General features: G+C 33.5%; 4 protein-coding genes, 1 long non-coding RNA gene and 1 other non-coding gene across 8 annotated transcripts; 3 read left to right on the forward strand and 3 right to left on the reverse strand.

Annotated features, from left to right (window-relative positions):
- Positions 1–45: 45 nt before the first annotated feature.
- Positions 46–9712, reverse strand: LOC134264596 (transmembrane protein 256 homolog). Its single transcript, XM_062746879.1, has 4 exons — positions 9409–9712; positions 5761–5801; positions 5383–5463; positions 46–370 (listed from the first exon to the last, which is right to left on the reverse strand). Exons 1-4 carry the CDS (start codon positions 9626–9628, stop codon positions 227–229), a joined length of 486 nt encoding a protein of 161 aa, XP_062602863.1. The 5' UTR covers positions 9629–9712; the 3' UTR covers positions 46–226.
- Positions 9713–31497: 21785 nt separating this feature from the next.
- On the forward strand, positions 31498–84834 carry LOC134264598 (uncharacterized). 2 transcript variants are annotated; one of them, XM_062746880.1, is made up of 19 exons: positions 31498–31563; positions 37225–37318; positions 46855–47715; positions 48016–49545; positions 53129–53485; positions 53567–53616; positions 55050–55289; positions 56512–56733; positions 58363–58396; positions 59717–59820; positions 62279–62339; positions 63648–63690; positions 64828–65006; positions 67367–67434; positions 72057–73356; positions 76905–77525; positions 79275–79642; positions 79923–80119; positions 84147–84834. In XM_062746880.1, the coding sequence occupies exons 2-19, from the start codon at positions 37258–37260 to the stop codon at positions 84211–84213; spliced, it is 6363 nt and encodes a 2120-aa protein (XP_062602864.1). In that variant the 5' UTR covers positions 31498–31563; positions 37225–37257; the 3' UTR covers positions 84214–84834. The 2 variants fall into 2 exon arrangements, with proteins under 2 accessions (XP_062602864.1, XP_062602865.1); XM_062746881.1 differs by having other exon boundaries at positions 31519–31623.
- Trnak-uuu (transfer RNA lysine (anticodon UUU)) lies at positions 33919–33993 on the reverse strand. Its single transcript has one exon. It is a non-coding gene; the product is annotated as a tRNA-Lys (tRNA).
- Positions 84835–95553: 10719 nt separating the features above from the next.
- LOC134264594 (uncharacterized) lies at positions 95554–106968 on the forward strand. Its single transcript, XM_062746878.1, has 6 exons — positions 95554–95653; positions 99423–99515; positions 100021–100554; positions 100955–100999; positions 105059–105121; positions 106874–106968. The coding sequence occupies exons 2-6, from the start codon at positions 99455–99457 to the stop codon at positions 106966–106968; spliced, it is 798 nt and encodes a 265-aa protein (XP_062602862.1). The 5' UTR covers positions 95554–95653; positions 99423–99454.
- A 732-nt stretch (positions 106969–107700) lies between these two features.
- LOC134264599 (uncharacterized) lies at positions 107701–197499 on the forward strand. 2 transcript variants are annotated; one of them, XM_062746882.1, is made up of 23 exons: positions 107701–107879; positions 108233–108415; positions 117396–117578; positions 126514–126696; positions 129065–129247; positions 132843–133025; positions 139691–139903; positions 142390–142533; positions 143491–143580; positions 145100–146617; positions 148258–148590; positions 150883–150941; positions 157138–157395; positions 166560–166781; positions 169507–169537; positions 172420–172550; positions 173322–173406; positions 175380–175425; positions 176987–177162; positions 177560–177624; positions 185705–187157; positions 191352–191954; positions 197128–197499. In XM_062746882.1, exons 1-23 carry the CDS (start codon positions 107708–107710, stop codon positions 197373–197375), a joined length of 6762 nt encoding a protein of 2253 aa, XP_062602866.1. In that variant the 5' UTR covers positions 107701–107707; the 3' UTR covers positions 197376–197499. The 2 variants fall into 2 exon arrangements, with proteins under 2 accessions (XP_062602866.1, XP_062602867.1); XM_062746883.1 differs by lacking the exon at positions 108233–108415.
- Positions 197500–218010: 20511 nt separating this feature from the next.
- On the reverse strand, positions 218011–220440 carry LOC134264595 (uncharacterized). Its single transcript, XR_009991565.1, has 3 exons — positions 220253–220440; positions 219134–219283; positions 218011–218840 (listed from the first exon to the last, which is right to left on the reverse strand). It is a non-coding gene; the product is annotated as an uncharacterized LOC134264595 (long non-coding RNA).
- Between the last annotated feature and the right edge of the window lie 6 nt (positions 220441–220446).

Raw genomic sequence — 220446 nt, forward strand, 5'->3', positions numbered from 1 at the left:
ACTTCATTACCTCTTTTCTTCAACAATATAAAGAATAACTTTTTATCAGTACTTTATTGTGTGTCATAAGACAAATTTTGGTCTCCATTGTATTACAAAGAACTCAAAATCAATATAAAAAAGTTTCTTACACATGATTTTAAAAGTATAGAATATGAAATATACATTTACAATTTATCACAACTTTTCTTCACATCACACCAGTCTGTCTGTTTGATGTTACTCATTATAACAGCATGCTTAACCAAGCAAAGATGAGGGCAAATCCTCCATAGGGGGTGATGTATCGGATTTTTGTGTTTCCCGTTAAAGCATGAACGTAACAACTGCCAGAAAACAGGACGATTCCCAGGGTCAACAAACTGCCAGTCTACAACAGAAGATTATAGAATAAACAAATGTAATGTTTAAATTTACCATGCACATTCCTGCAGGAAAACAGGAATTCAGTAATTGTTATCTGGACAGTAAGTTGCTGTAAAGAATGGTTAATTATCTAGATTTGCACATTTCCTTCAGATTTGGAAGAATACTGCAGCTGTGGTAATTAACATATTTTAAACATCAATGACATGTTTAACTTGTTCACAGTGCATTAGACCTGAATCTTTAAATTATCATACACTATTTTTTTTCAGAGTCATGATTTTTATGATACACAGTAAGCAGTTAGGAACTGGTGATAAGGCCAAAAAAATAATAGTCTTGTTTCCTGCTACCAGCCTGAAAAAATAGGGTAGGTAGGAACAAAAATTATTTTATTTTTTTATTTTATTTTTTCCAGAGGTATTTTTTGGATATGAACTAATACAAAAACAAAAAAAATGTAATAGGTCAACATTACACAGGTATATCTTGATACCTCGAAAGTCTGCGGGACTGAGGACAAACTTCGAGAGATCAAGAGTTCTAGTTTTCAAGAGTCTGGAATTTTACATTTTTTTTTTTTTGGCAGTATTTAAAATTAGTCTAACCGGATGTAATGATTTTCATGCAGTACTACCTTTTCACACGTGGTTTTTATAAAACAGTGATATGATTTCGTATTTTAGATGAATATCTTTTAATCTGAGTAAAGCAAAAAAAATGCACATCATCATTTTATGTTTATTTTTTTTATTCTTTACAATACGGACATCATACTATGCATTCGTTATATGAAAACGACATTTTACAGCCCCGCGTGGTGCATATCATTGTGATTTTTTCCAAAAACATGCATTGAACAATGTTCTGTAAGTATTTGTCCAACAATAGTCGTCATATTGACACTAAGGCTGTTTCTGGATTTTCATATTTCGTTAAACTTTGACACTGACTTGAAATAAAAACTAAAGAACTATATGCGGTATATTGCATATATTGCCCCCACAAAAGTCAACTTTTGAAAACTTTCTGAAATGTGCTGAATTCAATAAATTGTACGAGAAATATAAATTAACATAAAATATTATGGTGTCAAAGCAGTGTATTCACAATTTTTGTTTTTATGACGTCACAAACTAGTCCGATTTTATATCCCTTTTCAGAAAGAGGACAAAATGGACAAATTTTCAACAATTTTAGCTTTAAAATTTATAGAGCGCAAGTTTGTTCAGGAACAATATTGACATATTTTATTGATATTATCATTCTACACATTATATCAAAATATTGATCCTGAACACACATGCGCTTGGTGACTTTTACTCAAAATATCGACGAAATATGTACATTTTTCTGCAAAATTCATAAAAAAACTGAAATTTACGTCATGTTTGTGACGTCATTACGTACATATGGCGTCATTACTTATGAAAATTTTCAGTGCTTTGAAGTCAGCATATACTCCCCTGTATAAGAACTTAATTAAATATATCTCCATCAAAGTTTGATTTTGGGGGCAAATATTGGTTATTACCGAATAAAGTTCTTTAATAAGTGTTTCGTTTTGTAATCTGCAATTATAATTTCTCAGTGACACTGCTTTCTAAATTATCGTAATACAGTCGATGTTAATTATTTTAATAGCATATAGGCAACATAAGATTAATTATAAATCAATTATCACCTTGCAATATAAGTGTCACCTGAATAAACATCCCGTTTCACGAGACCCACGTCTTCTGCCTGGGGCCATTAAATGTCCAGGTAAAGTTGCTATTTATATAACTTGTATAAACATACCAACTTAAAGGTATCGAGGGAAAATTTCAATAGAATATGCATAGCGGGACTTTATTTTGACTTCGAGGGATCAAGGGTTTCGAGAGATCAAGAGTTCGAGAAATCAAGAGTAAATTTGCTTAATTATATAGGGGAAGAAATCAGGACTGGAGACTCACTTCGAGCGATCAAGAACTTCGAGAGATCGAAGTTCGAGCCATCAAGAGTTACCTGTATTTCAAAATTAGATATTATCACATCTTTACATACAGTTTTATGAACTACCACTTGATAATATTTTTTTCTTTACTTTTTGAACATGAAATTCCTGAAATTTACATTTTTTTCCCCAAAACATAAAAAAAACTTTATGGTTGGGTGCAAAAAAATAGGGTAGGTTGGGTAGCAGGAAACAAGACTATTTTTTGTTTTGGCCTAACATTAAAACAATGTGACTAGATAAAACATTGAAGAAAATACACAGCTGCAATGATATTTGAAGAATATTTTGCTGTTGTTGTTTTTAGACGGAGGCTGTATGACAGCCTCCGTGTATAGGGATTGTCTTGCCCATGGAATGTAAACAGGAAAGATTTCCCAAGCACCATCTATCGGTGGAATTGTTTTCATTACCTTGAGAATTCTATTTTTAGAGCGACTCTGCGTTACACCGACCGCAAGGATAGGCATAGTCTAAAACAAAGATCGCGTCACATACAAGTATAAACAAGCAGTTCTACTTTTTGTAAATAAACAGGATTTGTCTAATATTTTTTTAAAATGACGTGTATATAAATACATTTCCTACGGAATATGTAAAAAAAAAATGTGATTTACTATTAATTTTTATCAGACAGAATATTAGGAGATTTTGTTCCAACAGATGATGATAAAGCATGTTTTACAATATGCCGAGCCTTTTCCCGCCGGTTCTCACACCAAAACAAGAACGAGAAGAAATGAAGTGGCGGATCTAGAGGGAGTTAGGGGGGGGGGGTTAACATCCGCGGAGAGTGATCGAGGAACCCCACTTATCAATTGATTCTTTTATTAAAGTAAAAACTATCTCTAGTTACAGATTAGTTTAAACTTTAGTTTTATATTTAATTGTAAAAACTTCCACCAGAATTCGCCTGTGTATCAAACTAAGTGTGGAGACGCAGATGTACCTGTATTATGTATTGAAGAAAATCCTGCTATGTCGCATGCAAATGTTTTATGTCGCAGGTATAAATATAAGATATTTTAATAATAGATCAAGCATTTCAGTTTTAATGGAATTTTTTGTGCTTGATTGTTGTTTGTAATCTCATTTTCATTCCTTTTCTAATTTCTTTTTGAAAGGACCGATAAATTGGTTTGCAGCTGATTTTTGACGCTTGCATCAATAGGTTTCATGGAGTTTTTTAATCTGACAAGGATCGATGAATAAACAAATGCATAGTATTTTTATATGTAGGAATATTAACAGTCTAGTTTTGAATTGTTTATTTGATATTATGTATAATTTCAGGAAACACATGAAAATAGATTTACACTTTCTACAAGCGGTTTGAGTGTTTGGGGTACCCTCACATTAGATAAGAGAGAAACAAACGGCAACTCTGATATTGAGATCAAAATGCATTTGTAACGTTTGACCCTTGTGTACAACCCAAATCTTGGTTCATAGGATTTACATGATTTATCACATAATATCCTAATTAATAATTAAAAATCATATCTTCTGAAATAAGTTGTCTTATTGTCATATCGTTGATCCTTATTTGCATTTGATACTTGTGTTTTACCTCTTTCACATCCCAAACTTTATTTATTATATACAAGATTACATGTATTTCTGATCATTGGTATTCATGTCAATTTTTTTTAACCTACATCATTGGTAAAGTGATTGTTTTAACTGAAAAGCAGAAATCATAGTTATATATTTATAAGTTTTCTCTACGTAATTTGTAATCATGTCTCATTGTTAATGATTGTTTTAAACAGATAAACTGAAAAGGACAACCATTTCCACTGGTATACGAGTAAAGAAAGACATTTTTTGGGTTAATCTGTCATATGATAAAATACTACATTTAATAATTCCAGAAATATTGGTTGTCAAATTTGTCAAGATATATCTTTGTTATTGTAAGCAATACTCCAGTTCTCCAAAAACAATTTAAACTTGTGAAATAGCAAGTCTTATGAACTTGATTGTTCTGTTTACATAAAGTAAGAAAGTATATTTTATTCCACTCAAAAAATTGTGTTCTGGCACGAACATTTATTGCATGTTAATGAAGTTGTATTACTTAAAGAAAATTCTGTGTTGCTTTCAAGCTAGGTCACCCCATTTTGTATCACAAAGGTTTAAGACAAACTGTAATATATTATGTTGTTCATGTCCAATTACCTGGCTGCTTCTTTTTCCATGTTAGCTCATATCATAACATTATTACAATAAGGCCGAGAAATTTTGATTTTGGTAGCTGTTACAGGTCATAATTATGTTAACAGTAGGTCTCTGTGACCTATAAATAAGATATCTTGAAATATGGAGACTCCTGACAGGCTGAGGCCTAGTGCTGAATCCAGAAATTCTGAAATAGGGGGACCAGTTTGAGGTCAGGGAAGGGGCCCACAGCCACAATTAAAACACTCATTTATCAAATATTGCGTATTTTTTGGACTCAAAAGGGAGGGGGCCAGGGGCCCCTTTTAATTCCGCCAGTGGGCTCATGACTAGAACATACTAAACCTACATTCATCAAACCGGGCCTGGGGGCATACAACTTAGACAAGCTCACTTTTGATCTCAGTCTCACTTTTCCACTATATATTCCTTAAGTGAGACTGGGATAAAAAGTTAGCCCGTCTAAGTTTTATGTCAACCAGGCTTAGTCAATTACTGTTTCTTACTTTGAAAGGTTTAATATTGAAAGTATCTCATCTAAATAACAGTGAACTTTAATCAAGGCGAAGTTTACATTACAAAGATGAAATTATAATATCCCAAAAACCTCATGAATATTGGAGTATCCTTTGAAAAAAATGTTGAATTGAAAAAAAAACTACACATTATTTCTCATAATATTCTTTACAGCAATGTATGACATATATATTTCTTTTGTGTTCTCTCATACATGAAGCCTCCGTCTAACAGTACTTTCAGTACTTTGATTGTGGATTTGTCCCGTCCACAAAATGTGTACAACTGCTGCTAAAACCCAGTATGTAGCCAGTACTTACCAGGTATGGTCTGTTGCACAGAGGAGAGCACACTAGTGCTGCAGAATGCACCAAATGCATCTTGCTCCCGGTATCAAAAATCTAAAGCAAAGAAATGATATATAATAAATCAAAAGTAGCTCAGTGTTTTTTACACAATATATTTTAAATCAAATCCTGCCAAGAAAATGTGTAATAGAGGTTAATTTCATTGAAAGCATATTTTCATATACATGTATTATTTTGTAAACTAACATTGAAATTTGTAAATTGATGTAGATATACAAGCCTTAATAATACAAGAGTGAACATTCAATGTATTATCAACCACAGAAAGTTAGCACGTTTAAAAAGCGCCAAGAAATCATTTAGCGTTTTCTTTTATCTAATAATACTTACCTTTTTCAACTGCTCTCCTTTTTCATCTTCAACTTTGAAAGCTTTAAATTAAAATATAAAAGTATATAAATCAACAATTCAAAGACAAATATATACAAGTAGAGTTCTTTTTTTGCACTGTTACTTTTATAAATTAAAAATTTCTTTTCTTATTTCTGTTCCAGCAACAAAATGTTAAGTCTCTTGGACCAGTCTTGAAATATCTGCAGGTACAGCTAATGCTACAATAGGGGCAGATGTTTACACAGATTTAAAAGGTGCTGAAGGGGCAAAGGGGGGTCTACCTCAATCCCCTCTAGGAAACATTAACTCCTCTTAAAATGGCAAAGAGACATGTACCTAAAAAAATGACTTAAAAATTCTTATGTTCACATTTTTGTATGGCCAGAAAGTCACCAGTCTGATATTTGTTAGAGATGATGTAGACTCTAGCAATATACTGGGAAAAAAAACCTGGATCCATGTGAAATCAATGTGTGTAAATCATATTTATCCATAGTTATACTGAATTATTGGTAAAAAAAAAATTGTCTTTATTTTATGTTAATTAAAATAAAAAAATTCTGCACCATAAAATTTGGACAAGTTTTATGAAAATATGGATTCCAAAATAAATTCTGAAGACAATTATTGCTTTAAACAGGTACAGTTTAAAGTGAGATAAAAAGTATTTTCAGATTTTTGTGCTAAGGATTTTAAAGTATGTTAGGAGGTGGCGTAGTCTTGAAAACTGTTGTCATTTCATTCCATCTATTAAATTAGCCATATACTATATCAAAATATTCAATTTTATGATGAAATCAGATGCCTTTGAATATGCACACAAAGTATGCATGGTAATAGCTGCAGATCTGTAGCGTTATGGTTTTATATATTTTGTCTTTGGACCATAACGCTACAGATCCTGTAATGCAAAAAGGTGCAATTTACGGCGCTATATTTTTTGCACTCTATTGAGGAGAATTTCTCCACTTTTTAGCATTGGTCAATCAACTACCTTTCACTCTCTAAGTCTAGACACACTCTGTAGCCAATATGTATATTTTATCCACCTCCCAACCATTTATAGTTGTCTCTACAGGCAAAAAACTCACTTGAAGTGAATTTTCAGCAATCTAACAAATAATCTTCATCCAGCGAGTTTAACACTTGTAGAGACAGCTATAAAGGGTTGGGAGATGGATTACTCCTACAAGTAAGAGCCTCGGTTAACGTCCCTACGCTCCTTATATACCTCGGACTCTTACATCCGAAGGCCATTTTCTAACGAGCTCGTTCCGCCTCAGATTTTGGGCCGAACGTATTATGCTTGAAATAAACTGTTAACAAGTAATTTTCAGGTACCTACGTGTTTGCATGGGGTATGAAAGCCACAAGAAATAATAAAATCCATTTTATTCAGTGTGCATTATTGTTAATTAAAGAAAATTGTCATTATTCCAATTTGTCACCAGAAGTACTTTCGATTTGACTTCACATTAATTTTGCGGATTGGTTGTCAGAAAACGAAATTTTCGTTGCCTTACACTAGTTTCGTTTCGTCAGATTTTCTGAATTCCATTTCTGAATTTTAAACAGATGAATTGTTTCAATTTCTGCTTTGATTTAAAAAATAATGGATTTATTGCTAATATGAGAGGTTAACAGTATTTTATGCGTAAGTTTTATCGTAAATATTGAGTATTTTATTATTTTGTACCATTCCTTAATATACAAAGCTTTATTTCTTAATAAAATAATTTATTTCCACTTGGGGTTTCAGCGGCGAGAATTTTTACAATGGATGCTAGAGGTTACGCGGCGCCAAGTCAAAAGTATCTCGCCGTGAACCTCTAGCATGCTGGAGTAGGAGACGGATAAAATATACAGATTAATTAAATAATGTGCCTATAAATAGGAAGTGAAAGGTACTTAATTGACCGATGCTGGAAAGTGGAGAAATTCTCTTCAAAAGAGCGCAAAAAAAATTGTGCCGTAAATTGCACCTTTTTTGCATTACGGGATCTGTAGCGTTATGGTCAAAGACAAAATATATAACGTTAAAACCATAACGCTATAGATCTGCAGCTAGCATGGTAAATCAAAGGCCTGAAGGGCCTGCGAGTTGACTCGCTCGAGTCAATTGAGCTTTTTCATACATCTGGGCACAATACCTTCATATATTCAGTTTATTTTGCATCTTAAGAGATTAATAAATATTATATGTCTGATCCATGTTCGGTTCATAAATAAAGTGTATACGGTATTGCTTTTCCTTTATAAATACAGGTTGGCACTAATGGGCTTCCGTATTATTTTGACTGGATTCTATAATGAATTTCAGCACATTAGCTGAAGTGGTCAGTGTTATGGAATAATTAGGTTATAGATTCCCACAGCAAATCTGGATTCTAAAAATAGATTTTCAACAACAACTAGCTGCAGCTAATGAGGGAGCAGCAGGTGTTACGGAGTACATGCCAAGAAATCTCGTCCGATTTCGACAGCGATGGAGTCAATAAAAGTGTAATTGATGCAAATCACCCATATTCCCAAAACGCCAGCAAGACAATTTACTGCAGCAGACTTCTGGGGGTGGATCCTAGGTTTTAAGCTTTCTTAGTTAAAGAAAAAATAAACTTCCACCCCAGGAAGTAGTACAAATACCCTAAAAAGTTACTGTCAAATATCTTTATTTACAAAATACGTTTATTTAAAAAAAAACAAACATTGGACTGAAGAAAATAAGAAAAAAAAACAAAAGAAAATATTCACTTTAAAATGAAAATATACACATAGCCAATCGGGTAACGTCTACCCATTCAGTACTCGTCTCCATCTTGTTCAACCAGGAAATGATGTAAACTTCCGGAAATTTGGTACTCTTTTATCTATATTTCCACGCGGTACTTCAACAACTACATGAACTACCAGACGTCAATTTATCTGTACTGAGAAAAATATTTTGAAATTGAATTACGTAAAAAAAATTGAAAGGCAGCTTATTTTATTGAAGAATTACTTTACTATAATTAATATCATCCCCCCCCCCCGAAAAAGGCAATTGGGGGGGGTAAAGGCTTCTAAATAACTAATATTCTACCTATAATTTTAACCCAGTAAATTTTAAGATCCCTCCCTCAAAACTGCAGACATTAATTGCTTTCGCACGTCTCCCAGGGGGAGAATCACAGATTAATGTTAATTCGGCTTTTATTGAGTTTGCTATACGGAGAGAATGCTAAGGTTTTCTTGGCATGTCTAGGACAATTATAAATAAACTTCAGATGGGAAGATTAGATCCGCCTAACATTTTTGAACATATTCATACGCAGTAATTGTACATCTTACAGGTATTTAATCAAAAATTTCTTTAAAAGCATGAAGGTATAAATAATGTTACAGTATGGAATTTTATGCAGTTTTTACCTCTTAAGTTTATACAATCACTCAAACCAAAGCATGTTTTTGCTAGAACTATTATCTTTGGCGTATGGATCACCTTGATGAATGCGTGAAAAATTTTACAGCTCTGAAACGCTTAACCCTCTGATTCTGAAACGGCTATGTCGACAGGGAGTCGCTCGCTACGCGAGCCAACTCAATAATGTACGACACTGCCGACAAACAAAAATACATTTTCTATTGAGATAGATATTAAAATAATACCATGAGCTCCATACGCAGCCATTGATACTGCGACTGCACCGGACAGGCCGCCGATTCTTAGGAAAAACCTTGATCCGTGCAGGGCCATTACTTCCTTAGCTTTTGATGTGACTTCCTGTCTCACCTCACCTGCAGCCTTCTCCACCTCTTTCCTGGGATAACCTAGCTGTGTTACGGCTTTATCAAGGTAGAATAGACCCAAGTTCAAGATCTCTGTCATGTTGTTACATTATAATCGTCTTGACCTCAGAAACCACCAATTTATTGCAACATGGGATTTTGTACTTTCGCTTTCGTACTTGAGAACCTGTATGTCGATCCCGATCTAAATAATACAAGCTAATTCAGAGAATTCGTGTCCCCCGCTTAGGGAAAAAGTAGGATCCCCCTGACTGAATTTGTAGAATTATTTGATGTATACATGTATACTGAAGCAAATAAAATGCATGTATGTCAACATGCATTTAAAGATTTGATTGCTTATTCTTTATTATGTGTATAGAAGATTCTTTTTATATGGAATATTTATCACACTGTAATGATGATTTTATAACCTAATAATTTTTTTTATTTCACATGCTGATAAATATCATTTAGTAGAAAAAAAAAAGAAAAAGAATTTTAAAAAAGGGAAGAATAGTCCGAGTTTCGATCCAGGGACTTTTCGCAAGTGAAGCGTGAGACATACCACTAAACCTCGGAATCGCTTTACATGAGGTCAAGTATATATCATGCAGAAGTGAAGCCACATACATGTATATATACAGGGTGTTTCACAATATATGTTACACATCTAAATGCGCATAATCTGAATATCGAGCATGATACCAAAACACTATAAGCATATATAAGCATATATTGATCTAAAATTATATGATATTGCAAAGTATCAGGAAAATTATAATATACCAATAAGTAGCTGACAATTTAATTAGTGATGTCATAATTTCAGCTGTTCTCAAAATGGGGTTCAACTCGAAGCAAAAAGGTGCAGTTTCGATAAGGCTGTTCTGTGGCCCCTCGAGAAATGCTATGAAATTGTGATATGTTGTAGATAAATGTCTTAGCTTCCTAAAGATATGAAAATAATTAATACTGCACATTTTCCGGTCACGTGATAATTAAAAAGTTTAAGTATACCCCCTTCCCTTCATTTTAGGAGAAGGCATTTTTAAAACGGGATACTGGAGTTTTTTCAACGTCAAATCATAAATGAAATGTGATAAATGTGAATAAAGACATCAATTAACCAATTTCAATATTCATTTTTACGGAAAATTAATAACATTTATTTCATGTGAATGTTTATTAAGGTCTAAGATTTTTCTCGAGTTTTAATTGTAACTTTTCTTTAAAAGAGGATGAATTTAACTTAAAATACATGTACATATTTATACAATATGAACAGAAACTTTTACTAGAAGAAATTACTGACAGTTTATATTTGAACATAATAATCAATTTGTAATAGTTTTCAAGTACGCAGGGAAGCAAATGTAAAAAAAAATAGACATGAGGCAGATCAACTTTGACTGAAATTTACAGGTGTTTTCAACTGTTTTCATTATATTTTCATCAACTAAAGTTAAAGTGTAAATTTTTTTGTGAAATTATATAGTAATACAATAAAATTTAATTTTAAACCAAGCTTTATATAGTCAATATATTTTATCAATATAACAATTATCAGTTCCTTACCGGTGAAACCAGAGGCGAATACAAGTACAGTATCCTTATCGCCTGTCCGTATGTCTGGCTGTCCGTCCCTCTGTCTGTCAGTCTGTCACATTTAGTTTTCCGCACTTTTCTCTATAGACGCTTGCTTGCAGATTTCAATTTAATAAGCTGTATATTGCTGAATTAGAGATCGAGTTTGAATTCCGTTTCGCTTTATTGAATTTGATGTTTGACGGTATTATGATTTTTTAAAAGGGTGTCGAAATTATTTTTCGAAATGCTTGTAAATATTTTGCTAAGTTTTGGTTATTGAGTCAACCTCGATAAGTAATAGATCATATTTGTATTCTATTTCGCTTCAAATATTTTTTTTATGGAATTTACATTTAAAAAAATAATAAAACCAGGTTATACTTGCAGGTTGAAAACTATAATTGGTTATGCAGTATTTAACAACTTAAAAATGAGCATTATGTTCTCAGCAACTGAAATAGGCCAGGACCTTTTTCGTCTTGCTTCACCAATTCTAGTTACATTTACTAGACCTCATTGATTAAGTGCTAATCAGATCGCAGTTCAAAATACATTTATAAATGTCAAAGATATGTGTTAAATCCCAAATCCTGCAGAAACCAATACATCAAAATCTAGTCTTTATTAAATTTACGTTCCCTACAGAAATACTGTAAACGTACAAAATTTGGCTGTGTATTCTTTTTAGCACTTTTGGAGGAAAGCAATCTCCGCTTATTCAAGTACAACGCTAAATGCCTCGCACATATATATCTATAGAAGAACGTTAAGATATGCGCTAAATCAAATCCACACTAACTTGTTCAAAATCCAATTTCCGCCAAAATACCGTACGCGCTTAATATAATATACTGAACAAAAAAAGAAACGCATAATCAGAATAATATGAAATTCTAAGTTTTCAGTTTAGACCTTATATTACTTAAGCGATTTTAGAGTGTGTTGTGATAAAAATCAATGTTGCAAATTGAAAAGTCAAGCTGAGGTCATTTTCATTGCCCCCAAATTCAAGGGGCATAACAATATGTACTGTGCAAAGTCTCAATGTTAGTGGGTTTCCAATGTATCAACCACACGGAAAAACATAAAAAAACATTCTCTAGCAGACTGGAGCAAGGGTTTGTATTCGATAAAAAGGCTTATATTAAATATTTGTTTTATATATGTTTGAAACAGAAAGCTAAGAATGGACTTGTTTTCACTTCTTTAGTTCAATCAGTCAGAAAATATAATTAAGATCCAGCATCTGGACCATTTCTGGCAATGTGCAACCCTAAATTTGTCATAATTAAGTGCATTTTTGGTCAACCTTTTACTCTGAGCATTCATCAATGAAATGTAAATCAGGCTCAGCTTCTGAAACAAGTCTGGTACTGTGCATCCGAAGATGCATCATGAAGCATGTTCGGTCATCAAGTACTTATAGCAGCATTGCTATAAAAAACTTGAACTAATACTGTAAAAACATTGACCTCGACACATATTAGCGTAAAAAGCAGCATCTGAAAGCCGACATGTGACAAGGGATAACTAGATCAGGGCACTAGATGATATAAAAAATAATCTGCTTGAATTTTTTTTTAACTGGGAACACCATTGCCGACGGTATTTAGAAAACTCCCCTAGTCCGTGTAGTTTAACGAAAAATGTGACGTTAACGTTATATGCTGGCGACGAAATAAGTATGGATATAATGTATCCGAAAATGTATTCTATAGTTAATGTTTTCGAGAATTATCTTTAATTTTTAACAAAAATGTGCTACTTTTGGCTTAGTATTTTTACCTGATGTATGATCAAGTAAACAGAAGGTGCTAATTATAGGTATGCAAATTTTAGACAATTTTCAATTTTTGGATATGAAGTGCTCACGCGACACTCATCATATTGTAAAATATTAGTGTGTAGGGTATATCTAATAAGTGGGCAAAACTAGGTGAGTGACCCTCATGCACTTCATATTCTAACCATCGATTTATAAATGCCACCTTCTCATATTTTCCCATAGGCCTAATGTTAAAGCATTTGCGGGTACATCTAAGTTAGTGTCAGCTACGGCCTGAATTTATTTCATATCAACTTTTGAAATATTATTAACAAAAATTAAGATATTCATCTTGAATTCTAAACTATAATTTTACATGACAACTCCCTGTGGCCTAATGAAGACCCATATTGATTTTGAGGTCAAAAGGTTAAAATTCAAGGTCGTAAATTTATACATTCTGTCTGTGTTTAACACAATCATTTCCGGGCGATATTTCAAGAAGATTTTGAGCTTATGCAATGTAATTTTATACCAAAACTCCCTAAGACCTCACTCACCCCTCTCAAAGTGACCGCCCAGTTTGTTTTATTAGTATTTATAGTATCACATGTCGCTAATTTATGCATCAAAATGTTTGGAATTCTCTCCTCTTTGCACCTATATACAAAAAAGTGAATTGCAAAAAAAAATTATTACCTTTAAGGTAGCTAAACACAGTTTCGTATAAAATCCAGTGGGTTTTTCCCAGAGAGCAGCATGTTGGGATTTTCCTGCTATTTATACTAGGAGTCTAGATGAAAACTGCATCTTTTTTGCTTTTATTCGCATAAAGTAGTGTCTTGTCTTAATATTTAAAGAAAAAAAATGTGCATTCAATTTCAGAAAAAAAAATTGTGAGAATTTCAAAATTTTTCGCTTACCCAAACTAGTCCCTCAATAAAAAAATATCACTACGTAGCTTTATCGAAAGAGTCCTCCCACATACACATAAGTGCTGGACTGTTTATTGAGATTTGTATGAAAGAGAACAGTCACATGTTAATCAAATGTAAATAAAATATTTCATCCAATTTTTGTTTTTTTAAGATATTCAAAGCATAAATTGAGAAGAACATCTAATGATTTTTTTGCGCATACTCTTAACTATTCGTTCGATAAAAAATTATCAATATGTAACTTTATCAAAAGAGTCCTTCGACATATACGTAAGTGCTGGAGTGTTTATTGAGATTTGTATGAAAGATTACAGTCACATCCCAATTAAATGTTAAATATTAAACTATTTCATCTAGTTTGTCTTTAATAAAAGATATTAAAGCATTAATTGAATAAGAAAATAAAATGACTTTTTCTTTGCGCATATCCACAAACTAGTCATTTGATAATAAAATTATCAATGCGTATAACTTTGTCGAAAGAGTCCTTCGACATAATTCCTTGATTTGCATGAAAGAGAAAGTCATATATTAGTTAAATTTGAATGAAATATTTCATTACACTTTTTTTAATTTCCTTTGAATACACTAAATAAAAAGTTGATAATCATACTTTCAATTCATTTTATTACAACAAATTGACTAAGGTGATTTTGATTGAATAACTTGCTAGGCACCACAATGTGTTGCAATGCATTGCAGCAGAGTGCATTATGGTGCAGGTATATCTAAATTTCAACAAGCACAAATATTTTACTACTCAATGCTTTAGAAACATTCCCCACCATCCACCCTCCAAAGTTACCCTTTATATACAATTTTCTCTTGCGGCTGATTCTAAGTGACAAAATTTGCATAATGTAAGTTTTTTACAAAGTTCGATAATCAAATTATGCCCCTTTGAACAACGTAGACAAAACGATTATGTAAATGTTCAGGCAAAATAAAGGGATAACAGGCTTGTATACTATATAAGGCTAGAGAGTAACATACTCATTAGCAACGTCGAATGTAAAGCTTGGTCTTACAATGTTTTGTGAGTTAATCTCACTAAACAGGTACTGTTAACTGCCAAAGCAGTACAGAACAGCGCCTTTGATTGTGCTACGGAGTAATTGGGCGCTTTGTTTGATTGAGTTTCAAACAGTTCACTCATCTATCAAACAGGAAAAGTCGTATTTCTTTTAATGTTGAATTTTATAAAAAATAGACCATGTACGATTTAAGTAGACGGTACGTGAAGCAATGACAATGAGATGCATTGCTGTGCAATATTTTTTGTTAGAGCATTTTGATAGTTGGTTTTCCTAGACTAAAAAAAATTAAAAAGAAAAACGAACTTTTTTTTTCAACCTTATCTTTAATTAAAAAATGTAGAACAAAATTGTACTTATAAATCTTTGATTGACATGAAAAAAAATACATTGCAGTGCAATATAAGTGTAGGAAAATTCTTAATTTTGAGATAAGAAGTATTAATATGCATGCAAATAGAAATCAAATGACTCAACAGTCACATAGAGTTCATTTCTTTCAAAAATTTTCGCTTACCCAAAGTAGTCGCTCAATAAAAAATTATCACTACGTAGCTTTATCTTAAGAGTCCTCTCACATACACATAAGTGCTGGATTGTTTATTGAGATTTGTATGAAAGAGAACAGTCACATGTTAATTAAATGTAAGTAAAATATTTCATCCAGTTTTTTTTTTTTTTAAGATATTCAAAGCATAAATTGAGAAGAACATCTAAGGATTTTTTTGCGCATACTCTTAACTATTCGTTCGATAAAAAATTATCAATATGTAACTTTATCAAAAGAGTCCTTCGACATATACGTAAGTGCTGGAGTGTTTATTGAGATTTGTATGAAAGATTACAGTCACATCTCAATTAAATGTTAAATATTAAACTATTTCATCTAGTTTGTCTTTAATAAAAGATATTAAAGCATTAATTGAATAAGAAAATAAAATGACTTTTTCTTTGCGCATATCCACAAACTAGTCATTTGATAATAAAATTATCAATGCGTATGACTTTGTCGAAAGAGTCCTTCGACATAATTCCTTGATTTGCATGAAAGAGAAATAGTCATATATTAGTTAAATTTGAATGAAATATTTCATTACACTTTTTTTAATTTCCTTTGAATACACTAAATAAAAAGTTGATAATCATACTTTCAATTCATTTTATTACAACAAATTACTAAGTTGATTTTGATTGAATAACTTGCTAGGCACCACAATGTGTTGCAATGCATTGCAGCAGAGTATATCTGAATTTCAACAAGCACAAATATTTTACTACTCAATGCTTTAGAAACATTCCCCACCATCCACCCTCCAAAGTTACCCTTTATATACAATTTTCTCTTGCGGCTGATTCTAAGTGACAAAATTTGCATAATGTAAGTTTTTTACAAAGTCCGATAATCAAATTATGCCCCTTTGAACAACGTAGACAAAACAATTATGCAAATGTTCAGACAAAATAAAGGGATAACAGGCTTGTATACTATATAAGGCTAGAGAGTAACATACTCATTAGCAACGTCGCATGTAAAGCTTTGTCTTACAATGTTTTGTGAGTTAATCTCACTAAACAGGTACTGTTAACTGCCAAAGCAGTACAGAACAGCGCCTTTGATTGTGCTACGGAGTAACTGGGCGCTTTGTTTGATTGAGTTTCAAACAGTTCACTCATCTATCAAACAGGAAAAGTCGTATTTCTTTTAATGTTGAATTTTATAAAAATAGACCATGTAAGATTTAAGTAGACGGTACGTGAAGCAATGACAATGAGATGCATTGCTGTGCAATATTTTTTGTTAGAGCATTTTGATAGTTGGTTTTCCTAGACTTAAAAAAATAAAAAGAAAAACGAATTTTACCTTATCTTTAATTTAAAAAATCTTTAGTTGACATAAAAAATAGTTTAAAATACATTATAGTGCAGATGTTTTAAAACTTAAAAGCTATGGAAATTTTAATCAATATTTCTAGATTTATATTCTATATGTATTTAACATTCTAGTATACCGCGGTATTCACTTTTACAATAAAAATCATTTACAATGTGTTTTCATTCAATATTTTTTGTCATTTATTCAGAATTTATTACGTTGCCAAGACACGTACTCTTCTTGTAATTACTAGTAAGTGTAGTAGCTAGGGTCCTGATACATACTCGGTTTAGATTTAACTGGAGGTCCAGCGAAAGGCGGTTACCACTACTAAGTATCATTTGCCTAATCCAAAATTTGATAATCTCTCAAGAATCTAGAAATGATGTTACGGATGAAAGTTTTGGAGATAATGTGCAGTTTTAAAGCTCAAAGTCCATTCAAACATAATAACCGAGAGAAAAGCAAACACAGACCTCTAATATATCAGAGGTGGGATCAGGTGCCAAGGTGGAGTGAGCAGCTCCCAGCGACCAGTCACACCCGCCGTGTGCTCCTTGATTTGATCGGGAAATAACGAAAAAGGCAATAAGGTCATCTGAAAGTACAAAATGAGAGCTTTTTATTTTCATAAGCTGGGATTGAATGTGTTGCTTGGGAATCCTTTCATAGTAACTGCCTCAAGTTTGTGATCAATTAAAGCGCAACGGTACATTTCATATGGTTTGACAGCCATCAGTAAGGTTTTAACAGTTTTAACTCATCATACTCAATCTGTTTTCTACTTTCTTTTCCTCCTTCCGTCTTCCCTCGTATAAAAAAAATATGTGTCACAACAATGTATAGTTCAACTACAGGTGCAGATTTAGAAGCCGAATCCTGTGCTTTGGTCATGTGTACAGCCATGGACAACAGATAACAAGGACAAGCAAAAATGTGAAATAAATAACTGAAAGATTGTATGCTATTTGTGATGATGATGAAATGTCCTTTAAAATATTACTCGTCACTACATGTTTTCGTTTTCACTTTTTATTCAAAGAATTTCAAAGGTTACATTTAATCACTAAACTATCAAAACTAGACTCCCAATGATACACAACTCACATCTCATCTCTTTCCCCTAAACTCCGCCCACATTTATAAAGATATCCAATGAAACTCAAATGTAAAATCAAAGGAAAGAATGGTTGACATAAATTTCTACAGAATTCTCTGGACAGGAAATGCTCAAACTTTTATCTCTACTCTAAACATATAACTCACAATACTGTCATTGATACTGTGGGACGGAGGGGGAGAGATGTCAAATTTGATAAATACAACACAGATGCAGAAACATCAAAGTAAAAGTAAAATACACAAAATCACTCTTTGACACAATGTACATGTACTTCCTACGTTTCAATGGAACTACACTGTAAAAAATGATGTTTAACTTGTGTTTAATTTTTAAACAGTTGTGTTTTACAATTAAACATAGTAGGTTTAAATACAAAACACTAGTGTTTTATACATAAACACTGATGTTTAAACTGGTGATCAATAAGTAGGGTGTTTAATCATCCGTCTTAAACACGTAATATTCATATGCATCAAATCAAAAAATAAATTAAGTATTGCTTCTTAGTATTTGCTGTATGAATTTGTCATTTTTACAGTGTCTTAATTTACGAAGTAATTCCGCACATAATATTAGATATTTATCGACACAGAAAAAAATACGAATAGCAAGGCAATATGTTGACTTTAGATCATACCAAACGCATTAACAATTAACATTAATTGGTAGTAATTTTGTGCCAAAATTTCAAAATTTTCAGAAACTGTTAAAGAGGAGATAAAAACAAATATTATGATATTTTCTATAATTGTATCGATATTTTAATCACCGGTGTTTAACACGAGTGTTCATTTCTTAATCATATATGTTTATAAATTAAACACATGGTATTTATATTGAAATTGCAAATTAAACACCAGTGTTTAATACGTTATGATAGAAAATGACGCAGTTGATTATGTCATAACATGCCATTTGAACGCAGAAGATGCAGAATCACGCACATACTGACAAGAAACACCATATCTAGCAAGGAAATAGGAGGTATATTTATACATTTCTTTACGTAAAATCTTTTTAAAAAGAATGTTGAATACATTAGAGATCTAAAATGCTTTTCATTTATGAAATGCAGGATTGTTTCCTATAGTTAATAATCGTCTGAGTGCAATCCGACCATGCGCAGAGGTAGACAAATAAATGCTTATGTAGTCTTGATATCTAATGTCTAATTTTAAAATTTGCAGGGACATTCATCTATTACTGTGAGTCCTGAGAACGAGGATCATACTTAACCGTGAGAGGTGAGTCTTAAAAAAAAGCCCCCCCCCCCCCCCACACACACAATTGGATCCTGATAGATGAAAATAAGCCAATTAGGTACCTACCCTTGCTAATATTTATGCTCCTTAACATGCAACAATACCACATTCGCACATGTACTAGCTGCAGATCTGTAGCGTTATGGTTTTTATGTATTTGTCTTTGACCATAACTAATACATAAAACTATTACGCTACAGATCTGCAGCTAGCGCATCTACCAACAATAATTTCATCTCCAGCTCGTGCACATACATGTATTCTACTATTCTTTAAGGTAACTTTACTTTTTGGGAGGGAGTGTGATACATGATAGAAAATGCCTTGGGACAAGGTAGCCCCCCCCCTTCTCTTAATTTTTGCTGTTGGGTTGCTCCTACAGGTACATGAACATTTATTTTTTTTTAGTGTACAGACTGTACATGTATGCTTATACATGTATGATTTACAGGTATTTGAATTGCAGATTTTTATTCCAAACTTGTTTCTCAGTATGTATAATATGATTTAAATTGGCGTGAACAATAACAATCATTTTTTTCGGTCTTTATGCATTCTTTTACAGATAATTATCTGAATTTTGCATAGTGAATATTTTTTTCATCCATCTTTCAGGATATGAAGGAATTAGAACTACTTGGGGTGAATACAATTTTGAAGAATGGAAAACTGGAGATCATCATCCGTTGTAGAAGAACCTGAATTTTACCCGCAACCAGAGGAGCTAGACTGTTTAACTCGGTTAGAATATGATATGGATATTGAGTGAGTGATACCCCGGCATCTCTTATTTAGTAGCAAGAATTGGTCCTTTACAATTCAAAACTGGAAAAATTTCTTTATTTGGTTAAAAATGAATATTTGTGGAAGTATAAACTTGTAACATTTACAACTAGATTTATTAGTGTTATACAAGTACATATTATACATGCTGTACCAAGACAACAAATATCATTTTCAGTTTTTTGTATCATATTTATTCATCATTTTGCTTGTTTTATTTATTAAAGACCCTCCCCCGCCCTCCCGACACCAATTTATTTGAGTTTAGTTTAAAGATGCAGATTGTACATCTTCATGCCAGTTTATTTTGAGAATTCTATTTTTTCAACCAAAATTAAATAATGTATCCATGTGTTGGTAAATGTGTTATTTAATGTTTCAGTTGTTTATAAAGTTTGAACCCTCAATCAACATTAAATCAATTATTAATTACAAAAAGCTTTATGTACAACATATTCATTATCAACCACAGTGTGTTTTGTACTGATTTATATTTGTTTCAAATAAAAATGTTGAAAACTTATATACACGTTTAAGTATTTATTTATTTTGTAAAATAAACACGTTGAAGTGTTTAAAAATTGACCTTTAAACATGTTTAAGTGATTATTATCTGTTGCATCAAATAAATATGTTTAAGGTTTAAATGTTTAGGTTGAACACGTTTATTTATTAAACATGAAATGTTTAAATTTTAAACACTCACGGTGTTTATGTAGTAAACTCTAAGTGTTTATTCAGTGTTTAATCTTTAAACATTTTGTGTTTTTGAAGTGTTGAATATTAAACCTCATGTGTTTAGAATTTAAACATTCTAACGTGTTTATTTCTTAAACACTTCTTGAGGTGTTTAAATTCTAAACGTGTTGAAGTGTTTATTATCTGTTGCAATATGGTGTTTATTTATAAAACACTTATTTTTTACAGTGTAGTCGTCATTTTGTATAAATATATAAATATATATGTTGACTAGATGTTTTGATTACAAGTTTTTGTGCTGATGTGTCTTTGTGATGTGAATCGGTTCTTTTATAATAGGTAATCGCCAGCTAATCTTATCTGTCTTATATAGGATTGAAATTTTCGTGATTTTGTCAGCCCAAGTATTAGACTGCTGTTTATAGACCGTAGTCTCGAATACTATGGAACATGGAAAAAAATCATCTTTAAGTTCATGTATCAATATAAAAAATTAAGGGGATGAAAAAAAGGAGGGATCCATGGAGACGTTTCACGATTATTGAATTCCTGGTTAATCACTAAATTTAAAAATCGTTAATTACTATTTTGATGAAAGAAGGGGGAGGGGGGTCTTATAATGCATACTTCGTACAGTAGGGTATTTTTCTGTGGAACGATATTATTTTGTGGTTTTCATCAAATAACTGTAATGGTGTTAAGTAGAGAATCATTGTACATCAGATGGTTTGAGAAGCAGTGAAAGCTCTCACGAACAGCAGGTGAATAGTCAGCATGTGTAACGCTCTGTCAAGATTGTTATCGCTGTTTAGATCTCCACATTGATTTCATTTACGACCTTCATTTTATTCTGTTTGTTGGATAAAAAAAAATCACTTAGGTCATTGATTTAGCATAAAATCTTTATAAATTAAACAACATTGTTTAAGCTCTTTGAAAGATATTTTAAGTCTTTGAAAGATATATTATCGAACGAAAGAAATTATATGACATATATTATTTCTTTCCTCTTTATGAATTTAAGCAAATCACGTCAGACAAGCTTTTTAGGAAAGCTAATACTTTTACCTTTAATTTTTAATTATTTTTGGAGACAACAATAGCGCCAACGACAGACAAAAGACAGATTTCGATCTTATAGGCTTGCTTGACTTGAGCCTATGTAAGCCAATGACAACTCTTTTGTCGATTTCAAAAGTTTATTAAATTAAATCCAATTTACAATTCTCCGTGATCGTATAGTTTTTAGAAATGTTCTGAAATATGATCAGAAAAGACCAATACACTTTTTATATAAATGTCCAAAGGATCCGTCCAAAATAAAAAGAGTTTAAGACCGAACTCCAAATAATAAATAAATAAAAGTCCAAAAGAATGATTCCCAGAGTAATAAAAAGCCAAAGAAGTGTAATAGTTTGAGAATAAAACCGGGAATGGGAATAAAAGCGGGAATAAAAACGGGAATACTCTTTTCTGAGTAAAACAGGGTATTTTGTGCTCAGTGGGTATCCATGGTCCCAGATATAAAAATATATTTCATTGGCTAATTCACCATCACTAACCACCTACGCTTTATCCGTAGGTCTGTCTGTTGACCTATGAACCCCAACATGGCACCACCCTCGAATACAGGTAAACACTCATTACTAATATTTATGGGCTCAGTCCCCATCTCTGCACCACAGGAGTTCTAGCCTTAAGCTCTTTTACTTATTTACTTCAAAGTTCCCAATTTTATTGCTCTTAGTCAAAACTCTTAATAATACCATTGTATTTCCGTTCAAATTTTATTACTTACTATCGATGGGCTTGATTGGTCTATTCGGATCAATTTCATTACAAAATGATCTAACAAATTATAGTGTATTTGAACAACACCAAAATCCAATTTGTTTTGACAAGATAATAATTGTTTACAAAATAAAGTCCTTTTTCCAATTGTAAAGTCACCGAATTTGCGTCACTAATAATATACATTCTGATTTAATAAACCTTTATCTCATTTCATTTTAACTGCTAAAAACTAAAAATGATAATGTTATTAATATTGTCTAAGTTTAAAATGTTCACACAATATGTCTCTGCTAAACCCTATACAGTACAGCTCACGAGTTTTCCGCAACGCCCGGTGGAAGAAACACCGCGTGAAATGCTCTGTGTTACACCGTGTACACGGTGTGCCACGGTGTGTGTATATTCTCAATATACAAGAAGTCCACCGTGTCCCTCCGTGTCCAGGAAGCTCGTCCATTATACCCTCCGTGTTGCACCGTGTCGGTGCCCGTGTTACACCGTGTCTATTAAAGAAAGTTAGAAATATATCGCTTTTAATGTTTAGAAGTTAAAACATGCATGTAAATTTTAGATGAAGGAATAGGTAACGATGTTGCAATTCTGCTTTTAAGTCTATTTAATGAAACAAACCTTTAGTTTCCTATTTTTTTTCAAGATTAAATAGTAGTCCGTTTGCCTGAAATATGAAAACGCTATTAAATCTTCAGAGTTCTCAAAATAATTTTCTCAAATAATTTTATCGTGGCAATAACTCTTTCAATATGTAGAGATTTATAATGACCTTTTTAAAACGAGTGTCTTTGGCCTGTGTGTAATAAAAACACAATGGTTGTCGAATTGACATCAACATGTACTGCTTTTCATTCATAAAAAAACCAAATAATGAGTAAACGATACATGCTGCAGCAACTTAAAAAATATTTAGATTATAAACAGATTGTATTTTCGATACTTAGTTCAAGATATTTAGAAACAATTCTTTTTGAATTGTGAAAAAATAATGCTTATTTACAGATAAGAACATACACGGTCTGCCGGTAAATTTTTTTAATGTAATTAAACGTACTTGTAATTCTTCACTATTAATTTATCACTATCAAGAAAATTCGATTTACATATTTTGTTCGATTTTACGTGTAATTTAACAAGATTTATTAAATGATTTCTGTAGAACACTACTTCACCGGTAAAAACTGGATTTCTGAACAGATAACAAAATCGTGAAAATTAACCTTGAAAACCCGAAACAATTAAATTTCCAATTTCTTAATTTACATCCACGTGCTCCACCTGTCAATCAACTGAGGTATATATATCGGTCATGGATCTGAACACTTCTTGTAGAAAGGCATTGTCCACCATATATCCCGTTCATCAACGTTACTCCCTATACAACCCATCTTAACAAATATTAAATAAATGTATTATGCTATAGAAGTCCGACGAGTGTAGATGCACATGCCACGCTGCTTTGCTACTTGGTCGCGATGGAATTATCAAATTTTACGCAGTTTTCCCCAAAAAGTAATGTGAAAAATACATTGAAGTAAATAATCATAATCTACATACAAAAAGTCCACATAAACAAGGAATAAACGCAAAAAATCTAAGACCACAAAAGGAATACTGTTATTTCCTCTTGGCCATGACCTTCCCACTCTTAGCCCCAGGTCCCGACACCTATGCTGTATACATGTATTTAATAAACACCTTACGCAGGAAAATATTAAAACATTACTACTAAAATATCTCACTGAGTATTCGTTGGTTGTGAATCAGTGTTTGACCATGCATTAGTTGCAAGTTTTTTTTTTTTGTCGATTATGAAAATATGACATAGGCGTCGGAACCGGGGGGGGGGGGGGCCCCCCCTTTTTTGCCAAATATATACTTAGAAGAGACATTGAATATTGCTTCGTAGGTTTAGCCCCCCCCCCCCCCCTTCAGAAATAAAAGCAGAATTTTCATGTTTGGAAATGTACTTTTTTGTTAATTACTGTCCTACCCTATTGTTTTCGCTCTCGGGGAGGTTGCAGTGGTGTGAAAATGACTATGTGTTATACTTTGTATTTAAAAACAGTCTTATTTTAATGCTTGAAAAAAAAATCCCTGGCAATTTTTTTTTAATCTAAATATTAGTATTATCTTTAAAATAATTCAGAATATGAATTGAAATTAACTATGCGTAAATCAAGTTTAAATTTATGTGTTGAATATATCTATCCCGGTTCAATTAAAGAATTAAAATTAATTAATCATATCTGTACAAGTCATATAATTAATGTTACGTGAAGCTGTCACCCATCCAAGGGTTAAACAGGCTTGCCGTTGCTTAACTTGCCTGAAATAGAGGGAGACTCTACCGCATCACCAGAAAAGCTAGCTCACTATATATAAGTTCCCTATATACCGCTACCCCTGTTACCCCTGTTTAAGATTTCCGGTTTCATTTGCTCATACTGGAGTTCCCCTATTGAACAGTGCAGTGCTCAATATCTAAACTTGTACTATGCCTTGTTAATTTTGTCACTTAAAACATTATATCTAAATGAATGGTTGGTTGATCGATGACGCAGGGTTCATAAGTACTCGATATCTGTAAGTCCGAGACTAATAAATAATTTTCAGACTAGTAATAAACATTCATGCACTATAGCAATTATAGTAATCTTAAGTAAAATATTTATATTTACTAGGTCAGCGGTAAGAATAATATTAGCAGTAGCACCATTTTTCTCCAATATTTTTCTTCTCTCTCTCTCTCTTAAATTCACATTCAATTTGCCGAGGGGATTGGATCACTATTTATCAGTTTTTGAACTTAATTTTAAAGTATTTTTTTAATCATGATTTAACAAAAATATAACATGTTTCATAACTTCCAATTTCCTCCTGTAGCTATCGGTGAATTGGAATTAATTTAATTTTATGTGCTGAAATTAAATTTCATCTCATTAAAGGAGGTAGGCGTAGGGGGTGTTATGATGTTAACGTAATAAAAAGGTAGAGGATGGACTTGTCTGGTAAACTATTTTACGAAGTAGTGAAATTGGAAGTCATTAGTCAGTCGAACCAGTGCTCAAAAATATTTATTCCGAACCCTCTAGCATACATGTATAACCCCCCCCCCCTTACACACACGTTACACGAAAAAGTATATAGTACACCGGTACTTAAATATGAATTTTATAAAAATGTGCAAGTTTTGTGAATGATGCAAATTTCTTTGTCCATTTGATCAATTTATACCCGTAATCATTATTAATTTGATTTATGTTTCATTAACATCTTTCCTTTTCATAAGAGTGAGATTATTCGCTAACTGTAGGTGCCCATTATCTTCCGTGTTGAGTAACCATTCATCTCTCTCTTTCGCTCACTCCTCTCTTTCTTTTTCTCTCTTCTCTCTCTCCAAAAAATCAATATCGACCAAGGCAAAGTTTAAAATATATTTAAACTCCAGCTGTTTTTTTTTTACTGTCATAATATTCAGCATATAAATTTTGTTTGATTTTTATTCTTAATTATTGATAAAAAGTTGAGGAAATAAACTATGAAATATTTTTTACTTGATTTGATAATCAAACAAGTTCCTCACTCAACTGTCCCACCACACACACACTATCACGACTTGACAAAAAATATAAGGAATCAGTAATTTTTACAAAACTTTGGATGTAATGTACATATTTATTTTTGCTTACATCTTTAAACAATTTGTGCCTTTCCCCGGTTGGTTTTTACATCAATCTTCTTTTTTCATTAATAGTTAATTTTTTCTTACGTCGGTATATTAAAAAAATATATTTATTTAATGTAAGAAGAAGTTGAAGGTTTGTAGACTGCATATTACGGATGTGTTGGTGTTGAATTTCTCAAATTCAGTCTGTCTTGAAGAAGAGTCTACCTGTCGCCGTAATGTTGCGTAACTAACTTCCAGTGAAATCCGGCGAATGGTCTTCTGTGTAATGCTGCAGTGACACCTATTGTCCTCTTTACCCGCTACCGTACACACTCGGATCGCCTCAGACAATTTCTTTTAAACACAGGTGCTTCACCAAGTTTACGATTGTATGTTGAATGATTATGTAATTCGGCTGGATACCAGCTAAACGACTTGAATAATTTTTGACGAATAAGAAGCACAGTGTTACTGTAAAATCATGATACTGGTTTCGATACCGAACAAAGCTATGAAATGTCGATTTATTAAGTTAATTTATTATGTTTACTTTAATTAAATTTATTAATTTTTTTTCCTAAACAGATAAAAATGAGTACAAACTAAACACGACAGTATAAATTGTGTGTTCTACTTAAGTAAAATAAATAAGGACGTGTTCATCGTTCTACATTTAATTCGCACTAACCCCCCCCCCCCCCCCCCCCCATTTTAATTTGAAAAGAAACTAGATCCATGTGAACGTCTACCGATACTCTAATTGGAAAGAACATTGATATTAATTTCTATCAAAGTTTTGTTTCAGGAGTATGCATTAGACAAATGATGATTATATAAAAGGTCATAGTTTTACATTTATTTGAATTAAAATAACACTTTCAGGTGGGGTTCCAGAAAATCCAGATTCGAGAATCAGCTAAAAGATGTACATTATTTCAAAAGAATAATGCGGACAGTAACAGTGTAAGAGATTAAATATGTGATTCTAGGAATTACATACGCAAGAATTATTATTGGTTTTGGGTATGGATATTTTCCAGATTTGTGTTTGTATATTTCAGAAGTAATTAGGGGGGAGGTATCAAAAAAAATTAATTTGAAAAAAATAATCTACCAACAGAGTGGTTTTACACTCACACACACACACACCCTTACATACACATAAAAAAAACAGAAACAAAGATAAAACAGAAAAAATTAACATTTGTTTTAACTTTTTTTTTTTAACTTTTATCATCGAATATAAAATGATCTTGATTTAAACTACTTTATTATAGACCACCTTTTGCATAATCAATGCAATACAATGATGTGTTCACGTAATATATTTATTTAATAGACTCAGACTTCACTATAATCCATAAACAGCCTAAGGCATGTTACCTGACCAGTTGGCTGTGTGCGTTCAAGTTTGAAGCGATTTCCTGTCACGAAAACATACTTTGGATGCATTAAAAGCATCTGAAAATGAGTTGCAAAAATAGGATTATTCAGTCTTGACACTGCTAGGCGATTTATTTATTACTTTAAGGCAAGGAAAAAAAAGCCACGCAAAGCTAGCTGACATCGGATATTAAAATAAAACTATAATTTGTAACACATGTTCGTGAGTTTAAAAAATAGTAAGATTTCTTGGTCATAAACTCCGTGCGACACGGTGGAGACACACCGCAACACTCTGTGGACACACCGTGGTGCACCGTGGACACACCGTGCTACACGGAGCGCTGAAACCGCTACTTCAAAGGTGCCGACTATTTTCAAGGCCCACGCTAAAGCGTGGGTTCTCGGTCCACGGTGCCCCGTGTTTTATGCGGAAAACTCGTGAGCTGTACTGTAGGTTTACATTCGTCCCCACACACTAAGAAATTTCCCTGGCCACTGGAAATTTCTCTGCTAGATCCAGAACATAATTTTAAACTTAGTCACCGTTTATTTCGTTCACAAGGTAAGAATAATCCTGCAGCATTGTTTACTTTTTATAAAACAAAATCCACAGTCCTCGAAGATAATTTAGTCACGATTTCTTTATTGTTAATTGCATACGATAGTCGCACAACATAGGAAGTTCGTGGACGTCTTCTTCTTGTTCCCGAAATAAAGTCCAATATATACGGTTACATTGATTATATAGGTCCATTATATGTTTTCCTAACAACTCTTCATGGATATATGGTTGTACTACTGTTCACTACTGGAACCTTCACTACTCCTCGCTAAACTTGTTCGCTTTGGAATCAATGTTCTCATTCCACACTTAGGTATAGATTAAAACTTAGTTATATTCCACATTAATATAAGTAACATACTAGGTCACCGTGTTACTTTTGAAGTTCACGCAACGGATACAGTCCTGGTGATTTAGTAGATGACGGAGTGCAATTATCACCACTCCAGACGGTAGCATCGTCCTTCAAATAAGAAGCCATCATTGTATCCCGTACTTTAAATTTTAAATTTGAGTCCAACAGTTAAGTCTGAAGTAAGATAGTTTTTGTTCTCAGACGTCAGAATTTGTAATTGACTTATTAATTGTTGGTACATTCGTTCAAAAGTACAACACAAATCAGTAAATATCATTAGTCTCCAACGATTTCTTCATCTGTAGGCATCTCCAAATGACTGCTATCACCTGTCGTATTCCTCATTTCCACGACGTCTTGTGATATCCACAGTCGGTATACTCAAATACATAAACACGGTACTGTCCTTTTCACAATCGCATCCTCACAGCGAATTTAACTCAGGATTAGTACAAACACTTATGACGGCCCATTAACACTGGGTCAGACGTAACCACCGTCCTTGGTATCAGACCAACGCCATATTTAAAAATAAATGCCTCAAATTTCGTCCACGATAAATTCCAACGTATTGTTTGATTCAGTGTTGCACTTTTCTCGAGATCTCAAAACTTCAAAACATATCTAGTCAATTTTCAAATTCAAGATTTAAAAAATGTGACAATAAATCTGACGTGAACTTCATTACCATTTTCTCTTGCCTGTCCGTTACGAAAATAATCTTAGTTTACTTTTTTAAATAACATTGATTACATGCGAACTAACATAACTACATATACACAATATCATTTAAAGCATTACTTGTTTTTATAAATTCAATTTCGAGATGATGATTTTTGTTTCAATTTTCCCACTATTACTTACTTTTTACTCTTGGTAATCAGAAATCGACTCTACATGATTAAAGTTTTTCTTCATATAAAATTTTAGATATTAATAATTTCCTTCACTTTCAAAACTGTTGCCAAATAAGTCATAAATATCCTTTAAAACAAACCAAAACAATAAGCAAAAAAAATTCCAAAAGATTAATTTTAAAAAATCAAATTATGGTCAGGCTACAGATACTTCTGGATCAGAAATTTACGTCATACCTTGCCACATTTTCCCTCCGCGTTTGACATTTTAGTTTTACTTCGTATCGCCTTGGTCGTAAGTGACGAATTGACTTTGTAATATTTTTCCATTCCTGGTTCCGAGCATTAATTTAATTCACAGTCCTTTTTCCGTCTTAATCACAAACGTTAAATCTGATTGTACTTCGCATATCCTGGTCAACGAGCACCAAATTGACTTGTACGATGTAAGCCAATGACAACTCTTTTGTCGATTTCAAAAGTTTATTAAATTAAATCCAATTTACAATTCTCCGTGATCGTATAGTTTTTAGAAATGTTCTGAAATATGATCAGAAAAGACCAATACACTTTTTATATAAATGTCCAAAGGATCCGTCCAAAATAAAAAGAGTTTAAGACCGAACTCCAAATAATAAATAAATAAAAGTCCAAAAGAATGATTCCCAGAGTAATAAAAAGCCAAAGAAGTGTAATAGTTTGAGAATAAAACCGGGAATGGGAATAAAAGCGGGAATAAAAACGGGAATACTCTTTCCTGAGTAAAACAGGGTATTTTGTGCTCAGTGGGTATCCATGGTCCCAGATATAAAAATATATTTCATTGGCTAATTCACCATCACTAACCACCTACGCTTTATCCGTAGGTCTGTCTGTTGACCTATGAACCCCAACATGGCACCACCCTCGAATACAGGTAAACACTCATTACTAATATTTATGGGCTCAGTCCCCATCTCTGCACCACAGGAGTTCTAGCCTTAAGCTCTTTTACTTATTTACTTCAAAGTTCCCAATTTTATTGCTCTTAGTCAAAACTCTTAATAATACCATTGTATTTCCGTTCAAATTTTATTACTTACTATCGATGGGCTTGATTGGTCTATTCGGATCAATTTCATTACAAAATGATCTAACAAATTATAGTGTATTTGAACAACACCAAAATCCAATTTGTTTTGACAAGATAATAATTGTTTACAAAATAAAGTCCTTTTTCCAATTGTAAAGTCACCGAATTTGCGTCACTAATAATATACATTCTGATTTAATAAACCTTTATCTCATTTCATTTTAACTGCTAAAAACTAAAAATGATAATGTTATTAATATTGTCTAAGTTTAAAATGTTCACTCAATATGTCTCTGCTAAACCCTATAGGTTTACACCTATAGAAATTTCTATGTATCAGTGGAAAACGGCATTTTTAAAAACAGCTTGTAGAGACAAAAGAGTTGCATTTTTGATAACATATACTGCATATTAGAATAGAAAAAGAGGAAAAAGATGACTTGAATCCTGATTTAAAAAGAAAAAAAAAATGGAAAAGGGGGGGGGGTCCATACCCCAAGTGCCTATGGCACAGAAAACAATTTGTAATTGTGGTTTAAAAAGCAGCGCTTCAGTATGTTTTCTAATGGGAATTAGATAGGTATGAGAGGAAATATTATTTTTATATATACCTCATATTTCTAATTTAATTGTGAGATTAAAAATAATTAATCTTTCTATTAACCATATCAAATTTTCTCCACATCATGATTTGACATATTATTCATTTCTGAAAAAGTAAGCAACGCTTCATACTTCAAACTATTTTCCATTTGAATTTAATGCTAGCCTATATCAATGTCTGGATTTTTAAAAAATAAGTCGGGAAATTTGGAGCAGAGGGATATTGTCCCTTAAAAGAAAAAAAATCCTATGTCGAAGGTTGATAAGATCATGCGACTAGATGTAGAATTCATATATACTGAACATTATGCTGCATGCATAGACAAGTTAGAAATTATTAAATACTTTGAAAAACCTAAGGCTAAGAAAAAGACGCCAGTATATATTTCGAATCGTTCTTTATTGGTCGCACAGTTCTTGATAAATATTTTTGTTGAATCTCTTTCTACGTTTTACACGTTTTGAAAACTCCAAAAAGCAAATGGAGTTAATCATGTGTGTAAACTTTAGATGAATTTTTTTCCGCGAAAAATTAACTTTCGTTTTTGAATACTGTTTTTGATTGGTGATTAGGAAGGAGACACGTGATTCAAATTATCGGGATATGACAGAGGGGATTGTAGCTGATAAAGAGAGTCGAGAAAATTGTAATTGGAGGTATTGTCAATTTGCAAAAAGAGGTGAATTTAGTTACCAGTTAAAAACAGAACAATAACTGTGAGTGACTTTTGAATCTCATTGAAAGCTTGAAGGGTTTGAAGATGCGGGTGACCCTTACACTCGTTTTGTCGTTACTTTCGTTTTGATTTCAACTCGACTTATGGGCATATTGATATAGCTTTAGACTGCACAAATGTTAATATAGTACATGATATCGTAAACCTAAGAATTATTAATAGTTGATAACTTTTAAAATATACTTTCGGTTTAGAAACTCAAGGCAATACAGGCGCGGATCTATTATATTTTTTTCAAAAGGGGGTGGGGTTGAAGAGAAAAAAAGTTGTTATATACCTAACGTATGATTACAAATGGTTAAATCTACAGGATATAGGGATGTAGTATGGGTTTATAAACGGGAGGGTGATAAACCTTTGAAAAAAATACACATATGGATTTCAATCCTGTTTTGTCAATCGGGGGTCGAATGGGGATGGTGGGGTGGTGGTGGTGGGGGGACCATTTTGTTTTCACAACCTGAATTTTCTATTTGTTATTATCTATAGTAAAACACAACAAAAATTTGGGACTGCAGGGCTCTCAATTCTCCAAATCTGGGGCCGAATTTCGGCCCTGTTCCCAATGCCAAAAAGGTACCTTTTTTCCCAAAAGATAGGTGTAAATTTCCCAATTTCCATAGCAAAATATGAATTAAAAAATAAAAGTCCATGAAACTTAATCGCAAAAAAAAAAAAACCCAACAAACAACTGTTTGCAAATGAAAGTGAAACCGTACCACTATTTTATTAGTTTGCGCCAAATGCATTTGTAAACTGGTTAGGGGAACCAGGTTATTGTTTTTACAAAATTGTGTACTAACTATGAGTGCAGAATATTTTGTCATGTAGTTTCAACAAAAAGAGCCAAAGACCATACTTGCCAACTCATCCGATTTCGTCGGGTCACACCCGATTTTTCAACCCGTAACCCGATTATTTTTTATGACCTGGCGGGTCATGCTTATCACCCGATTTTTGCCGATCAACCCGAAAATCTCCCGATTTTCCGGATTTGGTTCCTAATTTAGGTTGCACTTTTAACTTCCAGTTACAACCCAAGCTTAGATCTACGTAAACCGTAAACAGTGCAAGTGTAAACAATTAACTGGGTGTTGTTTTGACTAATCAAAGTTTGAAGTCAATTAAAATGGCTTCCGATAGAACTAAATCGTTATCAGGGCCAACAGGAACAAGTTGAACTAAACACATGTCTCTGATTGAACCAAGAAAAGAGAAACGATATTTATGTACTATATCAAGGAATCTTGGAAAAAACTTTCATTCTAGATAAAATAGAGTGATCGCTAATAGTGTAGGCCTAACTTCACATTTAAAACATATTGCAGTAGTTAATTAATTAAGAGAGAGGAAAAATAACTTCAAAACTGAAATTGGAATACTTTCAAATTTAGCAGAAACTGAAAAGGCTTTAAAAAAAATACACACTTACTTCAGGTCAATACTAATACATGAAACCTTTAATTAATTTTCATTTCTTTTAACATGTAAATTTAAATCAAATTATGTATGAATTTTTTGTCATATTAAATCCTTTTTCAATAAAAGAATTCTCAATGCACAAATACTTTGTATATATGTATAAAATTTAATCATGGTAAATGTGTCGTGAATGTCGTTACGCGTTATGACCAGATTTTTTACTTTCCAAATCTGGTCATGACCAGATTTTTACATGCTGGAAGTTGGCAAGTATGCCAAAGACTCAGATGAGCTTTTTGATCAAAGTTTGTCTGTTGGCTGTCCTTGTTGTTGGCGCTTTTAAAATTTCATTGCTTAATTTGAATAATTTCATTGTTGCTGTTAATATTGTAAATGTTTTCAAATTTTCATCTTCTTGTCAAGAACTACTAAGCTAATTTCAACAAAACTTGCCACGAACATGAAGAAGTATTCATGGGTAAAGAGGATTCAAGTTTATTCAAATAAAGGGCCAAACCTTCTTCAAAGGGGAGATAACAAATTAGGGAAATATTAAGGGCATCATTTAAAAATCTTCACAAGAACCACTAGGCCATGAAGATGAAAGTCAAGTGGAATCATCCTCAGGTAGTGTAAAGTAAAGTTTGTTCAGATCATGATGTATATATAAAATATTGTTTTAATTATTAAACATGCAGTCATATAAATTGTACCAATAAAAAATGTTTGCCCCCCCCCCCCTGGTGTTTGATCTGGGGACCTTTGGACTGTTGAGCCAGTCACACCTTACACTTAATAATTTACTTATGGTTTAATATGAAGTAGGAGGGGAGAAAAGCGGGTATATAACATATTGCTGGACCGGGAATCGAACCCAGAACCCCTGAATTAAAAGTCAGGTGCTCTAACCAACTGAGCTATCCAGGCCAATCTCCACGGCTCAAACCCTTACATATATCATGTTTATATTCAAGTAACTCGCAAGGTTAGGGTGGGGTCATGATGGTTGATCAAAGTTTACTTTAAAAAATAGAGGAAACCAAGATGTGTTTGTGAAACACTGATGCCCCCGTATGGCAACAAAGCAAAGATGAAGCTTTCTCAAATGCAGATCAAATATGTTGGTACCTAAAGTATAAAAAGGCCTTTTCACAAGAAGTACATTAATTTGAAATACAAAACACTAGAACCACCTGTTCAAGGTTAATGACCAAGGTTAACTTTTTAAAGGTAGGAAAAATTCAAGGGTCAGGTCAAGGTTGTTGGTTTCTAAAAAAAAGGCCTTGTCTCAAAGATTAAATATGGGAAGAATGAAAGGGCTGGCCCTCACTGTTCAAAAGTAATTACATGTACCAAGGTTAAAGTTTGTAGAAAGGAGGTCAAACTCCAAAGTCAAAGGGTAAAGGTTCTTGATATCCAATGAAAGGTCTTGTCACAAGGATAACACATTTGAAGTATGAAAGCCCTAGCCTTTACCGTTGAAAAAAGGTGACCAAGGTTAAAGTTTTTTCGTAAGTACAGAAATCTCTAAGGTCAAGGTCAAAAGGTCAAAATTGTTGGTTTCAAATGAAAGGTCTTGCCAATAAGAAATGATATTTTAAGGATTTCAATCCATAATGGGACCAAATTCTTAAATGTCCGTCAAGTACACAATACTCTGATATTATATTGAAGCATTTTATAGTGGAAAAGGATTGCCCACGAGAAATTTTTAAAAAGTTCATTAATTAAGCAATAATTAATAAACAAAGATTGCATTCAAGTCTATGGGGAAAAGGGTTTTTTTTCAAAATAAAAATTCAAATAAATTGAATATCAAAAAATCTAGCTGCAGATCTGTAGCTATCCGGAAAAATATATATTGATAGACCGGATAGCTACAGTGCCACCCATTTAAAAAACTGTATACTTATTGCGCACAAAAAAGTGCGCTTGGTTTTCGATTTATTTCTCCATGTTCCTAAAACTGAAATCTCATAATATTACTAACCGTGTGTTCCTAACATATTCTTTGACTCCTTCCACAACAAAACATTCGTCATAATTATTTTTAATAGTCCTCTTGACCCTGATAGTGTAATCATCGAACATTTCGATTACATATTCTGCCATTTTGGTTTCAAAGATAATTCGGTCCAATATGCTTCGTTCAGATGTCAACTACGAATGTAATTGATAAAGGAAACAGAAACTTTTTAAAATCTTCCCTCTTTTGCAATTGAGGTAAGAATTAGGAAGAAATAATCAAGAACCGAGTGCACTTTTTTGTGCGCAATAAATATACAGTTTTTTCAATGGGTGGCACTGTAGCTATCCAGTCTATCCATATATATTTTTCCGGATAGCTACAGATCTGCAGCTACAAAAAATCCTCTGGCGGAAAGATGCATTGAAATATTAGAAATAGAATGATAATTGAAAACAATTTTTTTACTAGCTAATTTTTTTAAATTTATTTTTTTTATTAATTAAAAAAGGGGATATAACTCTTACCCAAATTCAAGGTCATGAATTTGGACACATCCCACTAAACATACTTATAGTCATAAATGGGAAGTATGTCTAAATAAATTGAGTATTCAATGACTAAATATCTGTTATGTTTTCAATTTCATTGAATTTCTTCATATTAGGGATTGAAGACTTTAAATATGAAATTCCTAGTATCTACCATTTAGAAATTAGGGTCAAAGTAAAATTTTAGAATTTTTGTGTAAAAAAGGGTCAAACTCAAAGGTCAGGGTCAACCTGTCATGGTTCTTGGTATTAAATGAAAGGTCTTGTCACAAGGTAGAAATTTGTGAAGTATGGAAGCCCTAGTCCTAACCATTTAAAAATTATGGTCAAGGTTGTATTTTTTAAATAGGTCAAACTCAAAGATCAAGGTCAAAGGGTCAAGGTATTTAATAAAGCGTCTTTTTACAAGGTTAACATATGTGAAAGATGAAAACCCTAGCTATTTCTGTTCAAAAGTTATTGCCAAGGTTAAAGTTTTTTCATAAGTATGTAAATCTCCAAGATCAAGGTCAAAAGGTCAAGGTTAGTTGTATCCATGAAAGGTCCTGCCACAAACAATACATAAGTCAAGTATAAATGTTGTAGTATATACTATTCAAAAGATATGGCCTAGGTAAAAGTTCAAAATATATTTGTAAAAGTGGGTCAAACCTCAAGGTCAAGGTCAAATTTAGTGGAACCCAACAAAAGATCTTGTCACAAAGAATACACATGTGAAATATGAATGTCATAGCTCCACTAAATCAAAAGTTATGGACAAGGATAAAGTTTTTGCGGACAAACAGAGAGACAGAAAGACAGCTAGACAGACAGACAGACGGACACAACAAAAATTATATACCCTGAAACTTTGTTTATGGGGGCATAAAAATCTTCTACCCAAGAACAGAAAAGCTATAATTTTTATTAAATCATATTAATATGTAAACATCCTCGAGTCAGTAAGCTGATATTAAATTTTGTTTAAATCATCACCTATCTTCTTCGATGAGGGGCATTATAAAACAAAAAAAAAAACTTTGTTATTGGATGAATCTTTGTTTCAATGAAAACATCTACTACTTCCCAATGTCTATAAATGAATCAACTTCTCCTAGCCAAGTGTGCGTAGGGATGGTGGATGGAAAAAATAACTGTCGTTAGTTTTATTTAATATGAAAACAAATCTATGCTATACATGTATGTGATATTAACTGCACATTTACATGTATATGTATGCTTATCATAATCATACGAATTGAGATTGTATTAACGATTGTTTAATAAGAAAAGTGACTTTATAAATGCCATCAAATGGGAAAATCCGTTTTGTGTGCAAAATACTGTGCATGGGCCACTGCATAAATAACTCTAATTTCATGTCTATAAATACAATGTAGCGATACATAAAATTTGAATATAGTGGACCTTCAGATATCCGGATGCCAGATATCTGGATGCTTCAGTATCCGGGCACTTTTTCATCAGAACAGAATTTTAAAATGTTAATATGTTTTGTTTAACTGGTGATTTAGGTATCCGGACACTTCACGTATCCGGACAAATTGACTTGGAACCAAAGCGTCAAGATAAATGATGCTCCACTGTATTGTAGTGTATATAATTATTTTTATTTACCATTATTTGTACATGTATGTCACAGATTTGTGCTGTGTGGGAGAGACATAAAGCTATCATGGCACAGAATCCAGGAGGAGGTTATCCCCCACCAGGTTTTCCTGTAGGTAACAATGGAGGTATGTTAAACATGTTAAATATTTTAAGGTCACCTGAGTTAACTCTGGTGACCTATTGCTATCCGTTTTTGTCCGTCTACATGCGAAGTGCTTCAAGTGTCCAGTGTTAACATTTGAATATTTTCAGCTTCTTCTTTGAAACCACAGAACCAATTTCAACAAAATTTGATATACAGCATCTGTTTGTGACCTGGAACAAAATCTGAATTTTATGGTCCCTGGGGCCTGAGGGGTGGGGTCAAAACCACTAAATTAATGAAATCTTTAAACATCTTCTCCTTTACTCCTGGACATCAAGCAGTCATACTGTTGGCATGAATGTAATGAGCGTTGAGTCCTCTACTTAAATTGTGAAATTCATGGCCCCAGGGTCTGGAGTTCTAGTACTAGGGCAGGGCTATATAGATAATATATTGGAAATTCATTTTTTCTTTGAAAATCTTCTTTGCTCCTGGGTATTAGATAAACTAACTGAGTACAAAGACGATTGAGAATTCCCTGCCAATAAGTCACACCCAACACCCACTGTGTGCTCCTTGTCATGATCAAGAAATAACAGAAACATTACACAATATAAATAACAAACATACTTGCTAGCTTAGATGTAAAAGACATATTTGTGAATTTAATAATCTTCATTTACTTCAAATATGTGTATATTTTTGTTGCTAACCCAATTTTTAAATTATAAAAAAAAATTCTCCGAATTCTTCACAAATTATTTCAAACTGGCAAAATCACAAAAATCTTAAATGTGGTTGTTTTACTTTTCATCATTATAAAGTATATTTATTTATAGATGCAGAACTTTAGCTCTCTGCTTGAGAAAATTTACACAGATACAGTACCGACCGGACACAGCCTAACACCAGAGCGAACCCGGAGCGGACCCCGGGTTCCCTTCCAGGGTTTGCTCGGGGTCCGTTTCAGGTTCGCTTTCAGAAATTTTGGGACCGCTCCGGGTGCCCTTTTAGTGCGCTCCGGGTTCGCTCAGGGTCAGCTCTGGGTCCGCTATAGCGAACCCGGCGTTCGCTTCCTGGGACCGCTTTACGCACTGATGCGTGAAACGGACCCCGCTTTAATCTCACCGCCAGGAAGCCCCGCCCCTTGTATATTCCAATACAGTAATGGTATTGTTGATCGATCGTTGTTGTTTATGCGACGATGCGGACATGTACACTGAACATGTAAACATTGATATAATGGAGAACATTGAAATTTTTTTTTTTAAATTCAACTGTACATTCGACATAGATTTACATGTACATGAATAATTGATTTCCTTGATTTCTCGATCCCGAGAAATTCAAACTAATTTTACAGCGGGTTATAAGGGATTTATTTTTTTTAAGTTATAACCAGAAAACAAAAAAGAGTGTTGAATTGATTTTCAGTATCAAATGGTGTACAAGTGAAACTGAATATTAACTATAAATACCTTTTAAATTCATGCTAATATAGTTAAAAAAAAACATTTGTTATTCCTTACGTTTTGCTAAATCGCAGTTTAAATGTTTGCTAAACACCTGAATTATGATATCGCATCTATAAATTACATGTAACCTTTTGTACATCTGGTATATTTTCATTTCATTTAATTTTTATTGTAGTTACACATTAAAAGTTCGTAAAAAATATGAAAGTAAATTAGACCCAATGCCTGCTGATTCTTAAAAAGATTATTCTTTCAAGTGTAACTCTACAGTTATTTTGCGTAACCAACTCTCGAACAACCCACATAACTATGTATTGCTTACGCCTTTATTAATTATTTTTTCCCAATAATTAGTCCTAAAACATTTTAAAATGACAGTATAATAGATCATAATTCATATGTTTAAATATCCCTTCTATATTATTTTTATCTGATTATTCTTTGTCAAGTATAGTTACGCCATTTTGAGAGGATGAAAAAATGTACGATTTACTAAATGTTGTGATTAATTAGCGTAATTAATTCGTTCAATTCTGTAAATTGCACTTCATCTGAGTATACCCTATAAACCAGACTTATTTCAGAGCGGTCCGGATTTCTTTCTTAAATAGTGTTTATATGTATTTCCAATTCAACATGTAAATATATAAATATGTAGTATTTATAGTGCTAGTTGTTTTGGTTTCCTTTGATCTTATGACTTTTTTCTTTGTCCTGCGAAAACTGTATGTGATTCTTAGTGCTTTATATAGATCTTCCTATACATGTATATTTAAAAAAAAATAGCTACAGCAGGCTTATAAAAAACAATTTGAGTACAATATTGGGAGGACAACTCATAGAAATTTAAGTAAGTCATCAGGCTTTATTATTAAAATCAAGTGTAATAGCGAGAGTTTAAAGTTATGATCTCTCTCTCTCTCTCGTCTTGATGTTTCCTGTATCTATTTATATTTAAATATTGGGCTAGTTAATATTCCTGAACTGTTAGTATCTTTAGAAAATGAAATTTTACAATAATTGTCGAAGGCCAACTATTTCTTTTCTCCTCTTTTTGTCAGAAAAATATTAATTGTAATATCAATTGATTTCCATTTTTATGCATTGACTGATGTTTTTACCCAATTTATTTACCAAATGGACTTTCAATACTGGTATAAAAAACTAAAGGAAATAAAAACGTACATTTTCATGTATAGTTCTATGTGGAAAATTAAAACATATAATTAATTAATTCATTTGCTTTAATAAAATAAAGGAAGTAAATATATAAATATAAAATACAACCAGGAGAATTAAAATAAATAATACCAAATCGTAATTTAATCATCATAATATATTTACACAGCACATTAACACGGTTTGTTTGTATGTAGTGTTTTGATTTATATAAATTTAAATCAACACGTTTGATCTTATATCCCAATCGACAGATCAATATGCTATTTTGATTGGTTGACGCGCTGATTGGTTAATCGTTAATCCTGATTGACAGCTCTGTAAAGAAATAACGAACCCGCGTTCGCTCGCTGGGACCGCTACTGAAGTTAGGGTTCGCTCTCTGGGTCCGCCTTGGGTTCGCTCGGGGTCCGCTACGGGTTCGCTTTGGGTCCGCTCTGGGTTCGCTCAGGGTCAGCCCTAGCGGACCCCGAGTGAACCTGGAGCGGACCCAGACAGAGAATCCGGGTCCGCTCCGGGTTCACTTTCTGTTAGGTTGTGTCCGGTCGGTATTGTAAATGAGAGAAGTTCAGATAACAGATAAATATTAAATAGACAAATTTCACATTATTAAGAGTTATCTGTTGTTGCCATAATTAATCCTTATTTTTCCCAGTTTGTCCTTTGCAAGTTTGGACCTAAATTTTTTTAATTTTTGAAAATGGCATGATTGTAATCAGCAGTGAGCCCTCTAACAAAGTTGTGCAATTCAAGGCCCCAGGGTCAGGGGTTCTGGTGTTAGGGCATGGCTATAAAGATCATATTGTAAAAGTGCAATATTTCTTCGAAAATCTTCTTAGCCCTTTGGTATTAAACAAACTAGCTAAGTACATTGTATATAGTTATGATAAACATAAGTGCCTCGATCTTCAAAAATGTTGAATATTGTGGCCCCAGTTTCAGGGGCTCAGGTTTTAAGGCAGGGCTCTTTTAATTATATAGTGAAAATGCATTAGTTCTTTAAAAATATTCTTCTGTTCTCTTTCGTTTTAAATAAACTCACTAAATACATACCCCAGTAGTTATGATGAGCAAGAGTGTCCATTTCAAAATTATGAAATTCATGGACCCTTGGTCTTTGGTTCTAGTGATTATATAGTGTTCCTGGGTATTCTGTGAATCATCTAAGTTCATATTTATAATATTTATGATGAAGATAGGTGCATCTTCCAAAATGATTAATTTCAGGGCTCTCATTTCGGGGGGGGGGGGGGGGGGTTGATTACATATTCTGAATATAAATTAATTTTTTGAAAAATGTCATCTATTTTTAAATGTCAAGTTGAAGGCCTCAGCAAGTGTTGTCTTCTTTTCAGGCAAAAGATTTTGCACAAATTCTGCTTTTTATGAAGACAAAAATAGGTGTGCTAATAGTGGAACACAATTGTTACCCATGGGAATTTCAATAGATTGTCGAAAGACTTGCTGGTCTCCAAAAATCACATAGATATTGGCAATCAGAAACTCGAGCATATTTTTGATGTCAACTTCAGAGCACATGTGTTTGCAATCAAAATGTCTTTTAACAAAAGAATAATGCAAATGACCAATGACCAGTTAAGTGAATTTACTGACTGATGACCAGTTAAGTAAATTTACAAGTTCCATTTTTAGGTCACCTGAGTAAACTCAGGTGACCTATTGCTATCACTTTTCGTCCGTCGTTCGTTTATACATTTGAACATTTTCAGCTTCTTTTCTGAAACCACAGAATCAATTTCAACCAAATTTGGCATATAGCATCTACATGTTTGTTTGAAGGGGAACAAAAATTGTGAATTTCATTGTTCCTTCCCCCTTGGGGCATGGGGGATGGGGCAAAAACCACTAAAATTAGTGCAATCTTTAAAAATCTTCATCTTTACTCCTGAACATCAAGCAGTCAAACTGTTATGATTGTAATCAGCATTGAGTCCTCTGTCAAAATTGTGAAATTCAGGGGTTCTGGTGTTAGGGCAGGGCTCTATTGATTATATAGTGAAAATGCATAGGTTCTTTGAAAATCTTCTTCTCTGCTACTGGGTATTAAATAAACTATTTAAGTACAATGTAATAATGAAAAAGAGTGTCTCTACCAAAATTGTGAATTTTATGGCCCCAGGGTCAGGAATTATGGTGTTAGGGTGGGGCTGTATTGATTATGTAGTGAAAATGCATTATTTCTTTGAAAATCTTCTTCTCTGTTCCTGAGTATAAAATAAACTAATAAAGTATATATACTTGTCAAAATTTCTAAGTCCACACTTTTATTTTTTAAAAAAAGCAAAAACCTTAACTTCAATTTACTAGTTACTTACAATTTTGCCTTTAATTAGCAATACTTACCTGTAAGGGCCAAAAACATTGTAATCGAATGTGTACTTACTCGACCGTGACCGTTTTTGTTAAAAAGCATGAAGTTCTAGTTCCATATGTTTTGCGGGTGTATTCTTCATTTTTGTTACTTCCATGTGTTCTCCATGTTTAATTGATAAAGAAAAAACTGAAAAAAAGTTTGACTAAAATGCAGTGTATGTCCACAAAACAATGTGAAAGTAATGTTGAAATGGCCCAAGCTGGTCATAGTTAACAAAAGTTATGTTTCCTTTCACTGTATGACTTTATTTTAATTAAAACCTTTATAATTAACGCCTGGAAAAACTACAAAGCATACCTGAATTCCTTTTAATCGTTAGAAATAGCTAAATTTTTAACAAACACAACAAATCTATTCTAGAGTTTATCCGGAAAAATCAATGTAACCGGAACCGGAAGTGCTCTCCCCTCATTGTCAAACTTGAGGAGTGGGGGATATATATACATGTAAGAAGACGTTATGTAACTCTTGTTGACAAGGCACAGACACTTTCGATAAGCCCCCTTGTCATCATTAATCTCAACCCTAATTAGCAAGTATGGAAGAAGATAGACCGGAGTGTGAAACAGATTTCCAGCAGCAGAATATAGCAGAACTAGAGGACGACCTAGTCTCCATATGGAAAAACATTCAATAAAAGGATTTTTCTTAAATTATGAGAACTCTTTGAGGAACGGTTTTCTTGCTGAGAATACGTTTAAATGGAGAATAATGCAGTAGTTAACGTTGTGAATTTTTAATTCTAGGGTGCCTTAACGTTACTGCTTATTGTGTTAAAGCGCTTCAATAAAATAAATCAAGTGAGAAAAAATGTTTTTGCTACTTTATTATCCTGTATACTTATTAAATTATATTGTTAAAATAATTCAATATAAGAGCGGTGTAAAGCAAAAACTTCCCTGGGGACTTAGAAATTTTGACTAGTATAGTTATGATGAGCAAGAGTGTCTCTACAAAAATTGTTAATTTTATGGCCCCTGGGTCAGGGATTCTGGTGTTAGGGCGGGGCTCTATTGACTATATACTGTGGTTTCATCAATATTCATTTAGCACCAATTTTCGTTGATTTTGTTGTTGAGCCGACCCACATCGTCGCAAACCACGGCCAAAATGTACGATGCTCTCCATTCTGGCCGTGGTTGAATGAGGAGAGAATTCTTCATAGCTCATTAAAATATTGACCATGCGAGTAAAGCATAGTCGGATGATGAACTTTGTCGCGACCTTTCAATATGCTATCGCAGTAAAGGAAATATTTCTTGTGTACTGTTCACGTCAGTTGTTGATTTAATTGCGATGGAAACAAAACTTGTCAATGATTGAATATGACATATCACGAATTCAAATTTCATTGAAATACGAAATTTGACATCCATTTGTATTGGCAATGATTTTTTCCACAAAATTACTTATCCTCAAAAATGTCTGTTTTCCAAAATCCACAAAAATTGATGTCAACTAAAATCGATGAAACCACAGTAGTAAAAATGCATTAAATCTTTGAAAATCTTCTTTTCTTGTCCTAGGTATTAAGTAAACTAACTATAAGTACATAGTTCTGATGAGCAAGAGTGCCTCTACCAAAATTGTGAATTTTGTGGCCCCAGGGTCAGGGGTTCTGGTGTTAAGGCGGGACTTTATTTAATATTGATTATATAGTAAAAAGGTATTTATTCTTTGAAAAGCTTCTTCTCTAATTAAACTAATTAAGGACATAGTTATGATGAACAAGAATGCTTCTACCAAAATTGTGAATTTTATGACACCATGGTTAGGGGTTATTGTGTTAGGGTGTAGCTCTATATTAATGATTATATAGTGATAATACATTACATCTATGAAAATCTTTTTCTCTACGCCCGGGTAATAAGCAGATGAATTATTTATATAGTTATGATGTGCAAGGGCTCTTCTTATAGAATTAAGAATTTCAAGGCCCCTGGGTCAGGGATACCAAAGGGGGGGGGGTTCTACTTATATACTGAAAATGAATTGTTTGAAATCTGCTCCTTGGTATTAATCAAACATTTTTGATAAGCAAGTGTGCCTTTTCAAAAATTATGCAATGTGTAGACCTAGGGTCAGGGGTTCATGTATGATACGGGCACTCCTGATTATTGCTGAATATTACTGATTAGTTGACATGCATTTTTGTTCCCCTACCCTGATTATGGGTATTAAATAAACAAACTAAACAATTGCTTAATGTACAGTTAATTCTCGATAAACCGCCTCCTTTTGTAATTTAGAAATCATGGCGGTACATGTATAACGAATTTGGCGATGATTTGAATTTCCCATATTTTAGGAAACAAGAAGTAGAGTTACCATTCTTAGGAATACCAAAAAGCGTTTCTATTCTTATGAGTACATACATGTATACAAAACATATTTCTAAATTTTAGAATACTTAGCTTCAAGTATTTTTTTTTTTATGTACAATTTCTTTAAAACAAAATGTGCATTTATGAAATAAAGACATGTACATGTGCATTTATGTACATGTAAATCGGCACGTCCGATATTGAAAAAAAAAACATGCTGGGTCGATCGCCGTGATATATTGCTGACCGTACGTAAAATAGTTTATTGAAAAAATTATTGCTTATGGCATCATTGTTCGTGAAACATTCACAATTTATACCATATAATTTTTTTAAGCAAACTTTGCATTGTTTAAATCAGAGATCATCAAAATAATATCGTATTCAGCGTACTTTCACAACTACCGATTTGGTGGCGAAGCCGTGACTAAATGATTTTTTAAACAAAACAACAGAACAAAATCATTGTAACAGTTCATATTAAATTTTTTTTTCATTTAATTCTATGAAAATTTAATTATTTGATTGCGTGTACCTTGTCTACCTTTGCATGCTTTACAACAGGGATAGCGTCAACCAATTAGCCGCGCTTCACTGACCACACGCACCTGTGGCGGTATATTGAGATAATTGACACTTAAAAATGGACAGGGTGGCGGATGGCGGCATGTTAATTTTATATAGCAGGAAAAACGTTCTTGGGAAATTGTGGCGGTATTGCGAAAATGGCGATGAATGGAATGGCGATAATTCGAGAATTGACTGTATAGATATGATTAGCAATGGTGCCTCTTTCATAATTGTGAATGCCTTAGCTTAAAACATGAACCAAAGTCAATCATTTGAAAGTTGTTGCATGATGCTCAGGTGATTTATAAGGCCCATGGGTCTCTTCTTTTTGAAAAAGCAGCTATCAATGATATAAAAAAGCCTGGACTTTCATTTATCGTGGGGATGGTTTGTGTATAAAGTTGAAAAGTCTAAGAATTAGATGTGTTATCTTGTCAGTGTTTATATCATTATTGACCTGTAAAGTTTAATCTAAAACAGTTAAAATAAACTGAGTGATGATAGAAATTCCCAAAATTTCTACAATTAAATTTTAAGAAAATCTACCTGATTGATATGTATTGGAAGTAAAATTTTCCATATAATACTTTCTTGAATATTTATACATGACTAAATATTGATGTATTGACCCAGCCCTTGTGTTGCAAATACTTTTACTTTTTATGCCCCCCTTCGAAGAAGGGAGGGCATATTGCTTTGCTGCGGTCTGTCGGTCGGTCGGTTGGTCTGTCGGTCCATTTAGTTTCTGCTCATTTTCTTCATAACCGTTGCACATACTGAAATGAAATTTGGTATACAAGTATATCACATGAATATCTAGGTCAAGTTTTGTTTTGGGTAAGGTCGCACCATAATTGACAGAGTTATGCCCCTTGGACTTAAAAAAATTCCAATTGTTTGCAGTTTCCGCTCATTTTCTTTGGAGAGGTTGCACATATTGAAATGGAATTTAGTATACAGATTAGTCAGAAGAATATCTAGGTCAAGTTCTGTTTTGGGTACGATCGCACCATAATTGACAGAGTTATGCCCCTTGGACTTAGAAAAATTCCAATTATTTGCAGTTTCCGCTCATTTTCTTTGGAGAAGTTGCACATATTAAAATGGAATTTAGTATACAGATTAGTCAGATGAATATCTAGGTCAAGTTTTGTTTTGGGTATGATTGCACCATAATTGACAGAGTTATGCCCCTTGGACTTAGAAAAATTCCATATTTTTGCACTTTCCGTTCATTTTCTTTGGAGAGGTTGCACATATTGAAATGGAATTTAGTATACAGATTAGTCAGATGAATATCTTGGTCAAGTTCTGTTTTGGGTATGATCACACCATTTTTGACAGAGTTATGCCCCTTGGACTTAGAAAAATTCCATATTTTTGCACTTTCCATTCATTTGCTAATTGCAGAAGTTGCACACAATGAAATGGAATTTAGTATACAGATTAGTCAGATGAATATCTTGGTCAAGTTCTGTTTTGGGTATGATCATATAATCACACCATTTTTGACAGAGTTATGCCCTTTTGGACTTAGAAAAATTCCAATTTGTGGGGGAGGGGGGCATAAGTGTTTTACAAACATCTCTTGTTGATATATAAATGGAATTTCATTCGTTTCATTTTTTTTCAGAGCTTCATCAAACTGGATATCCTTCCCAAAGTCCTCAACAGACATCTCCTTTTTATCCTGATCCCAGCAGTCCGCAAGATCACTTTCAAGCACAGTCTGTTCCACCTCTGCCATATCTTAATCCAAACTGTCAGCAAAATCCCATACAAGCACAATCTGTTTTTCCTGCGCCATATCCCTATCCCAACAGTCAGCAAAATCCTTTTTCACCACATCTTCCACTGAATCCACCACAATCTTTGGAACAGTTATTTCAACAAAATCCACAATTTGTAGAGGAGTTATTTCAACAAAATCCACAATTTATAAAAGAGTACTTTCTACAAAATCCACAATTTATGGAAAAGGTATTTCGACAACATCCACAATTTATGGAACATGTCTTTAGACAACATCCACAATTTATGGAGCAGGTTTTTCAACAACATCCACAATTCATGGAGCAGGTTTTTCAACAACATCCACAATTTACAGAGCATGTCCTTTGGCAATATCCACAATTTATGGCGCAGGTCTTTCAATATGATCCACATTTTATGGAGCATGTCTTTCGACAACATCCACAATTTATGGAGTGGTTCTCTCAACAACATCCACAATTCATGGAGCAGGTCTTTCAACAACATCCACAATTCATGGAGCAGGTTTATCAACAACATCCACAATTTATGGAGCGGTTCTCTCAACAGCATCCACAATTCATGGAACAGTTCTTTCGACAACAGGCACATAATCCTCAATTCATTGCACCACAATCATTTCCTCAAAATTCACATCAGTCTGTGGAGCAATACTCTCAACATCATTCGGCAGATCCTCAACAATTTCAGAGTAATTCTCAACATTACCCTTCCCCTTATGGTGAGTATTTTTTTTATAAACAAAGGAATTTTCTTCGTCAATTAATATTGAGATTAAAAGTTGAGATTTTGCAAAAAATATACATAACTGAGTAAGCTTCATAACAAAAATACTTAAAGATATAGCATTATGTACCAGTAGTGTATAAATGATCACTGTAGATCAGCTACTATTAATTTGTTATGAAAGGAAAATACTATAAAATATAATTATAATTAACATTGATAAGGTTGCACAGCCTTTAATCTTTTTGAACAATATGCATGAGGAATGTTAATTTTTAATAAATTATATTTTCAGATGATCCAAAATTAACAAAACCTCTGAGGTTAAACATACAGGAGGGTAAAAATGAACCCAGAGAAATGGATATACATTGCCATGGTTATGAATTTTTCCAATGGGCCTTTTGCATATCAAATAATACTTGTCTTGAATCAATGAAGAAATTTTTATATTCTAATGGGATTGGTCTAGCTATCCCCCAGAACAAGGCACCACTGTTTATGTTTCCTCTCTCATGTAATATAAATCTGCTGGTAAATGCTTTTAGAGATACAAGTCAAAGACACGGAGTCGTATGTGAACCTCTTATCTGGGATTTTTCAAAAAGTGAAGAGGATGTTCAAGTTTTTTGTATTAACTTTGTAAAAAACGAAAGACCTGAAGGAATTTTACTTCTCTGGGAATTAAAACAGGGAATATATGTAGTTCAGCTTTGTGGCATCAAGGCAGCAGTTGACCTTTGGAGACCTTCTATAGATGCAGAAATTCAGAAGGAGAAGCAAAAGCATGTTTTACCTGAGCCTGAACCATTTAAAATTAGCAGTTTTGAAACTAAGATTCTGCATGAAATGAAAACCAAGCTTGAAGCAGAATTTCAAGTCCAAATCAGTTTTGAGTCGGATAAAATGAAAATTACTCCAACCACTCAGGAAAGTATTGATAGTGTATTTAAAAGAATTCATGAGATGCTTAAAAGTTGCAGGATGTTGCCATTTTCATTCCGGTACTTTCTTCTACATCAGGAAAGGGCAAAGTTGCATATAGAAAATGAAATTGAAAAATTGTACAGCCTTAAAGTTCACTTGTTAGTGTTTGAGGAAGATGGTGTGCCTCACCTGTTAGCCTTTGAGGAAAATGGAAAAGAGTTAGGAGAAATTGAAAAGGCAGTGAGTAGATTGCTATTTCTGATTCCTTCTGAAGATACTCTTTGTCAGCAGATTTTTAGTACAGAGAGTGGAAAGGCATTATTTTCACAAATTGTAGAAGAAAATGAAGGAAAACTTAGAATGATATATGATGAAAGACAACAAATGTGTTGTGTGGGAACAATAGATATAGAAGAAAAGATCAAGAAAAGGTTGTTATCTTCTCTGACATCTCAAGAATTTGTAGAGCTTCCCTCTGAACAAGTGTGGAATTTTTGTAAAAAACATTGGCAATTTGAAGACATCCAGAAAAACTTTAACTGTGAAGTAAATCTTGCACAAGATGTTGAACTTCCATGGGCAATAGAAATTAAAGGACAAACGGAAAATGTCTCATGTTGTCACCAACGCATTGCAATGGAAGTTAAAAAGATTGATACAAAACAAATTCAATGTCTTAATTTCACAAATGGCTCTGACGCTCATCTGATTGAAAAATTGAATGAAGAAAAAAGGTGCTTAATTGACTTAAGAACAAGGCAACCAATTCCCTGGAAAAAATGGATTGAAGGGAGAGGTTTGGAAAGAAGTTTAACTTACTCTATCAGCTTTGATACCATTACAGTAATAAAAGAAGATGATCTCAAAATTACTCTTTTGACAGAGGAGCAAAGTGGAGGTAAGATATAATGCCATCTTTCAGATTTGTTGCATTAATTGCTAAATTAACTTTTTAGCTCACCTGAGCCAGGAAAGATGGAGCTCAAGTGGAAGCATCTTCAGGTATTGTAGATTCAAGTTTGTTCAAATCATGACCCCCGGGGCAAGGGTGGGGCCAAAATGCCTGATCAAAGGTTTACTAAGGAGTATATAGGAAAAATCTTTAAAAAATCTTCTTCTCCAGAACCACTGAGCCAGGGAAGATGAAACTTATATGGAAGCATTATCAGGTAGTGTAGATTCGAGTTTGTTCAAATCATGACCCCTGGGGGTAGTGTGGGGCCACAATGGCTGTTCAAATTTAACATCGGAATATATAAGAAATTTAAAAAAAAAAAAAAAAAACATTGTCCACAACCATTGGACCAGGAAAGATGAAACTCATGTGGAAGCATCCTCAGGTAGCATAGATTCAAATCATGACCAGGGGGGGGAGATCTGGGCTGATCAAAATTTTACTTAGGAATATATAGGAAACATTTTTAAAATCTTTATCCCAAAATAATTGGGCCAGTAAAAATGAAACTAATGTGAAAGCATCCTCAGGTAATGTAGATTCTAAATTGTTATAATTATGAGCCCCGGGGTAAGGGCAGGCCACAATGGCTGATCAAAGCTTTACATAGGAATACGAGGGTTGTCCCGTAAAATCGTGGACAAGTTGTCTAGTTTGAAAAATAATCATCACTGCGTTCTGAAATTTTCACCACTTTTTAGTGGATAAATTATGAATATACATAACAAATTTCAAATAGATATATGCATAGGTAAACAAATTGTGATATTTTATGTTATGAACTGTATCGCCCTACGGCGCACGGATGATAACGTCAAAGTGTCTAAAACAGCGTCACGTTTCATCTTTGCTAAACTTAAAGTTGGATAAGCCCCACTTAAATTTAGAAATTTTATTGATTTACATATGTGAGTATCTATAACCAGTGAAGAAACCAATAAGGCACACTCATGCGATCTTCTGAATATTTATTAGCAAGTTACAGACAGTATTCTCACCATCATTCAACTAAAAGAGAATCTCACATCGACGGTCGACAGTGACAGTGTCCTTTGCTATAACAAATGGCAGTCTGTCCATATGTTTTGTACTATCTGGGGACTCGATCACGAAGACTTCACTGAGAAAACTTTCATTTCATTTATATACTAAAGATCTGGTGATATTTTTCATATTTTCTTTCTTTTGTATTCATTTAAAGTCTCTTAAGGCGTCATTACAACATCCTAATCTATCTGAACTGCTCTCCGGTGCGCCGTAACGTTATAAAAAGTCGCCATTTTTCGTGTATTGTGTTTATTACTTTCTCATTTCAAATGCTCGGGAAACTGCCAAAAATTAACCAAATGCCTTGAAATTTTTAAAAAGACGACAGAATTGATTAAGGAATGGAATTAGGATAATTTTCATCCTAATCTTATGTATTGAAAACTTTTCTTACGAATTAATTCTTATGTCTTCTCTAATATAACCTTGCTATTTTTACCGTGCGCCGTAGGACCGTACCTTGTGCACATTCAAGCAGAATAAAATCTTTATTTTTGAATATATATTATCAAAAACATTATGATTCACTTAAATATGATGAATAAACATTTACTGAAAATTTCAGCTTAGTGCGGCCATTACTTTTAGAGAAAAACGCTTTGTCCACGATTTTATGGGACAACCCTCGTACATAGGAAAAATCTTTTAAAAATTTTCTTCTCAAGATCAGCGAAGCTCAAAGCTATGATTGGTGATATTAATATGGAAACATCCTTAGTTAGAGTTAATTCAAGTTTGTTCAAATCATGACCCCTGGGTAAGGTGGGGCCATTATGGGCAATTAAATCTTTAGGCCAGGTAAAATTAATATTTAGATTCTCATCCTAATTTGCCAAAAAATTTGGGCGGGTGGGCGGATTTTATTTTTTATTTTTTTATAATTGTTAATTCATATATAGGCCTGAGTATCAACAAAACAATGGACGCCCCGTACACATTTTTTTCATTACCTTAATCCAAATATGAATAGATTTAATTCTTTTCATATTCTTTTAAATATTTAAAGAAAATTTTTGCTTTAAAAGTTAAATGTTTATTTTTTATTAACAAATTATCAAGTACACATTATACGGCACACCCTGAACAAAATGTGGCGGGGATACAGTACCAATAAACTGTGTATGCGCGCCTTCTTATTTTGTAAAATCTATATAAATGTTCTAATAATTATTCTACTGAAAAATTTAGGCCTGTCTACGATGTTGTAGATTTTTTTTATTTCAAAGCTAAGTCACACAGCTGGAGATCGTTATATATAACTTGACCAGGTGTCATTTTCCTTGTCTATTTTTACTTAGTTACAATCTCTCTACATACTTGCTCCTGCCAGTGATGGTATCTATATGTGTTTATGCTATATTTTCTTCTCTGCCTTCTCTATACTGACAAATTATCTTTTCCTTACACATTTAAACTGCTTTTATTGCCGATTTTTCTCCATTCTTCACATGGCGTTTTTGCTATAAACAGCGACACGCGATTTTTAATACAGACGGGAGATAACTCTTAAACTTTGACCCAAATTCTTACTGAATAAACATAATAATACATGAAAATGACCAAAATCAAAATAAAAAACATCGGGGCGGGACATTTTGAGAGGGGCAGGCAGGGATGAGAATCTATAAAGATTAATTTTATATGGCCTTACATAGAAATATTTAGGCAAAATCTTTAAAACACCTCAATTATAGCAAACTTATACATGTATGCGTTATTGATATGGTGACATTCTCAAGTAATTAAAAAAATACCCCCCCCCCCTTCCCAACAAGTAAACTTTTCAATATTGAGCATATTTGTGTTTTTAACTAGCCCATGTGCTCGGGTGAACGTTGTTTGATAAAAGTTTCCAAAATTTAGACTTCACCTATCTGGATACTTCTATGGAATATTCTTAATTTTTATTTTATTTTTTATTTTATTTTTATTTTATTTTTCTCTTTGAAATTCAATTTTAAAGATATATGGTTAGCTAGAAATAACTCATTCTCCTTAAGTCTTGCCATCTTGTGTACTTTTGAACATTAAAATTAGCTTTTCTTCAGAACTACAAAACTATATTGTAGGAACAATATCAAGTCAACTTCAACAATTGAAAATTGATTTGTTTTAATTATCAAGAGTCATGTATACCTGTTACCCTTTATTCTATTATGGAGTTAATAAAGAATCTTATTGACTCTCTTTTTTTAACATGGAAGAATTTTTTTTCAAATTAAAATGCTTATGTACGAAGCTTTAGTAATAGAATTTCTTTTTCTAATCCATTCAATATTATAAATTTTTTTTTGAAAAAAAAATTTCAGACTGTCTTCCTAATAATTTTAGAGTCTTGAGAGGGCAAGCCTGTGCAATTTAACATGCATTCTTTTAAATATGACCCTATATATTCACAGAGAAAATGCGAAAGGACTTACCTAAGATAAAATTATTTGTGAGAAAATATAAATGATATGTTTTGTTATTTATTTTGTAGCCACTAGTAAAGAAGACTGTCAGTATCTGCATGCTGATTGGGTGCAGGTGTTTGTCCCTCCCATGAGCAATACAAGGAAAAAGACGACTTTTTTCACAAAAATAACTAATATTTTGACTTTTAACAGTGAAAAAATGGGAAAGAGGAATATATTGATAGATTGCAAACAATTGCAGGAGGAAGAGTTGAGATATTTTATGAAATTAATGTGTGACATTTTAAATGAAAGGGTTGGCAAGGACCTAGAGATTTTGAAGTGTGAATTTCATGACACCAGACAGGAGATGTTCTGTTGGATGACCGAGATCATTGATAAACATCTAAGCAACAAGAATGTGAATGTGTTTGAGTGGAAAGGTAAAATTTAAATTTGAAATTTGATGGTGATATAACATTTTAATGATGACATATATTTGAAGTCTAATTTTTTTTTATTAGGAAGAACAATAGACATGGATGTTCAAGAGGGCCAGTTAGCACAGCAGCAGGTACTATTGCTAAAGAATTGGGCCTAAGATATATAGATATATTGGGCATGTTGAAAGTTGATCATTATAAAGGCATATAAATTGGCATTATCGCTGATGGTTTATACCCCCCCCCCTCCACCACCCCCACCACCCTCTACCACTACCACAAAAATAAAAAAGAGTTAATTCATATGCATAACATTGGAAATTAAGGGCTAATTTATGTATCTTCTCCTGGACCATTACAACAGTGTAGACATCAGGATGAGACTTAGCTGCTTGTATTTGTAGACTAAAAATTAGTCCTTATGACACTTCTTCTGTGCAAACTGGTTTGTAAGATTTCAATTTTTTTTTTGTATCAAATTATGATTGGACTTAGTGAAATGAGTCTTTTTTGTGATTCATTTCCCAAGCTGAAAATAAAGTGAATTACATAAAAAATACAATTGTTATGAAACAAGTGAGCCAAAATATGTCCAAATGATAGGTTGTTTTTGCAAATAGTATCATTATAAAGACTGCAATATTTACAAAATACTGTCTTTTATAAACAAGACTGTTGAAATCCTTGTAACATCAATTTATATGTTAGAAATATGGCTTGATTTAAAATCTATTCTAGCATAATCTTTAGTGGGCAATAAGCTCAGACACATTAACACCATATTTAAAGTTAATGTCCCAGATACTGTTTTGTCTGATATTGATATTAAAGCCTTGATACAGTGGTTGGATTCATATACAGTATAGGGGATTAATTTCATGGGTTGTAATATTCATGTTTTTCCTTATGTGACATGATTTCTGTTTCTTGAATATGCGAAATTGGTATTTATTAAATATATATATATATTGCATGTAGTTGAGCTCAACATTGTGCCTGGGTTGACAATGGTTTTGGAAGGGTGAAAATGTTCAATGTTAGTTCTGCGCCCAAGGCCATAGGCTGAGGGCAACAGTTTCTCAGGTCTTCCCCACTACCAAGGGGCAATAGTTTGATTGTTTCACTGTGTAGTCATGAAATAAGTGTTATATTACCTACTCTACTATAAAGTTAACTAAATTGACTAAAAACACACAAACAATCAATAAAGAGTTTTAACAACTGTTTATCCACATACCAGTCTATTTAAATTAGCTGACCACAGAATGTACAGATTAAATTGATATTCAATAATTTTAATTAATACTTAATAAATTGATTGTTTGTGTGTTTTATTCCAATTTTATTAATTGTATAGCAGGTAAATAGTAAAACAATGCAAAATGCCTAATTACATTTTATATAGTAGGCTAGGTAATAACATACATTGTACATATTATTTACAAAAACTTTGTGTATATGTTTATACTTTCCTCTTTTAGATTTATTTTGGCCAATTCAAGACATCAGAGGGCTCAACTCTTTCATGTGAAATTAAATCAAGTAATACTCTTTTCCTTTCAAGGGTTTTGATGTTCTGGTTAATAGTACATCACCTGATCTATACCTGAATGCAGGGTATGTCTCCAAGAAGATATTGGAAATGGCTGGTCCAGAAATTCAAGCTGAATGCAAGAAATATTACAAAGGTGGCATCAAAGTAGGAAAAGTAGCAATTACGAAAGGATATAATTTAAAATGCGAGGTTGTGTTTCATGGATGTTTGGATAAATATAACCCTGCTGCTCCTGGAAAACCACTTGAGGTAAAGACATTTATTTTAAATTGTTCAAAGATATCTTTTACTGTCTATCTTTTTTAATTATAGAAGTAGACAGTAAAAAATAAGTAAAGCTAGCCTGATAAAGAAAGTTAAGGAGACTTCTTTCCTCTGTCTTAGCTTTTTAGCACACCAGAGCAAAAGATTCAAGTGAGTTTTTCTGATCACAATTAGTCCATCGTTCATCTGTTAGTCCATCTGTGTAATTTTTTTTTCACATTTTCAACCTTCTCCAGAACCACATGGCCAATTTCAACAGAACCTCTCATGAAGCATCTTTTGGTAAAAGGGATTCAAGTTTGTTTAAAAGAAGGACTTTACCTTCTTTCATGGGAGATAATAAAGAATCTGTTAAGATTTTGGTGCTATCATTAAAAAGATTCTTCTCAAGAACCACTAGTAAAATGTGGCACAAAAGTACATGTGGACTACATTATTAAGATACAAATTTTATTGCATTATTTTTTATACCCCTCACAAACAAGGTTTAGGGGGTACTTCTGAATTAAATTTTGTTGCTGGTAAACTGGAGAGTTTTTGAAATTATCCATATACACCTGTAAATATTTCAAAATTCAAGTGAATTGGCACCTTCTCTGAAAAACCCAGTGGGGGTATTTGTCCCTATTGGACAGTTTTAGCTGATACTGAAGAACAATGTTGCCATGATTTCTAAAATATAAGAATTTCTGTGAAATTATTTTTTATACTCATCCAAAAGTTTTGGTCTGATTTCAATATATTTTGAAAAAAAGTAAACTTTTAGTGGGTAGATGATTCCATTCGTCATTTTTTATTTTGATGATTGGTTTTGCCATGGTTATTAAAAAATGAATTTCTATGAAATTCTTTCAAGAGGATTCAACTCCAACATCTTTAGTCAGATTACAATCAATCTTGGTACAAAAGGAGACTTAATCAACAATCATTATTTTTTATTGCTGTCATATAGGTTCACTTTTTACCTTTGTTATGATTAAAAACCAGTAGAGTTACAGTCTTGTCAAAGACTTTTTATTTCATGTTTGATATAAACTTCTTCCTTTAATTAGATTTACCCTCAGAATCTTTCATTTTGGAATTAGATAATTTTAGAATTGGTCCTGCTTTTAAAAGCATCAATTTAAACCTGACTTAATGAAAATTAATCTATTTTTGTGAAAAAATTTTGAAATGCAAATTGTACATAATTATCTTTCATTGACAGGGTGTGAGAATATTTGTAAGGAATTGCTTGAAGACTTCAGACAAATTGAAGATGGAATCCATAGCCTTCCCAGCGTTAGGCACTGGAAATCTTGGTTACAGCCGGGAAGCTATTGCAAATATTATTTTTGAAGAAGTTGAAAAATATCAAAAGGAATTCAAAGCAGGATCTCTAAGTCGAGTATGCTGTGTGATCCCCCAAGGGGACATTGATTCCATAAGGGTAAAATTCTTTTTTACAGTTTTCTGAATCTTGAATCAACTGTAGAGCATCATAAAGAAGAATTATGATTAGCATTTATATATTAATTTATGTATTTGGAATGCTCACCAGCCAATGGACTGTAAGAGACATGTTTTTAGCTTGTCTGCGCATTTTTTAACATTTTCAACTTCTTATCAAGACCAACTGGGCCAATTTCAAATGCAGTTGGTGCAAAAAATTCCTAGGGAAACAATAGGGAATCAAATTAGTTTTACAGGAAAAACTAAATTCTTCTCCAGAACAATTTGGAAAGAAAAGGTAAAAACTTGATAATATAGAAGTTTAAAATTTAATTAATATGAAAGCTTCGTGAGGAAGTGTAGATTTCTGTTTTTCTTTTTCTTCCTTCACTGAAAATATGGTGAAGAGCAACTGCCCTTAAGCTAGAGTTACTCATGTGAGAATTATGGCCTATGTGTTTTATTCTGATTGGTCATATGTGTGTCAGCTGCATTGAAAAGTGATGCTAAAAGATCACTTTGGTCTGAAGATCCGTCAGAATAATGTGAATAGGAGGTAAGGGTCCTTATCAATTTTTAAACACTGGGAAGAATGGGGCCGCAAAGGGCATTTAAGGATATCCAATCTTCAGCCAGGAAGTATAACTCCAAAAATTATTATTTAATTTGAAATGCATCCAAATGAAGCTTGAAAATGAAATTTTTTCTTGCAACAATTTTCATTTAATTCATCTTTATATGATTCTAGGTTTTTGGAAGTCTTAGAGAAGGTCCTATAAAAATTGACATTTACATTTAAAATTTAACTTAAGAATTCGTAGGAACAAATTGTAAGATATTCTTTTTAAGGACAGCTAACAACTGCAGTCTTGATAGTCATATTTATATGAAAGCATATTAAGTGTAGATTCAACTTTGTTCAAATTATGAATCCATGAACCCCAGGGGTAAGGTGGCACCCCAATAGAATTTAATATTATACACTGTGGTTTCATCAATTTTTGTTGCCATCAGTTTTCATGGATTTTGTAAAAAAAACTTGCTTGAAGTGAATTTTCAGTTATTTAACAATAATTTTAATCAAGTGAGTTTATCATTTGTATAGACGACTAAAAAGGGTTGGGAGATGGATATTAAAATATACAGATCAGTTAAATAATATGTCTAGTATTAGAAGCTGAGAAGTATTTGATTGACCGATGCTAAAAAGTGGAGAAATTCTCCCCAAAAGAGCGCAAAAAATATTGCGCTGTAAATTGCACCTTTTTTGCACTACGGGATCTGTAGCGTTATGGTCAAAGACAAATTATCTAAACCATAACGCTACAGATTTACAGCTAGGCAAACTGCAGTGATTATTTGCCATGTTTGATAAATTGCAGCTATTGATTATTTTTAACATGGAAAAACTTAATAATGGGAAATTATGCAATAAATTGGTTAATATTTGCAATATTGAGTAAATGTGAAGTAAAATTGAGTTTTCATGTTTTTTAATTGTACATGTTATATAAAAAGAGATGAGTTAGACTTATAACACATTAATAAGAAAATAAAAGAAATTCTGAAAGACATTTTCAGTAACCTAAAATTATTTACTATGAGTACAGATTATATTCTTTTTTAGGATTTTCAGAAGAGACTCTCAATATGGAAGAAAGGTAATTTCTAAACAATAGATTCAGATTGTTTTTTGTTTGTCTAACTGTTTATATTCACAAATTTTCTTTCTTTCACACATGAATATTATCATGTACAAAAACAAAATTAATTTTCTATTCCATTACTTTATGAGAAATATTAGTTAAAATGTTTTAGGGAGGTCTGCGGAACAACTTATTATTTAGTTATAATAACTGACATTCATTGACTACTTTATGCAATACACATTGCTAAGATTGTGAAAGACGACACATCAATATGGTCTAAATAATTCCTTCTAAAGTCAAATATTCATTTCATCTGATAAGGTCTAATACATGTATGTGTGTCTGATCCGAAAAAGTTTTGATGATGTTAATGATTTATTTGAGAATGTTTTGGCATTTCTTTAATCTTTGCAATAATTGTTACAGTAGTAGAATATAAACTAGTGGGTAAAATGAGCACTTATTATGCTTCTTTTAAAATATGTTTACTTTATAAAGTTTAGAAGGTAAAATGACTTATTTTCATAGTCTGAAAATGTCCACGCACAGAAAGGTATATACAGTGGTATAGTTTTTGCTATCCATCCTTGAAAGATTTTCATGCAATTTTTGCAGCGTGAGCTATTATATGTGTTTGTTATTTCTGACTTTGACATTTCCTATGATCTTGATGTCACTTTTCCTCATTTCTTGTACTGTTTTTCCCTGTCATGAATTTCAGTCTGTAAAGGATTAATTAATTGCTATTAAACTAGATAAAAAAATCTCAATTCTATTTGCCTAATGGTCATATTTCAAGCATGCCTAGGACATCACTTATATAAAATTGCTAGAACAGAGTTATTTTAAAAATGCTTAAATGATAAATGAACCACATACCATGGAGCTGCAAAAATGAAACACTTTCCATTTTTTTCAATCAGACCCCCCCCCCCAAGTGCTAATATATTGCAGAACCATTACACCATGCTACAGAATAATTAACAGTCCAAAAAACTAGGTACATTTCTTGTTACAATTAACAAACTAATTTTGGAAGGGGCATGTAGGGCATATTTCTTCCTCATTTAACAAGTGACATTTTGTGTGAAGGTGATCTGGTTTTAAGAATAATTGTAAAATAAGCATTTTGAATCAACCAATTTATCCAGTGAATGTTTTTGACATATATGCTACCTGCTAAAATAGTGAAAAATAAAATGAATTTTATAAGTAAAACAAAATTATATGTCATAAAAATCAATGGAAGAGTTATATGTTTCTCTGTACATGTAAGATTAAATTTGTGTGTCTTTGATTTCATAATGAGAATCATATTTACTTCTCTTTTAGATCACCAGAAAGAGGTGTATCAAGAACTGGTAGTTACAACAGATGATCCAAAAGTTCTTGAAGAGATCTACCAAGAGGTCCAAAACCTGCAGGGCCCTAAACTAGTAACTATATTTTTTCCCCTTAAATATTATAAAAATGTCCATGAATTGCATAAATCATGGTAGATATTTATATTTATATTCATTTTATTTTTGGTGATAGAGATATTTGGGCTTTTCAAATTCAAAACCTGGACACTATCATTCTCTCTGCAATATCAAAGGTTCCCTATCTCTTATATGCAGTTCCTCCTATAACAATGAATAAGATTTAATGAGACTCTTACAAAACCTTTATTGCATTTTGCAATTACATGTAATTACCCTCAAATTTATTCTAATCTGAAAGAAATTGGGATTCCTATAATTAAAAAACATAATCAAGTGAAGTGCAGGGGGATGGATGAGTTTGCTTTGATGTAGGCATAATTTGTTTTATCTGTTGATTTTTTTTTACAATACTCATTTTAAAAAGTCGCAGGATATTGAAATCACTTTGCAGTATAATTTTTTTCCCTATAAACTTGTGATTCATTGATTAAATCTGCAGATATTGACATTTGATTTGTAATGGAATGAATATGAAAATTTCACGTTTAATGGAATATGATTGATTTGATTTTATGTAAATTGTTAAACATCTCTTTCGTAAATTTTTCAATCATATGAAGATGCCACCACTTGCTATTTGAGTGCTGCAAATGTTGCACTGTTACAACGCACTTTGAAAAATTACGCACTTTGAAAAAAATTTCAAAGTGCGTTAAGTTTTGGGACCAGGTTAACGCACTTTGAAAATTTTTTTCAAAGTGCGTTGAATTTGGGACCAAATCAACGCACTTTGAATAAATTTTTCAAAGTGCGTTAAAACTGTACATCATAATTTTACACCATGTAAACATTTAACGCACTTTGAAAAAATTATCATGAAACAAAAGGAATTAGACTTATATTTTAGAAAAAGACAACAGTATTATCCCCTCGCAACGTGTGATGGGATATAGTGATGCAATTATAAGTGTTATTATATGTGTATGTTAGTTTTTTCTGTGTGGAATTGACGTAATTTGTATCGGGATCGTTGTCAAAATATTTATTGAACATGCTTTTTTGGGAAGGAATGCTCCGCTTTGCGGTGCCCTTACTTTGGATGTGTATCTTTCAAACAAACTGATGGATTGAAGAAAACCAAGAAACGGAAAACGAAGAAAAGACTGGATGAATTAAGGTCTATCAGCTCAACTCTTTATCATTCCCAACCAGATATATCTATTTCTATAACTCGTTACCTTAAGTGTCAATGATATTTGAAAAAAAGAGCATTCTAAACACAGTATAAGCACTGTACAAGGAAGTCTGTAGTAAATCAAAATTTTGTTCTTTTAAATCTCAAAATCTATTTATTTTCATTTTCAGGAAAATTAGAATATTAATTACTAGCTGTAAATTCCTTATTTTTGGCGAGTGTTTTTTTTTTTATCGCGAACTGGCTCTCAAACGTCAATCGCTAGAATTATAATTCGTGAGTTAATGAACAGATTTTACATAGCACCTGAAAAATAAAAGCGAGTAATATTTTTTTGCGAGTGATACTTCTCGCCAAATTACGCAGAAATTAATACCTCGCTTATATTAAGGAATCTACAGTACCTGTCTGCTTTTTGATGTTAATTTGATACCATATCTGATAATCTCTCTGTTAAACTCCAGGTATTTAAAAACACAAGTTTTGCCAAAATTATAGAGTTATTTCTCTTTGGTATCCCAAATAAGTAAGGTTTTATGAAAATTCATATAAATATCTATAAATCTTTTTAGAATCATTCCAATATGATAACTTTTGAGAATTGAGATAGGCGGAAGAACAATACTATCGTTCGTAGTTCTGTACGACATTGAATGTTGACCTTTTGACCCGAAATTCAAAAGGGGTCTTCCTAAGGCCACAGGGATTCTGTTAAGTTAAATTTCAATGCAAATGTTCAAAGGGTTGGCGAGATATCGAGTGGAAACGAAAGCGTTACAGAAAGATGGATGGACGGACAGCTAGACGGACGGACTGACAGATAGACCCAAATTAATATCTCCCACTTTTCAAGCGGGGGACAAAAAGTATCAAATCAGGTTTAAATGATAATTTATCATACCTAAGATTTGTAGGAATATTGACTAAGCCATGCAGAATTTTTTTTTCAAAGTGCGTTAATATGGTCGATATTAACGCACTTTGAAAAAAAAAATATTTTTTCAAAGTGCGTTAACCTGGTCCCAAAATTTAACGCACTTTGAAAAATTTTTTCAAAGTGCGTAATTTTTTCAAGTGCGTTGCCACATTGCACTATAGTCGGCAATTGCAGCCACTGAAAAGTGAGAGGTCTTTTTGTGGCACCTACTGCAACATGGTACCTCAGTTTAAGGATCAACTCCTTACCTTGCAACTTGAGAGCAGACGCTTTAACCACTGAGCCACATGGTCAACCATTTCATGTAATATTAACAAGGGTTAATTTATTTCTTGCAGACTGAACCACCAGATACAGAAATATCTAAAACAGACAGACTTGGTGTAACACCAATAGAAGGTATACATATATTTCTTAGAGTATTTGAGCAGCTAGGTCTCCCTTACAAATTACCATAGATAAGCCTTATAGTGACCAAATTTCCATGGATGATACATCTAAGGATGCACACTAACAGACTTGCCTCTGATGCTTGATCGGACTGACATTTTCTGGATGAGGGACCAATTTTTGGAGTAAGTTCATTCCAGTGCAACTTCAAACCATACTTGAACCAAACCATAACCAGACTTGCCTTTTGTGCTGGATTTGACCTAATGTTTTGATCTGACAAGTTAAAAGTTTGGAGCAGGTACTAATATTTGAAATTTCACCGTGTATTATTGAGAACCAAGAAAGTTGTAGGCATTTAAAGTTTTAGCCAATCAGATTGCAGCACACGTGCATGTGCATGCGTTCATGATTATTCTTATATATACTGCTGTAGATCTTCATAATGTAAGACTATGTTAAAAATTTCAAAGGATTTTGTCAGAAAACAAAGTAGATATTTAGATTTTTAGTTTCAGCCAATCACAGCGAAGGGCACCTGCATGCGCGTGAGATCTTGCTATTTTGACCAAGTTATCATGTCTATACTACTATTATATCCTTATATTATGAGTTTCAAAGCATTTCATCCAATATTTAAAAAAGTTATGGCTAAATCTATTATATTGGTCATTTCACGTGTTACACGTGCGCGCACCTGCACGCACGTGTGCGCAAAATGACCTTCGTTCCGCACATCTACATAACATACCTAGTGACCCTAAAAAGGTTTCACCTAGATCGGATGAGTAGTTTACGAGAACACTCGCGGACAAAAAAGTACCAGAGAACAAAGAAAAAATTCAGAAAAAGTAAAAATTATGTTCTCAAACTTCGTTTGGGGAACATAATTAATACTGTATACAGGGTTATTTTTGCCCCATGTTACACATGTATTTTCCCCCTTTTGTGCTTGCGGACAAATTAGCCCTGTTTTAAATTCCCCCAGTCATAGAAGTTCTGTTTAAAAAATTATGCTGCGTAATTTGAGTTAGCCCCGTTTTAAATTCTCCCTATCAAGAAGAGGATGAAAGGGGTGAAATAAAACAAGGGCGGAAATTTCCCTGTATACAACTTTTTTCATTACCATTGAACTATGAGTAGTCAGGATCAGAAAATATCTGGTTTTTACACCAAAAAAATTATATAAAGAACTCAATTTTAAATGCTACTCTTTAATTTGACATTCAAACTTAATTTTTCACTAACTTTTCTTATCATTTCCTTTATGAGTCAGATATCATAATTGACTTTAAACCTTTCATATGTTTTTGCTAGGTGCTGTTAAAAATGTTTCCAAAAATATGGAACTGGAGTCAAGGTGAGAATGTCCTTTTTCCAAAGATTTTAATTAATTTCCATCAGTTCATTGAAAAAATTAATGTTTTCAATATAAGATGAGTTGATCCTGTAAAAAAGAGTTGCTTATTTTTTTTTGTTCTGCTTAATCTCTTCTTGGTTGGGGGCAGTTAATAAGATATTTTGCAGCTAAAGGAGGTTCCTTTTTTCAGTGATTTTGATTTTTCACAATTCTTGAGAACTCTTATTTCAGAATACCAAAACAATTAAAAAGAGTTTTTGTAGCTCACCTGAGGTGAAAGCTCATTGACAAGTGAGCTTTCTGATTATGCACCTGTAATCCATGGTCCATCTAGCTGTCAGTTTGTAAAATTTTCACCTTTATAACTTCTCAAGAAATACCAAGCCAATTTAAACCAAATGTTATGCAAAGCATCTTTAAGTAAAAGGTACTTGCAGTGGTTAAAGGACCAAGCTCCCTTTACAAAGGGGGATAATGCAAAAAAAAAAAATCAGATAGGGTCAATAAACATTTTCTTAAAGGAGAGCAAAGCTAAAATGTGAAGCATCTTTTGGTGTAGTGTTGATTCTAAATTGTTTAAATCATGGCCACTAGGTCTAGGGCAGGGCCACAATAGGGAAACAAAGTTTTTCATTGAAAAATCTGTAAAATCTTCATTTCAAGAGCTTTTGGGCTAGAAAAACTGTAACTTATATGGATGCATCATAGGCTAGTTTACACATTAGTTAAATTGTTTAAATCATGACATCTTGGGAAGGACAGTGCCACTTTTGCCTTAAAAATATAGAAAAACCTTTATGAACTTGTTCTTAAGAATCACTGGTCCAGAAAACCTAAATCTGAGGGTCCACAATACATTATTATGATGCCAGTGGGGTAGAGGGGACCACAATAAGGAGGAAAATGTAGTGAAGAACAGCAGGCCCAAAGTTACTTAGGTGAGGAGCATCATGGCTCATGAGCCTCTTGTCTTGTGTATGTGATTTTGTACATGCATTATAATTCTTGCTCTTGCAAGTAATAAAATACAATGTATATTTCAGTTAAGGTTTAATGCTACTGGTATTATGATGGTGAAACAGGTTTTTGCTCGATGGAGGAAGTATACTTATAGAATTACATTATTCAAAATTTCAGGAAAAGAAGTGATTCTATGTTGGAGGAAAGATTGAGTATATTGCTGAAAATGAAAGAACCAAACAAACATGGACCACTGGAAGCAGAAGTTAGAAAAGACTTCAGGGATCTAGCAGAAAATATTGTTTGTCCATTTGATAGCGACGACCAGGCACTATTGCAATTTTCTTCTGAAGAAGGCAAGTATTATATACAATAAGAAGTCTCTCTTTGTAAATGTAAGAATTCTACATATATTGGTACTCTCAGTAGCTCTAACCTTGATTTTTTGAAGTTCTTGATTGCTTGAAATGATTCTCAGTCCTAGTTATTTCTCCAAATCAGAAAGAGAGAGGTGTTACTGTTTTGCCCTTGTGTGTCTGACTGTCTGTCAAATAAAGGATGATGTTGTCTTCCAGGGGAAGATAATTACAAATGAGTGAAAAAATTATGGCGTCTTTTAAATATTTTCTTTTCAAGAACCATAGGGCCGGAAAGATGGAACTCATGTGGAATCATCTGCAGATAGTGAAGATTTTAACTTCTTCAAATCATGACTTTTAGGGCTCATTAAACAATCAAAGTTTTATATAGGATTATATAGAAAAGATCTTTAAAAAAACTTCTTCCCAAGGACAGTTAAGACATAATTGTTCATAGTTATATGAAAGCATCCTCTGGTAGTGTAGATTCAAGTTTGCTAAGGTTTGAACCATACTGTAAATCATGTACAGGTAAATATCAGTATCTCGAACATGGGATATCTCGAATACCCCGCTTATGTCGAAGTCAACCGCCGGTCCCGGCCGTATTCCCTATATATATGATTTATAAAACACCTGATATCTCGAACACGGTAATCTCGAAGTATATTCAAAGTCCCAAGCCATACTTTAACCTGGCTTATCTCAAAGTGCAGTGAATTTTTTGGTCTACTGAACACACCTGGTGTCGTGACTTCACACTTTTTCGCCAGTGGCTATAAATTAACACCTCCAAATCGAGGGAATCTTAATTAATCCCAAGTTCATGTTGGGTATCTGTGACAGGGTAATTGGTATGAAAGCTTGGGTGTTGGTGTAGTTTACGACCGATAAAACCTCTTGAAGCACTTCAGAAATTAAATACTGTCAGTAATATAATTACCGATATTGCATTTAATCTGTATAATTAAAATCGTAAATTCATAAAACACGTAAGATTTTTCAATATAAACTTAGACAGTTAAGTTGCAGTGATAAAACACAGTGCAGTGATTGATTACATCCATGTTAATCTGCGTATGAAGAGATAACCTTGACCGATATTTGCATTGTTAGTTTCGTATGCTATATGTTCCTTAGTATTACTTCGTAATGTAATACATGTAAGCTATTAATAGTATTCAAGTTTACAGTTTAAATACTGATTTTCTTTTAGTGCTCTAAATAACATTTTGCACTTAATTTCATCAAATAAAGTTTTAAAAAATTCGTCTATTTGTTTTCTTACGGAGAAGGTTCTTCAAATATAAGTATAACGCTAATGATACATCCTGTTTGAACACGTAAGCATGCCCTGGAAAATGTAAAATCGCTGTATATGCAATAAGGCATGTATATTAAATTGTTTTACAATTATACACGATAAAGAAAACACTAACATTGCTTTTCTTAATATTTATTGCTTGAATCTTTACCGTAAAGACTACATGTTTGGTAATACAGGATATTTTTATGCAAGAAGATGCATTTAAAGAAAAAAACGGGAAATTATTGATTCCACTTTGGAAGATAACTTCGGATATCTCAAACCCCCGGATATCTCGAAGTCGTGTCCAGGTCCCCTCAACTTCGAGATACTGATATTTCACTGTATTACATTTGGTAGTGCATTCTGTTAAGTACCTTTTGAAGAAAGCATTTTCCACCAAATCAAATACATTGCTAAATGTCTTCTTTACATGTTTATATAAAGCACATTTAAAAAGGGCTAATTCAAATCTGCACTAACTTGTTCCACATTCAATTTTCACCAAATATAGTACAGAATGAGACCTAATAATTAAAAATGCATTTACAGTTTTTAAAGCAATATGAGCTGCATGTTTGACATCGAAAATTTTTATTGCAAATTTGTGATTAACTAACTAAATGACAGAAAAATAAATCATTTATAAACTTCTGTTGTTCATATTTGCAATGGAAATTTTTTTATTAGCTTTGATTGAAACAAAATTGAATTGTTGTCGTCCTGTACAGAAATATTTCTTCTGAAACATTTTTAAACTTTATTTTGGGCTTATTGGTCATAAGGGTTTAAATTACTTACAAATAAATCATTATAGCACATTTTACCAGCAAATTAAAATTTTCGAAGATACAGCTCATATTGCTTTAACTGATTTTTGCTTTTTTTTTTTTAAATCTTAGCCACACTTCTCAGTTGAGTAATGTGGCCTATGGCCCCCTTGTTTAAATCTGACCTTGAAAAATAGTTAAAACCTTTATAGAAGAAATCTAATAAAGGCTTTCCAGTAAATGGAGATACATGAAACCATTTTTTATATTCTATTTTTCAGGTATTAACAGAGTTTATAAGATGGAGAGATTGAAGAGAAAATATGTTTTGGGGAAGTTTCCTGAACAGGTGAGTTCCACTTGTGTTTTCAATTCTAACTAAAAGAAATATAATAAATCTTTGGTATACATGCATATATACTGAACAAGAAAAGAAACGCATAATCAGAAAAATATGAAATTCTAAGTTTTCAGTTTAAACATTATATAATTTAAGCATTTTAGAGTGTGTTGTGATAAAAATCAATATTGCAAATTGAAAAGTCAAGTTGATGTCATTTTCATTGCCCCCAAATTCAAGGGGCATATCAATATGTACTGTGCAAAGTCTCAATGCTAGTGGGTTTCCAATGTACGGATATCGTGGAGGAATACCATCTCATTTCAGTCTCTTGCAAACAATTTATGCATTTTTGTGCAGATTTTTTTCATCCAGCAATTGTAGCAGCAGTTTTACAGCAAGTTCTGAATCGCATGAGGTGATGAAGGGGGGGGGGTGTCTGACGGTCATGCCTGGTTGTAGTTACCTGCTGATGGCCAGATAATGGTCTTCAGACGTTAGTTTTAAGGTTGCAAAGCCCATTGATTTATTTCAAATACAGTTGCAACTTCCTATTGCGTAGCTCCATTTAGTATCATCGTTAACTTGGTTGTATTCATCTTTGTTTGGTCGTGGCATTGCAGTATCAACACTGCAATCAAATCTTAAATATGGGTTTAATAGAAGTGTTAAAAGTTTCTCTAAATCCAAAATATCAATGAAAATAGACAACTGATTTAGAAGAAATGAAAAACACTATTTTCATAAACATGTTTAATCAAGGGAGATAATTCAACTCTTGGGTTTTAAAACCCCATGTTGTCCTTTAAATAGGTCACAGGTATCCAATGATATATGAAATAGTTGTTTCATGTACAATTTAAAAAAATTCTTTGACGAGTAAAACAGTATGCGTTTCTTTTTTTGTTGAGTATATAATACAGTTAAAAAAATGTAAGGAATAACTCATCATAGTTTAATTTGTTATGTTGTATGTAGGGATACCAAAATATTTATTTTCCTTAGTTAAACATTGGATTGCATTATTTGAATGATAGTTGACTATTCAGAGAATTTTTAAAAAAAAAAAACATCTTCGATTCCATTTCCATAAATCAAAAACTCTTTTATTAAATACATGTAAAAAGTAACATCAAAATTCATACATTTTGGAGAATCAATTGCTGGTGAAAGTCTATAGCATTTTCATTTCTACATCTAATCCCAACTTAAGGTTCATTGATGTTACTTTTTACATGTATTTAATAAAAGAGTTTTTAGGTCACCTGAGTAAACTCAGGTGACCTATTGCTATCTGTTTTCGTCCGTCGTCGTGCGTTGTGCGTCGTGCGTTGTGCGTTAACATTTGAACATTTTAAGCTTCTTCTCTGCAACTACTCAACCAATTTCAACCAAATTTGGCACAAAGCATCTATGGGTGAAGGGGAACAAAAATTGTGAATTTCATGATCCCTGCACCCCTGGGGCCTGAGGGGTGGGGCCAAAACCACTAAAATTAATGCAATCTTTAAAAATCTTCTTTACTCCTGGACATCAAGCAGTCAAACTGTTTGCATGATTGTAATCAGCATTGAGTCCTCTACCAAAATTGTGAAATTCATGGCCCTGGGGACAGAGGTTCTAGTGCTAGGGCGGGGCTAAATAAGTATATAGTGAAAATGCATTATTTCTTTGAAAATCTTCTTCTCTGCTCCTGGTCATTAAATAAACAAACTACTTACATAGTTATGATGAGCAAGAGTGCCTCTACCAAAATTGTGAATTTTATGGCCCCAGGGTCAGGGGTTCTGGTGTTTGGGGGGCTCTATTGATTATATAGTGAAAATACATGAATTCTTTGAAAGTCTTCTTCTCTACTCCTGGGTATTAATTAAACTATCGAAGTGCATATTTATAATGAGCAAGAGTGCCCTTACGAAAATTGGGAATTTTAAAGCCCCAGGGTCAGGGGTTCTTGTGTTAGGGGGGGCTGTATTGGTTATAGAGTAAAAATACATGAATTCTTTGAAAATCTTCTTCTCTGCTCCCTGTTATTCAATAGATTAAGTAAGTGCATAGTTATGATGAGTAAGAGTTCCTTTACCAAAATTGTGATTTTTAGGACCTCAAGGTCAGGGGTTCTGGTGTTGGGGGGGGGGGCTCTATTGTTTACGAGGGTTGTCCCGTAAAATCGTGGACAAAGCGTTTTTCTCGAAAAATAATGGACGTAATAAGCTGAAATTTTCAGTGAATGTTTATTTATCATATTTAAGATAATTATAATGTTTTGGAAAAAATATACACAAAAATATAGATTTTATAATGCTTGAATGTGCACAGGGTAAGGCCCTACGGCGCACGGTCAAAAAACGAAGGTTTTAGAAGAGAATACATGGGTATTGATTTGAAACAAAAGATTTAGATAGATAAGATTAGGGTCAAAATTATCCTTATTCAATTCCACAATTTATTTTGTTGTCTTCTTAAAATTTTCAATGCATTTGGTCAATTTTTGACAGTTTCCTGAGCATTTGAAACGGGAAAGTGGCAAACACAACGCACGAAAAATGGTGACGTTTGGTGACGTTACGGCGCACCGGAGATCAGTTCTCTATGATTTAGATAAAGTAATAACGCCGTGTAAAACTTTAAATGAATACAGAAGAAAAAAAATCTCCCAAAATTGCCAAATCTTTAGTATATAAATGAAATGGAAGATTTCTGAGTAAAGTCTTTCTTGATCGAGTTCCGAGGTACATGTACGTAGTACAAGACATACAGACAAACTACAATTGTAATAGCTAAAGACGCTGTCAATGTTGACCGCGTCAATATAAGATTGTCTATTAGTTGAATGATGTTGGAATATTGTCCGTATCTTACTAATAAATCATCAGAAGATCGTACATTTGTGCCAGATTGGTTCCTCAATTGTTTATGGAGACTTACGTATGTGCTTCAATGAAATTTCGAAATTTAAGTGGGAATTATCCAACTTTATTTTTAGTGCAAAGATGAAATTTGAGGTACCTGACGCTGTTTTAGGCACTTTGACGTTATCATCCGTGCGCCGTAAAGCGATACAATACATAATATAAAATCTCATAATTCGTTTATTTATGCATATATCTATTTGAAATTTGCTATATTTATTCAGAAAATATGTGCTATGAAGTAGTGAAAATTTCAGAACGCAGTGATAATTTTTATTCATGCAAGACAACTTGTCCACGATTTTACGGGACAACCCTCGTATATAGTGAAAATACATGAATTCTTTGAAAATCTTCTTCTTTGCTCCTAGGTATTAAATAAACTAACTAAGTGCATAGTTATAATGAGCAAGAGTGCCTCTACCAAAATTGTGAATTTTACAGCCCCAGGGTCAGAGGTTCTTGTGTTCGGGGAGAGAGAGAGAGAGGAGAGGGGGGGGGGGGGGGGGGGGGGGGGGGCTATTGATTATATAGTGAAAATACATGAATTCTTTGAAAATCTTCTTCTTTGCTTCTAGGTAATAAATAAACTAACTAAATGCATAGTTATAATGAGCATGAGTGCCTCTCCGGAAATTGTGAATTTTAGGACCTCAGGGTCAGGGGTTCCTGTGTTTGGGGGGGGGGGGGCTCTATTGATTATGTAGTGAAATTCATGAATTCTTTGAAAATCTTCTTCTCTGCTCCTAGGTATTAAATAAACTAACTATATAGTTATAATGAGCAAGAGTGCCTCTTCCACAATTGTGAATTTTAGGGCCCTAGGGTCAGGGTTCTGGTGTTAGGGGGGGGGGCTCTATTGATTATAGTGAAATACATAAAATCTTTGAAAATTTTCTTCTCTGCTCCTGGGTTTTAAGCAGTTGACTTACCTATATAGTTACGAACAAGGACCGTTAGCTTCCAGAATTGTGAATTTCAAGGACCCAGGGTCAGGGGTACCATAGAGGGGGTGGGGGGGGGGGGGGGGGGGGGCTGTACTTATAGACTGACACTGAATGAATTGTTTGAATTTTGCTCCTTGGTATTAATCAAATATTTTTGAAAAACAAGGATGCCTTTTCAAAAATTGTGCAATGTGTAGATCTAGGCCTAAGGGTCAGGGGTTCATGTGTAGTAGGGGCACTACTGATTATTGCTGAATACTAGTATTACTAATTAGTTGAAATGTATTTTTTGTTCCTCTGCCTTGTCTATGGGTATTAAGTAACCAAACTAAGCAACTGCTAAGTGTATAGTTATGATGATCAATGATGCCTCTTTCAAAATTGTGAATGCCATAGCATCTAGCTTAAAATATGAACCAAATTCAATCACTGGAAAGTTGTTGCATGATGTTCAGGTGACCTATAAGGCCCATGGGCCTCTTGTTGATTTATGGAAATGGTATAGATGATGTTTTTTTTTTTTGATTTTATTAAATATTCAAATGTTGTTTCATTATTTAATCACTGGTCTATTTGACTGATAGTAGAATAATTGACTATTCATTGACATCCCTAGTTGTAGGTAATATTAAGCAATTTGTTCAAGTAAATACACAGTTATTTCCCTTTTCCAACCGTGTTTCCTTGTTTGTTTGATATTCATGTATATACACAGATATGATATTGCATCTAATATATAAAACCAAATGATAAATATTATCTGTTAAATCAGGCAGTGGTTGACTTAAGGGCAGCAGTAAGCCCAAAAATGGTGAAGCTATTAAAGGAGAGGGGTATCACAGAAGATCTCATTAGACAGAAATCTGGTGTTACCGTTGATGAGAAAGAGTCCGATAATATGGTTCTCTGTGGAAACATACTGGAAATCAAAGCAGCTTTTGATTTTCTATCATCATTGCTAAAAAAGCCATTGAAAAGTTTGGGACAACAAACTTCTGCTAAAGATAATCCACACAAACCGAATCTGAAAACATCAACTGATAAAACAAATCATTTGAAGCAAGTATCTGATGGTGGAAAAGTAACAGAAGAAGCCAAAACTGTTCCTGAACAACTGAAACAATATGAAAATTCATCTTTAAAGCTTTCACAAGTTTCCTTTACACCATCAATGGCACCATCCACACAAAGTGTTCGTAAAAAAGATGCCCAAAAAAGAGAGTCAGAAACTGTTGAATCAGATATATATCAGCCTTCTTATGCTGAAAAAGATTGGAAAGGTCCCGAAATGCAATACACATATGAAGATTATATCAAGCTAAAGCATTTTTCTAAATCGATGCTAGGTGTTGTTAAGGAAGCATGGAGTCCCAAGAAGACAATGGTTACTATCAAATTTGCAAACGATGGTCATAAAGCAGACTTGGAGAGTATGTTGCAGAAAATTCACCAAATGAGTAGAAAAACTATTGCTGTGCAGAGTAAACTTGAATTTCTGGAAGAAATTCTTCAGCAGAAATGTAGCAATGATCTATTTTGCTACTTGACCAAAGATAATGAAATAGAAATCATTGGCAATAATGAGAGAATTGTTGATAAAGCTAAGAAAGAGTTAGAAGAATTACTTGCTTTTGAAATTAAGACAGAAGAAGAAGAACAAGGAGAAGAAAGACTATTACCTGTATTTTTTACTAATGAAGGAGTTTCAGTATTTGTCTACCATGGTTCTCTCCTCACAGCAGAAGTAGATGCAATAGTTTGCCCAATATCAAACAAATTTGAATTACATGGATTACAAAAAAGTATTGCAGAGATGGCTGGGCCTGCATATAAGAAGGAAGTTGAGGATATTCGTCAAAGGCATAAAGGAAAACTCCCAGAAGAATTTATATGCATCATACCAGGAGGAGAAATTCCATCTTGCAAATTTGTTGTAAATATTGTAACTGAAAGATGGAAAGATAAAGAAGATAAGAAATGCAAGATTTCTCTTCAGTTCAAAATGCTTCAAATATTTCTTGAAGCTGAGCAAAACAATTTGCAATCCATAGCATTACCAGCTATTTGTGCAGGTATGTTTTTATCAAAACTGTAATTTATATGCTGTAGAATGACCTTTTTTATGTACTTTTTAGCTCACCTGAGCTGACAGTGCAAGGAAGATTTTCTGATCAAGAAGGATATAGAGATAATGAACAGTATTCAATATCAAGGTCAATAAAACATACAAAATAGAAGCAGAGCAAACACAGACCTCTGAAACATCAAAGGTGGGATCAGGGCCATGGAGGAGTGAGCATCCCATGCTGACTGGTCACACCCGCCGTGTGCTCTTTGTTATCAGAAAATAACAAAAAAATCTGTCATCAATCCAGTGTATAAATAATCAACTAACAATTCGTATAAAAAACATCAGTCAGCATTTGACTCAATGATTTTTTGACAAGGTCATGTTGTATCAACCATAGAACCTGCAAAATGATGACTAAACTTGTGAAATGATGACTTTAATCCATTTTTTCTATGTCTGTCTATTTGAAAAATTTTCTTATTTTCAACTTCAAATCAAAACCACTGAACCAGCTATAACCACAGTCGGTACAAAACATCCCTTAAGTAAAATGAGATTATATAAATATTGCATGTAGTTGAGTGTAACATTGAAAATTTTCACCTCTTGAAAACCATTGTCAACCAAGGCTGATATTTTTTTTTTACCAAATCTTATCTGCTCTGTATTGTGTTTGACTGCTATGGCCTTTGTTATACCCCCCGCAAACGAAGTTTAGGGGGGGTATATTGGAATCACCATGTCCGTCTGTCCGTCTCTCTGTCTGTCTGTAGACGAGATTTTGTCCGGACCATTACTTAGAAACTATTGGAAGGATTTGTCTGAAAATTTGTACACATATTATTCACCATATGAAGTTGTGCACCTGATATTTTCATCTTGATTGGATTATTATTTTGAATTTTACAAGTGTTTTTTCATTTTTATTTTGTGGTTTTGTCTGGACCGTTTCTCAGAAACTATTGCAAGGATTAATCTAAAAATTTGTACACTTATTATTTACCATATGAAGGTGTGCACCTGGAGTTTTCAACTCTTTTTGTCAATTTTTTTGCATTTTACAGGTTTTATTTTTTATTTTAATTGACTTATTCATTTTGGGCTCATGTATTAGGTTTGAGATATAGAATCTAGAATATGTGTTCAAAAATACTACAGCTTAAAACTACTCATAAAAACTTAAAAAAAGAAACATCATCAAGTGTTAAAAACAGTTTTTACATTGCACAGAAGATAATGTAATTTCATTTGTCTCTTGGGAATAATGACTGGACATGCATCCAGTTAAAGATAATTAATGAGTTTGGTGTTGGAAGTTGTTAAGGAATATCTCTTATCATGCATGTGTGTTATCTATCTCCAGGGAATAAGGCACAAGAATTAAAGATCTCTCTTCTCTTATTCTCTTAATTGTAATTTATTTCTGTCAAAGCACTTCATTACTGGATGACCAGCTCTTTATTTTCAAAATGCATTTCAAATTGATATATCAAGATTAATTTGATTTTGTATAATGGTTTTTTTTCAACAATCAGTTTGCAGAGTGACATAACACATAATTGCAATATATTTTTTTAATGCAGTAATAAAAAAGAAATAAAATGAAAAAATAAAAAAAAAATGTTACAATGGAATTACAATTTATGAGTATTGATGTTTCATTTGGTTGCACATTTGTTTCATTCATTAAGAAACATGATGACTATTATATTTCACAGCAAATTTTGTAAGTAAATTGTGAACACCTCTAGATCCATAAAGTATTTTTGAATTGGCACCTTCTCTGAAAAACCCAGGGGGGGGTATTTGTCCCTATTGGACAGTTCTAGTTTTATTTTGTTGTCCTGCTTCTCTTGATAAGAAGAACCATTCATCAATAATTTTTCAAAGCCTCTTCCCTGATAGCAGGCTTAGGGATCAAAATGTGCATCAATATTATTATATTAAAATCCCAACAGCAAAAAATACCAAGTAAACACTTACATGAGTACAACTTTATCTTGAATAGTCTTTGCATTTCATAGATGCGTATTTATTTCAGACATGATCTCAAGAGCAAATATTGAACTACTAAATTCATCTAAAGTGTTATAGAGGAATATAAATCACATTTTTATTTTTTGATCAGATTTTAAGCTAAACTAAAACTAAGGATTAGAAAATTTGATCAAATTTAATTGTCAAATGTCATGGTGAATGAATGAAGAAAATATTGGCAAAGAAGATGGGCGCATTTGGCGAGTGATCTGCAGGAATCATTTGTACGAAACATTTATGGTTTGAATGTCCATGATTTAGTTGGCTGAACATAGCTGGTCAGATTTTTCAAGCACATCGATAGGTTTTTTTCTCATTTAGTTTGAAAGACCGTCTGAAATTGTAACATTTATGTCCGTTTTTCCTTGGGGTACTATAACATATTAATGTTTCACAAAAAATAAACACCTAAAATACTTAATGCATAGATGCATGATACATGTACATTATAGAATAGAAGATTAAAATTGATTTCGCTCGAGAACCAAACTGAACCAAAATTTATCTAATTCAAAATTTAAATACTGAAGTACATAAAATGAAACTGACAAAATAAATAGATGTTGGCATGAAAAAAAAAAAATAACGCCCCATGCAAGGCTCGATCGAACCAAAAACTTTTCACTTCGAGTGCACTGAACAGCTAGCCCAACTTACTGAGCTATCACCGCTACACATATACTGTTAATTTTAAAAGGACAAAGAAGAACCACATTCACACTTTTGGATTTTTTTTGGGAAAAGTTAATTTTTCGTGGTCTCTGGGTCTTCTCTTCATTTTGTAAAAAAGTGAATTCGTTTCTTTGAATTTAACTCTTTACAACGTACAGAATTGCTATTCAACGTACATTGAATCCTCGCATCACAGAAATATTACTTTACCATTTCCCCGCAAGCACTTTATAGTGGGGTAAAAATTTCTCTAAAGTTTAGCGTTAATAATATTCTGAAATAATATTTTAATTAGAAAATAACTTTTCATATTTTATGAGATTCAGGTAAGTATAAAATAGTAGGAATTTGGCAATAAATTGAAGATTAAATGAACTTTTTAAAGTGCGTGAAAATGCGTGATTGCGGGGAAACGGTAAATGCGTGATTTTGCGTAAGAAATAAGAAATGGTATATGCATTAAAATGCGTGACTGCGGGGAAGGGTGTTAAATACACACAAATATCGTTTCAAAATCATGGAGAGAAGACCCAGAGATTTTATAAAATCTTGTTAAAAAATGTACCTTTTTGTACTAATGTATGATCTGGCCAATTTTCAAGTTATTTTTTAATCTAAACTAGGCTCAATTTCTGGAATTTTTTTTTTCTTTCCTGTTGCACAGGAACCCGATAAATTAAAAAAAATGTTAAAATTTCATGTGACATGTCGATAAAATTTTCACTTTTCAAGAACGCCCAGATTCCTGCCGAATGCCCATCAAAAGCGCCCTCGTTCTTTCATTGTATTGCACACCATGGACACAACTTGTTTGAATAATAGGCATATTTATCATTTTAGGTAAAATGGGATATCCAAAAGAGATCTGTGCCAATTGCTATGCAAGTAGCATTGTGAAATACAGCAGTTTTGTAGATGATACGAGAAACTTGAAGGAAATACATTTTGTGGATCAGTCAGTAGAAATGATCACCTATATTGAATCTGTATTCACTAATCCAGACATGATTGAAGAATTTGAAGAGGAAGAAATAACAGACAGGAAGTCCAATGAAAGTTCATCATCTTCTTATCCATACATGGATAAGGACAACACTTGTTGTTTGAATGAAAATCTTCAAATAACAGTGGTTAACAAAGACATTAAAATAATGGGGGAAAAAGAGACATTTGTTCTTGATCCCATGTCACTAGAGTCCCAAGTAAAGAAAATGCTTCCAAATTTAAAACAAGCAAAAGAGAAAACCAAACAGCAGGATTATTATGGAGAATTTGAATTAGTCAGGGATAGTTCAGGAAAGTCTATTTTGATTGTGGATTTGCCAGTTTGGAAAAGTAACATTAAAAGTCCAGAAGAACAAGCAGCTTACTTGAAAAAAATGTCTTTGGGTTATCAAAAGATTTTTGAAGAAGCTGAAAGACTCCATCTTTTTCATTTGATCCTACCTTTATATGGAGCAGGTGAGTAAAAATACTGAGGGAGGGTGTGTGTGCTGTGAGGGGGCCTGCATGTATATACTATGAGTAAACTGTAAAAATTATTTAAAAAATTAATTACATAATACCTAATAAACAAAAATGTATTGTCTGTCGAATAAATTCGTTTATCTATTAACATTTATAAAAAAAGGAGATATAACTAGATTTTTTAACTTGGGAAAATAAAAAAAATGAGTCATTTTCCTTTTCAAAATGTCAGTAAAATTGATCACTGCAGCTATCTGACTAAAGCCAACCTTTATTTCTGCTATTGCATAGAGGATATGTGATAACTTAAATAGAGGTTTGGCTTTATTCAGATTGTCAATGTGGCAATTATTTACCAGCTATGGTGATGCCGCCTTAAAAAATATAAATATTTAATAATTTTTTGGCCAAAAATTTGATGCTTTTTTCCCAATTTCTTCTCAAGAACTAAATATTAGGCTGAAAAGTTAATCTATATTGGACTTAACTGATTAGCTGATTAGCTAACATTTTCTCAACATCGTTTAAGACAATATATTCTTCAGGCAAGTTTTAAAAACATTATAGGATTGCTCTTATAATACTTGATCTACGACAAGTCAATTTTTCAGATATTATGATGACAAGCAGTTGTCTCAGGCTCTGTCATACATAAATAACAAGACACTGAGTCCTTATTAGGTCATGATTTTATACAAATCAGCATTATTATCCAGCAAGAAGTCTACATTAACATCTGACAAGGTGACTTGAACATCTAAGAAGTTTCAACATTAACGTCTGACAAGTCAACATAATTATCTGACGAGTCAATATACATGTAAACATCTAACAAGTCAACATATACATCTGACAAGTCAACATAAACATCTGACAAATAATGACAGAAATATGCCCTTAAGGAAATGTATTCATTCCAGATTGTTCAATTCATGACTAGGAAGTTTGTTAGGATCAGTTTTACATTTGGATAAATAAAGGATAAGTTTTAAGAATAGAAACACATGCATAATAATATATATTGATTTATATCAAACATCATTATTAGTCATATTATATCCTCAACTTCTTTCTTGGGTTCAGGTGAGCAATGTTGCATAGTGTGTGTTGTTTGTATTTCAGCATTCCTTCAAATATTTTGAACTCTTATTGAGATGCCACCATTAGCAGGTGGAAAGTAAATACAGACTTCTATTCAGCACCTGGGGCCTTTGAGCATTGGGGATCTTTTTACAAGTATAATACACATGAAACTCATCAAGAAGAGGAATTTCCTCTCTTTGTCACCTTAAATTCATGAGTGTACTTTGTTTCACAAAATGATTATTCCTTTTTTGGTTGTTCCTTAACTTTCATCATTGCTTGTCGCCTGCATGGCACAAAGGTTTAAGCGTCTCTTCTAGAGTTAAATAGTAAGAGGAGTTGATCCACAAGTCGTGTGTCGAGTCCCACTAAGGGACATAGAGACTGATCCTTGGCATGAAACTTTATAAACAGGTCGCAGTAGATGCTGGCATGAAAAAGATTCCTCCCTGCTCAATCACCTTAAGTGCCTAGTATAGGACAAAATTTCCAGTTCTTCACTGGCAAGTGGGGGTGTCTCCATATGATTGAAAAATTCTTAAGAGGGAAGTTAACAATTTACAATCAATCAATCCATCATCATTGCTTATACCAGGATTTAGATTTGCATCTTTGTTGATGTCTTCATTATCCTATGTTGATTATTTCTCTTTTTTGAAGTTGAAGGGAATAAAACTATCATAAAAGAATGTGCTGTCTGCTTTATCAAGGAACTAAGAACATTCGCTTATAGATGCAAATCCCTACAAAATGAACAATTTTCAATTACAATGCCAATCAAAGACCAGTTTACTCGCGACATAATTCTTAAAGAACTGAAAGTTGTCGTAGATGATGAACAGGCAGGATTTCAACTACCAATATCTAAACGTCAGAGAAAAAGCCAGCCAAGAAAATCAGAAAGTTGGAAATCAGGAGATCAGCCATATGGGACAATATTCAATAAACATCATGATTATTCCTTGAGTGCCTTCAAAAAGAGTAAAACAATAGAATTGATTGTAAAAATTCCAGATGGAACACAACAGGTATTTTTCTATATACTGTTTTAAGACCCCAGTGCTTTTTAAATAGAGTCATTAGAATATAAATACCAAAGAATTTAACTAATTTTAATCGAATAATGCAAAGTGGATGCCGCTCAGTAATAAAAATTAAGAATTTATTTTTATTATACAGATACATGTAGTATAAAAGTATATAATTATTATGAATTCATATCCTGAAAGAAATTTCTGAAAGAAATTTTAAAACTGCTGGAAAAAAAATGAATAAATGATTTTTTTTTAAACAATGTCTTTTTTTCAGTCCTTTCATCCAAATCCAGGGAAATATTTCAGAGGACGCATAGATAGCATATTTCTTCCTGACAATAAAGTTGGAAGAAAAATAATTGGTTTGTTTATCGATGCTTTTCATAGAGGAATCCTTTACACAATAAGTACTTCTCGAACAACAAAAGCGGAGATGGTTGTGCCTACAGATATTCCTATTCCCTCCAAAAGGTACAATTAACGGTTTTAACGGTTTTATGAACGAAAGTCATAATTTTTGCAGTGTTTAAGGACAGATGATACAAACAAGAAAATGAATGTCTGGATTGGTGTATAATTTTTGACCTACTGGTACATGTAATTACATTGCAAACAAGATGTGTTTGTGAAACACTGATGCCCCTGTATGGTAACATAAGGAAGGTTAAACTTTTCTTCAATGCAATTTTGACATATTGGAAACTCAAAATAGGATTTTTTCACTGGATATACAGTTGTGAAATATCAAAGCCCTAGCACCATCTGTTCAAAAGTTATGGCCAAGGATAAGATTTTGTAAGGTAGGTCAAACTATAAGGTCCAAGGGTCAAAATTGTTGGTTTCTTAAGAAAGGAGTAATGTCACGGGGATTGCATTTGTGAAGTATGGAAGCCCTAGCCCTATCTGTTCAATAGTTATGGCCAAGGTTAAAACATTTTAAAAATCATTCAAGTCTAATGTCAAGGTCAAAGTTCTTGATATCAAATGAAAAGTCTTATCACAAGGATTAAAATTGAGAAGTATAAAATCACTAGCTCTAACCCTTTAAAAGTAATTGTAAAGGTCTGTTTTAAAAAAGTATGTCAAATTCCAAGATCAAACGGTCAAAGTTCTTGGTATCAAGTGAAGGATCTTCTCACAAGGATTACATAAAGTAAAGCTTGAAAGCCAGGTAGCCCATACTGTTCAAACATCATGGCATAGGCTAGAGGTTTTTCATAAGTACAGAAATCTCGAAGGTCAAAAGGTCAAGGTTATTGGCATCCAATGAAAAGTTTTGCCACAAAAAATACATAATGATATGAGAAATATGAAAACCTTAGTCTTAACGGTTTCAGAAGTTATGGCCAAGGGGAAAAAAATTGTGAAAAGAAGGTCAAACTCTAGACAAGGGCAAAAGGTCAAGGCAATTGGTATCCAATAAAAGGTCTTGCCACAATGAATAAAAGCCTTAGCCCTAACGGCTAAAAGTTATGGTCAAGATTAAAAATTGATTTTTAAAAAAAGTAGTTCAAACTCTTACATGTAGGTCAAGAAGTCAAGATTATTGGTATGGAATGAAAGGTCTTCCCACCAATGAAAGGTCTTCCCACAAAGAACAAATGTAAAGTATGAAATTACTAGCCATAACCCTTCAAAAGCAATGGTCAATGTCTGATTTTTAAAAGTAGGTCAAACTCCAAGGTCAAAGTTCTTGATATTAAATGAAGTGACTTTTCTCAAGGATTACATGTGTGAAGGATGAAAGCCCTAGCATTTGCCAATCAAAAGTTATTGCCAAGGTAAAAAGTTTTTCCGTAAGTACGAAAATCTTCAAAGTCAAAAGGCCAAGGTTGTTGGTGTCCAATGAAAGGACTTTCCAAAAAGATACATATGTGAAGCATAAAAGTCCTGGTATCTACCGTTAAAAAGTTTTTATGTAAAAATGGGTCAAACAACATGGACAAGGTCAAAAGGTCAAATTTGGTGACACCCAAGGAAAGGTCTTGTCACAAGAAAAACATGTGAAACAAGAAAGTCACAGCTCCACTAAATTGAAAGTAATGGGCATAGTTAAAGTTTTTGCGGACAAACAGCAAAGAGAGATAGACGGATGGACACGACAAAAACTATATACCCACCGAATCTTCGATTACAGGGGCACAATGATGCAAATAATGAAAAATTATTAGAATATAAAGAAATTGTAAACCTTCTTCGATGTTCAAAATTCTATACAAAAATTTTTCACTTCAACTTCCATTTTTATGCAACTTTGAATAAAAAACTACGTGGCCATGGTAAAACTTATTCAGTTTATTCATTCAAACATGATCTAAATTGTTAATTTCAAAATTTTTGACAAAAGTTTGTTTGTATCATGTGTCCTTAAAGTTATAAAATTTTATTACATGTACAGTACTTATAGAAAATTTGTAGTGATGGAGTGTCCATCCGTCCATTCATCGGACTGTAAATCTGTTCATAATTTAGGCTTTGTGATACCTATCTCTTTTCTGTGACTCCTTTTATACATGTACCACTGAATAATTCATAGAATCCTTTTAGCTCTTCTGAGCCAAAGGCCGTTGACCATTGGCCTTTGGTCATTTGTGCAGTTTGCATAAATTCTTTAGAATATAGGTCATAACTCGAGAACCTCTCAGTCATTTATTGTCAAAGAACGAGGGCGCTTTTGATTGGCATTCTGCAGGAATCTGGGCGTAATCGAAAAGTGAAAATTTTACCGACATGTCACATGAAATTATACATTTTTTTTATTAATCGGGTTCCTGTGCAACATGAAAGGAAAATATTTTTCCGAAATTTAGCTTTGATTTCCTAAAAAAAAAAAAAAATAACTTGAAAATTGGCCAGATCAGTAGCCCTTTTCACAAAAAATCTTACGACTAAGATTATTTTTTTCCAATTCTTCTATATTTATCTAAATTGTAGTAGGTTACAAAAAATCTTATATTTCTGTTACATTGCAGTAAACTGTGAATTGTTCATCTGAAAAAATAATTTTCTTCTTTAACAAAAGAAAAATCAAAGCTGTCAAATTTTAATCTTAGTCGTAAGAATTTTTGTGAAAAAGGCTACTGACATTTGGTTCAAAATAGTACATTTTTAAACACGTTTTTCCAAAAATTTTCTATCTCTGGGTCTTCTCTCCATGATTTTGAAATGCTTTGTGCGTGTATTTTAATACAAAGAAACGAATACACTTTTTTAAAAAATGGAAAAGAGACCCAGAGACACGAAAATTGAACTTTTTCCCAACAAATCCAAATGTGTGAATGTTCAGTGCACTCGAAGCGAAAAGTTTTTGGTTCGAGCCTGGCATGAGGCGTTAATTTTTTATGCGCCCGGATCGATAAATGTGAGGCGTATATTGTTTTTGTCCTGTCTGTTTATCTGTTTGTTTGTCTGTCTGTCTGTTGAAAACCATAACCTTCGCCATAACTTTTGAACCATAGGAGATATAGACTTCATATGTGGTATGCATACTCCACTACTAAAGTTCTTTCAAATAAAATTAAAAATGTTTATACATCACAATTAATATTTTTACCGTTTTATCACAGGCACATTTTTCAGTAATAAATTTTTAACACATAGTCCTATAATAATGTAACAGGGTGACAATTTGTTGTTTTTATTTTATTTAGAATAATAAGTCCATTTAAATTAGCACAGCTAATATAGTAAGATACTGTAGTAGATAAGATGGCTGCAGTAGAATTCCATTCATTCATAATCCGGCCATTTATTCATAACTGATCATTCATTGTCATCGTGTTTGTATTGTATTATTGCCTGTCCGGTGTTCCGTGCCACGTGAGTATATAGTTGTCACGTGATTATCTTGAGGTATATTATTATCCTAAATGAGAGTGGTAGAACCAGTATATGAGGTGTGGTAGTTATGTACGCGTGTGTGAGTCCTAATATACTAGTAAATACTTAGGCACGGACTGTACCTTTTTAATCTTAAATTGACGAAACTTAAGTTTGATGTTCTCCTGCGTGAAATCTATAATAGCAGTTTACCTAAGAAATTCTTTACAGAATCTTAGTCCTTATTGCCGTGACTGGTAGGAATAATTTAATATTAGTACTGATTTTAAACTATTGAAATTAAATACTAGTAAATATTACTGTCAGTGAAGTTGTACGAGTATGTCATTTTCATTTCAGGTCACCTTTGTTTATACTTCGTTTATTTCACATTCCATGGTAATTGTCAATAAAATATAAGAACCTTCATTTGAGGCATTGTGATTTCATTTCCAGTGATGGAAGACCCCGTGACAATAATTAACACTACTATGGTTAAAAACTTATTCCAGTGGTTTTTATCTAGGACTCCATTTTACTTCATCACTCTCACGCAAAATGCACAACTGGGGATATAAAACAAATATCCAATGAGACATTTCAACGAGATAAACCTGTGATAAAATGTTATGCATTTATTGATGAATCGAAGCTTATTTCTCACAATTTTATATTACAGGGAGAATGTAGATGCTCAGGACCTGCAGAAATTGTTGAAAAGTCTCCAGTCAAAGATCAGCAAATGAGCAACTCGAATTGTTTATATAATCCATAAAGAAAACTGGTGTATCACAAATATATACACAGAATGCATAAACCCAAACATGACTAATAGGAAAGCCTTAAGAGAGCTATTAATATAACTCATTTCTTTATTTGTAAAAAATAGAAGGTTTGATATATGTAAGTTGTACTTTAATGTGTAATTTTCTTTTCTCACTGGGTACATATGTACATATCACCTTTTGAGTTAACGGGGCAATAAAGTTGAAAAAAGTAGTATATCAACAGCTTTTGTCAAAATTCATCATTTTCAAGATATAGATATTCAATGTCATCGTCAGCGAGTATACCGCTTATCATTAACCCCCGCTTTCACGAAAGCAAGGGAACATTAAATCTCATTCGTATGTCCGTCCGTCAAAAATACTTGAACCTTTAATTGCTCATTAATTTTGATTTAGCTGAGCAGCTGGAGCTATGACTTTCATATTTCACTTGTGTATTCCTTGTGACTAGACCTTTCTTTCTTAATTTGATCTTGACCTTGTCATTTGACCCACTTTTACACCAAAAATTTACACTTTTACTTTAGCCATAACTTTTGAAGACTAGATACTAGGACATATTTCACATCTGTATTTTTTGTTACAGATTGTTTTTGTTTATTAACATCAAATACGTCTCTATGCACCTGTTATAAGATTGAGAACTTTTAACTATTTTACTCTGCTTAGAAAATTGTGAATATTTTTCTGAATAATCGGAATACTTTTTCACAAAACGTCTTGCGACCAAGACTAAAGTTTCACCACTCTGTAATTCTTGATCTAATAAAGATATTGTTTTCCTAATTAATTAATTGCAATTCAATAATAGAATATTAATAAAATGTTATAGAAAAATATTTTTTGCAGCTTAGGTATTTGTTGTAGAATGGGGAATAATTTTAGTTGGTCGTAAGATTATTTATGAAAAGGGCCACAGTACGTTTAACTTCCTTCTCACCAAAATATTGTCAGTTATCAATTTCACTTCCTGCACTAATCCTGTTGCTGTCGATGGTGTTGAAATTGTCTGATAAGACTTAATTTAACCAGGGACCTTTACTAGTATACTAACAAGTATATTTATATGTCCCTGATATAACACTTGCATTTTGTCTTAAAAAAAAACACAACTTACAAGCAAATTCAAAGAATTGTGGCCTCCCGCTTTCGGTTTCTTTGTGGATGAGATGTTATTTTTTATGACATATATATGAACATCCTATCATATGTCATTAATTTAGAATTATCATTGAAGTTGATTATTTTTGAAGGATGAAAACCCTAATCCTGACCGTTAAAAAGTTATGGCCAAAGTAAAAACTTTTTTTAAAAGTAAGTCAACTCCAAGATCAAGATCAAAAGGTCAAATTTATTTTTATTCAATGAAAGGTTTTCTCACAAGGATTGCATATGTGAAGTATGAAAGCCCTAGCCCTTACTGTTCAAAAGTTATGGTCAAGGTAAAAGTTTTTTCAAAAGTACGTAAATCTTTAAGGTCAAGATTGTTGATATCCAATGAAAGGACTTGCCACAAAGAATACATATATGAAATATAAAAGTCCTAGTATCTACCGTTCAAAAGTTGTGACCAAAGTTAAACTTTTTTAAAAAAGAAGTTAAAACTCCAAGGTCAGAGGGTCAAAGTTGATGGTATCCAATAAAAAGTCTTCTCTAAAAGATTACATATGTTGTGACCAAGGTTAAATTTTTTAAAAAGTAGTTAAAACTCCAGGGTCAAGGTCAAAGGGTTAAAATTATTGGTATCCAATGAAAGGTTTTCTCACAAGTATTACATATGTGAAGTACGAAAGCCTTAGTCCTCAACGTTCAAAAGATATGGTCAAGGTTAACGTTTTTTCATAAGTACGTATATCTCTACGTTCAAGGTCAAAAGGTCAAGGTTGTTGGTATCCAATGAAATGTCTTGCCACAAGAAATACATACGTGAAATATAAAAGTCTAAGTATCTACTGTTAAAAAGTTGTGACCAAGGATAAGTTTTTCAAAGTATTTAAAACTCCAGGGTCAAGGTCAAAGGGTTAAAATTATTGGTATCCAATAAAAGGTTTCCTCACAATTATTACATATGTGAAGTACGAAAGCCTTAGTCCGCACCGTTCAAAAGATATGGTCAAGGTTAACGTTTTTTCATAAGTACGTATATCTCCACGTTCAAGGTCAAAAGGTCAAGGTTGTTGGTATCCAATGAAATGTCTTGCCACAAGAAATACATATGTGAGATATAAAAGTCCTAGTATCTACTGTTAAAAAGTTGTGACCAAGGTTAATTTTTTTAAGTAGTTAAAACTCCAGGGTCAAGGTCAAAGGGTTAAAATTATTGGTATCCAATGAAAGGTTTTCTCACAAGTATTACATATGTGAAGTACGAAAGCCTTAGTCCTCACCGTTCAAAAGATATGGTCAAGGTTAAAGTTTTTTCATAAGTACGTAAATCTCCAAGTTCAAGGTCAAAAGGTCAAGGTTGTTGGTATCCAATGAAATGTCTTGCCACAAGAAATATATATGTGAGATATAAAAGTCCTAGTTTCTACTGTTAAAAAGTTGTCACCAAGGTTAATTTTTTTTAAAAGTAGTTAAAACTCGAGGGTCAAGGTAAAAGGGTCAAACTTATTGGTATCCAATGAAAGGTCTTCTCACAAGTATTACATATGTGAAGTACGAAAGCCTTAGTCCTCACCGTTCAAAAGATATGGTCAAGGTTAAAGTTTTTTCATAAGTACGTAAATCTCCAAGGTCAAAAGGTCATGGTTGTTGTTATCCAATGAAAGGTCTTGCCATGTGTTTGTGAAAAACTGATGCCCCTGTATGGCACCATATCAATGTTAAAACTTTTCTTAATTGCAAATTAAATTAATTGGTTCCAAAAGTAGCTTTTTCTCACAGGAAAACAATTGTGATATTTGAAAGTATTTAGCCAATGCTAAAGTTTTCTTTTCAATAAGTACAAAAATTTCCAAGGTCAAGGTCAAAAGGTCCATGTAATTTGGTATCAAATAAAAGGTCTTGCCACATAGAATACTTATGTAGAGCATGAAAGCGCTAGCCCTAGAAGTTCAACAGTTATGGACAAGGTTCATTTTTAAGGTCACCTGAGTAACTCAGGTGACCTATTGCTATCCGTTTTCGTCCGTCGTCGTGCGTCGTGTGTTAACATTTGAACATTTTCAGCTTCTTCTCTGAAACCACTCAACCAATTTCAACCAAATTTAGTATACAGCATCTATGGGTGAAGGGAAACAGAAATTGTGAATTTCATGGTCCCCGCCCCCCTGGGGCATAAGGGGTGGGGCCAAAACCACTAAAATTAGTGCAATCTTTAAAAATCTTTTTCTTTACTCCTGGACATCAAGCAGGCAAACCGATAGCATCAATGTAATGAGCATTGAGTCCTCTACCAAAATTGTGAAATTCATTGCCCCAGGGTCAGGGGTTCTAGTGCTAGGGCGGGGCTTAACAGGTTATATAGTGAAAATGCATTATTTCGTTGAAAATCTTCTTGTCTGCTCCTGGGTATCAAATAAACTATCTAAGTACCAAGTTATGATGAGCAAGAGTGGCACTTCCAGATTTGTGAATTTTATGGCCCCAGGGTCTAGGGTTCTGGTGTTAGGGCGGGGCTCTATAAATTATATAGTGAAAATGCATTTATTCTTTGAAAATCTTCTTCTCTGCTTCTGGGTATTAAATAAACTAACTTAGTACATAGTTATGATGAGCAAGAGTGCCTCTTCCAGATTTGTGAGTTTTATGGCCCCAGGGTCAGGGGTTCTGGTGTTAGGGCGGGGCTCTATAGATTATATAGTGAAAATGCATTTATTCTTTGAAAATCCTCTTCTCTGCTTCTGGGTATTAGATAAACTAACTAAGTACATAGTTATGATGAGCAAGAGTGCCTCTTCCAGATTTGTGAATTTTGTGGCCCCAGGGTCAGGGGTTCTGGTGTTAGGGCGGGGCTCTAGAGATTAAATAGTGAAAATGCATTTATTCTTTGAAAATCTTCTTCTCTGCTTCTGGGTATTAAATAAACTAACTTAGTACATAGTTATGATGAGCAAGAGTGCCTCTTCCAGATTTGTGAGTTTTATGGCCCCAGGGTCAGGGGTTCTGGTGTTAGGGCGGGGCTCTATAGATTATATAGTGAAAATGCATTTATTCTTTGAAAATCCTCTTCTCTGCTTCTGGGTATTAAATAAACTAACTAAGTACATAGTTATGATGAGCAAGAGTGCCTCTTCCAGATTTGTGAATTTTGTGGCCCCAGGGTCAGGGGTTCTGGTGTTAGGGCGGGGCTCTATAGATTATATAGTGAAAATGCATTTATTCTTTGAAAATCTTCTCTGCTTCTGGGTATTAAGTAAACCAACTAAGCACAAAGTTATGATGAGCAAGAGTGCCTTTTCTAAAATAGTGAATTTGATGCCAATGATCCAAGTATATATATTTATGATGAAGAAAGGTGCATCTAGCAAAATGGTTATTTTTATGTCCCGAGGGGTGAGGGGAGGGGGGTACATAGTCTGAAAATAAATTAATGCTTTGAAACCTGTTCTTTGGTATTAATCAACCATTTTATGATAAAATTTGCAAATTTTGAAAAATGTGGCTCCAGGGTCAGTCTTTGAATTTTTTTTGGTGAGGTGCACAAGTGGTTATAAAGTGGAAGAACACTTTCTTTTTGTAACTCTGATCTACCTCTGGGTATTGAGTAAGTAGAGTATTTTTAATTATGATAAGCAATGGTGCCTCTCTCAAAATTGTGAATTTCATGGCCTCTGGTTTAAAACACAAACCAAATTTAATTGTTTGAAAGTTGATACACAATACTCAGGTGACCTATAAGGCACGTGGGCCTCTTGTTTTTAAAGTAGGTCAGACTCCAAGGTCAGGGTCGAAGGGTAAAAGAAGTTCTCATTATGAAATGAAAAGTCTTGTCACAAAGATTAAATATGTAAAGTATGAAAGCACTAGCCCTAAGCCTTTACAAGTTATGGACAAGGTTTGCTTATTACAGTAGGTCAATCTCAAAGGGTCAAAGATCTCGGTATCCAATGAATGTTTTTCTTACAAGGATAACATATATGAAGTATGAAAGCCCTTTCCCTTCTAAAGTTATGGCCAAGGTTAAAGTTTTTATCACAAGTACGGAAATCTACAAGGTCAAGGGGTCAAGGTTGTTGGGTATCCAATGAAGGGCTTTCAACAAAGATTACATATGTGAAGCATAAATGTCCTGGTATCTACTGTTTACAAGATATGGCAAAAGTCCAAGTTTTACATTTTCATGTTAAAGTGGCAAGGTCAAGGTCAAAAGGTCAAATTTGGTGATATCCAAAAGAAGGTCTTGTCACAAGGAATACACATGTGAAATATGAAAGTCATAGCTCCACTAAATCAGAAGTTATGGGCAAGGTTCAAGTTTTTTCGGACAAAGAGAGACAGACAGACGGACGGACACGACAAAAACTATATTACGGGGGCATAAAAATTGACTTACTTGAAAAAGTTGACGAGCAAGAAAAAGGAACATTTACCAAACTTGAAAATCCCATGTCCTTTAACGGAGAGGGGGGGGGGGGGTGGTTAGAGGCTAACTTTTTCAATACCTACTTCTTTCAGTACCAATTTCTTTTGCATTCAATGCTACATTTTCCAGTAGTATTTAGGGGAGGGGAAGGAGAAACCAGCCTTTCAATGAATATTTCTAATAGTAAAGGTAATGTTTGGGAAAAAGTGGGGAGAGGCTCTCCCCAGCCCCCCCCCCCCCTCCTTGTTTCTACGTGCCTGGATATCAAAACACCTCGTGAGTCACAGAGATGCTGGTTACCCTGCATTGGCAAACACTGCAGGAACGTGGAAAGAGTGCCAAGTTAATTTTAAGATCCAAAGTGGACTAGTCAGAATTGAAACATCTGCATGATCTAGACAAATTAGCCGTGATATGGGAGAACATTCCTTGGAGTTACATGTACCATCTAGCAACAGCCAAGTTCGGAAATAATCCCTCTACCCCAGGACCATCAGCGACTGGAATCCTCTGCCCACTGACATAGCAACATCTAACAGCCTTAATGATGTCTTCAGGGCCCGCTAACTTGATTGAATTGATCAAGTTGTTTTACTTGCATTTTGGAATTGTTAAGCACTTATTATGCCCCCGTAAACGAAGTTTCGGGGGTCTATAGTTTTTGTCGTTTCCCTCTGTCTGTCTGTCTGTCTCTCTGTTTGTCTGTTTGTCCGAAAAAACTTTAGCCTTGCCCATAACTTTTGATTTAGTGGAGCTATGACTTTCATTTTTCATATGTGTATTCCTTGTGACAAGACCTTTCTTTGGGTACCACCAAATTTGACGTTTTTACCTTGACCTTGGAGTTTGACCCACTTTTACATGAGAATTTTAAAATTTTACTTTGGCCATATCTTTTGAACAGTAGATACCAGTACATTTATACTTCACATATGTAATGTTTGTTAAAAGACCTTTCACTGCATGATACCAACAATCTTGACCATTTGACCTTGTAGATTTCCGTACTGATATTGTGTGTTTTTTCTTATATGGGGTGTCAAAAACCAAGGCGCACGCGGACGCTAAACATAGAAAAAACTTGGAATGGCCTAAGGGATAGGGCTTTCATACTTCATATATGTAATTCTTGTGGGAAGCCATTTCATTGGATACCAAAAACTTTGACCCTTTGACCTTGACCTTTTAAAAAGTTAGGGCTAGTACTTTCATACTTTACATATTTGATCCTTGTGACAAGATTTTTCATTTGATAACAATAACTTTGACCCTTAGTCCTTGACCTTTGAGTTTGACCTACTTTTTAAGAACGTTGACCTTAACTTTTAAAGAGTTAGGGCTAGTACTTTCATACTCTACATAGGTATTTTATGTGGCAAAACCTTTCATCTGATAATAATTACTTTGACCTTTTGACCTTGGAGATTTTTGTCCTTATTAAAAAACTTTAACAATAGCTTACTTTCAAATTTCACAATTGTTTTCCAGTGAGAATACCCTACTTTTGTTACCATTCAATTATATTTGCATTTAAGAAAAGTTTGATCTTTGCTATATTGTTATACGGGGGCATCAGAATTTTATAAGCACATCTTGTTTTTTATGTCCTCGTAAATGTTTCGGGGTATATAGTTTTTATCGTGTCCGTCTGTCTGTCTTGCTGTCTCTCTGTTTGTTTGTCCGCAAAAACTTTAACCTTGTCCATAACTTTTGATTTAGTGGAACTTTGACATTGAAATTTCACATGTGTATTTCTTGTGACAAGGTCTTCTTTTAGGTACCACCAAATTTGACATTTTGACCTTGACCTTGAGGTTTGACCCACTTTTACACAAAAATTTTGAACTTTTACATTGGCCATATCTTTTGAACAGTACAAACCAGGACATTCCTTTACATATGTATTGATTATGGCAAGGCCTTCCATTGGATATCACCAAACTAGACCTTTTGACCTTGACCTCGGAGATCTACGTGCTTATGAAAAAACTTAAACCTTGACCATAACTTTCGAACAGAAAGTGCTAAGGCTTTCATACTTCACATATGTAATTCTTGTGAAGAGACGCTTCATTGTGTACCAAGAACCTTGACCCTTTGACCTTGGAGTTTGACCTACTTAAAAAATACAGCCTTGACCATAATTTTTGAAGGTTTAGGACTAGGACTTCCATAGTTCACATATTTAATTCTCGTGACAAGACCCTTTCTTTTACCAAGAACCTTGACACTTTGACCTTGACCTTTGAGTTTTACCCTTTTTATACAAAAATTCCAAACTTTTACTTTGACCCTAGTTTTTAAACGGTAGATACTAGGAATTTCATATTTAAAATAATTAATTCTTAATGGCAAGACCTATCATTTGAAAACAACAATTTTGACCTTGACCTTAGAGATTTCCGTACTAACAAAAAAACTTTAACCTTGGTCATAACTCTGGAACGGTAACGGGTAGGGCTTTCATATTTCAAATTTCATTGGATATCAAGAACCTTTACCCTTTGACCATGGAGTTTGACCTTTCTTTTACAAACTTTAAACTTGGTCACTACTTTTGAAAAGTGAGGGCCAGCGCTTTCATACTTCCCATTTCTTTTGAAAAGGCCTTACTTTAGCAGGTCTGGACGATTTCTAAATATGGAAGTCAAGAACGATAATCGTGAATTGCTAAAATTGCACAAGAATAAACAAGTAGACAATCTTCCTGACCAATCAGATAATGGCATTTAGACAAAACCAAGAGAAAATAAATAAAACACTTGGTTTTTAAGTTTTTTGCAAAAAAAAAAGATTTTTTAGAACAAACTTTTCGAAAACTGTATCATATTTAGGAATGATTTAATATATTTGACAATTCTACCGTGAACAAACACAACTTGAAAGCTTACATTGTAAGATAAATTCTAAGTGGGATTAAAAATCTGTCAATATATGCAAGGTAGCAATCCAAAATAACTTGTGTTAAGAGCGATGTACGGCCAACTTTAGTGCAGTGAGAACAAAATGTAAACACTTCTTCAAATGGCTAAAGTACATTATATTTTGATCAAATTCTAAACCCTTATGATAAAGATACAATAAATATGCATAACTGAATGCATGTTGTGCATATATAATCTATACTTTTGCAGAAAAATTTGCTTTTGATATGCTCCTTAGAACTGCGCAGCTATAGAATTCAGCAAAGCCTTAAAAAATCCAAAAAAAAGAATTCGCAAACTGTGCATTAATGGTCTCTCTACAACCATTTGTTGAGAAAATGTCTAAATTTTGCACCTTTAAATGATAATTTCAAGTTCAAAACTATGTATCGTTGTCTTCAAAAAGAGTGTAAAAAACCATGAAAGTAGTTCAAGGATAGCAGCACGTGGTCTATTTTTAGCATAGAATTTTGTTTTCCAGACCTCTTTTTAATATGGAGGGACATAGCTATCTTTAAACGTAGAAGACAATTACAGTTGCAAAATATTTCAAATAATATGAACACTTTTAAAAGAGGAAATGTGTTATAGTGTTTCTTGAAGTTATTTTTTTGCCCCGCCATGATTATGGCCGGGGCATATAGTGTTTGTCATGTCCGTGTTCCGTCCTTCCGTCACACTTTGCGTTTAGCTCTGTTCAAGCTAAGTTTTAAAGAAACTATCCAAGACATTTTCATCAAACTTCATATGCTGATAGATATTGATGAGAGCTATGCAACTGCATCAATTTTTTTTTTACCTTGACCTTTCTTTTGACCTTGAACTCACTTTTCTTAAATTAGTGTTTAGCTTGAACTCAATTTTCTTAAATTAGTGTTTAGCTCAGTTTAAAACATACCATTCAAGATGGTGTTATTAAACTTCACTTGTTATTACAAACTTGCACGGATGATGCATCTAGGGATGAACACTACCAGAATTGCTTCGGATGCTGGATCTGACCTACATTTTCCAGATAAGTAAACAGAATAATGTTTTTGGAGCAGGTCCATTTCCAAGGAACTATAAGCCCTAGTAGACTTAGACCAACCTTGCATAGATGATGCATCTTAAGATGGACACTACCAGAATTGCTTCGGATGCTGGATCTGACCTACATTTTCCAGATGAGTGATCAGGTTAAAGTTTTTGGAGCAGGTCCATTACTAAGGAACTATAAGCCCTACTTAGACCAAACTTGCATGGATGATGCATCTAGGGATGAACACTACCAGACTTGCTTCGGAGGCTGGATCTGAACTATATTTTCATTCCCAAGTAACTATAAGCCCTGTCTGAACCAAACTTGCATGGATGATGCATCTAGGGATGGACACTACCAGACTTGCTTCGGGTGCTGGAACTGACCTATATTTTCATTCCAAAATAACTATTAGCCCTGCCTGAACCAAACTTGCATGGATGATGCATCTAGGGATGGACACTACCAGACTTGCTTCTGATGCTGGATCTGACCTATATTTTCATTCCTAAGTAACTATAAGCCCTACCTGAACCAAACTGATCAAATTTTGTACACATACAAATTTTCATGTTGCTTAACTAATATATCCTCGGCGAGGCATTCATGTCCTATGGACATCTTTCTAGTTTTAGTATTATTATCGAACAGTTGTTAAATAGTGTACCTATTGATATAAAAAAAATCTTAAACTCTTTGATTCCAGGTAAGGAAAAATGAGCACCACCAAAGTTAAGTGATCAAAAAGTTCGCAATCGAACTATCTCTATACATGTCAGTGTATCTACAAAATCACAATTCAGATTAGAAACAAATTTGGTGCACACATAGCCAAACACAAGTTCTATAAATAGCATATGCTGAATAAAGTTTTGCTCTCAGTGTGAAAATGACGTCATTATGCAGGTACTTGTGACGAAAAATGGTTGTTTCAGTGGAACTCGTTTAACAAATGACTAAAATATTTATGATATATCTTGGAAATGCCTATGAAGTAGCGTATGAGATTTTGTTTACAGTGTATAAGACAAATGACTTCCTTTAAATTCAATCAATGATTGGATAGATCGTTTTAGTGAAGGAAGGCAGATGGTTAATAGATATGATACTTGTTATGTTGCCCGGTGAAAGCAAGTTTCAAAAGGGATGTGTTTTTAAATAATTAAGCAATATGCTATCAAAGACCCCCAATTTACACTTTGAAAAATACTTGAAAATTTCAACAATAATATATAACTATCAAATACCTAAGATATCGTTTAATTTCTTTTTTTATCACCCCTCGTGTACTCTGTCAAATAAACATTTTAACAATTTTCGTTATAGCGGAGCAATATTTGAAAAGGAATGAAATAATTCAGATTGGATTAAAAGATTTAATGAATACTTTTTTTATTTGCCCTTTTGTCAAAATTACAATATTTTACAGAGTAAAGAAAAAAAATCAACATAATTAAATATTTCAATTAATTTTTTTTGTAATACAGTAACATAACAAAAATTTGTTACTTCATCTCTCTCTCTCTCTCTCTCTCTCTCTCTCTCTCTCTCTCTCTCTCTCTCTCTCTCTCTCTCTCTCTCTCTCTCTCTCTGCAAATTCAAGGGGGGGTGCAATCCCCGTTACACCCCCTTTTGGATCCGCCACTGTACATGTATACGTATACATGATTATGTGTACTTTATTTTGCAGTCTAAGGACTTTTTGTTCAAATGGGAATGTGTCATTGATTTTTTGAATTAATTATAAAAGTTCTACGAAATTAACTTTCGCTTCTCGGTATCAAATTTGATTGGTTAAAAGGACGGCACGTGGATCAGTTTGGCCTGTTGACTCTCAGCTAGGGAGCTCGATCGGATGACAGTTCGCCTCTAGAGTATTTAGATGAAATGACAACGCACAAAGAGAGGAAAATTTAACTTTAACAGGTGATAAGTATTTGATGTTATTATATATGATGTTTTTGTAACGTGGAAGTCAATATCGTCGTTAGTTGGCGAGGGAAAAATAAATTCTACTTTCGTTTTCGATTGGATAATCCTGTTCAATTCTTGGAGTTCTTATCATGCCTATAGACCTAATTTTTGGCAGTCCTATATCTATTTACCATAATCGATTTTCATTAGAACACTAACTAATTTCGCTGAGGCTGAATACTGCCCATTGTCAATGGCATTGAGCAGCTGTTGAGAATCACGACACCCCCCCCCCCCAAAAATGCAGGGGATGAGCCAGATTTGTTTATGAAGACTAAAATGCGTACAACCTCTCTATCCTGCAGTCACCTGATATATGCGGTTACTATATTTCTTCCCAATGAAAAGTTAAACTCTTATAGAACAGAACAGAACAGAACATTTTATTTCTAATTTAGAGCCCATAACAGACAAGTATGAAATTGTTACAATAATAAGGAAAAGATAAGCCAATGAATAGCTAAACAATTATTATACAAATAGCAGTTGACATAAATCATTTCAACAATAATCCTGTCTGAAAGGAATACATCAAATATGCATGTATCAGGGCTTGACAAATAGCACTGCCCGACGCCCGGGACAACCAGTTTTGGTTGGTGGGCAAGTGATTTGATAACAGGTGCCTGTCCGCGGACAAGTTGTTTTCCAATTAACAAAAAATTTTTTTTACAATACTCAAACATATTTTTTTATCGATTTTAAAGTATCATGAATCATTAAGCAAAGCACCTGTTTTCACCGGTGTTGACTACTGCATCGGCTGTACATACGTACATCGAATAGCAACGGAACTCCTCTAGAATTTACCCATTAACGTGTTGTAAAAATATGCATATGTCGTAAAACATGGAGTTATCGATGTCGTTAAAAACGTGGTATGGGAATTTAGACATTTATTGTCAAAATACATAAACTCAATTCATACTGTGAATACAGAAGTTAGTGGTATTAAAATTGTTGTTGATTGTTGTTCCCTGGCAATCACACAGCATGCAGTATTAATTGTTTTGTTCACAGACTCGTTTTGTTTGTAGGTTTTATGAGATTGATCAGTGTCCGATATCTTCATCTTTTTCCATTTAATAACCACAATATTATTTTTTTTTAAAAGTGTACATGTCAAGTATTTTATTGCAGAATTTTGAGGAAAAAATACTCCTTAAATTGAATCATTTTCATCTAAATTTATCTCTGGAAGAATTTTGTGATTTTAGGTGTCTCACTCAAGAAATAATTTAATATCAATGCTTCAGTTCTATGTATTTTAAGAAAACGGTGGGACAAGCAGATTTTTTGGTCGGAAAAGTAGTTTTACGATAGTTACCCGTCCGAGGGCAAGTACTGAAAAAATCTATTTGTCTACCCCTGATGTATGTGTAAAAGACTAATGGTACTATAACATGTTATCATTTATAAATTTGCCCACAAAATTAAGAGTTTCCTTATCTTCTGAATTGAGTAACCAATAAAGTTTTTGTTCATCATCTAAAGCTAAAAATAGTGGAAATTTATGATTAATTAACTGAAACATTTCTTTTCTTTGATGATCAAATTTTTTTACATGTTATTAAAAAATGAGTTTCATCATCTATGTTGTTAGAATTACATCTATTACATAATCGATCTTCTTGAGGAATATTGGTAAATCTTCCCACTTATATGAATTATGCAACTCAATCTACAGGTCCACCACAATACCCTGATAAAGATATGTAGCTTGATAAAACTATATAGCTTGATCAAGGTATTATGAATACCTTGATCAAGGTATTTTTTGTAATGAAAATTCAAAAGAATTTGTAAAAAATTAAATACTTGAAAGTCGAGTTCTGAGGTGTTGTCAGTAAATTCACCAATGTGTGTAAAGTACTCAAAAACGAAGAAATCAATATAGACGAATTTCACATTCCTAAGAGTTGTCTCCCATTGTCGACGTAACACTCATTTTCTCCATTTTGTCCTTTGTAGGCTATTTTTTTAAATTTCAAATGTTATCATGGTTATGGGACAATTTCAATCTGTACTTGTATTATGCTAGAGAATGGGGCAACATGAAAAACATAATTAGCATATTAAAAAAGCTGATTATATTTCTAAGATACTGACCCATAAAATTAATAAGGTTATAGAGGGAATTAAAACAGCATCTTACAACAGTTGACCCTGGATTCACTCCGCAAAGGGGAATAACTTTTGTAATGTGAAAGTTGTCTATTAAAGCATGTCATGTGAGGAGACATGATCTTTTATGCTCTCCTGGTTATTAAATAAACTTAGTACATACAGTTATCATGAGTCAGAGTGTGCCTCTTCCAAAACTGTGATTTTTATGGCCCCAGGGTCAAGGGTTCTGGTGTTAGGGTGGGGCTCTTTTAAATATGTTATGAAAATGCATTAATTCTTTCAAAATCTTCTTCTTCTCTGCTCTTGGGTAATAATTTAAATAATCTAATTTAGTATAAAGTTATAATACCTTGACCAAATTTGTGAATTTCATGGCCCCAGGGCCCTGTGTCAGAGGTTTTGCCATTTTGTATAAGGGAGGGAAGGGCTCTTTTGATTATATATTAAAAATGCATTAATTCTTTGAAAATCTTTTCATTTGCTCCTACATGGGTATTATGCTAATATTTATGATGAAGAAATGTGCATCTAGCTAATTGGTTAATATTTCATATTAATTTCATGCCCCCTGGGTCAGAGGTATGGGAGGGGGGGATTACATGGTCTGAAAATAAATTAATGCTTTGAAATCTACTCTTTGGGTATTAATCATCCACTTACATGTATGATGAAATAAAATTTATGATAAAATTCCAAAAATGTTGAAATATGTGGCCCCAGGATCAGTGGTTCCTGTGGGATGAGGTGCACAACTGGCGATAAAGTGGAATTGCATTTTCTCTTTTACTCTGATCTGCTTCTGGGTATTAAATAACTAGAGTAAGCATGCCAAATCCATAATTATGATAAGCAATAATTTAATGCCTCTTTCAAAATTTTGAATTTCATGGTTTCTGGTTTAAAACACGAACCAAATTGAATTATTGGAAAGTTGTTACATGATACTCAGGTAACCTATAAGGCCCATTGGCCTTTTGTTTGGTTTATCCGACATTTTCAACAGTTTTCAGAATGCAGAAGAAAATTTCTAACTTGCTGCTCTGTGACCTCCTTCGACGTCATGTTTTTTTTTGCAGTTTTTTTGCAGTTTATCTGTCTTTAGAAATTGATAACTTTTTAAGGAGGGGATGTATTACATTACCTTTAAGCACCTAAAGTAAGAGAACAATAGTAAATATAAACATTTAAACTTTATTTCTACAGACCTGTATTAAAGTCACTTGGATCACTTATTTATATTAAATTTGTGATGTCATTTAGCAAAACTGCATGTACAAGTATAAAGTACTCCAGTACAAGATTAAGTACATTCATATACTGGTAGACAAACATCTCAATCAAAATTCAGACAATTGCAGCTATATGCTTCATAAATTCTCCCTGAAATGAGTGACATATTGAATATAATTCAAATGAATGTACAGTGTACTGGTGTACATGCATGTATTTTATTCAGAATAAGATGAAACTCGATAGCCTTCTTCATATGTCATATCAAAAAAATATTTCTTTGTTGACTTTCTACAGCTTGAGTATCTTTTACATTTTGTCATCTTGTTATTTTATGTCAAATATTTTCTCTGTAATATTGTAGATAAGAGGTGTTTGTGAGAAAAGCAGAACAAAATGGCATCAAACCCAGGTGAACGAATTCCACAAACAGATGACCCTAGAGCAAGAAGTGCAGGTATACTATTTTTATCTGTTTAATTTCCAAATATTTGAAAATTGTTTTATTTGACTTTTCAGGGATTTAAAAGGATGTGATACTCTTTAAAAATATTTTATTGCTTTGGTGCCGTCTCGGATTTTGGATTCCGCATGCTTTTGCTTCAAATTTTTTGTCTTGCTCCGTACCTCTCTATCAGCGATATCAACATAGCGATAATTTTAGTAGAATTTTTCTTAAATACAGAAATTTTGCCTAAAATTTATTGAAATCTTTAAGATACACATGTCTGTGAATTTTCATAACTATATGACGTCTATAAAAGTAAATAATAGCACAGTCCGTGTAATTTTTGAACGGCCCTCGTATATATTTATCAGAAGAATTATATCTAGGACAAGTTTTGTTTTGGTCACAATTAAGCTATTTCAGACAGAGCTATGTCCCAATGAAATAAGATTAAATTTCTATACAGTATTCTCATATTATGAAAAGAATAAATAAAGAAAAACTACTTTTCCAGGTCATCTTTGTATTAAATGGTGCAACGAGGAAACTGCTAAAAGCTTTCGTTTACCTGTGCATTACCTGGCCAAACCTTTATATGAGATTGAAGTTTTATGCAGCAATGAAGACTACTACAAACTCCAATATATGTTTCAGAATGAAAAAATGCAGAAAACTCTTGCAGAATTTCTTACTGAAACAAAATATCGAATTCAGAAAACTGACCAACAGCTAGTGATAAGCATGGGTCAAAATCTTGATAAAGATTCTAAAACTGTTTTAGGTGAAATAGAGGGAATTTTGACTACAATGAAGAACAGTATCAAAATAGTGTTTGCAGGAAAAAAGTCAGATGTTTTGCAAATGGAAAATACCCTTGAAAGGTTAAGTGAAAAATGCAAGAAGGGTAACATCTCTGTGTATCCAGATAAAGAAGGGGTATGGCTTGTTGCAGAAAAGGAAGAAGAGCTAAAAGCGTTTTGTAGAACCATAGCAAATGAATATTTTGATTGTGAAGAAGTTCTTCTAAACTTGAAGCAAGATCAACGAGGTAAAAATGTTTAAAAACCTTCTTTTTAGGTGCTGTTATAAAAAACTTTCAAGTAAGAAAACCTGTTCTGTATTAGCTCTAATAGCAAGTTTAAATTGTGAGAGTCTTTATAATTATAATAGTTTTTTGGAGTAATCAACAACATACTCACATTTATTAATGAATTATGCAGTTGGAAATTTCTTATTTTAAACTTCACTGCAGAATTAATATGGATTTGTTTTTTTTTTCAACAAAATGCAAGTTCATATCATTCCCTCATGGAGTATTTCAAAATGGTAATTGAACTAAGAAATGACAAAATAAATAAAAATTTTATACATTCAGTAAGACAAGTGTATACAAAAAGAAAACAATAAATTTAGTAAACAAGTTATTGTATTGTGATTTCATCTTTTAGGGCATGTTCATTCAAAAGCAAGAACAAAAAGACGTGGAAAAATTGGTAAGATTATTTTATCCTGGACACCTATACTGTTTAACCCTAATGTGACTATTAATAATAAATATTCTCAGGAACTACACAGGCACTTGGGGGTTTAAAAAGAAAAAAAAACTGGAAAGGGGGGTAGGGGGTCCAGCCTCCAAGTGCATGTGAGCAACAATTCTTCACAGATGCTGGTAATATTAGCTCTGCACTCTTTGTTTTGGCATTCCATATGATGTGATCATATTTTTGTATGATTCTAATTTTGACTTTTTGTTTATTTATGTATTTTTTATTGCCTTTTTAGCTAACCAAAGTTGAAAGATAAAGTTAGCTTTTCTGATCACCCATTGTCTGTCCGTCTCACCGTCAGGCTGTCAACTTTTCACATTTTTTGTCTTTTTCTCAAGAACCACTGGGCCAATTAAACAAAACTTAGTAAAAAGCATTCTGGGATGAAGGGGAGTTTGAATTGTTTAAATGAAGGGCCAAGTCCTCTTTCAAATTGAAAGAAAAGGTGGGTTGATCGATTAAAAAAAAATCTTCTCAAAAACCACTGGCCTAGGTAAGCTGAATCTTATGTGGAAGCATCCTAGAGAAGTGTATAATCTATATTGTTCAATTTTAAGATGACCATTGGGGGTAAGGCAGGGTCACAAAAGAGACAACAAATTTTACATTGAAATATATTGGAAAAACTTCTTCTAAAGAACCACTGGTCCAGAAAAGCTTAAACTTGTGTGGAAGCTTCCTGGGGTAATTAGGGGTGGGATGGGGGTGGGGGTGGGTGTTAAATTCTTAATCGTTAAAATGCATGACCCTGTTGGGTAGGGTGGGACCACAATAAAAAAAAAAAAATTAAAATCTTCTTAAGAACAATTGGGAGAGAAGAGCTGAAACTTACTTGGAAGCATCATGGGTATTACAAAGGGGAAATCAGGTTAGTGATGTAGCCCATGGGCCTTTTTTATGTGACTAATTCCCATTGCCTTATACTGCTGTTGACTGTCATGTTTTTAGCCGACGATATGAGAAAATTTTGGTCGTTCAACCATCGGTTTAAATGTGAACTAAGCATAAATGTTGGGGACAATCAGAAATGATAAATTTATAGATTTTTAGCTCACCTGAGCTGAAGGCTCAAGTGAGCTTTTCTAATCACATTTTGTCCGTCTGACCGTCTGTCCATTCGTCTGTCCGTCTGTCCATCCGTCCGTCTGTAAACTTTTCACATTTTCAACTTCTTCTCAAGAACCAATGGGGCAATTTTAACCAAACTTGGTACAAAGCATCCTTGGGTGAAGGGGAGTTTGAATTGTTAAAATGAAGGGCCAAGTCTCCTTACAAGGGGAGATAATCAAAAAAAGACAAAAATAGGGTGGGGTTACTAAAAATTCTTCTTCTCAAGAACCACTGGGCCAGAAAAGCTGAAACTTATTTGGAAGCATCCTTGGGTAGTGTAGATATTAAATTGTTAAAATCATGACCCCCGGGGGTAGGGCGGGGCCACAATAGGGAATCCAAGTTTTACATAGAAATATATAGAACAAATCTTTAAAAATCTTTCTTCTCAAGAACCACTGGGCCAGGAAAGCTGAATTTTATGTGGAAGCATCCTTGGGTAGTGTAGATATTAAATTGTTAAAATCATGATCCCCGGGGGTAGGGCGGGGCCACAATTGGGAATCCAAGTTTTACATAGAAATATATAGAACAAATTTTTAAAAATCTTCTTCTCAAGAACCACTGGGCCAGGAAAGCTGAAACTTATGTGGAAGCATCCTTGAGTAGTGTAGATAATTATTAAATTGTTAAAATCATGACCCCCGTGGGTAGAGCGGGGCCACAATTGGGAATCCAAGTTTTACATAGAAATATATAGAACAAATCTTTAAAAATCTTCTTCTCAAGAACTACTGGGCCAGGAAAGCTGAAACTTATATGGAAGCATCCTTGGGTAGTGTAGATATTAAATTCTTAAAATCATGACCCCCAAAGTTTGGACAGAGCCACAATAGGGAATAAAAGTTTCACATAGAAATATACAGAACAAATATTTAAAAATCTTCTTCTCAAAGAACCACTGGGCCAGAAAAGCTGAAACTTATTTGGAAGCATCCTTGGGTAGTGTAGATATTAAATTGTTAAAATCATGACCCCCGGGGGTAGGGCGGGGCCACAATAGGGAATCCAAGTTTTACATAGAAATATATAGAACAAATCTTTAAAAATCTTTCTTCTCAAGAACCACTGGGCCAGGAAAGCTGAATTTTATGTGGAAGCATCCTTGGGTAGTGTAGATATTAAATTGTTAAAATCATGATCCCCGGGGGCAGTGTGGTGCCACAATGGGAAATCCAAATTTTACATAGAAATATATAGAACAAATCTTTAAAAATCTTCTTCTCAAGAACCACTGGGCCTCAAAAGCTGAAACTCATATGGAAGCATCCTTGGGTAGTGTAGATATTAAATTGTTAAAATCATGAACCTGGGGGGTAGGGCGGGGCCACAATTGGGAATCCAAGTTTTACATAGAAATATATAGAACAAATTTTTAAAAATCTTCTTCTCAAGAACCACTGGGCCAAGAAAGCTGAAACTTATGTGGAAGTATCCTTGGGTAGTGTAGATATTAAATTGTAAAAATCATGACCCCCGGGGGTAGGGCGGGGCCACAATTGGGAATCCAAGTTTTACATAAAAATATATAGAACAAATCTTTAAAAATCTTCTTCTCAAGAACCACTGGGCCAGGATAGCTGAAACTTATGTGGAAGCATCCTTCGGTAGTGTAAATATTAAATTGGTAAAATCAAGACCCCCGGTGGTAGGGCGGGGCCAGAATAGGGAATCCAAATTTTACATAGAAATATATAGTACAAATCTTTAAAAATCTTCTAAAGAACCACTGGGCCAGGAAAGCTGAAACTTATGTGGAAGCAACCTTGGGTAGTGTAGATATTAAATTGTTAAAATCATGACCCCCGGGGGGTAGGGCATGGCCACAATAGGGAATCCAAGTTTTACATAGAAATATATAGAATAAATCTTTAAAAATCTTATTTTCAAGAACCACTGGGCCAGGAAAGCTGAAACTTATGTGGAAGCATCCTTGGGTAGTGTAGATTCTTAAGTTTTTAAATAAAAAAGGGAAGGGGGACGGGGTTGTTGGGCATGATTGGTATAGCAAGAGGGGGAATCTGGTAAAGATCTGCATCACCCAAGTTACTCAGGTGAGCGATGTTGCCCATGGGCCTCTTGTTATCTTTGGATTTTGGAATAATGAATTTTATTGCTAAAAAGTTACATGAAGAATTGGACTTAATAAGTATTATAAAACATGTATGTAACAATATGCAGCACATTTAAGGCTATAAAAAGGGGGCAGTGCCTAATCTTAGGGAAAATGTACTGACTCTCATCAAGTAAGTTCATAGAGAAGTTAACTCCCTCTGTAAATGCACATCCTTTATTTGGTTGCAGTGACAGCAACATGCATGATGACTTAACATGATGTGGTGTGTTGTGATTTACAACTTACAAGTTTTCTCTCATAGAAAAGTTGAAATACACATGATAAATCAGCACAGTGACTAGTAAACACTGGTAAACAATTTCTACAGTTGTAAAAATCTCATGCTTGCGGGAAAATTATAATATTGGAACCAAATCCAGAAAAATCTAACATTCAAACCAAATCCGGAAAAATGTTTTGACAATGTTAAATTTTCTGTAACAGAAAATCTTAACTATGACATCATACAAAACCACCAATTCTTAAAAATACCACAAAATGAGGTGATATGTTATTTTAACCATCATCATACTATTTAGAAAACATCAAACTACATCAAAATTTACTACAATATGCTGTTTTGTCATTAGTTAAATCCCACATAAGTTGAAACAAGTCACTGGTTGGATGAATGCATTTATCTGAAGATAAAGAAACCCTAAAAAGTGTGCATTTAAATAGGTTGCGAAAAGAAACTACATGTAACATGAACATTAACTTTAAGATTTTTTATTCATATTTCTTCTTATATACATACATGTGTAATTTTTATTCATCAGATATGTTGTCACTTGGAATAGATGTAGGGGGCCCTGAAAAGGATTCACAAGTTTCTGATCAAGGTAAGTTTATTTAAGCTTGTGCATACATGTCATAATATAAAAAACAAACAGAAAACAAGCACAAGAGTACATTGAAACATTACAAATCAGGAGCAGATCAAACACAAACCCTTAAAGACATCACTGAGGTGGTTTATCAGATGGCATTGTGGAGTAAGAACCTTTTGAAAAACATTTTTTCTGCTTCATTCAGGCTGTGCAAATTAAGTTTTGAAATAGACATGACTGAGACTTCGATCTTTGTTGCTTCTTGATGTGTCCCTGTCATTTGAATGTAGATGTGTGAATACTGTATACAGGGAAATTTTCACCTGTTTTATTTTCGCCCCTTTCACACTTAATTGTCACAAGTGGGCAAATTTAAAATGGGGAAAATTCAAATAACAGCTAGTAAACATTCTTAAACAGATCTGTAACTGGGCAAATTTAAGACGGGGCAAAAATTAATAGCAAGTGTAAAAGGGCGAAAATACCACGGAGCGAAAAAAACCCTGTATACAGTACTTAATTATGTTTTCACTGTTTATCCATATAGTATCTTCAAGGTTGTTCTTTTAATAATAGTGTTTGATCATGTTGATACTTGATAAAGAGAATCACACTTTTCAGAACTAGCATTTAACCAAAGTATTTAATGCAAAGTTCACCTCAATCAATGCTATTTAAAACATAAATTTATTTATGATAAAATGATTATTATATAAAATTATGACAAAAATTCCCTCTTTAAGGTAGGATTCTTCTCATATTTCTGATAATTAAAAATTAATGAAATTTTCAAGGAATCAAGAAGACAATAGTAGTAATTAAGTCATAGTATCAGTGAAATTAAATTTGACCGTTTTATATTAGAGAAAAGGTCAGGTCAAGGCCATTATCTTTTTCCTTGACATTAAGAATAAAAAATACTGTTCCTAATCATGTGATACCTACTTCTATTTCAAAAGTTAAATGATTGTTCTTTTTGTATAAAAAAACATATTACTATATCGAGTCTATAGCATGATATTACCAAATTTACATAAATAATTTAACTTGAATGGATATTGGCTATTCCGAATTTTCTCTGTTTTTCTTAATTTTTTAGGATATATTAGTTATTTTCAAATGCTTCCTATATTTAAATTTTTCTTATTTTCACATATAATAAAGTAGTCTTATAAATGTACAAAATGATACAAAAACAAAAAGTTTTGATCGCTTGGTAAGAGAGAAAAAATACTTTTTATGGATTTTTGGCTCAAATCTGCACTTTGATAGGAAGCGATAAAGAGCTAATAAAATTCTAGTTTGTTTGAAAAATCATATTTATTTGATATATTTTGAAAGTTTGGTCCCTCAATATTAATTTAACTTACATTTGAAAATTTCTCCAAGTCTTCGATTGTGTAAAAATTATAACTAAATTCATTGTTCTATTATAATTTTGAGAGGCAGAAAAGAAGATATTTTCATACGCCATCATTCCTCCAAAAATATAGTCCCTGCTAGTTTTCAAGCACAGTTTACCATTTCTATTTTAAGTTGTACAATTGTGATGAGGAAAGAAAAATATAGTCTTTTAAATTCCTTACATCTCAATATATAAGACATATAAGCAAATATACTTTGAATGTTTCATCTAGTCAGAAACCAGAGAAGAATCCTACCTTAAACAGTGGACTGAATGCTCAGTGCTCACCCATTAACTAATGGTTGTAGTCTCAACCATGTTTGCCTGCTAGATTGGTACTCTTTTCTCTTATTTTGTAGGATCCACTAATGTTATAACATCACAACCAACGGCTGTTTTACCACTGCAAAGCAATTCATCAACCAACAGATGCAAGTTTGAATTTTTTTTTTAATTTTGTTAAGTAAATATTCTGTTTCTCTTGATTTAATTTTTCCAAAAATCAAATGTGATATTTTGTTAAATTTATAAAATTATTTTATTAATTTTATATGAATTATTTTAAATTTAGCTTCCCTGTGTTTCAAGTTAGATAATTAGCACCAGAACTTCGGACCCAGGGACAGCCTGTGAAATGAACAATTTTAGAATATTGGGCACTTTTTCTAATCATGACTGTACATAGTACTGTAATGACAAGACACCATTGAATCTAAGAAACAATGTAATAGAAAATGGACCCATTGTAAACCCTGGTTTTAAATATATATACATGTACTAAGTACTGGACAAACTTCTTTACAAAAGTTGTGTATAGTTTTGGGTATCAAAATTTTATTGCAGTCACAGGGTATGGAGTTGTTGGTATAATCATAAATTACTGCAACATATTTTTACCATGTATTATATTAATGTTTTATTTGCAGTATTCATGAGTTAGCACATCATTGTCTGTGTCAAAACTGTTAATTATAAAGCCCGTTTTTTCAAGTTCACAAACAATATTTTATTGAGCCTATTCATCTTGTTTTTCTTCTTGTTTCATTAACATTGCTTCATCTATTAGTTAATATTTTATTTTAATTATGTACTTTTATGAACCCTTTATAGTTGACTGTTAAGGCCCTCAGGGCTCTTGCTTATCAGAATGCCATGTTACTAATTTGCAGAAGCTCTTTGTAGCTCATGAAGAAATGGCAAGAAATGATGAGAATGTAGTCCCAACACAACCAGAAAGAAAACCTAAATCTGAACCTTCCCGAACTTCATCTGGCAGGAAGCTTCCTGCTCCAGACATTCCAACTAAGCAGGCATCTTCTGAGGGAGAGAATGTAACCCCTGAAGGAGACTCTGGGATACAAAAAGGTAATGTGTGAGATACTAGCAGCCAAACTTATTGCATTTTTAGCTCACCTAAGCCGAAGGCACAAGTGTTCTTTTCTGATCACATTTTGTCCGTCATCCTTCCGTCCATCTGTCTAGCTGTCCGTCTGTAAACTTTTCACATTTTCAACTTCTTCTCAAGAACCACTGGGCCAATTTTGACCTTTCCTTGAATTTGACCTCGATTTCCACAAATTAGTGCTTTATCTATCACTTTATATTTTTATTTTGATTGATACTTTTATGAACCCTTTATATATAGATGACTGTGTAAGGCCCTCAAGCCTCTTGCTTATTAGAACGGCATTTTACTAATTTGCAAAACCTCATTGTAGCTCATGAAGAAATGGCAAGAAAAGATGAGAATGTAGTCCCAACACAACCAGAAAGAAAACCTAAATCTGAACCTTCCCGAACTTCATCTGGCAGGAAGCTTCCTGCTCCAGACATTCCAACTAAGCAGGCATCTTCTGAGGGAGAGAATGTAACCCCTGAAAGAGACTCTGGGATACAAAAAGGTAATGTGTGAGATACTAGCAGCGTTAAAACTGGTGAATCCAGATTTGTTGTTCACTAAACTTGTTGCTTTTTTTAAGCCCAGCCGTGAATATGCCTGAGGCTTATTAGCTCACCTGAGCCAAAGGCTCAAGTGAACTATTCTGTTCAAAATTTGTCCGTTTTCTGTTGTCATTCTCGTTGCTGTTGGCGTCATAAACTTTTCACATTTTCATCTTCTTCTCAAGAACCACTAGGCCAAATTCAATCAAACTTGCCACAAAGTATCCTTGGGTGAAGGGGATTCAAGTTTATTAAAATGAAGGACCAAGCCCTTTTCCAAGGGGAGATAAATATGAATTTATAAAAAAATAATGGCATGTTTTAAAAATCTTCTTCTCCAGAACCACTGAGCCAAGAAAGATGAAACTCATGTGGAAGCATCCTCTGGTAGTGTAGATTCAAGTTTTGTTCAAAACATGACCCCGGGGATAGGATGGGGCCACAATGGGGGGTCAAAGTTCAACATAGGAATACATAGGGAATATCTTTAAAAATCTTCTTCTTAAGAACCTCTGAGCCAAGAAAGATGAAACTCATGTGGTGTAGATTCAGGTTTGTTCAAATCATGACTCCACCTAAACCCACTTTAATATTTAGTTTTTTCAATACTTAACTGATTTTTGCTTGTTAATTTTACATAGCCAGGGCTCAGGTGAGCGATGTGACCCTTGGGCCTTTGTAGAGTTTGTTATGTCTATCTTCCATTTAACTTGTCTGCACCATACCAGTTAAAATATGAAGCCTGCTATTTTAAGAACACATAGAGTATTTGTGGACGCAGTTTACTCAGCAACCTCTCATCACTTATGCTTGAAATATGAATGCAATCTTCTCTGAAGCCTGGGATTCATTTCCTATGTCAACTTCCTGTTCATCAGTTTGTCTCGTTGCATTTGCTTGACATTTTAGTACACTATACAATTATTCACTTTTGATGAGGTCTACTCTTGACTATACAGACCTGGTCAGGTATTGGTTGACCGAGGCCGAAGACCGATTTCAAAAGTCAATAACCGTTTTATTAAATGATGAGGAATTTTACAACACTGCTGACTCTGTCATTCTTGTCTCCATCAAATATAAACAACCATAATGTAAAGCGTAATTACAATTTTTACATGTTGATATACTTCAACAGCTAAACAAATATTAGTTAAAAAGTTAAAAACAATATTAATAAACAACTAGGAGACTTATTGTTCACAGAACAATAAGAGGTCTTTCCACCTTCTTTGAATTTCAATTTTGTTGTTTGTTGACCTTGACCTTTGACCTTGAGAAAATTTTTCAAGGTCAAAGGTCAAGGGTCATATTGCAATTAACCCCATGCTTCTACCATTTATAGTTTTCAAGATATAAGGGCAATAACTCATATAGGGGTCATCTGATTCTTTTTCACTTATACAGTGAAGTTAGGCCTAAAGACCCTTAAGACATTAGTGAAGGTTTGGTGTCTCTAGGGTCTACAGTTTCGGAGGAGTAGCGATAACAAGGTTTTTCTCACAAGGGGCAATAACTTTTTAAAGGTTTAATCTTAGGGGACAAAAATAAAATCGTGGAAACAGTTTAAAGAGTACATATTAATGATGCATAGCATTAAATATATGTTGAAAGACAAAAGAGATACAACAAGAGCTAATTTTCTCATTTTTGGAATGACCTTGACCTTTGACCTTTGCATGAATTTTAAGGTCAAAGGTCAATGAATCTCATGCAGTTGGTCCCATGTTTCTACGACTTCTTGTTTTGAAAATTTTTATTTATTTGTAAAATTCAAAAAGTTTCAGGGGCAATAACTCATTGAAGGGGTCACCAAATGCTTTCTCAATGAATAGAGTGAAGAGTCCCCTTAATTAGTCGAAGACATTGGTGAAGGTTTCATACCTCTATGGTTTACAGTTTCTGAGAAGTAGCGATAACAAACATTTCTGGTGACAGGGGCAATAACTTCGAAAGGGGTCAAGATTCATTTATGCAGGGTGAACTGCAATAATCTTTTACGGAGTACATTCTTATGGACTATAAATCTTTTCGATAAATCTTCAAACAAAAAAACATGCGGCGGAAAAATAATAAATGAGAAGAATAACTAGGAGACTTATTGTTCACAGAACAATAAGAGGTCTTTCCACCTTCTTTGAATTTTAAATTTATTTTATACCTGACTCCAAAAAATTTAATTCCATGAAAAAGAAACCAGAACTCTTTTAAAGTATAAAAAAAGTTAAAATTCAATAAAAAAAAAAGAATGACCTTGACCTTTGACCTTGAAAAAATATTCAAGGTCAAAGGTCAAGGGTCACAATGCAGTTGCCCCCATGCTTCTATGACTTATAGTTTTCAAGTTATAAGATTTAATAGTAAGTACAAAGAACTTAAAGGGCAATAACTCATATAAGGGGTCATCAGATTCTTTCGCCTTTATACAGTGAAGTTAGGCCTAAAGACCCTTAACACATTAGTGAAGGTTTGGTGTCTCTACAGTCTACGGTTTTGGAGGAGTAGTGATAACAAGGTTTTTCGCACAAGGGGCAATAACTTTTAAAAGGGTTAATATTAGGGGACAAGACTGAAATCTTTGACACAGTTTTAAAAGTACATATTAATGATGCATAGACATTAAGTATATGTTAAAAGACAAAAGAGATATAAAAATAGTTAAATTTCTCAGTTTTGGAATGACCTTGACCTTTGACCTTTATATGAATTTTAAGGTCAAAGGTCATTAGATCTTATGCAGTTGGTTCCATGTCTCTACGACTTGTCGTTTTGAAAAATTTTAATTATTTGTAAAATTCAAAAAGATTCAGGGGCAATAACTCATTGAAGGGGTCACCGAATGCTTTTGCAATGTATCAATGAAGTGTCTACTAAATTAGTCAAAGACATTAGTGAAGGTTTCATTTCTCTACGGTTTACGGTTTCAAAGGAGTAGCGATAACAAGCTTTTTTGCGAAAGGGGTAATAACTCCGAAAGAGGTTGTAGTTCTTATACGCAGGGTCAACTGCGAAAATCTTTTACAAAGTACATTCTTATGAATAAAAAATCTTTTCGATAAATCTTGAAACAAAAAATCACACGGCGGAAAAATAATAAAAAACTAGGAGACTTATTGTTCACAGAACAATAAGAGGTCTTTCCACCTTTTTAAATTTCTTATAGTTTTATATTTTACTCTCAAATTTAATTTTAAGGGAAATGGCTTAAAAAAAGAAAATAAAATTTTTTTTAAAAATTGAAATGACCTTGACCTTTGACCTTGATCAGATCTTCAAGGTCAAAGGTCAAGGATCACATTGCAATTGACCCCATGCCTCTTCGACTTTTAATTCTATAGTTATAAGATTAAATATTAAGTGCAAAGAAGTTAAAGGGCAATAACTCATATAAGGGGTCATTAAGATTAGATCCTTTAGTACTTATACAATGTGCCTAAAGACCCTTGAGGTATTAGTGAAGGTTTCATGCCTCTACGGTCTACGGTTTTGAAGTAGTAGCAATATAAATGTTTTTCGCATAAGGGGCAATAACTTTTGATAGGGTCAATCTAGGGGAACAAGAATAAAATCTTTGAAATAGTTTTAAGGATTTCCATCCCTAATGGGACCTAATTCCCTACCCTTTAATGTCCGTCAAGTAGATAATACACTGATATAATATTAAAGCATTTTATAGTGGAAAAGGATTGCCTGCGAGAAAGTTTTTAATGTGTCATTAATTAAGCAGTAGTTAATTAACAAAGATTGCATTGAAGTCTATTGGGATAAACATTTTTTCAAAATAAAAATTCAAATAATTTGAATATCAATAAATCCTGCGGTGGAAAGATGCATTGAAACATTACAAATAGAATGGCAATTGAAAACAATTTTTTTACCGGCTAAATTTTTTTAAATTGATTTTTTTATTAATTAAAAAAAGGGGAGATAACTCTCACCAAAACTCAAGGTCATAAATTAGGACACATCCTACTATACATACTAATAGTAATAAATGGGAAATATGTCTAAATAAACTGAGTATTCAATGCATACATATCAGTTATGTATTCAATTTCACTGAATTTAATCCCATTAGGGATTGAATACCTTAAGAGTACATATTAATGATGCAAAGACTGATTGCATATGTTAAAAGACAAAAAATATATAAAAAGAGCTTAATTTCTCATTTTTGGAATGACCTTGACCTTTGACCTTGACATAATTTTCAAGGTCAAAGGTCAAGGGTCACAAGGCAATTGACCCCATGCTTCTACCATTTATAGTTTTCAACATACAAGGTTCAAAATTAAGTATAAAGAAGTTAAAGGGCAATAACTCATATAAGGGGTCATCAAATTCTTTTGCACTTATACAGTGAAGTTAGGTCTAAAGACCCTTAAGACATTAGTGAAGGTTTGGTGTCTCTAGGGTCTACAGTTTCGGAGGAGTAGCGATAACAAGGTTTTTCGCACAAGGGGCAATAACTTTTAGAAGGTTCAATCTTAGGGGACAAGAATGAAATCTTTGAAACAGTTTTAAGAGTACATATTAATGATGCATAGACATAAAGTATATGTTGAAAGACAAAAAATATATAAAAAGAGCTAATTTTCTCATTTTTGGAATGACCTTGACCTTTGACCTTTACATGAATTTTAAGGTCAAAGGCCAAAGAATCTTATGCAGTTGGTCCCATGTCTCTACAACTTCTCGTTTCGAGAATTTATAATTATTCCTAAAATTCATAAAGTTTCAGGGGCAATAACTCATTGAAGGGTTAACGAATACTTTCGCAATGAATCATTGGAGTGTCTACTAAATTAGTCAAAGACAATAATGAAGGTTTCATTTCTCTACAGTTTATGGTTTCGGAGGAGTAGCGATAACAAGCTTTTTTGCGAAAGGGGTAATAACTCCGAAAGAGGTCGAAGTTCTTATACGCAGGGTCAACTGCGAAAATCTTTTACGAAGTGTATTCTAATGATATAAAAATCTTTTCGATAAATCTTTAAACAAAAAATCACACGGCGGAAAAATAATAAAGAATAAGGAAAAAAAGAAACAGAAGAATATCAATAGGTCTTTCCACAGAAAGGTGGAAAGACCTAATAAGGAAAAGAAGAAACAGAAGGAAATCAATAGGTCTTTCCACAGAAAGGTGGAAAGACCTAATAATAAACAGAACAATTTCAATAGGTCTTTCCACAGAAAGGTGGAAAGACCTAATAAATACTCAACCATTTACTTTCAAAAGTTCGCAATCTCCTTGGTACTGGCGTCTGACATGTTTACATTCACACCGACACATGCTTTGAAACACGCAATCTGATTGGTCGAAAAAGCTGTAAGCAAATCTATGGTTGGTCGAGAGGGAAAACCCGAATAAACCTCCCAGAACGTCATACGAGGTGAACTCACTCTGAGGTACATACCAGTAAATGGCGTCTAGACCAATCAGAGAGCACCAAAATTCCTTATCATTTAATAATCTTTGTTAAGGCATGCATTTGGTGGGAAACATTTATATGTTCACTTCTGATGTCAACTTCCTGTTTATCCCTATGTCTGTCCGTAGCATACATAACAATAGTTTTTGTTGCAGTTTTGTCAGTAAATACTCAATATAGATGCTTGAAATTTTATCACTTACTTTGTTGAGGCATGCTGGGCATTACTTTACTTTATATGAATGTGATGTCACTTTGCTATTTATCTGTGCATCTGCCTGTCACTGAACTTGTGTATATGTTAACATGATGTGTATATTGACATCAGAGTGGGTAGACTTCTTGTAGACTTCTTGTTTGACCATGACCTTTCTTTGGATTTTGCCCTCAATCTCCACAAGTTAGTGCTTTATCTATCATTTTATATAACATTTTTGAAGAAGTTTTCCCATTATATTACAAATATAATATTTTTAGCTCTACTGGTCAGAGACCAGAAGAGCTTATGCGATAGTAAGGTGTCCGTTGTCCGTCCTTCTGTCTGTCTGTCTGTCCGTCTGTCTGTAAACAATTTTCCAAAACGCTACTCCTCCTACAGTTTTCGTCTGATTTCAGTATAACTTGGCACACAAGTAAACAACACTAAGATACATAAAAAAGTGCATCTGTTTTTGATTTCAATGAATGGTGTTGCCATGGTTACTAAAAATAGAATTTTCTGTGAAATTCCTTTAAAACGCTACTCCTCCTACAGTTTTGGTCTGATTTCAATATTACTTGGCACACAAGTAGACTACACTAAGATACATAAAATAGTACATCGGTTATTGATTTCAATGAACAGTGTTGCCATGGTTACTAAAAATTGAATTTTCTGTGAAATTCCTTTAAAATGCTACTCCTCCTACAGTTTAGGTCTGATTTCGATATTACTTGGCACACAAGTAGACTACACTAAGATACATAAGATAGTACATCGGTTTTTGATTTCAATGAACGGTGTTGCCATGGTTACTAAAAATAGAATTTTCTGTGAAATTCCTTTAAAACGCTACTCCTCCTACATTTTAGGTCTTATTTCGATATAACTTGGCACACAAGTAGACTTCACTAAGATACATAAAATAGTGCATCAGTTTTTGATTTTGATGAATGATGTTGCCATGGTTACTAAAAATAGAATTCTCAGTGAAATTCCTTTAAAACGCTACTCCTCCTACATTTAAGGTCTGATTTCAATTTAACTTGCCACACAAGTAGACTACACTAAGATACATAAAATAGTGCATCGATTTTTGATTTTGATGAATGGTGTTGCCATGGTTACTAAAAATAGAATTTTCTGTGAAATTCCTTTAAAACGCTATTCCTCCTAAAGTTTTGATTTGATTTCAATATTACTTGGCACACAAGTAGAATACACTAAGATACATAAAATAGTGCATTGGTTTTTGATTTCAATGAACGGTGTTGCCATGGTTACTAAAAATAGAATTTTCTGTGAAATTCCTTAAAAACGCCAGATATCCTACAGTTTTGGTCTGATTTCAATATTACTTGGCACACAAGTAGACTACACCAAGATACATAAAATAGTGCATCGATTTTTGATTTCGATGAACAGTGTTGCCATGGTAACTAAAAATATAATTTTCTGTGAAATTCCTTTAAAATGCCAGATATCCTACAGTTTTGGTCTGATTTCAATATTACTTGGCACACAAGTAGACTACACCAAGATACATAAAATAGTGCATCGATTTTTGATTTCGATGAACAGTGTTGCCATGGTAACTAAAAATATAATTTTCTGTGAAATTCCTTTAAAACGCTACTCCTCCTACATTTTAGGTCTGATTTCAATATAACTTGGCACACAAGTAGACTACACTAAGATACATAAGATAGTGCATCGAATTTTGATTTCGATGAACGGTGTTGCCATGGTTACTAAAAATAGAATTTTCTGTGAAATTCCTTAAAAACGCCAGATATCCTACAGTTTTGGTCTGATTTCAATATTACTTGGCACACAAGTAGACTACACCAAGATACATAAAATAGTGCATCGATTTTTGATTTCGATGAACAGTGTTGCCATGGTAACTAAAAATATAATTTTCTGTGAAATTCCTTTAAAACGCTACTCCTCCTACATTTTAGGTCTGATTTCAATATAACTTGGCACACAAGTAGACTACACTAAGATACATAAAATAGTGCATTGGTTTTTGATTTGGATGAACGGTGTTGCCATGTATACTAAAAATAGAATTTTCTTTGAAATTCTTTAAAACACTACTCCTCCTACAGTTTTGATTTGATTTTAATATTATTAGGCACACAAGTAGACTACACTAAGATACATAAAATAATGCATTGGATTTTAATTTCGATGAACGATGTTGTCATGGTTACTCAAAATCGAATTTTCTTTTAAATTCCTTAAAAAACGCTAGTCATCCTACAGTTTTGGTCTGATGGCAATGGCTTCTTTTCTCATCCTTTGTTATAAGTACAAACCAGTAGAGCTACAGTCTCAACAGAGACTTCTGGTTATCCATATGCCCTGAAAAACTGCCGAATCACGCCGGATACAGTTATGTTCCACCGGAAACAGTTATGTTGCCCTACCGAACACAGTTATGTTCCTTCGCGTGCAATCATGCTGCATACCGTATAAGTGGAATTTTTAGCGAGACGCAAATTTAGCGATTTGTCCTTAAAAATTGGTAATTTATTTTTAGCGAGATGTTATTTTTGCAATTTTAAATTGCACATTAAAGAAGCTATAACAAATAAAATGCAATAAATTTTAGCGATATTCAATTTTAGCGATCTCGGCGACCTCGCTAATAATGCCAAAATTAAATCCTCGCTAAAATTTCCACTTATACGGTATTAATTGTTTCGGGTTCGAAATTCACAGAGGCAATTGCTAAGCAAACGTAAACAGCTCCGCGAAAGGTAAAATGTTGAAACAACGTCTGCGATTTGTTTATTTGAATTCAGAGGAATTAGATAATTTAATTGAGGAGAAAAATTCTTTATATACAACAAAGGTTATCAACACAAGTGTCAGCATACTGAAAACATTCTGCCATGAAACAGGATGGGATATTTTGGAATTATACTCAATGTACATATGTGAGCATAGTGTTCAATAAATATGTTCGATGATCAATTTGGGTTCAATGCTTAAACATGTTATATACCATAAATTACATGGCTTAATTCTCGGGCAGCAATACCAGAATATTTGCCCCTCGGTGACAGGAAAGCCCTGGAGTGTTATGTCGCCCAGTGCCGCAGGCAGAGGGCAACATAACACTCCAGGGCTTTCCTGTCACCGAGGGGCAAATATTCTGGTATGCTGCCCTCGAAGCCATGTAATATATGTATAATATTTTATTTTGATTTATACTTATTTGAACCCTTTATAGTTTACTATCAGGCCTCTTGCTTATCAGAATGCCATAAGTTACTAATTTGCAGAACCTCTTTGTAGATAATGAAGAAATGGCAAGAAAAGATGAGAATGTAGCCCCAACACAACCAGCAAAAAAACCTAAATCTGAACCTTCCCGAACTTCATCTGGCAGGAAGCTTCCTGCTCCAGACATTCCAACTAAGCAGGCATCTTCTGAGGGAGAGAATGTAACCCCTGAAGGAGACTCTGGGATACAAAAAGGTAATGTGTGAGGTACTAGCAGCGTTAAAACTGGTGAATCCAGATTTGTTGTTCACCAAACTTATTGCATTTTTACCTCACCTGAGCCAAAGACTCGAGTAAGCTTTTTTGATCAAAATTTGTCTGTTGTCTGTCGTTGTCGTTAACTTTTCACATTTTCGACTTCATCTCAGGAACCATTCAGCCAATTTCAACCAAACTTGGCACAAAGTATTCTTAGTTTAAGGGAATTGAAGTTTTTTTTCAAAATAAGGATCACCCTTATTTAAGTGGAGATAATTGAGAAAAAGTGAAAATATGATTGTATGTTTTAAAAATCTTCTTTTCAAGAACCACTGTGCCAGGAAAGATGAAACTTAAATGGATGCATCTTCAGGTAGTGTAGATTCAAGTTTTTTCAAATCTTGACCCCATGGCACATGATCAAATCTTCCATAAAGCTTTGGGCTTTATAGGATTTGATAACATGACCAACCCGTTTTACATCCCAATAAAACTCAAAAAATGATTCCTCATTTCTTAAGAGTCATAATGCAACAATACTGGTAAAGAAGAAAGTACGGTATGAGCAAAAAATCCGCCCAGACCCAAATTTTTATTAAATTGTTCTTGAAACATATCTAGGTTAAACACTTCCTAAGTCATTTTAATTTTTGCTTTTATCTCAAACCATTTCTCCGAGAGAGCTCTTTAAATATAGGTAGTTTTCGTAAGAAAATAATGCAATGACGTTATGACGTCAACTTGACGTTTTCGGATTTTAAGTGTTTTATTCCCGATACAGAGTAAAAGAAGAATAAATTTTGAACTGAAAAAAGTTCTTGCTTACTCTTCTGTTTCCTTTTTGAGCTATTCTTTAAATGTGGAGAGAGAGTTTAAATTTCGCTGAATTTAAAAAATATTGGACTTTACTGGAAATTTCGTTGGTCATTGATTTTGCTAGTTTTTCGGAGAAAACGATTCATCAAGAAAGTCAAAGGAACATGATATTTAGCTTGAAGTCCATTATTCCAATTTTTTGATCACGATTAAATCTTAAAATTTTGAATTAACGATATCTTTCTTTTATTCAATTTGTGTGTGTGTGTCTATACAGTGAAAGTTTGTAAATAGAAAATAAACACGAGGGCATATATTATACATGTATGAATTAACTGCATACGATATTGTTGTGCATTAATATGATGGTTTTTATGATAAAGACGGCTATCTTAATTTAAAGTTTGTTGATACCATGTATACAAATTAACAAAACACAATTTTCAGTTTCGGCCTTTACTTTTTGAGAATACATTATGCATACGTGAACATATTTTTTTTCAACTTTAATAACAAAACAAAAAAAAAGAACATCAGGATATGAAAAACATTCAAAGGAGCTACGATTCTTTTTTGGTAGTAATTAGCATTGAAAATTTCCCTTCTGACAAGTCGCTTGAAATCATTAATCGACATTTACGATACGATTTTCAGCATTTTTGAATCATGGCAAGTAGCCCCCTACCCGAAACCGACCTCCCCTTTTCTTGGATCACATGTGATGCACATTCTTGAATTGCAGACTGATCTGCCATTATGTTTACTAAATGCAAATATATCTAACCTTGGTATCTTTAACGACTTGCGTTCAATGTCTATTTCAGATCTTTATTATGCTCCGAAATTCTTATAGTTGCTTTACACCTTGCGACTCAATCTCTCACCAGAAGGCGTTTTTACGCTCCGCTCCAGTGTAAGCGGAGCGCGCCCTCTGGTGAGAGATTGCTTGCAACTATCAGAATTTCGGGTGTTGCTAAAACGCAGAACGGAAAAATTAAAGTATAATATGATATATTCGTTAATCATACATCCCTCATAACATGTACATGCGATGGTCAATGAAATAATCCTGTGTTATACATGTACTAACTAGTATCCATCTGTCAAATGTTTTGTTCGAATCATTTTTTAAGAATGTTCATTTATAAACAAAAAAATCTAAATTGTTTTGAAATAGGCGGAAGGAAAAAAAACTACTGGTGTGTATAAATACGTGTATCGGTATAGACAAAAACTTAAAGAACTAGTTTTGACATATGCATTATGAATGCATATGCGAATCCGGGAATCTTGAAAAGGGAGGGGGCAGTTTGGGGTCAGAGTGCCCTCAGTCACACAAATATATTGGTCACATAAAGGACAGGGTTGGTCTTGCTCCCCGCTAAATCCATGAGTGGTATATGATATGCATATTGAGAAATTCATATATATAATATAGCTGCATCATAAGAAAACATATCTTGCAAAGGAATTTAATACTAAGCATGATTAATTTTTTTCTTAAATTGCAAGGTATCAGAACTAAGCGGAAAAACAATCTCTAAATGTTTTACGAAGTCATTCACTCCCCCCCCCCCCCCCCCCTACACACACATACACATTAAACTTCATCCATCGTAAGAACGATATATTAGTTTAACAACAATTTAGATTTACAACTCCATCTACAGTATGTATCCAGGATTTTAATTTTATTGATAGGAAGCGACTCTATTTAGTATAAAAATTGAACTACCAGTTTTACAATCGAGGTGTTTATCCGGGGTGCTCTAATAGTAATTTTATTATAGAAGATATTTTCATACATTTTATTTTTCTTACCAATTACCATGATTCATTAAGATAACAAATATTGCCCCCCCCCCCAATGTTTTTCAGACATACACTGTAATTCACATAAACTTTATACTGTAGAAATGATCATTGAAACCTTCAACATTTTCCGTCTGTTGACAAACTTAAAATGGTTAAATAAACTTGTATTCATTAAGGAGGAATTAAAAATGCATAAAATATATGGTTTCTGAGAATTTTATATATTGTAAATGATATAATCTAAAGTAATATTTTCAGCTTTCAGTTCTGCGTTTTAGCAACACCCCAGAGTTTCGGAGCGAAAAAGAAATCTGATTTTAACCAGAATTGCTCTTCATGGCAAATGGTGGCGTCTTCATATGAGTGAAAATCGAGAGATGTATAACATCAATATATTATTATTAATAATATTCCATTGACATAATAATGCGTTAAAATTTCAATGCGGGATTAAATTCTTTCAGATTTATACAGCCACGTACATGTAGCAATGGGGGGGCTTTTATTTCCAAACTTTAATTTTTACTATTGAATTTGTGTATTGAAAAGCTGGTCGGCCCCAAGCTTTTACTATGGTAATGCGATGTAAGGGAAATGTGGTATTGTATGCTAAAATTAGTACTGAAGGAACTCGGCACCTGAAAAAATTTGCCGCTACCCCCACCCCCCACAAAAGAGGAATTTCGAGTTTTGGAAATGCCTATGTTTTTGGCTCGTCAACTTTTCCAGTTGAGTAAAAAAATTCTCTGGCTGGGGCAGCCAGTTTTTTACTCAACTGGAAATAAAAGCCCCCCCCCCCCCCCCCCCGTTTTCAAAAACGATGCTACGTGCCTGTTATATGTACATGTAACACTTTTTTAAATCTCTTTTTGTATATTTCTGAACAAAAATAGAGCATGAGATTAAATATTGATCAACGTTTTCAGAGTATCTGTTTTTTTTTTAATATTAACCATCTGACTGTGGGAAGGATATATTTTAAAATTCATCCGTAACGTATATACATGTGTGTTTATATAAGAATGCAACAATATATGGCCTCAGAATATTGATTAACTTGAACAGATTTTGCAAAGAATTTTATATTATAAGTGTTTTGAATAAAAAATAAATAAATCATAAGAAAATCAAACGGGATCTATTGTGACGTCATATTTGTCATTATTACGTAATTTGTTCACATCTGTTGACGGTTGCTACATGTATATGAACTTTCTTAGTTTCTTTTTAAATAAAATTATACCTTTGGCATAAAATACAAACCCGTTTTCTTCTTCTGTGCTTAAAAGATTAATCAATTGATTATTCTTTTAATTTAGCGTTTTCATTGGTTAATTCTTTATCCTTTTTGGAAATATTTGTCCGATGCAGGACCCATCGTCATCTGTCTTTTGTATTTTCAAAGGAGTTTTCCACTTAAGTATAGCAGCGTGGTCCCTTTTTTGCCCTTATTTTACAGAATATACATGAGGATACGGTATTATTTTTAGTTTCATTGTGTATAACAAAGTATTTCTAATTAACATTTTGTACAATCATTATTAATAACTTGGAATATAAAGAAATACAAGCCGATTTTCAAACCTACTGAACACACAAATTCCGGAACATTTTCTTTCGAACAGAGTACGGTTCCTCTATTACATACAAATGGGCGGAGACATTTAAATTAGGTATTATATAAAGGAAAACACCGATGAATTGTAGCGTGAGATAAGAAATAATAAACAATATACGATGGGTAATAATAATCTTCAATACGTTTGAATTTTATTTTGTATCAATCGTATTCTTCTGAACTTAGGGTGGGTAGCAGTCTTTTTTAGTTCTTGAGGTATTTTTGTCGGGGTTTTGAAAAGCCCCCTAATCACAATAATTTTTTTAAATCTATCATTGTTGAATAAAATGTCAAGATATTTTACTCACTACAATAATTTTCTTTTATGTGATTGTTTGAAAAGCACAAGCGATTGCATAATAATGAACGGTAAATACACACAGACATACACTCCCATTCAGGGGGGAGGCTTAGAAAAGAAAACAAGAAACATGAATTTGATAAAGCAAAAGAAAAAGATCGAGGAAATTCTTCTCCAAACTTGAAAACGATTAATGTAGAATTAGGTGTTTAAAAAAACTCATTTTTTATTTGAAAAATTAAACATTAACATTAATGTGTGTTTATTCATATTGTAACAGCGTAAAGGCGTATGAAAGTTTGTTATTATTTTTTGGGGGGGGGGGGTGAAGAACTCAAGATTTATCCCTGAAAAGAATGGGTCACCCCTTCCCCAGATACTACCTGCCTGACATGTATATATATTTCTTAACTTCGCTGTAAATTCTGCAATATTCCGATTTACTTATCGATTATAAATACATTTTGAGTTTTTCCGAGTTTATATAAAATTTTATATGCATGCAGCTAGCATCCAAAAACGTGACAAGAGTATGAAGTTGCTTTGAATATTGAAGTGGTCAGTATGTGAGTGCATTTGTTGAGACTGATTAAATGTGAAGAAATTATTACGTCTTTGGTATTTTCTGCTTTTCTTTTTCGCAAGAAATTGATTTAATATGTATTTATATACATCTACACGTGTGCTTTTCGCAATGAACAGGAATATTGCGATTACGTGCATGAGAATTAAAAAAATGTCCCGGAAAATCGTCAAAGTTTAACATAAGTGATATTCATCGAAGTCTATAGAGAGCTTTTTTATTTTATTTAAAAAAATGAAAGCTGGTGTCTGCACTTTTCAAATACGAGCTACATGTGTCGCTTCCTATAGAAAACACGCTTTCCAAAGGTATTCACCTGTGGCTGAATGGAATCACGTGACATATTATCTCTTCTCAGCAGGTCAACAAGAGGTTAATCCTATGTAAATGTACTCACCAAACAGATACAAAATCATGATACATTTAAGTAGAAGACATAGAGCGCAATGTTGTTCAACAAAGATATTTTTACACAATCTGTATAAATATAATATACACATTATATTTTGATGTCGACTTTGAACAAAGCTGCGCTCGATGTTTACGAAAGTCGTGCAGTGGGTACCTGTCACAAATTTCTTTTGATATTCATGAAAATCAAAGGACCCCACCTTCAAAACACAGCTTCGCTTGTTCTTTTTTGCAATTACTTGAAATTTTTAAACGTTGGAGCATATACTACAGACATAAGAGAACAATGTAATTTACTTTTTAAGCTTCTTAATGAAAGTTCAAAATTTGACAAGTAACCGGGGACCACAGATAATGGCTTATTGAGACTTCTTCTTTGTATGCTATTTTTCTTGACAAATAGACTAAAATGAAAAATAAATTATTGCCGATGCATGGATTATTTATTTATTAACATTTTGTATGAACTATGGTCATATAATTTCACATAGATAAAAATACACCTCTCAATGCACTTTCAATCTGCCACCAGAAATAGTACTGTAAAGTCAAAATAAACATACTGCACATTCCTCGATCAAAATCTTATACCTGTTTTCATCCGTCTTTCATCAAAATGTTTTGAAATATACGTGTTTTATTTTGCTCGAGGGGTGTGCACTACTTCAATTTTAGAAATATTTGTCGAAAATAGTGGAAAAACTAGCAATATCCGGAAAAAACGGATCTTGAAACGTGGTCTATAGGTCTAAATGACAGAGTGTGTAAATTTTGCTTCGCATATTCTAAAACTACCAATCTTCTAGTACATGCATATAGTTTTAAAATTTTGGCAAACCTGTATATCATATTACGGAAAAAAATGGACCTCCGTATAATAACTAACGTACTTAATTCTTTCACAACTTTTCAATTACCTATGAGGTCATACAAGCTTTCTGAAAATGGATTGTTGTAAAATCTGGGGGAGACTTGGACGTTACGTCAAGTTTGATATGTCACGTCATGTTATACAAGCATCTCACTCTTATTCCAATTCAAATACGTAAGTCTACAAAATGCTGTCCTTTCTCCAGTTTTTAGCTCACCTGAGCCAAAGGCTGAAGTGAGCTTTTCTGATCACATTTTGTCAGGCTTACCTCTGTCTAGCTGTCATTCTGTCCATCTGTCTGTCTGTAAACTTTTCACATTTTCAACTTCTTCTCAAGAACCCCTGGACCAATTTCAACAAAATTTGCCACAAAGCATTCTTGGGTAAAGGGGATTCAAGTTTGTTCAAATTATGACCCCCTGGGGTAGGGCCGGGCCACAATGGCCGACCAAATTTTTACGTAGAAATACATATGAAAATTCTTTAAAAATCTTCTTGTCAAGAATAACAAAGCCACAATTGATCATATTTATATGGAAGCATCCTCAGGTAGTGTAGATTTAAGTTTGTTCCAATCCTCACACCCAGGGGTAGGGTGGGACCACAATGGCCGACCAAAGTTTTACATAGAAATACATGTATATACAAAAATTCTTTAAAAATCTGCTTGTCAAGAATAACAAAGCCATAATTGATCATATTTATATGGAAGCATCCTCAGGTAGTGTAGATTCAAGTTTGTTCAAATCATGACCCCGGGGGCCGATCAATGACAATGGCCGATCAAAGTTTAACATAGAAATATACAGGAAAATTCATTAAAAGTCATCTCAAGATTAGCAAACCATGATTGGTAATGGGACTACTTTTGGATTTAAACTCTTCAATAATAAACCAATTTCTACTTTTTCCTTGCCACAGTGCTCAGGTGAACGATGTGGCCCATGGGCCTCTTGTTTCTAAAGAAAAACCTGCAAGTATCCTCTCGCACCAACTTATCTTCATTTTTCACTCATATTTCAAAATACTCCCAATCTTTTTATATGATGATCCAATTTCAGTAGCAATGTCAAGAACAGTACGTCAGCCGACAACGTCCATTACACGGACTTAATTTATCTAAGGGGATAAACACTTAAAATAGAGCCTCCAAAATGCGACCACACCTTTAATCAACGTCCATGGAAGTTCTAGTTTTCTTAAATTATATAGAATTATCCTGGGATTTTTACAAAACTTTTGTCTTGACCGAAATTTGACGTTGTCCAACAACTTAAAGGTGAACGATAAATCACCAACTTATATACTAAATATCCATTAAAATTAGTTAAACTCTAACACAAAGGTGTGTAAAAGATCAAACAATCGTAATAATGACATAATATTATGTACCACAAAGGGCGGTTTCATTCTCATTTTACGTATTTAAAAGAATTAAAAAGATAATAAATGAGTTAATGTCTCACCCCGCATTTCCAAACAACCATTTCTATGGCAACTGCCATAGAGTTACTATCATAAATATCTAAAATGTTTTTTTACTTAAAATATTCAACAAGTGTTTTTAGTCACTTTAGTAACTTTCAACCAATTTTATTTAAAAATAAATAATATATGAAGAAATTCCACAAACTTTTGGATCAACCCTTGTATTTTTGGTCACAGTTTCCTCTGGAAATTATCATTGCAGATGCTTGAAATTTGAAACCAATCTTCTCTGAAGCATGCCATATGATTGGATTCATTTGTGTTTAAATCCTATGTCAACTTCCTGTGCATCTGTTCGTTTCATACAAAACAAATTTTTGTTGCAGTTTTCTCAGCAATTACTCATGGCAAATGCTTGAAATTTTAAAACAAACTTCTCTTAGGCATGCCATATGGTGGAATTTATTTTTGCAAATTCCATGTCAACTTCCTGTCTGCCTTGTGTCTGTCCGTTTCATACCAACCAATTTTGTTTTAGTTTTCTTAGCAACTACTCATTGCATTTGCTTGCCATTTTAGTACACTCATTGTTAAGGCATGCATTTGGTGGGAAACATTTAATATTTTTACTTCTGATGTCAACTTCCTGTTTATTCCTGTGTCTGTCCGTAGCATACATAACAATAAATTTTGTTGCCTTTTTCATAGCAACTACTCAACATAGATGCTTGAAATTTTTTCACATACTTTGTTGAGGCATGCTTAATGGTGGGACTTACTTTATATGAATGTAAAGTCAAATTCCTATTTATCTGTGCATCTGCCTATAACTGAAGTTGTGTGTATATTAACATGATGTGTATTATTGACATCAGAGTGGGGGTATTACTAGTGAGCATTGGCTCACAGACTTCTTGTTTGACCTTTCTTTGGATTTTGACCTCAATTTCCACAAGTTAGTGCTTTATCTATCAGTTTATATTTTATTTTGATGATACTTTTATGAACCCTTTATTACTGAGAGTTAAAAGCCCTTGGGCCTCTTGCTCAGAATGTCATAAGTTACTTATTTGCAAAACCTCATTGTAGCTCATGAAGAAAAGGCAAGAAGAGGTGAGAATGTAGTCCCAACACAACCAGAAAGAAAACCTAAATCTGAATCTTCACAAACTTCATCTGGCAAGAGGCTTCCTGCTCCAGACGTTCCAACTAAGCAGGCATCTTCTGAGGGAGAGAATGTAACCCCTGAAGGAGACTCTGGGATACAAAAAGGTAATGTGTGAGATACTAGCAGCGTTAAAACTGGTGAATCCAGATTTGTTGTTCACCAAACTTATTGCATTTTTAGCTCACCTCAACAAAGTTTGGGGGAGCTTATGTGATACCCTCGGCGTTGGCGTCGGTGTCGGCGTCGGCGTCCCGGGTTAAGGTTAAGTTTTTTGGAGCAGTTTTCTTTTTAAGTACTTTTATGTCCTATATTGATTAGACATGCATGGAAGATGTTGCTAGTGTGTTTCATTGTACGAGTCAAAGTTTCAGATGCTGCAATTTCAGCAAAGGAATGACCAGGTTAATGTTTTTGGTGCAGGTTAACATTTTTGGTGCAGTTTTTGGTGTAGGTATCATTTCCGAGTAACTATAAGCCCAATGTTGACCAAACTTACATGGATTATACATCTTAGGATGCATACTACCAGCCTTGCTTCAGATGCTGAATCTGACCTACATTTTCCGGTTGAGTGAACAGGTTAAAGTTTTTGGTGAAGGTTTTATTTCCAATATACGTTGAGCCCTATAATGACCAAACTTGCATGGATGGTACATCTTATGATGTAATCTACTAGACTTGCTTCGGATGCTGAATCTGACCTACATTTTCCGGTTGAGTGAACAGGTTAAAGTTTTTGGGTGCAGGTTTCATTTCCAAGGTACAGTACTATGAATCCTATAATGACTAAATTGCATGGATGGTACATCTTAGGATGAAACTACCAGACTTGCTTCGGATGCTGAATCTGACTTACATTTTCTGGACGAGTAAACAGGTTAAAGTTCATGGTGCAGGATTCATTTCCAAGTAACTTTGAGCCCTATAATGACCAAACTTGCATGGATGGTACATCTAAGGGTGCATTATACTAGGCTGGCTTCGGATGCTGAATCTTACCTACATTTTCTGGATTAGTGGAAAGGTTAATTTTTTTATACAGGTTTCATTTGCAAGTAACTTTAAGCCCTATGTTGACCAAACTTGCATGGATGATACATCTTAGGATGCACACTAATGGACTTGCTTCAGATGCTGAATTCGACATACATTTTCCAGATAATAGACCTCGTAAAAGTTATGGGTGCAAGTCTATCACCAAGAAACTATAAGGCTTATATAAACAAGTTGCACAAATGATGCATCAAGGGATGAAAACTTTCAATCTTGCTTCAGATGCTGGATTTTAATTACATTTTCATGATGAAGAACTAGTATTTAGTTTTTATATAGGTCTATTCCAAATTTATCAAATTTGCATAAATTTTACATTTTTGGATGTATACTTTTTGTTGGTTGATTGTGTGATTTAATTTGCCTTACTTAAAGACAACACAAGTTGAGGTGAGCTCTGTAATCTCTGATTACCTATGTTTATGCCCTGTTCTGATAATGGCTGGGGCTTATAGAGTTTTTCTTGTCCATCTTCCATGCATACTCGTCTGCGCCCAAGCAGCTAAATATGAAGCCTACTATTTTAAGTAAACATAAAGTATTTGTGGTTGCAGTTTTCTCAGCAACTTCTAATTGCAGTTGCTTGAAATTTTATCACATCTCCTCTGAAGCATGCATATGGTGGAATTCATTGCTGTTTAGATCCGATGTCAACTTCCTGTTTTAAATATCCTTGTGTCTGTCCATTTCAAACAAAACGAATTCTTTTCATTGTTTGCTCAGCAACTACTCATTGCTAATGCTTGAAATTTTAAAACAAACTTCTCTTAGGCATGCCATATGGTGGAATTTATTTTTGTTCAAATTCAATGTCAACTTCCAGTCCACCTGTGTGTCTGTCCGTTTCATACCAACCAATTTTGTTGTAGTTTTCTTAGCAACTACTCATTGCATTTGCTTGACATTTTAGTACACTCTTTGTTAAGGCATGCATTTGGTGGGAAACATTTAATATTTTTACTTCTGATGTCAACTTCCTGTTTATTCATGTGTCTGTCCGTAGCATACATATAATAAATTTTGTTGCCTTTTTCATAGCAACTACTCAACATAGATGCTTGAAATTTTTTCACATACTTTGTTGAGGCATGCTTAATGGTGGGACTTACTTTATATGAATGTAAAGTCAAATTCCTATTTATCTGTGCATCTGCCTATAACTGAAGTTGTGTGTATATTAACATGATGTGTATTATTGACATCAGAGTGGGGGTATTACTAGTGAGCATTGGCTCACAGACTTCTTGTTTGACCTTTCTTTGGATTTTGACCTCAATTTCCACAAGTTAGTGCTTTATCTATCAGTTTATATTTTATTTTGATGATACTTTTATGAACCCTTTATTACTGAGAGTTAAAAGCCCTTGGGCCTCTTGCTCAGAATGTCATAAGTTACTAATTTGCAAAACCTCATTGTAGCTCATGAAGAAATGGCAAGAAGAGGTGAGAATGTAGTCCCAACACAACCAGAAAGAAAACCTAAATCTGAATCTTCACAAACTTCATCTGGCAAGAGGCTTCCTGCTCCAGACGTTCCAACTAAGCAGGCATCTTCTGAGGGAGAGAATGTAACCCCTGAAGGAGACTCTGGGATACAAAAAGGTAATGTGTGAGATACTAGCAGCGTTAAAACTGGTGAATCCAGATTTGTTGTTCACCAAACTTATTGCATTTTTAGCTCACCTCAACAAAGTTTGGGGGAGCTTATGTGATACCCTCGGCGTTGGCGTCGGTGTCGGCGTCGGCGTCCCGGGTTAAGGTTAAGTTTTTTGGAGCAGTTTTCTTTTTAAGTACTTTTATGTCCTATATTGATTAGACATGCATGGAAGATGTTGCTAGTGTGTTTCATTGTACGAGTCAAAGTTTCAGATGCTGCAATTTCAGCAAAGGAATGACCAGGTTAATGTTTTTGGTGCAGGTTAACATTTTTGGTGCAGTTTTTGGTGTAGGTATCATTTCCGAGTAACTATAAGCCCAATGTTGACCAAACTTACATGGATTATACATCTTAGGATGCATACTACCAGCCTTGCTTCAGATGCTGAATCTGACCTACATTTTCCGGTTGAGTGAACAGGTTAAAGTTTTTGGTGATGGTTTCATTTTGAAGATACTTTGAGCCCTATAATGACCAAACTTGCATGGATGGTACATCTTAAGATGTATTCTACTAAACTTGCTTCGGATGCTGAATCTGACCTACATTTTCTGGTTGAGTGAACAGGTTAAAGTTTTTGGTGCAGGTTTCATTTCCAAGTTACTATGAGACATATAATGACCAAACTTAAATGGATGATACATCTTAGGATGCATGCTACCAGCCTTGCTTCGGATGCTGAATCTGACCTACATTTTCCGGTTGAGTGAACAGGTTAAAGTTTTTGGTGAAGGTTTCATTTCCAATATACGTTGAGCCCTATAATGACCAAACTTGCATGGATGGTACATCTTATGATGTAATCTACTAGACTTGCTTCGGATGCTGAATCTGACCTACATTTTCCGGTTGAGTGAACAGGTTAAAGTTTTTGGGTGCAGGTTTCATTTCCAAGGTACAGTACTATGAATCCTATAATGACTAAATTGCATGGATGGTACATCTTAGGATGAAACTACCAGACTTGCTTCGGATGCTGAATCTGACTTACATTTTCTGGACGAGTAAACAGGTTAAAGTTCATGGTGCAGGATTCATTTCCAAGTAACTTTGAGCCCTATAATGACCAAACTTGCATGGATGGTACATCTAAGGGTGCATTATACTAGGCTGGCTTCGGATGCTGAATCTTACCTACATTTTCTGGATTAGTGGAAAGGTTAATTTTTTTATACAGGTTTCATTTGCAAGTAACTTTAAGCCCTATGTTGACCAAACTTGCATGGATGATACATCTTAGGATGCACACTAATGGACTTGCTTCAGATGCTGAATTCGACATACATTTTCCAGATAATAGACCTCGTAAAAGTTATGGGTGCAAGTCTATCACCAAGAAACTATAAGGCTTATATAAACAAGTTGCACAAATGATGCATCAAGGGATGAAAACTTTCAATCTTGCTTCAGATGCTGGATTTTAATTACATTTTCATGATGAAGAACTAGTATTTAGTTTTTATATAGGTCTATTCCAAATTTATCAAATTTGCATAAATTTTACATTTTTGGATGTATACTTTTTGTTGGTTGATTGTGTGATTTAATTTGTCTTACTTAAAGACAACACAAGTTGAGGTGAGCTCTGTAATCTCTGATTACCTATGTTTATGCCCTGTTCTGATAATGGCTGGGGCTTATAGAGTTTTTCTTGTCCATCTTCCATGCATACTCGTCTGCGCCCAAGCAGCTAAATATGAAGCCTACTATTTTAAGTAAACATAAAGTATTTGTGGTTGCAGTTTTCTCAGCAACTTCTAATTGCAGTTGCTTGAAATTTTATCACATCTCCTCTGAAGCATGCATATGGTGGAATTCATTGCTGTTTAGATCCGATGTCAACTTCCTGTTTTAAATATCCTTGTGTCTGTCCATTTCATACAAAACGAATTCTTTTCATTGTTTGCTCAGCAACTACTCATTGCTAATGCTTGAAATTTTAAAACAAACTTCTCTTAGGCATGCCATATGGTGGAATTTATTTTTGTTCAAATTCAATGTCAACTTCCAGTCCACCTGTGTGTCTGTCCGTTTCATACCAACCAATTTTGTTGTAGTTTTCTTAGCAACTACTCATTGCATTTGCTTGACATTTTAGTACACTCTTTGTTAAGGCATGCATTTGGTGGGAAACATTTAATATTTTTACTTCTGATGTCAACTTCCTGTTTATTCATGTGTCTGTCCGTAGCAAACATATAATAAATTTTGTTGCCTTTTTCTCAGCAACTACTCAATATAGATGCTTGAAATTTTATCACATACTTTGTTGAGGCATGCTTAATGGTGGGACTTGCTTTATATGAATGTGATGTCAATTTCCTATTTATCTGTGCATCTGCCTGTCACTGAACTTGTGTTATTAATAGAGCTGAAACAAATACCATGAATCAAAATTAACATTCGAATATTCGTGACTGTTATTCGATTTGTATTCGAACATTCCGTACTTAAATAAAAGAGTTATTATGCCTTTTTATTTAGTTGTAAATCCTATTCTTTATTACTATATATCTTTGTGTTTAAGATTGACGTCTGTTCAAATTCGTTTGACATGTACAATGTACATTAGCACTTGCGTTTATTTTCAAGAAAAAAAACTAAATTTGAAAATGAACCTTAATCAACAATCATAGGCCTCTTTACTTCTTTACATTAGGTCACTGTATTGCATTCCGATTACGTAAAACGTGCTATCTCCAAAGCAGCAGGTGTTCGCCATATTTTACTTTTACATTAATAAAACAAAAATCGGTCCATTTCCGGAAAAGTCCTGTAAATTTTTGAATCTATATTTAATGAATTTAAAATATAACATTCTCAAAAAAATATAATGTATATTTTTCATACATGATTTATGCAATTATTTATAAATTGTAAATGTGAACAATCGATTCTGTTTTTTGATCTGGAATATTATTCTCCGCACAATATAAATCTTTTATTACTTTCGATAAGCATGGCGGTCAATGTCACAATTATATCTAAATTAAATCTGAGATACAAGAGGTTGAAGAATGTTTGGCATTAAGATGATTAATTAACTTTGGTGTTGTGTCTTTACCAGGCCAGTAGTACCATGTGGACAAAGTTTACAACCTTTCTTAAACATGTATTTGCTTTCGTTTGCTTCTTTTTCTACCGTGATAAAAAATTTAGTGGACAGGCCTACACCATTTATTGCATGAAATACAGGTATTACATGTGACCGAATATTTAAATATTCTTGAAAAACTATTCATTCGCGAATGTTCGAACATCTGTTTCAGCTCTATAATTTATATTATCATGATGTGTATTATTAATGACATCAGAGTGGGGGTATTACTAGTGAGCATTGGCTCACAGACTTCTTGTTTGACCTTGACCTTTCCTTGAATTTGACCTCGATTTCCACAAATTAGTGCTTTATCTATCACTTTATATTTTTATTTTGATTGATACTTTTATGAACCCTTTATATATAGATGACTGTGTAAGGCCCTCAAGCCTCTTGCTTATTAGAACGGCATTTTACTAATTTGCAAAACCTCATTGTAGCTCATGAAGAAATGGCAAGAAAAGATGAGAATGTAGTCCCAACACAACCAGAAAGAAAACCTAAATCTGAACCTTCCCGAACTTCATCTGGCAGGAAGCTTCCTGCTCCAGACATTCCAACTAAGCAGGCATCTTCTGAGGGAGAGAATGTAACCCCTGAAGGAGACTCTGGGATACAAAAAGGTAATGTGTGAGATACTAGCAGCGTTAAAACTGGTGAATCCAGATTTGTTGTTCACCAAACTTATTGCATTTTTAGCTCACCTAAGCCGAAGGCACAAGTGTTCTTTTCTGATCACATTTTGTCCGTCATCCTTCCGTCCATCTGTCTAGCTGTCCGTCTGTAAACTTTTCACATTTTCAACTTCTTCTCAGGAACCACTGGGCCAATTTTAACTTAACTTGGTACAAAGTATCCTTGGGTGAAGGGGGATTAAAATAATTAAAATTATGGGCTAGGTCCTCTCACTAGGGGAGAAGGCAAAAATAGGGTGGGTTCATTAAAAATTTTTTCAAGAACCACTGGGCCAGAACAGCTGAAACTTATGTGGAAGCATCCTGGGGTAGTGTAGATTCTAAATTGTTCAAATCATGACCCCCAGGGGTAGGGCGGGGCCACAATGGGGAATCAAAGTTTTACATAAAAATATATAGCAAAAATCTTAAGAAATCTTCCTCTCAAGACCCACTGAACCAGAAAAGCTGAAACTTATGTGGAAGCATCCAGGGATAGTGCAGATTCTCAATTGTAAAAATCATGGCCCCCGGGGTTTGGGCGGGGCCACAATAGGGAATTTAATTTTTACAAAGAAATTTATGGGAAAAATTGTAAAAATTGTGTTTTTAAGAACTACAGGTCAAGAATAGATGAAATTTTTGTGGAAGATCCTGGGGTAGTGTAGATTTAAATTATCCAAATTATGACCTTTCCCTTTTTTTTTTGGAGAGGGCTACAACTCTTTACGATCTCTCTAATGGTGCAAAGTGGGAGCAATTCGCTCCCTCATGGATTTTGGCTCAAATTTTCAGTAAACGGCTATTTTATTAATATGATTTACCTGGACTTCCAAAATGTAGTTATCACAGACATTTAAGAAATGAATGTAATAATTTTTTCTTTGATCGATGTATCAAAGAAAAATTTGGACGGAAAACTTCATCAATACGCGTAGCGCATTGATGAAAAAGTTTTCTGTCCAAATTTTTCTTTGATACATCGATCAAAGAAAAATTTATTACATTCATTTCTTATCACATAATTATGATTTTAAATTAATAAAATGAAAGTTTCTTTCACTTTTCTTTTAAATTTATGCATCAAAAACAGTGTGCACGAATACATCATCACCATAACGTTAACGTTGCTGAAAATTCAAAATGGCTCTAACCATGCTAACGAAAAACATTCTCAAATATTGTCGTGTGATTACCAACAGTCGCCAAAATAATTTAAAGTTCTTTAACACAAAAAACTTACCTGTTGTGTTATCCCTCTGATTATATTTTCCCCGATAAGTTATCTAAGTTCGTTAATGTAAAGGGAAGCTACTCAATTATCCAAGGCTAACAGTTCTAGTTCACAGAAATTTGGATTTCATTGTACGCATCTTTTCATTTGAATTTCAAACCGATACGTATCACGACGTTTCAATGCCGTAAAAACCTGAAAGAATCTGCTGCTGATAGTTCAAGATTAAAGAATTCCATCCTCAATTCATGCAGTGTCATTTTTCTCGATCACTTGTTTCCCACGATTTAACAGATTTACGGTTTTCCTCACTTTAGTAGCATAAAAAAACATTTTTTCCGAGTTCTATTGTTTCATACCAGATATCTCAAAGTCAAACATTTAAGAAAAGTATGCCGATTAAATGATTTCTTCCCTTCCTTCCCGTAATTGTATTGCAGACAATTTAATTTGTTTAGCAAAGGGGGATAATTCAAATGAAATGAAAGTAGAGGGTAAGTCAGGAACCTAACGGACAGATTCTGAAATTCATGAAAATATTTATTAAAGCAAAGGTATTTAATTATTTCTTCAAAAAGTAACCTGGAAGCAGGGAATATACATGTACCGACTGTCAAAGTAGCTCCAGCTGCTAAGTGCAACCACACTCTAGATTTTATTGATGCAGTTATCAAAAGAATTTTTTATCCAATCAGAATCAAGTATTTTATAGAAATTAAATGATAAATCGATCCAAAAATATACAGAACAATCCATATATCAGTATTTTTCGTGTATGTAAACATCACAACTTAAATTTATTTGCTATGGGGAGCCGTTTTGGTATTTACTGTCAAAAAGTGATATCACCTATTCGAATAGGTGATATCACCTATTCAATTGGTGATATCACCTATCCAGATTTTGAATAGGTGATATCACCTGTTTGAATAGGTGATATCACCTATTCGAATAAGTGATATCACCTATTCAAATAGGTGATATCACCTATTTGATTTGAATAAGTGATATCACTTATTTGAATAGGTGATATCACTTATTTGAATAGGTGATATCACCTATTCGAATGAGTGATATCACCTATTCAAATTAAATAGGTGATATCACCTATTCGAATGAGTGATATCACCTATTCAAATTAAATAGGTGATATCACCTATTCGAATAAGTGATATCACCTATTCAAAATGATAGGTTAATATCACCTATTCAAAAACGTGATATCACCTATTCGAATAAGTGATATCACCTATTCAAATTATTTATGAAATAACAACAGCTCCCTAGGTGCCTAAATCTTATTTACTTTCACTTTCGTTTTATGACTCATGGTTCTAAGAGACTTTGCATTTAATTTTTATCAACCCTAATAGAAATTGTAGTTTGTTTTGCTCACAAATGTATTTATTTCACTTATATATCAAGTAAACTCTAGGAAAAAATGGAAAAACTCTGAAAAAAGCATAAAAACTGGGTTGTCTGATTTTCTTGGTAATCTATCTATTATAGGGAGCATTCATTATTTAATGTTGTAAGAAATTCAAATAGGTGATATCACCTATTCGAATAGGTGATATCACCAATTCAAATTGAATAGCATCGTTTTTTTTTCTTTCAACACTCATTATTAATTTTAAACATTAAATACAAAGCAAGATGTTATATTCTGAGTAATTTCTCTTCTAAAACTTATTATTGTACCGTAACTTCGTCACCATGTCTCGAAGAAAAGCGACACGTACAGGTTAGTCTTATAAATATAAATTCGCTTGACTCATGAACAATGTTACAATGTTGTCATACTTGTTTTTAAAAAAATAAAATTATATGATACTAGCTTCAAAGGCAGGTCAGTTTATTTTGTTAATTAATGAAGGAATAAATGTACGTTAACTCATGTTTTGACACGGAAATTAAAATTATCGATTGTAATCGCGATATGAAATCCTCCCTTTTAAAATTAAATTTATAATATATATTAAATAGCCATGATTTTTCTTGTCATTTATTTATGATATTTATTTGATTTATAATTATTTGATAGAATGATTATATTAATGGCATATTCTTACAAATTAAAAAAAAAGAACAACGATTTGATTGCTTCTCTATCATCTTGGCATGTGCGGTAGGCATCAAAAGCCTGAAAGTTAATTCGATGGTCGGTAAGATCTCCAGACAAGGTACAAAAGATATACACAACAGCAGCCAACTAAATGTCAATCAAATCAAAGTATCCAATCCCAGGCTTATTTCAGATGATTGACAGGGGTTCTAAGACCAGGTAAATTTTAAGGAGGTGCTTATTTCCTCCCCCTTTAACGAATAAAATAATGTGGACTTAAGAAGATAAAACTATTTCTTATAGAATGAATTAATTACATTGTACGCGGTACATACATGAACGAACTAATTATTGCTTGTATACAAATAATATAGTAAGTCGTACAGAACTATGTTCTCGTCAAATATAGGGTGCCCTATTGTGATAAACCGTACAATTAAGATGTTTATTCTTGTTTATTGGTTATTGTGGTCAAGATAATTTGAAAATGTTTAAATACACCAAAAATAAATATATTTTTTTTTGTTTACAAATAAACATTTCTTAAAGCTTACATAAATATTTTGTCGGTGAATGTACATGCACACGACATAATATTCGGGAAATTGTTTTTCAGTATTTAGCTCTAGGGCTTATTTTTTAAAAATTAAATTGATGAATAATTGGTAAAATCATTTTTAGAGATTCCCAAGCATTGAATCAATGGAATCATGGATATAACTTGTAATTTAAGTCATTTCATGCTGCGTTTTTTTCCCAACCTTATTCCACTTTCTGCATATTATGAAATCCAATTTAATCAAATTTCACGGTCCACTTACATGTACACCTTCTGATAGAACAAATAATCCGTTTTCTTAAGTCTAAGAATTACCTAGATAATTATTTATAATCTAAAACATTAAAATAAGTCTTGCATATATTTAGTTCCAGAAAAAATCAATGAATAATATTTATAATGCTTTTAAATACATGTAAGCCGTGTTTCGTTTTGAAAATACTATAATTGTTGGCACAAATTTATTTAAAAATAATATTGTTTAATGACTGTTTGATTTTGGTTTTAAAACTGATTTTCTTGAGTTACAATACACATTTGATATTAAGTATAATGTACTGAAAATTATAAGAATTTTATTTCAGGAGAAAAGGCATCGGGGGGGGGGGGGGGGGGGGGGGGGGGGGGGCTTAATTAACCAATTAAGAGCTTAATTATACTGAATGGCAAACATATATTTTTGTACAGTAAAGGAAGGAATTTTCCATCTCTAATAAAAGATTTTTTTTTAAAATTTGGTGTTTCCTAAAATTTAAAACCACACTATCAATTTAATAAGCCTTAAAATATTTAATTAACTGAATATTAGCAGTACTGTTCATAATTCTAAGACCTACGTGTAGTTCGAAACACGTGTTACTGTAGGAATATTTTTTGTGTATTCACGTCCTCTAAAAGACTTGCATTAATTATTAAACATCCATTGGTGATTTGTCGTCTTTTGCGTAAAGAATTTGTACATTGCCTTTTTTGAAATTTAATATTTTAGCATCGTTCTACATACATGTACATTAAGTATTTAATGTATTATTTTCCAGGGAAATTTCATGAATAAAGTCACAGCTGAGTTATGACAATAAAAATATAAATACCAAAGATAATTTTTGCAATGAAATAATTATTTTTCAAACACGATATCTAAGTTATTTAATCAAAAAAATTGTAAATCCTTACCATCAAAAAGATAAGTCCTTTCACTTCAGAGTTCCGAATGACAATAAAGACTGAACGATAAGTGAACGGTGAACGCAAGGTGAACGCAAAGTAAACGGAACGAAGAGCGAACGGTGAACGTTTTGTGAATGCTGAACGAGAGCACACGGTGAACGGTGAACGCAAAACTGTGAACGGAGAGCGAACGGTGAACGCACGGTGAACGAACGGTGAACGCACGCTGAACGAACGGTAAACGAACAGTAAGTGAATGGAAAAATGGGAAAGTAGAATGTTTCAGGGACTGTATCACCTATTCATTTTCAATAGGTGATATCACCTATTCGAATAAGTGATATCACCTTTTCGAATAGGTGATATCATCAAATCAAATAGGTGATATCACCTATTTGAATAGGTGATATCACTTATTCGAATAGGTGATATCACCTATTCGAATAGGTGATATCACTTTTTGGCAGTAAATACCAAAATGGCGCCCCATAATTTGCCATGTTTCCTGACCTTGACAGATTTTATTTTGGGTCAGCCTATGAGATTAAGGATTTATAGGGAATGGACTTCATGGTAATTACCTTAATATTTTAAGCCTAAATATCACTTTTAAGGAAAAATGACAGATGGAATGATTTTATTTATCCAATTATGTTTAGTGTTGCTATTCATCACAATTTTTTATAAACATGGACATTTGCTTTACTGAGCTATTGTAAATTTCAAGCGCAAGTCTCAGTACGTCATGCATGAACTGTCATGGCTGCTGAGTAAATTGAGAAGTAAATACACAGATTTATTTTACATGTACATGATTTTCGTGTTTAACGAGCTATGATGTCTACAGTGAATAAAAATTTTGTCTTAATTAGAAGTAAGTTGAATATAAATGATATGATACAGATAAAAGTAATCTCTTAAAGAAAGGGGTAATAAAATGTTATTAAAGAAAAAAGTAATAATCATACGCTCTTGAAATTTAAAACAGAGAAATTTGAGAATATCTCCATCATTTTAAGTTTTCAAATATTAAGTTGTCTATACCTGTAATACTTTGTAGTACTCTATGTAAACAGGAAAAATAATTAATTTTAGGCATTTTGAGAAGCCCCCTCTGGTAACAAGACGGTAGAATTTTGTGTTTCTTACATTCATAATGTAGAATATGGTACATGTATTACCCATCATATATTAAAGTCTGAACAAAAAGTATGTTGTAGTATTTGTATAATTTGCTTTAAGGTGCTAAAAATTGGCCCTTTCCTATATAATGGCATATGCTATAGTAAACGTACCTGTACTTTGAGACAGCCACTTAAAAATACCTTGACTGTAGATTTCCATCAAATCTGGCATGTACACTAAAGTTATGTATGGTAAAAAAGGAAGAATTTCGCTATTGAAGTTTACACAATAAAACCGCAACCTCCCCCCTTAAGCTTTGCTTTTTGTGTCAAATTTGGATTTTCTTTGAATTTCAAAAGAGAGGACAATATTAAGAGAATGTATTCAAATTGAAGTCAAGACTGTATGAGCACAAGAAAAATGTTCACATATTTCATTGATATTATAATTCTATTTAATGCCAGGAAACCAAAAAGTACTCCCAAGAGATGTACATCAAAAAGGATTGCCAAAAGCAGATGAGAATAAAACCCCATTGGCACCAGAAGAGACACAAAAATCTGAATTTTCCGAAACTTTACTTGGAAAAAAGCATCCTGCATCAAATATTCCATCTGAACAGCAACATTCAAAGAGAGAAATGCTCACCTCTGAAGGGGACTCTTTAACAGAAAAAGGTAGATACTTTAAAAATTTCAGGGCTCTCGATTCTCTAAATCTTGGGCTGATATTCGGCCCCGTTCCCAATGTAAAAAATGTACCTTTTTTCCCTAAAGAAAGGTGTAAATTTTTTCCCCAATTTCTATAGCAAGATATTTATTAAAAAATAAAAGTTCATGAAACTTAATCGCACTGTACAACTGTTTTATTAGTTCAAGCCAAATGCATTCATAAACTGGTTCGGGGAACCAGTTTATTGTTTTTACAAAATGTGTATATACTAAGTAAAAGTGCAGAGTATCTTGTCATTTTGGTTTCAAAAATAGACATTTCTTTTAAACATTAGTAAGATGCACCTAGAAACATACCCACGCTTCGGCATATTCAGTCTCGCGCTGTATTAATTGGTAAGCAAATATGTCCATGTGATCGAGGAAATTCGAGACTATGTGACTGGCGATTGTCACTCAGGAAGACAGATAACTGCAATATCAACACTCAAAGATAGTAATGACAAAGCTTATGTACTTTCATAAATAGCCTACGTACCCATGTTTGTTCTGTTAAACTGTCATTATTCAAAACAATAGTTAAATTGATGACAAAAAGGTAGAAAAGCAAAATTGGAGGATTTTTTAAAATGAATTTTGGTTATCCAACTTTTCCCAAAATGACAATAATTTTCCCAATTTGAACGGCCCCGGCCCCAGTCCGAAAAAGTGGTGTGAGAGCGCTGAATTTTTATGCATATGAATATACTATTAACCTACCAGTCTTTTGTTTAATTAAGCCCTAGAAATAAAGATTATATAGGGTAACGGTTATACTGGAGCACCGTAACTAATGGTCATGCAGCGTTGAAGTGTAATGGAAATAAAACACTAAATTTTATTTTGTAGTGAAGATAAACTTGGATATCTTGACATTTGTGAGACTATTAGGAAACATTGAGATGTCTGGGGTGTCAAGGTGTTGGAGTTCAGACTCCATTTCCAAGATTTCAATGCATATCAAAACAAAAATGTTTATTGCATATATGAAAACAAAATTTATCAGATTAAAGTTTCTTTACTTTTCAGCAATCCATATACCGGTACTTTTTTGCTACAAATTCTGAGAAGTTGTTTATAAAAAACTTCTTATTGATAAATTATGTTCTTTTCTCTGGCTTTAGTATCAGTTCTAATGCACATGTGGATCAGCAAATGTCAATTCAATAGTATGTAAAACATACCAAATCCTTAGAGTCTGAGATTCATTCCACAGTATTAATTAGCTCACCTGAGCAGAAGGCTCAAGTGAGCTTTTTTGGTCAAAATTTGTCCGACGTCTGTTGTTAACTTTTCACATTTTCATCTTCTTCTCAAGAACCACCAGTCAAATTTTAACCCAACTTTCCACAAAGTATCCTTGGGTGAAAGGGATTCAAGTTTGTTCAAATGAAGGGTCACACTCTCTTCCAAGGGGAGATAATAATGAATAAGTGAAAAATTAATGGCATCCTATGAAAATCTTCTCAAGAACCATTGGGCCAGGAAAAATGAAACTCCCATGGAATCATCCTCAGGTAGTGTAGATTCAAGTTTGGAGTGTTCTAATCATGACCCCTGGGGATAGGATGGGGGCCACAACGGCCGATCAAAGATTTACATAGGAATATATAGGAAAAATTTAAAAATATTCTTCACAAGAACTGTTGGGCCAGGAAAGATGAAACTCAGAGGCATCCTCTTCAGGTAGTGTACATTCAAATTTGTTCAAATCATGACCACCGTGGGTAGGATGGGGCCACAATGGCAGATCAAAGTTTAACATAGGAATAATGATAGGAAAAATCTTCTTCTCAAAAACTGTTGAGGCAGGAAAGATGAAACTCATATGAATTATCCTCAGGTACTGTAGATTAAAGTTTATTCAAATTATTACCCCCCCCCCCGCCCCTCGGAGGGGGGGGGGGGGGTTAGGGGGGCCACAATGGGGGATCCAAGTTTTACATTTAAATACATTTTAAAAATCTTCTTCTCAAGAATGCCAAAGCCATGATTAGTGATACTGTATTTATATGGAAGCATTCTCAGGTTTTGTAAATTTAAATTTGTTCAAATCATAACCTCAGGGGGTAGTGTGGGGTCACGACGGTGGATCAGAGTTTTACATAGAAAAATAAAGGGAAAAATCCCAAGAACAGAAAAAGCTATGTTAAGCATTCTCATGTATTGAAGATTGTAATTTGTTCAAATCATGGCCCTTTGGAGTAGAGAATCAAATTCAAATTATTATGAAGTAATATATAGGAACAAAATGTTTAAAAAATCTTTTTATCAAGAACAGCGAAGTCATATTCTGTATTGATATGAAGGCATTCTCAAGTGGTATTAAAATTCAGATATTAAATAAACTTTTTGGACCCTAAAACTTTGTCAGTTTCCAAGCCAAGATTTAGATATTAATTTTGACATGAAAACAATATTCAGGGATAATCTTTCAACATATTTTATAACAGAGAATGAAAGCAGCTTAGAAAAGAATCCACCTGTGGAGTTACACAAAGATACCTCTACAGGGACATATTTCAAAGTATGTGGATCTAAAAGCAGTGAAAATGAAGCAAAAGAAAGTGATGATGAAGAAAAATTACAAACAACAGGTATTAATACTTAATTGTGATACATTTTGGTTGTAATTATTAATGCCCTGTTTCTAATAGAGAAAAAATAAAAATATTTTTAAAAAATCTTCACAGGAAACACTGGGCAAGAAAGATGGAGAAACTTATTTAATATTTTTGACATAAACTAGATTCAAGTTTACAGTAAAATTTTTCACAGTATTGATTGTCTAAGAAGAAATATTTAAAAATCTTCTCCATGAGAACAAATACCACAATGGAGTGTCATATTTTTACATAGAATTAAAAAGGAAGATATATTTGAAAATCTTTCTTAAAAAAACCCAGCAAAACCTTTATAAGCAACATTGATGCGGAAGCATCTTCAGGTAGTATAGTTTTAAGTTTGTTCAAATCATGAACCCCAGGGGGAGGATTGGGCCACATCTTTAAAAATCTTCTTCTCAAGAACACCAAAGCCACAATTATAAGCCACAATTATGGAAACAAGTGAAAGCTTCCTGAGGTAGAGTAGATTGCAGATTGTCCACCCCATAAGAGGGAGCATGGGGCCAGAATAAAGAGTTAAAAATATTTTATTGTATAATCAGGAGAAAACTGTGAAAATCTTAAGAATCACTGGAATGCACAAGGAAGCAAGATACATGTATAATATGATTATAAGAATATGACAATGACAGGGAAACGTGAAGTTTAATACAGGTAGCTGTCACTTGACTGTCTTGAGCTAATACATTGTATAGATTGATCATTATGAGATATGATAAATATGTTTTGTAATATAAATTGATTAATACTAGTAATAGTATAAGGATATGGAATACAAGAATTGTCAGAAAGTGGTGAAAATTTCTTCTGCTGGAGTTTAAGGTTTGCACATTAATGATTATTAGAGATGCAAAGGTGACAAATTTATTAAATTGTTAAGATAAAATAAAAGATTTTATGGATTAAAATATTGACATGTATTTATAGGTCCTAGTACGACAACGAGATCTGATGTTTACAACAATGATTTGAGCAAGAAACCAAAGCATATGTCAAAGAGAGAAGAAACTTCAAAAAGTAATCCTTTTTTACTTACAATTTATTGTCTGAACTCTATGCTTTACTTTGATTATTCATATTTTAAAATATACACAGTCAGGAATTTTAAGAAAGATGCATATTTAGGGTTCAACATTTATTTAATTGTCTATGTCCAGCTCTTCTAACTTGAGATTGTACCAGTCAATGTGTAAATACACTTGGTCAATTAGACAAATAACTTACTGTTCTGATAGGGGATATTGTAAAGTAATATAAAATTAAAAATACTCCTTTCCACCCCCTAATTCATTTCAAGATGTGATGTTTTTGAGTTAATCACAAAAATCAAGCATAAAATGTTACAATATCCATGTAGCTCTTACGATATTTTTTTTTCATGTTTATAGACATGTTTATGTACAAAAAAATCACAAACTTACTTTTTCAGCAATTTTAAAGTGCTTTACAGCTGAAACATACTGTATTTTGATATATATGCTGATTTTTTTTAAAATTTTAATCATAATTTACTATTTAGCACTGGTTTTCAAACAAATTAATCTATTGCCACTATAGAACTGTTCTTTGTAATAAACAAAGATTTTATGGCTAAATTGTCATCCATTTTGAATTAAATGGATTTAAAATGTAGGCAGGAATCGAGAAGTAGCATGCATAGTTCTTTACTAAAAGGGAATTCAATTTTACATTTCATTTTTGGATTACACAGTATTTGAATAAGAAAATTTTAACTGCACCACCCTGCAAACAAAGTTTTAGGGGTATATAGGAATCATCTTGTCTGTCTAGCTGTCCATTTCTCTGTGGATGGTGCCAAGTCTAACTTATTTACAGAGAAACTTTGGAAGCTCATACTTAATACAAATGTGATGACCAGAAGTTTACCTGGGATTTGACATGAAGTCATTTTGGCAAGTTCAAGGTCATAGGCAGAAAAAAATATATAATTTGTGTGCATTTCTAATGGATTGTATGTTTTAATGTATGTCTTTCTCAAGAATTTTATATGGAGAAACCACAGGTGGAGAGCTGAAAATTTTGTCCTTATATATGCTAGGCATGACAGGGGCATCAAGCTGTGAGGGATCTTTTTCTTGCCAGCACCTACTGCAACACAGAACACCGGTCTCATCTGAAGGACCGTTCTCCAGTCCCACAGTGGGATTCGAACCCATGACATAAGGATCAACTCCTTACTTCGTGACCCTGGAGCAGAGTCTGATGTTTTAACCACTGCACCAGGTGGCCGACCTGGATTTTCTAGTGAATAAGTCTTTCCAAGTTAATACCCCATACAATGGTTCCTTAATTCTGATCTGTAGTTTTTACATGATAGACCAATTAATAGTCCCTCTTCCAATAAGTACTAGACAGTGTAACAGTAAATAAAAAATATTTCACAGACCAGGCAGGCACTCCAAATTTTAGGTGCTCTACCAACGGAGCTATCTGCTTACAATGATAAAAAAAATCATTGAAGTTGTCTGACTGCTCCAAAAATTTAATTTAATTGTGTATCTTTTTTTATTTGTAGTTGTCTTCACATTTAGATCAGGAAAAGAAGACTCAAAAAAATATCCATGTGATTATTATAATTTCAAGAAATGGTCTTTCTTCATGACAGAAAAAGAGACAAAAAATATTATTAAAAAACATTTGAAAGATCTGCAAAGTGAAATAAAACTTAAAACATCTGGGTACATCATGGTTGAATTCAGCTCAGAATCCCATGAAAAGGATTTTGATCAGTGGGTTGAAAAATGCTTAAAGTTAACAGATGACTGCTTCAAAGATCTACAGCTGCTTGTTATCAAAGGGCCATCTGAAGAAATTCAAGATATTTCTGGAAAAGTTAAACAATCTGCTTTAGTTATTGATGGTTTTGTTTCAGCATTTGAAGAGAGGGATATCTGTGGAGTTTTTCTTTTAGGCAGAGGAGAAAATGTGATAGACCTACTTTTAGACCTGCAAAGACACATGAAAAATGCTACTTTATGGAGTCCTGAGAGCAACGAAGAAATTTCATATCATATATTTGAGTGCAGCCCATTGCAGTGGCGTCTTTTCAAGGTTTTCGATAGAATAGAACAGGCAGTTGAAATCTTCCCACAAGTTAAGATATACAAGTGTGATATGAGAGTCAAGGTGATTGGGAATAAAAAAGAATGTGCTGATGCCATCAAGTTTTTGTCAAATAATTACTGGTTGAAAGATATTAAACCTGAAGTATGCAAAGGCTTTGAAGGCTTTGAATTCTTTTTATCCAGAGAAAATGTTCAGGCTTTTATTGATAGTAGAATAAGATGTAATGGCACATGGGCAGTCAGTGAATTAGCAGAACTTCCCAACACAAAAATTCTACTTATATATGGGAAAACAGATGAGGAGAAGAAAGAGATAGCAAAAGTTTTGCAAGAATCCATCAGATGGAAAAAATACTCCATCACGTATTCACCAGAAATAGAGCATTTCAAGCAATGGTGCACAAAAGAAGCCGGCAAACTTGAAGAAAGTTCAGAAAAGAAATTTACTATGAAGATCAGCAAAGAGGAAAAACCAGCTAAACTTGAGGTTGTGTTTGTCTATACAATGGATCTTGAAGATAATGAAAGTTTGAAAATGTTTATGAATGAAGCTGAGGCAAAAATATCAACTAAATATACCTGGCATCTGGACCAAAAAGCATTCAAATGGATTCAAACCTTCCACAAGGAAGAACTTCAAGAAGAAGCGAGGAAGAATGAGATTGCCTTAAGATTTTTGAAAAGAACGGTTGAAATTGAAATGACAGGTTCACCCACAGCTTTGAAAGAAATGCAAAAGTATATTGCTTCAATATGTATGAAAGAACAGCATATTTTGCTACCCATTGAAGCTATGCCTCCTGAAGTGAAGAAATTTCTTTCAGAAAATCAATGCTTCTATGAGTATTCTCCAGATAAACATGCTAGATATTGGATCAGAGGAAAGACAGCTTTTGTTCTCCACAATGGCAAAGAGGATGATGTATTTGCTGATGTGTATGTCAAGTCACAACAGCTTGAAAATACAGGTATTCTTCTGATAACTCTTACCAATTAAATTACAGTAAAGCATGCATATAGTGAACATGCTTATAACGATTGATGCTCATAGGGAAGTGATTTTCATTCTCTATGACTTTAAAATACAGTAAAACTCAGTAATAATGGAGTCACTGGTACCTATGAAAGTACTTTGCTATATCCATAATTCGTTATATCCGTTTAAAGAATCGGTTATTTTTATGGCGTCGGGCTTGCCCGATCGTCATCTAGGGATCAGTCTGTCAGGTTTACGCGACCGTATGTGTCAGTGGATGCATCCGCAATAGAAAATAGCAACAGCTGTAACCCAGATTTCTTTTAAAACGTTCACAATGAATAATAGCTTGAATATAAAATTAAATCAATTGTATCTTCAATTAATACTACTACAAAACAACAATATTATGTTTAATGTTTATGCAAAAAAAGTTATGGTTGTTGCGGATGAATTTCTACTGAGAGGGTGCGTCGAATGACATGAATCACATTTTGGGACCGACTACTGTATTACAGAGACGTATATGTCTCTGTGTAATACAAACGAATTTAAATATGGTAAAATAATTACAAAATAAACACGAATACAACAAGACTATAAAGATTGAATTTCTTAATCTTAGCTTTACTTTTACGATCTTCAATCCAATTTTAGCCGAACAACCTACGATATTGACCAGTAATGCCAGTATTACTGTATTTATCCATTTCCTCCATTTGTTTACCGCGCCTTATCGTAAGTTGATCGTACTTGTAACATTAGAGTCATGGTTGTAGTAAAGATGCAATCACTATACAACAGAACAACACTCTGACAGTGGCAATTAATTAAAATAATTTATGAAACCCTTCATTTGTCTTCGATTGACTGAAAAGAAATTACCTGGTAGATTGATATAGAGGATGGACATTTCTGACGATGTCTGGTCAATTCGAACCCTGACTCATTCGGACCAGGACACAAGGCGATCAGGCCCTATACTGTCTTTGTGTTAAGACTATTTTTTTTTTTAATTTTATCATTATGTTACCGGAGTCACTCACTTGACCTATTTGCAGATCTTTTGAAATTGTTTTTCTTGTTCGACGCCATTGAAGCCTTTCAGGCTTTTGATTAATTAGCTGGGGATCAATGATAACTTTGCTATATCGGATCCGTGAATTTGCATTATCCATGTTCGCACTAAATAGTTTTACTGTATATAATATATATACTATACTATATAGTATATATACTATATATAATATTGTAAACTTACTTGATACTATATATCAAATTATGCTAATACATGTAACAAAGTAAAATTGGCCATCTCTGGCACTTTGTTATAAGCATGTTTTTACTGTAATAATCGAGAGTAATTTTTTTTTTCAATATACAAAAAATGCAAAACATAATAATTTTTTTTTTGTAATTTGTTTTTCAATTACTTGCCAATGCCTGAATAACTAAAGCAGCTGACAAATTAAACTATGCAAAATTTGATGAGAAAAAAAATGAATGTTAAAAACTTTTGTTTTGGGCTTCAATATATAGTCTCATTAATAAGCTTTTGCAGTAATAACTTTTCTTTTGTGCATACTTAAAATGTATTTCAATTCAGTTATTTAATGTTAAATGTACATGTAGATAAGAACTTTGAATGGCCTGAGCCAGATGAGAGAACTGCTTTCATGAAATATCCATTATGGCAAGAAGGGGAGAATAGAGAAAAACATAAAATGGACAGTGTTTTAGTGCCTTTCTTCCAAGAGGTCACCAAATACAAGAAAAAGTCAGTGAGCTTTGATTTGAAGGATAATCACACATGGCCAGTTCAAAAATTTGTTAAGCGTATCATAGACTGTGCACCAAAACCCCCAGATGGCTTGATAATTATACTGTGTCATTCTGATGAAGCAGAATTCCAAAATGTAGTCAGTTGTATTGAAGAAGTGGAATCCAAAAGGACTGAAAAAGAAGGTACATGTACATGCATTGAATTCATTAATTTTTCTAAGCAATCCCTTGACATACATCTCTGCATTTTATTAGCTCACCTGAGCCGAAAGCTCAAGTGAGCTTTTCTGATCACATTTTGTCTGGTGTCTGCCTGTCTATCTGTCTGTCAGGTTGTCTGTCTGTCTGTAAATTTTTCCCATTTTCAACTTCTTCTCAAGAACCACTAGGCCAATTTTAACCAAACTTACCATAAAGTATCTTTGGGTGAAGGGGATTCAAGTTTGTTTAAATGAAGGGCCACGCCCTCTTTCAAGGGGAGATAATTGGGAAGCATCCTCAGGTAGTATATCTACTAAAGTTTGTTCAAATCATGACCCCCAGGGGTAAGGTGGGGCCACAATGGCCAAAACTGACATTTTACATGGAAATATGTAGGAAAATTCTTTAAAAATCTTTGTCTCAAGGATCACAAAGCCATAATTGCTCATATTTATATGGAAGCATCCTCAGGCAGTGAAAATTCAAGTTTTTAGCTCACCTGAATGGAAGGCTCAAGTGAGCTTTTCTGTTCACATTTTGTCTGTCGTCCCTCTAGCCGTCCGTCTGTCTGTCCTTTTGTAAACTTTTCACATTTTCAACTTCTTCTCAAGAACCACTGGGGCAATTTTGACTAAACTTGGTAAAAAGCATCCTTGGGTGAAGGGGAATTTAAATTGTGAAAATGAAGGGCCAAGTCCCCACACAAGGGGAGATAATCAAGAAAAGACAAAAATAGGGTGGGGGTCATTAAGAATCTTCTGCTCAAGAACCACTGGGCCAGAAAAGCTGAAACTCCCAGGGGTTGGGCGTGGCCACAATGGGAAATCAAAGTTTTACAAAGAAACATATAAGAAAAATCTTTAAAAATCTTCTTCTCAAGAACCACCGGGCCAGAAAAGCTGAAACTTATTTGGAAGCATACTGGGGTAGTGTAGATTATATATTGTTAAAATCATGACCCCCGGGGATAGGGCGGGGCCACAATGGGGAATCAAAGTTTTAAATAGAAATATATAGGAAAAATCTTTAAAAATCTTCTGCTCAAGAACCACTGGGCCAGAAAAGTTGAAACTTATGTGGAAGCATCCTTAGGTAGTGCAGATTCTGAATTGTTAAAATCATGACCCCCGGGGATAGGGCGGGGCCACAATGGGGAATCAAAGTTTTACATAAAAATATATAGGAAAATTTTTTAAAAATCTTCTTCTTAAGAACCACTGGGCCAGAAAAGCTGGGTAATGTAGATTCTAAATTGTTAATGTCATGACTCCCAGGGGTTGGGCGGGGCCACAATGGGAACTCAAAGTTTTACAAAGAAACATATAAGAAAAATCTTTAAAAATCTTCTTCTCAAGAACCACTGGGCCAGAAAAGCTGAAACTTATGTGGAAGCATCCTTGGGTAGTGCAAATTCTAAATTATTCAAATCGTGACCCCCAGTGGTAGGGTGGGGCCACAATGGGGAATCAAAGTTTTACATAAAGATATATGGGAAAAATCTTTGAAAATCTTTTACTCAGGAACCACGGGGCCAGAAAAGCTGAAACTTATGTGGAAGCATCCCGGGGTAATGTAGATTCTAAATTGTTAAAGTCATAATCCCTGGGGGTTGGGCAGGGCTATAATGGGGGATCAAAGTTTTACATAGAAATATATAGGAAAAATCTTCTCAAGAACCACTGGGCCAGAAAAGCAGAAACTTATGTGGAAGCATCCTGGGATAGTGTAGATTCTAAATTGTTCTAATCATGATCCCTGGGGGTAGGACGGGTCCACAATGGGAAATCAAAGTTTCACAATGTTGAATCAAAGCATCCTACGGTAGTGTAATTTCCAAATGTTTAAATTATGATCAGTTGGGTAGGGTGGGGTCACAATATGTATTACAAGGGGGAAATCTGGTAAAGAACCGAATGTTCAAAGCTTCTCAGTTGAGCGATGTGGCCCATGGGCCTCTTGTTTCAAATCATGAGCCCCGGGGGGTAGGGCAGGGCCACAATGGCGGAACAAATTAGTTTTACATAGACATATATGTATGATAATTTCTTAAAGAAAAAATCTTTTTCTCAAGAATAGCAAAGCCATGATTGGTCATGGGACTACTTTTGGATTTAAACTTTTCAATAATAAACCAATTTCTACTTATTTTAGCCGCAATGCTCAGGTGAGTGATGTGGCCCATGGGCCTCTTGTTTATATTTGTCAAAAAGTGAAGCTTACTTATACATCATCAACATTTATTAATATATTAGGTGTTCTTTCATTTGTTGACAGGGTTGCCAAAGATCAAGTTTCAAGTCATTAAGGGAAAGATAGCAGAGCTTGAAGAGGAGGTAAATCAGAGTTGAAAATTCTGTATTGTCTCAAATTTTAGCTTCAAAGTATGGATTATTTACCCACAGAAATTGAACTTCTGATCCATGATATATAACGCTATATGAATCAAATTTTTTTTTTGTTTTCACATGAATATTAAACAATGATAAAAATTCATACAAATGACCTAAAAATACCAATATATTAACTCTGCTTGTCATTCATATTTGAAAAGATTTCACAAAATAGATATACCTGGTAGTATATATATATGTACCATAATTAAAACCTTTTAAATGAATGGAGAATTAAGCCAGGATAATGACAATGTGACTTAAACAAGGAAAGGTCAATTTTGGAGAGAAAAAAATGCATATCTTATGATAGGGTTATACCCATTGGACTCATGGTTTAGTAGGTTTACACCCTAGGGCAGGGCAAAGTTGATCTCACATTTAAGGAATGAAGCTTATTTGAACTTATGATATATGATACAACATAATTTTGCAGTTTCGGTTCATATTCTTTGCAGAGGTTGCACATATTGAAATGAAAATTAAATTGGTATACCTGAGATTTATTATAAGAATATCTACATTGTAGGTCAAGTTCTGCTTTGGTTACAATCGAACCATTTCGAACAGAGTTATGCCTAATGGACACAGAAAAATTTCAATTATTTACAGTTTCCATTCATTATCTTTTCAGAGGTTGCACATACTGAAATGAAATTCAATATACAGATAATACAGACCATAAGAATATCCAGGTCAAGATCTGTTTTGGGTACAATCAAGCCATTTTTGACAGAGTTATGTCCCTGGAACTTAGAAAAGCACCATTTTATAGGGGAGTGGGCATAAGTGTTTTACTCATATCTTGTTTAAAATAAATTTTTTTTCTCATCAAAACACTACATTATTCAAATCAATGCTAAATCATAAGTGGTAGGGTGGGGCCATTATGGGGGTCAAAGTTTAGCATGGGAATACATAGGTAAAATTCTTTAAATTATTCTTCTCCTAAAATAGCTACTTATTTAATTATACCCTATGCAACAAGTTGTGGGATGTATAATGTTTTTGAACCGTCTGTCAGTGTGTCAGTCCTGTTTTGTCAGCGCAACTCCTCATAAACTGCTGCACAGAATACTTTGCACATAATTAGGACACAATGTTTACATGACTGTGTATATTACCATGAAATTTGGATTCCTTTATTTTTAGGTCACCTGAGTAAACTCAGGTGACCTATTGCTATCTCTTTTCGTCCATCGTTGTCAGTTGTACGTCGGTCGTTAACTTTTTAACATTTTTAGCTTCTTCTGTGCAACCACTGAACCAATTTCAACCAAATTTGGTACAAAGCATCTATGGGTGAAGGGGAACAAAAATTGTAAATTTCATGACCTCTGCCCCCCTGGGGCCAAAACCACTAAAATTAATGCAATCTCTAAAAATCTTCTTCTGTACTCCTGGACATCAAGCAGTCAAACTGTTTGCATGATTGTAATCGGCATTGAGTCCTCTACCAAAATTGTGAAATTCATGGCCCCAGGGTCAGGGGTTCTGTTGCTAGGGTGGGGCTAAATCAAGTATATAGAGAAAATGCATTATTTCTTTGAAAATCTTCTTCTCTGCTCCTGGGTAATAAATAAACTAATTAAATACATAGTTATGATGAACAAGAGTGCCTCTACCAAAATTGTGAATTTTATGGCCCAAGGGTCAGGAGTTCAGGTGTTAGAGCGGGGCTCTCTATTGATTATGTAGTAAAAATACATGAATTCTTTGAAAATCTTCCTCTCTGCTCCTGGGTATTAAATAAACTAATTAAGTACATACTTGAGTGCTCTTCCAATATTGTGAAATTCAAGGCCCTAGGATCAGGGGTTCAGGTGTTAGGGTGGGGTTCTATTGATTATGAAGTGAAAAAACATGTACATGAATCTTTGAAAATGTTCGTCTCTGTTCCAGGTTATTAAGCAGATGAACTACTTATATAGTATAGTAATGATGAGCAAGAGCCCTTCTTCCAGAATTGTGAATTTCAAGGCCCCATGGTCAGGGGTACCATAGAGGGGGGGTGGGGGATGGGGGGCTGCTTCTACTCTTATATACTGAAAATGAATTGTTTGAAATCTGTAAGTTTGTATTAATCAAATATTTTTGATAAGCAAGGGTGCCTTTTCAAAAATTGTGCAATATGTGGACCTAGGGTCAGGGGTTCATGTGTGGTAGGGGCACTACTGATTATTGATGAATATTACTGATTAGTTGAAATGCATTTTTTGTTCCCCTACCTTGCCTATGGGTATCAAGTAACCAAACTAAGCAATTTGCTAAGTATATAGGTATGATTAGCAATGGTTCATCTTTCAAAATTGTGAATGCCATAGCATCTGGCTTAAAATAAAAACCAAATTCAATCACTGGAAAGTTGTTGCATGATACTCAGGTGACCTATAAGGCCCATGGGCCTCTTGTTCTGGGAATATCGTATATATACATATATTTTTGGCCATAGCTTGTATATAGAGATAAACTGTTTGTTAGTGCAACTCCTCATAAACCGCTTTACAGAATTTTGTCAAACTTTGCAGATATTTAGGACGCAATGTGTAGATATATGTGTACTACCAAGAAATTCCAATTCCGTTATTTTTCTGGAAATTTCAGCACTTTTTAACTTAGATTCTTGTTCATATCTTGAATATAGAGTTGAACAGTTTGTCAGCCCATCTCCTCATAAACCGCTGCACAGAATTTGACGTCAAACTTTGCTGACATTAAGAAAACAATGTGTAGATGTGCATATTATCAGGAAAATCCTATTCCTTTATTTTAGAAAGTTACAGAGACTAAAAATCTTATCTATACAATGTAGCACTATCATGTTGACATCTGGATTTAAGTTAAGTCAAATTTTAAGCACAAGGTTCTTGGTGGAAATAAAAGTTAGGGACCAGTTAAAAAATAGTTACATATAAATATGAAATAATCTTTTAGAAATATCTTTTTTAAAAAATAAACAACAATGTTAAAAAGTTCTCTGGGAAATGAACTTTTAGTTGGTCAAATCCTGTGAAGCCCAAAAGGGCTTCAATAGGTTCATCGATGTTCAAAAAGTTCATCTAAGAAAGATATTTGCAAATGTAAATATAAAGAGAGTAAGATCAATATTACAGTCATATTTATATTAGTCATATCGATTTTTAGCTCTTCTGAGCCAAAGGCTCAAAGAGCTAATGTAATGGCCATTTATGCGGTGTCCGGTGTGCGTAAACTTTTTAGAATATGGGCCATAACTCAAGTACCCCTTGGCCAATCAGTACCAAATTTGTCACAGGGTATCCCTGGCCCAAGGGCTACCATTTATTTTAAAATAAGGGTTGGGACCTTTAAACAAGGGGAGATAATCAGGAAAACAAAACCAAAAGTACTGGTTGCTAAAAAATCTTCTCCATAACCACTTGGCAGATTTTCACCAAACTTACATACAAGGATCAGGGTATGTCGAAGATTTAAAATTTGCAAGGGGAATTACCCTTTGGCAAAGGGCATGGTCTCAAGGTCACTTTAAAGTTGACCTAAATTTACAATTAATAAAAACGTGTATATTTTGCTTACTATAAGGACTAGGATCATCAAATCTTGTAAGTTGATGCATCTTATGACTTCACAACATGTTAACTCAAAAGTAGGTCACGGTGACCTACTTTTTTTAAATTTTGCGGGGATTCGTTTTCAAATTGATTAAAAGGCATGATTTGGACACTTTAAGGCCTATGATCATCAAACTTTGTCAGTTGATGCATCTTGGGTCCTAAAACAATGTCTACTTATAAGTAGGTCACCCTGACCTACTTTTTGAACTTTATGACTTATCCTTTTAAAAACATTAAATCCCATTATTTCGGACATTGGGTGGTTTTGAATCATCAAATCTTGTACTTTGATGCATCTCAGGACCTTAAAACATTTTTATGAAGAAGTAGGTCACTGTGACCTATACTTTTTGAATTTTGCAGACATTTGTTTTTTAAATTGTTTAAATGGCATATTTTGATTACTTTAAGACCTATGATCATCAAACTTTGTGAGTTGATGCATCTTGGGTCCTCAAACAACGTCAACTTAAAAGTAGGTCACCCTGACCTACTTTTTGAACTTTATGACTTATCCTTTTAAAACATTTAATCCCATTATTTCAGACACTGGGAGGTTTAGAATCATCAAATCTTGTACTTTGATGCATCTTGGGACCTTAAAACATTTATGAAAAAGTACGTAGGTCACTGTGACCTACTTTTTGAATTTTGCCGACATTTGTTTTCAAATTGTTTAAAACGCATATTTTGATTACTTTCAGACCTACGATCATCAAACTTGGTCAGTAGATGCATCTTGGGTCTTTGAAAAATGTTAACCAAAATGTAGGTCACGGTGACCTACTTTCAACACTTTATGGCTATATTTACATATCTTAGGTATTTATTGGCTTAGAATCATCAAACTTTGTGAGTCGATGCATATTTAGTTTTCGGAGAGTGACGACCAAAAAGTAAGTCACGGTGACCTACTTTTGACATTTTATGGCTTTATTTAAGTATCTCCGGTACTTATTGGCTTAGAATCATCAAACTATGTGAGTTGATGCATCTTGGGTTTTTGGATAGTGACGACCAAAAAGTAGGTCATGGTGACCTACTTTTGACATTTTGTGACTAAAATTAAGTATCTTTGGTACTTATTGACCTAAAATCATCAAACTTTGTCAGTGATGCATCTTGGGTTTTCAGAGAATGATGACCAAAGAGTAGGTCACAGTGACCTACTTTTGAATATCTCAGGTATGTATTAGCTTAGAATCATCAAACTTTGTCAGTTTAGGCACCTTGGGTTTTCAGAGAACGTCGACCAGAAATTATATTTATATATTTATATTTAATTATATCTGGTACTTATTGGCTCGGGAATTATCAAACTTTGTCGGTTGATGCATCTTAGGGTTTCGTTGAATGTCCAACAAGAAGTAGGGCACAGTGACATAATTTTGAATATCTCAGGTGCTTATTGGCTTAGAATCATCAAATTTTGTCAGTTTAGGCATTATGGGTTTTTGAATAATGTCGACCAAGAAGTAGGTCACTGTGACCTACTTTTGACATTTGATGGCTATATTTAATTATCTCTGGTACTAATTGGCTTAGAAGCATCAAACTTTGTCAGATAATGCATCTTGGGTTTTTCAGAGAATGTTGACCAAAAAGTAGGTCATGGTGACCTACTATTAAATATCTCAGGTCCTTATTTAATTAGAATCATCTGTCTTTGTCAATTAATGTATCTTGAGTCCTCAGAAAATTTCAATCAAAAGGTAGGTCACTGTGACCTACTTATGGTATTTTATAATTATATTATGATATCTTCAGTCTTAACTGGCTAAATATTATCAAACTTTGTAAGTTGATGCATTTTGGGTCTTATGATTCTAATAGAGTTGGAGGCTTCTAATAGAAGTGATAGATTATACAATTTATCAGAAGAATGATTCAAGGCCCTTGGGCCTCTTGTAAGAGATACTTTGGTTACATGTGGTTCACAATATTGGGTTATCCTTTTTCAGTAAGGGAAATTATCCACTATAAAAAATTTTCTGAAAAAGCAGCAGGGCTGGAGTGAATTGTATGAGCCTTATGGCCCTTGAGCCACCTGATTTGTTGAAGATTGATACACTTTATTTAGAAATATCAGGGACCTATATACAGTTGTATATTGTATATATGTCCCTGGAAATATATTCTGTATACAGGGTCATTTTTGCAGTTTTATACTTGCAAACAATTCTTCCCAGTTTTAAATTTTCCCTGTCACAATTTTGTTTCAGAAATTATACATGTACTGCATTGTTTGAAATTAATCAGGACCACCTGAGGGTTAGCATTAAGTACCATATAGTGTACTTATGGTTATTCTTTTTAATTGAACAGTGATCAATATTGTTTCTGTAACTTAAGCATTTTGTTAGATTACAGAAGAATCTTTACTATTTTTAGAAAGTTGAAAGTTCTGAACTGCACTCTAGCTATTTCTGATTTTGACAGTTTGAAGTGGAAAGGTTTTCAAAAAATTTTATGGATGTTATATCATATATATATATATATATTTGCAGAGATATACTCAGTCTTATAAATTGTATTTATATTTACAGGTTGATGTGATAGTTAACACAACAGCCTTGAATTTAGATCTTACAAGTGGGGCAGTCTCAAAATCCATACTGAATGCTGCTGGAAATGATCTGAAATCAGAAATTGCTAAAATTCCAATTATTAGCAAAACAGGTCATATTAACAAAAGGATTGATTATGGAGATGTCCAAGAAACTAAAGGATACAGATTAAAATGCAAAAAGATTTTCCATGGTGCACTTTTCCCTTGGAATGATGGAAATGATAAAGCTTTGAAAGTAAGTGAAAGGTATTCATTACAAGGTTATGGTACTTTAATCCAAGTTTGTCTTATGAACAAAATATGTTTGTGAAACACTATGTCCCTGATGGTAACACAAATCTGGAGTGGGAGGTAGACTACATTGCAATAGTTATGGCCAATGTTAAAGTTTTTCAAATGTAGGTCAAAGGTCACAGTTGAGATCACATGATCAAAAATATCTGTGCCAATGGAAAGGTCTTGTCATAGTGAACATTCGATGTCGTGTCAAATATTTAAGCCTTATCCTTGACAGCACGATAGTTATGGGCTAGGTTAAAGTTGACAACAGACAGGCAAACAGACAGACGGGACAAAAACAATATACCCCCAGGATCTTTTGATCCAGGGGCATAAAAAAAAATGATAATCTTTCAGTAAAAATTTCATGTAAAATAAGTTAAGATCAAGAGAAGATTCATTTTGTACTTTCACTGTAGGTTTATATGTATATCTTAAAAAAATTGCAAGTGCTAGTTAAGGTATAGCCTTTAAAAAATTTGCTGGCATTTACAGATGCACAGTTGAATTTAGCCTCTTGTTTACATATAAATGTCTGCTCTACAGTAGCGAAGTAAGGAATTGATGCTGCTTCACGGCTTCGAACCCCAATGTGGGGCATAGAGACCAGTCCTTCAGATTACAGTATAAACCGAAGTCCCGTGTTGCAGTACATGTAGGTGCTGGCACGAAAAAGATCCCTCACTGCTCAATGCCCCTGAATTCTGAGCATAGGACAAAATTTACAGCTCTCCACTTTCAATCTTTGGCGTCTCCAAACGAGTGAAAAGTTTTCGAGGGGCTATGAATAACGTACAATCAATCAATCTTTACATATTTTATTTAAACTCAAGTTTGTTTGAATCATGACAGTACCTTTGGTTAGGGTGCCAGGGTGGTCAAAATTGGGGATAAAAGAAGAAAGTTCACATTGGTCCATTTTTGGCCCTGTGAATTTCTGAAAAATAAGAACTACTCAGTTTTAGTTGAAAATATGTTATATTTCACTTGGACCCTTGGTGACTTCATATCAAATAAAAATGACGTAATTTTTTTTCTTGTCTATGTATTATGACGTCATGAATTTTGTTATTTTCCTCAAATCTTGAAAATTTCGTTAAAACTAACCAAACATTTAAGCTTTTTTTTTCTTTTTTTTTTTTTTTTTAATGCTTTATTTCCATGCTTTAAAAACAAACATCAAATACATTTATAAAAATTTGCACAGAAAATTTTTCACACCCACCCACTTTTGCACTTCACTCATACTTACATCAACAATACATCAATTTTTGCAAATTTTTACACACTTTATATGAATAAAACAGGGGACAAAAAAAGTATGCTACATTTGATCTAAATATGTTTTTTTTTTCAGAGGATTTACATTTCCAACATAGTTTTCCAATGTGACCATGTAGACTCAAAATTTTCTGCAGTTAGATTTTTAACAGATATGTACTTTTCAACCTTATAATACATTTTTAAATGGGCAATCAGCCCATTTAAATTAGGCTTCTTTGCATTTTTTAAGCAGTAAAAAATGTACTGTTTAGCATATAAAATTACAAAATTTATGACATAGTTTGAATTTGACAAAGGTAACTCTCCAAAGATTACATTTTAAATATTAAAACCTACACGTTTTGATGTGTAATTGTAAATATGTAGACTAAGATCATTCCAAATATGCATTACATCTTTACACATGAACAAACTGTGCAATATGGTTTCACATTCATTGTTACAGAATGTACAAATATCATTTTCTTTTATTTTAATTTTTTTAAGGTAATAATTTACGGGTAGTATTCTATGCAAAATTCTAAATTGTAGCCACTGGACAGCTGAATTTGAAGACACCTTAAAGCACACATTAAAAACATCTCTCAATTCCATTTCTTGAAATCCTTTTAGAAGCATTTCTGAATTCCATTTTGAAAAACCAGTTGGCTTTACATTCTTTGTGTTAATATTTTTATAAATATCTTTTGAACATTTATCAATCAATATTAATCTTTTGTATAACAATGGCAAAAATGGGCGCTGTAGCTTTGAGAAACCTACCCTAGAAAATTTTGAATCTTTTAAAAACTTTGAAATAGCACTAATAATGCTGTTATACTGCATAAAACATACATGATGAATGCTATGTTTTTTCACAAAATTCTCTCTAGATAAAAATGACCCATTGACATCCAAAAAATCATCAATAATTTTTACACCATTTTTATACCATTCTTTATAAAAAATACTCTTTTTATTCACTTTGATACAAGAGTTTAGCCAAACTGGGGTTGATAAAATTTCAGACTGTGTAAGATTTGCCTTGTCAAAACAATTATCAGTGATGACAGATAACCAAGACTCTAAGACATCTTTCCAAAATTTGTTTTCTGTACATTTCAACATTTTCAACACAAAATCATCACCCAAATTCAAAATCTTTTCCACAACATCTTGCCCATAAACTATTTCAAAAATACTCAACCATGAATGACTTCCTTTAATAATTCTTTGAATCCATGAACATTTTAGAGAAAGTATAAAATTTTTAAGATGTTCCATGTTTAGGCCTCCCAATGTCTGGTGTTGCGTAGCAACAACACATTTTATTTTATCACTTTTTGACCCCCATACAAATCTAAACAACTGCTGTGTTAAATTGTCTAAGATTTCTTCATTTGGATTTGGTAATGAGATATTAAATAGATAGTTCAATTTTGGTACAATTAAAGTTTTTGCAACTGTTACCCATCCAATGGGAGTTAGAATATGTCTTTTCCATTGCTGAATCATTGAAGTGATTTTTGGCAATTGGACTTTGAAATTTATATCAACAATCTTTTCTAGGTCGACAGAGAAATTTATTCCTAGCAAGGAGAAAGTTGTTGCCCCCCAATCTAGCTTCCATCTTGAATGGTGGAAAACCTCAGCAGAAAATTTTTTTGAGCCTATCCAAATAATTTTAGTTTTTGTACTGTTTATTTTCAAACCTGAAAATTTTGCATATAATTCTAATGTATCAAGTGCAGCATACAAAGAACCTGCAGAACCATCAAGGGCAAGAGAAGTATCATCAGCAAACTGAGATAATTTGTGTTTCTTATCATTTACAACAATACCCTTTATATCATGATTTTGTTTAATAAGAATGGCTAAAATTTCTGCACAGAGAAGAAAAATGTATGGAGAAACAGGGTCTCCCTGGCGACATCCACGCTGGACTGGAAATTGCTTAGAAAGAAAACCGCTTTGGAGTATAGAAGCTTCAAAATTTGTGTTTAAAATTTTAATCCATTTAATTATATTTTTACCAAAACCAATAAAGTGTAAAACCTTGTAAACAAAAGACCATGAAATGGAATCAAAAGCCTTCTCAAAGTCAATGAGAACCAACAATCCAGGTGTATTATTTATTTCAGTATAAGACATAAGTCTTAGATCATAAATAAATCGTGTGTTTTCCGCAATATATCTCCCTTTCATAAATCCTGTTTGTGTTTCTGAAATAAGAAGATCGAGTGTAGATTTTATTCTATAACTAATACAACCAGATATTAACTTATAGAATACGTTTAAAAGAGTTATTGGTCTCCAGTTTTTTAAGAGATGTCTTGGCTTGTCTCCTTTTGGCAAACAAGATATTATACCAAGTCTCTGGGATATTGGAAGCTGAAGAAATATTTGATTTATTGCTTTTAAGATAAACATTTTAAGATCATTCCAGAAAAACTTAAAGAATTCAGTTGTGAATCCATCACTTCCGGGTGATTTATTATTATTCATATTTTTCAGTACCAGAAAAACCTCCTCTTCGTCTATATCTTTATCTAGGATTAATGTTGTTTCTATGTATAATTTTGGAACATTGTGGTATTGAATGGTATTAGAGAGATCTACGTCTATCAATTCAGAATCTGCGTTTTTATATAAAGTTTCATAATAATTTTTTACTTCGTTTAGAATATCAGATTGTTTATATACAATACCTTTGTCTAGAGTTTCTACCTTTTTTATTGTTTTGTTCAGGAAATTTCTCGACTCAAGATGACAGAAATATTTTGTTGGCTTTTCCCCTTCTTCCACCCACTTGGCTCTAGATCTGATCATATTACCTTTTAGTTTTTCTTTTCTTAAATTTTCAAGAGTAGATTTTTTTTTCTTCCAGTACAGAGAAATCAGGAATTGTACTTTTGTTTTCCAAATCCTCTATTTCCTTAATTAATGATTTTTCTAATTTATCTTTTTCTCTTTTTTTGAAAGTTGATTATGATATAGTAAACCCCCTGATTTCCATTAGTAGTATGTCAAAAAATACAGAGTCATCAATTGAAGTCTCTACTTCTACTCCATTTAGGTCCTGAGAATACTGGTTTTTAACTAATTGAATTTTTTGTTTCACCTTTTCAACATACTCTTTATCATGTGAAAGATTATTGTTAAATTTCCATAGTCCACGTCCTCGTTCAAATAAATTAAACTTTAACTCAATTGTAACTGAAGAATGATCAGGTCTATACCCAGGTTTTATATCAAAATGTTCAACAATATTTGATAGGTTTTCTGATATAAGGATGTAGTCAAGACGACCCTGCTTAACTGGATTTTTTCTTCTCCATGTATAAACTTTTTTATCTGGGTTAAGTATTCTATAATAGTCAACTAAATTCAAATCATTCATTATTTCAATAAGTTTATCTCTGGCTTTGGGGTTATTTACATTTGCATAGTTAAATGTGTCTATGTTGGGATTCAATGCCAGATTAAAATCTCCACACAGGATAAAATAATCATTATCAAATTCTAAGAAATAGTCCCTAACTTTTTCATAAAATTCAGGGCTATCGTAATTTGGGCCATAAATATTAATAATAGTAATTCTGTTATCATCAACACTTATGTCAAGTGCTAAAATATTACCCTCATTATCTTTTTTCTCCCTGTGGAGCTTTAGTTCAAAATTATCATTGAAAAAAATGGCTACCCCTCTAGAGTTTGACAAATATGAATTAAACACACATTTATAGCCCCACTGAGTCTCTACACATGATTCTAAGTCAGTTGTAAAATGGGTATCCTGAAAACAAACTATAGAATAATTTTTTGTTTTATAAAAGTTTAGTACATCTTTTCTCTTTGATTGTGTATTTAACCCTTGACAATTGACTGTTGCTATTTTTATCGAACCCATATCGGTGTAAAAATAATGCTAAGTTCATTACATTCATACTGGCCTTTCAAACAAACAATCTCATTGAAAAACATAATACAGGAATGAAAAAGTAAACAAATGAAAGAAAAAAGAAAAAAAAATAAATGAATAGAAAAAAAAACAGACAAAAAAAAACACGTAAAATCTGAAAAATAGACTTTAAATTGACACTAAAGTCAGCCGTGGATCATCCAAACTAGCAGGACTCAAACCAGAAGTTTATGGTGTGACTGTTATTAACAAAGTAAACAATGGCGGAACATTTTTTCCCGAAAAAATCACTTACTAATTTTGTTGATCTTGTCGTCTAGATCATCTGTTATGTCAAATTTCGTTCTTTTTTCGCTTCCCTCGATTTGTGCATAGATGGAACCGTTAAAGTACCATGCAGATTCGATGTCTTCTTGACTTAGAAGTTTACTGATAAGTTCCCCATTTGCTTTTGTCACATCGTCCACCAATTTCAAACCGTTTCCTAGCTTCTTTATATCTGAACGCTTCCTCATGACTCTGGCCTTGGCATCTGAGTTTATCACTTTAACAATAATGGGCCTTGGCTTTCCGTTCTCTCCCGAAATACGATGCGCTGCTATTATTTCGCGATCTTGGAGTTGTACACCTGCGTTCGCCTGAATAAACTCTTTTACAACCATCTGAGTGTTTTCTTTCTCCATAACTTCCATGATCTTAAAATTATATTTTCTGAAGTATTGTTCATTTCTGTTGCTCAATCTGAAAGCTTCACCTGCAATTTTTTCGTTCATTTGCACCCTCTGTTTTAATTCTCTGATTTCTTTATTGCTCTCCGCTAATTTCTCGGCTAGTACTTCTGCCCTTGATTCAAGTTTTTCAATATCTCCCGCTGCCTTATCTATTTTCTTTTGAAATTCAACTTTTAATGCCTGGCACTGTTCTTCTACTTCTGCTTTTACACTCTCATCTCTTTCTTTATTGTTTTGTTCTCTAATTTTTTTCACAATTGTGGTTACAAGCGTCTCCAACTTATCAGCTTTGACAGTTTTTTTAATTTCAGTTTTTAATTCCACGAGATCTTTTGAAATCTGGGTTAGCTGTTTACTTACGTCTGTCAAAGTGCTTTCCTCTTGATTTTCATCGTTTGATTTTTCATTTTTCTCTCCTTTTTTATTCCCTCGGGTAGATACACTAGGGGTCGACATTCTTACTGTGTAGAGTGACCGTGAACAGTTTTCACAACAGGCACTGGGCTTATATGATCTTCAATACCAAATCCCAATCACAATCACATTCACATTCACTTACAATTCACAATATAATTTGCATGGATATATCACTGAGAATGGTATCACATAATTTCCACATCCAGGAACGGTTTAGAATTAGTATTAATTAAGAGTCCGGCATGTTTTCGACCACTCGCTAAACAGCACCTCTTGCCTGGCCGAGCGCCATTTTTAAAGTCTTAAGCTGTTTTTTTTTAATATTTTGCATAGCCCCCAACCTCTGATCTAAAATGTTGAATTATATAATGAAAGAACTGTTTCAGAAGATTATAATCCATGAAAGAATTTTTGGATCGCAGGGTGGGCTCATATTTTTATTAAAAGTTGAAGATGCTCAATTTCACCCATTTTCTTCAAAAATCAAGAACATTGCAGTTTCACAACGCCTGAGTTTCCAAACTTGGACAGTCAGAGGAAAATTTTTTATAGGAAATGAAAGCACTAAGTCTCAACTTTATGTTGATGATCAAAATAGGACGTAAGGACTTGGTCGGTTAATTGGTCTATTGACAGGGCCATTTTATGGAGTACGTGAATCTACCTCTTTTTACATAGGAATATATATATAGGAAAAAAATCTTTTAAACTATTCTTCTCAAGATCAAAAGTGTATTGATTAGTGATATTGATAAGAAAGCATTCTTAGGCAGTATAGATTACATAAGAATTTATGTTAACCGAAATTTAAATTAACCGACCAAAGGACTTGGTCGGTTAATTGGTCTATTGACAGGGCCATTTTATGGAGTACGTGAATCTACCTCTTTTTACATAGGAGTATATATATAGGAAAAAAATCTTTTAAACTATTGTTCTCAAGATCAAAAGTGTATTGATTAGTGATATTGATAAAAAAAGCATTCTTAGGTAGTATAGATTACATAAGAATTTATATGAAAAATGTTTATCCCTAGAACAGCAAAGCCATGATTGTTCATATTTCTATGAAAGTATCCTCAGTTGGTTTGTTAAAATCATGACCCCCCCCCCCCCCCCCTTGTGTACTTTGGAATAAATAAGAAATTTGTATTAAAAAAACAAAACTTTTCTCTAGAACAGCAAAGCTATCATTGGTCACATTTATTTACACTTTATGAAAGCATCTTCAGGTAGTGAAGGTTTAGATTTATTCAATTCATAACTAGGGGGGACAATGTAAGTTCAAACTCAAAGGGTTAAACCCATTAGTCATAGTCAAAGAAATATGAAAACATCCTTAAGAGGTGAGCAATGTGGTTCATGAGCCTTTTTTATGTTATACATGTACTATGTTCCCACTATCACGATTGGCACCACGATTGATATCGGGGACTCGAACGTGGAGAAATCGTAGTGCTCGTATCAAACCGAAACAAATCTTGTGCTCACTCGTGGCTATCGTGTTGATCGTGAAATTTTTTTTGACTGTCAAAATTTTTCTACGATTAACACGATTAGATTTCATCGTTATCATCGCATCAAATTGCATTACATCGTAACTAACCTCAACTGCATCGTAAGAAAACGCATCTAATCTGGCTTTCATATCATGATCATCGGGATCGATCTCGGACAGAACAAACATCCCGCTGAGTGGCGATTCGTTGTGATGTCTCATGTTCTGTCACTATCTGTGACGCTTTGCGTGGTCCTACTGCTCACATGCTGACACAGTATTTTCCCGCTCAGAGACGATTTGATACGGACGCATGAGAGTAAACGCCATTAGACACGAGTGTTAACGCTTTGTTGCGGACGATCACGCTATATTATGAGTACTTAAGCTTGCAAAAATAACGGGAAAATTGAACGCGTTTCTTTCCCCGATTGAAAATAATTTCTGAGATTTGGAAAAATATTTTTAAAGATGCCACCTAAAACAGGTACGAAAAAGGAAAGAGGGGGGGGATCCTATCTTCTTCTGAACCTGAACCCGTTGGATGAGAGGCAACATCGGTGAAAAAAAAAAATAAAGGATAAGAAATCAGTTACACTGCAGTTTTTGCTCTACTTTGACAGCAATTACATAAGACCATAGTTACACTACAAACACCATGTTAATGACGTTGTCATTATTATTGATTGTATTTATATGTTTTAATAGATAAAATATAATGGACTGAGTATGGCCAGATTTTTAATATATTTGTCAGGGTACAATCGTAGCTTAAAGCGTGTTCTATCTTGATCCTGGTCGTGAAAGACGTTGCAATGAATGTGATATTCTATCGTGCATTAGCGCAAGAGTGCACGATGAACGTATTATATCGCAAGAGTACGTATTAAAACGTAGAAGATCCTTTCTAATCGAGAACTCGGATCGTGATATTCGTGACAGATCGAGGTCCTTTTTCGACTAAATCTTGATAATCCTATTGTAACGTAATTCATCTTATCCGAACGGTAGTCAGATCGTCAGAGATCGCATCACATGAAATTTATCCATCGTGACCATAGCGCATAAAAGCATAACAAAACGTATGAAAACGCACCTATACGCATCTCTTCGTATCTTGGAATAAAATTCGATAAAAACTCTGCAATCAACTACGATTGATCTATTGTGACGTGCGTAACTGACCGCACAACAGTGGGAATGTAGCATTAAGTTGTCTTGCTCATGGAAAAACCCTCATAAAGTTGAGCTTCTTAACCATAATCATGTTGTTTCTTTTTTATAAATAGATTCTTGAACAATTTGTGAAAGCATGCATAAATGGGGCAGATAGAGGGATGTTTAAAACAATGGCATTTCCTGCTATTGGCACTGGGCAGCTAAAAATACCCGCAGAGGAAGTGGCAAATTGTGTGAAAAAAGTAGTTGATGAGTATGCTGCTTCACACAATGAAACACACATAGAGAAAATCATGTTTGTCATTTATGAAAAGGATGAAGAAAATTTCAGGGTAAGTAACTTAAATTAATTGATAATTAAAATCACAGCTGGAAACACTGTTAAGACATGCATACTTTTTCCATGGGGTCATATTTCCACAAAATCTTCATTTCTGTTTAATCTGCACATTAAAAATATTTGTCATTTCTCTTATGTATACATGAAAACATGCATGTAACAAAGAAACAATGTGCTTTGAAATTATTGATATTAAATAAAGCACAAAAAACTTTTTAAAAAGATAATAGAATTTATTTCAAATTCACACTTTTAATTAGTCTACCACTTGACAACTTCCTTTTGGCTACACAGTTTCAGATTTGGAAGTTGCTTTGTTCATTATTAGGTCACCTTAGTAAACTCAGGTGACCTATTGCTATCTGTTTTCGTCCGTCGTCGTTCGTCATGTGGGTTAACATTTAAACATTTTCAGCTTCTTCTCTGAAACCGCTGAACCAATTTCAACCAATTTTGGCATAAAGCATCTATAAGTGAAGGGGAACAAAAATTGTGAATTTCATGGTCCCTGCCCCCCTGGGGCCTGGGGGGTGGGGCAAAAACCACTAAAATTAGTGCAATCTTTAAAAATCTTCTTCTTTACTCCCGGACATCAAGCAGTCAAACTGTTGGTATGATTGTAATCAGCATTGAGTCCTCTACCAAAATTGTGAAATTCATGGCCCCTGGGTCAGGGGTTCTGGTGTTAGGGCAGGGCTCTATTGATTATATAGTGAAAATGCATTATATCTTTGAAAATCTTCTTCTCTGCTCCTAGGTATTAAATAAACTAATTAAGTTCATAGTTATGATGAACAAGAGTGCCTCTACCAAAATTGTGAATTTTATGGCCCCAGGGTCAGGGGTTATGGTGTTAGGGTGGGGCTCTATTGATTATATAGTGAAAATGCATTATTTCTTTGAAAATCTTCTTCTCTGTTCTTGAGTATTAAATAAACTAATTTAGTTCATAATTATGACGAGCAAGAGTGTCTCTACATAAATTGTGAATTTTATTGCCCCAGGGTCAGGGGTTCTGGTGTTAGGGCGGGGCTCTATTGATTATATAGTGAAAATGCATTATTTCTTTGAAAATCTTCTTCTCTGTTCTTGAGTATTAAATAAACTAATTTAGTACATAATTATGATGAGCAAGAGTGTCTCTACATAAACTGTGAATTTTTGGCCCCAGGGTCAGGGGTTATGGTGTTAGGGCGGGGCTCTATTGATTATATAGTGAAAATGCATTATTTCTTTGAAAATCTTCTTCTCTGTTCCTGAGTATTAAATAAACTAATTTAGTACATAATAATGATGAGCAAGAGTTTCTCTACATAAATTGTGAATTTTATTGCCACAGGGTCAGGGGCTATGGTGTTAGGGCGGGGCTCTATTGATTATATAGTGAAAATGCATTATTTCTTTGAAAATCTTCTTCTCTGTTCCTGAGTATTAAATAAACTAATTTAGTACATAATTATGATGAGCAAGAGTGTCTCTACATAAATTGTGAATTTTATTGCCCCAGGGTCAGGGGTTATGGTATTAGGGCGGGGCTCTATTGATTATATAGTGAAAATGCATTAAATCTTTGAAAATCTTCTTCTCTGCTCCTATGCATTAAATAAACTAATTAAGTACATAGTTATGATGAACAAGAGTGCCTCTACCAAAAATTGTGAATTTTTTGGCCTCAGGGTCAGGGGATATGGTGTAAGGGGGGGCTCTATTGATTATATAGTGAAAATACATGAATTCACTGACAATCCTCTTCTCTGCTCCTAGGTATTAAATAAACTAATTAAGTTCATAGTTATGATGAGCAAGAGTGTCTCTACATAAATTGTGAATTTTATTGCCCCAGGGTCAGGGGTTCTGGTGTTAGGGCGGGGCTCTATTGATTATATAGTGAAAATGCATTGAAGCTCTGAAAAACGACTTCACAGCTCCTAGGTATTAAATAAAATAACTAAGTACATAGTTATGATGAACAAGAGTGCCTCTACCAAAATTGTGAATTTTTTGGCCCCAGGGTCAGGGGTTATGGTGTTAGGGCGGGGCTCTATTGATTATATAGTGAAAATGCATTAAATCTATGAAAATCTTTTTCTCTACTTCTGGGTAATAAGCAGATGAACTATTTACATATTTATGATGGGCTCTTCTTCCAGAATTGTGAATTTCAAGGCCCCTGGGTCTGGGATACCAAAATTTGGGGGGGGGGGGGGGCTCTACTTATATACTGAAAATGAATTGTTTGAAATATGCTCCTTGGTATTAATCAAACATTTTTGATAAGCGAGTGTGCCTTTTCAAAACTTCTGCAATGTGTAGACCTAGGGTCAGGGGTTCATGTGTAGTAGGAGCACTCCTGATTATTGCTGAATATTACTGATTAGTTGACATACATTTTTGTTCCCCTACCCTGCTTATGGGTATTAAGTAAACAAACCAAACAATTGCTAAGTGTATAGTTATGATTAGCATTGGTGCCTCTTTCAAAATCATGAATGCAATAGCATCTAGCTTAAAACATGAACCAAATTCAATCATTTGAAAGTTGTTGCATGATGCTCAGGTGACCTATAAGGCCTGTGGGCCTCTTGTGTTAAGAAATACTTGACATTTAATAGAATTGATATACTTCTCTCACTTTTCATTTATGGTAAAAGTTTTAGATTTACAGACTTAAAATTGAATACATTAAAGTGGTGAATAAATGTATGTTTTCTTTTTAGGTTTTCAAAAGAATTTTGGAGGAAAGCAAAGGTAATGTTGACATATGCTGTAATTTATGTATTAAAACAAGATGTGTTTGTGAAACACTATGCGCCCGGCATCAACAATGTTCGAAAAAAGCTATTTTTAGTATATAGGTCACAGTCAAGGTCACAAGGTCATTGATCTTGGTTTTTTTTGAAAGAACTTAATTAGTGGAGTATGCATACTAAATATGAAGTCCCTATCTCCTATGGTTCAAAAGTTATGACAAACAGTTGAAAAAGCTATTTTTAGCATATAGGTCACAGTCAAGGTCACAAGGTCATTGACCTTGATGTCATTTGAAAGGACTTTATTAGTGGAGTATGCATACCAAATATGAAGTCTCTATCTCTTATGGTTCAAAAGTTTTGGCGAAGGTTAAAGTTGACAACAGACAGACAGACAGACAAACAGCTAAACAGACAAACGCATAAAAATATCACTCTGTCCTCTTTTGCTTTAAAATAAATATCCATAACAGTCATTCATTTGAATGACTTTCGATACATGTATATATTATATCCCTTTAAGGAATGAAGCTTATTGTCCCCCGCTTTCGCAAAAGCGAGGGGACATTAAATCTCATTCATCTGTACGTCAGTCTGTCATTCTGTCTAGCTGTCCGTCCGTCACAAAAACTTTAACCTTGCCCATAACTTTTGATTTAGTGGAGCTATGACTTTCATATTTCACATGTATATTCCTTGTGAGAAGACCTTTCTTTGGGTACCACCATATTTGACCTTTTGACCTTGACCTTGGAGTTTGACCCACTTCTACACAAAAAAATCCAAACTTTGACTTTGAGCATATCTTTTGAATGGTAGAAACTAGGACTTTCATATTTCAGGTATGCATTTTTTGTGTCAAGGCCTTTCATCAGATACCAACAATTTTGACCTTTTAACCTTGACCCTAGAGATTTCTGTACTTATGAAAAAACTTTTACCTTGACCATAACTTTTGAACAGAAAAGGCTGGGACTTTCATACTTCACATATGTAATCCTTGTGAGAAGGCCTTTCATTGGATACCAATAACTTTGACCTTTTGACCTTGACCTTGGAGATTGACCTAATTTTCTAAAACTTTGACCATGGCCACAACTTTTGAACAGTAGTTACTAGGACTTTATATTTTTTCACATATGTATTTTTTTGTCGCAAGACCTTTCATTGGAACCAACAACTTCGACCTTTTGACCTTGACCTTGGAGATTTCCATACTTATGAAAAAACTTTAACCTTGGTCATATCATCTTTTGAAAGGTAGAAACTAGGACTTACATATTTCACATATTTATTTTTTGTGGCAAGGCCTTTTATTGGATACCAACCATTCTGACATTTTGACTTTGACCTTGGAGATTTCTGTACTTATAAAAAAAAAGAGAAGACCTTTCATTGGATACCAAGAGCTTCGACCCTTTGACCTTGACCTTGGAGATTGACTTACTTTTCCAAAACATTTACCTTGGCCATAACTATTGAACAGTTAAGGTTAGGGTTTTCATCCTTCACATATGTATTACTTGTGACCTTTTTTAAGAAATCAACAACTCAGATCCTTTCACCTTGGAGTTTGACCTACCTTTCAAAAATTTATCCTTGGCCATAACTTTCTTTTGAATGGGGGGGGGGGGGATTTTGTATCACAATCGTATTTCTTGTCTGAAAAACCTACTTAGGGTTATATCAAATATATTTCATTTGCATTTAAGAAATGTTAAGTCTTTGTTATGTTGCCATACGAGGTCATCTGTGTTTCACAAACACATCTTGTTCCTTATATTGAAAAGAGATAGGACTTTCATATTTGACATGTGCATTACCTGTGACAAGATATTTCCGAGCATGCTATGAATTCTTACCCCTTGACCTTCACAATTGACCTTATTGTTAAAAAAAATCAACTTCAGTGATAATTTCTAAATAAATGACATATGATAGGGTGTTCATATTAGACACAATATGTCATAAAAAATGACATCTCACCCACAAAGACACCGAAAGTTGGGGTCCACAATTCTTTGAATTTGCTTGTTTCAACCTAATATGTAATACAATACAACATAACTTGAGGCAGCTTATGCTTTAGAAGTGGTTCAAAAAAAAAAACGTAAACTGCCTCAAGTTATGTTATATGATATAACATTGGTTAAAATAACCTTCATTAGTTTAATTTAATGTCAATGTTGACAAAGACAATTTTTTCTCCAATGTTCACTTTAAATTAAGAATATTTTAAAAGGTTGTATAACACAAAATGCCTATGATGAGTCACACATCAAAAACGTATTACTTTGCTTGACGAATATAGATTAAATCTTTAATCCAATCAAATAACTTGTTACAACTAAAATTATTTGTTATTGTGTTTTCTAAGACATATGTTGTTTAAATTATTAAGTTTTAAAAGAATCTTGTCAATTTAATTTGTAAAATTGTGTAACCACCAATTGACTCTTTTTGACTTACCTGAGCTAGTCAAATGAAATAAAAAATTACATAGCGCATATACTTGCCTATAAGTCAGTCCCCTTATAAGTCAGATATATTTTTAAGCTTGTATTAAAAGGATTTAACTCTCTAAAATACCAGTCATTTTATACCTCGCTTAGTTTTCACCAAATTTAACTCCAAAAAATTTTACATATAGGCAAGTATGTATGGTATGTAATTGCTCCTTAATTCTTGTTAAGGTAACATTCTAGTAAATACTTCATTCAGACCTTGTTTGTGAAACAACTGATGCTAAAAAGAATGCTGAGAGTTTTTGCTCTAGGTGTCTGGGTGCGGAGACTCTTTTTATATGAACTTACTAAACAAAAGTTGAGCTTTTTCAGACTAAATTTAGTTGATTTGATATATTTTGATTTTCTTTCACAGATTGTGTCCAAAAAGCGAAAATTCCCCCACTATACAGAATGTCTGTTTGTGGGGAGGAACATAATATAATTGGTGCAATGAATTTACTGGAGGGCTTATTTCATGAGCACATTATACAAAATTATGAGATGGTAAGAACCTTGATTTCATTAAATAAGTGCAGTTAGAAATACATGTATAAACAATTGTTATCAATTTGTTCATTCACTATTAAATCTCTGCATTCACTCCCCACTAACTCATTTTACTCTTGTTTTTTTTCACTGATCATTCCCCATTTATTTTTTTGAGTTGATGCATGGTATCAACTCTGTTTTGTTACCTGTAAGGGATTCCCCAATTTATCGAAACTAATCACATATTTGTTTGAATATTTTTGGTTCTTGTATAAATATTGGTTTATTTACAATGCTGCCGAATAGCACCCACAAATGTGTATCGGCATATTAGGTTTGATTAAAATATCTGTAATAGTTTCTTTGAAACTGGAGAGCTTACATTGTAACACTAAATTTAAAAAGATGAGATCAAATTTAAAGGAAGGGTAAAGGTAAAATGTTGATGCAAATCAATATGCAGCAGCATAGAAGGTTGGATTAAAATGTCTTGGAATGATTTCTATGAAATTGAGAAAATCACTTAATTAAAGGAGAGGGAGGTCAAGGTTAAAGGAAAGGTCAAGGTAAAATAATTTAATGAGTATGAACAACTCTCATCAATATGTAAGGAATTCAAGATTTGATAAAAACATCATAAGTTTCTTTGAGATTGAGATAATCACTAAAGAAAAGCAATATCAAAGTCAAAGGAAATGTAAAAAAAAAAAATGATGCTGTTGAATAGTTTATTCTAGCAAATGAATAAGCTTTATTTAATGTTAAATTGTGTAAATTAATTTATAGGTTAAACATGCACAGAAGGGGGAAGCCATTGTGACACCAAAACCAGAGAGAAATGATGAAGTTCAGCCAAAGGAAAACATAGGAAGTAATTATTGCTTGATAACTTTATTTTAATTTAGCTGCAAATGACGGGAACATAGCATGTGACAAGGCATATACATAGGAATACAGTAAAACATGCTTATATAGCAAAGTGCTAGAGACACAAAAATTGTTATCAGCATATATGAGGAATAATAATTAATCACTTTGCTTTAAGCATCAATTTATTATAAACTTCTTTGATATATGCATGCAGCTTTACTGTGATAAAATTTTTTGTGTGTTGGGCATATCATGTACCATTGTGGTGCACATTACAGTATTTCCCTACTGTGATGTTTTCAGCTCACCTGAGCCGAAGGCTCAATTGAGCTTTTCTGATCACATTTTGTCCGGCATCCATCTGTCTGTCTGTCTGTAAACTTTTCACATTTTCGACTTCTTCTCAAGAACTGCTGGGCCAATTTCAACCAAACTTGCCACAAAGTATCCTTGGGTGAAGGGGATTCAAGTTTGTTCAAATGAAGGGCCACGCACTCATTCAAGGGGAGATAATTGGGAATTAATGAAAATTTGGTGGCATATTTTAAAAATCTTCTTCTCAAGAACCACTGTGCCAGGAAAAATGAAACTTATGGGGAAACATCCTCAGGTAGTGTAGATTCAAGTTTGTTCAAATCATGACCCCCGGGGGTAGGGCGGGGCCAAAATGGCCGACCAAAGTTTTACATTGAAATATAAAGGAAAATTCTTTAAAAATCTTCTTCTCAAGAATGACAAAGCCATAATTCATCATATTTATATGGGAGCATGCTCAGGTAGTGTAGATTCAAGTTTGTTCAAATCATGACCCCCAGGGGTAGGGCGGGGCCAAAATGGCCGGCCAAAGTTTTGCATAGAAATATAAAGGAAAATTCTTTAAAAATCTTCTTTTCAAGAATGACAAAGCCATAATTGATCATATTTATATGGAAGCATGTTCAGGTAGTGTAGATTCAAGTTTGTTCAAATCATGACCCCTGGGGGTAGAGCGGGGCCAAAATGGCCGACTAAAGTTTTACATAGAAATATATAGGAAAATTCTTTAAAAATCTTCTCCTCAAGAATGACAAAGCCATAATTGATCATATTTATATGGAAGCATGCTCAGGTAGTGTAGATTCAAGTTTGTTCAAATCATGACCCCCGGGGGTAGGGCGGGGCTAAAATGGCCGACCAAAGTTTTACATAGAAATATATAGGAAAATTCTTCAAAATTCTTCTCCTCAAGAATGACAAAGTCAAAATTCATCATATATATATGGAAGCATGCTCAGGTAGTGTAGTTTCAAGTTTGTTCAAATCATGACCCCCCCGGGGTAGGGCGGGGCCAAAATGGCCGACCAAAGTTTTACAAAGAAATATATAGGAAAATTCTTTAAACATCTTCTTCTCAAGAATTCATCATATTTATATAGGAGCATGCTCAGGTAGTGTAGATTCAAGTTTGTTCAAATCATGACCCCCGGGGGTAGGGCGGGGCCAAAATGCCCGACCAAAGTTTTACATAGAAATATATAGGAAAATTCTTTAAACATCTTCTTCTCAAGAATGACAAAGCCATAATTCATCATATTTATATGGAAGCATGCTCAAGTAGTGTAGATTCAAATTTGTTCAGATCATGACCCCCAGGGGTAGGGCAGGGCCAAAATGGCCGACCAAAGTTTTTATAAAAGATATATATAGGAAAATTCTTTTAAAAATCATTTTCTAAAAATAGCAAGTCCATGATTGGTTATGGGACTACTTTTGGATTTAAACTTTACAATAAAAAGCCATTTTCTACTTTTTCCTACTCTTAGTGCTCAGGTGAGCGATGTGGCCCATGGGCCTCTTGTTAAGTGGAGCAATTAAGAGATGTTAAATAAATGCATTTACATTTACTAATCATAATGTATACTCAAGCAGTTTACTAGGTTAAAAGATAAAATTTCTTTTGGGTAACTTATATTTAATTTAAAAATAATATTTCAGGTGAAAGGGACATTTCTGAGCAACCTGCAGCAGTATCTAAGGAGGAGTAAGTTTTATGTTTGATATATTTATTTATTATATACCCACCTGCTTATCACTCTATTTTACTGTTGATTTTACGCAACCACATGACATTGTGATCCAACTTTCTGGATCACCACACTGGTTTTCTGAATCCATATCACCACTCTCTGAGACTGATGACATAGTACGCAGAAACTGGACATTATTTTTCTTGCACGTTAAAAAGTCCCTTGACATTATGATTTGTTTAATGGAAAAATATTATAAAATTGATCTCTTTTACTATATTACGTTAGTTGTAAGAGGGTATATAATAAATTTATAAATTTACAATTTTTATACATGTACCATTGTAACCATGCTACTCTGTCCTTAGAGTGAACACAAGGTTTCAGTACAAAAATAAGATCAAACAAATACTAACTACAATGAATTGAAACAAATACAAAAGAATTTAGGGGTAAAATTTTGTTTGATAAATACCAGTATATACATTAAACTAATATATACTGTGGTTTCATCAATTTTCATAGAGCACAAATTTTTTAGGATTTCTTTGTTGAGCAGATCTACAAATTTAAATTTATATTGAATTAAGAAAGGTATTATTCATTTGTATAGGCATTGCTTTTGTTCATGAAATTATGTATCCTCAAAAACGTCTGTTTTACAAAATCTACAAAAATTGATGGCATCGAAAATTGATGAAACCTGACAGTATAAAGGAAAATACAGCAAAACTTGGTTATAATGAAATCACTGGGACCTATAAAATTACTTTGCTATATCCTTAAGATTGTTATAACCGTATAAGAAATTCATCAAATTTATACAGCTAGGGATCCAAGATGACTTTTGCAATATCCGTGTTCATACTAAACGAGTTTTATTGTACCTATTAAAATTTCTTTTTCAGCATAAAAAAATGCTAGTATAACTTAAGTCCTATGTATTGTAACTATTCAGATTTGTTTTGATGTACCCTGGAATTAGCTGGGATTAAATTTACAATGAAATTCACTTACAAAGCTAATATTTAAGGAATCACTTTCTAGTTAGTATGATGTCGCACACTCCTCTAACTAGGCAGTGAAAAATAAAATTTTAATGAAATTATAAATTTAGATTGCAAGAATGTAGACTAATAAGATATACATATGTAAATTACACGAGGCCTCCCATGTCAGTTTCAATAGTCAGCGCCCACTGACATCAACACAATGATTGCCACACAAGATTTACATGCATACAAGGCCTCTTTAGCATCAGACACGAAGACAGACACATGAGATTTACATATTTACATGCATATTAGGCCTCCTTAGCTTCTGGTCATAATTTTTGGTGAAATTTACTTTCCAGTAGAATGATAAGGAAATCAAGTCCACTTACTTTCAAAGACCTGTTACAGAGAAAGCAAATAGAAATGGAAATATTTTCTAATGAGTTGTGCAAAATGATAGAGATACATATACGAATTCCTCAAAAAAAAAAATTGCAACCAAAAAATCTATCCTGTGAAACTCCATTTTACTACCTTTCATATTGTGTAAAAATAACTGCTCCAAAACAATCTTTTGCAGCCAAAGGCTTGCTGTTCCACATGAGGACCAATTTTGTCTGATCTTGAGTAGTAAAGATGGGGGCATTTTATCAGAGAAGAATATTGGACCTCTAATGAAAGATGTGGAATGTGAAAATATTATTTGTCCTTTTCTAAAAGATGGATGTGCATTGATCAGATTCAAATCTGTGAAAGGTAAAAATTTGAGTAATTTTTGTTGCAGTCTGCTGTTCATAAATTGTCTTTGGAAATTATAAATGGATTTCAATTAATTATGGTAGACATATATAATTATATAAATATACTTTTAATAACTCTGATTTATGAGATACTGTGGAATCATCAGTTCTTGTGGGGATCCAATATTTTTGTGGATTTCATGGGTAACCCTGACCCACGAATTTACATCCCCACAAACATTTATTTTGTCAACATATTCATTGATTGAATCTTCTGTGTATATGAGTTACCCACAAAATTTTGTCCCCATGACCCAAATATTTGTGTACCCAGGAACATTGACCCTCATGAATTAAAATGATTCCACAGTAGGACAGTATAAACTATCATGATCTTATTTTTATACAAACAGATGCAGAAACATTTTTTAATAAGTTTTCAAATGAACAATTTGACTTGAGGAAAATTCCCAACCAGGTAAGATAAAAAAAACATTTTTGAAAAATAAATGTTAATCCTTTTATATAAATTTTGCAATTATTTACTTTCGTAAAACCTTCACCTTAAATTTTCACAATGTATAGATACCAGTATGTGTTATATTTACAGACCCTAAAACGTGCTACTACACCTCAGAAACGAACCGTACCGTTCCGTGCACAAAGCGTACCGTACCGTGAACAAAGCGAACCGTTCCGTGCACAAAGCGTACCGTTCCGTTCTCAAAGCGTATCGTACCGTCCACAAAGCGAACCGTTCCGTGCGAGAAATGAAACATACCGTTCTCAAAACGAACCGTACCGTGCACAAAGCGTACCGTACCGTCCTCAAAGCGTACCGTTCCGTGCAAGAAACGAACCGTACCGTCCTTTGCTTAATTATGCAAACCACGCCCCGAATGATTTTCGAACCGTGCAATGACCAAATAAGTCATTTTGGTTTATTTCTCGCTATGGCGCCATTAAGGGAGGACGTAGGTTGTTCCTGGCTGTTCGAAACACCATAATCAAGTACCACGCATCTGGGCTTTCATCTGTAAAAATATCGAAACTACTCGAAGCAAACCACAACTTTAAAACAACTAGACAGAGTGTAAGACGATTCCTTATTCGCTACAAATCAACGGGTTGTGTTCGTGATACGTAATTTTCTTATTCATTCGGATGAGATGTCATGTGTAATATGTTACCCAAAATTATAATTTTCCAATTTTGTTGAGCTTTTTAAATAGTTATTTTTTATTTTTACTAATTTCTGCTAGCGAAAAAATTTGCTTTGGACATTAAACATGGGATTTAATATAGTTGTACGCAAAAAAATAATTGTTTAATCGTCGTTTGTGATCCATGAACAGATACATGGGAGAAATGGTAACGAACTAAAGAATCATTTTTAAGCTTAAATGTTAAAATGAAAATATGTAAATCCCTTTGTCTTGTGCATGTATTTTTTTTTGGGGGGGGGGGGGGGGGGGGTATGATGTACGTTAGTTTACCCACTCATTCTATGTTAGTTTACAATCATCAAATGGACAAACCATTTTACACCAACAAACTAAATTGTACTATGTATTTAATCTGTTATGAGTAGGGGAGGAACAGCTAAAGTCAAACAGCATCGAATGTTGGACACTCTTCTCTTTCAGAATTAAATCGTTTCTAAATTTAGTGTCATGTGTATTTTTCTTTCAGTATCTCCGTCTACAGGATGTTTCTGGTTGTTTCATGCAAACATAGTCGTGAAAAAGTTTGAAATAATGTATAAAATTAAGAGTATACATACGCATATCATGGATCCGGATAATTTTCGCATGCGCACCGAGCGCGCACCTGTCGGCAATGACCTTAGTTATCTCTGGAGAAATCTTCAGTTTGCCGTCGGTACTCTGTAATATAGGCTATACATTTTGTAATTAAATCAAACTTGTAAATGAATAATATTACTTATTCCCATAATAATAATTCTTTTGTGGATATTTATTAAGTAAACTATTAAAATTAAACTATCCAACTTTACATTCTCGGTCATTTAAAGTCGGACAGGGAAGAATTTAAAGTCGGACAGCACATTATACATGTATTGAATAAATTGCAATTGTTTTTTAAAAAATTGTCATATTTTTATATACTAGAACAATTTTTATAATATAATTAAACTTACTGGTAATTTAAGAGTATTTTAGCTTTTGCAATCAAATTTTGCCAATTCGCTTCAACTTTTTGAAGGAAGAATTTATTTTTAAAAAAAAAACCTTTCATCACTTGCCTTATAGACATTGTTTCTTTTCAGAAAAAAAAAACACAAAGATAAACACGTAAAGCAAAACCCATTTCATTGAATTTTAACGGCAACAGACTGATATAATATTACAGATAAATAAAATACTGTAGACACAAACCGGGGGAAATAAAAGAAGAAAAGGAGAACAAAGAGAAGGAAAGAAATTCTATATAAAAAAAATCATTTTTTCGTGGCTTTATTTGAGTCTCATGTTTATAACTCATCACTCATTCAGGAATACAAAAAGTTTCTTTCTTGAAAATTAAATATGTTTCAGATTACTGATTCTATAGATAGTAGGATAAATAGTTTTCTGTTTATAACCACTTAATAAATGTATAAAATGGGATTTATTTTGGAGACAATTTAAACCCGAAAATTATTCGCACGATAACGCATTGGTTTATAGATTATAGATCGCATAATACATGTACTATGTATGCTAATTCAAATTTCTTGGTATATAAATGGAACATTTATCTAAATAATCCACACGATTATACTAAGTACATTACGTAAACTAATTTAATTTTAAGTTTATATGTTCACGAATCTTTTCCCGGGTACTTGGTATCATTTTTGTACGCTGGGGAGGAGCTAACAAATTCAACACAGTAGTGAGTGTAGAAAAAAGCGACAAGATAGAAAGAGTGGGTAATTGTCCAAACTCAAATAAAATTCTATTTCAGAGCTTGATGGGAGGTATACCTACTATCAATTTGATTATATATCTTTCAAAACCGAATTTTATTCATACATTACCAGATTACCCTGATTTGACTGAAAGATATTAAAGGTGGAGATGATGAAACAAGCCTTTCAATGAACTTGAATTTACAATTGTGTAAAGTAAATGTTAAGGGGGGGGGGGGGGTGAGAGGTCAGCCCCCCACCCCATTCCTTGATACTTTGTGCAATGTCCATTACAATCAACACCAAAAAAAATAAAGTAAATTGGACTTAAATGCAGAAAACAGTTTGTGTCCGATTTTAAATTCTACATGTCCGACTTTCACTGTCGCCGTCCGACTTTATCAGCCTATGCCTTTCCGTGTTTGGTTTTGATTTATAGCAATACAAAGCTTTTAACCAATGAAAATTAAGAATAGATAGAGGGTAAAAACATCATTTTATTGCATCTTTTTAGCATTAGGGATCTATAGCGTTACGGTATAGTAAAGGACAAATATATAAAACCATAACGCTACAAATTTGTAGCAATATTTTGAATATTTAAGTTATTTTTGTACAGAAAATATAATATATCTGCTTTTTCCTAATCAGTACGTTCATATGAATTGTATTATAACATTTTAATTTATCAGAGACCTACTGAAATGCATAGGCGTCGGAACCATGGGGGTCTAGGAAGGGGGGTTAGCCCCTCCACCCCACCTCCACCCCCAGTTACGGACCTAAATCACTCATAATTTTTTATTTCAATAGCGTATAGAAATACAAACTGAAACAACATCAAAAAAATTTAAAATATGGATTATGTAAAGGGATTTGTTAACGATAAAATGACTACTAATAGTTTAAGGGATAATTTGAAACACTCAAGATTTGGTAGGTCTCTTTTTTAATTATTTGTACAAACTGATACCTCAAGCACTATAGACTAAAAACCGCACTCTGAATTACATATGCAATGTTCCAACATGAAAATAAGGTACTGTGTTCGCATTTTAAACTTACGTACTTACAGATTCTTCTACTGCAGAAACAGCTGGAGTGGTTGTGAAGTAATTAAACGACGGCTTAATATCGGCAAACCAACTGAACACCTTTAGCCCAATCTATTGTCTTTTTTGGGAGAGGGGGTCAACTTGGCACTGGACTTTTGTGTTACATGTACACCAAATCGGGTACTCCTTCGAAGCCATACCACTACCCCTGTCACTGTTTTGTGTAGGTAGGGGGGGGGGGGTGAGGAGAGAGGGTTTTAGCTGGTCAACAAGTTTGTGTTGTATAGATCCCTCATAAGGTTTGCAACAATGCCACGTGCCGGTACATGCTTACATAACAAATAAATTTTTAATCGTTTATTTAAGAATAAAAAGACAGACAGATAGATAAAATGAATGAATAAATGAATAGATAGATAGATAAATATATAAAATCATTTTTTAATACAGTGTATTAATTTTGTCGATAATACGTTAATTTGGCACACTAATGAAGACAGAATACTAGTATGTACAGTACATGCATTAAAATACACGTATAAAAGAAAAAAAAAATAATTTACTGATATTTCTAAAAGAAAAAAAAATAATTTACTGATATTACTCCTCTGAAGCAAAAGAATAAATGATAAATATATAATTTTAGAATAGAGAAACGATGTTTATTAATTTGCTTATCACTAAAATTAAAAGTACGATTAGTCATGTTGTGCTTCTGTAATAGATCAATCAATTAAAAATAATTTATATACGCGTTTAGTGCTATAAAATTATATAGATCAAGTATATGTATATTCCTTTTTAAAATTATATTGCGGCTTTTTTTTTTCAAAGAGAAAAAAAATATCATATACATATATTTATATATTTTCTTTTTTATAATTAGCCCCAGCCTACGTAAAATATACGCGTACTGAAATTTTTATGTTGCTAAAAAGATCAATGGGACGATGTTTTTCAGTTTATCCTCGACATGTACTGCAGCGTAAATTAATTTTTCAACTGAAACCGAGACATAGCAAACATGACTAAGTAAACACAATTACATACATGTACACGTAATACAATATTTGAACTTCCGTAATAAATAGAAATTAACTCATTGATGCTTAAATTTACATAAACAATAACTAAATTACATTCTTTAATAACGGAAAATTGTTATATACGTGCATTACATGTAAGTACTCCAAAAGTCATTTAAAATGAACTAAAGTATCCCAGCCAATCAGGGACCAAAGCTGACAGGCTCCGCCCACTTCATTTGCATACCGTTTCCCAAAGCGTACCGTCCACAAAACGAACCGTTCCGTGCAAGAAACGAAACGTATAGGGCTGCCACGGTTCAGACATTTTTCGGTTCGGTTCGGTTCAGAAAATAAATTCTCGGTTTTCGGTTTTTTCGGTTCGGTTTTCATTTTGAGAATTTAAATAAAACATCTTTATATATATCAAAGGATAATAAGGATTAAGGACATTGTAGAAAGTACTATTTTGCTGACACAAATTTCTATCCATTTTATTCAACAGAACAAGTTGTTAAATGTAACAAAAAATAACAAAGTAATAAACTTCTTGTTTAAAATAAAATAAAATAAATATAGTTATTGACTAGAGTTATCACCAAATCACAAGTGTGGGAATACTTCACGTTTTTGAAAGAAGGGGACGTGGTTGACAAAACAATTACTTGTGATTTGGTTTTCCTTCCACATGTGTATGCCATGTTTAAATGTCTTCGATGTTACCTGTATTTTCATTGGTTAAAGAACCCTTCATTGAAATAAACAACCAATCACAACGCGTGTTGCAAGCAAATTAGTATTATATAAAAGATAAAAAAAAACCGAACCGAATTCCGGAAAACCTGACTTGAACCGAACCGAATGCCATTTCGGAGCGGTTAACCGAGTTTTCGGTTAACCGTGACAGCCCTAGAAACGTACCGTCCACAAAGCGTACCGTTCCGTGCACAAAGCGAACCGTTCCGTTCTCAAAGCGTACCGTACCGTCCACAAAGCGAACCGTTCCGTGCAAGAAACGAAACGTACCGTCCTCAAAACGAACCGTACCGTGCACAAAGCGTACCGTTCCGTGCTCAAAGCGTACCGAACCGTACCGTTCCAGTGGTGTAGTAGCACGGTTTAGGGTCTGTAAGTATATAATTATATATAAGACATAAGTTAAAATATCATTATATAAACTGATGCCTAGTCTTCATATATTGCACTGTGGTCTGTTTAGGAATGAAATTAAAGAACTTCTACATGATTAACTTGCCTTAGCTATTCAATCTTATTCAAATTGAAAAAGAATGAATTAATGAATAGATCACTTTAACTTATAAACTTATAAAGTACTTATAAAAAGAAAACTCGATTTAACATGTTTAACAAGAAATGAACTTAACTGTTATGAAGTGCTGGGTAAAAGAAATTAATTCAATTTATTAGCTCACCTGAGCTGAAAGCTCAAGTGAGCTTTTCTGATCACCCGTCGTCCGTCCGTCTGTAAACTTTTCACATTTTCAACTTCTTCTCAAGAACCACTGGGCCAATTTTAACCAAACTTGGTACAAAGCATCCTTGGGTGAAGGGGAATTTAAATTGTTAAAATCAAGTCCCAAGACCCCTACCAAGGGGAGATAATCAAGAAAATACAAAAATAGGGTGGGGTCATTAAAAAATCTTCTTCTCAAGAACCACTGGGCCAGAAAAGCTGAAACTTATATGAAAGCATTCTGGGGTAGTGTAGATATTTAATTGTAAAAATTATGACCCCCGGGGGTAGGGTGGGGCCACAATAGGGAATCCAAGTTTTACATAGAAATATATAGAACAAATCTTTAAAAATCTTCTTCTCAAGAACCACTGGGCCAGGAGAGCTGAAACTTATGTGGGAGCATCCTTGGGTAGTGTACATATAAAATTGTTAAAATCATGACCCCCCGGGGTAGGGCGGGGCCACAATAGGGAATCCAAGTTTTACATAGAAATATATAGAACAAATCTTTAAAAATCTTCTTCTCAAGAACCACTGAGCCAGGAGAGCTGAAACTTATGTGGGAGCATCCTTGGGTAGTTTACATATAAAATTGTTAAAATCATGACCCCCCGGGGTAGGGCGGGGCCACAATAGGGAATCCCAAGTTTTACATAGAAATGTAAAGAACAAAACTTTAAGAATCTTCTTCTCCAGAACCACTGGGCCAGGAAAGCTGAAACTTATGTGGGAGCATCCTTGGGTAGTGTACATATAAAATTGTTAATATCATGATCCCCGGGGGTAGGGCATGGCTACAATTGGGAATCCAAGTTTTGTATTGAAATATATTGAACAAATCTTTAAAAATCTTCTTCTTACCCCCCCCCCCCCCCCTCCCCCCCCGTTCACACATAGACGCCGCTTCTACTATGATCAAAGTGTGGTCAAAAGCGTGGTCGATCTTGACAAATCGCAGAAGGAACGTCGTGGGGTCGTCAGAAGCGTAGTATGATCGCAGTAGAGTCTTCTAGATCGGAGAGCTCTACGCTCTCACCGCGCTTATTTTGAACATGTTCAAAACAAGCGTAGCGGGATCGTGGCCAACAAGAATCGGGGTGAAGTCGTAAAAAGGGCGCAGTAGAAGGGCCGTAATCGTACAAGCAGCGTGGAAGAGAGATCTTCATGATCGTAGTAAAAGCGCCGTGAGAGCGTAGGAACTTAGCAAGCACGCTCTTACAACGCTCCCTCTACGTTCGTACTATGTTCTCACTACGATCTCTCTACGTGCCTGAAGATCCTACGAAGACCACCAATGACCTTACGCCGATCATATCACGACCTATCAAACAAGAGTTTGTTCTTATACCGCTGATATTTGACCAATCATCATCTGTTAACTACATGTAAAGGGTGACTCTATACTTGATAATCATTTACAATTGAGCATTTTCACATCTTGTTACAGTTATAATAATTGAGAATGCCCTAAACCATGTGGTAAAGGCCGGGAAAAAAAATCTGCGGTCGCAAAATATGTATCATCGCTAAAATTGTACTACAAAAATCTGCAGTTCTCAAGATATATTTACATCATCACCAAAATCGTACTAGAAGCGTAATGCAATCGTAATATGATCGGCACCACCGTTGCGACATCGCGGTACAGTCATCTAGGTCTTTGTAGCATCGTAGTATGGTCTTCAATGGCGTTTTGGCAGCGTAGAGTAAACGCACTAAACACGGCTGTGGAAGCATCCTTGGGTAGTGTAGATATTAAATTGTTAAAATCATGACCCCGGGGGTAGGGCGGGGCCACAATAGGGAATCCAAGTTTTACATAGAAATATATAGAACAAATCTTTAAAAATCTTCTTCTCAAGAACCACTGGGCCAGGAGAGCTGAAACTTATGTAAAAGCATCCTTGGGTAGTGTAGATATTAAGTTATTAAAATCATGACCCCCAGGGGTAGGGCGGGGCCACAATAGGGAATCCTAAGTTTTACATAGAAATATATATAGAACAAATCTTTAAAAAAGATCTGCATCACCCAAGTTACTCAGGTGAGCGATGTGGCCCATGGGCCTCTTGTTTTATATGTTGCAGGCAATAAATAATGTGAAAGCAAAGCTATGTTCCAATGTAATAAGCATTTTAGAAAGAAACGGAATTACATCAAAGGATTTCAAAAGAAAGACAGGAGCATGTATTTGTATGGATACTTGGACAGTTGGTGGAAATCTGCTTATGATTCAGAATGGAGAGAAGTTTATTAAGGAGCTTGTAGTCAAAGAGACAGAAACTGTTCCTGTCAGCAGAAAACTGGAAAATAACTTGGCAAGTGAACCTAAGTTGGGCACAGTTGTGCCTAGAAAGTGTACAAAGATGTGCACTGAATATCAAGAGAAAGCTCTGAGAGAATTATTTCCTGATTTGCCTTTCAGAAATGTTGAGTTAACTGTAAAAAAAGGTGAAGGGATGAAGCTGATCCGAGGCTCAGAGAAAAATGTGAAAATATTTGAGAAAGCCCTTGATGAACTTGAATATGAAGAAATATCTCCAGTTACTGAGAAGCAATGCAAAGAATTAATGGAAATAAAATTCGAGGGTGTTTCTGTTTCTTTTCAAGAAGATAAAAAAAGCATGATAATTTTTTCCAGGATTTCTGAAGTTCTTAAGAAATGTCTTGCACAATATCAGAAATCACTACAAGACTCAATTGAGATACCTGTAAATGATTTTAACGCTATTGTTTACTTTGAGAAATCTTTATGTCAGGAATTTCCAAAGAAAGATGATAAAGTGATCATATCAGGTCCAAGATCTATGGTAGAGAAGTACAAAGCTGCATTGGCTTATGCAAGGGTTAATTATACTACACAGCGTGTCATCATAAGTGAAAATGTCAAAGATGAAGCAGAAATGTTCATTTCAAGTTTTTCAAGTCAAAATGATAATATTTATATTAGATTAGAAGGAATGGTGGTTTTCATCACAAGTCCAAATAAAAATGAAGTCTTTAAAGCAAAACAAGAAGTAGATCACCACATTGACAAGATCAGGAAAAACAAAATAAAGTTTGATTCCAAGAAAGGAAGTGGGAGGGCAGAGAGCACAAATGAAACAGCAGAAAGAAATAAACCAGATGTTATCCATGAAGAGAAGGGAATTAAAGTGTTTACTCTTAATTTTGATTTTATGAGAGTAAATGTGGATGTCATTGTAAATCCCTCAGATGAAAAGCTTCATTCAAAATCAGGATTGTCTTATCACATTTGCAAAGTGGTTGGTCATGAAGTGCAAGACAAGTGTACTAAATTCATTAAAGCTCAAAGAGATGGCATACTCCCCATTGGAAAAACTTTTGTCACAGATGGAGGAAAAAAGGAACATTTACTAAAAATCATTCATGTGAATATACCAAGATGGGAGAATTATGCAGATACAGAGAATCCATGTGAAGCATGTTTAAAGGACATTATATCCACAGTTCAGGCCTGCTTGTTTGAACCTGAGCTTGAGGGTGCAATGTCCATTGCAATCCCAGCAATAAGTGCTGGTAAGCGAATCCTAATTATTTCACTAAAAAAGGTCAAGAAATTGGCTAAAATCATAATATTTTGCTCACCTGAATGTAAAGCTCAAGTGAGCTTCTTTGAACACCTGTTATTGGTCACACGTCCAACTATCTGTAAACTTTTCCCAAATTTTGTCTTCTCAGGAACCACTCATGGCTGGGCCACTTTTAATTGAAGCATTCTTAGATGAAGGGAAGTTTAAATTGTCTAAATGAAGGGACAAGCCCTCTCAAAATTGGGGAGATAATAAAGAAAAGACAAAAATAGGGCTAGGTCATAGTAAAATCCTCACAAGAATCACTGGAGTAGAGAAAAGCTGAACTGTATGTGGAAATATTCTGATGCAGTGTAGATTCTTAATTGTTCAAATCATGACCCCTAGCTAGGGGAGCTAGGATGGACCACAATAGGGAATCTAAGTTTTACATTGAAATATATAGGGAAAAATCCTTAAAAATCTTGTCAAGAACCATGAGGCCAGAAAAACTGAAACTTATGTTGAAGCACACTGGGGTTATGTAGATTCTAAAATGTTCAATCTATCACCCAAGTGATAGGATGTTGCTAAAACGCGGAACGGAACGGAAAATATTATTTTCGATTAAATCATTTGAAATGCATACATTTTCTCAGAAACAATGTATGTTATTCACATTTAATCATTCCTTGATAAATACAAGTTGATCTAGTCATGTTAAATCACTAACGAAAAACGCTGACAATAGTAGTGACATGGGGGGGGGGGGGGGGGAGTCGAACTTGACAAGCGAAAAAAGACAATTGAGGATAAATTCCAACTCCAATTTCTTTCAGTACTATTTTTTACACCAACCTACTACATCAATTTAATAGACCGAAAGTGTTGGGGTTTCAGTGAACATTTCTATAGTAAAAAGGTTATACTGTATTCAGTAAACAGTTGAGGGGGGGAGGCAATATTTGGTATCTAAATGAATAATGGTAATTGGTAAGAAAAATAAAAAGTTTTAAAAATCTTAACATTACTATTAGAGCACCCCTTTCCAGCAAGCCCGGATAAACACTTCGATTGTAAAACTGGTTGTTAAATTTTATACAAAATAGAATCGCTTCCTGTCAATTAAATTCTTGGAGAGATGGAGTTGTAAATCTTAACTGTAGTAAAATTAATGTATCATCTTTACATTCAATGAAGTTAAAGTGTGATGTTTTGGAAAGGGGGGGGGGGTGGCGGGGGTATAACCCCGACCGTGAAACATTTAGAGTTTGTTTTTCCGCTCAGGTCTGAAAGGTTGCAATTAAAAGGAACCAGAAGTCTCTGTCGAGACTGTAGCTCTACTGGTTTATACTTAAAACAAAGGAAGAAAAGTAGCAGTTGGGACTTGAAACTTTAAAATAGCAATCAATAGAAAAATGATCCTTGCCACTCATCAAAATGAAGACCGATGCAGAGAATTATGTATCTTAATGTAGTCTACTTGTGTGCCAAGCTATATTGAAATCAGACCAAAACTGTAGGAGGATATCGAGTAGCATTTTGAAAGAATTTCACAAAAATTTCTATTTTTAGTAACCATGGCAACACCGTTCATCAAAATCAAAAACCGATGCCTAGAATTATGTATCTTAGTTAGTCTACTTATGTGCCAAGTTATATTAAATTCACACCAAAACTGTAGGAGGAGTAGCATTTTGAAAAATTGTTTACAGACAGCTAGACAGACGGACGGACGACGGACGCATTACTATCACATTAGCTCTTCTGGTCTCTGACCAGTAGAGCTAAAAGTTAATATCCTTTTAAATTCCTTTGCAAGAAATGCTTTCTTATATTTCAGCTATAAATTTATATTTAAAGAGCCATAGCGCATTTGATAGTCACTTTCGCCTACTCTAGTAGTGATTTTTAAATCCATTGTTTAACCAAAATTTTTGTCATACAGTGTTAGTTTATACATGCCTTAAAGCAAATCACACAAAAATGATACTCAAATATTAATAGTTCCCTCATATGATAGATATAAAAATCGTTCAGTTTATATGGAGAATATAGTAAATGCTGAGGTACCCTCCTAAACAATGAGAAACTGTAGATAAAGACCACCCTTAACCAGAAAAACAACTTCTGAAAAATTTTATTTGGATATGACTGCACTTCATTACATTTAGATAATTTTGGTTAGAGGTGGTCTTCATATTGAAAATGTTGAAAATATGTGTTTAATTTTTCTTCCAAAATTATTTCAAGATTTGACAAACTGTCTTAATTTTATTCCTTGAACTAATTTGACTTTGTGGTGTAATGGTATGATTGCTGGATTGTAGACATAATGATTGTGAGTTCGAGTCTCACATGCAGTGCGTGTTTCTTATCTACGATTTTAATTTTTTCTCTGTGCATTTTTCCTATGTTTTCTTTTATTTTTTTTATAAATAATGTAAGAAATATATAATACAACATTACACCTTGAAAGTATCTCGGGATAAACTTATTAAACTATTTTAATGACCCCAAGTCATAGCTGCTAGCTTGTATTATTTTTTTAAAATTTCTAACAATCTCGTTTAGAATAAGAGTATTTAACAAGTAAAATTATTGTCATGTAACAAACTTGCAACTATGAAAATGTAACACTGGTCCACAAAAGATTACATACATGTAGTTGAAAAGGTACCTGTATCTGTAAATAGAAACAGGTGATTTCCATTTAAATACTTGAGTAGGCTGAGTCGTCGGTAAGGCAGCTAAGGCTTTTTCTCAATTTGCATATCATGCCACTCGTGGATTTATAGGGGACCAGGACCCTCTCCTTTTTGTGACCAAAATATAAATAAGATTCAATTAATTAATCAATTTCTTGTGTGACTGAGGGCACCTACTCCGACCTTAGCTGCCCTCCTTGTCAAGATTCCTGGATTCGCTAATGCATGCATAATCTGAATGTCAAAACTAGTTCTTTTCTTCTTTACTGATACACGTATGTATACTTACAGGGATATGTTTGGGTCACACTAAGTAGGAATATGTTTGGGCCACAATAAGTATTACAGGGAGGAAAATCTGGTGAATAGCAATTCGACTAAAGTTACGCATGTGAGTGTTGTGGCCCAAAGCCTTTTGTTTTTAGAATATTACCCATTATCAAATATGTTTCTATAAATTTTATGGTAGTGATGGGTGTGATTCATCATTTAGAGGGAAACGGTGTATTTAGCCAATGCTTTGTGACGATTTAACTTCAAGTTATTTATATAAAAGTACAATTATAGTACAAATTTGGTAAATACGTGTGTAAACCAATCAGATTTTAGTACAGTAAAACTGGGTTAAAGAAAAGTACGGGGAACCTGTGAATTTAGTTTGCTATATTTGATTAATTCAGTAATTCATTATATCCATATCATGATTTCATTATGTCATATAGTCTATATGATATAGACATTAGATATAGAGCAAAATCACATTGCACATTATCCTATAAAATGCACAAAATAAAGATCATTTTGAAGAACTGAAATTGTAATTTGAACATGATGTAATTTCGAATAATAATGTCAGTTGAATATTTTGAGATCTATTGAAAATTTTATTTGAAAGATATTTCATTATTATTACTTAGATTAATAAGAGACACAAAATCAATTTGATGTTTCTGTTAGTTCATTATTTTTGTATTCATTAAATCCGAAAAATTGTAAAAAGAATTATTAAGAATTTTGCTGGGGATCTAAAACACCTCATCATATCCATAAAGCTCAGACAATAGGAGTTTCACTATTAAATTTTGATTTAAGTTACCTAAGCCAGGTTCATTTTCTGATTGAAATCTTTTTGAGCTAATTTTAATTTAACCTTGTACAAAGTTATCCTTTGGTAAAGGTAATTTGAATTCGATCGTATGAGAAGCCGTGTTTGCCATTAGTTGAGAAGGGAATAAAAGTTGTTAATATATACATGTATATCATAACATGTAACACATGTACCTTTTTTACAAAAAAAATCTTCTTGTCCATAGAAGTAAGTCCATGTCAGTCAGAATGATATTGAAGCACTCCATTTTGTGTTGCTTTGGTCAGTTAATCCTCTCTCTGTCTTTGAGGCTAAGATAGGGTACTTTTAGGTTTAAAATGTTTACATTGGAATAAAACAGGAGTAAAAACTGATTATTTCATATATTTAATTATTTTTCTTGCAGGTGAGATAGGCTCAGTTCCACTTCAAGTCTGTTGTAGTGCATATGCCAAAGCTGTTCTGTCTTTTATTGATGTACAACCAAAGAGGAATAAAAGTAAACTGAAGGAAATTTACTTTGTTGACAGAGACTATGTAAAACTTAACAGCATAAAGCTTGCATTTCATCAGAAACAGCATTGGGTTTTTCACAAGAGCAGCAATGATAAAGATTATTATCTTGGCTCTGGATTGGTGGTTAAAATTTTTCCTGCAATGGCCATCCTCACCCATGCAGATGCACTGGTTGTTCAACAAGATAAAGATTTCAAAAGTGAACGACATATAGCAAGCGAACTAAAAAAATGCAAATGCACTAAATATGAAAAGCAGGTGGCATCAGTTAGAGGGAGATATGTTAAAGATGGAAGTGTCAAGTCTACTTGCGCCCCAGAAAGCCTAAAAAATATCAAGAAAGTTCTGCATGTTAAATCTCCAATCTGGAACCAAACAAGGAAGCAAAACATAGAAAAGCATATACAAGAACTTGAAAATTGCATCAAAAATTTACTAAAAGAGGCTTCAGTTCAAAAGCTAGAGAGCATTATTATTCCAATATTTGGCGCAGGTAAGGAAATGCATACTGAAAATTGAATTGATTGTTTTACATATTAGAAATAAGAGCATACAATACGTATATGCTGTATATTTGTATAGATGCTCTAACAAATGAACCACTATGTATAAATATATGAAGGACTTCAAAGTCCAATGGTCACACCAAAGTCTTATGATCTGTGCCAAACCCTGATATGGTTTGAAATGTCAAAGTCAGATGGTTCGGATAATCAATTGAGGCATGTGACATCATAGTGCTAAGTACGTACTGTGCCAAATTCCAATGTCGCACCATGTCAAGATCTTAAATACAAATAAAATATGCATTAACATATGCTAAGAAAAACTCTAATCACGATCTTGAATACTGGTGTGAAACTATTGTGAATCCTAATTGCTCGAAAAGTGTGAAACAAGAATACCCTAGAAAATCTTAGGTGTGTGCATGACTAACCTTATCCAGTCAACCTGTGTTCGAGGACTAACCCTAAATCTCTTGGGTTGCTGCTAGGCAAAAATGAACCCTAATCAGTTGATAAGAGTTTGAGGACAGACCCTAAATCCCCGGGGTTTAAGAGTTAAGCAAGGAATAACCCTAATCAGTTGAGTGCTCCTTATATTTCTGGAAGTTTCTTGCTAAATCAGTAAAAATGTGTGCGAGTGATGGCTTTTGAATCACCGTGCCTAACCCCACATATGGGGGTGCGGAATGGTGCCACCCGGGGGAAGGAATTCGAAGCGGAATTTTCAATGTTCGTTGACCTGATTAGCTTTTCTACAGCTATTGAGATGAAAATAATAATAAATTCACTTACGGCGGAACACAGTGATATCCCAGCTTACTGTTACTCGTTTCCCAGCCCGGAACTCGTCCTAGAAATACATGAACACTTCTGCAATATCTGGCAAGAGCATGCGGGAACGCAAATTTGACCGTTTCTTAGTAAAAATTGGTGCCTTATATATCATTCAGTTTCATTTGATTTATGTGAGGGACTTTTAGATATGATTTTGCCCCAGACACTCTAATGTTTCGGAGAATTCCATCTCAAATAAAGGTGACAGACTTCAATTTAAGTGTGTGGCACTCGAGGGTGAAGATTTTAGTGGAGGCTGGGGGAAGGAATAATTTTTAGTCAATGTATATCAATCGTATTGCTCTGTTTTAATTGTTAAGATCATGGTTTATAAATTTAAAATGGAACTGTCTTTTATGTTCAGCTTAACATAGATCTGTTGTTTAAGAAATTAGATAATTATTATGAAGTGTAATTAGAATTAAGTTTCTCAGTTTTTTTTTTTTTTTCAGATGTGTTTTTCATGTAGACGTTGAAAGTACGCGCGGTTTCCCTGTAAAATCTGTGCAAAGACTCAACAAAATCAAAGAACTATATGCGGTATATTGCATATGTTTGCCCCCACAAAAGTCAAATTTTGAAAACTTCCTGAAATGTGCTGAATTCAATAAATTGTACGAGAAATATAAGTTAACAGAAAATATTATAGTTCCGGAGCAGTGTATTCACAATTTCTGTTTTTATGACGTCACAAACTAGTCCGATTTTATATCCTTTTTCAGAAAGAGGACAAAATGGACAAAATTTCAACAATTTAAGCTTTAAAATTTATAGAGCGCACGTGTGTTCAGGAACAATATTGATATATTTCATTGATATTATCATTCTACACATTATATCAAAATATTTATCCTGAACACACATGCGCTCGGTGACTTTTATTTAAAAAATCGACGAAATATGTACATTTTTCTGCAAAATTCATAAAAAAACTGAAATTACGTCATATTTGTGACGTCATTACGTACATATGACGTCATTACTTATAAAATTATTCAGTGCTTTGAAGTCAGCATATACTCCCCTGTTTAAGGACTTAATTAAATACTACTCCATCAAAGTTTGATTTTGGGGGGCAAATGTTGGTTAATACCGCATATAGTTCTTTAAACAAACATAAAATGTGTCATTAATCATCTTATTGATCTTTGTGGTAAAACCTCTGCTACAACAGGCGCGTATAGCAACAGGGGCCGATTGGGGAGGGGGGTTAAAAACGATGCTACGTGCGACCTTTTTTAAAGGGGGGGGGGGGGCAAGAGAAAAATTACTTACCTGCAAAGGTTGAAAACAAAAAAGAAGGGAGGGATTTTGAACAAATTCCTATTTTGAGGTGGGGGGGGTGGCCATTTTTTTTTTTCTTGGCATAGTGATACAATACTACATTTCCTTGACATCACTTTACTGTGGTGAGAAGTGTGGGGTCCAACCAATCTTTCAATGGACATTTTCAATAGTAAAGATGATGTGAAAAAAGGGGGCCCAGCCCTCAAGTGCCTGTGGTGATACTCAATGTTTAATTGCTAGGGGGTTCGAACCCCATGAATACCATTTACAATAACAGGTCTGGAATAAATTTTTTTTTCGAGAAAATTTTTCTCAGAAAGGTTTTGTTTATCTTAATTTCAATAACGAAAAATTTACTCTAAATTCTTTTCACAGATTGAATATGATTTTTATATATCTGAAGCTATGGGTATTCTGAACGCCTTGTTATATTAGCTCCTCTTCTTTTTTCAATAGTCAGTATATTTAATTAACTTCACTGCATGAACACGCGTATATAAAATTCTAAATCAATTCTATATACATGGAATATATGGAGATAATGAACAGTATTCAAGATCAAAAGTTCATAAAACAATACAAAACAGGAGCAGAGCAAACACGGACCTGCTAAACATCAGAGGTGGGATCAGGTACCATGGAGGAGTGAGCATTCCTTCGCGACCGGTCACACCCGCCGTATGTCCCTTGTCATGAACTGGAAAATCCCTCGTCAATTCAGTGTATAAATAACGGACTAACAAGTAGTATATATGTAATGTGTACTCTTAACTATTGCTAAAGTTCTATTTACTGTAAAAGAAAGATATGTATACCTTAAGTATATTTAAGGAATGAATCTTGCGACCGCGGAACATTATCTGGCAATTAAAACATTCAGTGATAGACAATGAAATGGGCGGGTACAATTCGACGCGGGCTTTGGGAAAACATCGGATTGAAATTGCAGATCGGAATTCATTTTCAATCCACCTCAGCTTGGCTAGAAGGTACATTTATGTTACTGATTGACCCAGAAGACAAATAATTTTAATTTGGTACAGTTTGAATTTTTTTGTCCAGTGTTTTAAATAAATTAATATTTAAGGGACAAATATTTCATTTCTGTTTGGTAAATATATATCTTAGTGTTGTTGAGGGGGAAAGGGGGCTGGAGATTTTTAAATAAAGTTTTCAGTGAGAATAACTATAAAACTCATGCACTCTTATAATCCTAGAAATAAAGTATATTGTCATGTTAAGCCATGACTTGACTCGAAAATTTTTACCCCCCCCCCCCCCTTCTAGAATCAAATATCTCCTGAAAAATAATCTTTGTCTTCTTTGATCTTTCATAAGCTAAAACTCATATTAATGTGAACTTCAAACAATATGTATTTCGGAGTTGAAATTACTTGATTTTTGGATCATTCATTCACTCTCTACTTTGAAAACAGCTCAGGTGGATTGAAAATGAATTTCAATGAGATGTTTTCCCCACGGCCGGGTCGAATTGAACCCGCCCATTTCATTATCACAATTTCCAATTTTGCCAGTTAATGTTCCGCGGTCTTATCTTAATATATATATCTATAATATACGATAAAACATAACTTGGACCAATTTATGTACATGAATATACATGTATCGTATAACATGGGTTACATTAAGCTTCATTCCATATATTTCAGTGTAAACAAAGAGACAATTTTTTCCTCCAAAATGGCTTCAAACTGAGCAAATTATAAAATTAACCTCAAGCGGAGTATAAAAGTTTTTGTCGTAGCTCATTGTGACGTAGCCAAGTTATGTGATACAATGTAGATTAAATCTTTTATCCAATCAAATGACGTTTTACAACTAAAATTAAATTAAATTACTTTTAGTATATCGAAATATACAAATAGATGTCTAGTAAACAGTTGAATATGCGCTAAAGCGCTCTTATTCAGAGAAAAGGTTTATGAAATTATGAGAGTTGATAAATTTATTGTAGCAATTCAATGTTTCTATATAATCAGTATAACTTTTATAGAAACGATTCCTTTCCATTAGTTAGAGATTTATTCCTTCCCCCAGCCTCCACTAAAATCTTCACCCCCGAGTGCCACATACTTATACTGAAGTCTGCCCCCTTTATTTGAGGTGGAATTCTCCGAAACATTAGAGTGTCTGGGGCAAAATCATATCTAAAAGTCCCTCACATAAATCAAATGAAGCTGAGTGATATATAAGGCACCAACTTTCACAAAGAAACGGTGAAATTTGCGTTCCCGCATGCTCTTGCCAGGTATTGCAGAAGTGTTCATGTATTTCTAGGACGAGTTCCGAGCTGGGAAACGAGTAACAGTAAGCTGGGATATCACTGTGTTCCGCCGTAAGTGAATTTATCATTATTTTCATCTCAATCACTGTAGAAAAGCTAATCAGGTCAACGAACATTGAAAATTCCGCTTCGAATTCCTCCCCCCGGGTGGCACCATTCCGCGCCCCCATATGTGGGGTTAGGCACGGTGTGAATGCAGGACAGCAGCGTCAAAGATTGACGTCTGATATTATGGCGTCATGAGCGTTAATTGTTTCTCCGCACCATCAGATCTTGGCGTGCACTTTATCATGTCATAGGAAACGAGGTGGACTTTGCATGGCGTGACAATTTTGTAGATTGGTAGGCCCATAATTCTGATAATGTTTACTAAATAATTCTAGAATAATTTAAAGATAACAGAACATACTTAAACGATGGTCAGTGAAATCAAATGAAGCCATCCAAAGATTAAGGACCACAATAGGTGAGAACAGCTGTGTTCCAGGTGATTGGTCACTATCTACTGTAAATACACTGCCCTAGTCGATAACGGGTGTTTTACAGGTCTTTATTGTATGCACATTTAAGTAAGTTTTTGATAAAAATATGTACTTTGGAAAAAGAAAAAAATATACATTTTCTCTGAGGAAGAACAACAGGGTCAAAGTGACTCAGGTAAGCGTTGTTGCATAAAAATTATGTTCTTCTTGTTTTGGGGTTTGTTTGATTTACCATATTTTATTATTTTAAAGGCGTACATGATGACACACTTAAGAAGAGGGTGTTTCGAGAAACAGCAAGAATCATTGTAAAATATAGTTATGAAAACCAAGACAAGACTATTAGAATGATATCTATTGTTGATGAAAATCAATACAATATTTCATTCATGAATCTTGCATTTTATGATGCACTGGAAAACGATTCTAAGCAGAGGCTGAGGGTAGATCTGGTTGATGTTCCAAGACCCCAGAAGAGACTAATGGAAACTGAATTTTGAATTCTGTATTCCGAAATTTGATCAAATCTGTGTACATAATTCTCGTGATTATTATAAAGTAAAACAATTTTATTTGGAACATGAAATCATAATATTCAGTATAATTTAATTTTCTCTTTATATTTCTGACATGTTACTTGTTAGGGCCCCGCAAGGATTTGCGGGTGCCCTATAGTAATCACTCTGTCTCTCCGTCTGTCTGTCATTCTTCCGTCCACAAATTTCTGTTTTTTTCTAATAACTTTTTTTCAAATTTGGTATGGTAGTTCAGTAGGCAGAAATACATATTTTGATGCTAAGTTTGGTTCTCTGTGTCTTCTGGTTTGGAGCTGGGGTGGTGGGGTAGATTCCTTAACTATGCATAAGAATGAATGGGCAACTTTTTCATGGTTGCCCAATCAAGTACAAATTTGGTATGGTAGTTCAGTAGGCAGAATTGCATATTTTGATGCTAAGTTTGGTTCTCTATGTCCCCTGGTTTGGAGCTGGGGTGGTGGGGTAGATTCCTTAACTTTAAATAAGAATGCATTGGCAAAGAGAGATAACTGCTGAAGATGTTCCCATTGTAAACTGAATGCTGGCTATGAGTCCCTTGGGATTAATTAGCTTTCCTCCTGAAGAAAGTCCAGAGCATTATCTTTATCTGTCACATTGAGATGAATTACCACCTCGTCTGCAAATGAAGTTTGTTTTGAAGTTAAGTCAATTTGGAATGCTATGAACACTCTGAAATGTGGATTTAAATATAAACTTTTATAATTTATTTTTGTTTAATAGTTATGATTTCATTGAATTCTAAAAACAAGAAATAGATTAAAGAAGATTTTTTGATTTACTTTTTTTCACTTTATGTTAATTAATTTTTAAGGTAGTTGTATAAAAACCCCATTCTATCATTAATACTGAAAAAGTTCTTATTGTAACTTTAGAACAAAATGATGAGAGAGGTACAATTAATCCTTTGGGATTAATTATCTAGCCTGCTGCAGAAAATTTAAGTAGGCTTTTCTTTATCTTTAAGATTAATGAAAACCTTTGTCTGCAACTGCTGTTTGTTTGAAGTTAAGGTCAAGCCTTCATGATATTTGCATTCATTGAAGGCTGGCATTCTATGTAACACAAGCTTCATAATTGTTTAAATATACATTCAATGTTAAGTTGTTCTTTACTGCCTAATGTAAATACAAGGATATTATTTTCAGGTTTTTGAATATTCAGGATCAATTATCTTGAAATTTTAAGAATACAGTTGCTGTTGCTTATTCTTCGTACATTTTTTAATCATTCCGTAAGCTGCACCCTTTTAATTCTACCCCATGGCGGGGCCCTTGCTGACTGGTCAGTTATCTAGTTGATTATGTAGTTGTTATTCTCCTTTCATTTTTTCCCATAAACCAACGTACCATTACATGTATTATTAATAAAGACATATCTGGTTTTAGCTCATTTAATGTATACCCTTACCCAGATGACTAAAAATTCCACTGATAAGAACGAAAAACCACCTATTGCACATTGTACACCTATAATTCTTTTGTTAAATTTCAATTTCAAATTACTAAGTCATGACCTACTTTTCATGGTAGTGGCCCCTGAGTATTTTGCTGGAAATACCTCAATTTTTCACACAAGACCAATTTTTTCTTCGCTCAAAAAATACTACAAGAACAAAACTCTTTAAATAATGAAATATTATATCAATGGAATAGCATTGCTTCATATCAAGAAAGGATTAGAGTATTGGCCATAGACTTAATAATTATTACAGTCCGAATTTCCTCTGTCATATTTATATTTTTTCCCCCATTTTTAATCGAATATAACAAAAATCTAACCGATAAGAACTCTAATTTATTAATACCCTCAGGTTACTTTTGTTGCCCAAATTTTCATGGTATTAACATTGAATGGGGTCAATGATCAAATTAATTAGATATGTTGTCTAGATTGGATTTTGTTCATATTTTTGAATTTCTTTATATCATAGCATTTAAATATTTGAATTAATTTATGAGCTTAATCACAGGTAATATTTGCAAAATTATGTTTAAAAATACATGTAACCTTTACATTGTGATTAATATTGCAAGAAATAAAATATTTTGACAAAAAATAAATATTAAAATTTTAATCCGAGTTTCCTCTGCATTACCGTACATTGACATTTGTTCTCGTATATTTTCTTCAAATAATAAAATATTATTATTTTGAGTTGATATTGAGTTTAGACTTTGTTATTTCATCCATTTAGAGCAATTTTTGATTTAAGAAAAACTTTATAAAATTTCGTCTCTGTTTTCTGAAACCTGAGTAAACGTCATCCTTAAGCTGTTCTGATCACAATTTGTCCGGTTCTCATCCATCTGTCTGTAAACTTTTAGCATCTTCAACCTCTTCTCTAGAAGTCGCTCATGTGGCGCAGTGGTTAGAGCCTCTGCTCTAGAGTCGCTAAGTAAGGAGGAGTTGATGCTTACGCTGCAGGTTCGAATCGCACCGTGAGACATGGAGACCAGTCCTTCGGATGTGACCGTGTAAACCGAGGTCCTGTGTCGCAGTAGGAGCTGCCATGAAAAAGGTCTCTCGCTGTTGTATGGTCTTGAGTCATGCATAGGACAAAAATTCCAGTACTCCAGTGGTCGCGTCTCCATTTGCGTGAAAAATTCTTGAGAGGGACATTAAACAATATACAATCAATCAGTCAAGCATCTTCTGTTGAACCACTGAGCCAATTTCAACCAAACTTGCTACAAAGCATCTTTGAGCAAAGGGAGGTCAAGTTTGTTCACAGGAAGTGCCACAATTAACCTCTTAAATGGGGATATAATTAAGAATTCATGAAAATTTTGTGGCAATCTTGTAAAAATTTCCAAAGAAAATTTCTTCTCCAGATCTACTGTATGTGCCAGTAAAGATGAAACTTATAGGGAGACATATTTAGGTAGTGCAAATTTAATTTTGATCAAATCATGACAGGGCCACAAAGGACACTCAAAGTTTTACATACAATAGGAATTTGGTCAAAGCTCCCCCTGACACAGTATAAGAAAATATTCACAAACAAAGCATAGCTATGATTGGTCTTATTTATATGGAAGCATCCTGAGAGGTAGTGCATATTGTTCAAATCATACCTCCCTCCGCTTCAAGGGTAGGTTGGGACCACTTATGGTTTTAAAGTTTTCAGTAATAAACTGATCTCTTTTTTCTCATAGCCCCAGTACTCAGGTGAGTTATATAGCCCATTGGCCTCTTTGTATTACCTTTTTAATTTTTTATAAATTTTAAAATAAAGGAAATATATAGTTATTAACATGTTTTCTTATTTTAAGATTATAACTATGCATGTCCCAATTCGATGATGGGAAGGCATACTGCTTTGCTGCTTTCTGTTGGTCGTTCTGTTTGTCTGTCCATCCTCAGTTTATGTTCATTTTCTTTACGAGGTTTCACATACTAAAATAAAATTTTTTATAAACCGTCAGATTATCCAAAAAATATCAAGGTCCGAGATCTGTTTTGGGTATAATAAAACAAATTTTGACATTTATACCCTTTGGAAAATTCCAAATCTTTGCTATTTCCATTCATCATCTTGCGTGTATGTTTGGATGTGTGTGTGTGTGTGTGTAACTTCAAAAACATCTGTCGCCAGCGTGGCGCAGTGATGAGAGCGCACGTGTGCTCTAGAGTCGCGAAGTAAGGAGTCAATCCTTGCGTCGCGGGTTCGAATCCATTGCGGGACGTGGAGACCGGTCCTTCGGATGAGACCGTATAAACAGAGGTCCTGTGTCGCAGTAGGTGCTGGCACGAAAAAGATCCCTCCCTGCTCAATGGCCCTAAGTGCCGAGTAAAGGACAAAATTTGCAGCTCTCCACCGGCAAATGGTGGCGTCTCCATATGAGTGAAAAATTCTCGAGAGGGACGTAAAAACAACATACAATCAATCAATTAAAAACATCTTACATGTTAGATTTTAATAGGCTAAGAATTGTTAGCATACTGAGTTGATGCACCTTGAGTACTCGGAGTGTATCGACTCTAGTCATTATAACATACTATTAGAACACTTAAATAATGTACTATTTGGCTTAAAGTCATCAAAAGTCAATTAATGCATCATCACGGCCAGGAACACGTTAAGTTCCAAGACAGAAACCTGTAAAGTTAAGCACTGAAAATGGCTCGTCATGAAAATACAGAAAATGTTTTGAAAATATCCGTCCGTTGTCATTCAAAACATGCAAAAATTTATACATAATGCATAAAATGTGACGTTTTGGACCAATTTCGAGATTAAATTTAAATTTTGGGGAACAGATAAAACATTCAGTATTCCATACAAAGAGTAATAAAATTGATATCCACATTACATCTTGAGAAGTTTTGGTTGGCAATCACATGCCCATGCGTGAATTCATGATCGTCAGCTTTAAAATCAAATATTTCTTATGTAAAAATTATTAAATTGGTCCTTTTATTTTAAAACATGAAGAAAAACTTAAATTTACATGTGTTAGGCAACTGACAGCCTATTCTTGATAGCAGGCTTTAAGAAATCGCAGTTTATAAGGAAAACGTCCCTTGTCAGTAAATGTTAATTTTTTCTAGTCCGGTGTCTTTTTCATAACATATAAGTCTATATCAATAAAACAGTCTGACTAAAGCCACAAATTAAAATCCATGCAGGCTTTTTGATATCATTGACAGTAGCTGCAGAACAGTAGCTCTCCGAAAATATATATATATATATATATATATATATATATATATATATATATATATATATATATATATATATATATATATATATATTGATAGACCGGAGAGCTACAGTGCCACCCATTGAAAAAACTGTATATTTATTGCGCACAAAAAAATGCGTTTGGTTCTGGATTAATTTCTCCAAATTCTTACCTCAATTGCAAAAAATCTAGATTTTTATAAAGTCCTTACTCCTCTATCAATCACATTTGTTGTTTACATCTGTAAGAAGCACTTTGGACCGAATTATCTTGCAAACCGAAATGGCGGTATAAGTAGGCAAATTTTCGATGATCTCAATTTCAGGGCCAGGAGGGCTATTAAGTAATAGTTAGATCATATTAAGTAAAATTTTAGTGATTAAGAAGGGGCGGAGGGAGCGAAGCGACCGAGCACTCTTCTTAATCACTAAAATTTTACTTAATATAATCTAACTTACTTAGAACCTATCGCGCTTTTTCATTGGCTAATAAGTCAGCCCGCGGAGTTACTGCATAGACATAAAATCTTAACAATTAAGTGATTAACTTAATCGACAATTTAGCAGCTGCTGATTGGAGGAAAAAGCGGGTTAGGTTCTAAAAACAATTATAAGGAATGTTTTGTTGTAGAAACAGTGAAAGATTATGTTAGGAACACACGGTTAGTAATATTTTGAGATGACAGTTTTAAAAACATGGAGAAATAAATCGAGAACCGAGCGCACTTTTTAGTGCGCAATAAATAGTTTTTTCAATTGGTGGCACTGTAGCTCTCCGGTCTATCAATATATATTTTTTCGGAGAGCTGCAGCTACATTGACAGCTGCTTCTTCAATAAAAATGGAACTTGTGAATTTACTTACCTCTCATTGGTCATTTGCAAAATTATTTTGTTAAAACAGATTCTGATTGCACACATAAGTACTCTGAAGTTGACATCAAGAAGATGCTTGAGTTTCTGATTGACAATATCTATGTGGTTTTTGGAGACCAGGTATTCCAACAATCTATTGGAATACCCATGGGTACAAATTGCGCTCCGTTATTAGCGGACTTATTTTTATATTCATATGAAGCAGAATTAATGCAAAATCCTATGCGTGAAAAGAGGAAAACACTTGCTGTGGCCTTCAACTCAACATTTAGATACATCGACGACGTATTGTCAATTAATAATGGTAATTTCCATTCCTACGTCGATTCGATATATCCTGGTGAGCTTGAGATAAAAGATACCACAGAGCCCGACACTTCTGTTTCATACTTGGATATTTTACTTGAAAAGGACACTAATGGTAATCTAACATCCAAGCTATATGATAAACGTGATGACTTTAACTTTTCTATCGTCAACTTCCCTTACTTATGCAGCAATATACCAGAGTCACCTGCATACGGAGTATACATTTCTCAGCTGATTCGATACGCAAGAACATGCTCTACATATGAACAATTTCTAAAACGAGGTAAATTATTGACAAGCAAGTTGATGAAACAAGAATATCAACAGTCTCGTTTAAAGTCATCATTTCGTAAGTTCTATGGTCGATACAATGACATTGTCAGCAAATACAATTTATCATTGAGTCACATGCTGACTGACGTTTCTCATACCAATTGTTAGTCCATTATTTATACACTGAATTGAATTGACGACAGATTTTTTCCGTTATTTTCTGATCGTTACAAGGAGCACATGGCGATTGTGTCTGGTCGGCAGGGGATGCTCACTCCTCCATGGCACCTGATCCCACCTCTGATGTTTCGGGTCCGTGTTTGCTCTGCTCTTATTTTGTATTGTTTTATGGACTTTGAGATTGAATACTGTTCGTTATCTCCGTATCCTTCCATACTATTTCACTTTGTTAGAAGTGAAATAGTAGGGGCTAGTTTTAGTCAGATTGATCAATATAATACATATGTAATAAAAATGTTCAGATATATAATTTCAAAAGTTCATTGGTCGAAGCAATGATCTTGTCAGCAAATACAATTTATCATGGAGACAAATGCTGACTGACGTTTTTCATACTAATTGTACACACTGAATTGTCTACGGATTTTCCCGGTATATTTCCCGATCAAGACAAGGAGCATACGGTGGGTGTAAAGGGTAGGCATGCAGAGAATGCTCACTCCTAAAAGATTTTTTTGCATATGCAAAGAAATTCATTATAAACATAAATATGAACCAATGACTGGGAACTTTTACTTTGAGATATAGCTCTTAACGTTTGCATAGAATATATTTGAATATATATTTCCTCAAATTTTCAAAGAACTGCGAACGAAAGCATTGTTCTCCCGCATACCGCCAAGTCAATTTTAAAAAGTTAACATATTCAATTTAATATAAAACATATAAATCGAAGGATTTTTAATATTAATTATAGATAATTATATTAATTTTTCATAAAACATACATTATAAACATAAATATGAACCAATGACTGGGAACTTTTACTTTGAGATATAGCTCTTAACGTTTGCATAAAATATATTTGAATATATATTTCCTCAAATTTTCAAAGAACTGCGAACGAAAGCATTGTTCTCCCGCATACCGCCAAGTCAATTTTAAAAAGTTAACATATTCAATTTAATATAAAACATATAAATCGAAGGATTTTTAATATTAATTATAGATAATTATATTAATTTTTCATAAAACATTACTTATTTGAGAAAACAAAGAGACCTATAAGATTTTGGTAAATCTTGTGTTTTTCACAATAGAAATCAACGGAAAATACATGTACTTTTAAAACATCCCCCCGGTGAAACAAAATTCCTTTTAACAGGTAATATGGACTTATTTCAAAAATTCAAACCAAAGCTTTTTGTATTTCAAGGAGGGGGGATGTGTTTATACTTTATAGACAAAAAACGACAAAAAAAATATCACACCATCGGATAGTTACCATGGTTGCGGATTTTTTTTTTAACCAATAAAAATCTTTGTTTTGTTTTCCTGTTAGTGCGATGGAAATAAAAAAAACCCTTTACCCACCCTATTTATGGGTTCGGTTTTTTTTTAATTATTTTGCATTCTTGTCAAAAATTGTATTTCTCTTATACTAGTAGCTTGTCTTAAAACATTGCTGTGATGTCATTCCTTTGTTAGTGCAGTCTAAAAAATTACCTGTGGCAGTCTGATATTAGTGAGCAATCTGATATTAATCGTAATATCAGACTGTCTCAGTACTGATATCCTTCAAAATTGGACTGCTACTGAACAAAGGAAATAAAAAGTGTGATAATTTAACGAACAGCAATTTAAATTTCTCATGTTGATTGATGATTTTGGATCTTATATAGAATTGCAAAATTTAAAAGAAAGTAAACTTTCAATTACACCGAATTTACTGTAACAGGAAGAAGAAAATGTGACAGACCAGATAATGCTAATAAATGACAAATAAAAAAGAACACAAAAACGGTTAAACTTCCAATAAACTTATTAAAATTGGAGAAGTGTGTTAACCCCTTTCTCTGGTTTTTGAAAAAGAGTGAGCAAACTGGGGGCCACCGTAGAAGCACATAAACTTTCAAAGCCCCAGATATGAATTCATAATAAAACACAAAGTTTAGACACTAGAGAGAGGCAAACAATTTGATTTCATTTTTCCCATAGAAAGAAAAATGCCTAGATGCAGAATCAAGGTAACTAGGCCTTAGGGCTAGTACATATTAATTAATTCTTTTAAAATTTGACAGATTCGCAACAAATGTTTGAAAGAAATTTGAAGATTTTCAACGTTTCCCTCAAAACTCCTGGATTATTGATTATGACTGTTTTTCTCTAATGGAACATCAAAAACAAAGGTATATAAAGACACTTAACATAAAAAAAAAATGAAATGGACTAATGTACCTTTAGCACCTGCTTAATTTTCTGTGGACATTCTTCATATCGGCAATTTCCATTCCAAATTCATCATTCACTAGATAGAAAATTTTTGTCCCCACTCTATTTATCAAATTCTTTCACATACCTTCTTCAGTGTGGCCAAATCCTTAAATACTGAGTACTTTTCTGTTAACTGTTAATAGTTTTTTGTTATACATTTTACTTTATACCATTCAAGTAAATGACATAATCGACAAAACTGCATATCTGTATTTGGTTATTTTTTACTGCACAATCAGGCTGATATTTCTCATAGGATGCATAAATGCTTATTTTCCACCAATTTCGAAGCGATTTACAACTGAAACATTATATTTTATTGATATATTTATGTTCATAGTTTATTTGCCTAAAACATAAGAAAAGATACTAAGCACATTTAATCATATCCCAGACTATTTCAAAATATGACGATCTTTCAATGGAAAATATCGTCTACCCCCCCCCCCTTTTTCAAAAGCTGGAAATAGGGATAATTTACTTTTTAGCGCTGGTATTAAATCAATTCATCAATTACCATTGAATTATTCTTTGTATTTAAACAACGGCCAAATTGCCATTGATATTGAATTAAATGGGTGCAAAATGTAGGCGGGAATCGAGAGTTAGCATGCGTATTTCTTCCTTTACTTTGAAATTAGTTTTTTAAGGAAAAAGGCTGAAGCCCTTATGTATGACAAATAAAAGCTGAATATTATATGAAATATAGAAAAAAGCATACGTTAAGTACCTTATGACTAATTAATTCACCCATTTATTGAAGGCATGCTTGAAATTTATCAAAGCATAAAAAATCTAAAATCGACCTCCTTCATAGTGTTTACATGTACGTACAGTACAGAAGCGACAACGGACACATGACAACGGACTGAATTTTCCTATCTTGTCATGACAACGGACATAAATGATAATAAATCAAAATTTTCAGTTTTAATTAGTTTTTTTTTCTGTAAAGGCTTATAACATGTCTTGATACTGACTGCACCAATTGGTATATATATAATATTCTATTTACAAAAAATATAACATCCCAGAAGGAAAATGAATGAAATCCACATTTGATTTCACCAGGGTTTAATTTCGCAAACGCAGAGTCCTCTTTTATTATTTCATTTTAACGGCTGAATGTCAGTCCTGTTCCCCATTGCAATTTCAAACATTGTTTGAAATTATTTAACATAAAAAATGAAAAATGCACACGGCCTGTCATCTAAAGTCATGACACCGGACGGATTTTGTCATAAACTCACCTGTAAATTCATTACGAGTCATTTTCAGTGCTTAACTTTAAAGGCTTCTTACAACGGTACTGTCTTGGGACTTAACGTGTTCCTGCATGGCCGTGGTCATGCCAATGCACGTTGAAAAGTAATTTCAAAGTGTGTTAATAAATTTGGGACAAAGTTAAGTCACATTGAAATGTAAATCAACGTTTTTTTTTCCATGGAGACATTTAAAAAATATCTATAAATCGAAAACTCTGGGCTTAGGGTGCAATATGATGTTATCGGCATGTTACACTTGGTGAGGGACAAGCAAAACTAAACCCTATGAACCCTATTTCTTCACCCCTACCCGTGGGGTCGTGATTCGGTCAATTCAGAATCTACACTACCACAGGATGCTTCCACATAATTTTCAGCTTTTGTGGACAAGTGGTTCTCGAGATTTTGTTGAACGGTGCTGCCTTAATTGTTTACTAATAAAAATTGAAATTTCTTTGAAATAATTTCAAAAAGCTAGTTATCATTTTATAGTTTTGGTCTGATTTTAAAATATACTTGCACACGATTAGACTACACTAAGATACATAATTTTTTTAAATACATGTATAGGTTTTTGATTTCAATGAACGGTGTTACCTTGGTTATTAGAAATAAAAATTTCTTTACAATACATAAACTTTAATAATACTACTCCTCCTACACTTTTTGTTTGATTTCAATATAGCTTGGCAAACAAGTAGACGACATTAAAATACATAATTCTATGTATCGTTTTTGGAATTCAATAAACAGTGTTGCCGTGGTTACGAAAAACAGAAATTTCTTTGAAATACTTTCAAAATGCTTCTCATACAGTTTTGGTCCAATTTCAATATAACTTGGCACACTAGTAGATTACACTAAGATACATAATTCTGTGTATCGGTTTTTGTAATCTCAGCAAGATGTAGTAGGGACTAAAATATTTGGTCTGACGTCCACTACCAAATGCCGTATTTTAGTCCCTACGACATCTCGCTGAGATTATGGTTTTTGATTTCGATGAACGGTGTTGCCATGGTTACTAAAAATAGCTATAGAATTTTAAAAACTACTTTCAAAATGCTACACCTCCACAGTTTCGGTGTGATTTCAATATAACTTGGCACACAAGTAGACTACACTGAGATACATAAATGTCTTCATTTTTTAGCTCTACTGGTCAGAGACCAGAAGAGCTTATGCGATAGTAAGGTGTGCGTTGTCCGGACAGACTGTCTAGCTGTCTGCCTGTCCGTCTGTCGGTAACAATTTTTCAAAATGCGACTCCTCCTATATACAGTTTTGGTCTGATTTCAATATAACAAGTAGACTACTCTTAGATACATAATTTAATGCATCGATTTTCGATTTTGATGAAACGGTGTTGCCATGGTTACTAAAAATAGAAATGTTTGTGAAATTCCTTTTCAACGCTACTCTTCCTACAGTTTTGGTCTGATTTCAGTATAACTTAACACACAAGTAGACTACACTAAGATACATAATTTAGTGTATCGGGTTTTTGATTTCAATGAATGGTGATGCCATGGTTGCTAAAAATAGAAACTTCTATGAAATTTCTGTGAAATTCGTTTAAAACGCTACTCCTCCTACAGTTTTGGTCTAATTTCAATATAACTTGTCATACAAGTAGACTTCCCTAAGATACATAATTTAGTGCTTCGGTTTTTTTTTTTATTATTTCGATGAATGGTGTTGCCATGGTTACTAAAAATAGAAATTTCTATAAATTCCTTTAAAATGCTACTCCTCCTACGATTCGGTCTGATTTCAGTATAACTTGGCACACAAGTAGACTACACTAAGATACATAATTTAGTGCTTCGGTTTTTTGATTTCTGTAAATGGTGTTGTCATGGTTACTAAAAGTAGAAATTTCTGTGATATCCCTTTAAAAACGGTACTCTTCCTACAGTTTTGGTCTGATTTCAATATAACTTGGCACACAAGTAGACTACACTAAAGTACATAATTTAGTGCATCGGGTTTTTTTTCATTTCAATGCATGGTGTTGCCATGGTTACTATAAATAGAAATTTCTGTAAAATTACTTTAAAACGCTACTCCTCCTACAATATTGGTCTGATTTCAATATAACTTGGCATACATGTAGACTTCACTAAGATACATAATTTATTGCATTGGTTTAAATTTGATTTCGATGAATGGTGTTGCCATGATAACTAAAAATAGAAATTTCTGTGAAATTTCTTTAAAACGTTACTCTTCCTACAGTTTTGGTCTGATTTCAATATAACTTGGCACACTAGTAGAATTCACAAAGATACATAATTTAGTGCATCGATTTTTGATTTCGATGAATAGTGTTGCCATTGTTATTAAAAATAGAAATTTCTGTAAAATTCGTTTAAAACGCTACTCATGCTACAGTTTTGGTCTGATTTCAATATAACTTGGCACACAAGTAGACTACACTATGGTTCATAATTAAGTGTATCGGGTTTTTGATTTCAATGAATGGTGTAGCCATGGTTGCTAAAAATTGAAATTTCTATGAAATTTCTGTGAAATTCGTTTAAAACGCTACTCTTCCTCCAGTTTTGGTCTGATTTCAATATAACGTCAACAAGTAGACTTCCCTAAGATACATAATTTAGTGCTTCGGTTTCTTTTTTTGGATTTCGATGAATGATGTTGCCATGGTTACTAAAAATATAAATTTCTATAAATTCCTTTAAAACACTACTCCTCCTACAGATTCGGTCTGATTTAAGTATAACTTGGCACACAAGTAGACTACACTAAGATACATAATTTAGTGCTTCGGTTTTTTTTATTTCTATAAATGGTGTTGCCATGGTTACTAAAGGTAGAAATTTCTGTGATATTCCTTTAAAACGCTACTCCTCCAACAGTTTTGGTCTGATGACAATGGCTTCTTTTCTCTTCTTTTGTTATAAGTACAAGCCAGTAGAGGTACAGTCTGGGCAGAGACTTCTGGTTTGTTTATAATTTTGATGAATAATGTTGCCATGATAACAAAATTGAAAATTCTGTAAAATTTTATTAAAAGCTATTCCTACTGTTGAAGTACCATTGCAATCTTGCCACAAAAAGAGACTTGATCAAGGATCATTATTCTATTTATTGTTGCTTTAAAGTTTCAAGTCCCAGCTGCTACTTTTCTCGTCCTTTGTTATAAGTTCAAACCAGTAGAGCTACAGTCTCGACACAGGTAAATCTAAAGAGCAGATTTAATAATTAGTCTAGTTAGTCTAGTTACTGTAAAAGCAAATTAACTATCTAAACATCTATTGTTATTTGCAAGTGGGAATAGGTGGAATTGAGATTTTTAAAAAGTGGGAATAGGTAGAAGACACCATATGGACAACAGAAGTTTATAAATGTTCTATTTTTCTGTCTTTGAAATAGTTGATTACAAATTTGCAACAAATTTTTTCCATGTCGAACTTCCAGCTCATATTGCTTTAAAAACAACAAACCTGTACTTTGCAGCACGTGTTTTGTGTAATTAGCATCTTTTTATGATCATTATCAAATTTCAAAAACTGGTTTCACTATATAAAAAACACAAAACATTGGCAAAATTACCACTGAAATAGAAGGAAGAGCCGTTTGAATGTTGATGTCTGGACCATCCTTGCACCACGTTTTACTCACTTTAATTTTGGTGTTTAAGGTAATTCCACCCTCCTATGATGTCATAGGTTTTTGCAAAAACTGTAATTAGTTTACATTCATACCTAATAGAACAATATCTTTCGGAAGAATGCTTTACAATAAGTGTAATGATAAATATTGTTAAGTAAAAGAAAAATGCATATTTTCTTTATTTCATCAATTATTCAATCTTAAGAAAATGTTTACAAAGGCAATAACTCCTTCTAAGGTCTCTTCATTCAGGAATTTGATTTATTGTTCTTATAATGTAAAATAGTTTCCCTGATATTCACAATTCAAAAGAATCTTATAAGAAGGAAGTAATTAGGAACATTCAGCATCAGAACCAGTTTTTACATATTTTTCATAATACTGTTTACGAAAAATGTGCGATTTTTTATGTTGACATACACCTCTGTTTATTTATATTTCGCATCTTAAATAATATGGTGACCTATAATTTTTTGCAATAATTGGAAAATTTAAAATATATTAAATGAAAATAGATGTAGTTTTTGTACTTTGAAGCATTAAAATTGTGAGGGTGGAACCACCTTAATTGTCTTTCATATTACCTTTAAAAATTAACAACCAGTATCGAAACCCATCAAAATTGTGCGTAATTTTTCATCGCCAATTTATCTCACTTTGAAAGTTTTTGGACAAAATTTAATCAAACCGGAAGTGACCAAAATTTAAAAAATCAAAGTATTGGAAGAACTGAAAGCCGGGTTTTAATTGCTCGAGTATATTGTCTGATCCGGAATTAGTACATATTAATTTTTTTTCCTTTTGGCCATTGATTTTTAACAGGTAGAGTCGACGTCTGTATAATTATGATTTAAAACAAAATCCCATATAAAAAATAATAGTCCAGACCCCAAGATATGTTATGTTTTTAAAATTAAATAAATCATATTTCCAAGAAATTCTCGCATATTTTCTATTCAATAAGCATTTTTTCACATTATTTAAAAATTCAGTCTAGGAATAGTTAAAATAATGCACATGTGTAGAAACACTGATACATGTACATTGTTAGGCAACTTTACGCATGTTAATTCTTAAATTCCAATTAACTAGTATATCATTAATTTAATAGAAGTCAGAACAGAATATAACCACTAACATAACATCGACGAAAACGATATGAAATATGAAACTCTTCAACAATTTCAACATTTCAAAAAGCCTGCGCTATCGAAAATAGTTCGCTTACATTCAGCAGCGTGTGTGCACAAATTGTTATATCACGATTATCCCAATAAAGTAAATATCTAATTTCTCTTTCAGTTTAATTCTCAAGCAAATATATTGATCACTAACTTTTCCAATGATTAGGATGATAAAAATATTTGTTTGAATATCGTCTCGCAATTGGACTATTTTGTTTATCGGAAGCGTCTGCTTTGGTGCTGTTTGGCTTTTTGTTTACTAGCTGTGCTATTTATAGTAAGACAGTTGATCATGATGCCTATAGCCAGGACTTTGCTTTCAGCAAAGCCCGGCTAAAAAAAAGGCCAAAATCCAAAATTTCGCGTCTCATCAGGTTAAAGGAGTGTAAAATTGTCCTGAAACATTCTTAGAAACATGAAAACAAATATTTTCAATCGAATGAAAATGATACGAAATCGGTGCTCGTGACAGTCTAATATCAGCTCAAGCAGTCAGAATCATCTATAAAGCGGTGCACGTACGTGCTAAACGACCAAGGATATTGACCACAAGGCGTCTGTGTGATGATGCACTGTCAAATTTCCAGATCTGAATCCCATTGAACACATTTGGAAATTTTATAAGAAATGTAAACCCCCCTTTCCATACAATTTCAACGGTTTAATTGGAAACTTATGCATGTGTGGCAGCAGATAGGTCAATCTCCTATTCAGGGACACATGTTATCCGACAGAAAAGGTGTCTTGTAGTAATTAGAGCGAGTGGTGGTCTAACTCCATAGACAGGCACGTAGCTAGCATCGTTTTTGAAAGTGGGGGGGGGGGCAACCTGAGAATTTTTTTTTTTACTTACCTGAAAAAAGTTGACAAGCAAAAAAAAAAAAAGAACTAAAAGTTGCCCAAACTGGAAAATCCTAAATCAAATTTCTTGAGCATATTCTTAGATGAGTAGCATGCTTAATTTCCGTTGCATACTTAATTCTAATAAAAATGAAACCCTTTGGACCAAGGATATTCTGTACCATGTGGATAGTACTGAATAGTGTAAACGGGGTTATTTTCACCCCCTTGTTATATTAACCCTTTTGCACTTGCAAACAGTTTGTCCCGTTTTAAATTCACCCTATCATAGTTTTCTTTAAGAAATTATGCTCTGTTCTTTTAATTTGCCCGACCTTGAAGAGGACGAAAATTAAACGGGGCGAAATTTTCCCTGTATACGGTAATTAGCCAAGGGGGCCTCAAGTGATGGCCCAAAACCTAAAAAGTTGATGCACACTACACAAATGGCCATAATATTAGGCTTTGAGCATTTGGCTTAGAAGAGATAATGATATGAAGCCTAGAACGATCAAACTTTGTCAGTTGATGCATCTTGGGTTCTCAACTTGTGCTGACCCATTATGTCATGGTTGACTACTTTTTTAATTTGAAGGCTTTTAATCTTCATAAATAGGATACTCAAAGGTTTAAAGAGATATAGGCTGTGCAACTTATCAGAATGATTGGAGGCCCTAGCTGGGCTTTTTGTTTGCATCAATTATTCTTTTTGTTTCAGCTTGGTGTGGATTAAATGAAATATATTATACTTCTAGAATCAATATCAAAGCAACATGTAGCATCAATTCAGGCTTGGGGTCAATTACTTTGAAATGTAATTAATTACTTTCAAATACATTGGTAATTTTGTCAATTACTTGCAATTACAATTACATTGATTTTTTCAAATGTAATTAATTACTTTCAATTACTTTGACAAATGTAATTAAATACATTTCAATTACTTGAGATTCTTGGAAAAAATATTTTTTTTTGTAAAAATAAGATAATTTCTATAATGAACGTTTATTCAGTGTTTTTGTTCTTGGGTATGAGAGCTAGGGGTTCACACCTGCACAAATTCTGGAGACCTTCATCTAATGATTTAGGCAGTGTGACACACTGTATAAACAAATTAATTAACACTATTAGAGTTAGACATTTAATTATTGTACAAACACAAGCCCATCTACACTGGTATGGTGTATGACAAGAAGTTTACTTTCTCGAACCCATATTTTTTAGTAAAATAAATTAGTATTTTGTCAAATCTATTCATCATTTTCTATCTTAAAATGTATAGAATACATGTAAATCTTAAAGGGGATGTAGTTTGTCTAATTACCATTTAAACAAATCAACTGTCTAAACAATCTATTGTTACTTGCAAGTGGGAAAAGGTAGAACTGAGATTTTTTAAAAGTGGGAATAGGTTGTATAAACCCACCAGTGTAAAAACTGTGTTTCAGTATATGAACTTTTTATAAACTTTCATTTTGAAAAAAGTAATTGAAATGTAATTGAAAAGTAATTGAAAATACATGACCTTCTTTGAAATGTATTTAAATACATTCAATTACTTGTAATTGATGACTGGCTCAAATACAAATTACTTCCAATTACTTTGAAAAATGTAATTAATTACACTCAATTACAATTACTTCATTCAATTACCCCATCCCTGAGCATCATCTTTTTGTAATTATTAGTGCCTCATTACAACTTCTACAAAAGAAAATACAAGTCTGTTTCTGCTTTATTAGAAATAATGGCAACAAAAACAAACAAAAGTGAACTAGAACTGTCCAATAGGGACAAATACCCCCCGCTGGGTTTTTCAGAGAAGGTGCCAATTCAAAAATGCTTTATGGATCTAAAGATGTTCACAATTTACTTTAAAAAATTTGCAGTGAAATATAATTGCTCATCATGTCTCTTAATGAATGAAACGGAGGTGCAAACAAATGAAACATCAATACTAATACATTGTAATTCCATTGTAACATTTTTTAAAAATTTTTTTCATTTAATTTTTCTTTATTACTGCATTAAAATAAAGTGCCACGCCACAGCATGATAGGCCCGTCAAAAAAATACAATTACAATGTATCTTAAACAGTTAAAAGTGCAGGAAAATCATGTCAACCTTGATTTTTAGATTTCAATGATTTTTACACACCTTAAAAAATGTGTTTATCTATCTCCTGTGGTGTAGGCATTAATTATAACAAACATTGCATCATTCATAGATTTCTATACCTTGCCAAATGCCTATCATATTTAAAAATATCAAATTAGTCTTCACAACTTAATCTACACCTAATTAATTTTGGAAATAAAAGACTGGCCATCAAATATAAACTGACCAACAGCTCTTTTTCTAATTCCCGAAGGATACAGATTAGACCATGCTCTGAAGAAATGAAAGAGATTCCTACATTGAACACATTAATTAATCTTTAACTGGATGCTTGTCTACTCATTACTCCCAAAAGATTATTGGATCTGCGCTAACTACCATAAAACATTTTTAAAAGATATAAAACATCAATGATTTTTTTTTTGGAATTAATGTCAGACAGTTAATTGTTAATATGCAATTCATATGGACATGCAGATTCCACCCCTACCACCATAAAATTAATTTTTAAGTTCATAATATTATGTAATATCAAAATAGTTAATATGCAATATCAAATTTGTTTTAATTACTTCTCATCAAATTCATTTTCAAACTTCGGCTACCCAACAAGAGCTAATTTAATCCAACAGGCTTACCCATTTGGCCCAATACTCAAGGGATATAGATAGCACCGATGCTCTTACAGCTACTCCTCACACTAAACTCATTAATTTCTCTCTCTAAATTGTCATGCAATTTTCTGTTATCATTCTTCTTGACCAGTGCTTGATAATTAGACTCATGGGAGTGGTGGAATTTCTCTAACATACATTATATTTGTTATAGATTGCTGTCAAGTATATGCTAAAAAATAAGTATTTTCTTGATTTAACATTTTTCTATTAAGGTTAGTGCAATAATTTTACATTATTCTAAATGTGTAAATGAAGAGAAAAAATTTAATTTTTTTTTTAAAAATTCCACTTAAATTAAAGGTCACATGTACAGTGACCTTGAAATAGGTCGCGACACACCTTTTACCTAAGATGCATAAACTGGCCAAGTTTGATGATTCTAAGTCTTATAGTTTTCTAGTTATGGACCGGACAGGATTTTTCCATATTTGGCAATAACTTTTTAATTATAGGTCAGAGCGACATACTTTTTGTGCGCGACACACCTTCTACCCAAGATGTATCAGATGACAAAGTTTGATAACTCTAGGCCTTATAGTATTAAAGTTATGAGCCGGACATGAGAAAAGCTAACAGACGGACGGACGGACAGCTAGACAGACGGACAGACAGACGGACACGAAGCCTATAACATAATAAAATTTGTCTTAAGACGGGCGTATAAAAATATATTGCAATTATGTGTTATGTCACTCTGTAAAATGATTGTTGAAAAAAAAAACCATTATACAAAATCAAATTAATCTTGATATATCAATTTGAAATGCATTTTGAAAATAAAGAACTGGTCATCCAGTAATGAAGTGTTTTGACAGACAATAAATTACAATTAAGAGAATAAGAGAAGAGAGATCTTTAATTCTTAATTGTGCCTTATTCCCTGAAGATTTGATAACACACACACACTTGATAAGAGATATGCCTAAACAACTTCCAACACCAAACTCATTTAATTTATCTTTAACTGGATGCATGTCTAGTCATTATTCCCCAGAGACAAATGAAATTACATTATCTTCTGTGCAATGTAAAAACTGTTTTTAACACTTGATGTTTCTTTTTTTTTTAAGTTTTTATGAGTAATTTTAAGCTGTAGTTCACGTTTTTGTACAGATATTCTAGATTCTATGTCTCAAACCTTATACATGAGCCCAAAATGAACAAGTCAATTAAAATTTTAAAAAACCTGTAAAATGCAGAAAAATGAACAAAAAGAGTTGAAAATTCCAGGTGCACAACTTCATATGGTGAATAATAATTGTACAAATTTTCAGATTAATCCTTGCAATAGTTTCTGAGAAACGGTCCAAACAAAACCACAAAATAAAAATGAAAAAACACCTGTAAAATTCAAAATAATAATCCAATCAAGATGAAAAATATCAGGTGCACAACTTCATATGGTGAATAATATGTGTACAACTTTTCAGACAAATCCTTCCAATAGTTTCTGAGTAATGGTCCGGACAAAATCTCGTCTACAGACAGACGGACAGACGGACAGACGGACATGGTGATTCCAATATACCCCCCCTAAACTTCGTTTGCGGGGGGTATAATTAGTTTTTACGGGATGTGATTATCCTCGTGTTCCTGCAAGCAAGATTTGTAATCCTGAAATTACATTTAAAGTCTAAAATTGATTCATTGAATATCCTGATTTAAATGACAGAGCCCCCGATAGATTCCCATCCTCAGAGTTATATTCATGCAAGTATTGACTATTTTTATTACTTTACAAGTACTAATATTTGCCTCTTGTTGAAATTGAGTTATGAAACTTCATCAATCATTCATAAAAAATAAGCATAAATATCACATAAATTGAGTACAGTACACTTTACACTCAGTATACTAAGTGATACACTGTATCATGTCAATTAGAAATATTATACTGTCTCTTACTTTGCTGTTCATTGTACTAAGTGGACAGAATTAAAACACAATTCTAAATAAGCTCACCTATAGATTAGTTGAACCTCAGTAAACAGATAAAATCAAAAATAACTTATATCTATACACTGTAGTGTATTGTATGAAGTACTGTAGATTCCTTATTTTTCGCGAGTATTTATTATTGTGAATTGGTTCTTCAAAGTCAAATCGCGAGAATAATAATTCGCGAATGGACGTTTGATTGAGAGATTTTACATAGATTTCAGCACCATAAATATAAAGGGAGTGATTTTATTTAGCGTGTGGTGCTTCTCGCGAAATTAAGCGATAATTAATTCCACGCGTATATTTAGGAATCTACAGTAAATAATGTGAACAGTTATGATAAGAACCTTGAAATTCAAAACCCCAATCTCTTAAAATATTCCACATTAATTTCTATGGATCTGATACATTCTACAATATGGTTTTCTTTGATGCAGACTTTGCATACCTTTTAGTTTTACCATAAATAATGTACATCCAGAAATTAAGATGTGATGTATATAAATGTATATATTCAAGACTGATAAATGTTTATATATACTGATCGATGGACATGTACATATGTTCTTAATATACATTATACAATACCGTTTTTGTTTTAAATCACATTAAAAGATGAGGCACTGAGTAAAGCAACAGTGTCAAATAAAATTGAATATAATCAATTGATGTTCCCTGTTTATCCATAACCATGGTTATCTTAATTTGGAATGTTTATTACAATAATTTTAGTCACATTACTGAGCACTGGGATTGTGAACAACCATTCATCACAGTTCATAGATAAATTAACCCAATTCATCACAATACATAAAGTATTCATCACTAATTGAAGCAAGTCTGGCACATCTGACAGCCATTTATAGCTAGGAGCTTATCCACTTCAAAGTGTCCTACTCAACGTCACAGTTTCTCTAAGCTAAACACTCATCTAAACATAGGGATACACATCCAGGATATCTGGGACTGTCAATTCCGACTAGCAAACACACTCCCTCTCGAAATGATTCTGTTTGGAGCTGTTACTTTACACCCCCTTGGTGGGTTTTCTAGTGTCATCTTTTCTTGGCTTTTTCCTGTATTTGTAACTGAAGCTGTCTGTTCTCCTGTGAAAGCCTGGCTATTTCTCCTCCTAATGTATCCAAGCTCTCCTGTAAATGTTTAAACTTCAGATTCAGTATTCTGATTAGACTTTATTTAGAATCATGTAGCAATTCTACCATTTTGCAGAAAGTAAAATTTGAAATAAAATTTACTTTACAGTATGATAAACTGTTCAAATCAAATACGAAATACGCTCATTTTTGTTATTAAAAAGTCTGTTATGTTTTTACAACACCATAAGTTTAAATTGTTTAGGTTAACTCATAATATGTGCACAATAGCCTCTTGTTCATTCTGAAGCAAAAAAAAAAAAAGTCAAACACATGAGTGTAAGCTCTACCTTCAGAGTGATATTCTTTAGTAGGGTGTCTTCTAGAACAGCCTGTAACTTGTGGTTGATTTCTAAAGAGAGGTCAAGGGTCATTGCACTGTCTGTCTGGTGAGAGCTGTACAGAGATCCCATAATGCTGTGCTTCTTGGACAACTCCACCTACAAGCAAGATTTTATAAATATTTCTGCTAATTTCACCTTAACAATATTCCTTTTCTTATGATTAAGAAAGTTTTTATATACACTTTAAACCTTTACGATTCCAAATAAAATATCTCTTGTCAATGTGTAAATTAATATTCACTTCATACTGTAATGAATCTTAATGAAAAATGTTGGCATTTTCTCCCTGAACTCTTTAGTGTTCTAATTACAGTACACTTTTTCTCCATTGTTTGGTTAAAAATCTTCCACATCTTAATTTCTTCAATAATAAAAACCAAAAACTATTAATCGTATACTGTTATATTTACAATGGACACACCCATGTCTGTACATGTATTAACTACAAACATGTACATGAACATTTTTATACAAAATCTGTTATTATCATGATATGAATACTTGATGCCAGAATTAACATGACAGAACACAACATCAGAGATCAAATACAGCTTGACCAAGACAAATCTAAAGTAGCATATTCAAATATTAAAAAGGTGCAGTAATACACATTGCCCTCAGCTAAAGAAAAATTTGTCACTTTAACTACATATAAATGGACATGTATCTTACTCACTAAATGTTTCTTAATACATGTGCATGATAAAATAAAGTGCAAGTTTATTTCTTTACAGCTGGACTAAGCTAAGTTATACATATAAGAAAACCCAAACTATCCAGTGTTGATCAGCTAGGCTTCTACTCAATGATACTTTTCCTGTTTATATTATAAAATGCCAAATACATGTAAATAACTAATCCTCATGCAATGGAGTCCAATCTTAAATGAAGCTTACCAACCCTTTGTTTAAAGTCTATTTCAGCTTAAGAGTTTTTATGTGTAATTCATGCATATTCATTAAGGACAAATATCCAATCAGCTGCTAGATAGAGAGAGCTAGAAGATCCACACACCATTTTCACATTGACATTTGGGAGACGAGTAAAACAAGATAGAAAGCATACCTGGGATAGCTCCCTGTGGTCCAGCTACAGAAAGAATCAACAAACAAAAGCTACAGGCCAATGAAATTACAGGTTAAAATTATGGATGAAATCATTCAACCAATCAGATCTCAGACTTTTGGAAAATGTGAAAACCAATAGCCAATGAGATAAGACATAACAAGCCATGCATACATGTAGGTACACCTCAGCAC

The sequence above is a fragment of the Saccostrea cucullata genome, unplaced genomic scaffold, assembly GCF_032062105.1.
Source record: "Saccostrea cucullata isolate Sc308-1 unplaced genomic scaffold, CSIRO_AGI_Scuc_v1 ctg629, whole genome shotgun sequence".
In the NCBI taxonomy this organism is placed as follows: domain Eukaryota; kingdom Metazoa; phylum Mollusca; class Bivalvia; order Ostreida; family Ostreidae; genus Saccostrea; species Saccostrea cuccullata.

What these genes read in the sequence shown, in the direction of transcription:
- LOC134264594 (XM_062746878.1), top strand. Translation starts at nt 99,455, where the DNA reads ATGGCATCAAACCCAGGTGAACGAATTCCACAAACAGATGACCCTAGA. An exon ending in CCCTAGAGCAAGAAGTGCAG is followed by an intron (nt 99,516 to 100,020) that starts GTATACTATTTT and finishes CTACTTTTCCAG; the next exon opens with GTCATCTTTGTATTAAATGG. An exon ending in AAAAAGACGTGGAAAAATTG is followed by an intron (nt 101,000 to 105,058) that starts GTAAGATTATTT and finishes TTTATTCATCAG; the next exon opens with ATATGTTGTCACTTGGAATA.
- LOC134264596 (XM_062746879.1), bottom strand. Translation starts at nt 9,628, where the DNA reads ATGACAGAGATCTTGAACTTGGGTCTATTCTACCTTGATAAAGCCGTA. An exon ending in GGCTGCGTATGGAGCTCATG is followed by an intron (nt 5,802 to 9,408) that starts GTATTATTTTAA and finishes TTTAATTTAAAG; the next exon opens with CTTTCAAAGTTGAAGATGAA. An exon ending in AAGGAGAGCAGTTGAAAAAG is followed by an intron (nt 5,464 to 5,760) that starts GTAAGTATTATT and finishes TCTTTGCTTTAG; the next exon opens with ATTTTTGATACCGGGAGCAA.
- LOC134264598 (XM_062746880.1), top strand. Translation starts at nt 37,258, where the DNA reads ATGGCACAGAATCCAGGAGGAGGTTATCCCCCACCAGGTTTTCCTGTA. An exon ending in TGGTGTAACACCAATAGAAG is followed by an intron (nt 62,340 to 63,647) that starts GTATACATATAT and finishes TGTTTTTGCTAG; the next exon opens with GTGCTGTTAAAAATGTTTCC. An exon ending in TTCCAGATGGAACACAACAG is followed by an intron (nt 79,643 to 79,922) that starts GTATTTTTCTAT and finishes TCTTTTTTTCAG; the next exon opens with TCCTTTCATCCAAATCCAGG.
- LOC134264599 (XM_062746882.1), top strand. Translation starts at nt 107,708, where the DNA reads ATGGCAAGAAATGATGAGAATGTAGTCCCAACACAACCAGAAAGAAAA. An exon ending in GCAGCAGTATCTAAGGAGGA is followed by an intron (nt 175,426 to 176,986) that starts GTAAGTTTTATG and finishes AATCTTTTGCAG; the next exon opens with CCAAAGGCTTGCTGTTCCAC. An exon ending in CAGATTCAAATCTGTGAAAG is followed by an intron (nt 177,163 to 177,559) that starts GTAAAAATTTGA and finishes TTATACAAACAG; the next exon opens with ATGCAGAAACATTTTTTAAT.